This window comes from Mustela putorius, unplaced genomic scaffold (genome assembly GCF_011764305.1).
Source record: "Mustela putorius furo isolate JIRA1106 unplaced genomic scaffold, ASM1176430v1.1 tig00000281_pilon_pilon_pilon, whole genome shotgun sequence".
Taxonomy (NCBI): domain Eukaryota; kingdom Metazoa; phylum Chordata; class Mammalia; order Carnivora; family Mustelidae; genus Mustela; species Mustela putorius.
This window is the reverse complement of record NW_025421343.1, coordinates 27,577,554-27,827,954: the sequence shown is the minus strand read 5'-3', so window position 1 is coordinate 27,827,954 and position 250,401 is coordinate 27,577,554. Positions and strand designations below refer to the sequence as shown.

General features: G+C 41.2%; 7 protein-coding genes, 1 long non-coding RNA gene and 2 pseudogenes across 37 annotated transcripts in view; 4 read left to right on the top strand and 6 right to left on the bottom strand.

Moving 5' to 3' along the window:
* Positions 1-10,499: 10,499 nt before the first annotated feature.
* LOC123391769 (intraflagellar transport protein 172 homolog) lies at positions 10,500-62,400 on the bottom strand. Its single transcript, XM_045079268.1, is given in 20 exon segments — positions 10,500-10,819; positions 11,522-11,604; positions 12,913-13,042; positions 13,169-13,233; positions 13,346-13,439; positions 53,568-53,710; positions 54,028-54,144; positions 54,229-54,364; positions 54,492-54,589; positions 55,177-55,266; positions 55,801-55,857; positions 55,860-55,950; positions 56,126-56,246; positions 56,426-56,504; positions 56,685-56,933; positions 57,156-57,233; positions 57,743-57,835; positions 58,123-58,207; positions 59,583-59,690; positions 61,642-62,400. Coding segments are annotated over 20 exon segments (2,106 nt in total). The 5' UTR covers positions 61,674-62,400; the 3' UTR covers positions 10,500-10,662.
* On the bottom strand, positions 20,245-28,602 carry LOC123391765 (annotated as a pseudogene).
* LOC123391766 (glucokinase regulatory protein-like) lies at positions 28,711-46,627 on the top strand. 18 transcript variants are annotated; one of them, XR_006606490.1, is made up of 14 exons: positions 28,711-28,841; positions 30,562-30,717; positions 30,888-30,956; positions 31,228-31,364; positions 32,000-32,071; positions 32,425-32,491; positions 32,677-32,730; positions 33,693-33,787; positions 34,604-35,754; positions 36,631-36,707; positions 37,152-37,187; positions 37,370-37,467; positions 37,565-37,647; positions 45,921-46,624. XR_006606490.1 is itself a non-coding variant. In XM_045079264.1 (9 exons), the coding sequence occupies exons 5-9, from the start codon at positions 36,675-36,677 to the stop codon at positions 45,967-45,969; spliced, it is 360 nt and encodes a 119-aa protein (XP_044935199.1). In that variant the 5' UTR covers positions 31,558-32,071; positions 32,515-32,621; positions 33,693-33,787; positions 34,604-35,754; positions 36,631-36,674; the 3' UTR covers positions 45,970-46,627. The 18 variants fall into 18 exon arrangements, 2 of the variants coding, with proteins under 2 accessions (XP_044935199.1, XP_044935200.1); XR_006606491.1 differs by lacking the exons at positions 32,425-32,491; positions 32,677-32,730 and adding an exon at positions 32,515-32,621 and having other exon boundaries at positions 28,712-28,841; positions 34,604-34,749; positions 35,656-35,754; positions 45,921-46,622; XR_006606499.1 differs by lacking the exons at positions 32,425-32,491; positions 32,677-32,730 and adding an exon at positions 32,515-32,621 and having other exon boundaries at positions 35,656-35,754; positions 45,921-46,627.
* Positions 37,080-39,021, bottom strand: LOC123391770. Its single transcript, XR_006606505.1, has 3 exons — positions 38,718-39,021; positions 37,936-38,198; positions 37,080-37,180 (listed from the first exon to the last, which is right to left on the bottom strand). It is a non-coding gene; the product is annotated as an uncharacterized LOC123391770 (long non-coding RNA).
* A 1,791-nt stretch (positions 62,401-64,191) lies between the features above and the next one.
* LOC101686793 (fibronectin type III domain-containing protein 4) lies at positions 64,192-67,297 on the bottom strand. The gene is given in 8 exon segments (XM_045079262.1): positions 64,192-64,798; positions 64,978-65,102; positions 65,404-65,493; positions 65,940-66,033; positions 66,036-66,146; positions 66,372-66,399; positions 66,401-66,476; positions 66,557-67,297. Coding segments are annotated over 8 exon segments (681 nt in total). The 5' UTR covers positions 66,678-67,297; the 3' UTR covers positions 64,192-64,762.
* A 4,017-nt stretch (positions 67,298-71,314) lies between these two features.
* Positions 71,315-101,804, top strand: EIF2AK2 (eukaryotic translation initiation factor 2 alpha kinase 2). Of its 4 annotated transcripts, XM_045079259.1 has the most exons (17): positions 71,318-71,489; positions 73,730-73,867; positions 76,770-76,901; positions 77,488-77,608; positions 79,107-79,264; positions 81,022-81,148; positions 81,691-81,773; positions 81,940-82,033; positions 84,174-84,208; positions 85,433-85,495; positions 86,991-87,113; positions 90,448-90,567; positions 92,354-92,534; positions 96,111-96,239; positions 99,905-100,006; positions 100,983-101,036; positions 101,113-101,804. In XM_045079259.1, the coding sequence occupies exons 3-17, from the start codon at positions 76,783-76,785 to the stop codon at positions 101,233-101,235; spliced, it is 1,632 nt and encodes a 543-aa protein (XP_044935194.1). In that variant the 5' UTR covers positions 71,318-71,489; positions 73,730-73,867; positions 76,770-76,782; the 3' UTR covers positions 101,236-101,804. The 4 variants fall into 4 exon arrangements, with proteins under 4 accessions (XP_044935195.1, XP_044935196.1, XP_044935194.1 ...); XM_045079260.1 differs by lacking the exon at positions 73,730-73,867 and having other exon boundaries at positions 71,315-71,489; positions 101,128-101,804; XM_045079258.1 differs by lacking the exon at positions 73,730-73,867 and having other exon boundaries at positions 71,319-71,489.
* A 9,002-nt stretch (positions 101,805-110,806) lies between these two features.
* Positions 110,807-120,939, bottom strand: GPATCH11 (G-patch domain containing 11). Of its 5 annotated transcripts, none has more exons than XM_004765433.3 (10): positions 120,762-120,939; positions 120,365-120,484; positions 117,202-117,273; positions 116,420-116,646; positions 115,581-115,622; positions 114,816-114,936; positions 114,557-114,647; positions 113,569-113,685; positions 112,388-112,469; positions 110,807-110,971 (listed from the first exon to the last, which is right to left on the bottom strand). In XM_004765433.3, the coding sequence occupies exons 3-10, from the start codon at positions 117,258-117,260 to the stop codon at positions 110,916-110,918; spliced, it is 795 nt and encodes a 264-aa protein (XP_004765490.1). In that variant the 5' UTR covers positions 117,261-117,273; positions 120,365-120,484; positions 120,762-120,939; the 3' UTR covers positions 110,807-110,915. The 5 variants fall into 5 exon arrangements, with proteins under 5 accessions (XP_004765490.1, XP_004765493.1, XP_044935191.1 ...); XM_004765436.3 differs by having other exon boundaries at positions 120,825-120,936; XM_045079256.1 differs by lacking the exon at positions 120,365-120,484.
* A 41-nt stretch (positions 120,940-120,980) lies between these two features.
* Positions 120,981-226,402, top strand: HEATR5B (HEAT repeat containing 5B). Of its 4 annotated transcripts, none has more exons than XM_045079255.1 (37): positions 120,999-121,063; positions 121,680-121,759; positions 122,031-122,178; positions 125,205-125,416; positions 128,204-128,312; positions 130,015-130,164; positions 133,579-133,750; positions 135,264-135,421; positions 135,892-136,141; positions 139,145-139,300; positions 139,890-140,140; positions 141,692-141,803; positions 143,364-143,516; positions 144,558-144,657; positions 144,974-145,083; positions 146,839-147,002; positions 148,037-148,212; positions 150,998-151,103; positions 153,652-153,842; positions 163,264-163,423; positions 167,187-167,376; positions 169,449-169,618; positions 177,211-177,355; positions 180,706-180,945; positions 181,463-181,714; positions 187,408-187,589; positions 190,108-190,176; positions 197,051-197,230; positions 203,535-203,772; positions 204,940-205,194; positions 206,672-206,799; positions 209,853-209,997; positions 211,368-211,634; positions 212,780-213,004; positions 219,157-219,305; positions 220,534-220,747; positions 225,642-226,402. In XM_045079255.1, the coding sequence occupies exons 3-37, from the start codon at positions 122,053-122,055 to the stop codon at positions 225,944-225,946; spliced, it is 6,210 nt and encodes a 2,069-aa protein (XP_044935190.1). In that variant the 5' UTR covers positions 120,999-121,063; positions 121,680-121,759; positions 122,031-122,052; the 3' UTR covers positions 225,947-226,402. The 4 variants fall into 4 exon arrangements, with proteins under 4 accessions (XP_004765495.1, XP_044935190.1, XP_004765496.1 ...); XM_004765439.3 differs by having other exon boundaries at positions 219,154-219,305; XM_004765438.3 differs by lacking the exon at positions 121,680-121,759 and having other exon boundaries at positions 120,981-121,063; positions 219,154-219,305.
* Positions 226,403-229,683: 3,281 nt separating this feature from the next.
* On the bottom strand, positions 229,684-230,671 carry LOC101687374 (annotated as a pseudogene).
* An 11,461-nt stretch (positions 230,672-242,132) lies between these two features.
* Positions 242,133-250,401, top strand: part of STRN (striatin) — a 113,823-nt gene continuing 105,554 nt past the window's right edge. Inside the window, exon 1 of one of the 3 annotated variants that reach the window (XM_045079252.1) lies at positions 242,133-242,590. In XM_045079252.1, coding sequence (XP_044935187.1) covers positions 242,357-242,590 — 234 coding nt within the window. In that variant the 5' untranslated portion in view covers positions 242,133-242,356. The remainder of the gene's footprint in view (positions 242,591-250,401) is intronic. The other 2 variants (XM_004765442.3, XM_004765443.3) reach the window with 2 other exon arrangements.

The window sequence follows — 250,401 nt, the reverse complement described above, 5'->3', positions numbered from 1 at the left end:
TTGTCTCAAGTGGAAAATATCCAGGAGACGATGCCAGTACCACCATATTCAGTAAGAGGATCCCTGGAGTTGACTTTAGGACCACGAATGCAATATGAGAAATCAGTGTCACTAATGCAAAATTTGAAATCTGTCAAGTTAACCCCTGAGTCATCCCCAGTAGTGGTGGGACCTAAACAACTTATCACAGGACCAAAAGAACATGTTCCGGCATTGACCCCAGAGCCACAGTTCCAGGGAGTAAAGTCTATGCTGCTGCATCCAGAGCCACAATTACAAGATGTGGAATATGTGAACTTAATCCAACAGCCAGCTACTACTGGAATGGTAGAATCTGAGAAGCTGGTACAAGAGCCAATACTACAATGTATAATATCAGAGGAATTGACTAAGGGGGCACAGCTTCAGGGTGTGAAACTGATCCCAGGGCCACATTTGCAAAGTGTCCGATTTTCACATTTACCTCCAGGGCCAGGTGTGGTGGGTATGAAACCAATGGAGCTGACCCCAGACTCAAAACTTCAAGGTGTCAAATCTGAGTTGTTGACCTCGGAGCTGAAAGATGTGAAACCCGTGGTCTTAACTACAGGACAGGGTCTAAAAGGTATGGAATCTACTTTGCTAACCCCTAGTCCACAGCTGGAAGGTGAGAAATCTATGGAGATAACCACAGTGCCATGGGTAGAATATGCCAAACCTGTGAAAAGCACCCACGATACCAAGCTTCAAGGTACAACTTCTGACAGGATTCTGCATGCAAGAATTCAAGACTCCAAAGCTGTGGAGTTGGTCCAAAGAACCCAACTGCAAGATGTGCAAACTGTGGAATTTAAATTTGAGCCCAAGATGGAAGGTGAGAAAGCTGTGCCTTTTGCACCAGGGCCATTGCTCCAAGGGTCTGAACTGCAAGGTGTGAAACCCAAGGAACCGACTTTAGAGCCACAAACCCAAGATAGTAAATTGGTCGACAGTACCCCGTGTTTAAAGCATCAAAGTTTACAATCTGTAGAGGAAACTCGAGATTCAGAGCCGCAATGTGCAAAATCTGTAAAGTTGACCCCGAGGCTAAACAAGCAGGAAGTAAAATCTGTGAAAGCGACCAGAAGATCAAAGTTTGAAGGAGTAAAAACTGTGGATTTAGCCCCAAGGCAACAGTTTCCAGAGACAGCACTCATGAATTTAACGTCTGGGCCAGAACAGGATGGCACGCTATCTGTAATCTCTCCAGAGCATCAATGTGTGAATTCAGAGCAGTTGCAGAGAGGGGCTAAGTCGGACGATGGGCTGTCTTTGGAGTTAACTCCAGAGCTAAAATTTAAAGGTAAAAAATTAGTAGGCCTCAATTTTGAGTCACAGTTGGAAAGTATGAGATCAGACTTGACTCCAGAATCAAATATTCAAGGTTTAAAACCTAAAGAATTCAAGCCTGAACCACTTGAACCTCAGCTGCAAAGCACAAAGTCTCCTAAGTTGACCCCAGGGGCACCACTGCACCAGATTGAAGGCTCAGAGTTAGCTTCAGAGCCACAGCTTTGTGTAAAAACCATTGAGTTGAAACAAGAGCCACTGCTTGAAAGTACGAGATGCATTCAGTGGATCCCAGAACCTAAGTTCCAAGCTGTGAAATCTGTAGAGTTCAATCTCAGGTCACAGTCTCCAAGTGTTAAATTTGTAGGGTTGAAATCTTCGACACAGTTAAGAGATGTGAAGTCATCTGAATTGACTCTCGGGTCCAAATCTCAAGGTGTGATATATACAGAGTTCAACCTTGTGCCACGGTTGCAGAACATGAAAACCTCTGGGGTGCACGCAGGAACACAGCTGCAAAAAGGGAAGGTTTTCGCATCAACCTCAGAGCCACAGCTTCAAGACGTCAAGACTACTGAGTTCAAAAAAGAGCCACAGCTGGAAAGAGTGAGGTGTATCCAGTGGATACCAGGACCTGATTTCCAAGGTGTGAAGTCTATAGGGTTACAGTCTCAAGGTGTTAAGTCTCTAGGGTTGAAACCTTTGATACAGTTCAGAGATAGAAAGTCATCTACATTAACTCCAAGGCCAAAGCTCCAAGATAAACAATCTTCGGCATCACTCCAGGAACATGAGCTTCAAGACTGTGATTTGAAACCTTGTCGACAGGTTAGAAGTGAGAAATCATGTGAGCTGACTTCAAGGTCAAAGCTCTGGGATATAAAATTTATACCACTGGAATCTAGGCTTTGCACGCATGATAGGAAATCTACTAAACTGCCTGCAAAACCAAAGCTTCAAGAAGTGAGACCCTTACAGTCATCCCCAGGAGCACAGCTTCAGGGTGTGAAGTCTCTGGTGCTTATGGAAGGTCCACAGTTTCCTGGTGTGAAATCTGGGCTATTAAGCCAAGGGTCACAATTACAAAGCAATACAAGTAGAGAATTGAACTCGCCACTACACTTGGCAAGCACAAAGTCTTCTGAATTGACTCTTCAGACAAAGCCTCAAGGTATGAAATCTGAGAATTTCAACTCTGGGTCACAGTGGCATGATCTAAAACCTTCTAAGTTGTCACCTGAGATAAAGTCCCAAGATAAGACATTTACTGAGTTAAATCCAAGTTCACAGTTGAATGGTATAACATTTTCTACACTGATCACAGGAACAAAGATTCAAGGTACCAAATGTACAGATTTCAACCTTGGGCCATTGTTACAACATGTGAATTCTTCCAAAAGGACCTCAAAGACAAAGCTTCAAAATGTAAAACATAAAGAAAGCTGTCCCAGTCCCCAGGTGCAAGTTGTGAAATCTTCTGACCTGCCCCTTGGATCAAAGCTTCAAAATGTGCAGGTGGTGTTCAACCCTGACTCACAGTTTCAAGGAGAGAAATGTTCTAAATTAATCTCAAAAACAAAGTTTCAAGATGTGGAATCTGTGAATGTCAAACCTGGGCCACAGCTGAGAGGTGTGAAATCTTCTGAATTGATACAGGGGACAAAGCTTCAAAAAGTGAAGTCCATGGACTTCAAGTCAGGCCCCCAGTTGGAAGATGTGACATCTTCTATGTTGATCATGGGTATAAAGCTTCAAGATATAAAATCTATGAATTTCAAGTCTGGACCACACTTGAAGGATGGGAAATCTTCACAAGTGATCCCAAGGGAAAAGCTTGGAGGTGTGAAATCTGCAGAACTGAAAGCTAATCCAAAGTTACAAGGGGAGAAATCTTCTGATCTGACCCTGGAGAGGAAGTTCTTAGGTATGAAAGCAGGCCCACAGTTACAAGACGTGCAATGTTCTGAATTGATCATGGGTATAAAACTTCAAGATAAAAAATCGGCAGGATTTGGTTCTAGATCGCACTTGCGAGGTATGAGATCTTCTGAAGTGATCCCAGGGTCAAAACTTCAACAAGTGAAACCCTCTGAGTTCAACCACGGTCCAAAGCTACAAGGTGGGAAATCTGATTTAATTCAGAGGAGGAAGCTTCAAGGTGTGAAATCTGTGGAGTTCAACCCCGGACCACAGAGACAAGGTGAGAAATCTGATTTGATGCTAGAGTGCAGGCTCCAAGATTTGAAATCTGTTGACTTAAAACCGGTTCTGCAGTTACAAGGTGTGCCATCTTCGGAGTTAACACCAAAAACAAAGCTTCAAAGTGGAGAATCTGTGGAGTTCCTTATCAGACCCACGTGGCAAGACATGAAACCTCTTGAATTGACTCTAGGTGCAAAGACCCAAGATGTGAAATCTTTGGGGTTTGAGTCAGTCCCACGGTTACAAAATAGGAAACTGCCTATGTTGACACCAGGATCACACATTCAAGGCATGAAATCTCTGAAATTCAGCCCTGGGGCAACGTTGCAAGGTGCAAAATCTCCTGAGTCTGTAAAGCTTCAAATAATGAAAACCACAGAGGTCAACCAAGACCTAGAGTTCCAGGTCGCAAAACCCTATGAGTTAGCCTTGGAATCAAAGATTGGCAATGTGAGATCTTCCGAGTTCAATGCTGGGAAGCAGCGGCAAGAAGAGAAGTCTTTTACGTTGAAACCATGGCCAGAGCTTCAAAGTGTGAAATTTGTGCTACACAACCCTGGACCACATTGGCAACATATAAAATCTTCAGAATTGTGCAAAGAGACAAATCTCCAAGATGTGAAATCTGAGGAATCCAATCCTGAGCAACAGTGGCAAGATGTTAAATCCTCTGAGTTATGCCAGGGATCAAGGCTTCAAGGTATGCCATCCTTCAAGTTCAATCCAGGGCAACAGTTACAAGAGATAAAACCTGAGTTGTGCACAGACAGGAAGCTTCCATATGAGCCAGTTCTGGAAACGAAGCATCATCCTAAATTACAAGGTAGGAAATCCTCTGAATTTAATCTAGCCCCACAGCTTCAGTGTAGAAATGTTAGGGCATTCAGTACCGGCCCACCATTGAATGGTGTAAAATCTGAGTTGAATTCTGGATCCGAGCCTCGAGGTATAAAACCCCAGGTGTTCTGCCCTGGGCCACCTTTGCAGGATGTGAATTCTTCTGCATTTATTTCAAAACCAAAACTTCAGTGTGTAAATTCTGTTAAATGCAAATCTGAGCCACCCTTGCAAGGTATAAACCCTTCTGAATTAACTTCAGTTTCCAAACTTCAAGGTACAAAGTCTTCTGAGTTGAGGTCAGAGACCCCTAGGGAGACAACTATGGTGTTCAACCCTGATCCACATTTGCAAGATTTGAAATCTGAATTGATTCCAGGGTCAAAGTTTCTTGCTATAGCACTCATGGAATGCAACCCTGAGCCACAGAGGAAGTGTGTAAATTCTTCTAAGTTGAATCCAGAGCCAAAATTACAATGTGCAAATTCTATGGGGTGCAAACCTGGGCCACCTTTGCAAGGTGTACAGTCCTTTGAATTGACTTCAGGGACAAAAGGTCAAGGTCCAGGATCTCAGGGGAATCCGGGGTCCAAGAATCAAAGTGAGACGTCTATGGTGTTCAGCGCTGAACCACATTTACAAGATTTGAAATCCGAATTGATTCCAGGGTCAAAGTTTCTTGCTGTAGCACCTATGGAATGCAACCCCGGGCCACAGACGAAGTGTGTAAATTCTTTGGAGTTGGATCCAGAGCCGAAAGTACAATGTGCTAATACTATGGGGTATGAACTTGGGCCACCTTTGCAAGGTATGCAAGGTATACAGTCTTTTGAGTTGACTTCAGGGGGTCAAGGTATGGGATCTTTTGATTTGAATCTGGGGTCAGAAGTTCTAGGTATAAAATCTCTTATGTTCGACCCTGTGCAACATTTACAAAATGTGAAATGCGAATTGAGTCCAGGGACAAAGTTTCAAGGTATAACATCACAAGAATTAAACTGTGGCCCACAGCTGCAAGGTGTGAATTCTTCTGATTTGAATTTTGGGTCAGAACTTCAATGCATAAATGCTATAAAGTTTAATCCAGACCCAGAGATGCAAGGCATGAAACCCTCTGACTTGGATCCTACGTCACAATATCAAGGTACAAAATCTATTCTGTTCAGCCCTGGACCACATTTGCAAGGTGTAAAATCTTCTGAGTTAATTCCAGGGACAAAGTTTCCAGAAATCCAGTTTTTGGAGAATCACTGTGGGTCCCAGCAACAAGTTGTGCACTCAGTGTTCACTTTAGGCTCTTCGCTGAATGGTATGAAATCTGTGTTATTTTTACCAAAGCCACTGCTTGAAGATGTAAAGTCTGTGAAGACCAACAAAGAGCCAGTGTCTTGTGGTGGAAATTCTGTGAAACTGGCTTCAGGCTCTGAGCTGCAGGACTTGAAATGTGAGATGTTTGCACTAGAGCCAGGTTTTACAAAAGTGAAACCTGTGGCGTTAAATCCAGGGCCACATGCTCAAGGTATGAATTCTGGGGAGTTGCCCTCACACCTCAGGCAGCACAGTGAGAGATCTGTGGTGTTTGCACCAAAGGTGTGTTTTCAAGATGTGAAATCTCTGGCGTTGAAGCCAGGGCCACAACCTCAAGATGTGAATTCTAAGGATTTGATTTCTTGCCTCAGGCAGAAATCTATGGTGTTTGAATCAGAGCCATGTTCTCAAGATGTGACATCTTTGAAGTCAAAGCTACAGCTACAGCCTCCGAGTTCTAATTCTTCAGGGTTTCCCTCATGCCTAAGGTCACCAAGTGTTAATTCTGAGGTCTTTGCACCGGAACTATGTTTTCAAGATGTGAAATCGGTGGGGTTGACACCAGGGTCCCCACAGCAAGGTATGAATTGCCAAGAGTTGACTTCAGGATGGCAAAGTATGAAACCAACAGTGTTGGCACCAGAGCCAACTAAGAAGTTCATACCAGGACCCATGGTGCGTAGTGTTAAATTTTCAAGTGTGTCTCCAGAATCACAGCGACAAGGTGAGAAACCTTTGGAGTTTACTCCAGAAGCAAAGTTGCAAAGTATAAAACATGTGGCATGGTCTTCAGCATCTCTGCAACAAGATATGAAATCTGTAGAGTTACTACCGGGGTCACTGCTTCCAAGAACAAAATCTGAGGGACTAACTCCAAGGAGGAGCTATCAAATCACAGATTCCTCGGAGATAATCCCTAGGCCGGGGCATCAATTTGTAGAAGGTGCAGAGATGATCCCAACACCAAAGCCTCAAGTCCCTAAATCTGTGAATTTGGTGATCCCAACACCAAAGCATCAAGTCTCCAAATCTGTAAATGTGATTTCAGTACCAATTTATCATACCACAGAAAGGTTGGCCTATCAAGGCAATGAAACTGTAGAAAAATCTGTGGAGTTGGCCCCAAAGTCAACAAGTAAACCCATGGAATCTTCAGGAGTGCCTTTAAGGCTAGATCTTCAAGTCCCAGAATCTGTTGATCTGACTCATGTGCTAAGGAATCAAGGCTCTGAAACCTTAGAATTAACCTTAAAGAAAATCCCAGAAACTCTCGAGTTGCTCTCTCAGTCATGGCCTCAAGTTAAGGACTCTGGGGAATCCTATATAAGGCCAGTGCAGGAAGTTACAGGATCTGAAGAGATGACACTAGAGCCCAAGCATCACACTACAGAAACTATAGGGTTGACCTCCAAAGCAAGGCCAACAGAGAAGGAATTCCTTGGCATGACCCCAAAGCCAATAAGTAAAACCACTGGATATACAGAGAGTGCTCCAAGGCCCTATCCTCAAGCACTAGAATTTGTGGAGGCGATCTCCGAGAAAAGACTGCAAAGGGAAGGATCAGAAGCACTGACTACAGAGTCATTACATCATGTCCCAGAATCTTCAGAGATGACACCAAGGCTAAGATATCCAGTTCCTGAATCTGTGGGTTCAACCTCTAAGCAGTGGCTTCAATGGGAGGAATCTTTAGATTTGTCCCCAAGGCAGACAGATCAAGCTACAGGACATGCAGAATCTGTAGAGCTCACATCTGACACATGGCAGCAAGGGGATGGACCAATGGGGCTGACACAGTCACAGAATCAAAGTATGAAATATTCACAGATAGCTCCAGGACTACAGGGTCAAATTACAGAGCTTATGAGGATTAGTCCAAAGCTGCTCCATCAAGTCACAGGATGTACAAAGACACAGCTTCAAGCTGCTCAACCAATAGGAATAACCTCAAGAAGCCCCCCAAAAGTTGTTGAATATGTGAAAGTGTCTCCTGGGCCACCACTTCATGCTGTAAAGTCTGTACCATTAACACCAGGGGGAACCTCTCAAATGGTAGACTATGTTAAACTGACTCCAAAAGTACAAGATGTGAGGCCTTCTGAGTTTACCTCAGGGCTATGGTTGCAAAGTGTAAAATCAAAGGAATTAACCACAGAGCCAACACACCATATTTTGGATAGAATGAAGCTGACAGGCTTTCAAATTGTAAAGACTCTTTTAATCCCACGGCCACCACTTCAAATTGTAAAATCTGAGGAATTAGCACCACCACCAATTCCTCAGATTGTAGAACCAATAGGAGTCTCCTTAGGATCAGCTACTGAAGTAATGGATTGTTTGGATTTCTTCCCAAGGCCACATCTTCAAGAAATGGTAGAACTAATGGTGAGGCCAAATATCGAAGAGAAATCTTCAGAATCACTCTCACAGCCAGCATTTTCTTTGGAAGAATCGACAGTGTTCACTCATGAACAAGGGCTTCAGGCTGTGAAAGGAATGGGGGTAAAAATAGGGCCTCCTCAAATCATGGAATGTGAGGATTTGAATCTAGTACAGATATATCAGAATAGGGAATCTGAGGATTTTATGTCAAGAGAGGAGTTACAAATAGGGAATTATTTCTCTAGATTTCTACAGAACTCTTCAAACTCGCTCATCTCAAGTTCTGTCGAAGCATCTGAACTAGGAAGCCTTTGTGATCTGGAGATGCCAGAAGTGTCAAGGGCCTTGGATATAAAAAACTTTGGGAAAGATATTTTGCAGTCTGAAGAATACTTTATAGACCCTACTATGATACAAACTTCAACCTTTCCCTTGTCCCTTCACAATCAACCCTCTGATGTGATAGGTCACATTGTAGAAATGCCACATTTTGAGATCCCAGGAGTGGGTGTCGTATCTAAGAGGACTGATAAGAAGCAGGTGGAGAAGCTAGAGAATTCACTCCAGCGCCTATCCCAACATCCACTGCAAAGCTGGAGATCACCATCTAGGACCTTCCAGTCAGGATCAGGAACTCAAAGAGGCCTGAACGGGTCTGTCTTGAGCAGACAACAGAATGTCTGGGAGAATCACTCCTGGAGACAGCGATTACCCAGAAAATACCTCTCCAAGATGCTAGTGTTAGGGAATGTCTTGGGAACCACCATGGAAAGGAACCTTTGTTCTCAAACATCTTTAACGGAAAGAGCCACTGCAGATATCTGTCAATCTATTCAGAATTTATTTGGGGTTCCTGCGGAACTGATGGAACTTTCCAAGAGTCTACTAGAGAAGAGTCGAAGTAGTATTTCTCAGACTTCAGTGCCCGAAAACTACATTCAGAGACACACTTCCTATCATGGTCACGAACAAAGAAGAGCCTTAAGGATGTGGACACGTAGCTCCATGTCCTCCATAATACAGCAACACTCTGGGGCTAGTGCGAAAATAAAGAAAAGTTCAAAGCTTAGTGATATATCCCAGGAAGTCATTCAGCACATGCCTGTTTCATGTACAGAGGGCCAGCCTCCTGTCCCAGTAAATTTAGAGTCTTCCTTCAATATACTTTTTACTAGGAAAGATTCTGTTCCAATGGAAGAGAGTGAGAACTCACAGAGTTCACAGACAAGGATTTTTGAGTCCCAACACTGTCTCAAGCCAAGTTATCTTCCCCAGGCCAAGACTGACTTGTCAGAACAGTTCCAGTTGCTACAAGATCTGCGGCTAAAAATAGCAGCAAAACTGTTAAGGAGTCAGATACCCCCCAATGTACCTCCACCTCTAACTTCAGGTGTGGTTTTAAAATACCCTATCTGCCTACAGTGTGGCCTATGTGCAGGACTTAATTGCCGTCATCAATTACAGGGCACTTTGGGGTCTTACCTTCTTATCTACCCACAGCTCCACCTTGTAAGTACTCCCGAAAACCATGGAGAGATTAAGGTGAGTTTTGGCTTTAGGTTGCAAACTAGGAAAAGATCCCAAGTCCCAAAGTACCACAGAAGAGACAGATCCATCACACCAAGGAGTTCTATATCACTACCACTAAGGAAAGCTAAAGCCTATACTCGAGCTTCCAAGAGTCCTACTTCTACAATGGATTTCCGATCTGTATCTTCCCAGTCTCCTGCTCCTGTACAAGTCCACATCAGGCAAAGACAGTCTAGAAGCCCTGCCCTAGCAGGAAAGATGATAATTGGAGGGCCAGGGCACTATGAGTTTACTCCAGTTCACTCTCTACCAGAGAGTGACTCTGAAACCGATCAGGATGAAACATGGGCTAAAAGGAGAACCAAAAAGACCCATAGTTCAAAATACCCAAAGAAAAGAATCACTACGGGAAGCAGAACACAAAACACAAAGTTCTACAGAAATGGTAGAACCACAATACGGAGTTCTTCTCGGGATTTACCAGACCAGTTAAGAAGGAAGAGGAATGGAGCATCTCAGACAACTACTACCTCTTCAAAAAGACAACCTAAGAAATCCTCCCAACCCAAATTCATTCAACGGCTTTTTCAAGGTCTAAAGCAAGCATTCCAGAGAGCACGCAGAACTATGGCTTTTGCTGGACAGAAGCCTGAGGACAGGTCAAGGCCAAACCATTTGTGTTCAAGCAAAAACCACCATCCAAAACGAAAAGCCAGAGATTATTCCTCATCAAGAGATATCAAAAGAGATAGGATGTCAGTTGGTAAGCTAAACCGAACAGACATAACCACTAAGCAGGAGAAGATGTTATCGGAAGAAATACAGCAATTCACATCAGCTCATCAACCAAAAAGAGGTAGCTCTTTCCAACATAGACATACCCAACGACCCAAGCCCATAGTTTCCCAAAGAAGTGCTATTTTCAAAACCACTTCAGTTGGACAGGCTGTGGTCATTGTTCAAAACGACAACAGCAGCAAAGGTAACAAAAACTCTTCCAGATGTGAAATCTCTAGCCAGGAGTCCAAGAGCTCCAAAACAGGAACCAGAGTTCAGGCCAGAGGGAGAAATCTACACGGTTCCCTTAAGAGAACCTCACACAGTCACCTTACAGAGAAACTCACACCCACGAAGCAAAACCACCATAGCGTCGTAAAGGAGAGAATCCCATGTAATTCCTTGGAAAGGAGCCATCGCAGTCCCTCTGAGAGGCACCATCGAAGTCGTCCTCGGAGGAGACATCACAGTTCCTCTGAAAAGAGCCATCAGAGTCCCTGTGAGAGGAGATGTCGCAGTCCTTGTGAGAGGAGATGTCGCAGTCTCTTTCAGAAAACACATCACAGTCCCTTAGAGGTGAGAGGATACAGCCCTTCTGAGAGAAGACAGCACAGGCCCTCTGAGAGGAGTGGTCACAGTTCCTCAGATAGAACTCACTATCGTCCCTCTGAAAGACATGGACACAGTCCCTCTGAGAGGAACAGACACAGTCATTCTGAGCAGAGCCAACAGAACCAGTCTGAAAGGGGCCAGTACGGTTGGTGTGGGAAAACCCATATCCGTGTCTTGGAGGTGAGAGGACGCAGTTCCTCAGAGAGAACTCACTGTAGTCCCTCTGAAAGAAATGGACGCAGTTCCTCTGAGAGGAACAGACACAGTTATTCTGAGCAGAGCCAACAGAACCAGTTTGAAAGGGGCCAGTACAGTTGGTGTGGGAAAACGCATCTCTCTGCCAGAACCCATCACAGTCCCGCTAAGGAGAGACTCCAACATAGCTGCCCCAGGGAGAGGCTCAGACATGGTCTGTCTGAAGATTGCAAGGGCTCCTCAAACACATCTCCTAGGGACCACACACAAAATACTCCAAAACAGGCCAAGGTTAGAGGCCTGCAGCTAACAGATGAGAAGAGATCCGTCCCCATTATTCGCTGACTGGCTCAAGCCTTCACCGACCTACCCCTTTTGTGGCTTCTTTCCTGCTTGGCCACTGCCTTTGATACCGGCACCCTCAGCAATCAAAGAGCCTCTATGCCGCTCTACCTGGGGGAGGGAGGGCGGGAATGAGTCTGTAATTTCTCTAAGTAAATAAAGGGGCGATAATTGATCTCCACCTAGAAAGCCCACTCGTCGTGCTGGAGGGGGGAACGGAGGGTGAAGGGATATTGGGTGTCGTGCAAAGGGATGGAACGGGAGGAAGGGGCCCTGAAGCCATGTTTGGGGCTCTAAACCCCACCTACAGCTTCCCGGGGCGGGGTCTCAGAGGAGGGAGTCGTGTCATGTGACTCACTCCAGCCGCAGCCCCCTCGGAAGCTGCCAGGCAGATGCAGACCTTGAGACCTAGGATCTGCAGCTCTGACTCCACATCCCCCTCAAACTCCTAATACGTATTTCTCTGAATCAAAGATGCATCATTTACTTTGTTTTAGATAGCACGAGTGGGGTGGGGCAGAGGGAGAAGAAGAGCGAATCTAAGGCAGATCCGCACCCAGTGCAGAGCCCAATGCAGAACTTGATCTCACAATCCTAGATCATGTGCTGATCCGAAAATTAATGAGTCAGATGCTTTACCCACCAAGTCACCCAGGTACCCCAGATACATCATTTAAAACTTCACATGCAGGGGCGCCTGAATGGCTCAGCGGGTTAACCCTCTGCCTTCAGCTTGGGTCATGATCTCAGGGTCCTGGGATGGAGCCCTGCATCAGGCTCTCTGCTCAGCAGGGAGCCTGCTTCCCCCTCTCTCTCTGCCTGCCTCTCTGCCTACTTGTGATCTCTCTCTCTGTGTCAAATAAATATATAAAACTTTATATGCAACCCAGATTCTAAGATCATAAAATGTGATTATATATATGTTTAGGAATTGATGAAACCTACTGACTTGGCTTAGCCGGCTAGATTCTTCTCTTTAGGAGCTTTCATGTAGAGGAGGAGACTCTGCTTTCTTCCTGGCTTCCTTCTGGCCCCAGCTCCGGCCTCTGGATTTGCCCTTCCAGCTCTGGTCCCAGGTCTGCCCCCTCCCTCACAAAGCCTCCCTCCCTCTCAGTCGAGACCTCACCCGCCTCTGAACTCCACTTCAAATCACATCCTTGATCTTCACCGAGGTACTCAATCAGCTGAGCCACAGTGGTGTCCAACTTCCCCCAATTTCAGGCTGTTAGGCGTTCTGCCTCAGATCCCCTTTTATAGTTTTCATAATTCTGGCTCTAGCATCTAGCAAGCACTCAGCAGGTACCTGCCGCCTGAACAAAAATGAGAGGCCCAGGAGGAAAAAGCAATGTCTGAGGAGGAATGCTGGCTGTGAGGGCGGTCCGGGAAGTGGGCGGCCAGGAAGGGTGGAGCCCGCCTCACCTTCATCCAGCACTTTTCCACCAGGCTGCTGCTGCCTGAGCCCCGCACCTTGAGGTAGCAGTCGACGGCACGGCTATACTCTCCAGCCTGCTCCCACTGGCGAGCTTGGTCCACGAGCCCCTCCATGCCCCTGAGATGAGAGTACACGTGACCAGGACAGGCTGGGCAGCGTGGCCTATCCCGTGCACACCTTGTGACCCAACCTCCAGCCCTGCAGGCTGGGCGGACGGGCGTAAGGAATTGACGGGTAACTCACATGAGGGCTGCTTCCTTGGGCTTACCAGCCCTGATGAATTCAGCTTCGGCCTCTTCAAATTTACCCTGTAGGGACAGAAGGGCAGCCGCACACGATCAGAAGCAGATTGCCATCATGGCAGCCGGGAGACAGGAGGAGGTCCAGGTTAAAAGCAAGGGAGGAGGAGCACATCCATACCTCATCCTCCAGGTACAGAGCATATCGGAGATGCATCTCAGGGGTTTTGTGCTTGAGGGCCAGCCGGGAGAGTTCAAAAGCAAATTCAAATGAGCTGAAATGGAAGGTGTAGGGAAGGTCTGCCTACTCAGTACTTTCATTTTATGAGAGGGGGAGCAGGGCAAGAGAAAACAAATCGGGTAGAGACGGGGCCAGGGGAGGGAAAGGACAGACTGAGAAGACAACCCATGTGAAGTGACACAGAAGCACACAGACACGTAAAGGAGGACGGGGTCAGGGGACACTTGGAAAAGCCTGTGCTTCCTGCGACCAGTGGGCATAAAGGAATGGGATGGGCACGAGGCAGGGGACCGCAGTGAGCCTCACAGCACTACTCTGCCTCGGGAGCGAGGGCTCCTCCTGAGCCACATTTGTACTAGCAGAAAAACTGTCTCTCTGAAACATTGACTACCCTCAGCCATCTGACTCCATGCAGGATTATTACTAGTCTTTGTAACATTTGCTTAAGAAAAGCTCTTTTTGCATTTAACAAAAGCCCACTTCTGTTACTCAGAAGTCAATTACTGGCTTAGTGCACCTTAGCTTTAAAAGCTCTCCTCTCTGGGGCACCTGCCTGGCTCAGTCTGTAGAATGAGGGACCCTTGATCTGGGGTTGAGTTCAAGCCTCACACTGGCTATAGTAATTGCTTAAAAAGGTCTTTTTGAAAAAGAAGGAAAAACGCGGATCACTTTCCATCTTCTTAGAACAGCTAAACACTGTTCTGAGCCCCCGGGGAACAGGGGCAGAGCTACTGATTCATTCCTTGCCTCTCCATCACGTTCTTCCAAGGATTTCTTCACTCCTGCCTCCATTTTCAGAAACACTTCTCAGCTATACAGCCGTTTTCCTTGTCTATGTAGAAGCTCTGTCTCGAAAGGGGCCAGTGGAGAGAAGCCGTGGGGCCTCACCAGTTGTCGGCGGCGTGGTCCACGGCAGCTGCCTGGAGTCCGAGCTTAGTGAGCAGGCTCTTTGCCCACAGATAGGCTACGTGCTTGTGGGCATCAGCTCCTCCGTGAGCCTGGGCCACCTGTGAAGCAAAGCCATTTGGCAATCCTCCCACGCAGGGCCACAGGGCTGCTCCCTTCCCCCGCTGACCGGACTGCAGCTTTGACAAGGGTCAGGTCTTTCTACTAGAACAGGGAGAGGGCTCAGTTTTGGGGTCTGTTAGCCTGCTCAGGGTCCAAGGATGGACTTCAGGTAGTCCACAGAACCCTCCTACCGCATGTGAAATTTTGCCTGTTGGTATGGACATTTTTCTTTTTTTTTTCTTTTTTTTTTTTTTTTTTTTTTAGATTTTATTTATTTATTTGACAGAGAGAGATCACAGTAGACAGAGAGAGGCAGTCAGAGAGAGGGGGAAGCAGGCTCCCCGCTGAGCAGAGAGCCTGATGCGGGACTCGATCCCAGACCCTGAGATCATGACCCGAGCCGAAGGCAGCGGCTTAACCCACTGAGCCACCCAGGTGCCCCAGTATGGACATTTTTCAAAGAGACCCATGACCAATTCAGAATGTGTCACTTGAGAGTGGGAAAGAGGCACAGGCGTGTCCCCAGAGTGACCTGGACTCCTTACCCGGTAGGCCTCCTCCCAAAGCCCATTGGACTGGTCCATGTTCACTGTTGCCTTCCACTCCTGAGCCTCGAGGTAGTGATACTCGGCCTCCTGCAGTCGGCCTTCAGCCTCCAGCTCCTGGCGAAAGGAGGGTCAGGATGGGGCGAGGGGGACATGGGGCCTGTTCGGGGAAGAGATGGCCGAGACCGGAGAAGGGCTCACCTTGCCCAGGTGTAGGTGTGTGTCACTGAGGAGATCTGGGTGGTGCTTCCCTACCAGGCGGATCATATCATCATCCAGCTTGTGCTTTTTGAACATGGTGATGGCAAGATCAGGCTCTTCTACTGTCACGTAGAGCCTGGGGAGGGGAGAGACACCCGGGGCCTCTTGACCCAGATTCCTGCATCACTGCCCTCTAGGCAGACGGCGAGCATCTTCAGACGCACCCCTCTCCCCACACGCCGCCTCTGGGGCCACGGCTCACCTTTCCACCTCCTGGTACTTGCCCCGCTTGTCGCCTAACCAACTGAGCCACCCAGGCACCCCTGGATCTATGATTTTAATTAGATCCTCATAGGGGTCACTAATGAAAAAAGGTAAGAGAAGAACTCTGTTATTTTATATACTATTGAAGACGAGCCATGTGTAGTGGGATGACTTGTCCAAAGTCTCACAGCTCATTACTGCCCCTGGAACACTACACCATTTCCATTACAACTCAACAGTTGGAAGTGAAACATAAAGCTCATGAACTGTAAAAGTATCTTAAGAACAGACCCATATGTATTTGGAAACTTGATTTATAAGAGGGGACATTACGAATCTGTGAGTACAGAACGGATTTCCAATAAACGGTTCAACATGGAAAAAGTAAAATACGAGCCACACCCACATTATGCACAAAAATTAATTCCAAGTGAAAAACAAAATCTAAAAATATTAAAATATAGGAGGGAGTAGTAAACCTTTTCTGTTTTAAAAATTTTCTTTCTTTCTTTCTTTCTTTAACTCTACACCCATCATGGGGCTCAAACTCACGATCCTGAGATCAAGAGTCCCATGCTCCTCTGGCTCAGTCAGTCAGGTGCCCCAGGGAAACTTCTTAAACGAGACCTCAAAAATCACAAACTAGGAGCGCCTGGGTGGCTCAGTGGGTTTAAGCCTCTGCTTTCGGCTAAGGTCATGATCTCAGGGTCCTGAGATCAGGCCCCGAATCGGGCTCTCTGCTCAGTGGGGAGCCTGCTTCCTCCTCTCTCTGCCTGCCTTTCAGCCTACTTGATATCTTCATCTGTCAAATAAATGAATAAAATCTTAAGAAAAAAAAAAACTAGGAATGGGTACACAAGTAACAATATTATTATTAATAGCTAACATTTATTAAGTGCTTATTATTTGCCAGACATTAGTCTAAGTGCTTTTCATATAAGGTAGGTACGATTTTTATCCCCATTTTGTGGATGAGGAAATTGAGATACAGAAAGGTTAAGAAACTGACCTAAGATCGCACAGGTATAATTGCAGAAGTGAGGAAGTTTGACTCTAGACCCTTGTTCTTAACGACGCTATATGGATATGCTATTCTCTATACATCATAGGGAATACTGGTGCTGCTCTAAATACATTTTTCTATGCTTGAAACATTTCATGATACAGTTAATTTTTTTTAAAGATTTTACTTATTTATTTGTCAGAGAGAGTGAGTGCACAAGCAGGAAGAGCAGAAAGCAGAGGGACAAGCAGGCTCCCTGCTGAACAAGAAGCCTGATGTGGGACTTGATCCCAGGACTCTGGGATCATGACGTGAGCCAGAGGCAGGCTCTTAACTGACTGAGCCACCCAGGTGTCCCCAGAGTTAATTATTAATATGTAAAATAAAATCTATTTATTTATGTGAACACTTGTGAAATTCAAATAAATTTTGTCCTCACTGGCTACCAATGTCAAACTCTACAGAAAATAAGTCCCCTTCCGGTTCAAACAGTCCATTATCCTATGTCCTAAGTCTAAACAGGAAAGTTCAAAAATTTACTGATGGTTCTGCTCTACAGTTCACAATTCCTAGCCCTAAGATACATGTCTAAAGAACATGAATAATTACAGGGACAAGCTGATATGCCTAACAGTGTATCTGTATCTCTACAGCTAGAAACAGACTCGCACAAGTGTATTAGAACACTTCCCACATCCTCTGTGAGAGCAGGGCCATACATTTACCTGGTGCCTCTCAGATTCCTGCATTCTCCACTCTACACACCCCTGTGATATGGAAGCATCTATAAACCTCTGTTTTGTTATCAGAATTATGAGAGAGCTGTTTAGGGACCTGTGTTTGACCACCAAGCCTCCTTCACCCATTCTTCCTTCCTTTTTTTCCTGAATGTACTTTTTGTTTTTTAAACTAAGGTTGTAGAATTACAAAATTCCTTCAACCTTGGAACCTTAAATAGGATTCCCTCAAATGGACTGCGTTTAGTCCGAAGGGACTCGATGTGTGTTGCTGCTTATTTAAGTACAGTTCAGTTAGAGCCCCAAGAGTGCCAATGTACTGCCTTGCTTTCCAGATGCCTCCTTCCTGAGCCACCAGGAGAGGTGGGCAGCTGAGCAGGGACCCTCCAGTGACTTCTTTTGGTTCGCCAGTGCCTACTCGATTGAAGAACTTGGGTTTTCGTTCTAGAAGAAAGTCACAGAAGGGCATGTTCCTCATAGGTTCTCATACCAATGTGTACAAAAATGTCCTTGGTGCATCTTAATGCCAAGTTACTATGAGTGTTGCATGAAGGCTACGAAGTTGGAACAGGCAAGTCATGGGTGTAAAAGCTTTATCTACCTCATTTATTTTTTCATTTTTGTAGCCATAGCGTCTATTTTCCTATTTTCTGACCCCTGAAGTGTTCTCATGCCCTGTCTTAAACCTTGATTGATTAATGTGGTGAGAGCCGCCATACATTTAAGATATTTTTTTGTTTCTTTGGTTTTCTGTTTTTTTTTTTTTTTGTTTTTGTTTTTGTTTTCTAACTCCCTCCCCTTTTTGTATATGGAATGATGAAACGTGCTTTCCTGGTTCAAAAAGGAAGGAGAAAGACCATTATGTCTGAGTGGAGAAATCTCCTGCTTTGTGGGGAAGTAGATCAAGACTGTTACCAAAAGTTTGTCTGTGTTATTGCACCTGTCTTTTAGGATCCAAAAAAATTTTTTTTGACACGTTGTGCCTTTCCTTCTGGAATTGTACGTTGAACACAATGCTAGTAACCTGTTTACACTGTGAAGTAGATATTGTTACAGAGAACACGCCAGAGCCTTTCTTACAGATAAGTAATGCCCTTGTGAATGTATAATCTTTGGAGAAACCCTGTAGTTTTACTGCTGATGCTGTCTTCTTGGAGAATAAATTTTGGATGGTTAAAAAAAAAAAAGAATTATGAGAGAGGCTTACCTATAGCAATAGTCTTAACATCGACAAGATAAGCCAATTTCTTATTGTCTTCCATCCCTCGTTGACGCCGCTCATTAATACGGACACTGAAACACGAAGGGTGAGGTAAGGCAGAATGGACTTGGGTCATCGGGATGTTGAGCAAGGGCCCAAAGTACCATAGGGGACTAAGTTTTTAGATTAATCTTGAGGATACAGGAGTTAGAGGTTAGAAGGGACTGCTTTTGGGTTTCAAAAATTTAGAGAACCTTGTGGGGTTACCTGATGAGGTGGGGGTTCATGAATTCAGTACGCACAGAACCCAGGTTATCATGACGCCCATATTCCACCGGGGTTAGCTCTCCAGCATTGAAGATCATGCACACCTGGGGATGAAGGGACTGTCACGTGGTGGGAAGTTTGCATGAGGAAGTCTGCACGGTCAACAGTAGTAGAGGGAGATGTCTCGCCAGTGCAAAGTGACCCCCACTATTCTCTTTATTCTGTTCCTCTGCCTATCTCGCCTTCCTTTCTTTCTCTGCTCTCTCTTAGCTAGAAGGTTGACTGAGATGTGATGGTCAGTCAATCAAGCTCTACTCACATTTTCATTTCCAAAGAAATACTTCTCATTGCCACCAGATCCCTGCCAAGCCACCCGTAAAAGAGGGAGAGGACATAAGAACAATGTGGGTAAGTATCCAAGACAACGCTGAGAGAAGGACAGGGTAGAGGGCAGAGAGAAGGAGTGTAGGAAGGCCCTGATGTTCCACAAGTGGGGTGCTGTGTCACATTCTGCCCTAGGCTTCTAGGCTTCTGAGAGATGCCGTAAAAACAGTCCAACAGTGGGAATTCCCATTCCAGGATTCTAAATCTCCAGGGTCTCACTCCCAGGTCCACCAGGTCCCCAAGGCCAGCATCTTAGAGCTTTTCCTTAGAGACCTTCCCCCTTAGGGACCCGGGCTCCCCGGAAGTAGCAGCTCACGATGCTCCATTCCCCGCCCCTTCGCCTGGGGTTCCTACCTCACTAAGGCGATTAGTGTTCAGGTCCCCCAGCAGGAGCGTGTCTGATGTGTGGGCCACCAGGTAACGTTCCTTTCCAAGGATTTTCACCTCTTCCACCTTGTAGCCATAGTGTGACTTGAGTACCACCCGGGTCCCCGATGACAGGTTCTTCACAATCACCTTGGTAAGGTACAAGTCTGAGCTCCCTGAGGCTTCCCTCAACCCCAAAGAGGGGTGAACCTGCTGTGCCCACCTCTACAGGGTTAAGCAAAGCTAGTCTCTTGTTTCCTCACCTAGCCTAGGCTATTGTTGGTAAAAATGACACCTCCCATTCACACAGTGCTTTATGATATACAAAATGTTTTCAGAGATTATCTCCTTCAATGCTAATACATAATACATACTGGGTAAAACTAATCACTCTCCTTACCTTCCAGTACCTCTTGTGAAAATCTTTGTGATTACTTTAATCGTGGTATATACTGATCATACTGTCATTTCATATACCTCTTTGCTAAAATGATCCTGATTAAGGAACAACAGAATACAGACAATTATCTTTGTATTCTCGGTCCTAACAGTACTCATGTATAGAGAATGGACAGAAAATGAAAGAACTGGGGTGCCTGGCATGCTCAGTCGAGGAGCATGCGACTCTTGATCTCAGTTGTGGGTTTGAGCCCCATGTGGGGTGTACAGTTATTTTAAAAATAAAATCTTAAAAAAAAAGAGGGGGTGCCTGGGTAGCTCAGCTAATTAAGCTTCTGCCTTCGGTTCACATCATGATCTTGGGGTCTTGGGATCAGCCCCATATTCAGCCCCACGTCCGAGTGCTCCCTTTCCCTCTGGAGTTCCCCTGATCCTGTGCGGACACTCTGTCAAATAAGTGAACAAAATTATAAAAAAGAGAAAATGAAGGAACCAATGAATAATAAATGGAAGGAAAAGAGGACAGAGGGAGAGAAAACAGAAAAGTGGGCTCAGGAACTAAGAAATTACCTTGCAATGTCATACACGGTGAGTTCAGAGGCCCTAAAGCAATGTCATGCACCTGCGTAATTCTAAACTCCCCAGTTAACAACATACAGGTAATAAAGCTTTTTCTGTTTTGTTTTGTTTTAGAGAGGGATGGAGACACGGGTGGGGCAGAGGGAGCGGGAAAGAGAGAATCTTCAACAGACTCCATGCCCAGCGTGGAGCCCCTCGGGGTGCTTGATCTCACAAGCCTGAGATCATGACGTGAGCTGAAATCAAGAGTCTGACACTTAAGACTGAGCCATCCAGGCGCCCCAGGTAGTAAAGTTTTAATTCAGGAAGATGGAAGTGGCGATCTCTGTACCCCTTCAATTTGGTGTTTAAATCTTTTCTTACAATAAGCTGGAAGGGCTACAGCAGGAAAGTTGCCAAAGAGTTGCCTGATACACTCTGTTCTCCAGAGCAGCTCTGCCAGGGGTTCAATTTGGCACTGTGGCAGTGTCCAGAAGGAGATTTTGGTGCAGTAGGCTATCAGCTGCTTACCTGGCTAGGTCCCACACATGTCAACTCAAACTTATTCTTGTAAATGCTTCTCCGGAGGCAGCAGTCAAACTGTTCCACTCCACCACAGAGTGTGCCCTAGAAGGGAAAGCGACAACATAAAAGGTAACAGGCATCGGAAGGATATCTGGAGACACCCTTGAAACCCACGTTCTAGAATCTAGGAAAGAGTTGGCAGTAAAAGGGCTGGCAGTTTGGGGAAGTACCAGATGGAAAGAGGTGGCACTCACAGGACGCCAGGATAGTGATGGGAGGAAAGGGAGAAATCAGCCCCGCCTACAGAATTCTTTGTCTCTTTTGGCTTCCCATAAAGTGTGAATTTCTCTTTCCTGCCGTTAATGTCCTATTTTTAGGTTGAAGTCAAAAGGGAAGAGGAGAGTCTCTAGTTTCAGGGAGAGTGCTTTAGGCTAAGGCCGGATTTTTCCTAGTTTGGAGAAAGTCACCCAGGCAGAAAGGGATTACTAGTAAAATGCACCGCACAGAGTCATGAGCCATCCCGTTTCCAGGCCAAGGCAGTGACGGTATATACGTTGGCAATCTCCTTGGGCTTTGCCTCTTCCCAGATGCTTCTTCGAGGGCTCCAGTTGAGTACCCGAAGTCTGAAATTAAGGACGTGGATTTCAGAAGAGATGGAGACTGAGCAAAAGGGTGGAAATGGGTGCGTAACAGAAGGCAATGAGTCTCGCTGTAGTAGAGAAGAGAGGAAGTGAGAGAGAACACACATGCTAGGGAATCTCATAGGAGAGGACACAAAGGTTCAAAGGAAGGAAGGTGGGAAAATCAAGCCAAAAGTAAAATGGGGTGAGAGCGATAGGAGTGGGGAAAACAAAAGGAGATCGTGGCTGGTGAGAAAAATGAGCTGTTAGCAAGGGAGAAAAAAGGAAAAGAAACAGAAAACAGAAGGAAGAGACCCAGATGACATCGAAGGGGATAAAAGGACAGGACTAATAAAGCTGATGTGAGGGAACCGGGGCCCTTTATTTATTTTATTTATTTAATTCACCCTTCCATCATCCATCCCTTCCTTCCTTCCTTCCTTCACCAAACACTTAAGCATACATTATGTACTGGATGCTAATTTAGCCACCGTAGATTTCAAAAAAAAAAAAACAAAAGCGAATAGGCCCTCTTCTCATGGGCATTTCAGTTTAGCCAGTTAACTATAAACACCAAAGTGTAATATCATGCGACAAACACTGAGCCAGTGGTCTGAAAAGAGGCAACGGTAATACAAAGAGAGTGGAGATGAATTCCACTGTGGAGTCCCAGGCAGAGGCACAGAGACACAAAATCCTGGTGTATTGTGGAACTGCCAGAGTCCCAACAGATGGTGGGAGCAGGAAAAGGGAAGTGAGTGAATTAAAACCTGAGGATCTCTTTCAACCTATACTTGCTTTCCAACCATTCTCCCACTCTGGTTGAAAATAAGTGGGCTAGAGCAAGGTGTACACAGGGAAAGTAGGCAGAAGATGCACATGGAAAGGGACCCACCTGTCATAACTTCCCAACACAACAGACTGGCCCCCAGGGTTTGCAGCAGCGGTGGTGAACTCCCGCTCCTGAGGGTCACGGCTGTAATCAAAAGTTTGTAACACGCGGGCGTTTCCATAGGCTACAATTCTGCAATCACAGCCTGCAGCCACGATGCTGTTGGTTGCCCAAGCCAAGGCATAGGGCGGGCATGGGTGGCTAACTGACTTCCCCTGAGACAGAAGTAAAGGGTTTCCAATCGCTCTGACTCTGACAGCCTCAGCCAGAGGTTCTTCCTTTCTAGGAAAAATTTATACCCTGTATAAATCTTCCAACATTTTCCCACCCCAACACATCCTAATCTAGAGAACTTCACAAACTGTCTTTAGGTTTTATACTCTTACACACATATGTATGACATACACACACACGTCTGACATTGTCCGCAAAAGGAAACCTCAAAAGGCTTGTATGTTGAGGTCTTTAGTAAACACCTATAAGGCCCCCAAAGGGACATATCCTACATTATCTAACACTGGGTAGGTCCACATGGACCTTTCTTTACAGAAGAAATAAATTTAATTATTACATGAGTAATTCTTTTTTTTCATCTCTTTTGGCTTCCAATAAAGTACAAATTTCTCTTTCCTGCCTTTAATGTCATATTTTTAGGTTGGAGTCAAAAGGGAAGAAGAGATTCTCTAGTTTCAGGAAGAGAGTGCTGTAGGCTAAGGCCGGATTTTTCCTAGTTTGGAGAAAGTCATCCAGGCAGAAAGGGGTTACTTTCTTTCTTTCTTTCTATTTTTTTAAAATTTTAGTTATTTAAGGCATCTCTACACCTAATATGGTACTCAAACTCACAACCCTGAGATCAAGAGTCACATGATCCACCAACTGAGCCAGCCAGGCACCCCTCTAAGAGTAATTCTTAAGGAAAGTTACTCAAACAATAGAGAATTACATCAGGTAAAACATAAACATTCCTTTTATCCCCCACCCTTTCCCTTTTCTCTCTTGAGAATGACTTTTTAAAATGATTTATACACATAAATACACTTTTTTACATAGATAATAATTTTCACTTTCCCCTACTCTCAGAATCCTATCCCCTCGATTCCTCATTGCCCACAAATATTAAGCTGTGGCCTCCCGAATATAAAATCTTCTCTGTGAATGCATCTAAATGTGCCCCCGCCAACCACCTCAATCTTAATGTTCAACCTCCCCTAGGAGGGATCTTGGGTTTCTTTACCCCCATCTCACAGCATCCTTTCGTCATACCCGTGACTCTCCAGAGCCTTCATCTTCGAAGAAATACCTAACAATGGTGCCAACTGCATGACCACAGAGAATTCCTTTCCCAGAGGAACGAAAAAAGTGAGTGAATTAAAAGGAAGAGGAAGAGGAAGAAAGAGATTACTCTGTCTCACCAAGAAATCACACTTCTATGTCAAACATTACCCTACCTGGGCTCCCTGCTACCAGTCCTCCCCATCTTCCATATTATAGTCTCCCAGTCCCGACTTCCCCATCGCTTCTTCCTACGTCTCCAAGCTTGGGATACTGCTCTTCCTTACTCACTTTGTTGTCAGTGATACCACGTAAGAATCTGTCCCATAGATGGTAGATGATTTATTAGTTTTAGTGTTTGCTAAAGAAACCTGAAAATGGGAAAATGGATACAAGGTTCCTTTCAATCCCACCCAGATCCTAAGGAAAGAAAAAGAAATAACAAAAAACCGGTCCTTCCATTTTCTCCCCCAATATATAACTTGACCCTAAGGGAGACATTTAACTGTATTTCTCTCTCCAGAACCGTTATCCCCACCCACAGCCTCTCCTGTGTTTCTCTTCCTCCTTTACCTTCCCTTCAGCCAGTCCAAAAACAATGATGTGCCGCTCTGCTGGCCACTGCAGACAGGTGACAGCACTCTGCAAGGAGGAAATCATGAAAAGGATAACCCTGTCCATGTCGCCCAGCGCACTTATAACAAACTGAACCGCCGCCACATGCCACCGCCCCAGTCGCCTACAGCGGGGAAGAGGACACAGCCAGGCTCACGGAGGAAAGCAAGGAGGAGGGGCAGCCACGCAGCACCATCCTCCATCCTCTCAGCTGGAAAGGTCAGATGGACAAGTGAAAAAATGCAACTTTCCGGTTACATTACATTTACAGGTAGCCATACTGATATAGGTTTGCTCATCCAAATCTCCCCGAGACAGGTCTGAACTTTACCGTCTGGATGAATTTCTTACAGATGACTTTCTTGTCACCCCTGCCAAATAAAAGGAGGAAAAACACATTAAAAACACTTTCATAAAGAAAGTGCCACACGTGATGCTGGGGGAAGGGAAGAAAGACCTGATACGTTCCCTGCTCTCCCTAATGTTGCCTACCCTGCCATAAGAGCCTTGAAAGGAGGCATAAAATGGAGCCCGAGCAGTTTTTTTAGAACAGGAACAAAGATGCTGTGTCACCCAGGGCTCCCATCACAGGTCCTCATGCTGACCTTAGGCTGATTCCCCCAGGGATGGGATCTCACAACACGAGGCAGGCACAGATAGGGAAGCAGCAACAGACTCGGGAAGGCCTTTGCTCTCCACGTCCCAGCCTGGACCATCATCTTCTCTTCTCCCCTTTCCCCCCAGTGAGACATTTCTTCTTCCGCCTTCCCCTTCTTTTCCAGGTCACCCCCACCTCCCAGTCTCTATCCTCACCAATCTTCGCCAATCTTGTACACATAGATGATGTTGTCGGTCTGTCCTATGGCAATTTTAGTGGAATCGGGAGAAAAAGCCATGGCCTTCACCATATAGCTCTTCCTGCCATACTAAGAGATAAAAAAGGAAATGAAAAAAAAAAGTCATAAGCACACATGGTAGAGAAAAGAGAAGAAAAGGTGTTTGTGTGACTGTATTGAGCGTGAGGGATTTATCCTGAGAAAAGATGGGGCAGGCCATTTCCTAGGCAGATGGCTGGGGAAGTTAGTTAGGAAGTTTTCCAGATTCCTAAGACCCCATGAACAGGTTGACACACAGAGTACTCTCTTCACCTTCAAGTTAGCTGGTTTGGTGGAGAATTTCTCTCTCCACTCCCCATGTCATCATATAGCAACACCACTCGGTCCACTGTGCAGACCGCAAACTTGGCATTGTTCTGGGACCAAGCCATGCAGGTCACCTTTGAAGCTCCATCCTGCAGAGGAAGAGGGGGTAAAAATAAGCCCAGCTGTTCGTCTAGAGTGACAAAAGCATTTTAGTTCCTTTAGCTCTACTGTGACTTTGGTCAATTCTCCACATCATAGTCCTTAAAACAAAAGATGCATCCTGGTCTCCAAGGCTATAAAACTCTGGCCCAGGAGAACAAGGTGCTTTAGAAACCCATAATGCAAATACACTTCGAGGTGACACGCAGAATCAAGTGTACCGATGTGCCCTTGCAATGGCCTTGCTCCTTCATAGCTCAACTGAAATAAATTCAATTGGTCTGATAAGTTTCTTCTTTTTTAATAGGTTCTGGTATTCGGCCATTCATTCAATATATACATTTTTTTTTCATTCAATATTATTTTTTAAAGGTTTTATTTATTTATTTATTTGACAGAGAGACAGCGAGAAAGGGAACACAAGCAGGGGAGCAAGAGGGAGAAGCAGGCTTCCCAGTGAGCAGGGAGCCCAATGTGGGACTCAATCCCATGACCCTGGATCATGACCTAGCTGAAGACACTTCATGAGTTAGCCACCCAGGCACTCCTCATTCAATATTTTTTGAATACCACACTGAGAAAGGCATGTAGTCAGGGGCTGAGAGGAAGACAAAGAGCAAAATACGGTCCCTGCCCCCAGGCTAATAACATGTGCAAACAGGAAAAATCCCATTAGAGAGGCCTGTACAAAGCACGATGATAGTTTGGAGAAGCCTGAAATCTGAAATCGTTTTATGTTTAAATGACCAACTTTAAGGTTTGAAGAATTGGATGTTAAATGGGGGAAGTTATCTGAAGTAGAAGGAATGATAGGAGCAAAGGCAAATCTCATTAAGAGACAGTAATTTAATACAGCTGAAACTATCTTGCACATAGAACAGAAGAAGTAAGGCAGGAAAAACAGGGAGGCCAGTGCAAAAATACTTTGACATTTGGCCAAGGGGGTTAGACTTATTTGGTAGCAAAAAGTTAGTGAAAGTTCTGGAATGGGGAGTAAAACAATCAGAGTTGAGATTTAAGATGAAATTGCCACCAGCTTATTTTTTTTTTAATCACCCCCCCCCCCAAACAACGCACTGCTCAGAAGTACAATTTTGAAGTGATCATCTCCCAGTCGATTATTCTCTTCCATGTCTGTCCACCACCTGGTCCTCAACGGTTCTTCACTAGGTACTTCCCTCCTTGAAATAAAACATTTAGCCTCTAAATTAGCCAATTGTGTGATTAATTACTAGGGCTCCAGCGCTCTGGTTTGAAACTTTGTTACTTGTCACTCCTAACCCAGGTACCTCCAAAGTCCCAGGTTTAAAAGGCCTTTTTTTCCCCCTCCCCCCATCAAAATCCTCAGAGTCAGAAAACAGCCTCACCACCACCTTTACCCCCCCCCCCCCATCCACCGCTTGATTAAATTAGGTTTGAAGGCCTGAGGGTTCCTCATTTTCCTTGCTCATCATCTTCCTTCATCATTTTGCCAATCCTGGGCCTTTGCCCTACCCTGCATCATGACATCTTATTTTGAAAGACTGAAGGGGATTTTCACTTCCAATTATTCCATTAGGGTAAAGGAATTTTTAAATTACAATTTCGGGGGCAGTTTCCTGAGCAATGAGCACTTCTCTCTTTTGTTCTAATTTCCCTCTATTCTCCTAATACCACATTCGCTGTGAAGCCTTCCTCATTCCTCATAGCACTGCCTGAGGATTCAATGGGGACCGGGAGTAGAATAATAACTAACCTTTAACAAGATCTTTCCATAGACTAGGCAGTTTGATAGATGCTCAATATGCATTGTCCTTTTACTTCATAACGCTGAGACAGAGATGATTATGCATATTTTACAGATGGGGAACCTGAAGTTCAGAAAAGTTAAGTAATTGGCTCAAATTTACATACACAGTTCATGTTTACTGTAATATAGTAAGTCAGGGGCCCCTGGGCATCTCCCATGAAGAACTGATTTCCACAACCACAGCCAAGACCCACTGAGAGCCGCCCTGCTTGTGTGGCTCGTGTGGCTGCCCCGCAGCGGGGGGACCAGACCGGTGTGTCAGCGCCTAAAAGTGTCCGTATCCAGAGCCCTGCCGTGATTTTATTTCTAAATTCATGTACTGTACATCCTTAAGTGAAAATAAATGTCATACTCTTTTCTAACCACAAAAAAATAAAAGATTTATATCCCCGTATGTCTGACTCCACAAACCACAATCCTAACTCTTTAAATGATGCTGTCTGGCTACATAGCAAACATTCACTAATGGCAGATACTATCATTAGCTTTGTCTGAGTCTATCCTTTTTATTTTGAATGTTCTCTCTCGTCTATCAGATTCTACGGGGCTTTTTAGTTCGCGAAGGCTTTTGCGAACTCTTCCCCCAAACCCCCTCAGGTTGCTATCATTGTTACTCCCATTTTCCCAATGAAGCCGCTGGGTGGGCGCTCAGAGACTGTGTGCCGAGGGCTTCAGGTCAGCGGGATTGGACCATTTATTGAAAGTGCAGCTGGCACTAGGACTTGAGTGCTGGTCTCCTAGCTCCAAAACCCAGCCTCTCTTCAGCATGGTTCCTCTCCCGGTGCCCGGCCTTTTCCGAATCTGAGATCTGCATCATCAGAACCAACGGGAGGTCTTCCGCACTCCGTCTTGGGGGCTTTTACCTAAAGCGCTCGTTTATCCGGGCGCAGACATAGGTTCGCTGTTTCCATGTGCGCCCAGCACGGGGCCTCGTACACAACTGATGTCAAAGGAAACGGACGAAAGCTACCGCGGTTAGCGGTCCGTCCTGCTACTGCACACTACCGACCGAGCAGAGATTCCGCATACAGTAGGCGCTCACCATCGTGAGATTTCAGTTCCCCCACTTCTCTGGGAACGTTAAGGCTGGCGGGGGAGGGAAGAGGCACGCAACTCCTCACCGGAGGGCTCAGCAGCGTCCTCAGGTGCTTCAACTGCCAGACGAACACCTGTCTCTCGGATGCCACCAATCAGCGACAACTCCCGTGGTTACCTTGACAACCCGTAACGCTGCCGCAGCGACTGCCGCTGACGCGAGCTAACGCTGACGCGAGTACAGCGAGACACACTTCGCAAAGTCACCACCTAACTTCGCTGCGAAGCAGAGAAACGTGCGCAGGCGCAGTGAGGTCTAGGGCGGAACCGAGAGGACGCGAATCCTCTCTTCAACCAATCCTGTCGCACTTGCAAACTCAAGCTGAAGCCACGCCCACGAGCCCTCCGCAAACTCGAGGTCCTATGGCATCGCTGTCTTCCTCCTGCCTGGATTGTGAGTAAAGTGTGGCTGAATACTTCTTTTAATACTTACGACCCTGGAGGAAGGCAGGGCGGTTGCTTTCATACGTTTTGCAGCAGCCCGGGTTGAACCCAGATAGGCTCTATGATGTGCACGGGGGTATCACAAGGCTAATAATGATAGCTAACCGATTCCTCAGGATGCGTCTGCCAGGTACCGTGCAAAAGGTTGTAGATGCATTATCTCATTTAATCTCAAAGACAGCTTTTGAAGGGGATGGCACTATGAGTTCCATTTCACATGCCAGGAGACTCGGGATTAGAGGGGCCCCTTAACAAATGAACAGTAAACGATGTAACTGGGATTCATCCCAGAGCTGATGCATTGAAACAGCCTTTATATTCTGAACTCGTAGCTCCCTATATCTATGCCATGCTTCTATACCCCATGCCACTTCCATCCCAAGAGATGAGGTGTCCAGAGTCGGAGATGTGAGTGTTTCCATGCCAGTGGCCAGTGAGAGTGAGAGGTACTACTGCAGAACTGGGTAGCAGTGGATCAAAGGCTGCTGCCCAGATCTGGATGCTTTTGTGGTTCAAGGCAGAGGGCAAATGAGAACTGGGCTTATCTGATAGGATGAAGTTAAGTCTTGTGATACGTGGGGTTGGAGCTTGGTGAGGTAGAAAGGATGATGACTTCTTGATCTGTTTGGATTGGGGTCCCTTTCAGAATTACTGGTCTAAATTCTTGGAACATGCCAGAGAGGCTGAGATGCAGAAAAGGAGCATTCATACACCTCCTCTGGAAAGATCCAAAGTTGAGAAGACCTATAATTCTCCAGAGAGTATAGCATATGATGTCTAGATTCTGGGTTCTGCAGCTTTTCCCGCACAGTGGCTTTTCTCTCACTGGCACCATCCCCCCACCCTTGGAATTTAGGAAACAGTAAAGGAAAGCCTCTACTTTCACAGGAAGGAAGTAGCCCCAGAGCCCAAAGTATAAGTCTTTCGACAGGGGAGTTCCAACCCTTCAGTTTTATTTCCATCATCCTCCTCTGGATATAGTTGCAGAGAGTGAATATAAAGTCATTTACACTTTACAGTTATTATTGACTTTGACCGAATCAGCGAGACAGAGGCAGACAGAAAGAAAAGGAAAAGTGAGTGCGGGGAAGACTAGGAGTACAGGAGTGCACAGGATAGGAGCACGTGGCACTGAAGGATCCATTAGCGGAGCTTCTCTTTCATTTGTCTCAAAACACCCTTCAGTCCCTTTCTGGAAATTAACTCGAAGTTGATGGAGGAGTCAGAGGAATCAATGGTGAAAAGCGTGGGTGTCAATGTGGGCAGTGAACTTAAAAAGGTTATCGGCCCCTCTCATGTGGTATGACCTTCGTTTCCACGGATGCAGGAGAATTTATATACCTCCCCTTCTTTTCCTTCTCCCCCGTTCCCACTGAACAAAACAGAAGGAACTAGGGCTGTAGTTCTAGGCACTGATTCCTAGAATCATTTCTCTTCTGGACTTCCCTCCACCCTGGGTTTCTGTTTTCCCTCTCCTCCTTCCCATCTTCCTTCCTGACCTTCCCCTATTAGGCCCAGAGTATCAAGTTCAGGCTAAATCCCTGGATGCTGTGTGTGTGTGTGTGTGTGTGTCCCCAAACCTTGTGCCTGCTGCCGCTCCCACCTCCAGATCCAGAGGCGTGAGCGAAGCCTGGGCTTCCTGTCTGCATCCTTGTGCCCCTTCCCTCTAGAGGCCTGGGTATGAGGCAGCCCTGCCAATCACAGAAGAGTCAAACGCACTGACCCAGGACCTCGACAAAGCAGATGCCAAGGAAATTGTTCTATTGCTGGGACAATGTGATGCTGAGATCTTCCAGGAGGAGGGGCAAGTCATGCCCACAGACTAGGTAACCTAGACCCATCCCCTGGATACTGAAAATAAAGATGCCAGCTCCATGCCAATGGTCCTTCGTGTTTGAGACCTGAGAGCCCCTCCACCACACCATTCATTCCTCCCCCCCCCCCCCCAAATCCACTGCCCTTTTCTTGGCTTCTGATTCCCACCTGCTCCCTACAGAGACTGTATAGTGAATCAGTTCTGACCACCATGGTCCAAGTGGCTGGCAAAGTGCAGGAAGTGCTGAAGGTACAGTCTCTCTGTCTCCTCCCCTCCTAACATCTCTCCCTCCCCCCTTTCTCTTTTCCTGGCTTCCACTTCTCATTTTACTCCATCTCCATATTCTCCTTTCTCCCAGTCCTCCCTCTGGTGTCTTTATTGTCATCTTATTAATCAACAGTAATTATAATAACTATTATCTACATCACACTCTGTAATTGACATTGTGCTTTCACACTCATTACCTTTGCAAAAACCTGTGAAATGAGTGTCATTGTCTCCATTTTTTTTTTTTTTTCAGATAGGAAAACAAAGGACAATCACAGTAGCTGGCCCAAATATATCCAGCTAATAATTGCTGGGTAGCTCTGCTTTTTATTGAGTGATTGGTGGATGACAAAGCTGCTCTTGGTCCTTTCTGGAATGAGTAAGGTTGGAGTAAGTAGCTCAGCCAGAGTTGGGAGTCAGACTGAAGTTTCGTTCTCAAATCCAGGCATCTTTCTGTTCCCTTTTGTGGTTAAGGAGGGTTAAGGAGTCTCCCCAGGAGTTCTTCTGCTGCTGACAAAGAAGGAATGTGCTTCCCCCAAGCTGAGCTAGGAGCTAGGCCTTGGCGACACTGGGAATTTTTTTCTCAGGTGACACCTGAGGGGGAGCTGGTGGTGCTGAGTGGAGGGGGCAACTCTGGCAGGGTGGCGTTTCTCATGTCGGTGAGTACCCTGATCCCCGATTTTCCTTCCTCTGCCTTCTCGGGGTAACCCTCAGGACCATAAAGCTCATCATAGCTAAGCTCCTAGGTGGCCCTCTTGAGGCCTGGCTCCCTCTCTTCTCAAACACAGATCTGACCACGGAACTCCGTATCTTCAGATCCGATCTGGGCCCCACTCCGTCTATTGAGTGTGTCTCTACATCCCATGCACCCCAAGCTGTCATCTGCAAGTAGCTTTCGATGTGCCAAATTCCAAGCTGGACTGGCTTAAGCGCTGGCCTGAGGGAATCCTCACACTAGTTGACAAAATCCAAGGTTACCGCTCCCTTCATTTTCATCACTAATCCATGTCCTTCCCCGCTGGCAGGTCTCCTTCAACCAGCTGATGAAAGGTCTAGGACAGAAACCTCTACACCTACCTCATTGCAAGCAGTGACAGGTAAGCCACGTTGGCCTGTGAATATTTTCTTTGGCCTGGATAGTGTTTTCTAGAAATAGAATTTTAAGGCTTTCAGGTGGGGATCGTGCCCAGTTTGCTTTGGTTGCCATTATTTCTTATTGCCTTATCCTCGGCCCACTTCACATACTCATGTCACCTGACTGGCCCTTGTTGGAATTGGAGTGTCCAGCCCTAGAAAGCATCTATCATGGTGTTCAGCAAATAGTAGGTGTTTCAGTCAATGATATCTTTCCCATCATTCCCTTCTCTTAAAGCATTCCCTTTTCTTCCCTAGTATACCATAATCTTCTGCTTTCCAACCAGTGCCACTGACTTTGAGTCTGTCCTCTTAGGTCTGTGGTGGCATCTAGGGAGGGGACAGAAGATAGTGCCCTGCACGGGATTGAAGAACTGAAGAAGGTCTGTGTTTTCCCCCCTGATAGTCAACCAGACGTCTCTGTCTGTTCCTTCTCACGAAGACACTAGAGTCCCCATCCAGCCAAAGCCCGTTCTCTTCCCCAGTCCTGACCCTGACATCTCCATGCAATAGGTTTGTATCCCAGAATCCTCCTGGTGGCACTGTGTCACCCCCCCTCCTCTCCTAGGTGGTCGCTGGGAAGAAGAGGGTGATTGTCATTGGCATTTCGGTGGGACTCTCTGTGAGTGTGAAGACAGCCTGGGGGGATCCATTCTACAGGGAGGAAGGGGGTGGGGGCAGAAACAGCATGGAAAATAGATTGCGGAAGTGGGTACTAGAAAACAAAAAGGTTTCACACAAGGAATTTTGATTTTACTCTCTCACTAATTGAGACCCAGCTGCATGAATGTGGAATGACAGGGAAAGGATCCGATTCCAGAATACCTGTGTATCAGTCCATTCAACAAGCAAGGTAGATGGACTAGTCCCAGGGTCAGCAAACCACAGTGGCCAATCATGCTGCTGCCTGTTTATGTAAATAAAGTTTTATTGAGACACAGCCATTTGTGTTTACATAAGATCTATGGCCACTTCATGTTACAACGATAGGGTTGAGTATTGCATAGAGTTCACAGGGGCCCCAAAGCCTAAAATACTTACTCTCTTGCTCTTTACATAAGAAGCTGACCCCTGGACCTGTCCTTTGCTACTTAAGCATGGTCCTTGCTTAGCAACATCAGTATCTCCAAAGATTTACTAGTAATGTAGAACCTCGCCCCCGCACCAAGACCTACTAAGTCTGAATCTGCATTTTAACAAGATTCCAAGCACTGGATTTGGTGACCCCAATTTTCTCTCACCACTGCAGTATACTGATTCTAACAATTCACTAAGAGAAACAGGTCGAGCAATGCTAGATGCGGAAGGAGACACACAAGGAGGGCAGGACACCGACCATAAGGAGCATACAATTTAGTCCAGTAGTTTTGAAACTTTACCATACAGAGGATTTCCTTGGGGGCCCATGTTAAAAATACAGGCCTGGAGCTTTCCCCTTCCAAGGCAGATCCAGTGAATCTTCCCTGGGGCTGGAACTCTGCATTTCTAACAAGGACTGTGGGGATTATGATGCTCCTGGGCCTCAGGAAACCCTAGAGTAACCCCTGCGCTCTCATCATACCCTTTTTCACCCCCTGCCATCAGGCTCCCTTTGTGGCAGGCCAGGTGGACTCCGGCATGGACAGCCCAGGCACCTTCTTACCAGTCCTGGTTGGTTTCAGCCCCGTGAACATGGCCAGGTGAGCCCACTGTAATGAAAGGCAGTGACGGGCCAGGCCCCTGGGGGAGGCTGAGAGGAAACCTGTCAATATCTACAGTACAGGGGCCCCTGGGTGGCTCAGTGGGTTAAAGCCTCTGCCTTTGGCTCAGGTCATGATCCCAGGGTCCTCGGATCAAACCCCGCATCGGGCTCTCTGCTCTGCAGAGAGCCTGCTTTCCCTCTCTCTACCTGCGCCTGCTTGTGATCTCTGTCTGTCAAATAAATAAATAAAAATATTTAAAACAAAACAAAACAAACAAACAAAACCAAAATCTACATTACAGCCACGAAGAGGAGGGCATGGTGGCTATGGTCTTACTCACCACATCTCAGAACATTAGAGTAAATGCGGACTGTCCCTGAACTTATGAGGATTTTGTTTTTGGTGGGTTTTTGTTTTGTTCTGTTTTGTTTCTGTTTTTGTTTCGTTTTTTTGGTCCACTGGTTGATGTAGTCTCTTGTTTCGGGAAGGACTGAAGGCAGCTTACAGAGGCCACATCAAATACCAGAAAGCAGACATTCAAAACAGGAATGGAGAGACAAGGAAAACAAGGGCCAGGGGATAGAATAGGGTCGGGACGATGCGGACCCCAAAGAGAAGCATCTGTTCAAAGGAGCCGTGGGTGCTGAGTGGCCTCTGATTCCCCTTTGCCCAGCTCCCTTATTGTAGCAACCATTCTCCTTTGTCATCCTAGGCTCCCCTTGGGTCCCCTTCTGGCTACTCAAACCCCCACTCTGTCCCCCTTTTCTGAGGACTCTGTGCCACCCAATCACCTCCGCCTTATTCTCTATGTAGATGGCCGCTTTGATCCCAGAGGTCAGCGTGTGAAACCGATAGTGCTCAGGTGTGGTTCCCTGGATGTTCAGCCTCCAGAGTGTTAAAGCAAGAAGAAAGGCGATTCGTAGGCCCTTGTACGAGAACTCGGATGTTGTCACTTTGGGGTGAGGCCCTGAAATCCCTTATTTTTTGAGACCACCCCTGGAGACGCTGGTGCCCGGCCAGGTGTGGGGAGCTCTGCTGACTTCACCATTGGCGTGGGCCTCTTGATGAAGCTGAAGGCTTCTGTCGCTGGAATGTTCCAAGGAAGGCTTGTGGATTCCTCAAGAGCAGCTCTGCACATGCAGTGGTGGTCCTGGGGGGCGGGGCGGCCGGGTGCTTTCTGAGGACCTTTTCTCAACTCCCAGATTCCAGGCTTGTAGCGTAATTCAAGTGAAGATATAAATGAGTCTGAGATACTGTTAGTCCTGCTCCTTTTAATGGAGGACTCTCCTTCACCAAAAATGTATGTGCCGCAGTGGATGCTAATTTCAGGGCCAGTCCCACCCCCACCGCACCCTGGGCCGTGGGAAAAGAGCTGGCCTGGGTTTCTTAGCACACAAAGTCTCACTTGTTTCCTGGGGACCCTGAGCTCCTCAGGTCCCACTGATCTCTGTGCCCACCTGGGACACCTAATCCCTGAGCCTACCTGTTACACCGAAAGCTCACCTCGTTTCAGAGAGTCTTTGGCTTGGGGAGGGCCCAGGTCGTGCAGGAAGAACTCCTTCTGCGGGGGCCTGTGTCTCTGGCCTGGCTCCCAGAATCCCCGCTGACCTCCTCGTCCGCTCCGAGCCCGTCCTCCTCGCCCCGCTCTCTTCATGTCCTTCGGCCTCGGTTGGGTCTTGTGTTCTGCTCACGGAAGTCCTTTCTGTCCTCTGCCCTGCGTTCTGACAGGACTCCCCGCACCTCCGCTAGGGACCAGCAGAACTTAGTTTTCAGGGAATTGTACCTTCCCCTGGACAGGGCTGGGTACCCATGCTGTCTAGAGGGGGCCCTGGGCCCGCCCCGGGAGCTGGTGGCCTTTCTCCCAGGTGCCTTCTGGAAATCCTGCGGACATTAGAGCGGGCTCATCAGGTGACCTAGAGTCAAAGCCCGAAGATCACTGCCCTAATGATGCAAGCCAGCACCAGGTGTGTGGAAACTTGTTAGGAGTGGGGAGGTTGCGTGGATGGGGGACTGTCCTGAGAACAGCGGAGACTCTCAGGACTCCTTAACGCATTGAGGGGAGCAGGTCTGCGTGGTGGAGGGCGCGGTAACCTTTCTGTTGGTTTGCACCTGTGCTTGGCCGTGTGCATCTTGCTCTGATCCCTGATCTTTTCTCACTTTCGTATCTCCTCTCGTGTCCTGACCTCTGGCCTGTGCTCAGCCTGGAGAAAAAAGGCGGTGTGTACCTGGTTGGCTGGCAGACCCTGGGCATCATGGCTATCATGGATGGAGTGGAGTGTATCTACACCTTTAGTGCCGGTGGAACCCCAGTTCAGACTTTCTTCCTGGCTCCTCCTGAATGCAAACCAATTTCCTACCCCCATCCCCAGCCCATGGGGGTTCCTCATTCGATGTCCAGACTGTCCTGTTTGAATAGGCATTTCAGGGCGCCTGGGTGGCTCAGTGGGTTAAGCCGCTGCCTTCGGCTAAGGTCATGATCTCAGGGTCCTGGGATCGAGTCCCGCATTGGGCTCTCTGCTCAGCAGGGAGTCTGCTTCCTCCTCTCTCTCTCTCTGCCTGTCTTTCTGCGTACTTGTGATCTCTCTCTGTCCAATAAATAATTAAAATCTTAAAAAAAAAAAATAGACATTTCAGTGAAATGCTCCTTGCTGTGAACCCCTACTCAGGCCTTGGTCCCTCCACTCCCAGCCCCGCTTAGCTGTGGCCTCCCATGTGTGTGACACCTCACCCGCCACCCCTCTTAGCACATTCTTCCAAGACCATGAACGTTCCCCCAAGCCTAGATTCAGTCTTTCCTATAAAGCCCATGACACCTTTATCCCTGTCCTTAAACGTTCCAGACTACCGAGATGTCCGCGGCTTTCTCACTGCTGATCACAGTGACATGTTTAACCAGAGGACGGAGGTCCTCCACCAGGTGGGGGGATGACGGGACATGGGGCAGGTTGTGAAGGTGACAGGTGTGCAGGGAGTGGGAGGTGAGGGGCGCTGGGGACAGGTGGGGGAGGAGAGCAGGCAGACAGTCCAGGGAAGGGAATATGGGTTAGAGGTCGGGAGGCTTTGGGGAAGCACAGAGAGGGCAGAAGGCTCTGGATTCTCCCTCTAAAGCTGGCTCTAGTCCAGGGCTCTTCCCTCAACTTGCTGCATCATCTTGAGCAAAACACTTGACCTCGTTGAACCTCGGTTCTTCCATCTGTGTACAAACACGCTGCGTGAGAGGTCCTGTGAGGCCCTCTGTGGTCCCCAGGCCTGTGGGTGGGAGTTTTTCATGGGAGGGGCCCCCCATCTTCTCGTGCCCAGGGTCCCCAGTTCTCCTTCTCCCAAGAGGACCTCCTGACGTGCATCTTGCCATCCCTCACAGAAATCGGCACCGTGGTCTTCATTTTCACCCTGGATGGTGAGAGGGAAGGCAGGAGCGGTGGGGTGAGCAGAGGGAGGCAGGGGAGTGACTCAGGGGAGCTGCCATTTTTCTGGGTCTCAAACCACCTGCTCCGAGGGAGGGAGAGGGGCGCGTGTCCTGACAGGACCACAGGGAACAGGAAGAACAGCTTTCATCTCTGGCGCCCTCCCCTCTCCTAGACAACCTCACGGAGGCGCAGGTGCTGGTGGAGCAGGTGAAGGAGAAGACGGCCCACATCCAGGCCCTGGCGCATAGCACCGTGGGGCAGACCCTGCCGGTGAGGGTCCAGCCTTGGGGACGGAACCTGGGGTGGCAGTTAGAGCAAGGCCTTCCTGGGGATGCTGCTCTGGCTCATTCTCTCTCTGTTTCTCCAGACCCCTCTGAGGAAGCTCTTCCCTCCATCATCCGCATCACGTGGCCACTGCTTTTCTTCGAATACGAAGGGAACTTCATCCAGGTATGGGGAATGAGAGGGTGTTCTCTGTGCTGAGGGACTCAGAGGGGGAAGGGTTCCAGAAATTAGAAAACTCAAGGCTGGGATGCCTGGGTGGCTCGGTGGGTTAAGCCTCTGCCTTTGGCTCAGGTCATGATCTTAGGCTCCTGGGATTGAGTTCTGTATCAGGCTCTCTCCTCAGCAGAGAGCCTGCTGCCCCCTACCGCTACCTACTTGTGATCTCTGTCTGACAAATAAATAAATAAAATCTAAAAACAAAACAAAACAACAACAAAATACAACCAAACAAACCTCAAGGCTGGAGGGTGGAAAGCTTTGTTGGACTCCCAGAAAGCCAGCTGGGCAAGTTCTTGTGTTACTGGGTCACTGGTCAGTGTTTCCAAGGAAGTGGCTCAGTTCTCCCCATGAATATATGAAAAAGACAGGCCAGGCCACCAGTCACCAGACAGATACTCATTTGTCCCTTGTTTCAGGTTCATTGTTGATGTTATAGTCATCCTCACCATACAAAAGTCTTTAAGGTATATCCTTGCAAGGTCACTATGCTGAATTCACTGCAGACAAAATACAGATATTCTCTGTAATATAATGAAATGATAATTTCACTAGTTTTCACTAATTATAATTGATTATATTTGTAATTATAATTTTACTAATTATAATTTCACTACTGAAGCACTGATAATGCTTTAGCAAGACATTATCAGTACAAGCACTGAAAATAATCATAGAAATAATTATCAATTTGGATATACTTTGCATTTTGGTCTGGAGAGGGCACTGGGACATCTGAATATTAGTTCAGCTGTGCTTTGTGGCCCAAGAAAGAAAGCAGTTTTGCATTTGCGGTTCCTCGGTTTTCTCACCTAACTCCTGCCCACCATCCACAGGGCACCGTCAGGGCCCTGAAGGGTTGCGCTGGAGAGATGTGGTCTCATCCATTATTCAGATCACCTCTTCCAGGAAGCTTCCTGACTTGACCAAACAGCTGCCATGCTTTCTTACCTGCACTCAGAACTCAAAGGAAGCCCTTCCCCCTGAGCCACGGGGTCCATGCTCCTTCCAGTGCGTACCTTTGTCTTCCCTTCCAAATGGTGTTCATTGGTCACAGCTCTACTTTTTTGGCATACTTTCCACATTCGTTGTCTCCTTTGACATCTTGCATCTTCTGAGAAGTCCTCTCCGATGAAACCCACATTGTCTAGAACCCTCCTTGATGTGAGATGCCTCTTCCAGCTTCCACTGTGCCGTCATCATACCTAATACACACGTAGGACTCTGTACTTTACAAACTATTTCATTTATAATATCATTTCTCATAATGGGTTCATAAGGGATGTAGGATGTAGGTTATTCCCCCCATCTCAGATAAAGAAGCTGAAACTAAATGATTAAAGCATTGTAATCACAGCCACGTGGCTAAAGCAGGAGCCAGGACTCGAACCCTCGCCTGGTGACTCTACGTCCGCGGTTTATTTCACTTTACAGTACAAATTTCAACCATATCCATGAATTGAGCCAGATTCTTTTACTCATTCATTCATTATGTACCTATCACGTGCCTGGTCCTATTCCAGGGATAGGGGATATAGTAGGGAATGTTAACCTGTGATCTTTGAAAAAGATCTGTGTTTTTAAAGGAAATTATAATTATAGTAGCAATATTTTTATTGTAAACACTTTGGAAAATACAGAAATCAAAAGGAGAAAAGCATCCATAATAACCTTCTTCTAGGGGCGTCTGGGTGGCTCAGTGGGCTCACTGAGCCCCAGTGTTTTCAGGAGACTAAAGGATCTAAGGGATCGCTTATATTCCTTAAATTCGACCTTGACTGTGCCAAGGAAAAGAATAAATCTTAGATACAAATGCTTTTTTTTTTTTTGTAGTGTTATGAAAACAAAACATCCAGTTTCCCATTTTAAAAACATATCCTTAGAATGGGGTGCCTGGATGGCTGAGTGGGTTAAAGCCTCTGCCTTTGGCTCAGGTCATGATCTCAGGGTCCCGGGATAGAATCCCGCATCTGGCACTCTGCTCCACAGGGAGCCTGCTTCCTCCTCTCTCTCTCTGCCTGCCTCCCTGCATACCTGTGATCTCTCTGTCAAATAAATAAATAAAATCTGTTTAAAACAAAAAACAAAAAAACCCACCCTTCTTCCAAAAAGCCACTTAGACAAATTTTGGAGAATGTCCCTCTAGGCTTTTCTATGCATGTGTAAGTGTGTAAACATACTTATACAAAAATAGGACCATCCTTGCCATGCTGTTTGTAACTTGCTTCTCTTCACTGAAAAATAAGAACACTTTTCAGTATAAATATATCCATATCATCATTTTTTTAAATATTTTATTTATTTATTTGACAGAGATCACAAAACTCAAACATAATGGTGAGTGAATATTCAAGACACAAGGAATATATTTTTTAAAAAGATTTTATTTCTTTATTTGAAAGAGATCGCAAGTAGGCAGAGAGGCAGGGAGAGAGGGGGGGAAGCAGGCTCCCCAGTGAGCAGGGAGCTTGGTGCGGGGATCGATCCCCGGACCCTGAGATCATGACCTGAACTGAAGGCAGAGGCTTAATGCACTGAGCCACCCAGATACCCTGAAAGAATACATTTTTAAACACATAGAGAAAAAAGTGGGGCACCTGGGTGGCTCAGTTCCTTAAGCATCTGACTTTGAGTCAGGTCACCATCCTGGGGTCCTGGGATTAAGCCCTGTGTCTGGCTCTCTGCTCAGTGGGAAGCCTGCTTCTCCCTCTCCCTTTGCCCCTCCCCCGCTTAGAGATTCCTCTCTCTCTCACTCTGTCAATAAATAAATAAAATCCTTTTTATAAGTGTTTGTCAAATTGTACACACGTGTTCTAAGAACCAAAACTGTACCTCGACCCTTAACCTTAGAACATCAGGCTGGCATATACTAGTAACGTGCCATGGAAGTTGTGCTCAGCCTATCAAGTATCATTCTTTATAATCTTTATATGACTGCAAAGTCTTTCATAATATGGACATATGTGTTTTTTAACCACTTCCTTGATGATGCGCTTCCTGAGAATATTACTTTGGCTTCCCCAGTGGGTTGAAAATTCTGTGAGGTGAGATACCATCATTGTCTTTTTCAAAAACAGTGCCTGCTATTCAATAGCTATTTAATTGAATTGATCTTCCAATTAGCATTCCTACAAGAAAAAAAAAAAAACCTGACCAGTTTTATAGTATAGCACAAGTTGATTCTTTGTAAATGTTGTTTACAGGGAATTAACCATAGAGAATCCAGTTAGCTCTGGGTGTAATGACATAATAAATCTTCTAGAAAATGAGACTATGGATTTTAGAGCTGAGTGTTCCTCTAAGATCATTTAATTTCCCTAAGTGACAACTCATCTCTGTTTCAATACTATAGCAACTAAGAAATGTGTCAATCTTTGGAGTTAGGAAACCATGTATAATCACATTTCCTGAGAGTATCTGTACTTACGATAGCCTAGCTTTCCTAAATGTACTTGCCTCAGTATTCTAATTTGTGGTTGGGAACATAGGACAGCAGACCTGGACCTCTAGAGAGTGAAAGGTTCCAGAGAAGATGCTTATAGGACAAGATAAGCCCTTTGGAGGGGCTGCTCCTTTGAAATCTTCCCTCCATACTCTCTGTGCCAACTTGGCCAACCCAATCCTAGTAGAATGCTAAAGGAGGTCTTCCCTGAGCATTGGCTGCCAAGGCAGAGCCCATGGGCAGCTGCAGGAAGGGGCGTCTGATGGACACATCTCAGAGAAGAGACCCAAGCAGCTCGCACATTGGCTGGGCCCTGTCAGGTTGACATTGCAATGACCATTGTGCTGTCATATGGAGTCACAGCCTTGAGGGGTAATATTGTTTGGCTGAGAGAGGCAGGGGGTTGAGAAATGGCACCGATTTGGCGGCTGGCCATACCTCCTCCGTCATGTGTCAGCCTTCTACTACTACTTGGTTTATTCCTTTGGAGGCTTTGGCTGCTCTTCTCTGGAAGACAGAGCAGGGAACAGGAGGCAGCCAAGAGAGCCTCAGAGGTATGTGATGCAACCTTCCCTGGAAATCCACTGCTCCCCGTCCCTGCCTCTGAAGCACTGGAAACGCCTACCTCTTGGGCCAGGGGAGGAACTGGGTGGGGGAAGAGGGGAGTTGAGACAGTGCCTATGGATGTCTTCCTAGAAGTGTCAATCATGCTCAGTCCTGTTCCTTTCAGTTTATTTCAGCAAACCTTGAGCTCCTATTATGTATGGTGGCGCACTAGACATTGAGGAAAAATAAAACCCCAACCGCACCCTCTAGGAGTTCTAGGCGAACCTGGGGAGAGAGATGGATATATACATAATGAAAGAGAAAATGATAAGAGTTAGTAGAAGTATAAATAGTGCTGAAGGGGTTGGAGGCAGTCTTTTGAAGCAGGGGGATCTAGAAAATGCCTCTGGGGGAGCTCAGGATTGAATTGTGCTTCAGAAGAAGGGAAGGGCTTTGGACATGGATAGGGTGGATGGAAGACAGTAGGGACGACTTTCCAGTTGGAAGGAATGGATTGGGGAAAGCAGGGGAAACTGAAGAGTGTTGGATATGTTTGAAGGGAGGACACCTATGTGGTTGGAAGGTAGAAGTATAGGGAGGTCAGTGACAGAAAAATCTGGAAAATTGACAGAGGTGACATTGTAGAGGGCTTTCAATGCCAGGCTGAAGAATTTGTATCTATACATATATATTCATTCTATATGCAATGGGAAGATGTCAGGGGGCTCCTGGGTGGTTCAGTTGGTCTGTGATTCTTGATTTAGGCTCAGGTCATAATCTCAGGACTGTGAGATCAAGCCCTGTGACCTGCCTTGCGCTCAGCAGGGAGTCTGGATCTCTCCCTCCTCCTTTCTCCCTCCCCTCCCCCTGCTCCATGCTCTCTCTCTCTCTCAAATATATAAGTAAATCTTAAAAAAAAAAAAAAAAAGATGTCTAAGGTCTTCTTTTTTTTTTTAAGATTTTATTTATTTTTTTGACAGAGAGATCACAAGCAGGCAAAGAGGCAGGCAGAGATAGAGGGGAAAGCAGGCTCCCTGCTGAACAGAGAGCCCAAGTGGGGCTCGATCCCACGACCCTGGGATCATGACCTGAGCTGAAGGCAGAGGCTTTAACCCACTGAGCCACACAGGTGCCCCGTCACATTTTTTTTTAATGAAAGGAAATTTTTATATTATTTTATTATTTTAAAATTTTAATTGCAGTATAGTTAACATACAGTGTTATATTAGTTGCAGGTGTACAGTATAGTAAGTCAACAATTCCGTACATCACTCAGTGCTTATCAAGATAAGTGTACTCTTAATCCCGTGCACCCATCCCCCACCTCTGGTAACCATGTTTGTTCTCTGTAGTTAAGAGTCTATCTTTTGGTTTCTGTCTTTATTTTTCCTTTGTTCATTTGTTTTGCTTCTTAAATTCCACATGTGAGTGAAATCACATGGAATTTGTCTTTCTCTGACCAGTTTGTTTCACTACACGTTATACTCTCTAGATCCATGCACGTTGTTGCAAATGACAAGGTTTCATTCATTTTTTTCAAGATTTCATTCATTTTTATGACTGAATAATATTCCATTGTGTGTATGTATGTGTGTATATATATATGTACATATATACGTGTGTATACATATATATACATATATACATGTATATATATATATATATATATATACCACATATTCTTTATTTATTCATCTATCAATGGAGTGCTTCCATAATTTGGCTATTGTAAATAATGCTACTCTAGGGACACCTGGGTGGCTTAGTTTGTTAAGTGTCTGCCTTCAGCTCAGGTTATGAATCTGGGGTCCTGGATCAAGCCTGGCAGGCTCCCTGCTCAGGGATATCCTGCTTCTCTCTCTCCCTCTGTCCCTCCGCCTTACTCATGCATGCTCTCTCCCTCAAGTGAATAGATAAAATCTTTAAAAAAAATAATGCTGCTATATACATAGTGGTACATATATCCTTTTAAATTGGCGTTTTCAAAGTTTCTGGGTAAATACCTAATAATGCAACTACTGGATAACATAATTCTATTTTAAATTTTTAAAAAGATTTTATTTGAGAGAGAGAGAACATGAGTGTGGGGGAGGGGCAGGCAGAGAGGGAGAGAATCTCAAGCAGACTCAGCCCTGAGTGTGGAGCCCAGCGTGGGGTTTGATCTAATGACTCTGAGATCACAACCTGAGCTGAAATAAAGAGTTGGGACACTTAGCTGACTGAGCCACCCAGGCACCTCTCTTCGGCCCATTTCTAATTGGATTATTTGGTCTTTGGGGTGATGAATTGTGTAATTTCTCTGTATATTTTGGATACTAACCCTTTATCGGATATGTCATTTGCAAATATCTTCTCCCATTCAGTAAGTTGCTATTTAGTTTTGTTGGTTGCTTCCTGTGCTGTGCAGAAGCTTTTTGTTTTGGTGTAGTCCTAACAGTTTATTTCTGCTTTGCTTTCCCTTGCCTCAGGAGCCATATCTAGAAAAATGTTGCTGTGGCCAATGTCAGAGATCTTACTCCCTACGCTCTCTTCCAGGATTTTTATGGGTTCATGTCTCCATACAGGTCCTTTACCCATTTTGAGTTTATTTTTGTGTATGTTGTAAGAAAATGGTCCAATCTCATCCTTTTGCATGTAGCTATTCAGTTTTCTCAACACCATTTGTTGAAGAGACTTTTCCCCATCACATATTCTTTCCTCCTTCGTCGAAGATTAATTGACCATATCATCATGGGTTTATTTCTAAACTTTCTATTCTGTTCCATTGACCTGTGTGTCTGTTTTTGTGCCAGTACCATACTATTTTGATTGTTATAGCTTTGTAGTAGTATACCTTGAAATCTGGGATTGTGACACCTCCAGATGGGTTGTTTTCCTCCCCCAAGATTGTTTCAGCAGTTTGGGATCTTTTGTGGTTCTGTACAAATTTTATGATTGTTCTAGTTCTGTGAAAAATGCCGATGATTTTTTTGGAAGGGATCACATCAAATCTGTAGATTGCTTTGGGTAACATGAGTATTTTAACAATATCTGTTGTTCCAAGCCAGGAGCAAGGACTCTCTTTCCATTTGTGCCATCTTCAGTTTTTTTCATCAGTCTTTTCTAGTTTTCTGAGTACAGGTCTTCTACCTCCTTGTTTACTCTTAGGTTAAGTTTATTTCTAGGTCTTTTATTATTTTTGATGAAGTTGTAAATGGAATTGTTTTCTTAATTTCTCTTTCTATGGCTTCATTATTAGTGTATAGAAATGCAATGAATTTCTGTGTATCGATTTTATATACTGTTACCTTACTGACCCAGGACCACAGTTTGAAAGTGAAACTTTAAAATCACGCCAGTAAGTGTCTGTGGCAGTTGTCTGGGTAGCTAAGCCAGTTGGAGACTGTTAAGGAGGTAGTGGGAAGGAGGGAAAGGGAATTCAAGCCGGATGGTAGGAGAGGCGCGGATTCGGTCCTCGGATGGATGTTGACCAGCCGCAACCACCACCCTGTACAAGGCACTCCTTTAGGCTCTATGGATACAGCGGTAAATGGAAGGGACGAAAGTCTTTGCCCTCAGGGGGCTATTGTGACAAAAGTTTGGATGTGAAAAGAAAAGCAGCAAGAGAGAAGGGACTGAGTCTGGTTTTTTCCCTGATCGGACCTCAAATACAAGAGTTAATTATAAATATTATCACTGTTTTCCTACAAGGACTATATTCATCTTTGTATTCCCTACGCCTAGTATCCTGCTTGACATTTAGTAAGTGCTCCCTGGGTGTTTTGTGAAATGAATAAAGGACTTTTCAATTTTAAACCTGGACAACTGACAAGATGATGGCATTATGAACAAAATAGGAAACATTAGGCAGAAGTTGTGTGGTCGGAGGCTGAAAATTAGCTATGCCATTTGAAGTGCTTGTAAAATCTATGCGGACACGTTCACCTTGCCGCTCAAATTAATTGTCTAGACCTGTGCTACCCAGTCCGGTATCCACTGGCCACGTGGGGCCATTCAAATTTAAATTAACCAAAATTACATACAATTTAAAATTCAGTTCCTTACTCGCACTGTGGACGTTTCAAGTATCACATGTGGCTAGAGGCTATCACACTGGACAGAGCAGATCTTGGATATTTCCGTCATCGTAGAAAATTCTATTGGACAGCTTTAGCCTATACCCTAGATCTTGGAGGTAGATCTAGTTAGCAATATATTTGGCCACAAAGTTCCTTTCAATGTTTTTTCTTCTCAGAAACATCTCTCAAACAGCAATCCCACTGGAGTATTACTGTCCTCACTAGGACTTCATCTATTTATGGTATGCTGGCTGGTCTCCTACCAACTTTTTCCAGGCTAGAGCATAGAACACAGCCCTGGCTTTATGGAAGAGAAACCACACGCACAGAGCTTCCCACGGCTGACTGTGTCACTCCGCCAAAACTGACTGAACCAACAAACAAAATCTCTCAGCACCCCACCACCTGCAGCAGCTTTTCCCAGCCTGTTTGGACCCTCAAAACTTTCGTTGTCAAAATTTGTCAACCCCTTGGGAATTTATACATCGCTTTATCTCTTTTTCATAATACATGATAAGTGACATTAGGTATATAATATTTTCATTTTAAAGCAGCATGTTTTTTAAAGTTGCAAAGTTCATTTTAACATCTTTAAGAGGAAAAGACAAATGTCCACTTTTCCCCATGTAACAGGTGAGGCATGAAAGTTAATTGACTTTAACAGGTGTGCATTGTTCCAGAACACTTAGGTATAAGAAAGGGCAAATATAGTTTCTTGTCTACATCGAGTATAATCTGCTTTAGGTTGTCTAAAAAGCCCAGGGTCAGTTTTTCCTCCCCCAACCTTTGTATTGTATGGGAATTCTGGAGCTTTTGAAGTTTATCCCAAATGGTGGAAGCTCAGGTCCTTTTTTTAAAAACAGATTTTATTTTTATTTATTTAGAGAGAGCGTGTACAAGCATGGGGGAGGGGCAGTGAGGGGGAGAGAGAGAAACCTCAAGTCGGTTTCCCACTGAGCATGGAGCCCAATGTGGGGCTTGATCCCATGACTCTCAGATCAGGACATGAGCCCAAATCAAGAGACATTCAACCAACTGACCCACCCAGGTGCCCAGAGGGTTAGGTCCTTAAAACCATAGGAGTAACTGTTGCTTTTCATCTTTGCCATCTGAAGGCAAAAACTGTGGCTCAGTTCCAATGTGCCAAGCTTGGTCACAGAGACCTTTGTCAAGACTCCCAGTCTACTATCTCTGAGGTCCTAGGACCAGGAGGACCTAAATCCCACGAGGCTCAGGGCCTCATTATTCCAGTGTAGCTGCAGCTGCAGCATTGTTTCCGTACCAGGAAGCCGGCTGCCTGCTCTTCTCCACCCTGGAAACACCAAATACTAGGCCTCCGGCACAACTCAGCTTAAAATCCTCCACAGGTTTAGTCTTACATGAGGGGTGTCTTTTAGGTTCTTGCCAATTTTTTCAGCAGGCGAAACTTAACTCCTTGCTGTGGATTGGGAAAACTAAGTCCTTAAGAACCAAGGCCTGGCTCCCCTCTTTGGGGAGGGCAAACGATCGTTGCTTTCCCGGAAGGATATATAGTGTAAATTCCTCAGTGTCACCTTGATACATAATTAATAAAATTTCTTAGTACATATATATGTAAAAATAGCTTTTTTGTCAAATACACTTTTCAGTCAGGCATAACTATAAACAGCAAAATGCATACATCTTAAATGTACAGTTTGATGAGTTTTGATAAATTTATACACCTATTAACTAGCACCCCCAGTCAAGCTTATAATACTGCCATAGTCCTAGAGAGTTCCTTCATGATCCTTTCCAGTCTGTTCTCCTCCCACCCAGAGGCAATCTCTATTCTGATGTCTACAGTCATGGATTAATTTTGCCTCGTTTGAACCTTATAAAAATAGAATTATACATCCATTGGGAGATGAATGGAAAAAAATATGATGTGATATACATCTCCAATGGAATATTATTCGGCCATAAAAAAGATTGAAATCTTGCCATTTGCAACAGCACAGGTGGATCAGGAAGAGTATAATGCTAAGCAAAATAAGCCAGTCAGAGAATGACAAATTCCATACGATTTCACTCATATGTGCCATTTAAGAAACAAAACAAAGGAACAAAAGAAAAAAATGAGAAAGACAAACCAAAATACAGACTCTTAGCTAGAGAAAACAGATGGTTACCAGAAGGGAGGTGGGTGGGAGGAAGAATGAAATAGGTGAAGGAGATTAAGAGTATACTATCTTTATTCTTTTGAAGATTTTTTTTTTAAGATTTTATTTATTTATTTGACAGAGAGAGATCACAAGTAGGCAGAGAAGCAGGAAGAGAGAGAGGAGGAAGCTGGCTCTCTGCTGAGCAAAGAGCCCGATGCGGGGCTTGATCCCAGGACCCTGGGATCACGACCTGAGCAGAAGGCAGAGGCTTCAACCCACTGAGTCACCCAGGCGCCCCTGAAGATTATTTTTTTAAAGTAATCTTTATACCCAACACGGCGGTCAAACCTATAATCCCAAGATCAAGTGTGGCACACTCTACCAACTGAGCCAGCCAGGCACCATAAGAGTATCTTGATGAGCTCCGAGTAATCTATAGAACTGTTGAGTCACTGTATTATATACCTGAAACTGAACATAACACTGTATGTTAACTATGCAGGAGTTAAAATTTAAGAAATAAAAAAAAATTTTCCTTTTTGCATATTGCATTTCAAAAAGTCAGTTATTTTTTATAGTTAAAATGTATATAAAGTGTCTATAAAATGTAAGATAAAGTTTCAAGATGTTAATTGTAAATGATACGTTGTTGATGTGGAACCCTGTTTCCATTGGAAATATGCCTGGCCATGTGCTATGTATGTTTAATTTTAGTAGATGATACCAAACATACTCTAAAGTAATTCTACCAATTCATACTTCCATTAGTAGAGTATGAGAATTCTAGTTTCTCCACATTCTTCTTAACACTTGACAATGACCATCTTTTTTTTAATTTTAGCTACTCTAGGTAGTATGTTTGGCATTACGTTGTGGTTTTTAATGTGCATTTCCATGTTTACTAATGATATCGAGAAACTTCTTATGTTTCTTGGTCATTTGAAAATCCTCTTTTGTGACCTTCCTGTTCAATGTTTGGGCCTATTTTTAACAGTTGCATTGTCAATCTTTTACTTACTAATTTGTAGGAACTCTTTGTGTGTGTGTGTGTGTAGGCACTCTTTAAATATTATGGACATGAATTGTGTGTCAGATATAGGTACTAAAAATAAATTTTCCCACTGTGGCTTATCTTTTCACTCACAGTGGTGTGCTAATGAACAGAAGTTCTTAATTTTAATGAAATCCAATGTATCAGTTTTTGCTTTTATGCTCAGGGCTTTTTTTGTCGTTTCTAATGTAAGAATTTTTTTCCTGCCCCCAGGCTGTGATAATAGTCTTCTATGTTTCTTCTAGAAGCCCACCCACCACCTTTTTTTTCATTTACATTAAAGCCTTTGATCCATCTCAAATTACTTTTTTCTGTATGGTATAAGGTAGGGATCAAAGTTCTTTTTTCCTCCCATAGAATTATCCAATCCCTCCAGGAAGGCAGGGATTGGGTAAAATTAGAGAGCCATTCAACTTGGACACAAAATTTAAGGGGCATCAAAAAGCTTAGTAAACAAGGTAATATTTAATACAATATTATTTAAAATAAAATTAATGTGGAAAATATACGATGAAAAAAATACCAAAATCTTAAAGGAATTTTGAATTTTTGAGATGGCTCATCTCAAAGGGACTGTGATGGCTCTTTATGGAAGGACTTTGAAGGCTCCTCTCAGAAAGACGGTGATGGGTTTTAGGGAAGGACTTTGATGGCTCCTCTCAATGGGGCATTGATGGCTCTTTAGAGAAGGACTTCAATGGCTCCCGTCAGAGGGACTGTGATGCCTCTTATGAAGAAGGCTTCGGTGGCTCTTATCAGAGGACTCTGATGTCTCTTTAGAGGAAGACTTTGATGGCTTCTCTCAGAGTAACGTGATGGTTCGTCTGAGAAAGACTTTGGTGGGTCCTCTCAGAGGGACTATGATGGCCCTTTAGAGAAGGACTTTGAAAGCTCCTCTCACAGTGTCTGTGACGGCTCTTTAAGGAAGGAATTTGATGGCTCCTCTCAGAGGGACTGTGATGGATCTTTAGAGAGGGACTTTGATTGCTCCTTTCAGAGGGACTCTGATGGCTTTTTAGGGAAGGACTTTGAAGGGTCCTTTCAGAGAGACGATAATGGCTTTTTAGGGAAGGACTTCGGTGGCTCCTCTCAGAGGGACTGTGAAGGCTTTATAGGGAAGGACTTCGATGGCTCCTCTCAGAGGGACTGTGATGGCTCTTTAGGTAAGGATTTTGAAGGCTCCTCTCAGAGAGATGGTGATGGGTTTTTAGTGAAGGCCTTCAATGGCTCCTCTCAGAGGGACTGTGATGTCTCTTCTGAAGAAGGCTTCAGTGGCTCCCCTTAGAGGGACTGTGATGGCTCTTTGGAGAAGGACTTTGATGGCTCCTCTCAGAGGGCCTGTGCTGTCTTCCCTCAAAAGGGCTATGTCCTCTCACCTCGAAAGGACTGTGATGAGTTTTCTGAAAGAGACTGCGACTGCTCCTCTCAAGGGGACTGCGACATCTCCTCTTAAAGGGACTGCAAAATATCCTCTCAGAGGGAATGTGACTTCTCCTCTCACAGGGACTCTGACGGCTCCTTTCAGAGGGACTGTGATGGCTCCTCTGAGGAGGACGTTGATGGCTCCTCTCAGAGGGACTGTGATGTCTCTTCTGAAGAAGGGTTCAGTGGCTCTGCTTAGAGGGACTATGTTGTCTCTTCCAAGAAAGACTTCGATGGCTCCTCTCACAGGAACTCTGATGGCTCTTTGGAGAAGGACTTCATGGCTGCTCTCAGATAGACTGTGATGGCTCTTCTGAGGAAGATTTTGGTGACACCTCTCAGAAGAACTGTAAGGGCTTTTCGGAAGAAGGCTTTGGTGGCTCCCCTAGAGGGTCTGTGATGTCTCATCCGAGGAAGACTTCGATGGTTCCTCTCAGAAGGACTATGATGGCTCTTGTGAAAAAGGCTTTGGTGGTTCCCCTTAAAGGGACTGTGATGTCCAAGGAAGACTTCAATGGCTCCTCTCAAGAGGGACTGTGATGTCTTCTCTGAAGAAGGCTTCAGTGGCTCCTCTTCTAGGGACTGTGATATCTCCTCCGAGGAAGATTTCAATTGCTCCTCTCAGAGGGACTGTGATGGATCTTCTGAGAAAGACTTTGGTGGCTCCTCTCAGAGGGACTGTGATGTCTCTTCTGAAGAAGGTTTCGGTGGCTCTTCTTAGAGCGACTGTGAGGAAGACTTCAGTGGCTCCTCTCACAGAAACTCTGAAGGCTCTTTAAAGGACTTCGATGGCTCCTCTCAGAGGGATTGCGATGGCTCTTCTGAGGAACACTTCGGTGGTTCCGCTCAGAGAGACTGTGATGTCTCTTCTGAGAACGACGTCAGGGGCTCCTCTCAGAGGGACTCTGAGGACTCTTTAGAGGAGGACTTTGATGGCTACTCTCAGAGAGACTGTGATGGCTCTTCTGTGGAAGGATTTGGTGGCTCCTCTCAGAGAGACTGTGATGTCTCTTCTGAGAATGACGTCGGGGGCTCCTCTCAGAGGGACTCGGAGGACTCTTTAGAGAAGGACTTCGATGGCTACTCTCAGAGAGGCTGTGATGGCTCTTCTGTGGAAGGTTTTGGTGGCTCCTCTCAGAGGGACTGTGATGTTTCCTCTGAGGAAGGCTTCAATAGCTCCCCTTAGAGGGACTGTGATGTTTCTTCCAAGGAAGACTTCAATGGCTTCTCTCAGAGGGCCTGTGCTGTCTTCCCTCAAAAGGGCTATGTCCTCTCACCTCAAAAGGACTGTGATGAGTTTCCTGAAAGAGACTGCGACTGCTCCTTTCAAGGGGACTGTGACATCTGCTCTCACAGGGCGTGTGACATCTCCTCTCACAAGGACTGCAACATCTTCTTTCACAGGGACTCTGACGGCTCCTTTCAGAGGGACTGTGATGGCTCCTCTGAGAAGCACTTCGATGGCTCCTCTCAGAGGGACTGTGGTGGCTCTTCTGAAGAAGGCTTCAGTGGCTCCTCTTAGAACGACTGTGATGTCTCTGCCGCAGAAGACTTCGATGGCTCCTCTCAGAGGGACTGTGATGGCTCTTCCGAGGAAGACTTCGATGGCTCCTCTCAGAGGGACTGTGATGGCTCTTCCGAGGAAGACTTCGATGGCTCCTCTCAGAGTTACTGTATGGCTCTTCCAAGGAAGACTTCAATGGCTCCTATCAGAGGGACTGTGATGGCTCTTCTGAAGAAGGTTTCATTGGTTCCGCTTAGAAGGCCTGAGATGTGTCATCCCAGGAAAAATTTAGTAGCTCCTCTCAGAGGGAAAGTGACGGCTCTCTGAAGGCAGCTTCGGTGGCTCCACTTAGACGGACTGTGATGGCTCTTTAGAGATCAACTTCTAAGGTTCCTCTCAGAGGGACTGTGGTGGCTCCTTTCAGAGGAATTACAGGGGTTTCTCTCCCTTATGAAGTTATGGTGGTTTTGCTTCTGGGTGTGAGTTTCTCTTTAATGTGACTGTGTGAGGTTCTCTTAAGCAACCATTTAGATTTCCCCCTTGGCTTGAACTCTGGTTCCTATTTTGGAGCTCTTGGACTCCTGGCTAGAGATGTTCTTTCTGTAGGAGTTTCTCTTACCTGCTATTGTCTTTTTGAACAATAACCACAGGCTGTCCGACTGAATTGGTTATGACAATAGCACTGCTTTAGGAAACTATGGGCTTGGGTAGTTGGGAATGTCTAAGTTGGAAAGAGCTAACTCTTTTTGGTTGTTGTGCTGATCTGTATTGCTGTATTTATATCGGAGATGCATCTTAGGGGTTTTGTGCTTGAGGGCCAGCCGGGAGAGTTCAAAAGCAAATTCAAATGAGCTGAAATGGAAGGTGTAGGTAAGGTCTGCCTACTCAGTACCTTCATTTTATAAGAGGGGGAACAGGGCAAGAGAAAACCAAAGGGTAGAGACAGGGCCAGGGGATGGAAAGGACAGATTGAGAAGACAATCCATGTGAAGTGATGCAGAAGCACACAGACATGTAAAGGAGGACGTGGGTCAGGGGACACTTGGAAAAGCCTGTGCTTCCTGCGACCAGTGGGCATAAAGGAATGGGATGGGCGCGAGGCAGGGGACCGCAGTGAGCCTCACAGCACTACTCTGCCTCGGGAGCGAGGGCTCCGGGTTCTCCACCACTTCCTCCTGAGCCGCATTTATACTAGCAGAAAAACAGTCTCTCTAAAACATTAAGACTATCCTCAGCCATCTGAGTCAATGCAGGATTACTACTGATCTTTACAACATTTGCTTAAGAAAAGCTCTTTTTGCATTTAACAGAAGCCCACTTCCGTTACTCAGAAGTCAATTACTGGCTTAGTGCACCTTAGCTTTAAAAGCTCTTCTCTCTGGGGCACCTGCCTGGCTCAGTCTGTAGAATGAATGACCCTTGATCTTGGGTTGAGTTCAAGTCGCACACTGGGTATAGTAATTACTTAAAAGGTCTTTTTAAAAAAGAAGAAAAAGCTGATCACTTTCCATCTTCTTAGAACAGCTAAACACTGTTCTGAGCCCCCGGGGAACAGGGGCAGAGCTACTGATTCATTCCTTGCCTCTCCATCACGTTCTTCCAAGGATTTCTTCACTCCTGCCTCCGTTTTCAGAAACACTTCTCAGCTATACAGCCATTTTCCTTGTCTATGTAGAGTCTCTGTCTCGAAAGGGTCCAGGGGAGAGAAGCCGTGGGGCCTCACCAGTTGTCGGCGGCGTGGTCCACGGCAGCTTCCAGGAGTCCGAGCTTAGTGAGCAGTCTCACTGCGGACTCTCCTCCCAGGCTCTTTGCCCACAGATAGGCCACGTGCTTGTGGGCATCAGCTCCTCCGTGACCCTGGGCCACCTGTGAAGCAAAGCCATTTGGCAATCCTCCCACGCAGGGCCACAGGGCTGCTCCCTTCCCCCGCTGACCAGACTGCAGCTTTGACAAGGGTCAGGTCTTTCTACTAGAACAGGGAGAGGGCTCAGTTTTGGGGTCTGTTAGCCTGCTCAGGGTCCAAGAATGGACTTCAGGTAGTCCACAGACCCCTCCTACCGCATGTGAAATTTTGCCTGTTGGTATGGACATTTTTCAAAGAGACTCACGACCAGTTCAGAATGCGTCACTTGAGAGTGGGGAAGAGGGACGGGCGTGTCCCCAGAGTGACCTGGACTCCTTACCCGGTAGGCCTCCTCCCAAAGCCCATTGGACTGGTCCATGTTCACTGTTGCCTTCCACTCCTGAGCCTCGAGGTAGTGATACTCGGCCTCCTGCAGTCGGCCTTCAGCCTCCAGCTCCTGGGGAAAGGAGGGTCAGGATGGGGCGAGGGGGACGTGGGGCCTGTTCGGGGAAGAGATGGCCGAGACCGGAGAAGGGCTCACCTTGCCCAGGTGTAGGTGTGTGTCACTGAGGAGATCTGGGTGCTGCTTCCCTACCAGGTGGATCATATCATCATACAGCTTGTGCTTTTTGAACATGGTGATGGCAAGATCAGGCTCTTCTACTGTCACGTAGAGCCTGGGGAGGGGAGAGACACCAGGGGTCTCCTCGACACAGATTCCCGCATCACTGCACTCTAGGCAGACGGCGCGCATCCTCAGACGCACCTCTCTCCTTGCATGCCTCCTCTGGGGCCGCGGCTCACCTTTCCGCCTCCAGGTACTTGCCCTGCTTCTCTGTCTCCTGAGCCTGGCTGATGTACAGCACCGACATGTCTTCCGGCCTCATGCACTTCATCGCCAGCTGTGCAGACACACAGAGCCCCAGTAGCCTCGGGCGCGCTTCCGAGGGAAGCAGGGGGGCTGCGGAGTAGCCAGGGAAGCGCGACTCGGGGGTGACCGGTGTTCCCAGCAACTCTGAACCTTCCCAACAACCACAGGGGTTTGTGTACGGATGCTTTCCTGGTCAGTCCAGGGAATTCCAAGACCATAAGGAGCAGAGTCAGGACTATATTCTGCTCAGGCAGAAAGGCCAGAGACGCCCTGTGCTGGGGCACGTGTTCCCACTCCCGTGCTCCCGCCGTGCCCACCGGGTTCTGGGCGCAGGCAGGGAACGAAGTTGCCGCTGTGACTACAGCTTGGGGAGGGGCATTTGGGGCTCCCCAGCTCCCAAACCCTTCTGCTCGCTTCGGAATTACGGGTTTGGAGCAAAGGCCTCTTCATCCTTGCCTTTCCCTGCGGCTAGGTATCCAAGCGCTCCCGACTTTTCTATTTTGGTGCTCTTTCTCAGCTTTCAAGGAGGCCGGTGAAGAGGGGACATCAGAGCCCAAGGAAAGTGGGGATGGCGCCAGAGAGGTGGAGCCCTTGGACGAACCGCGCCCTGCTCTCTACCTTGTGGGCTTGCTCCCAGCGGCCGGCCCGAGTGTACATGTCTATTGCATCTTCTGTTCGGTCTCCCTTAACGTAGAGCTCCTCCGCAATCTGTGCTCGAAAAAGCAGATACAAAAGGCCGGGAGCAAGAGCGTTAGAGCGGCCTGCAGGGGGCAGAGCAAACCTCAGCTGGGGTGGCGGGGAGGGGACGGGTCCTTAGTCCACAACACAGAAGAAAAGAGGGCTATGGTGTCTCACACCCTCCACTGTTTTGAAAACAAAAACAAAAACAAAAAAACAGGCAAAACCAGAATGGGGACAATACAGCCAAAACCAGAATGGGGACAATACAACAGGCAGTTTAAAAGGACCGAAAAGGACCTCGTACTTTGCAACACAGGGCAATTCCACATTGGAACAGCTCCATAGGAAGAGAGCTGGAGACTCGCTTTATAGGTCTGGGAGAGGGCTCTATGTTATGTTGGAATAAAATAAGGGAAGTAAACTGCTTTCTTCTTGCTCAGGGTGGCTGGTGCTGCTGGACCCAGAAAGAAGGATTTGGTGAGGGGCCCCCACTTCCGGTTCTGGGTTCTCTTCTCATTCGGTACTGCGTTGCCTCCAGCTCCAGCAAGGGACTTTCCTCACCTCATACTCCTGCAGAGACGCATAGTGTTGGGCCCCGCGGGGGTTGTATGTGGTGTTCCGACAGTATTCCGGTCCGGTAGATCTAATACATAAATGGCCTTCTTCCACTGGTGGACGCCAAGGGCAGCTTCAATTGCCTTAATGGAGCACCTGGCAGAGCTGGGAAAAGCATCCATGCGTATGAGGCAAGAGGAAGACAGGTAGAGGTAGGGAGACACCTCAAGCCTACTCCAACCTACATGGTGCCATCTCTCTCGGAGCCTCGGTGCCCTTACTTGCCCCATCACCTTGGACCTCACACCCAGTCGCCTTTGCACCCCTCTACCTGGCTTCAATGTAGTGATGAATGGCTGCATCGAGCTGCTTCTGCTGCATCAAGGGATCCCCCCAGGCCTCTTCCAGTCTCACCACTCCCACTGGGAATGCCAACCGAGCCAGCTCCACCGCTGCCAGGGACAGAGAGGGCACTCAGCTAAGCCTTCCAGGGATGGGACTCCGGGAAATGGGCGACAAGTGGAGGGATGGAGAACTGAGCCGATCCACCAGAACAGGTGCACAAAATTGGTGCAGGGGCATTATTCGGGCAAGACTCTAACAGGGAAGGCTGGGTTGTCCGGGGCAGTACCTTTCATGAATGCGCTGCCTTTACAGTAGCACTCCAGGGCCCGCTCTGGGTTTCGAATCTTCTCAAAGAGATCACCTGCCTGTTGACACATACCACGTGACTACAACAACAACCCTACTACACTAAGAATCAAGTAGCAGCCCCCAAAGGTGGAGACTCAGCCACCAGTTCTGGGGGGCTATGCACTCCAGGACTCCCCTGGGTAGGAGGGAGCGCTGAGTCCTGGAGAGGAGGGACGGGAACGGGAAGCCAGCCATACCCTTTCATACAGCTCCCCCTTGATTAGGGCTGCAGTGATGTTTTCTACCAGCTCGGTGTTAGCTAGCAGTTCCTCCCGGGCCAGCACCAGTCGGGCAGCTTTGGCAGGGAGCCCGGCTTTGAGGTAGAGGCTGATGGCTGCTAGTCCATCCCCCTGGCTCTCCTGTAGCTCACCGGCTCGCTCCTCTTGCTGTGTGTCCATCAGCCACTGGTAGTAACTCCGGCGCAGCTTCTCCAGGGCTGGGTGGCCCTGGACATGAAAGAGAGGCAAGACAAGTCACCTCCCTCTTTCCTGTGCTGCTTCCCAAGCTTCTCCAATCCCACTGTAACAACAGAAAGCCTCCCGGTCACCAACGTGCCAACTCCCAGCCCAACCCTGTTCCAGCTCCTATAGCCTCCTTGGTAAGAAGAGGCTTCAGATATTGGTGGAACTGAGCTGCGAGCACCAAGGAGAAGACAGAACTGCTAGTACCTTGGCCTGAGCCACAGGGATACACTCATCCCAACGGTGCAGCTCATGCTACATATCCATAGTCTCCTCAACGGCACTCTAGGGGAACCCGGGCAGAGGAGAGAGGGACACCAAGAAGTGAGAGGAGCATCAGGGATTGGCAGGCTGTCCTCAGCCGGGGTATGATGCAGCCCGGGGGGACTGAAAGCCTCACCCTTGACCTATGCACAAGCAGTGGATTTATCATGAAAGCAGAAGGAGGTTAAGCCCCAGGGCACCTCATTTGCATAGGCCCCTTCCAAGGCATTATTTCTTAAGGAGGGCTCCTCAAATTCTATCTGCTTCGGGCCCCACAAACCCTGGATTTGCCTGTGTGCACAAGCAGGGCCAGGGCAGGCTCTGGGGTAGGGGGAGGCGGCAGATGGGGAGGCAGCAGACAGCTTATAAAGACATAGCTGTAAGGAGCAGAGCCAGAAGGAAGGAGTGACATTTTAGCTGCATCAACCTTTCTAGAAGCTCTCCCCCGGAGCTCTCTCCTCCCCTCAGGCTGCCTCACTCCCCCTCCCGCCCAGCTCCCCTCTTGAATCTGGCCCCTCTGCTCCCATCACCTGCTCCAAGAAGATCATCTCAGCCAGCTTGTAGTTCTTCTCCAGCATGGCTAGGCGTGCTCGGACCTGGTAAAAGTCCATTCCTTCTCCACCCTGTGGGAGAGGAAGAAGGCTCTGGTTATCCTGTCAGCACTGCAGGAGCCATTCAGACTATGTGAGCTTATTAGACAGGAAGGCCACAGAGACGAGGAAGCTAAAAGACCAGAAAGCTGAAAACCTTCATGGGGCTTAAAGGATGAGGTCTGGCAAGCCATTCCAGAGCGGTCTGACTCGAAGGTGGAGGCGCGCGAGCCATGGCTGGAAAGCCAGGGGTGGTGGGGCTGCGCATGAAGAGAAATCTCAGCTTGAGAGACTGAATAATTCAGGAGGATAATACTTGCATATTCCCGAGACACTTGGTCTGCAATCTCCTTGGTCTCATGCAGGAATCGAGCTTTTGCTACATGGCCCCAAGCAGAAAAGCACCTACAGGGCGGAAGCAATCGTAGTAACAGCAGCATCACTGCAGGATCAGCGCGGACACACCGGCCCAGCAGCCGAACACTGAGCCTCGGTGAAATGCCGCGCACCGTTTCTGCCCCTAGAGACACAAGGGGATACTTGGATAAGGGCCTTGCTCTCAGGGAACTTACTTTCTGGGGGAAACAAGTAGTTAGTATGCAAACAAAGATATTCCAGAGAAAGAAGAGTGAAATGGAATAGCTTGACAGTACATATAAACTGTAACGGAGGGGGCTAGTTCAGCTGGAACTCAGAGAAGGCCTATCTGAGGAGATGACATTTGTGCCAAGACCTAAGTACAAGAAAAAGTCAGTCGCGCAAGATGGGGAAAAATTATTCCAGGCAGAGGGAAGAGCGCATGTAAGGTGCCATGGCAGGAATGAGTCTGAGATACTCAAAGGGCCCAAGGGGTGCCAGTGTGGCTGGAGACTAACGGGCACGTGGGTACCTGGAAGATGAAGGGGGCAGAGGCCAAATATTGTAAGGAGTTAGGACATGCCATGGGCTGTGGATCTTATACTAAGTAGAACAGTAAGCTACTGGAAGGTTCTGAGCAAAAAAAGGACACAATCTGATTTATGGTGTAACACATGATTTCAGCTATTGTGGGATGAATGGATGGTAGGTGTGTAAGAACAGGATCCGTGAGACTAAGAGGCTTTTGTGACACTGCAGGTAGAGGTGTGGTCTGTTCTGGGCTGGACAGTAAGAACTTCAGGATGTGTTCTGAAGACACTGGGTCAGGGCCCTAAGACGAGCTGGTCGTCTAGCTGTAGGGCCATGGGAAAGGAAGCATCCAAGAGGACTCCTGGCAAAACAGCAGCAGCTGACATTTACTGAGCACTGAGAATTCTCCTACTTTCTTCACTGCCCCTATGATTCTTCTTTACCACCCCAGGAGGTAAATGCTATCATTCCTCCCATTTACAGAGAGGAAATTGAGAAACCAAGGTTTGGAAAGGTTCACTTAACCCACGGTTATACAAGCTGTTAAATGGAGCCAGGTAACTCGAAAGAGTCTAAAACCTCAAGACTGTCCTACTAACTACACCCCTATGCTGCATTTGGAAATACACATCAACACCTGGACTGGAGGGCATGGGTGTGAAAACTCTGAAGGGGGACCTACATAGGGGAAGCAAAAGCAAAAAAAATCTTATAAACTGGGATGGAAGAATGTTTGGAATAACTACCTGGAAGGTATTACTGGTTGTAAGGGCAGGGGACTGGTGCCTCAGCACTGGGAGGAGCCTCTCACACACACACACCCCCCACCCACCGAAAATGGCCTCTGGCAATCCTTCCTAGCTGCCCGCACCTCACTTCTGGTCTGCCTCACCTCTCCACGATGCGGAGCTGCCTTGCCTCGAGTGCCAGTTTGCTCAAGGTTTTCCACATTGCCTCTGTTTCTGGGGTCATTTCCAGAGTCTCCAAGAAGGCTGTGGCCCTGAAGACAGAAGGAAGGAAAGCAACAGTGCAGGCACAGCAGGGCGCAGAGGAGTACTGGCGATGGGCAGGGGTGGCGGGGCCAGTTGTCTGGCCCATCCCAGCTCCTCCAGCCTCAGAACCAGCCTCTCCCACCACCTCCCGGGGCTGTCAGCCCAGCCCCTCACCGGGTGTAGTTGCCCTCATCAACTCGATCAGGCCCTCATCCAGCATGTAGGCAACAGTCGTCACACCTTCGGTCACCATCACCTCGGTCTTCCCACCGCCCCGCTCCAGACCTACCACATCACCCTGTAAAATTTCAGTCCCCCCACCCCACCCGAATTCCAGGTTAGTGTCTCCACCGACTCCACTGCAGAACGGACAGGCCTTACCCCCCCCAGCGCGTACACGCTGAGGGAATCCCAGTGGCCCTTGTTTCCTTCAAGCAGGTAAGAAGCCCTTATCTACACGGACGCCCTCAGCTTCCGGGACACTCAGAGCTGTGCCCGCACTAATGCCTGCAGGTAAACTGACAAAGTGGGCAACCACGTCTGCTTCCGGCTTGAGTCCTGTTAAAATACAACTTTAACCTGGGCCGTACTTTTGCATACCTTCGTTGCTTAGGTCACCTGAAGAAATCGCTCGGCTTGCTTCCTAGTCTCCCGCGGGGAGGAAAGGAAAGGAAAAGCAGGAGGGAGGGAAGAAAAGGAAGGAAGGGAAGAAGAGAAAGAAAAGGAGAAAAACAGAAAAGGGAAGGAAAACATAAAAAGGCAAAGGCCGGTAAGCTAAACCCCGAGCAGGAAAAAACAGGAGAGCAAGCGGAAAGGGTACAGTTGCCCTGATGCAAACACAGCAGCGGGTGAATAAAGCAGGGGTGCTCCAGCAGGATGAGGGGGCGATTCTGAGAATCTGTTAGTCATGAAATCTGGGATCCTCTCTTCAGGAAAGGGAACAAAAGCCATTAGTCTGCCCGATTCCTGCAAAAGCAAACACTGATCATCTCTAGAGGAAAACATGCCCATGTTAGGCCCTTGGGATTCTAAAAATTATATCCAATGTAACGTCAGCCCCCCAATAAAAAAAGGTACCAACATAGAAGTTAACCACCATAAAGGAGTAAACAATAACAAGAACTACAGCACTTGTGGCCCTCCAAGGATTTCCAGTATTAAAAATAACAATTGGGGGCGCCTGGGTGGCTCAGTGGATTAAGCCGCTGCCTTCGGCTCAGATCATGATCTCAGTGTCTTGGGATTGAGCCCCACATCGGGCTCTTTGCTCAGCAGGAGCCTGCTTCTCTCTCTCTGCCTGACTCTCCGCCTACTTGTGATTTCTCTCTCTGTCAAATAAATAAATAAATAATAAATCTTAAAAAAAAAAAAATAACAATTACGGAAGAAACCAGTTATGGAATATGAAAGAACTGTAAAATGTTTAAAGACCTAAGAGATGGAATGAAACATTAAGCAAGGGACAAGAGACTCTAAAAAATGGCCACATTGTGTTCACTTCAGCAGCAAATATACTAGAAAAAATGACCAGGCAGACTAGAGAAAGAACCAAATAAAACCGTATAAAAAATTCAATATTTGAAGTAAGAAAACTCAGTGGGTGATTTTAATAGCAGATGAGACGATGGTGAAAGTGAACCCCTGACTGGCAAGATTTTTTTTTTTTTAATAATCTTTTTAAAATTGTATTTATTTATTTATTTGACACAGAGAGAGGGAAACAGGCAAGGGGATGGGAGAGTGGGAGAGGGAGAAGCAGGCTTCCTGCTGAGGCTCGATCCCAGGACCCCGGGATCATGACCTGAGCCAAAGGCAGATACTTAAGGGCCAAGCCACCCAGGGACCCCTTGCAGGATGTTTCTTAAGGAATTATCCAGAATGTAGCACGGAGCGAGAAGGAGGAAGGAAGAATAAGAGGTTATAGAGGCACAAAGACAGGACAAGAAAGGGAACACATACCTAATTAGGAACCCCCCTCCGGTTGCTATCATTGTTACTCCATTTTCCCAATGAAGCCGCTGGGTGGGCGCTCAGAGACTGTGTGCCGAGGGCTTCAGGTCAGCGGGATTGGACCATTTACTGAAAGTGCAGCTGGCACTAGGACTTGAGTGCTGGTCTCCTAGCTCCAAAACCCAGCCTCTCTTCAGCATGGTTCCTCTCCCGGTGCCCAGCCTTTTCCGAATCTGAGATCTTCATCATCAGAACGAACGGGAGGTCTTCCGCACTCCGTCTTTGGGGCTTTTACCTAAAGCGCTCGTTTATCCGGGCGCAGACATAGGGTCGCTGTTTCCATGTGCGCCCAGCACCGGGCCTCGTACACAACTGATGTCAAAGGAAACGGACGAAAGCTACCGCGGTTAGCGGTCCGTCCTGCTACTGCACACTACCGACCGAGCAGAGATTCCGCATACAGTAGGCGCTCACCATCGTGAGATTTCAGTTCCCCCACTTCTCTGGGAACGTTAAGGCTGGCGGGGGAGGGAAGAGGCACGCAACTCCTCACCGGAGGGCTCAGCAGCGTCCTCAGGTGCTTCAACTGCCAGACGAACACCTGTCTCTCGGATGCCACCAATCAGCGACAACTCCCGTGGTTACCTTGACAACCCGTAACGCTGCCGCAGCGACTGCCGCTGACGCGCTGTCGCTGACGCTAACGCTGACGCGAGTACAGCGAGACACACTTCGCAAAGTCACCACCTAGCTTCGCTGCGAAGCAGAGAGAACGTGCGCAGGCGCAGTGAGGTCTAGGGCGGAACCGAGAGGACGCGAATCCTCTCTTCAACCAATCCTGTCGTCGCTTGCAAACTCAAGCTCAAGCCACGCCCACGAGCCCTCCGCAAACTCGAGGTCCTATGGCATCGCGGTCTTCCTCCCGCCTGGATTGTGAGTAAAGTGTGGCTGAACACTTCTTTTAATCCTTACAACCCTGGAGGAAGGCAGGGCAGTTGCTTTCATAAGTTTTGCAGCAGCCCGGATTGAACCCAGATAGGCTCTATGATGTGCACGGGGTATCACAAGGCTAATAATGATAGCTAACCGAATCCTCAGGATGCGTCTGCCAGGTACCGTGCAAAAGATTGTAGATGCATTATCTCATTTAATCTCAAAGACAGCTTTTGAAGGGGATGGCATTATTAGTTCCATTTCACATGCCAGGAGACTCGGGGTTAGAGGGGTCCCTTAACAAATGAACAGTAAAGGATGTAACTGGGATTCAACCCAGAGCTGATGCATTGAAACAGCCTTTATATTCTGAACTCGTAGCTCCCTATATCTATGCAATGCTTCTATACCCCGTGCCACTTCCATCCCAAGAGATGAGGTGTCCAGAGTCCGAGATGTGAGTGTTTCCGCGCCAGTGGCCAGTGAGAGGTACTACTGCAGAACTGGGTAGCAGTGGATCAAAGACTGCTGCCCAGATCTGGATGCTTTTGTGGTTCAAGGCAGAGGGCCAATGAGAACTGGGCTTATCTGATAGGATGAAGTTAAGTTTTGTAATACCTGGGGTTGGAGCTTGGTGAAGTAGAAAGGATAATGACTTTTTGATCTGTTTGGATTGGGGTCCCTTTCAGAATTACTGGTCTAAATTCTTGGAACATGCCAGGGAGACTGAGATGCAGAAAAGGAGCGTTCATACACCTCCCCTGGAAAGATCCGCAGTTGAGAAGACCTATTCTCCAGAGAGTATAGCATATGATGTCCAGATTCTGGGTTCTGCAGCTTTTCCCCCACAGTGGTATTTCTCTCACTGGCACCATCCTTGGAATTTAGGAAACAGTAGAGGAAAGCCTCTACTTTCACAGGAAGGAAGTAGCCCCAGAGCCCAAAGTATAAGTCTTTTGACAGGGGAGTTCCAACCCCTCAGTTTTATTTCCATAATCCTCCTCTGGATATAGTGGCAGAGAGTGAATATAATAAATGCATTTACACTTTACAGTTATTATTGACTTTGACCGAATCAGCAGAGACAGAGGCAGACGAAACAAAAGGAAAAGTGAGTGTGGGGAAGACTAGAAGTACAGGAGTGCACAGGATAGGAGCACGTGGCACTGAAGGATCCATTAGTGGAGCTGCTCTTTCATTTGTCCCAAAACACTGTTCAGTCCTTTTCTGGAAATTAACTCGAGGCTGATGGAGGTGTCAGAGGAATCAATGTTGAAAAGCTTGGGTGTCAATGTGGGCAGTGAAGTTAAAAAGGTTACCGGCCCCTCTCATGTGGTATGACCTTCGTTTCCACAGATGCAGGAGAATTTATATACCCCCCCTTCTTTGCCTTCTCCCCCCCCCCCCCGTTCTCACTGAACAAAACAAAAGGAACTAGGGCTCTAGTTTTCTACTCCCATTTCTGTCCTCTCCCCACCCATTCAAGGCTACAGAATCAAAACAAACACCTTAAAACAATGTTAGTGCTCCTGTCGAGTTGGTGGTGGTGTGAGAGGCCCTTGTGGTCAGGGGAGAGACAGTGGGGAAGTGTCTTCAGCTTACTGTACAGTATCCCAAACAGTCATCTCCAGTTTGTCCAAGAATGTTTATTGGAAAAATGTCCAAGGGATGAGGTCACCAGCAGCTGGGGGCTACCAGGTGAGGGGGGAGCCCCTGAGGCTCCGTGGAAGACATTGGAGTAGTGCAGTGCAGCATCTGCCTCCAGACCCAGACAATTCCTTTGAGTTGCTGGGGGAGGGGGAGTACCCAAAGAAACCCCACTGAGACCCAGAGGTAAGATGTGGGGGCAGCTGGGAATGCCGAGAGTCCTGATGCAGGTGCAATGGGGGCCCATCTGGGACCTAGTGGGATACAGTTGAACAAGTGTCTCTCCCCCGGACCTGGGGGATGGAAGGACATTTCCCATCTGATAGCCATTCCCCAGGTCCAGGGACACAGACCCCAAGAGACCTACCTTCTGGCCCTGCTCACAGTGGAAAGAGGATGGGCACCAGGCCTGAGATTGTGGGAGTGTCATTACCCTCTAGGAGATTACGGGATCCTTCAGTCTTGGGCAGATCACCAACTGAGGCTCTCCCTGACCCTGTCCCCATCCCCAGGGTGTTAGTGCATCTGTTTTCGAGTTCGGTTTCTTCACTCATACATCAATGGTGTTGATGGATGGTGACTTTTTCTGTTAAAAAAAAAAAAAAAAAAGGCTTGAGTCTCTCATGTCAGGAAGGTAAGAGCCTCCTCCATCCCAAATATCCATTTCCCCTCTCTTCCTGCCCCTCTTTGGCCTTCTCCCTTTCCCTGACTGCTTCTAGAAGCAAAATCACCCTTCCCTCCCTCACCGGCCCCACATCACATCACCTGTCTCGTCCCCACCGGCCTTCCCTGAGGACTCTGTTCCGGCCCCTTCCCCTTCTCCTTGGGGTTGTTGTTGGAGTGGTTGTCCTTGATGATATCATACTGACGGCAGAAGAGCCCGATGACAGCTGAAACACAACAATACAATCTGCACCTTGATCTTTACCTCCCCACTCACAGCCTTGAAGGGCAGTGAGATACCCACTAGGTTTCTAGAAAATCTGAGAAGAAAACCCTTGAATTTCTGGTGCTCATATGCGAGCACCACCCTCTTAGCCTTCCTCTCCTCAAACTTCTGCTCACCCCCAACTAAGCATCTCCCCGCTGCATTTCCCTCCCTGCCTTTTCTCCTGAGCCTTCACCACCTCCCACCTTCACTGAGCCCCCCACTCCCCCATTCCTTGGTCCCCCGTGCAGCTGCTCACTCACCGGCCCACATGAGCAACACCACCACAATGATAACCACTTCCCCTGTCTGCAATGGTCGCTCTCCCTCCAGAACCTCCACTGTGATGTCACCTGAGAAGAAAGAGATAGACTCCAAGTTATGGGGAGTGGCCACAGAGCTCTTCTATGCAGACCCGTAAGGATGGAGAGTCTGGGGCCAGGGTTGCCCCTGAGAGCCCCTCTCTAGGAAGCTGTTGGTGGACAGGTAGGTAGAGACCAAAAAAGCAGGACTGTTGCGGGCAAGTATTCACGCAGATTGCGGCGGCTGGGAACAGAGGGTGGGGAAAAGGAAGCTTGAAAGCCCTTCTCCCAAACGATTCATTATCAGCCTGTTTATACCCAGTCCTCTGCCAACCTTTTCCTTTCGTTTCTTGGCAGTATGATGAATTAAGTCATCCTTTTATTCATCTAAGCTACACTGTGGCTTGTTTGGGGGGAAGTAAACAAGAGGCTGAAGGGCAGGTAAAAAGCCAGAGAATCCAAAGCTTTCGGGAGTGGAGGATAGCTGAGCCTCTCACCTGGGGTTGAGCTGCTGGAGGGTAGCTGGTCAGAACCCTTGAGAGCTTGGAAGTGCACCCGAGGCCTTTGGGGGCTCTCTCCCCGAAGGCCGATGATGCTCCGACCTGCACGGTGTAGTCGCTATCTTCAGCCAGTCCCCAGAGGGCACAGGCCCTGGTGGCGGTGTTCACCTCCCGGATCACACACTGCCCAGGGCCATTCTGTCGCTGCGGGGAGATGATGGGACAGGAGGGTGGTCTCACACCAGTCCCAGGACTCAAACATCCAAGCACTCCACGAAGTAGGATGACAAGGGCAGCTTGAGCCAGGGGACACCAGCTCCCTGATTCCCCCACCACGGGGAGGGGAGCTTTGGTCCCCGGTGGGGGTAATGGAAGGAAGGCTCAGAGTTCCAAGGACACAGGCTGAGGGAGCAGAAGGGTGAGTCGTACTTGCTAGGAAATGGAGTAGCCAATGACGGGGGACATCCCAGGACACAGTGGCCGAGTTGGCTCTGAGGTGAGTGACTGTCACATTCACAGGAGAGGGAGGCCGGTCTGTTGGCTGCCAGAGTGAATAGGTTAACAGGTCCCAGGTACGGACTAGCTCTGCTCGACCCCACTACCCCTTTACTCACCTGCTCGCACAAAGCCCAGGTCACAACTGACCAGCAGGAGGACCGTAGGGCTTAAATATGGGGAGAGGGGCATCAGCGAAGCCATGGTCCCCACCGAGTCCGCTGGGAGGCACTGGGGCATCCGCTTGACATCCAGGCGGGGCTCCGGGAGGTGGCGGGAGTTGTTGGGGGGGGGGGTTGTCTAGGACTGCCCAGAACGCACGCGTGGCAACAGCTCTCCCCGGCTCCCCACCGCCCACAGCTGCCCCGGATCTCCCCGTTTCTCCCCACGCCTTCCCCGCCCCCGCATCGCCCGGGTGTCCCCAGTGCGCTGCTCTGCCCGGCCCACGCCCACCCCCGCCGGTCCTCGCGGTCGGTCAGGCCTCGGGGGGCTGCTCGGTGCCCAGAGGGCGGCCCATCGCCCTGCTCCGTGGCGCTGCCCCTGCCCCATCCCGGCGCGGGCCCGGCGCAGCGGGCAGCGCGGGACCGAGCTGCGGGCAGAGGGCAGGTGGAGGCGCAGCGGGAGCGGGCCGCGGGGCTGCGGGGGACCCCAGAGCTCAGACGGGCCGCCTAGTCTGTCCCTGAGCGGGGGGCGGTGCCGGCGCGGCCTGGCCGCTGGCCGGAGTCCAGGTGCGGGAGGCAGTGCGGCCGCTCCGCCGGCCCCTGCAGCGGGATGTGACCGTCCCGGCTAGCTAGCCGCCGCCTTCTGCAGAGCTGGCCCCGCTCGCTCCGCCGCAGCGGAACCGGGAAGTGCCGGCCCGCCCCGCCCCGCCGGGGTTCTCGCCGCCGTCATCCCCCTCACCCCCCTCCCCCGACCCCGTTCTCCCGGGGCTCCTCCCACGACCCTCCCATTGGCGGCCTCCCGGGTCCCCTTGCCTCTGATCCTGGCTCCGTCCTAGGAGCCTGGGGGGGGGGCGTAGGGAGAGGTGCAGGTGCGAGGGTCTTGGGCACCCAAGAGGGCCCCTCCCTCCCCGGGTGGAATTAGCCAAGTTGGGAGGAGGAATCCCACTTCCCCTGCGGAAGGGGACAGAGTGATTTGTTCTAAAATCAGTGAGTTCAGAATTCACTGCCGCTGCTGCCAGTACTGCTGTCACCACAGATGCCCCATACCCTTGGAGAATTGACAAGGGAAACTGGAGTCCAGCTCGTGTACATACCACTGAGCACAGACGCTTCCTTGTCAGTTCGTTCGGTCACAGAAGGATGGCCTTTTCCTCCCTTCCATGTTCCAAGTCCTGTACCACAGTTTATCAGTCGCTGCAGAACTCAAATTATGCCCAGAATCTTAACTCCGTAGAAATCTGGAAAATGTGAATTTACCCTTCCATACATTATAACCCAGGGGAGAGGGAGACATTAGAAGGGAGTGAGAATGAAAGCTAAATAAAAATTAACAATATCTAGTGCAGCCCACTGCTTTGGCTAATAAACTTTCAAGCAAACAACAGAACTATGTTCCCACTTAAGACTGCCGTTCCTTCCTTCAAATGAAAACATGCTTATCCTGCCCTCTAATCTTTACACCCATTGCGATGTGATGTTCCTTCCTCTTCTCTTTTAGTCACAAATTCCACTTTAAGACACTCTAACCTAAGGACTATCTTATAACATTAACCACCAGCAGCAAATCTCATATAAAAGGAAAGGATAAAGCAATGAAAAGAAGTTCATTAATACCTACAAAAACAAAACAAGGAAGAAAAATGCATAGCTTCTATGGTCCTTTATTCTGCAACAGAGAATGAGACCGTAGTTGGTGTTTATTACTTCCTTATTCATTGTTCTCTTTGCCCTCAGAAATCTTCCTAGCCAGCACGGTGGCACAAATCCTGAAGGACTTGAGCCCCAAACAGTCCTGCCTTGTTGAACAGCTATAGATTTCCATTAACATGTAACACTGAGCAAGGAATTACTAGAAGCAACTTTGGAGGAACTCCAAAGATATGCTTGTCCCTGATACTGTTGTATGGTTGCATCACTATTCTCCCTTATCGTTCTGCCCAGCCACTTGGGTAACCCCCTTATTTCCTTGCTGGCCTGATGACGTCATGATCCTTGCAATATCCAGATGCAGTTTCAAATTTCTATTCAAAGAATTGTGTGTCCCCCTAGTGGAAACAGAGCCGTATATCATAGGAACAGGAAGCACTATTTTGCAAGTACATAGCAAGGTTTATTTTTTATTTTATTTTTTAAAAGATTTTATTTATTTATTTGAAAGAGAGGGGGCATGAATGTGGGTGTACAAGCTGGGGGAAGGGGCAGAGGGAGAGGGAGAAGCAGACTCTCCACTGAGCAAGAAGCCTGACACTGGCTGACCCCAGGACCCTGAGATCACGACCTGAGCCAAAGGCAGATGTCTAACCGATTGAACCATCCAGGAGTCCCGAACTAGGTTTAATTGTGGGACACAACTCTCTCACTTTTACTGTTTCCGGAGTTCATGTGTCCCAGCCATGAAAAAAGTAGCAATTTGGTTTAGAACATACACTATCCATGAAGGGCAGCACACCCAGCTTGGTAAGTGCTGTCTCCTACTTGGGGCTGTAGCTGAGTCTTCATTACTCTACCCTACTGTCCAATATGGCCAGTTGCTTGGGGTAATGAGGTTCATAATAAAGTCATTGACTCCCATGGCAGTCACTTTTTCCTCTGTAAAATGGGTCTCTTAGTGAGGGATACCATGATGGTGAGCAAGGTATTAAGAATGTCCACCAATGTTGATGCTGGCAAAAGCACTGCTGGAAGGAAAGGCAAATCTGTATTTTCATTTAAATGTTCACCCCCCAGAGGGCAAATCCCTGCGCACTCCCTGATGGAAGGGTCCTAGCATTACCTGTCTGCCACAAAGTGGCTGGCTGGTCTCCCTTGGTGTCTGGTCTTCTCCACGGGGGCCCAGAATTGGTCCCTGATGTGAGAATGTTGGGTGCTCAGCCCAACATCTGACTCTGATCAGTCAGATCAGCCTTGATGAGAATTTCATGTTGATGAGCTCATGTACATCATATGTTCCTACTGCCACAGTCTCATTCCTTGAAGAAGCACCGGCAAGGCTGGGGAAAAGACTGACCAATGTCTATAGAAGTCTTCCTGCCCACTGCTTCTCAAAAACTTCCTCAGAAGTGGATGCCTTCCATGAACATTCACAATATGCTCCTATTCTGTGTCCAACTGGTCTACCCACATCATTTTCCTCAGGTCACCTTATCACCAATCCTCTGATGTTGTTCCTTCCAAAGCTCTGACTATCCAGCTAACTTGGTTTTATCCAAGCCACTAGCTTCCTCTCTTTCCACATGACAACTACTACTCAAGGTTTTGTCCACGGGGAGGATTTCCTTTCTTCCGCTATACTTTAGGGCCACCTCACAGAGGGGCTGGTGTAGTACATCAGTCCACTTCTGATGAGTGCCAGTGTACTGTGCTACGTGCAGCTTTTCGTCTCTCAGTCACCTGGTCACAGGGAACCTTCCACGAGCTCAGTGATGTGGGTTGACAGAACTTGTCTTTTCCTTTCTTTAAATGGCAACTTGTCGCTGATACTGCCATTGCTGCTGCCACAGCCACCACATACCCACAAAACCGGCAAATGGTCTCTTGCAGATTCCTGCATTGCTGGAGTTTTTGTCATCTGGAAATTCCCCAGAAAGATGGCTCTACCTCCTATCATCCTTACAAACCTTCCACCAGTACTTCAAATTTGCGAAATTTATTTATTTTTTTCATTTGCGAAATTTAAATCATGCCCAGGACATGAGCTATAAAGAAAATAGAGTGTTGGGGCACCTGGGTGGCTTCGTGGGTTAAAGCCTCTGCCTTAGGCTCAGGCCGTGATTCCAGGGTCCCAGCATGGAGCCCTGCATGGCATCGGGCTCCCTGCTCGGCTGGGAGGCTGCTTCCCTTCCTCTCTCTCTGCCTGCGTTTCCGCCTGCTTGTGATCTCTGTCTGTCAAATAAATAAATAAAATCTTAAAAAAAAGAAAGAAAGAAAGAAAGAAAGAAAGAAAATATAGTGTTTAGCCATTGATAGCCTGAAATTCCGGCGTTTGTCGGCGAGAAGTGGAGAGGGACTCCTAGAGCCGAAACCAAATACTGAACAAATATCCGAGGTCCATCTCGGCACCACTGCAAAGATGCTGAGGGTACAGATTTCTGGTTCTAATCCTAGTTCTCCTGCTTCCTGTGTTAACGGCTCTGTGCGTCAGGCCTCAGTTTTCTCATCCGTTAAATAGGTATAGCAATGGCACCTACTTGTCAGTATTGTTGTAAGTCCTCAGCACTCCTCAATCCCTGTGTCTGTTTCTTACAAATCGAGGACTACTTAGTGGGGCTTTGGTAGGCAAACTCCACGCGGTCCCACAGGGAGCAGGTGGCTGGTGCTTAGAATGGCACTGGCAAGTACCTGTTGAATGGATGGATGGCTGGACACTGACCTAAGGAGGGCTATGTCCCCAGGGCTCTTCGCCCCGCAGCCTTGTAAAAGTGAGGAGGTAGCAGGGTGAAAAGGGGACATACTTTGGTGTTTTACAGGCCTGACCTTGAGTTGAATCCTGGCTTTCACACTTACGAGCAGCAGGACTGTGGGCGAGTTAATTTACTCAGTTTCTTTGATCGTGAAACGGAACGGATAATATCCACCTTGGCCGACCGCGGGCGCTGGGGGCCCTGGGTGTGCCCGGTTTCTTCCCGCTGACGGATCTCGCACACGGGGGCGGGGCAGAAACAGACGCGGGAGCCCGGGTCGGAGGGTAGGAAGGTCCTTGCGCGCCTGGTGGCCTCCGGACGACACGTGGGTGCCAGCGCGTCCGGCGCGAACTCCGAGCGCGGTTCCAGTTTCGCGCGATCCAGGAGCGGGAGGGGGCCGGGCGGCCGCGGCGGAAGGCGGAGCCCGCGGGGAAAACGAAAGCGAGAGTGAGCGGTCCGGACCCCGCAGGAGCTCGGCGGCGGCGGTGCGGGTGAGTAGGGATCTGGGCGTGCGGGGAGCGCGGGGGGCTTCGGGGAGAGGAGACCGCGCGGGCGCGGCCAAGGGCGAGTCCCGGCCGGGGACGTGGACGCGGGTGAGAGGCCCCCGACCCGTGGCCCGGCCGCGCGGGAGCGCTGTCCGAGGCCCGCAGCCGAGGTGCGGCGCCCTTGCCAGAGCCCGGGAAACGTTCGCGCAGCGCAGTGGGGTCTGAAAGCCATTTCCCCCACCCCGCGAGGAATTTCTATAAGAGCAAGTAACGAATTTCCCCAGCTGGAGTGGCGGGGGATCTCGCGGAAAACATAAGTTGGGAACTGTGACAGAAGGGAAATACAGAGGCCTGGATTTCCCATAGATTGACTAAATAGGCCCTGGCTAAAAATCTCCTGCCTACACAGTTGCTGTTGTTTCCCAATTGCCCTGCCTTAGCGCACCCCATCCCACCCTTTAGCCCCGCCCCAACCTGTACCACCCTGTCCCCCATATCTTTTCTCAGCGCCGCAGCAGAGGGGATCCTTTAAATCAGGTCCTTAAAACAGGACCCTCTGCTCGGATCACCCCAATAGCTCACCATCCCATCAGAATTCGGTCAGTGAGGGTGCCAGGGTGGCTCCGTTAAGCCACGGATTCTTGGTTTCTGCTCAGGTCATGATCTGGGAGTCCTGAGATGGAGCCCAGACCCCAGTCGTCTGGAGCCTCCCTGCCTCCCACCAAGTAGGGCCAGGAGCCTGCTTGAGATTCTCTCCCTCTGCCCCTCCCCCTAGCTCATGCGTGTGCTCTCTCTCAAATAAGTAAATTAATCTTAAAAAAAAAAAAAAATCAGTACATGGTGCTGACAAGGCTTCTTGCTCTCTCCACTGTGACCAGACAGGCCTCATTGTTGTTTTGGGATACAGGAAAGTACATGCCTGCCTCTGGGCCTTTGCACGCCTGTTTCCCCTTCCTGGAAAGCTCTTTCTTCCCCCAGATGCCTGCATGGGTCATTCTTTTGCTTTACCCTGTACTTCTGGCAGTGACATCAAATCAGAGCAGCCTTCTCTGAACAACCAGCTGTGTAAAAGAAACCCCGCCCTTCCCTGCCTGTTCACCCTTTCTCTGCTTCAGTTTCCAGCACAGTAGTTACCAGCCAGTGACATTGTTTTATGAATTTGTCTGTGTTCCTCCTCTAGGAAGTTTACAAGAGCAGGGTTTTGTGCACCGGTAGTAATAGGTTCTCATTAAATATCTGTTTAATGAATGGCAATTTCTAAATTCTCTTTTGAATTAGAGAATAGTGAGACTTCCTGTTGGACTGATTTCTTTAGTACTTGAAACAGCTCCCAAAGGAGAGCTAAAAGGTAAACTCTGCTGTCAAGAGCTTAGAATTTGGGGCAGATTATGCTCTTCTTCACTTTGCTTAGTTGAACCTGAAGATCCATAACCCTGAACCTATAGTTCATTCATTGAACAATCAAGATCCTAGTTGTATGCATGTTGTAGGCCAAGCATTGTGCAAGACCTGGAAGGGGCGGGGTCCTCAGGGAGCTGGTAGTTGGCCAGAAGGGACAGAGGCCACAAAGTAAGATGAAGAAGGTGATTTTTGCTGGAGATTTCCTTTAGGAAAATGAGAACAGAGAATCAAAACAAGATTTATTGACAGTAGTTGAAAAGAAGCCTGATTTTTTTTTTCCAGACTTGGAAGTATTTTTTCAAACATGTTAATTCAGCACTTTCTTAGTTTGCACATATATTTTACTTAAATTTGAACTGGCTTGTCCTTCTGATGATGGGTAGTTACTTAACATTAAAAGTGCTGGGGGCTTAGAGTGGATGATAGAACTTCAGGATATAGTTGCTAAGGGTTCTTCCATGACTGCTCTTCTGATAACTGTGGTCCCCTCCCCGCCTCATGTATGGTCTCATGGTTGGGACCAAAGTAAATGACACTGGTTCCTAAAAATAATGGTACAGCTGAAGATCCTTATCAATGACCCTTGGGCCAGGCATGTTCTGGTATTCAGAGAGTTTTGGATTTTAGCGAGGTAAGCCAGCGTAAATCCTGTCTATTGCGGAATGTTCTCAGGAGACTTGGGGGGGCAGCCCTCTAGAATAAAACCATTTATGTAGTGAAATGTATACGTGAACAACAAAGTATCATGAAAACTATAAATAGCTCATGTCCACTCAGGTCTAGACAGGGGGCTACAAAGCTATCAAAATCAAAACGAAAGAAAAAAAATGCATCTCCGTTTTTAGAGCTTTGTGGATTTCAGAATTGCAGACCAGGAGCACCATTTGTTGAGGGGAGGACTCTGCTGGATGTTTTTTGTCTGATTTCTCTCCCACAACAACCTCTGAATCTGCTGTTTTTGTTCCTGTCTTCAGGTCACAAAGGTAAGGTTCAGAGAGAGTTTAGCCCAGAGCAGTGTGACCTCTAGTCTGACTATCTCCATGACACTGAGCAGTAACGTGATGGCTTTGCCTTTGTGCAGACTCTAGATACTCCCAGCACGTGCTTCCAGCCACCATCATTGCTCACCCAAACAATGGCAGCAGCTTCTGCTTGTGCTCTGCTCCACTACCCACACCTGTCCCTGCCCCCAGACTCTACTTTTCCCATAGTGTCAGAGTCATCACCTAAAACATAAATCCACTCACATCCCCCCTCTATTTAGAAAATGTCCAGTCCAATGCAGTGTCCAGGTATTGCAATCGGAATACCATCCATTGGTTCTGACCATGACCTACAAGGTCTGTGTGCATGGCACTGACCTCTCTGACATATTTCCTACTCTTTCCCCCTCATTCACTGGGCAGCAGTCCCCTTCTTTTTGTTATCCCCTCCAAAGCCATGCTGGTTCCTGAGATACACTTCCCCCATATCTTGATATAATGGACTTTCTCATTATTCAGTCTTCATTTAAAATTGCCTCCCAAGAAAGGTCTTTTGTGAACACTATGTTTAAAACCGCCTCCCCTTTATCTGTCCCTGCCTACCAACTCACCCTCCTATGCCACACCCCTATTTAATTTCATTATAACACTTCTGGCCATCGGGTCATCATATGTCCAGCCTGTTACCAGTTTCTGTGCATGGTCATTTTCTGTCTTCCCTCAGTGGAATGCAGGTCAGGTGTGAATTTGTCTTGTCCACATCTGGATGGATACTCATTGTCACAATAATGCCTGGCACTTGCTAGCCATCCATTGAACAAATGAAGAAAGGATGCATGGAAAGCAGCAGATGAAGAAAAGGGAGAAGACGAGGGGGTTTCGAGTAGAATATTTAATTTTAATGAGTCGTTCTTTCATTTTCCTATGCACCATCCAAGTGTTCAGCATTTCCTGCTTGCCACTAGGTTTTGGTGATACAAAAGGAGTAAGACATAGAACTGCTTCCCAAATTGCTAACTGACTGGGCTGTTATGGGAGCTGGACAAGGTGGAGTGGTGGGCCCTTGGAGGAGGACTGGCTGCCCCCCCAACATCAAAGAAAATGTGGGAGCCTCACAGATGAGTGGGGGTTGCCTGGTGGACTGAGGGTGCAGATACTGCATTCAAAAGCAAAGAGACAAGTATGTGACAAGTCATGCAGGTGGGGAAGGTCTGTAGATATTCATTCATTGATTATGGAGCCCTTATTCTAACAGCCTGGCCCCATCCCTGTTATAGGTCATGGTCTCTTTTGGAAGACAGTCAGTTATATAAGCAATTGCAGGTAAGGGGACAAGAGCTGTTGTGGAGCACGGGACCATGACCTCTTCCAGGGTGTCTGGGAAGTGACATCTGAGCTGAAACCTATAGGAAATAGGAATTGACCAGACGAAGGCAGTGCATGGGGTATAGTCAAGAGCATTTCAAGGAGGCAGCCTACTGGACAGAAGCAGTTAGAGTTAAGAAGTAGTCAGAGTTAGAGGTGTTCTTTTGATAACTATCATTGTGTAGGTGGAATTTAAAGCCTTAAGTCTAGAGGGAGTTTGTGTTAATAGAGCAGAGAGGAGATCTAAAACAGGGCCCTGGGGCACTAGAATATTTAGAAGAAATAGTCTGTTCAGGTCCTTTGCCAGATTTTTACTTGGATTGTCTTTTTATTGTTGAATTGTAAAAGTTCTTTATATATTCTGGATACTGGACTCTTATCAGATATATGAACTAAGATATCTCTTTCTTTAGATTTTCATTTTCCTCATAGTGTCCTATGTGACACAAGTGTTTTTATTTATTTTTAAGATTTTATTTATTTATTTATTTATTTATTTATTTAAGAGAGAACAGAGATCCAGGACCCTGGGATCATGACCTGAGCTGAAAGCAGACGCTTAACCACCTGAGCCACTCAGGCACCCCTGTTTTTACTTTCAATAAAGCCCAATCTCTCTGTTTTATTTTGCTGCTTGTGTTGTTGCTGTCATTGCGAAGATTCCACTGCCAAATCCAAGATTCTGAAGATTTGCCCTTATGTTTTCTTCTTAGAGTTTCATAGTTTTGGCTCCTATATTTAGATTCTATATTTTTTTATTTTCATTATGACTTAAATCATTGCTACCCTCTTGGTCTAATGAGACCCATAAACTAGGGTCATAATTTACCCAGGTAAATTTACCTACAATTGACTAATGCACATTTTAAAGGGAAGATTTTTGGGATTTCATAGGGGAATCTGTTTCTGTATAGAGAAATCTTTTTTTTTTTTTTAAGATTTTATTTATTTATTTGTAAGAGAGAGAGAGTGAGAGCGAGCACAGGCAGACAGAGTGGAAGGCAGAGTCAGAGGGAGAAGCAGGCTCCCTGCGGAGCAAGGAGCCCGATGTGGGACTCGATCCCAGGACGCTGGGATTATGACCTGAGCCGAAGGCAGCTGCTTAACCAACTGAGCCACCCAGGCGTCCCAAGTATAGAGAAATCTTTAATGATTTCATAAACTTCACCTTACATATGTACTCCTGACCTTTTTCTTCTCAGCATGAAGAATCCTAATTCTACCCATGTAGCTCAAGCAGGTGGACAAACCCATGTCTGACCCTCACTGGAAACAGAGAGCAGAGTAGAAGAGAAAGTCCCATTTCCTTTTTTTGCCAGTTGAGTTTTAAAAGTAGAAAGTTTTGGAGAAATTCAATTGGTGTGCAAATCATGAAGGAAAAGGATTTTGTAAGAAAGTCTTCTCTGGATTTATGTGGGGCTGAGATGAGCCTTAGAAAGAAGATTCTTCTTATCCTGTTTTGTCTCCTACATTGGATTGGGAAAATCAGGTTAAATATGTTCTGTGTCACTTTTTTCAAACATCTCTTCTGTTCTAGGTTACTAGAAGAAATGGCCAATGTGCGTCCACCAAGTTTTTCTATAGAAGAACTTAATACATACTGTCAGAAGCACAACTTGGTACTTAAGTATTATGAACTGTCTAAGAAAGGACCTGCACATAACTTAAAGTAAGTTGCTATTTTTTTTTAAAGATTTTTTAATATGGGGCGCCTGGGTGGCTCAGTGGGTTAAGCCGCTGCCTTCGGCTCGGGTCATGGTCTCAGGGTCCTGGGATCGAGTCCCACATCGGGCTCTCTGCTCAGCAGGGAGCCTGCTTCCCTCTCTCTCTCTGCCTGCCTCTCTGCCTACTTGTGATCTCTGTCTGTCAAATAAATAAATAAAATCTTTAAAAAAAAAAAAAGATTTTTTAATAGTATTATCTCCACCCAATGTGGGGCTGGCTCTTAAACTCTGAGATCCAGAATTCATGCTCTACTGAGTGAGCCAGCCAGGCACCCCAAATTGCTTTTTAAAAAGGTATATCTCTCTAAAATATGAACTGTAAGAATGGCAACTCTGACACAATTTTGGAGTCAATAATTTAGCTCTACAGCAAAGATGATGTGCTATTCTGCTGTTTGTGTGTCACTGCTTAAATTCTATATTGAACCGGTTAAAATCTTCAAGGTCACAGGAGGCAGTGTGACTGGAACACTTGTCCTTAGACAATGCATGAACTTAATAACATTTTGTGAATATTGTCTTTGTAATCAGGTTTACATTTCAAGTTATCATAAATGAGAGAAAATATTCAGAAGCTGAAGGTAAATCAAAGAAGGAGGCCAAAAATGCTGCAGCCAAATTAGCTATTGAAAAACTTAACGAAGAAAGCAAGGTGAGTAAATGCGCTTTTAAACTTTACTCGGGGAGAAAACACCCACAGACAGAGTAAAGCCATTCACAGGTTCTCTTCCATTCAGAAGTTCAGTTCTTTTTCCCCCATCTCCATTTCTGTAGAGCCCTGAGTGAGAGGTTCATCTAGGAAGTAGTGGGCAAAGCCTGCCAATATCTATTTAGAGTGCCAGCAGTAGCCACTGTCTCTGAAGTTGAGTGAGTGGGAAAGGCAAAAGCGAGAAATGAGCTGGCAGGAGCACCCCCAACCACTCGGGAATAGAAGGACAGTGGAGAGGATGACAGATGAGCAGGACAGGTCATGGAGACCCAACATTCGTGGAATTGGTTTCCCAGAGGCTGAGACCAGAGTAAAGAGTACAGAGAAAGCTATCTGAAGAAATTCCAGTGTAAAGTGTTTCTGAAATAAAGGAAAACCTCGATGCAGATAAAAATAACTCAACAGATACACAAAAATACAGATCTGCCAAGAATGTCAATCATTGGGAAAGTCCTGAACTCTAGGGATGATGAAAAAAATCCTATAAGCATTGAGGCAGATAAAGGAAGTTATTTAAGATGTAAAAATGAAGAAAAAAATATCTTGCTGTCCACAGCATCGTTTCAAACCACGGGATAACAGAGAACTGGCAATAAAATGAGACAAGTAGTCATTTACATGTGGGACCAAAGAAGATCTTTTCTCAGATACTGAAAATCTTGAAAACATTGACTTTTAAGATACTTCCCTGAAAAGTCTTCCTCAAGGATGTCACCCTTGTAACAAAACTGGGAAAAGTAAATCTGGCAAAATTACAAACTCACAAAATGTTAATGAGCCTGAGAAGTTAGGAAAGGAACAATAGAATGCCTTCCCCCCCACCACCCCCCCCAAAAAAAAGCAGAAGAAAGAAAATAACAGCAAGGCCAAACGTTAATGTAAAAGAAAATCAAGAAATAATAAAGAAGGTCCATAAAGCCAAAAGTTAGTTCTTTGACAAGATTAATAAAGTAGAAAAACTTTGGACAGGGTTTTGTCAGATTAGGAAAACGGTAGAGATAAGAATGGAATGAATGGTGCTGTTATATTACTCTTTCCCAATAAGGTGTGATCCAGGATATAGCTTTACTTGTACATCGGCTATCTTGTTTTTTGAGATTTATAAAACCTAACATGAGGTAGACAGTGTTACAGTATTTTGGGTGGATAAATGAGGAAGTTGACTACTTTGTTTTTCTGTAGGAAACTATAAAAGGATGGTTCCTTTTATAGTTATAGTTATAGTTATCTAGTTATAGTTATTGTTATCTTTTTCTCATGGGTTTTTTTCTGGTAGAAAAAGACATATACTTAGACTTTTACTCAAGAAGATAGTAGACTAGGGCAGTACATGAAATCTAAGTTGTCTTTCAAATTGTTCATAGTAATTTTATTAGAGGAAATAAAATGGTTAAATCTTTGTTTTCATCTGTATTAAACAAGATTTTTTTTTTCTTTGTAGGCAGTTAGTTCTTTATCACTGACAACAACAGATACTTCAGAAGGACTAGGAATAGGATCCATTGAGAATTTCATAGGCCGTTTGAATAGGCTTGCCCAGAAGGAAAAACTATCTGTAAATTATGAACAATGTGAACTGAACAAATCTGGGCCAGAAAGGTGAGATGTAGTTCATCTTTTCCTTCTGTCTCATTATATCTAAGCAATAGAATGGGGTTGTTTTCATGTCTAATTTTCCAGAAACATTTGTCCTCCTTTTTGGGGCCTTTTGCATGGAAGGTTTTATATGACTTACACACAATTGGTCATTTTCATAATTAAAATATTTAATTGCTGAAGATGGGACCCGTATACATTAATGGATTGATTATGGGGAATCCTTTATTTCTGAGGTATATCTGGATGGTTTAGTCTACAGGAGACCTAAGAGAGAATGGGGTGCCCTGCTGGGGGAGGGGTGTGTGGAGATGGTCACAGGTCACAGGGGGAGTGGCTGTGTGACAAAGACTGGACCACAGGTGTAGGTAAAATGACTCTTTCACCATCATCAGATTAGAGAGCCATTTGTCTAGGTGTTTGTCCTTCAAATTCAGTTAAATGGTGTCACTCTCTAGACAAATATCATGTCTTAAGAGAAACGGGTTTTAGCCATAGGCTGTGAGGAGACCCAGATTTAAGAAATATGAAGGGTGAGACGGAGGAGAGTTTCAGAATTGCCAAGACTTTGGAAGTGAGGATAAAGAATGGATAGGAACTGGTAAAAGCAGAAAGTAAATGAGCCTGAAGGAAATTGCTTCTTGGCTACAAAAAAAAAAAAAAAATCTAAACGACAAATAGTCCAAATAACCACTTCAGGAAACCAGCCTCTGAATTGACTCTGAAAAGTTATGGACTTTGAAAACTCTGATGGCTTTTAGGCCAGAACCAGGAAGAGGAAAACAGAAGAGTATTCTTTGGCATGGAAGAGTCCACAGTGAATTGTGTGAGTGGATCTCAATAAAGTAGGAAGCTGTTCTATTGTCTCAGAGCTCACCTGTTTGCTTCCTTGGGATTAAACACTCTAATATGAGTTACCTAAAAGAGAGAAGACATCTACTTAAGGGTACCTGGGAGAATAGGGGCCGTACACACCACCCAGTCACTCAATCTAGTTCTGCCTTCAGGGTCCAGGAGGGAAGACTCACCCTGGTTGGATGTGTTTGCCTCCATGGCCAATAATACTGGAATAATTTTGAAGTAATATATAGTAACTCCCTGAGGCTTACTAGGTCCATTGCTTTTCCACCTTAACTAGAGTTCTTCTATAATTGGACCCTTGCCTCACCACAAATATTCTTACATCTCCTATGAGGAGGGCATGGACTTCATGGAGCTCTTGCACTATGGGGATTTCCTTAGGTCTGGGGACACATGAACAGGGAGCAGATAATCCTGAAGTTAGAACCCAATCTCTGATTTGCCCATTCCCTACAAAACACTGTAACCTTATTGTTTCTCCTGTAGAAGTCCTACTTTCCCAACGTAGGCTTTTTCTTTCCATTTGAGCATCTCTGAAAAATTCCCCAGATCTCTCTTCCTTCTCTACCTCTGGATCTTTTGACCTTTGAGGAATTTTTTAAAATCCCCATCAAGTTCCTTTTTCACCAGATCTTTTGGTGAAGCAACAAAAAGAAGTTGCCTGAAAAATGTGAGCGGAGACATCAACCAGTCCTGGTTATTCTAGCAAATCGGCCAGCCGTCTTATCAAAAATTTATATGCTACAAGATACAAACTGTAAACCTACCCATTAAGTTAGGGGGATTTTAAGATCTTTGTTCATCTGTGTTTGTTTCCAAATCCTGAGTTAGATTTCCTGTTTTTGTTTGTTTGTTTGTTTTTTGATATTTGGGTGAATATTCTTTATCGTTTCTCCTAGATTTTATTATAGATGCAAGATTGGACAGAAAGAATATGCTGTTGGCGAAGGTGCTACTAAGCAGGAGGCAAAACAGATGGCCGCGAAATTTGCATATGAGCAGATAGAGTCAGAGAAGGCCTTCATGGTATGTACTGCCCTTGGATTTAACTTATAAATTTTAAGATTCTTTTTGAAGTGGATTTGACGTAAGACTGCATTTAGATGATGCCAAGACAGCCAGTCACAGAGCAAAAGGATTCCTCCATTCTGTGTTTCATCAATGAGCCACGAGCCATGGGGCCAGGAGACCCCAGAGAGCAAAGTTCTGTTGGCAACTCGGGGTTGTTGGGTGCTTTGGGTTTTTTGAAGGTTTTATTTATTTGAGAGAGTGAGAGGGAGTGAGAGAGAGAGTTTGGGGGGTGCAGAAAGAGGGTGAGAGGGCGAGAAGCAGACTCTCACCCTGAGCAGGGAGCCTGATGTAGGACTTGATCCCAGGACCCTGAGATCAGGACCTGAGCCGAAGGCAGACGCTTAACCCACTGAGCCACCCACGTGCCCCCAGGGTTGTTTTTTAAATCTAGATCAAGCATCCATAAATAAATCTGGTAGTTAGCACACAGAGACCGAAATGTGTGGAGAAGTGATGTAATTGCTCTTAAAACTCCTAAGGGGTACTCTTTCTTTCAGAAAGAGGACTCAGCAGCATCCAGTGATTCTTGGACTACTTTGTCTAGTGACTCCAGAAACAGCACTTTGGTGAAAAACATATCGTAAGTGTGGACAAATAGCGGTGATATTTAACAAATTTAGATTGCTGCCTGAGAGGTCACGTTTTTATGAAAATGCTTAATGTTTAAGGAGAATTTAGAGAAAGAATTCTGATCAACAGAAGATAGGCAGCATTGACCAATTAATAATGATCCCCTTTTCTTCTAGTGCCTCTAAATCACCACTTGAAAATGATTCCTCACCAAATGCACCGGAAAGAAATTGTAACAGCAACAGTGTCAACACTTCTTCATCTCCTCTGGTACAGTATTAGCCTCTAGCTTCCTGATCATCTTTTTCTCTGTTGTGTTTCCTCATTGAACAATTGCCTCCAGTCCTCAACCGTAATTTTCCCACTTTTATCTCATACACTCTAGTTTCCTATTAATATGTGGCAGCATTTTGGCTTTCTCCTTTCTTTCTTTTTTTTTTTTAAAGATTTTATTTATTTATTTGTTTATTTATTTGTCAGGGAGAGAGAGTGCGTGAGCACACAAGCAGGCAGAGCGGTGGGCGGAGGCACCCAATGAGGGACTCCATCCGAGGACCCTGGGGTTATGACCTGAGCCAAAGACAGCGGGTTATAACCCTACTGAGCCACCCAGACATCCCTCCTTTCTTTATTAACCCCCGCTCTTCACATGCAGAATTCTTCCACTGATCGCTTACATCTTCCTCTTCCTACTCACTTTTATGTTTCCATATGTTCCTGTGATCTCAGACAGTACTTCATAATGTCCTTTAATATTTAGTCTGATTTAAACAAAAGTCAGAACTAAACTTAAAAACCAGATAATTTTTGTGGTGACAGTTCATGTTGCACAAGTGCCGTATTTATAACAAACTTGAAACAAATCAATAAGAAAAAGAAGGGCAGCTCAGAAAAATGTGGAAAAGGATCTAAACAGAGCAATTCAGAGAAGAGATACCCAGATAGGCAACAAAAATATGAAAAGATGCTTTACTGCATGGTAATAGGGAAAATGCAGTTCAAAACAGCAGTTAGGTACTTCTTTAAACCCATCACCATGGCAAAACTTGAGTCTGGCGATACTAAGTGTTGCAGAGCGGTGTTCGCGATTGTAACGACCATGTGCTGTGGGTAGAGGTATAGGTTGGTACAACCATTGGGGGGAACAGTTTGGCCATATGGAGCGAAATGGAGGGTGTGGATGCCATGCCTTCAAGCAGTTCCATTCCTGGGGATGTCTCCTAGAGAAGCACTCCTACGTGTGTACAAAGAAACATATTTCTTGCAACCTCATTTGTAACAGGAAGAGACTTAAGAAACATTGTCCATTAACAGCATGGCTACATTAATATACTGTAGTCATCACACAGAGGGAAGTGTTCTGAGCTCATAAACTCAGAGTTTGATGCTCCCCCCTCCGTGTCAACATATTCAGATTGGCAATACTACAAAACCTACCAGAATAACAGGGAATATGAATAAGGTATAGCTATGTGAAATTAACTTTTGAGATTTTGAGAGTGACGATTCCTCTTTTTTTTGCTAAATATTAAAATTATTAATTTGTGCTAAAAATGAAATTATTAGCATTGTCATTTTTTTCTTTTTCTTTTTCTTTTTCGAATTTTTTAAAAAGATTTTATTTATTTATTTGCCAGAGACAGAGGGAGAGAGAGCAAGCGAGCACAGGCAGACAAAGAGGCAGGCAGAGGCAGAGGGAGAAGCAGGCTCCCTGCCTAGCAAGGAGCCCGATGTGGGACTCGATCCCAGGACCCTGGGATCATGACCTGAGCCGAAGGCAGCTGCTCAACCAACTGAGCCACTTATTTGTTTGGCAGAGAGAAAGACAGCGAGAGAGGGAACACAAGCAGGGAGAGTGGGAGAGGGAGAAGCAGGCGTCCCACTGATCAGGGAATCTGATGTGGGGTTTCATCCCAGGATCATGACCTGAGCTGAAGGCAGGCGTTTAATGACTGAGCCACCGAGGGACCCCTAGCATTGCCATTTTTAACTGATAACCAGATAAGAAGCACTTGGGGAATTATTTTAGACTGGATCCCTGAGCTCCATCTGAGTCTTTAGCACTGTAGAGGACTGTGATGTACGCCTTCTTATTGACACCCACTGGCCCAGGGGGATCACCAGGGGGTCTGTGGTCTGTCCTGGGGAAATCAGTGCTTCTGCTGAACTTGCCCTGATTGCTTTTTTGTCCCCCTCCCCTACTGACTTATCTGTCTAGTTGCTATAACAGTGAGAACTTCGATCTAGCCAAGTAAACTGAGAAGCAGGGCTTGATGAGAATACCTAAGTTGATGAGGCTCGTTCATCTAATGAACCAGAAATATCACAGAAACATCTAGAAGCACAGGAGGATAAAGCAAGATAACTGATTTAATCATCTCAAACTGTTTTTCATTTTCTTTTGTTCCAGAGCAATGTCAGAAGTAGTGAAAAGAAGGTGAAAAGGTGGGTATCGTGATGCAATGCCCGTATTTGGAAATGAAGTTTTGTTTGAGACTTAGGCTGTTAACTTTATTTACTAGGTCTTCAATATTTGGAGAGTACTATATACCCTTCTTTGAGTGGAATTTCAGAAGTAGAAAGCATGGTTAAGGATCCCCCAAAAGCTTGAAATCTATAAACAAGTGATTTTAAATACGTAGAGAAGTCTTTGAATTTATGTACACACTGCACTGTAGAGGAAAGGGCCTGTGGGGGTATCACTAGAGACATTGGTTAAGGGCATTATTTTGGACGAGGCTGACAGAAGTGACCCTTGGAGAGGCACTTTCCAGAGAACTGCATTATTTTGCAGATAGCAGGTAGGGTGGGGTTGGTCTAATGACTTGGGTAAGAAAAGGAAAAGATCAAAGGTTCTATTCATAACGATGGATTGGCTTCTGGAGCAGAAGAGAAAAACAAAGATATAACTCTGAGTCATCAGTGAGGATGGGACTGCAATAGGGACCATAATGGGCCACCAACATATTCTGAACCAGAGGCGATGTGTCAGGGAGCGATGATTCCTGATGTGGGTGTTTGGGTGGAGGAGGCAGGAGAGGTGTGTGGAAGGTGATTGGACATCTTGGTTATCATGGCAGTGACGAGGGGTGAGGAGAATTTGCAAGACCGACTGTACGGGAAGAGAGGACAGGATTTGAGGGAATAGAGTTGCAATAATGGGGTGAAGAAGAGGCAAAGGAGAAAGGATTTGAAGATTGGTCTTTGTGGATGAGACACAGATGGGAATCATGGGCACTGATGGGGTTAAGGAAGTTCAGGACTTGAGGGCTTAGGGGGAAGATAGCAATTTGAATATGTTTAGTTTTCACTGGGGCTTGCACTTCCCAGAGCACATGGCTCACCACCCTCCAGGAATAAAGTACAAAGACCAGGAGCAAGGAGATCTGTTTTCTTTGGATTTGAGTCTGTAGGGGAGAAAGGAGAAGCGGGTAGATCACCAACATTGAATGTGGTAAGGCAAAAAAGAAAAGGAATCAGGAAAGGAATGAAAAATTATTAGTGGACAGGGGAGAACTGTCAGTATACTGTTTTATAAAAGAAAGGTTAACACGTTCTACCCTGTAATTCTAATAGTGGACTCAGAATATAAAAAAAACTAGTGCCTGACATAAAGTTCTCTTTTATTTGAGTTTTACTTGAGTTTTATATTCTTCTCTTAAATTTTAGAACTTTGGCACCTACCTTTAACTCTCCTGTGAACAAAGAAAACAAGTACACTGTGGAAGAAAGGTAAGAGGGAAACCTGTATAAAAGATCTATGTTTGCTCATTTGACAGATCTTCTGAAGGGACTATTGTACACCAGCCAGATTAATTCTATTTCTCTCTGAACAGTTAATTTTTTTTTTTTTTAGTGCAGTCAGACCCCGAAAGGATCATTGTCTCTTGGAGAAGTAATGTTTAGATGAATCCAAGTGGAGTGTGGTAAATGTAGATTTGTGTGATGCTTACGTGAGTTTCTCTGACATCCATGGAAGTTTTTAATATTGAAGATATATATTTCTTTAAGCCAGTGATTTTTTTTTCCCAAAAGACCCCCAAAGGAATCGAAGTAGATCCACTCGAATCTGTTTTCCATTTTCCAGCTCCATTCCAGATTTCATGTTGAAAAGAGTTTCCTCTTGTGATAGATTATGTGTTTGGGTTTAAACAAAATATCAAAAACAAACGTGAAACCTATTTGCAACAGGAAGACACTGACCTCCTATATACCTGGCACTGTGCTGGGCATTGGATCTAGAGCGGGAACAAATAGAAACAGCTTCCACCCTCACAGAGTGTTGTGGGGATGATAGTTACATGAAAAATCTGTAATTATAATCTCTGGTCAGAGGTGTGAAGGGAAAGCAATGACGAGGTACAAAATGGAAATAGGACTCTTGGGTTTAGTGTGAGGGGTGAGGCAAAGGCTTTCTGTGGGGTCATCCATGTGGGGGCGCCTGGAGGATGAGTTAAGCATGGGGAGATGGGCTCTGTGGCTTCACAAAAGCAGAACATGCGGAAGAGTGGAGGTAGGAAAGCTGTGTGAGTGTTCAAGGGGGAGAGGCTGTGTGCTTGGAGTGTGGTGAGCAAGGGCGCCGTGCCACGGGACAAGCTGCGGAGGGAAGCACGAGACCCCTTGTAGGCCGTCTAAGGACTTCCTGGGGTTTGCTGAGAGCAAAAGGAGGCTGTTGGAGCGTTTAGGCAAAAACAAAGAGACATGCTCAGAATTTCTCCCCCTGCTTGCTGTGTGGCTCGTGGATTGGAGTAAAGCAAGGAGAGGGAGTGGAGTGTCCGAGCCAGGATGGTTCTGAAGGAGCCTGACGGGATCTTGAACTGGTGTGAAGAAGTTGGAGATGAGCAAAAGTGGGCACACACCTGTGATGTGTTTGGCGAGTAGAACTGCCAGGGCTTAATGATGGAATGTGGGGCTGGAGAGAGAGGGGAAGACCAGGTAGTTACAAACATAGGTAGGCTCAGAGACCATGCTCATTTCTCTTATGATAGCTTGGTGGTAGCTGGGGAACCAGCATGACCACGAGATATGTTATGTTGGGAGCAGGAGCGGGAGAGAAACTAAGACTTGATGCTTGAAGAGTTTCACTCTTCTTATTTAGAAGGGAGCGCCATGTTTGTTATACAGTCTTCCTGCTGGTGACCTTAAGGGGGAGTGGAAGCGTGGGGTGGGGGCGGGGAGAGGGCCAGGACCACAGAACTCAGAGTAACAGTGGCTTTTCTCTTTTCAGGTTTGTTAAGGATTTTACAGAAATAACACCGATTGGCTCAGGCGGATATGGTCATGTTTTCAAAGCAAAGCACAAAATTGTTGGGAAGATTTATGTTATTAAACGTGTTAAATATGATAAAGAGTAAGTACATGCTTGTTTCTTCGAATGAGAAGGTTTGTGAACCTGCACAATTCTTTTTTTAATGTCTCTCATCTTCGTTAGCAGATTATTTACTTTTTTCCTAGTCTTCCTTAAAAATGTCACTCTCTCATCAGGAGCTTGCCTTCCTCTAACATAATAACCCCATTTTACTGTGGTTATTTCACTGAAAAAAAAAATGAGTAGACCATTGTTCATTCCTTCAGTTCTGTCTTGATGAAAACTGAAGTTATGGAATCATCTAGCAAACGGTGACCTTTGAGATTTTCTGGTCTCCTCTCCTTACTTTACGAATTAGGAGACTGAGACCCAAAGAGGCGAACTGATTGGTCAGAGGTACAAGCTAGTTGGTACCCATCCCATTTGTCTATTATTGCATTATACGCCATGTCAAAATGTAGTGGCTGAAAAAGAACAGGTATCATTATCTGTCACTGTCCTGTGAGTTGGATGTGTTCGTCTGGGCCATCCCCACACGGGACACGGGATCTGTTATGCATTTATAGTCAGAAGTCATCAGAAAGCTTGGGGATGCCTGAGTGTCTCAATGGGTTAAGCATCTGCCTTTGGCTCAGGTCATAATCTCAGGGTCCTGGGATCGAGCCCTGCATCGGGCTCTCTGCTCAGCAGGGAGCCTGCTTGTCCCTCTCCCTCTGACCCTCCCCCCACTCATGCTCTCTCTTTCTCCCTCTCCCTCTTTCACAAATTCATAAATAAAATCTTTTGAAAGAAAAGAGTCCTCAGAAAGCTTGGCCAGGGATGGGAAGGGGACATGGGCTAAGGCAAACGATGTGAGCAAAGGAGAAGCAGGCATGGAGTCCTAGCCACTCCTCCTCTCCGCCAAACAAACCTACTTCCTGTGCCATGGACAATGCCTTGCAGTTGAAATCCCTCCATATCCACCTGGCATCAAAACAAGACTTTTTCTTTCCACGTTGGTGTGTGTGTGTGTGTGTGTTAAGGATTTATTTATTTATTTTAGAGAGAGGGAGAGAGCGAGAGAGAGAGAGCACACATGGGTGGGGGAGTTGGGGGAGAGAGGGAGAGAGACAGAGAATCTCAAGCAGACTTCATGCCGAGCATGGAGTCTGACACAGGGCTCGATCCCATAACCTTAGCTGAAACCAAGAGTCAGTCGCTTAGCTGACTAAGCCATCCAGGTGCCCCTCTTTCCACATTGTTTTGCTTGACAGGAATGAAGTGTTATTCCGTACATTCAGTAGCATTTTTTTTAACGGTAATAACGATGATAAGGACATACTATCTTGGACATTTTTAGTGGCTTCATAAATTAGTATAACACAGTTATGAATATACTTGGAATATTTATTCACCATGACACACGGGTTTCCTGTGTGGGGATCTATTCTAAGGATATTATCCAAATGATGGAAAAAGTTGTACAAGAGGATGTAAATCACTGTTTCACAGTGAAACATTAGAACAAATCAAATGTCCAACAATGAAGAAGTGATTAAGTATGTTCTGTTCTCTCCCCTGCTCAATGGCAAAACAGGGTGGCTCAGTGGGTTAAGCCTCTGCCTCCGGCTCAGGTCATGATCTCAGGGTCCTGGGATTGAGACCCGCATTGGGCTCTCTGCTCAGCGGGGAGCCTGCTTCCCTTCCTCTCTCTCTCTGCCTGCCTCTCTGCCTACTTGTGCTCTCTTTCTCTCTGTCAAATAAATAAATAAAATCTTTTTTTTAAAAAGTGAGGCTTATATACTGAAAGTATTTACACGTGAAATGGTGTGATGCTGGAATTTGCTTCAGAATAATCCAGGGAAAATGAGGAAGTGAGTCAGAGCATAGATGAAACCAGATTGGCCAGGAGTTAACAACTGTTTCATCTGGGTGATGGCTAGGTAGCAGGTCATGATACTATTTGTTCTAATTTTTTGTACTTTTGAAATCTTAATGAGAAAGTTATACATGATATGTATAGATTACATAGATTGTGTAACAAGGAAAATGTAAAGATGACCTGTTATGTGAAAATAGGATAAAAATTATATACTATAATTATAAGTATATAAAAATATGTATGAAACGATCTCTCTGATGTGAGGAATATGAGAGACTGGGTGGGGGGTCATGGGGTAGGGAGGGAAAAAAATTAAACAAGATGGGATCGGGAGGGAGACAAACCATAAGAGACTCTTAATCTCACAAAACGAACTGAGGGTTCCTGGGGGGGGGGGTTAGGGGAAGGTAGGGAGAGGGTGGCTGAATTATGGATATGGGGGAGGGTGTGTGCTATGGTGAGTGTTATGAAATGTGTAAGCCGGATGAGTCACAGTCCCGTACCCCTGGGGCAAATAATACATTTTATGTTAATAAAAAAGTCATTAAGTTATCACCAAAAAAAAGTGTATGAAGAAAGACGGTAAGAAACAAACCAAAATAATCACTGATTGTATTAGGACTGTTAATTATGAGTACTTTTTCTTCCTTTAGTCTTATAAATTTTGTGACATGTAGGTATAGAACTTTTCAAGTTTAAAAAATGGGATTATAAAATGTTTGCTTACCCTCTCTCACCCTTGAAATCTCAAATTTATTAATTCCTTGTAGCACAGAATTTTGCTCTTGATCCCATATCCATGTAAAGCTCCTGCAGTCTCCCTTTCTCGGCATAGGAGATCTCCTTTGTCTGTTTTTGCTACACACTGAAAATTCTGATTGGCGTTCTTCAAGTTGCCTGGGTTACCCTTGCAGCCCAAACAGGGTTGGCTTGTGAAATCCAAAGTGATTTTAACACAAGTCTAAACAAAATATGATGTGTGAATTAGTTACCAAGATTTGCATGACTGGCATTTGAAGACCACCACGAATGACTTTTAAATTATCTGATACTTGGAATGAATGAAGTCACCACTTCTTCTGTTATGTTGAGAATGAGAACAGCTGTGTATTTTCTGTGTGTTCAGTCTTTCCTTTGGTGGGCTCCTGGCTTCCATTTATTTTTATTTTTTTTTAAAGATTATATTTATTTATTTGACAGACAGAGATCACAAGTAGGCAGAAAGGCAGGCAGAGAGAGAGAGAGGAGGGGAAGCAGGCTCCCCGCTGAGCAGAGAGCCCCAAGCGGGGCTCGATCCCAGGACCCTGGGATCATTACCTGAGTCGAAGGCAGAGGCCCAACCCACTGAGCCACCCAGGTGTTCCTCCTGGCTTCCATGTTAAACACTCAGGGTGAGTGTTAAACAACCAGGGTGACCGTTGAATAAGGAAGCACACGTAGCTGTCTTCTGTTACTGGACTTGTAGTTTTTACAGGGATGTATAATGACACTTTTCTCTTCCCTGTTTCTTTAAAGGAATAAGGTAGAGCGTGAAGTAAAAGCTTTGGCAGAGCTTCATCACCCAAATATTGTTCAGTACTGTAATTGCTGGGCTGGGGAAGATTACCATCCTGAGGACAGCGAAAATCCTTCAAGGTAACTACAAAGAATTCTCGTAGCTCTAATAGGATGGAGGAAACTGTTATTTACAAACTGTGGGCCACCAGTTAAGGCCATTAATTAGTAATATCACAACCACAAATTCTGTTATGTCTCTATGCACCAGATAAGGAAATAACTAGCAATCTTTTCGTGGCTCCTATTCCTTGCTCCCAACTTGCTTATTTTTTTTTTTTTTTTAACTGTCCTCAGCTATTTTCAGAACCTCAATGTGTAGGCTTGCTCATGTGCCCCAACCTCAAGCCAGGCTGTAAATGCAGCTTCATGAAGAAGCTTTCAATGTGTTGTAGATGCTACAGCTGGAAGCGTGTCCTCAGCTTCTAGCACTTTCCTGTCCTTCTCAGAGGCCCCTGGTTGGTGGAGTGCAGTCAAGTGGGTGGGGAGTCTCTCTCTTTTTAAAATTTAATTTTTTTTTTTATTTTAAATTTTAAGTAGACTCCATGCCCAATGAGGGGTTTGAACTCACAATCCTGAGATCAGGAGTCACATGCTCTCCCGACTGAGCCAGCTAGGTGCCCCAAGAAGTCTCTGTTGAATACAGTTACACCACGTATGGTGGAATGGTGGACAGTGAAAATAATTGTAAGACTATGAGCTGTGATGGGGGTACTCCACTGGGTATCACTCATGTTTTGTCCCAAGCCCTTGACAAAGGACTGGAAGGTTCTAAAAACCTGGCATGTCCCTCTGAAAGCCAGCCAGTGTTTCTTGAAGACTATCCTCACAGAAATCCCGAGGACATTGAGGTCCTGTTCATTTATTGACTCTCGACTCCAGCCCCAGCTACCCCATAGTGGAGAGGTAATTGAGAGCTTTATCATTAGTTTCAGGAGTTACGGACCATCAGCATACAGACAGGACTTCCTCAGCTTTTAGCAAATTCTTGGCTTTCTCTTCCTATTTTCTAGCCAACATAAGTTCAAAGAATATAAGTTGGGCGCCTGGGTGGCTCAGTTGGTTGGACGACTGCCTTCGGCTCAGGTCATGATCCTGGAGTTCCAGGATCGAGTCCCACATCAGGCTCCCAGCTCCATGGGAAGTCTGCTTCTCCCTTTGACCTTCTCCTCACTCATGTTCTCTTTCACTGTCTCTCTTTCAAATAAATAAATAAAATCTTTAAAAAAAAAAAAAAAAAAAAAAGAATATAAGTTAATATTGAGGCCAAGCTAGTTGAGAAAGCAACATAAAAGCATGGTTAGCAGACTCAGTCCTCACGGGTATGTCATAGGAATTTATTGGCACTACTCTTTGAGAACATTTCCTTATGCTGTTTTCAATTTGTTTTGCATGTATTTCTCTCACTAAACCGTAACCCGCATGACAGCAAGGATGGGTTCTAATTCATTTTTTCATCTCTAGGTGCCTGTTCTAGGCCTTCCACAAAAAAGAACTCAGTAGGCTGATGATAAATTAAAATGTTCCAGAATTCTTTTATGTAGTGATGAACTTTGGTTTTCTTTAATTTCATCGCGTTTATGTTCTTATTCCTATTAGCAAAGGTGATCCAGGATCCTTCGCCATTAAAGAATGGTCAGACTCATACTTTATAGTTCACAAGTAAAGCTCTGGACATTTGGGAACTTAGGATTTAAATGAAAAGGTGACTTATTATATTTTGGTCAAGTTTGTTATATTTAGATTTCTGTTTTGAGACATATTTGGGGATTCTTAAGGAGATAAAGTACAATTTTAAAAAGAAAGGTTATTTTTTATGAATTTATTTTTATTGCTAATTGTAACGTACTGTGAATTTTATATCCAGGTCAAAGATCAAGTGTCTTCTCATCCAAATGGAATTCTGTGACAAGGGGACATTGGAGAAATGGATTGATGAAAGAAGAGACAAGACACCAGACAAACCTTTGTCTCTGGAATTATATGAACAAATAGCAGAAGGTGTAGAGTATATACACAGCAAAGAGCTAATTCACAGAGACCTTAAGGTAAATGGAAAATGTACTGTTCAGATTTGATAAATATGATATAGTCATTTTTAAATTTACCTTCTCTAGTTTTAGAATTGATGGGCAGTCCTGAAAAATCCTTAAATCCTTTAAAGTTAGAATGGATCTAGAACTTGCCCCAAATACCATTCCATCGCAGCACACAGAAGACCTCTAGGACAAATGAATTTATTGAGACAGTCAGAATGAGCCCTATAGGCAGGAGTTCATTCACTTCTGCTGCTATCTGGCCGCTCGTCACACTCAGGGTGCAAGCACCAGTAGCTTTCGGAAGCTGAACATCCGTGTGCAGATGGTTACTGTGGCTTGCACACCAGTGGGCCGCTCTGTCCCTGCCTCTACCGCTACTCAGGCTTGTTTGGGAAGCAGAAGGGACTCCCGTGACTGGCTTTGGGAAGGTGGTTCTCCTAATTTCTTAAGTCATTACTCTTGAGGGCAGTCCCAGATACTGGGTCCAGAGTCTAGAATTTTCTTGGGATTTGGTTAGACGTTTCTACCCTGCGATTGGTAAACTAGTAATCCAAAACTTGGAACACATAGCATACCTTTGTATTTTGTTTTCTGTGGACTTCCTCGCTTCTTTCATGGTCTAGATGAGCTGTTTTTCCATTTTACCCCTTCTCGTCAAAATGAAAGAAGGGACAGGAGAGCTTTACACGGTGTCCCCCAATCTCTCTTCCCTGTAACCTGCCTCCTCCCATTACAAACTTGCTATGCGGAATCCTAGCACTGAGGCTCTGTTCTTTGTGCTCGACCCATTTTTCTGCTTGTCTTCTTTGGTCTCAATTTCATTACATAGCCCTTCTTGATCACTATGGATCCCGCAGAAGCACCTCGTCTCTATGGATCTTGGCTGTCTGCTTACCCTGCTCGTCGATAAGCCAGGAATGAGGAATGAAGCAAAAAGTTTCTTGAGAAAAAGAAGCTCCTGGGTATAGAGTTGTTGGGCTTAGATGGGAATAATTGGCCCATGAAAGTGTGTCTTTGGTCTGCCCCCAGGAGCTGGAGGCTTGAGGCCTTTGTGTTGGAATCCACTTGGTTCCATCTCTTTTGCTTTCTTTCTTTCTTTTTTTGAAGATTTTATTTATTTATTTGAGAGAGAGAGGGAGAGCACAAGAGAGAAAGCAGGAGCAGAGAGAGGGAGAGCAGACTCCCAACCAACTGGGGAGACTGACTTGGGGCTCCCTCCCAAGACCTCAGGATCATGACCTGAGCCGAAGTCAAATGCTTAACCGACTGAGCCACCAGGTACCCCTGGTTCCATCTTCCTTTAACAATATCTTAAAGGTACATTTTAAAGTTGGAATGTTAGAAGAACTGTGTTCAAAAGAAGACATGTAGAATGGCTATATTTCCACCTTGGGATAAATCATATATATAGTTAAATAAAAAAATTAGGCAAATTAATAATAAAGTAATCTGCAAATAAATGCAGACATTTGGGCATTAACTCCCAGGCTCGCTTCTGGATGAATCCATGAAAATGACAGGTGCTGCCTGGCTCTTCCTTTCCCTAGCATCTCCATCTCCCATGTTGCCTGTGCCCTGGTCACCGGCTGATCTTTCCTTGGGTCTGTTTGCAGACAGTGTTTGCTCCATATCTGCAATTGCTCGAAGGTCAGACTTTAATACTCCGCAGCCTTCTGACCTCCCCTAACTTTTCTAGCTTTGCTGCTACATTTGCTACTTTATCCCATCTGAGAGAAGAGGCTGACGAAGGCAGGCACCTTTCTCTGATGCTTCACACGACATCAGCTGTGGGTGGTTTTTGCCAGAGGATGGTCTTCACCCTAGGAAGTCTGTATTGCATAGAGTCTACCAGCCTTTACCACCTTCTGTCAGAATCTGAAACATTAGACCATCAAATCATTACATCATACGTCGAAACTTATATGTCAGTTATACCTCAACGATAAAATATATTACAGCAAAATGGAGGTGGGGGGAACTAGTTGAACATCCTGCTGAGGGACATAGAGGTTTCTAGAGTAAAAGCTTCTGGGGGTTCTTTCCCTCTGCAGGCCCAGGCTCTTTGGTCAGCCTCGGCCTGTGGATTCAGCCCTTTTTCCCCGAACTTCCTGTATAAAGTTTACACTTTTTTTTTTTTTTGCCTTATTGTTACCATAACTGATTAGACAAAATGTGACTTAATTGTTTTTATTTTTTCTTCTTAATGAACTATAGCAAGCGATCTGTTATTTTTATTAGTCTCATCCAGCTTCTGGATTTAGAAGCATTGTAAATACAACCTCAGGGTTTAGACCTCTGTGGGAACAGCAGTTGCACTTGCAAACCCAAAACATTCCTGCATGGTAACTTGAATACCGCATTGGAAGGTTTTCTCTCTGCACCCACCCCACACGCATCTGCAGCCTTCCATCTTTATGACTGGCACTGGATTCCAGCCTCATTGTTAATGGTGCTAATCTGACTGCTAATTTCCGCCTGAGTCTTTGTAGGAGGGCTTCTTGGAAGCTCCTCTGTCAGCCTTCCTGACTTTATGGTCTCTTCCCTGTTAGCTCTTCCGCTAGGCCCTCTCGTGAGTATTACCTTCCAGATTCTGCATGTGCACGTAAAGCCCAACACTTTATTCACAGTTGCCTTTTCAAGAATGACAAAACATATATTTTTAAATATTATATTTTTAAGCAATGTCTACACCCAACATGGGGCTCGAACTTACCACCCTGAGATCAAGAGTCTCATGCTCTACCAACTGAGCCAGCCAGGCACCCCAGGAAGAGCAAAATATTAATCTCCTTATCAACAACATTCCTGTTTTCATGGTCTTTAGAATGTTGGTCAGTACCAGCTACAGAATTGTGGAATAGAATGAACAGTCCCCATTCTGTCCCTCTCCCATTTTCAGTCTGCGTAGAATATTACGTACATAGACAGAAATACTTAAGTGCTAGTTATCAGCTTTCAGTTAATGTGGCCTGCCCTCAAAGACAGAAGGGGTATGTTTGTCAAGAAGATGTCAGGGGCCTGGAGAAATTGACATCAAGGAAGCCCCCAAGAGAAATTCTGCATAGGATATCTTAACAGCTTTATCAAGAAGAGACTCATTCTGAGACTCTCAAACTTAGAGATCTGAAGGGCTTCTGCTTCAATCCCCAACAGATTCCTGGACTCATATTTGCAATACTTCTACCAAGTCGATGTCCAGCCCCACTCCCTGAGATGGAGACTCTCAAATTCGCATTTTTTGGACCACACCGTTAGTATATTAGGATATCATAAGCAAGCCTTTTGGTGGTTTCTATGCTCTAGTACTGTGCAGAGTAGAATCTACCTTCCACTAAGCATCTCTTCAGATATTGGAAGGCAGTTAGGCCCGAAGCCTTCTCAGGTGACAGAGAAATCCTTATGTCCTCAGCTGGTACTTTAAATACCATTGGTATTAAGTATCCTGTTTTGGGCTACCCATGTAAGGGTAAATGCCTCATAAAGAAATATAAAAACAGCCGTTGTTAAATATGATTTGGAGATGTGACAACAGTCTGTTGAATTGGTACTTATAAATTAAATATTGGGTTGTTTTTTTTTCTGTAGCCAAGTAACATATTTATGGTAAATACAAAGCACATAAAGATTGGAGACTTTGGACTTGTGACATCCTTGAGAGATCATACAAATCGGACAAGTAATAAAGGAACTCTTCGATACATGAGCCCAGAGCAGGTGAGATCCCTTTCCTTTGTATGTATTTTTCACTTCCTTTGAATTTTTAATTCTAGAGATAATAGGTGCCTCTTGTAAAATTAAAACAGCACAGAACCATGTAGAATAAAAATGGGAAATTCTCTTTAACCTTCCCTTCTACTCCTGCTCTTCCCATAGAGTCTTGTTTATCTTTTCAGATAATTTTCTCTGAATTATAAACATATATAAATACAAATATGTATGTATATAGAGACTTTTTTTTCAAAGATTTTATGTATTTATTTGACAGAGAGAGGGAGATCACAAGTAGGCAGAGAGGCATGCAGAGAAAGAGATGGAGAAGTAGGCTCCCTGTTGAGCAGAGAACCTGAATCGGGGGTTGATCCCAGGACCCCGAGATCATGACCTGAGCCGAAGGCAGAGGCTTAACACACTGAGCCATCTAGGTGCCCCTAGAGACTTTTTGCATAAAGATATAAGGACGCACTTTTACAAGTTACTGTAATGTTGTTTTGTGACTTAATTTTTTTCACTCAACAGTGTATCCTAATCTTTCCATCTCAGCACAGGTGGATCTGCACATTCATTTTACTAACTACATTGTATGCTGACCTGTACCATCATTAATGTAACTTTCCTTCTTAATGGGTATTTAGTTAGGCTGTTAGCAAGTTTTTACATGTTTTCCCCTTTATCTTTGACTCTAAAAACAAGTATTTCCATCATTATCTGTGATAGGTTCCTTCAAGTAAAATTATTGAGTTAAATGACATTTCTTTTTTTCTTTTTAAAGATTTTATGTATTTATTTGACAGAGAGAGCCACAGCAAGAGAGGGAACACAAGCAGGGGACGTTGGAGAGGGAGAAACAGGCTTCCTGCTGAGCAGGGAGTCCGATGCAGGGCTCCATCCCAGGACCCTGGGATCATGACTTGAGCCAAAGGCAGCTGCTTAATGACTGAGCCACCCAGGTGTCCATGAATAGAATGACATTTCAAGTGTATTTCAGAATTGGCCAATACTGTGAAATTGGCAGGCTCCTTCCCCTTGTTCAAGTCCTCTCTCAAGTCAGCCTTTCTGGGCAATCCTATGGTAACTGGTGACTCCCAGGCCCACATAGGCATACAGAATATCAAAGATTTATTTCTTGCCCCCGTAATGTGTTGGCTGCAGTCCGGCTGTGGTTTGGTCCCACGTGTCTCCTTCATTCCAGAGCCCAGACTGAAGGAAGCATCCTATCCGTATCATTGCTCTCCTCATAGCAGGGGACCATGGCAGGATCTCCCGGTGTTTGGGCAGGCTCTGCCCAGGAGTGGCGTACATTACTAACTATCATGGCCCTGTGCAGATTGCATGGCCCAGACCAAGGGGAGGAGATGGCAGGTGTCATCCTCTCACTGCCCAGCTGGGAGCAATGATAGACCTCCCTGAAGGTCATCTTTATATTCTTCAATGAAGTTTCAAAATATTTTTTTTCTTCACCGACACCACTTATGTTTTTAAAGCATTTCCCTCAATATGTATAGTGTTTTGCTGTGAAAATGGGCCTCCTTGTATCTAATTGGGCATTAACAAGGCTATTGATTCTAAGACATATTTATTTTTAATTTTGGAAAAATACACATAACGTAAAATTTACCGTGTTCTCCATTTTTAAGTGCACAGTTGAGTGGCATCAAGTATATTTACATTTTAGTGCAATCACTTCTACCATCCCTCTCCAGAATTCTTTTCATCTTGCAAAGCTGAAACTCTGCACCTCTCAAATAGCTCCACATTCCCCTCTTCCCCAGCCCTGGCAACCACCATCCTGCTGTCTGTCTCTATGAATATGTCTGCTCTAGATACCTTGTGTAAGTAGAATCATGCAGTATTTGTCCTTCTGTGACTAGCTTTTTCCATGCAGCATAATATTCTCAGTATTACCTATGCTGTAACATATGCCAGCATTCCCTTCCTTTTTAAGGCTCAACAATATCCGTACAACAAATTGTATGGATAGATCACAGCTTGTTTGTCTCTTCATCCATCAGTGGATACTTGGGTTGCTCCACCTTTCGGCTCTAGTGAAAATTGCTGTTACGAACGTGGTTGTACAGCTATTGATTGTGAACGTTTGTATTCTATGTAGATTTCATTCCTCTAGGAGCTTATATATTTTGGTTGATACTTTATTATCTATTTTTCATCTTTTTGATGTTTGAGAGTCTAGATTGAAGAGCACATTCACCTGCTCTCTTTGGGAACCATGTGGCACAGAGATAAAATTTATTGGTGGAATGTGAAAATGGAAGATAACAGGTGGCTGATGGCTCCCCTTTAACTCCCACTTTTTAAAAAAAATTAATTTATTATTTATTTATTTATTTTTATAAACATGTATTTTTATCCCCAGGGGTACAGGTCTGTGAATCACCAGGTTTACACACTTCACAGCACTCACCAAAGCACATACCCTCCCCAATGTCCATAACCCCACCCCCCCTTCTCCCAACCCCCCTCCCCCCAGCAACCCTCAGTTTGTTTTGTAAGATTAAGAGTCACTTATGGTTTGTCTCCCTCCCAATCCCACTTTTAAAAATATCTCCTGCATCCTATGTTGCAGTCCTAAATATATTTTTTAAAAATTCGTTCATCATTGTGCTTTTCTTTTTCTTTTTTTTTTTAAAGATTTTATTTATTTATTTGAGAGAGAGTGAGAGAGAGAGTTGGGGGAGGGTCAGAGGGAGAAGCAGACTCCCCACTGAGCAGGGAGTCTGACCTGGGACTCAATCCTGGTACTTCGGGATCATGACCTGAGCTGACGGCAGTCGTTCAACTGACTGAGCCACCCAGACTCCCTGTGCTTTTCATTTTCTTAGGGGTTTTTTAATTGAAAATCATTTTGTTAGGGGATGATTTGTATACCATAAAATATATATCTTAAATGTACATTTTTGACAAAGGCACATTCCTTTGAAACCCATAAGCGTATGAAAATGTAGAACACTGTCCTCACCTGGGAAAATTCCCTCTGGCCCTTTCCAGCCCATCCCTCCTTCCCAGAGGAAATCAGTGCTCTGATTTCTGTCACCACAGATTAGTTTTCCCTGTCTTGAGCTTCATATGAATGGAATCATACTTTATGTATCTTTTTGTATTTGATTATTTCACTTGAAGTAATGTCAATTGGAGAACTTCTAGTCGTTGCTGATGCCAACAGGTTATTCCTTTTCATTACTAAGTACTATTCCATTGCCCTGATAGACCACGATGTGTTTATCCATTCTCCCATGGATGGACATTCACATTGCTTCCAGTCAGAATTTTAGAAATACATCTCTATGAACATTTGCATGCAAGGCGCTTAGTGAGAACTGTTTTAACTATTTTACCTGCTGCATCTTATTTATTTGTTTGTTTGTTTATGGTGCATCTTATTTAACACTGTAGTCAAACTCTGAGGTTGAAACTTTTGTTATCCCCATTTTAGGGTTGAGATTATTCTACCCTTGAAAGTTAATTTTCATGGTTGATGCAGCTCTTAAGTGACAGCATTGAACCAGGGTAGTCGGGTGTTGCTAACAAATAATGTCTTGTTACATGATATAAGATATCTTGGTCAAATAATTTTCTTGGCTTCAGAAGACATGGATCTTTACATTGCATGAGTAATGAGTGTAAACATATCTTGGTCTCTTTAGATTTCTTCACCAGAATACGGAAAAGAAGTGGATATCTTTGCTATGGGGCTAATTCTGGCAGAACTTCTTTATATATGTCCCACTATTTCAGAAACAATACAGGTAAATAATCTCACAAAAGGAATTAAGCAACAAAAATTATTTGCAGTCATCTCCGAAGTGCTCTACGGTAATTACCCTCATGTGAGGATTGGCTTGAATATATTCATGTTGACTGAAAAAGAAATACAGATTTTATCTTTTCCATGTTTGGGCAACCAAAGCTTTTTGTTTAAGACAGAAACCTTTGGTCTTCTTCCAGAGGTGTGTACACCTCATAAAATGACAGCTGTTTCTTACATGAGTCAGTCAGTAAACTTTTATTGATTGCCTTATTTGTATAAGACATTGTGCTAAGTGCTACAGGGTTATAAAAATGGATGAACCTTGCTCTAAAGGAGCTTATATTCTAGAAAGGAAAAGAGAATGCTATACATGTTTTGGGAGAAGACATGACGTTTTGTGGAGATGGCTAGGACAGAGATCTTGCTAGCTATAGGGATTTCGGTTTTATGGGGGTATTTAATCTGGGCTTTGAAGGATTGGTTCACTTCTAATGACCCCAAATAGAAAGAAGGCAAGTCCAGCCTTCAGACAGCAATGTGAAGAATGTGGGGACAGAAAGCAGTGGCATTTTTATTGGAGTATATAAGTGACAAGGAAGGGATGGTTGGTGGCCCTGGAAAGACATGTTGGGGCTGGACGAAGGCAAGATGATGTTCTTTCTTATGGAGGCAATGGGTTGCTCCTAAAGGCATTGGGCAACTGGATAGCTTGGTCTGAGGCTCAATAAAGGGAACTTGGCTGGAGCCAACAGCCTTCTCTGTACAACTGGGTAATGAAACACCTATCACATAGGATTCCAAAAAGGATGAAGGGAGATAATGCATATGATGTCCTTAACACTTCAACATATCATGTTGTTAAGGATGGAGCAAGGTGGGGAAGGAAAATCCTGCATGCTTCTTGGCTGAGAAGCAACTTTGGTTTTCCACCCAAGTAAAGAATTTCCTAACGATTTTATATGTTTTATTTTCAGATTTTTAAAGCGCTAAGGGATGAGAAGTTCCCAGATGTGTTTGATGCCAGAGAAGTAAGCACTTGAAAATAATCATAATTTTATTTATTGCAATGTTCTATTTCTTAGTATTGACTCATTATCATTACAGAAATTTCTTCTGCAGAAATTACTGTCACATGATCCCACAAAGCGACCTAATGCTTCTGAAATACTGGAGACTTTGAAGGAGTGGAAAAATGTTGCAGTGAAAAAGGAACGAAGCACGTATTAGAGCCCTTCTAAAAAAAGTATCCTACTTTGGATATTCAATTTTTCTGTAACTGTCTAAAATCTTCTAGGGACTACCGATGGTATTTACCTTCTATTTTAAATTTTCCCTTAATTTTTCACTACATTTTAGGAAGATTTGAATTTTTTTTAACTTCAAAAGCATTTGTACATTTGCCTTATTTTCCTGTTTTATCTCCTTTTTATAAACATAGGGAATCTCTCAAATTTTTTCTATCTATTAGTGAATCAATCAATTAATAAATGTTAAGTGTTCATTCTTTCTGGGCCAAAAAACACAAGAAGATCTTTCCCTGTCTTAGATAGCTAACCAGCTCATTAAAGAAATATGATATTCATAAAAAGATAAGTGGTTTTTTGATTTTGGAAAACAGTTTGGTCAGATCTGGTTAGGCTGAAGGTTTATATACCCTCAAAGCCATCAATTCCATTTCCATGTGCATGCCTACAAGAATGTTCATAGAAAGTCTGTTTGTAACAGCCAAAAGAACAAAAAAAATGTCCATCACAAGAAGAATGGATAAATAAATTGTATTTTTTCACACATTGTAATACTATATAGCAGTGAAAATGAATGAATGATAAGCTAAATACAGTACCATGATTTATCTCATAGGAACATAATGTTCAACAAACAGCCGGTTACAGAAAATATAGACAGAATGGTTCTCTTCACATAAAGTTCCAGAGAAGGCTAAATGAAATAATTTTGTTTAGAAATGCAAACAAGTGCGATCCAACAATAAAGGGAAAGAAAGGAATAAGAAATATTAAATCCCATAGTGATTCTCTGAGAAGGGACGGAAGTGTTGTGACCGGGGAGGGGGAGGGGGGGGTGTGAACTGCAAAGGTAACAATTCACCATTTTTTCTTAAACTGACTGTTGAGTTTACTACTGCTTACTGCCTAGTTATTCTTTTTTTTTTTTTTTTTTTTTTAAATCTTAAATACATTTTGTATCTGTTAGAACACAGATATAAAGATACAGCTGCGCTGGAAGGCAGGAGGTAAGCACAGAAAGTAGTCAATGTGGAGAGGTTCATGTGAGACTCCTTTCTACTTAACCTATCATGGTGCAGGGCTTAGGTCTGGCATTCCAGTGAGACTTCAAGTAGGGGAGGGGTTTAACTGAGTAGAGAGGAACTGAATGGGCTAGAGGCGTGGCTTGAGTTCTGAAGAGATATACCTGAGGAGCACTGGATATACTCATTTATTTCCCTGGATTGCTGGAGGGAATAGCAGAAGATAATTTGGGTGGCATTCTGGAAGAACCTGAAAGTTGATTTAAATTTTAGAGCAACCAACTACCTTTCTAAAATTGTCATATAATTTTACAGTTTTTTAAAAAAAGATTTTATTTATTTGACAGACAGAGATCACAAGTAGGCAGAGAGGCAGGCAGAGAGAGAGAGTGGGGAGAAGCAAGCTCCCTGCTGAGCAGAGAGCCTGAGGCGGGGCTCAATCCCAGGACCCTGAGATCATGACCTGAGCCAAAGGCAGAGGCTTTAACCCACTGAGCCACCTGGGTGCCCCAATTTTACAGTTTTTAAAATGAGCCAAATTTAGGCTAAGCAGAAAACTATAGAGAAAATGCTTTTATAAAGGTTTATGGCTATTTAAAAAAAATTTTTTTAAAAGATCTTATTTATTTGACAGACAGAGATCACAAGCAGGCAGAGAAGCAGGCAGAGAGAGAAGAAGGGAAGCAGGCTCCCTGCTGAGCAGAGAGCCCGATGTGGGGCTCAGTCCCAGGACCCTGGGATCATGACCTGAATCAAAGGCAGAGGCTTTAACCCACTGAGCCACCCAAGTGCCTGGCTTATGGCTATTTCTAAAAAGTTACTAAAAGCAGTTAATATGGTTTTCAACTCCCAAAGGAGTATGTGACAAAGGGAAGGTTTATCGGTGAATGCTAAAGCTATTGGTTGAAAGGCTTTGGGGAACAAGATCTTCACAGGAATTAAGCATAATCCCACAGATGTTATATCAGAAGGGGAAGAGGGGAAATTCACCTTTGCAATGGAAAGATCTCATCCTCTCCTCAATAACCACTTGGTTAAATCTAGCATCACTGAAGGTGGGACAAACTAATATTATGCCTCTCCTAATGTGATTGGTGTAAGAATTATACACTATCACATATTTAGTTTTATTGCCCAAGCATTTTACTGAAATTCAATCATGAAGAAATTATTAGACAAACCCTGAATGAAGTCATTCTATAAGATAATTACTTTGGGGTTTTCAAAAAAAAAGCCAATATCATTAAAAAAAAAAAAAAAGTAGAGGAAGTATTCTAAGTAGTAAGAGACTCTCTAGAGAGATATCATGACCAAATATAATGCTTGAATCTTGATTGTATCTTAGATATTAAAAAAAAAAAAACAGAACAGCATGGGCACCTGGGTGGCTCAGTCAGTTAAGCAGCTGCCTTCGGCTCAGGTCATGATCCCAGGGTCCTGGGATTGAGTCCCACATCGAGTCTCTGCTCAGCGGAGAGCCTGCTTCTCCCTCTCCCTCTGCTTGCTGCTCTGCCTGCTTGTACTCACTCTCTCTCTCTCTCTCAAATAAATAAATAAATAATCTTAAAAAAAAGTTGTTTTGGGGACAATTAAGAACATTTGGATATTGACTGCATATTAGATGGCATTATAGAGGATAATTTTTTTTTAAAGATTTTATTTATTTATTTGACAGAGAGAGAGGCAGGCAGAGAGAGAGGGGGAAGCAGGCTCCCTGCTGAGCAGAGAGCCCGATGCGGGGCTCGATCCCAGGACCCTGAGATCATGACCTGAGCTGAAGGCAGAGGCTTAACCCACTGAGCCACCCAGGTGCCCCTAGAGGATAATTTTTGTAGGTGTGGTAATGATATTGTCTTGCAGGAAAATGTCTTATTCTTAGGTAATGCATGAGAAAGTACTTAGGGGTGAAGTGCATGATCATGGCAACTTTCTTTTCTTTTTTTAAAGATTGCTTATTTATTTATTTGAGAGAGAGAGCAGGAAGGGGGTGGGAGGGTAGCGGAAAGGCAGAGAGAGAAGCAGACTCCCCGCTGAGCAGGGAGCCCAACGTGGGGCTCGATCATGACCTGAGCCGAAGGTAGACACTTAACTGACTGAGCCACCCAGGTGCCCCAATATTGGCAACTTTCAAATGTTCAGCAAAAATCAATTATGTACATGAAGAGAAGGAGAAAGCAAATGGGGTGAAATGTTAATAGCTGAACAACTGATAAATCTCGTTGGAGGATATAGAAGTTATTAATGCGCATAAGTGATTTAGCTTTTATGCATATACGTGTGTGTGTGTGTGTGTCCAGATACATAATTTGTGGGACCCAAGTGAAATCAAAACATGAGGACTTTGTTCAAAAATCAAGCATGGGGCACTTCTTGAACACAAAATTTTGTGCAACTGCACCAGTTCCACATCCATAAGGTCAGACACATATGTGAACATAAGACATATCCATGTGCACACACATATAGGTGCACACTCACGTAACTGAGATGAAATGTTTAGAAGTCTAAATACTAGCTTCTCCAAGACTCCATTATCCAGGACACTGACTAGAAACATAAACTCACAATATCCATTCCCTACTTGAGTGTTCATAACTTGAGGTTCCTGGCATGTTCATTTTTTATTATAGAATAATGAATGATTCTAATATTATTCGTATTTTAATAAATCTTTATGTTAAAACATATGTCAAAACAGAGAATAAGGGGAACGTCTGGGTGGCTCAGTTGGTTAAACATTCGACTCTTCATTTTGGCTCAGGTCATGATCTCATGGTGGTGGATTGAGCCCCCAGTCAGGCTTTACGCTCCCCTCAGCAGGGAGCCTGCTTCTCGCTGTCTCTTTTCCTCTGACCCAACCCCTGCTATCTTTCAAATAAATAAATAAAATCTATAAAAATAGAAAAGTAGAGCGATACTCTGTGTACCCATCACCCAGTTTCAATAACGATCAATATTCTACCTTTCTTGTTATATCTGTCCCTTTTTTAAAAAAAATTTTTACTGTAGTATTCTAAAATGAATGTTAGGTGTTATATAATTTCACTTGTAAATACTTAAAAGCGTATCTCTGATACAAGGTCTTTTGAATTTCAACAAAACCACGATAACATTTTCATTCAACAAAATTAATAAGATTTCTTTGATCATCACACAATAATCTTAAATGTATTCAGTTTTCTTCACAAAAGAAATATTTTTACTGGTTGTTTAAATCAGGATCCATCACTGTCTCTTACCATAACACTTACCTCTGTTTTCAATGTTTTCCTCTTGCCATTCATTTGAGGAAGGAGCTGGATCACATATCCTGTAGAATTTCCTTCATTCAGGGTTTGACTGATAACATCCCATGGTGTCTAGTTAGAACTAGAAGATTGATTTGATTCTGGTTCCGATTTTTTCCCCCAAGAATGCTGCATTGGTGATGCTGGATACTTTTTTTGGCATCGCTTTGGGAGGAATATGTTTGGTTGTTTCATTTTGGTGATCTGAAGATTGATTGGTGGGCTCCGGGGGTGTCATGTCCTATCAGGTTTCTTACCCATCTTCCACCTAACAGTTTTGGCAACCATTGATGATTGTTGGTTGGATCCATTATTTCTTTAGGGGTTGCAAAACAGGGATTTTCGGATCCTATCAGACCTCTTTGTCATCTGTGATTCTTCTATAAAGAACTTAAATGGGACAGATGGGATATTTATTTTTAGAATGAGTTGGTGCCCTGGCAACCTCCAAAGGTGGCAAATGAGGTCTTTGTTTGCTGAGCAAGGGTGTGACCCAACCGGTTCTTTAAAACAGTATGCTCAGAATGGGTTGAAGCAGGAAGAAACTATATTTGAAAGACCAGAATGCTGAGATGCTGTGTCGGCCTGGAAAAAATAGTGGGGTTAGGACTAAGAGGAGTTGGGAACTAACTGTGAGGATTAAGAAGAAGGTAAGCAGCAGACATTGCCTCAGGTTTGCTTGAAGGCATGTGGCTGGATTAGGATGCCATGACAGGAAATAGAGACCTCAATCATATTAACCCCTGAAGAGCCACACATACTTGAGAGCTATTTTGTCTCACACTTTTATCTATTACACAGTTTTTTGTTGGAATTTAAGCCAGTCGCGAGGCCACTGTACATTTGTCCGCACAGTGAGGTGAACACTTAAGGGAGGTAACATGGGAGCTCTCATGTGGAGATGCTGCCATGTTTGTGTTGCAGTCAGAATATTCAGGTAAAGATGTAGAGCAGACTGTAGGAAACGCACCATAGGGACACAGCCAAAAGGATGGAAACACATGCAGAATGAGGTGTATGTTGTCTGGAAGCAACCCCTGCAGCTTAACTTTGAATCTAGGGGATTGCCCAGGGAGATCATATAGAGGAAGGCAGGCTGAGGGACAGAATATGACGGACAATCCATTTAGATATTTACTTTTATGTCCAGCCAGTCTGTAACGTCTGTGATTCTGTATCTGTGACTATGGCCTATCCCAAGCCTACATTTCTGCAGAAAGGTCTCAGATGGAGGCACTACAGCTGATTGATGTACAGTGGCCTCACTAATGGTTTAAACTCTGACTGAAAAGTGTGTAATAGGTAAAACTGTGAGGTAACAATCTCTCTCAAATATGTGTGGCTCTTTGGGGGTTAATTTGAGACCTGTATCAGTTTTCTATGACTGCTCTAAAAAATTACCACAAACTTGGAGGCTGAGCACAACACACATTTATTCTCTGACAGTTTTGGAGGCCAGCAGTCTGAAATGAGTTTCACTGGCTGAAATCGGGGTGTTGGCAGGGCCATACTCCTCTGGAGGGTCCCGCTTCGTGACCTACATTCACTGTTACTTGAATGAGCACCCACCACACAGGCTCGCTGTGTTACTTGAATAAGGTTTTGCGCTCAGTGGCTTTCTACTACGGTTTCTACCTAATATTTACTTCAAATCTTTTTTTTTTTTAAATAAAATTTATTAAGATATGGGGCTCCTGGGTGGCTCAGTGGGTTAATCAGCTCAGGTCATGATCCCGGAGTCCTGGGATTGAGTCCCACATCAGGCTCTTTGCTCAGCAGGGAGCCTGCTTCTCCCTCTCTCTCTGCCTCCCTCTCTGTCTGCTTATGATTTTCATCTGTCAAATAAGTAAGTAAAATCTTAAAAATAAATAAATAAAATTTACTAAGATAAAATTCACATACGGTACAATTCACCCATTTAAACCTTAACAGTTCAGTGTTGTCAAGTATGTTCAGAGTCGTGCAGCCATCACAATTTTAAAACATTTTTGTCACTCGAAAAGAAAACCCAGGCCCATTAGCACTGATTCCTCATCTTCCCCCAAAGACTAATCTATCATGGATTTACTTCCCATCTCTATAGAATCGCCCACTGTGGACATTTCATTTATATGGAATCATACAACATTTGGTCTTTTTTACTTAGTAAAATGTTTTCAAGGTTCATCCATGTCATGGCATGGATCAGTATTTCATTCCTTTTTATTGCCAACAATTATCCATTATATGGATAGATCACATTTTATTTATCTATTCATCAGTTGATGGACATTGGCGTTTTTTCCACTTTCCTGCTATTACTAACAATGCTACTGGGAATATTCATGGGCAAGTTTTACATGGACTCATGTTTTTGTTTCTCTTGGGCAAATACCTGAGAGTGGAAATGCTGGGTCACACTGAAACTCTTGTAACTTTGTGTTCCCGGGTTATCATCAGGACCAAATTCTGTGTTCCATCATCCCCACTCACAATGAAACCTCTCCCTAGTACTGCTGCTATTCAGTATTATGCTCACCAATTTGCCTTGCAGTAATTCCTATGTGACTCTTTGTGACTTTCTGGAAAGCGGGGACAGGGTCTCTCATTTTTGTATACCCCAAGGCAGTGAGTGTACTGCCTTGCATAAAACAGAAACTCCGTATGTGCTTTTGAATTGGTGGGAAGTAAAAGTATTAAGAATTTCATGTGCTTGATCCTACAAAATGTGTCTAAAGCTAAATAATGTTCACTTTATTTTTAATAAAGTGAGACCTCACTTTATTAAATGTGTATAAAATTAAATAATGTGTCTAAAACTAAATAATGTTCACTTTCAAATTTCAACAAATGGCAAATAACACTTAAAATAAAAGTGTCTAAGGCAAACCAATTTCGTATGTTAAAGTCTGTTTATTTTGAATTATAGAAGATCTGGTATTTTGGATTTATATTAAGAAAACAAAACACTTTAGAAATTATAGAACTTTGAAAACAAACTTAGCACAATACAAACAAAAGTAAATGACATCATGATGTGTTAAAATTTAAGTTCCAAATTTCACATAAATTTCACTGAAGCAAATTCAAATTCACTAAAGCAAATTAAAAAATTCTTTTTAATGATGTGCTTCTGTTGGTTTTCATTATTGTTTTTACAAGTCAACAAAGACATATTAATAAGAATAAATTTTTACTATGTTGAAATGCTGTATTTTTCTTTGCCAATGTTAAAGAATGGAGGGATATTTCCTACTCTCCAAGATAGGCCTGTTTCTAGCCTTTGACCTGGAAATGCAGACCACAACTCTGGTGGAGTCACAGATTCCATCAAGGTTATTTGCACATTCTCAGCCTAATTATGCATGAACATATTAAAAATATTCTTGGTCACTAGGCAGGTGGGAGATTTTCTCCAGAGTCAGTAACAAAAAAAGAAGCTGGTGCCTAACTCTGTTCTGTCTAAAGCAGTCCATGTGGCTTTGAGAATGTCCGCATGAATGTCAGGATATTGGCTGAAATGACAGGAAAGTATCTGACTGTAATTCCAAGGAAAGATGAACTCCTTTGTTGTGGCTATTAATTCAATTTTATTGTTTTTGAAGTGAAAAAGTAAATATTAAATAGTATTATCCAAGTGTGTAAACGCTAGTATTATATACATATATGTATGTATGTATATATATATATTTTTTTTTTCATAAAAATAATGACTCATTTTCTGAAGAATGGAGGCCTAGGGCTAACTAGTGATTTGCAAGCTCTGCTGCATCGTAGAATGAAGCATAGTAATGCTCAGGCCACACTGACCAATTACATCAGAATCTCTGGAGGTACCACACTGTATTTCCTTTTTAAACTCTGCAAGCTAAACTTGAGAACAAATGAATTAGGTCATATTAGGTCATAGGCTGATACAAGTTGTATTACTGATTATCTTAACACAAATACAGGTTGGTTTTTGCTGTGTTTTTGAGTGTGTGGTTTTTTATGAGGAAGGAGCGTGATCTCTTGCTCAATGGTACTGAAAGGTGAGCTGTAAAATTTTACCCCAGAAGATAATAGTGCTCTACATTTAGCCTGCAGCACTAGTTCTTATCCACAGGTGCTTATCAGACTCATTCTTAACACTTCAAAATAAATACAAATATCCAGAAATTCTCCTAGACCAGCTGAATCAAAATCACTTGGGAAGCACTTGAGTTTGTGAACTTTAAAAAAAGTTCTGTGATTTTTGATGTCATATTTTGGTTGAAGATCTTTAGAGGTGTGCCACATAATATGTCCTTAGTTGTATTTGATTAAATTACAGGGAAGCAGATTTTAGAATAACTTTAAAAAAATCACATAGAGCTACCCAGCAATGGAATGGCCCATTTTAAGGCAGTCAGCCCTCTGTGTCTGGAAAAATAAAGGCAGAGGTTGGATTAACACCTGCTGGGAATGTCGTCCAAGGGCTCCCAAACAGTAAGTAGTTGGATCAACAGATAGTTAAGGTTATGCCCAGTTTTTAAGTTTCGTTGGCCAAAACCTGCAGTCGCTCACTTACAATGGATATTCACATTTTCATGAAAAGTCATGATTTTGCCAGAAGTATCATAATTATTTTGTTTCTAAAATTGGCTAGATCGAAGTAGCATTAATGGAATGTTGCCTCTGATAGCAGTCTTACCGAGGGAAATATCCTTCCCTCCTTCTCATGTTTGCATGGAGGGATGGAACTTTTTCTTGCTCCTTGGGAGACAGAAGTGCGGGAGCAAGCTCCAGGAATCCTCATTCATTCCTCTCGACAGACAGGTGTCTCATCTGATGAGCGATCTGGGAAGCAGGAAGCCAACACGTGTGGCCCAGCCCCTGGTGTGTTCTCTCTCCTGAAACCATTCTCTTGAAAGCTGAATGGGTTTCCGAATGCAAAGGTGGGCTCTATCCCTGGCAAGGCAGAGATCTGCAGTTGTGTCCAGGCAGAGATATTTTAGGGAGCCTGATAGGAGAACAAGCCAACCTTGCCCTCTACTCCAGCTTCACTGATAATGAAGCTGACACTTTGACTCTGACTCCCATGTCTTATTTCTCAATTTGTTCCAAAGTGAAGAGGGGAATAAGAGAGGTATTCTTAAGCCCCAGAAGTATCACAATCGAGTCATGAATTGTAACTTCATGTGTCTATAACACTTGTGTTCTAAAATAGCATTGTTATTTTTTTTTAAGTCGATGAACAACTATAAAATACAAAATACTTCCCAAGTTACAAAAAGAACACAACATATAAAAGGCCCCTTTTCTTTACTGGCATAATTTGGGAATTCTAACTGCTCAATTGTCTATTTTTAGGTAATAGCGACATTTTCCAAGTTTTTACTTTATTGAGAATAGTCTTAGTCGTGATCTGCAGAAGTTGGTCCTGGGCAATTTGAAGAGAGGTCTTCTTTATCTGTGATTTATGTGGAGAAAATAAAAGATTAATATGACTTATATGGTAAACTATTGCTGCAAATTATGTTAACATAACACGTTTTGTAGTTGTGTTTGCTACTTACTCAGCTAAACCAGGGAAAGATACAATAAGAACTAACCAGTCTTAACTGTCAAAAACTCCTTAAATTCAAGTTAACAAAGGCAACTTGGGTGAATGTTTTAAAAGGGAATGTATGTGGCTCTATAAGACATCTGGCCAGGTTTAAACCCCTTTCTTTCCTTAAAATAGAATAAAATTTTAAAAAATGGAGTGGATTTCAAAATTCTGATTTTTATAGTTCAGGGACAATAACTACACAAAAGCTAGTTTTAAATTTATTTATTTGTTTGAGAGAGAGAGAATGAGAGAGAGAGAGATTAAGAGAGAGCATGAAAAGAGGGAGGATCAGGGACGCCTGGGTGGCTCAGTTGGTTGGACGACTGCCTTCGGCTCAGGTCATGATCCCGGAGTCCCAGGATCAAGTCCCACATCGGGCTCCCAGCTCCATGGGGAATCTGCTTCGCTCTCTGACCTTCTCCTCACTCATGCTCTCTCTCACTGTCTCTCTCTCAAATAAATAAATAAAATCTTTAAAAAAAAAAAAAAAAGAGGGAGGGTCAGAGGGAGAAGCAGACTCCTGCTGAGCAGGGAGCTGATCCCGGGGATTCCAGGATCATGAACTGAGCAGAAGGCAGTCGCTTAACCAACTGAGCCAACCAGGCCCCCAAAAAGCTAGTTTTAAATTTTTAAATAGGGATGGCCTGGGTGGCTCAGTCAGTTAAGCATCTGCCTTCAGCTCAGGTCATGATTCCAGGGTCCTGGAATCGAGTCCTGCATCAGGCTCCCTGCTCAGAGGTGAGCCTGCTTCTCCCTCTCCCTCCGCTGCTCCCCCTGCTTGTTCTCTTTCTTTCTCTCTCAAATAAATGAATAAAAATCTTTAAAAATTTTTAAATATCTTTCAAGTACTATAGCTCAAGAAAGACTCTTTATAAATAAAGCATGAAAACAAATCATCCCCAAGACTCAAAAGTTCTTCCTTTTGAAATAGAAGACTGAAAAAATTCCCTTCTGCACATTTAGTTTCTGAAAAGTTAAAAGCATCTTTAATAAGGCCTGTTAATGGGATGCCTGAGTGGCTCAGGCGGTTAAGTGTCTGCCTTCAGCTCAGGTCATGATCCCAGGTCCATGTAGGGCTCTAGGGAGCCCACTTCTCTCTCTGCTTGTGCTCTCTTGCACGCCCTCTCTCAAATAAATAAAATCTTTAAAAAAGAATTTCCATTGTCTTTGGGGAATGTGACTTTTTCTCACACACACACACACAAAATCAAAGTTCAAAAAAAAAATTAAAGAACATTTGTGTTCAATATTTTGAAAAAGTGCCAAGTATCTTACCTTCATAGGCTGTTCCACACCAAATACAATACAGATGTTCTTCTCTTAAATAACCAGTCAATATCTGTAATTTTTCCAGTACCTAGACATAGGACACAGGCACATTAATAGTTCAAACTGAACAGAATCTTGGTTTTCTCGTCTTTTGGATCCTGCCAAATTAGCCCAAGGCCATAAATCTTCTGCTACTCTCTTAACCAGGTAGAAGTGTAAAGGGCAGAGTATATTAGAACATATCCCAGTTCATCAGCCACCCTGATATTTTCACAAGTCTGCCAGACACAAAGAGACCACTTGTTAACATTTAGAAAATGAGGCTTGGGCTGGCTCTGTTTTAATCAGCCTCCTTTAAAGACCTCTTCTACTTTCAAAGAATCTTCCTCCCCAGTGGGATGAGAGTGAACACTGTCTCCCTTTGTCCTTCAAGTTCTTACCAATGTTCTCCCAGCTAAGTGGAACACTGGTTTTTCAAATTGGGAATGTTTCCTACAAAATGCTCATATATAAATAACCACAGAAATAGGATTCCTTTCTCGAATAATCTCTACTTCCTTTGAACTTTTTTTTTTTTTTTTTTTTTTTTTTTGCTTTGTGGGTAGAGGAGAGAGGTACTCCTACAGAATCACTTCCAGAAATTTAACAGGCAATAAGGTAGAAATTAAAATAATTTACATTTGCAGTTTATCCATCATCCAAACTAGAGCTCAGATGAGAGTGTAAACTGAAGCTAAAGGAAGAAATTAAATAAAGTTTTAGTAAACTTATAATGTCATGGTTCTCAACAAGGGCTGATTTTTCCCCACGGAGATATTTTGCAGCGTCTGGAGACATTTTTGGTTGTCACGGAGAGATACAACTGGCATCTGCTGCATGGAGGCCAGGCCTGATGCTACGAGGCACAGAACAGCAGCCCCTGCCCCCAAACAATCACTGGGCTGAAAGCCTTAATGGTGCCAAGGCTGACGGGGCTCAGTGGGTTAAAGCCTCTGCCTTCGGCTCAGGTCATGATCCCAGGGTCCTGGGATCGAGCACCACATTGAGCCCCACATGAGTCTCTCTGCTCAGCAGGGAGCCTGCTTCCCCCTTTCTCTCTCTATCTGCCTCTCTGTCTACTTCTGATCTCTATCTATCAAATAAATAAATAAAATCTTAAAAAAAAAACAACTGGTGGCAAAACATACACTTAAGTCTTCACTCTTATATTCATCTTCCTCTGGCTCTTTTTCTTCCTCTTCCTCTTCCTCAGTCTCCTCTTCAAGCCCCAACCAGTACCATGCTTCCCTCGGAACCTGAATGTTCTGAAAAGGAGAAAATTATTCCCAGTTAAACACAAATATGCTCATGTCAACATGAATTCGTATTCTTTCAATTCAACATTTTCTGAATTGCCTCGAGAGTCATGCATTGTGCTGCATGAACCATGGGAATAAAGACCCAGTTGGAATATTGTCCCCAAGTTGCTGCCGGTCTAGTGGGGACAAGAAGCCTTGGGTATACGTAGCCTAATGGGTATAAATTAATACATATAAGCTAGAAATCTTAAGTGTCATGACACAGACACAAAATAAAATGCTATGAGAATACAGAAAAGTGAGAGATGGCTTCCAGAGATCTATTTACATATGAGGGAAATTTGACAAACATTTTTGAGACTTCAAATGAAGTAAAATCATTTTATTTTGATGAAAACATCAAAATAAAAAATAAGCGCAAAGCAAAATAAAAATAAAAGAAAAAACAGAATTGTAAAAACCACTGACATCTAAAATAGTAATCTACCATAGATTTTACTAGTTAGGGATGCATGAGGTACTGAATATGGACTAAAAATAGGCTATTCTGGTTAATCAAATATTCTGGTGAACAGGATTTCCACACGCATCAGCTCTGAGTTATCGATACTCAAATAAGTAGAGAACAATTAAATATAAAAACGCTATCTGAGGCTTACCGGGTAATTCAGACCACCCCGGTTCCTGCAGCGGACAAGTCATCTGAGTATTAGTCATCAAAGATCAGTAGTGCCCATTAAATGAAAGCTTTATGGGGTAGCAGGCTAGATACAGTGGGTTTGGGAGTTCTTTTCTTTCTTTTTTGGGTCTAATTAGAGGGCAAATTACACTGGGTGCAAAAAAAGTGTTCCAGTTGGAACACAGCTGAAAGCCTTGCCTTCTGAGTATCCAACTGGCGGCAGGCTCGCTGGCTTCTCCTCAGGTCTCCTTCCAGCTTCACTTCATCGTGCTTATGTTTAAATCGCAGTCTAAAAAATAAATCAAATCCAATCAAACAATCACAGTCTCACTGAAAGAAGAAAACAGTCCACGAAGAGTCTGTACTCTCTTTGCCCATTTTATGTGCCCAGCTTCCAGGGAACATACCCCAGTAAAGACAAGATGAAACCCAACCCAGCACAAGTACAAGGTGTTACCGAAACTGCTCTGCAGCTGTTTCTTCAGCTTGGTTTTGCATGCGAATCTTTCTCCTGTAGCTTTCTAGTTTTTCCTCTGCTTTCCGCTTCAGCAATGCCTCGTGACCAAGACCACTTTTCCCTGTTTAAAAAGCAAACTCTGAGGAGCCTGCTGGCTTCACACTTGAAAGCATGGCAACTAACATATTTGTAAATGACACACAATTCCAATTGGAGGACAATCACTTAAAATCAATGAACATGAACAATAGGAGAAAATACCAGAGATTTTTTTTTCCCCTAAACCCAAACTCACAATTTGATTTATACAAAGATCATTAGTCTGATCTCCTAAGATAGTCACGCTATATAAAATTTTTTAAATTGGGAAAACAGGATCAACTGTTATACTTTTATATAAATATAACGAACAAATAAAATATTTATTTTTCTCTTTAATTCATCCAAAGTATTAAGAAAAACACTAAATGGATGAATCTGTCTTAGAAAAATTTGACGGATTTCAATGGAGAAAAGTAGCTTTGCATTTTTAATGGTCACTACAATTTTTCCCCATATTTTTATGATTTAAATTTTATTTTACACTCAAACTTTTATTTTTTAGTTTAAAAGACTTAGAAGTTTAAGAAACATCTTACAGAGGGCTTCCTTTGACAAGAACTGTAACAGTGCTACCATAAAAAAGTATTTAGTAAGCAAATACATGTGCTAGATCTAAGTATAAGTTATTATTACTGGTAAATATGCTCAAAAATAATTATATACCTGTTTTGACGTTGAGAGGAATTGGCTCAACAATACCATCCCCTAAGAAAAGAGAACAAAACACACAAACTACTTTAGAAATTCTTCCGCAAACTATAGGCGAACCTGGTATGCGATATTACGATGTTCTATACATACCCCTCCGGCTTACTGAATATACCCTATCATCAACTACCTCCCTTGCCTTCAAATACCTGCTCCTTAGTAAGGATGACCCACAGCCCCCTCTGCCCTGAGAAGGTAGGGTTTCCAGAAGTGAAAACACTGATACTCTATGTCCAAGAGGGCGGCAGCCTCCAGAGAAACCAAAGCCTTGCTGGGTGAGGATCAAAGCCATTATAATAAAGAAGAGAAGATGAGAAAGACAGTTTACTACAAACATCTGACCTCTCCATCTTACTAAACAGTCTCACTTTCTAGAAGAGAAGCAGGAACTGAGCTTGTCCCAGCAGGTGCTCATTGAGGCAGCTGCCACAGGTACAGAGCAAGCGGGGAGAGTCCTGCCATCCTCCTCAATGTCACTCCACTGTCCTTTGGCCCTTGCACTCCTCAACCCTTCTCTTGTCACCATTCTTAGCTGCTGCCTTCATTCTAAGTCTTGCCCATCCCAGATGTTAGCATCTTCAAGGCTAAGCTGGGCTAATAAGTAGCTCTTGATGGCAAACGTTGTCTGAAGTGGTGAAGGAAGATGAAAGTTGTCCATATGCTTGTGAGCACCTAAGAGACTAGCTAAGTTGTTTAAAGTTCGGTGCAGCTGGATAAAGAGTCGTCTCTGGTACTCATCAACAGATCAGCATTTGGTGGTTAGGAACACCTGCTTCCGTCTAGACGGAACTTACCACTCTTGCCAAGGGCCTGACCGCTTTTATATCCCATCTTTTGGAGCAGAGCAAACCCTTTGTTTTCACAGCCTAATGCATTCTTCAGCCCAATATCACGTCTTTCTTGTTCTTCTTCTTTTAAACTCTTCTGCCTATTTTTCAAATTAGCTTCCTGCTGCTTTTCTTCTTTTCGACGGGCTTCTCGGATCTGCCTCAGCATTGGCAATCCTGGTCTGATGTCTTGTCTGAAGAATAAGGGAAAAGGGGATTTTGGATGAGTACATGAAGTTTTCTCACAACTTTGCTACTCACTCATTTCACACTGCTTAAAAGTTCAGTAGCACTTCTATGATCACCTTTGTTATTATTGGTTATTATTGGTATTAAAACATAATCAGTGACCTCTAGAATGGCGGTCTTAATAAAAATAATGAAGGCTGGTGCCAGATTGTAGGAAACTAAAGGAAGTAGAGAGTTGAAATAGTAATTTTACACTAATTTTTCTAGGAGGTTGGACTTGGACATAATAAAGAGCAAAGCTGAATACTAATTAGAAGAGACAATAAGATAAAATAAAGCAGAAGAGAAATTTCCTTGAAAGAGAAGAGTAACAAGAACCAAGGGCAGAAGTCAATGTTTAGCATTAAAAGGGAAATAAAGGCTCCTAGTATATTTGTATGAAAATGTAGGAGATGTTCCCATAAAGCAATAGAACTAACCTTCCAACTTGCATTTAAAATCAATGCTATTACTTAGGAATCTCCTACATACTATTACATGAGGTATACATCTTTACTTACTGGACATTAATGAAGGAATCAGACATGTAGTCCTCTTCTTCTGCCATGTTCAACTTCATATGGCAAAAGTATCTACAAATCAAATAGGATAAAGTAACAATACCTATTATTTTAGTTTATGATGGAAATAGACCTTTCTCGGTAGCTCTCCCACACATTCAAGTGCCTCCCAGCAGCTTTCTGTGTGAAGCTCCCCAAGAACTCTTCTACCCCAAGCCTCCTTCATCCCCTATTATTTCCAAATGAATGTCACTACAGTATGCCCATTCCTGACCTCTTACAAACCTCTGCCAAGACTTCCTCTACAGTACCCCTCATTTTTCCTATATTTAAGGCATTTCTTTCTCACCTAAACTATTACAACTACTTCCTAACTCTTCTCATTGCATTTGGCCTCTCCTCTCCCAATCTGTTTCCTACATGCTCTCCAGAGTGGTTTGTTTGTTTGTTTTAAAGACAGCTATTTTTTCAAAGCTCATTTTATTTTAGTAATCCCTACACCCAACATGGGGCTCAAACTCACAACTCCAAGATCAAGAGTCCTATGCTCTTCCCACTAAGCCAGCCAGGTGGCCCCTGTTTTTTTTTTTAAATAAGTCAGGTCATTTAACATGTTTCAAATCCTTCAATAAGCTTTACTCTGTAGGCACTGGAAGACCAGTCACTTAAACACAGTAGCAGAAGGGATCCTAAGTCATAGGGGCTTCTCATTGGCCTCTGAACATACTACAGACATTTCCTTCCTTCTGGGCCTTGGCGACCCTCCTTCGGTCTGTGCTGACCATTTCAGGCATTGCTCTACAGCACTCCACGTCCAAGCTGCTCCTTTGGAACTCGATACAGTTAACGTCTCATGTATATGGAAACATTTTTTGAGGAGAGTTTCCATCCAAAACAGTTAAAATCATGTAACTATTTTCCCTTACAGGGATAACATAATTATCAAGAAAGGTGCATCTTAAACTTTATTATGTACAGGAACTGCCTCAGGAGCTTCTTAAAATCCAGAGTCTGATTGTGAGCTAGAGCCTGAAGTTTTGTATTTCCAATAAGCTCCCAGGTGATATCAATGCGGCTGGTCCAGTGGCTAGTTACAAAGGGAGTCATTGGTTACAGTGCACACATGCTGTTTTTACCTGTATCCTTTCCTTTGGGAACCCAGCCCTCTGCTCTCCATGTGGTTCTAGTGGAGGGTGGCAATCTCAGTACTCGTACCAGGGACTCCCAATTCTGGTATACTATGTCCCAGCAACAGAGGAGGTGATGAACTAACCAGGGAAGATAAGCGTCTATTTCCTTACATGATAAGAATATACAGATTTGGGGGGGGGGGAGATACCTTCACATACTGGTATCTTCACATACTGGAAGTATGTGAAGCTGGGCTTCAGATGGCCACCTTCCTGGCCATATGAAGAGATTCTATTCTGCAGAATGAAACCAGATAGAAAAAATGGACAAAAGTAGTCCTAAAAGCAGTGAGTTTCTAAGTCTAGTTCCTAAGACCCTGATTTTTATAGCACTTTCTTTGATGCTGTGATCTAACATTCTTCCAAGCTAGATGGACTGATAAATTTCCTCATGACTTAAACTTGGAATAGGGATTCTGTCAACTGCAACTGAGAGTCTGGACAATTACACTGGATAGGAAAACTATTACTGTACTGTTTTTGTTTGTTTTTATAATTTCTTAATGTATTCTTCCTAACTGGGCTGTAAACCCCAAAGACAAGTTCCCTACCACTGTGGCCCAAACACCATAAATTCTAAATGTCTAGCTATGGTAAGAACAAGAAGAGTCTTTGTGATTTTGTAATAATAGAACACTTTTCTCCCTAGGTTATCATGTCTTAAAACAGATGTACAGATAATGTACTTTTATGAAACAAACACTCTTGTAACCAAGCAGTGGCCTCCAAGATGGCCCCCAATGATTCCTGCCTTTTGGTTTTCCACATCCTTGCACAGTCCCCTTCCACAGTGACCAGGATTGACCTGTGACCGATAGGGTATTGTGGAAATGATGGAGAGTGACTTCTTGGTCATAAAAGACACTACAGCTCTTAGATCACTCTAACTCTGGTTAGATTACTCATTTTAAAGAAAGTCAGCTGTCATGTAGTGAGGACACTTCAGCAACTCTATGGAAAGGTCCACATAGGAAGACCTGAGGTCCACTGTTCACAACCATTACAAAGTTGGGACATGTTTGAGACATTTTAGACATGATTGAGACATCTTAGAAACAGAGCCTCAAGTGCCAGTCAAACCTTCAAATGATTCAGCCCGGGCTACCATCTTCACTACATCTTCTTAAGAAAGTCTGACTTAAGTTAAACTACTAACAAATTCCTGACTCATAAAGCTGTGAGAGAATAAGTGATTATAGTTATTTCAAGCTGCTATATTTTGGGATAAATTATTATACCGTAATAGATAATATAATCCATCACCCATATCATGACCCTTGTCAGCTACCTAGGAGTCCTCTTTGTCCCCTACCAATTGTGTAATTTTCTTACTTCTAGTTTCATCAGCCATGTGTGCATCCTTAAACATTATCATTTTTTATTTTTATTTTAATAAGGTAAAAATATATGATTATACATAGCATTTGTGGTAATTCACCCACTGTCTCTAAACTTCAACAAAATTTTCATTTTTAATAATAGTACTTTTACACATAATGGTTTAGCGCCTACCCGGTATCTCAAACATTTTTATTCCATTTAACCATTAACAATTATATAAGGTAGGAATAGTTAGTCCAGCTTATTAGTTGGAGAAACTAAGGCTCAGTATGGCTAAACACAAAAAAATCCAGGTCTCAGTGCTCTTGCTTACTGCAAACCAGGTCAGATTATTTTTAAGGGACCCATTTAGCTCTTAACTGTTAGGCAGATCTGAATGGAGGTTCCAGTTTTTTTTTTTTTTTAAACTTTCCCTTTGTGGGTACAATATGCTTTAGCATCATCCATTCGCATCAAGCATAAGGACAAACTTCGTAAAGCGATAATCCAGGCACTGATGACACAGTAACAGCAGCGGAAGTGGTTTGGAGCGGTCGGATTCTGGGTATACTTTAAAGGTAAAGCTAATAGATGGGAAGCAGTGTGTCAAAGAGCGAGGTCACCGATTACTCCAAGGCTTTTCGTCTGAATACCTGGAAGAATGGAGTTAGCCAGTTTGTTAGACCGTAGTAGGTCTGGTTCGGGTAAGGTTTGTCTTGTTTTGTTCCGCAGAGAGCGGGCAGGGAGGCGGCAACAAGAAGGCTGCTTCAGACCTACGGAGAAACCCATTACACATCCAAGGGGAGAGAAGGGCTACGCAGCTGAACGTATAGTAGAGACCTAACCAGAAAAGCCTCAGTCCTCCCCATCCCCACCCCAGGGACCCCTGATTCCTCCCTTCTCGCGTCCATCCCAGCTGCAAGCATCCCGCAGACGCAACGACTCCCGAGCGGGTAGTCAGTGATGGTGTGACGGCGTCGTCAGAAAAAGCGCAAAGCCCACCACTTTTTACTATTCCCTCTGGGGTCCCCAGCGTCCCCACCCCCGTACCTGGCAGCTCTACTCTCGCCCGGCCAGCTCCAGCGAGCGCGCGCTGCGCATGCGCCCACCTACCCCGTGCGACGTCTGAACCTCAGGTCCCACCTGAGTTTCCAAGCGAGCCATCAATTGGAAACCTGTGGCAGGCAGGACTAGGAGAATGTGATTAGTACGCTTGCGCAAGACCAGGCTTCCGCGCATGCGTTCTACATTCGTTTCCTGCCGGCCGGAGCGCGGGAGGCGGGGCATCCGGGTCGTTTGGCAGATGCTTCTCGCCCCGGAACTCAGCTGTTCAGCCCCTGCCAGAGTAGGAGGTGAGGCCACCCCCGTCTGCCGCCAAAGCATGCACGGTGACATGCACACAACCCCCTGCCCCCCGTTACGTTTTCAGAGGGCTGGAGAGGAAAATCGAGTTTGTAATGAACATTTTCCTTTCTCAGTCTCCAGGCTCGGTTCCGGACCACCGTCACCTACGGTTGACAGCCCGAATGGCCCTGTTGAGGCCCGCGGCGGGCTCTTGCATTTCCCCTAGGCCCGGGACTGAGCTACGGGGGTCCTCCGAGTAGCCGGGTTAACCCGGACCTGCAGCGCGCACAGCCTCTGCGGGCTGCATTTCGCGCAGCGCCCGGGGTTGCCACGGGGATGTGGCTCCGTCACCCCATCCCAATAGGAAGGCTTTTGGAGACCTCCAGTTTGACATCTTTATGCTGGGAGTTTTGACGTCCTCCTGGGCCAGGGGAGGGTAAGGGTGCTGTGCACCGAGCAGTGGGCTGGAAAAGAGGAGGATGGATTGTCAGGCCCAGCTGGTGTTTGATCTTGCCGAAGTTTTACCATTTATGGAATAAGTTAATGACATGCATTTTGCTACGCATTTTTCTTCTGGGATAATGCCTTATTTGCCATATGTATTTATATATTTTATATTTTAAGTAATCTCTATGCCGAACGAGGGACTCGAACCCACAATTCCAAGTTCAAGAGTCGCAGGCTCTACTGACTCAGCCAGCCAGGTGCCCTGCTATTTACAAAATTTATTTTAACTTTCCGTTTATTCCTTTGTTCATTCTTCCTCACCACGCATGACTTTCATTTATGTTTGTTTTCGTTTTAGGCTGGTCCTTTAGAATTCGGTTTTTGGGTTTAATCTCAAAGAAATTGTGTAAATTTCCCCCAAATGAAGTGAAAAGTAAAGCCCTACTTTTCATTTTTTAAGTGGTTACATTCATTAAACTTGACTTTTAACATTAAAAAATCCTAACAAGTATTTTTAAATTTATTTAGGTGTGACTTTTAAACTTCAGTAATGGAGCTAGCCCACAGTTTATTGCTAAATGAAGAAGCTTTGGCTCAAATCACTGAGGCAAAGAGACCAGTTTTTATCTTTGAATGGTTGCGATTTCTTGATAAAGTCTTGGTTGCTGCCAACAAGGTATGGTTTTTTTTTTTTTTTCTTTTCCAGCCGGGTTTACATAACGAAGCATATTATATGTTCATGATTTGTGATAAAACAAACATTATGTTTTGGGAAGGTTGTGAGGTCACTTATGGAATTGAGAATATAGCACTGGAATAGGAATTGTTGTCTGTCCTTTTTCTGTCTTGTTGCAAGACCTGAATCTCATTTTAACTTTTGCCTACTTCATGTATCTGCCTGGACAACTGATTGTGACTGGAGAAAAATATGATATGACTGCTGTCATTTTATATTCATTTATCTCCAACTTCAAGTGGTCCTAAAGTGCTGCCTAGCAATCCCAGTATCTTCACTTATCTCTCTGAGGAATTATAATTGGTTTTTTTCCCCTTTCTGTTTTCTTCTGCCTACACAATCTCTTTTATCCTAGTTGCTTTTCCTTGTGTGTACATTTTATTTTCTGTCTTTAATATTAGATGCTTTCCTCAAATACCTGATGATGTTTGGCATCTGTTCAAATTTAAGAGTGAGTAGGGGGTGCCTGGGTGGCTCAGTGGGTTAAGAGTGAGTAGTAAGTTCCCTGGGCAGGATGAAGTTCATTAACTGTGCTTCACTGTAGCTAGTCCTATTGTTTGAGGAACTCCTGACATTGGTATCATAGGTTTCTCGTAGCTACTCATTCCCTGGAATGGACATTTCTACTCTAGTGTCCTATAGTGTGTCAGCAGCTGCCTAGATTCTAGGAATTCGGGATGGCTAGGAGCTTCAACGTCCAGTATGTAAACTTCCATTTAATCCCCCTGTCTTCAGTGCAGTTTTCCCAGCTCACAGCTGTGCTGAGCTCTCTAAGTCTGGAGTGGAGGAGAGATGCAAGAGAGTCTTACAGCATCTAGACTCTCAACCATTTCCTCTAGCTCTAGGCGCAACTTCAGTCTTTCCTCCAAAAGTGCCTAGAGCTTTGAACAACAACAAAACAAACATGAGCTTTATGGGATTCTGTGATGTAAGTTGGGTCTCTTCTCAGCTTTCCCTATTTGAGATACCTGGCCTCTATATTTTCTGTTGATTATTTTACCATTTTCTTTGCTCTTGTAGATTTGGGCTCTTTGGGGGGTGGGGGCAGGTTGCCCTTTAGTATCATTTTAGTAGTATTTCTGGAGAGACAAATTTAATGCATAGATTCATTTACAGTTCTTAGCTCAAAGTTTCTCTTTTCTCTTAAACTCCTTCTAAGTGAGAATTTGTTGCCTACATTTCACTGAAATGATCTTGGTTAGTCATCAGTGATCTCAGATTCTTCCAGCCAGTGGTCAGTGTTCTGTCCTAGTTGACCATCAGCAGCGTTTGATATAGTTGATCCTCTACCTTGAAACACTTACTCTATTTTTTGTTTTGTTGTGCAGTTGGAAAATACAAAAGTATTTGTAGGTATTTATTCCTTCAATGATATCATAATCTCGTGATTTTTACTGCCATCTATACAATAATAACTCCCATATACCCAACTACCTCTTTCTTAAACAGCATCTCAAAATTAAGATACTCAAAGCCAAATTCTTGATTTCCCCATCCTAAACCTGTCCCTTCCCTAGTGCTCATCTTCTCAGGAAACGACCATTTCTTCCTTCTTGTTGCTCAGGTCATAAACCTTAGAGTCATTCTTGACTTCTCTCTTCTTCTCAAACTTCACATCATGCACATCAGCAAGTCCATTGGTTCTATCCACCCAGTATGTCCAGAATTCAGTTATTGGTCATCACTGCCATTGTTCCCAGATGTCTCATCTGGGAACTTCCTAAGTGCTCACCATATTCCAGCCATATACCTTGGAGAGTATTCTTTGCTCAGTATTCAGAATGTGCCTGTTAAAACGTTCTGATCGCATTCCTCTTGTGCTTCAAGTTCCTGCTTAGAATGACATAGAAAATTCTTACAGTGGTGTGTAAGGCGCTCGCTATACAGTTTGGTCCCTTCTACCCTTCCAACTTAATCTAGATCCACTACTTCCTCTCTCTGACAATGCTCCAGCCGAACTGGCCATCTTGCTGTTCTCAACTAAACATGCTTCCACCTCAGGGCCTTTGCCCTTGTTCCCTTTGCCTGGAATGTTTTTCTCGCAGATATATGCATAGCTCACACCTTCAGTTCTTTTCAGGTAGGGCTTTTCTTACTAATCTGTACAAAACAGACCTTACACTATTCATTTGTATCTTTGGTAAACTCTGTCTTTCCCCACTAGACTGTAAGTTCACAAGAGCAGAGACTTTGTTGTGTTGGCTGTTCCATCCCAGTGCCTAGAAAATAGCGCATGGCATCTAATAAGTGCACAACTGGCATTTCTTGAATGAATGAGTGAACTCTCAGTATTGATTATGGTGTATCTGAATTTTTCTTTTTGTGCTGTCTACGGCTCTTGAAGTTTCTTTCAGTTTCCTTCAATGACCTATAATTTATGAACTACTGACTTTGCTTTTACAGGGCAGCATTGCTAGGTTCTAAGACTTCAGTTGTCCACATGCCCAGTATTTTACATCCTTTGTTGGTTTCTTAGTAAGTTGGTGTGGAAACTTTTTGGATCTAGAGTAGTCACTTTAATTGGTAGCTACCTTTTTGGCATTGGAGGGGAATGAAGGATAATACTTAATCTAGGAAAGAATGGTTCATTTCTTTATTTTTTTTTTTTAAGATTTTATTTATTTATTTGTCAGAGAGAGAGACAGCACAAGCAGGCAGAGTGGCAGGCACAGGCAGAGGGAGAAGCAGGTTCCTTGCTGAGCAAGGAGCCCGATGCAGGACTTGATCCCAGGACCCTTGGATTATGATATGAGCCGAAGGCAGATGCTTAACAGATTGAGCCACCCAGGCATCCCAAGAATGGTTCATCTCTTGCCAAAGTGTTCCTTATCTTGAAAATTGTCATGTATGGTTTTATGCCTAATGTAATCTAGATTTTAACTGTTCAGTATTTTTTTATTTTTATTAAAAGGTAACAAAGGCATATATAAGAAAAAACTGATAATATTCTTTATGTTTTGTAACAGACTGATGTAAAGGAAAAACAGAAAAAACTTGTTGAACAATTAACTGGATTAATAAGTAGTTCGCCTGGACCACCTACACGAAAACTGTTGGCTAAAAATCTTGCAGCTCTTTATAGCATTGGGGATACTTTTACGGTTTTTCAAACGCTTGATAAATGTAATGACATTATCAGAAATAAAGATGACACTGCAGCCTACTTACCAACAAAACTGTAAGTACTTACTGTGATGTTTTGGTTTTTTTTAAGAATAACTTATCTTAATAAGGGACCACTGACCATAAAGATGCCCAGGTGAGTGGAACCTGCGGTGTGTTGCTTGACAATGAAAGATCTAAGTAGGTCTGGGGAAGGGGTTCTTTTTCAAGCTGTTTCATCATGCTTGGGACTTTTAGAAACGACAGAATTGGTATGATGTCAGCAATTTGCACAGAGGTCTTTTAGTAAATTTGGATGGAGAGAATATTCTTGGCTGGGATAGAAAGAAAAGTAAAGCATTTCTAGATGATGGGATTGAGGCAGGACGCAGCAAACTAGCCAGTAGGCCAAATTCAGGCTGCCGCTTATTTGGTAAATAAAGTTTAATTGGAATACAGACATGCCCATTCATTTAGGTGGTAGCTGCTATCATGCTCTAGTGGCAGAATTGAGTAGCTGAGGCAGAGACCTTTTGCTTGCAAGTTTACTGACCTTAGATTAAGGCCTTCCCAACTCCTGGCTCATACTTGTGGCTTGGGTCATGGATAGACATTTCCAGAGTAAGCCTTCAGGTTAATGGCTATAGGGTGCATCCTATGAGAGGGTCAAATAAGAAAACCAGCAGTTGTACTACTGATAAGCCTAGTATTCCTAGTGAGGAGTATCGTCAAGGGGAAAATAACTCATCTGTGGCCTAAGGGGAGAACAGTGTCAAGGAGGCTTCCCAAAGAGGTATCAGCCGAAGATCAACAACAGGGAACAACACATGGTGGTTAGTCAAGTAAGTGGTTAGATGGGAAGATGGATGTGTTAGGCCAGGGATTGACAGACTTTATGAAATGTGCCAGGTAGTAACTTTTTGGCTTTGTGGACTGTCCATCTCTGTGACAACTGTTCACCTCTGCCATAGACTGTGTGTAAATAAAAGAGCTGTGTTCCAGCTAAACTTTATTTGCAAAAACAGGTGCCAGGCTGGATGATGGGCCAGATTCGGCCTACAGGCTGTAGTTGGCCAACCTGTTTTCTAGGTGAAGGAAACTTCTCATTGGGAGCAAAAGTAGGTTCTTTATACTTTACTTACAGTTCTTTTCAGAAAGATGCAAAATGGAAGAAACAAGTCATGAGGGGAACATGAGAAGTTCAGTTCTGGGTTCACTGATTTGCAGTAGAGGAGGGAACACCCAAGGGACAGTGTGTAGTAGGTAGTTTGAAGTTGTGGTCCAGATTTCAGAGCTCTGAATTGAGAATGTAGTTTTGGCAAGTGGAGCAGAGATTAGGAACCCTGTGGTATACATAAAGTTACCTAGGAAGGTTCCTTTTGGGGACTAGAGGATGGCCAAGGACACATCTCTAGAATGCCATGCAAGGGGCCTGGACCAGTGAAATAGCTTAGAGAGGAAACGGGGAGATTATTCTGACCCTGGACACTGAATTTTAGGTCTTTTCTCAACTGTACAGGTATGTTGTGATTAGATTTTGTGTTGTTTTGAATAGATGTAGATCTCAGAAGTTTTAGAAGAGGTTAGAGAGTCCTAGTGTTTTCCAGTTTATTTTGGAATTTGAAGCTATGTTAATACTTTGATGGTTTAGTTCTCCACCACTTAGCAAATCCACACATTACCTTCTCGTTCTGCTTAAGTAGAATTTACTATATATTCCTTATTATTCATATGTATTTCCAGTGGATTCATGGGTTTTGTTTAGGAATTCTCTAAATATTCTGGCATGTGACCTTGGTCCTTTTTAGTTTTGTTAGCAGCCTGGAGAATACTGAAAGAAGCATAGGATTTAGGGTCAACCAGGTGAAGGTTTCCCTGATTCTCCTATTTATTACATATGTGATAGTGAGGTATATGTATTTAATATCTCCGCCTCAGTAAACTTGCTCAGGATACGTAGCTATTATTAGGTGGCAGGTTCTAGGACTTAGTCGCAGATCTGCCAGACTTCTAGGATGACACTCTTTACTTCTGTCCTGTACTCCTGCCTGTACACTAAACTCACAGCTACTCACTTCTCTGCTATTCATAGAACTGATGATGGAGTGGTTTCCTCTGTCCTGAAGAGATGGGCTTTTGTTACATTTCTTCTTCTGTGTAGCCAAATGTTCCATGAAAGCCATAAAAATAAATTTTAAGAGTAATTTTTACTATTATTTATATATTAAGAGGCAGGAACTGTGTGCAATAAAAAAATGTGTAAGATAGATTCCCTGTTTCCAGATTTTACATTTCCACTGGTAGGATAAGATATAACATTACTTATATTTATTTATATTTATTTTTTAAGTAGACTCTATGCCCAATGTTGGGGCTTGAACTCATGACCCTGAGGGGATCAAGAGTCACATGCTCTACGGACTGAGCCAGCCAGGCCCCCCAAGATATACACATTTAAATAGTCAAGTTAGAACACAGTAATTAGATTAATTTTTATCAAAATGAGTGGTTAACTTTAAACTTTATATGTAATGAGAGAAGAGGAGGAATCATTGTAGACTGACATAATTTAGGAAGTCTTCGTGAAAGGAATACTTGGGTTTCTTTCCAAAGGAAAGGTATGATTTAATATGTGAATATATATTTATTCTCTTATATTTCTAACAAGAATACAGTTTGATTAACCATAGTTGTTGGAATTATAAAGAATAGATAAACAAGGTATTTTTGAAAGTTGAGAATTAAGGATTTGTAGCTGAAAGCATCCTCCACCAATACAAATTGATTTTTGAAAATCAAAAAGGTATTGTGAAATTGTATTATTAATCTGAACAATGACGGGTGCAAACATCACTTCTTATAGGGCTGCAGTGGCTTGTGTTGGAGCATTTTATGAAAAAATGGGGAGAATGTTAGGAAGTGCTTTTCCAGAGACAGTGAATAATCTTCTGAAATCTCTAAAAAGTGCAGAGGTAAGTTTTATAACAAATATTATTTAAATGTTTTGCTTGTGGCAGGAGTTAGATGTCAGTATTTTTTTTCTGTCACTGTGGTACTCATACTGCTTAGTAAGAAGGTAATTTAAGATTATTACTTGCACAGAGTGGCTGGGTTATGAACATTGGAGAGGGTATGTGCTGTGTTGAGTGCTGTGAATTGTGTGAGACTGATGATTCACAGACCTGTACCCCTGAAGCAAATAATACATTATATGTTAATAAAATCAAGATTAATACTTGTAAAAGAGTTTACCTGTCCCTTCTTTAATGTATATTACCGTATATTTCAGTGAGAAGGGAAAGAATGCTTTTCCTTGGCAAAAATAGGTTTAGCTATTGTTTCTTATTTAGCCCTATGGATATTTTTGCACTGCTGTTTTATTTTTGTGCCATAGCTAATGTATTAGGTTCCTAGAGTTGCCTAGGCCATAAATGACCACAGTAACAGAAATTTGTTTTCTAACAATTCTGGAAGCAAAAATCCCAAATTAAGGTGTTGGTAGGGCCATGCTTCTGAAGACTCCTGGAAAAATCCTTCCTGGCTTTCTTCACTGCTGGTGGTTGCTGGCAATCCTTGGTGTTCCTTAGTATTCCTTGATTTCTAGATGCACTTCTAATTTCTGCCTCTATTGTTACACGGTGTTTTCCCTGTGCATCTGTAGTCTGCCTCCATATTCTTCTCATCTTGTAAGGATACCAGTGATTGAATTAGGGCCCACCTGAATCGAGTATGACCTTTTCTTTATTTAATTTCTTATTTCCAAATAAAGTCACATTCACAGGTAATGGGGCTTAAGACCTGAACGAATCTTCTTGGAGGACACTTCAATCCACAGCAGCTAATACTGAGTAAAAATAGTTGTGTTTTGTCATGTCAATTTGATGTTACTTTTGAAGGTTCCTTATCAACTTGGTGTTACTAAAACTAGACCAAGCCCTGGATTCTCACAGTTCAATTCCTCCATCTCAGAAGGCTGAAAATTTCTTGGACAGCATTTCTTCTGGGTACTACTTGCCTAGTTATTTATTATAAAACAGTGATTGAGGACATATTGTCAGCTAGTAAGCATATAAAGACGAGCAAGACATGGTCCCTGACCTCTTAAAAACTTTCAGTCTAGTGGAAGAGATCTGTGTTTGAATGAGTGTACTCCAAGAAATATGAACCAAGTACTGTAAGAGTATGAAAACAAATTTGAAATAGTTATAAGATGAAAGCTTACTATATCTATGTAACCGGTTTTTTAAATGTGTTGGATGGTTCTTCTTTTAGATGGTTTATATTACTACTTAACTACTTTTGGCTTACCCATTCACATTCTGAAAGTTTGGACCCTTGAGATATTGATATTGAAGTTTTTGAAATTGTTTCCATGTTCTCATTAAGTTGTACTTTATGTTGTGGGAACATTAGAATATGTTTTCTTGTGGTAACCATATTTCTCAGCAAGATATTATTTAATTGAAGTTAATAATTATTCTTACCTTTCAGGTACTTTCTAGGCTACTTTATTTTATTTTACTTTATTTTGTTTTTCATTACTTACTGTTTACAGTGTAAAGATAAGACTACAAAACCATGAAGCCCAGAAAACTTTTGTGTTTTGGTATGTTCTTTAAACATGGAACTTGTTTTACAACATAGTTTTTAGTTTTGATTTATGTTCATGTCTAGTCTCAAGGGCGAAGTGAAATCTTAATGAGCCTACAGAAAGTTCTGAATGGACTGGGAGGTGCAGCAGCTTCCTCTCATCGTGATATTTACAAGAATGCCAGGTCCCTCTTGACTGACAGGTCGATGGCTGTTCGATGTGCAGTTGCCAAGGTTAGTACTTGTCTGATTTATAAAGCTATTCCTTTTCTGGCTTCCTCTTAAACAATGACTTTTTTTTCTTTTAAAGTTTTAAAACGTGATAGCATACTTTTTGTTCCTATGGATTATATTCAGTTTGTACAATTATATACAAATGGAATCATGTGGTATGGGCCCTCTTTCTTTGGTCTGGTTTCTTTTACTCAGCATATTAACCTTGAGACTCATCTATATTGTTATATGTGTTGCTAGTTCATTTCTTTTCTTTGCTGAGTAGTAGTATGTCATTGTGTGGGTGTACCACAATTAGTTTGTTCCTTCACCTGTTAAGGACATTTGAATTGCTTCCAGCATAGGCTATTGGGAAAAAAGCTATGAACATCTGTATACAAGTTTTTGTGTGAACGTATGTATTATTCTACCTGGGTAAATACCTAGGAATGGAATAACTGGATTGTACGATAGATTCATTGTTTAACTTTTTTTAAAAATTGCCAAACTGTTTTCCAAAGTACTTGTATCACTTTACATTTCCACCAGCAATGTATGAGGTTTCTAATTCCTCCAGATCCTCATTTGGTATTGTCTGTCTTACTCATGTTGGCCATTCTCATAGATATGTACCCATATCTCATTGTGTGTTTAGTTTATATTTCCCTAATGACCAATGATGAGCATATTTTCACATGCTTATTGCCATCCATATCTTCTTAGATGAAAAATCTATTCAAATCTTTTGCCTGTTATTTTATTGAGTTGTTCGTTTTGTTATTACTGAGTTTTGATAGTACTATATAGAGTTTTTATGTATCTCTTTATCAGATAGACGATTTGCAAATACTTTTTCTCCACTGTGGCCTATATTTTCATTCTCTAAATAGTGCCTTTCTAAGGAAAAAAAGGGAAGTTTTGAATTTTGTCAAAGTCCAATTTACCAATTTTTTTTATATAGACTGTGCTGCTTGTATTGTATCTAAGAAAATTTTCCCTAACTGAAGGTTTCTCTTATGTTTCCTTCTGGAAGTTTCATAGTTTTATACTGAGATATATGATCCATTTTGAGTTAATTTTTAAATATGGTACAAGGTATGAATTAAAGGTTTTTTTTTTTTTTTTTTTGCACATGTATATTCACTTTTTCTAGTACCACTTTGGAAACACTGTCTTTTCTTCACATAAATTGTTTTTGCACCTTTGTTGAAAGTTGGTTGTCCATATGTGTATGGGTCTATATTTGGACTCTGTTATGTGCCATGTCCATAACATTTGATGTCCGTAACACTGTTTTAATTACTGTACCTTCATAATAAGTCTTGAAACCAGGAAGTGTTAACTTTCTAACTTTGTTCCTTTCAAAGTAATATATTCTAGGCTCTTTGCATTTCCATATGAATTTTAGAATTAACTTAGAAATTTCTAGAAAATTAGCATGCTGGGATTCTGATTCATGCTGGTATTTTACAATGAATCAGTAGATCAATTTGGGAAGAGTTGATATCTTTTTTTTTTTTTTAATAGACAGAGAGAGATCACAAGTAGGCAGAAGGCTGGCAGAGAGAGAGGGGGAAGCAGGCTCCCTGCTGAGCAGAGAGCCCGATGTGGGTCTTGATCCCAGAACCCTGAGATCATGACCCAAGCCGAAGGCAGAGGCTTAAACCACTGAGCCACTCAGGCGCCCCGGGAAGAGTTGATATCTTAACAATACTAAATCTTCTAATCTTTGAACATGTTCTATCTTGCCATTTATTCAGGTCTTCTTTATTTTCTCTTAGCAACATTTTGTGGTTTCGATTTATAGGTCTTAGACATCTTTTGTCAGATTTATTCCTAAGTATTTAATATTTTTCAGTGCTATATTAAGTGGCATTGATTTTTAAGATTTTAATTTCTAATTGTTCATTGCTAACACAGAAATCCGATTGATTTTTGTATATTGATGTTGTATATGCTGATGTTGATAAATGGCTTACAAGTTCTGTCAGCTCTTTTAATAGATTCTATCAGATGTTCTACATAAACAATCTTGTTGTCTAAGAATAAAGACAGTTTTACTTCTTTTCCAATATGGATACCTTTTGCCGTGGCTGAATCCTTCAATGCAATGTTGAATTAAAAACATGAGAGCAAACATCCTTGTCTTACTCCAGATCCTTAAGGAGGAGGCATTCAGTTCTTTGCCATTTAGTGTTAAGTATTGGTTTTTTTAAAGACTTTTATCAAGTTGAGGAAGCACCTTTATACTCCTAGGTTGCTAAGAGGTTTTATCAGGAATGGATATTGGATTTTGTTAATTGTCTTTTGTTTTAATATTTGATTTCTTATGTTGTTTTTGTTGTTGCTATTTTCCAGTTAAATTTCTTAAAGATAATTGTAGATTTGCATGCAATTATGAGAAATAATATAGAGATGTCTTTATAAACTTTTACCCAGTTCTTCCCAAAGGTAATATCTTGCAAAAGTATAATACAGTATTACAACTAGTATAATAGTGTTGACATTGCCATAGTCCATTGATCTTGTTTAGTTTTCCCCAGTTTTATTTGTGTACAAATTCAATTTTAAGATTTATTTATTTATTTGAGAGAGAGAGAGCACTCACATGAGTGAGTGTAGAGGGTAGGGGTAGAGGGAGAAAATCTCAGGCAGACTCCCTGCTGAATGAGGAGCTGTTCATGGGGGCTGCATCCCAGGACCTCCCCTTCCAAGGTCATGACCTCAGTTGGATGCTTAACCAACTGAGCCACCTAGCTGTCCCTACAAATTCAATTTTAAAAATCAATGCTGGGCTATTTAGGTTATCTTTCTTCTTTAGTGAGTTGTCTATTTCATTTTTCAAATTTATTGGCATAAAATTATTTATGATATTCTCTTTGTCCTTTTAATATATATTGAATCTGTAGTAATGTGACCTCTCTTATTCCTAATTTTAGTAATTGGTATCTTTTTCCTTTATCTGTCTGGCTAGAGATTTATCATATTTATTGGTCATCTCAAAGAAGCAGCTTTGGGTTTTATTTATGTTCTTCCTCAGTTCTCTATTTCAGCTCTGTTATCTTTATTATTCTCTTTTCTCCCCTGATTTCTTTGTGCTAAATTTGCTCTACATCATCAGTTTCTTAAGGTAAAAGCTGAGGTTATTGATTTGAGACCTTTCTTCTTTCTAGTACAGAAGTTCAGTGTTAAGTGTCTTCTCCTAAGTACTGAAAACTCTCTAGAGGCCATAAGCTGGGACAATTACAGAGTTCAGTTTGTTTCCATCTCCTAAGGATTTCTATCCTTCATTGATGTCCAGTGTCTTGAAAACTGTTGTTTCATGTATTTTAATTTTTTGGTTATTTCAGGAGACAGTAAATCTGATTCTTGTTGTTATATCTCTGGAAGTGGAAGTTCCAGGATGTATTTATATATTTATTTTTTAAATTTCAGTGTCTACTAGAACTACAGAATGAAGCTGTGTTCATGTGGACTGCTGAATTAGAAAATATTGCCACTCACTGCTTTAAGGCTTTGGAAAATTCAAATTATGGGGTTCGAGTGGCAGTGTCTAAACTCTTAGGAACAGTCATGGCTACAGCGTTGATGCCAAAACAAGCAACAGGTATCATTTACCAATCCCTGATGTAGTCTGTAACAGGTATTTGAAGGTATATGAAATCTATCTAAATAAGCTATTTGTTATAGGTAAGTCACTTGAAAGATTTAAATTGTTAAGTGTCTTTGTCTACCTTTTCGGGGAATGGAACTACCCAAATGGCATTTTCCTTGATATAGACAAGACATTTTTTTAAACTAAATTTAATTTAATTTTTTTCAGTGTTCCAAAATTCATTGTTTATGCATCACACCCAGTGCTCCATGCAATACAAGACATTTTTTTATGGTTATAATATACAAGATGATATATATCAAGTATACTGAATATATAAACAAGCAAATTTACATAATGGTTTTCTATAATCTTCAAGGGACTGGAATCTGGCACTTCATATGACTTTCAATCTCTGATGAGTAGATCCCTTTTTATAGAACAGTATTATTTTTCTTTTCTTTTTGGCCATTACTGTAAGCAGAATCAGAGACATTTGTCATGTGGCTTCTGCTGTGTCTCATAGTTCCATAGAGATGCCTCAGTGAGGGTTGTAAGTGGACCGTAAGGGAGCCCAGCCACGTCTGCTACTGTCCCCACCCCTACTCTAGCTCTGTGTAGCAGGAGAATCAGAAGTAATAGATTCAAGTCCTAGCTCTTATGTTAATTAGCTGTGAAGCCCTTTGAGCTTTAGTCTCTTTATCTTTAATGATAATTATTTCAGTCTGTGCAATTAGATGATGATGATAAGAGGTAACATTTATTAAGTGCTATGTGCCAGGCACTGAATTCAGCATATAACTGAGCTGTTTTATTTAGTCCTCACAAAAGCCCTATGAATTATGAGTACTATTACTATTCCCACTTTATAAACAAGGAAATTGAGGCTTATGAGATTGTGTAATTTGTGTTCTCTTAAGTGTTCTATAAGCGTCAGAGCTGAAATTCAAACCCAGGCAGCCAAATTCTGATCTCTACATACTTAATCATGAGCTTGATACCTCTCCTACAGATATCTTGTGAGGATTATGTTTGCACCTATATGTGAAAGACTTTATAAAACATTTTCTGCACAAGGGAATGTCATTTCAGCTTCAGTCCAATGACATTTTAATCTGTTGCTAACTGTTGTCTAGAGAGCGTGAACTTGACAAAGTTTCTTTGCATCTACTCTGTTGAGAATGAGGGCTGTGAGTCACTTAGTATCTGCTGTGGATGTACTTTGTCCTTGTTGTGTTACATATGTCAAGGTTAACATTATTAGATGGTGTTTGGCATAGATTTAATGAATTGATTTTAATTTTTAGCTTCTTCCATTTTTCCTAATTTTTTTTTGCTTCAAAATTGAATTTATTTTTACAAGTGCATTATAAATTTAAAGACTATAAGAAAATGAAAGGACCCTATCTTTGTAGTAGTTTAAGGATCCTTAGAAATAATTACTTGAATTTTAAGCTAGAGTTATTAGAAAATGTTATCTAGTAGCAATATATATTGCTTATGAATTTACTGTTCTTCCTGAAAGTAATGCGCCAGAACGTGAAGCGAGCGACATTTGATGAAGTCTTAGAACTCATGGCCACAGGATTTCTACGTGGAGGATCAGGTTTTTTAAAGAGTGGTGGAGAGATGTTAAAAGTCGGAGGGTCTGTTAATCGTGAAGTAAGAGTTGGAGTTACACAGGTTTGTAATGCATACTTATGAAAGAATTCTGTTCACATTGCTGGTGAAATCTCATGGAAGACTCTTAGTACACACAGATTTTTAATATTGTCTGGTGTTTTTCCAAAGTGTTTATTTTACCAAATGAATGAATTACATTCAAATTCCAAATTACACACTTATATGGAAAGATAGATTCTTAATGATGTGTAAATAAGCCTGTGTCTGCTATATTTATGTAAGTATCCAACAACATTTTCCCAAATTTTACTTGGCAGAAAATGAGATGTAAAATAATTCAGTTTTAAATTCAGTATTCAAATAGCTTGAGAAATTTAGATTTACTGTTCTCCAGTGACCCTTATTTGTTAATATTTCAATTGGACTTATCATTAATGAGTAATCACCAATATAATTATGAAACTAATCCTGACTTGGTGTAATCTCAATTCTTTTATATAATTTATCTGAAATTATATCTCTATTTATAGGCGTACGTTGTTTTTGTGACTACATTGGGTGGTCAGTGGTTGGAGCGTAGCTTTGCTACATTCTTGTCCCATGTACTTGATCTGGTGTCCCATCCTCGGGCAACGCAAACACATGTAGAAGCTGTGTACTCAAGGCGATGTGTCTCCTTTATCCTAAGAGCTACTGTGGGCAGTCTGCTAGGTGAAAAAGCCCAGATTGCAGCTGCCAAAGAAATATGCCAAGCTATTGGAAAACAAATGAAAGCAGTAGGTAAGAATTGATGTGTGTTGCTGATTTCCTTAGTCATTTAGCTTTATATTATTATTCTTAATAAATACTAATGGATCTGACTATTAATTCATGGCATTTTCTGGACTGCATTTTACTAGTCACTTTTATTGAGTATGCTTATTTGTTATTAAAACAACATAATTACAGTGAAATAGAATTTTTAAAGATTTGAGTAGCACGTTTGAATTGTTTGGTGTTCTAGCTGAATTCTGTACTGATGTTCTAGCTCTCCTGGTATGCAACAGCATATTGCTTTCCTATCCTTAAGGAACAACCTATTTTAGTTTTCTACTTGGGCCTTTTGTTTTATAAACACGTGTTTGTTTCCTTTTGTTAATAGGCTTAATAAGAAGACTTAGACAGGAACAATTGCAGGTGGTTATTAGCCCACTAGAGGATATCCTGTGAAACCTCAATTAATTTGTAATTAAAAGGAATATCCATTTTATAAATATTTCAATTTAACAAGTAGTTACTGAGCATCTGAGATTGCAAAGCAGTAATTCAGGGTTTGAATAACAAGTGAAATAAACGTTCCTGCTTTCATGGAGCTTGCATTACAATTAGGGAACTGAACAAGGTAAAATATACATTCCATAGGACAGTTCAGTTTTCTTAACCATTTTAATCAGGCAAATTATATTGCCTAATAGTGGGTTTTAGAAATAAGAATTTAATGGGATGCCTGAGTGGCTCAGTTGATTAAGCATCCGACTCTTGACTATGATCCAGGTCATAATCTCAGGACTGTGGGATCCAGAGTAGAATTCAATGGTTCGTCACTTACATACAACACCTAGTGCTCGTCACAAGTGCCCTCCCTAATACCCATCACCCCTCTAGCCCATCTCCCATCCACCATCCCTCCTCACCCCTCAGTTTGTTCTGTATCATTAAAAGTCTCTAATGATTTATTTCCCTCTCTACTTTTTCCCTTTCTCCTTCCCATATGTTTCTGTGGCTTTTTTTCTTAAATTCCACATGTGAGTGAGGTCATATGGTATTTGTCTTTCTCTGACTGACTTATTTCATTTAGCATAATATACTCTAGTTCCATCCATGTCAAGCAAACCATTTTTTTTTTAAAGATTTTTTATTTGTTTATTTGAGAGAGAGAGAGAGAATGCACATGCGGGAGGAAGAAGAGAGGGAGAAAGACAAGCAGACTCTGGTGTAAGTGCAGAGACCATTGCGGTGACCCTGAGATCTTGACGTGAGCTGAATTTAAGAGTTGGCTGCCTAACCAACTGAGCCACCCAGGTGCCACAAGCCCAACATTTTTAAATGCATACGGCTAACTGGAAGTTAAGAATTGTGAATTAAAGGGTGTTTAAGTTAATGAGGTACTGTTCTTTAGTTACATTAAAATAGTAATCTCTCCTAGGTTCACAACTTGAAATGTATTTGTACAGTGATGTGTTAAAGAAATGTTGAAGTGCCAGAGACACTGTGCCAGACTGTGGGAATAAAATAGTAAACCAGATATAGAGAGTACCTGGTCAAGGAGGTGTGGTTTAGCAGTCAAAAGATGGAGTTCATGCATTTCCAAGTCCAGAAATAGCTAAAAATCAAGAGGTCCATAATGAAAATTACAATCTGTAATATATTATTGTATTCTGTTAGTATGTATTATATATTTTTAAATTTAAATTCAATTAACACATAGTATATTATTAGTTTCAGAGGTATTGTTTAGTGATTCATCAGTCGTATATAACATCGAGTGCTCATTAGATCAAGTGCCCTCCTTAATGCCCATCACCCAGTTACCCAATCCTCCCAACCCAACCCACCCCCCAGCAACCCTTCATTTGTTCTCTATAGTAAAAGTCTCGGAGCACCTGGGTGGCTCAGTTGGTTAAGTGGCTTCCTTCGGCTCAGATCATGATCCCAGAGTCCTGGGATTGAGCCTCACATTGGCTCCCTGCTCAGCAGGAAGCCTGTTTCTCCCTTTCCCACCCCCCCGCCCCCCAACTTGTTCCCTTTCTCACTGTCTCTCTCTCTGTCAAATAAATAAAATCTTTAAAAAAAAAAAAAAAGAGTATCTTATGGTGTGTCCCCCTCTTTGATTTCATTTTAGTCTATTAATACACAATGAATGCAAAAAAGGTAAGGAAGTTTTACTATATTATAAGGGTTAATTAATCTTAGGTCATAGATTAGCCATTTGATTTTTTAAAAATCTTAAAAGCAGAATTAAATATCCATCTGGGATTTATGGGCCAGAATATATTCTCAATTAGTAACTTGACAAGGAATCTTCAGTTGTCTCATGTTAAATACATTTCTGTTCTATTGAAAGGTCAGGGAAGGGGGCAGCAAAGCTAACAGGAACTTTGAGAAACATCTCAGTAAGAAATTCTAAAGCTAGTATCCTTTTAGATCTGCTTTCTGGTCAGTAATTCAACAGTGTTGCTATTAATATATTGCAGCACTTGAGGTAGCGACAATAATAATGTAACAATAATGGCCGCTGAGATTGATGCGTGTGTATTGTGGGCAACATTGTGCTCTATTCTTCATGTGAATTGACTTTTTAATCACCACAGTACTCTTTGAGATAGTCCCTTAACCCCCTGAGTGGATAGAGAAATTGAGACTCTTGGGGTGGCTTGCCCAGTGTCACGTAGCTGACATGACTGGTGGAGTTGGGATTGGAACCCAGGTGCCTTTCCGGGGAGCCAGTGCTTTTATACACACTGTGGTTTGCTGCTGCTTGCTGAAGTCAGGTGTATTCCTGGAGGCAGGCAAAATCCCTCAGTGTGTATTTCAGTACTTTCGTGATGTCATTGGACAGTGTTTTAAGTCACTTCAGTGTTTAGTTACACAGGTGTTCTGCTAAGAAGTAATTACAGTCAGAGTTTTTAATACCCAGGCATCAATTGGTGGAAATATTGGTATAAAAATGTCAACTGTATAAATCAAAAAAATTATGTCACAATTTAATTCACCCACATCAAACACATGATTATGTGTTTCCAGAAGCAGTAGTGAACGATACTAGTGGTGAAAACAAATCTGGAGCAGCCGACATTGCAGCAAGCCAGCATGTGATGGTGTGCGCCCTCCAAGAGCTCGGGAGCCTGGTGCAGAGCCTGAACGCTACCGCATCCCCTCTTATTCAGGAAGCATCTATAGGTATGATAATTCACTTACTTGCTGGAATTCTCTTTACCATTTCAAAAAAAGTCCTAAAAGTGTGATTGATATTTAACTCCTGATTAGTTGCTTGCCATTATAATTAGTAAGTACTAATTATAGTGTTATAATTATAATATTAGTATTATAGTTATATAATACTAATTATATTAGTAACTACATTATAATTAGAAAACAACTATAATTAGTAGTTTTCATATTACTTGTTAAAAAGCTGGGTTTTATTTAAAATTCACTAGGTTTGTGAATGTTGACTTAATAGTGAAATAAAGTTTAGGGAGACAAAAGAGTTATGTAGTTTGTTTCTAATAATTGGCTAAAATTTGTTGAATAAACATTTAATTTTTACATCAACATTTTTTGGGGATATAATTATACTATTTTGTAGAAAATGTTCCTTTAAGATTCTCTACTATTTCTGAGATAATGTGTTTTTGGCAAAGTTCTGAAAGTATTTGGGTAAAACCATAATGCTTATGATTTTAATCACTGTGTTACACGTATTCTCGTGGTTTATGAAATCATTTGACTTTATTAAAGAGCCATTTGTTTTTGTATTTCTCTTTAGGACTTTTGGAAACTGTGACTTCCGTGCTGCTTCATCCAAGTATGGCTGCCCGGCTTGCCGCCGCCTGGTGTTTGCGCTGCGTGGCGGTGGCATTACCATTCCAGCTGACACCGTTTCTAGACAGGTGTGCAGAACGGCTCAACAACTTGAAAACTTCACCAGAAGCTGTTAGCGGATACAGCTTTGCCATGGCTGCTTTGTTAGGCGGAGTTCATCAGTGTCCGTTGGGCATTCCTCATGCCAAGGGAAAGGTACGAAAGAGACCAGGGAATTTTAAGTGCTGTCATGTGGGGTTTAATCTTCATTGGAACGCCTTCTGTGTTTAATGTTTAGCTGGATGATCAAACAACAGTTTTATTATAGTAATACAAAAAATAGTGTTTTGCCAATAATATTTAATTCTGCATACGAATAGTACATTTTATTTGGGTACAGAGTCATTTTATTTTAGAGGGAAAAAACACTTATACTAATCATGATGAAATCAGAGCTTTTCTTTCAGCTTTTAGAGAGAAAAATTCATATTGTTGTATTCAAAGATGTCAGGAGAATATGTTATTGCATTTAGCATTTTGATAATAATAGTTGAATGGTTTTTATGAGTCGGTGTTTTTTCTTTCTACTATACCTACTAATACTATTACAGTTTTTTCCTCAAGAGTATTAAGTGTTTATGTAAATATTATTTTACATATGTAGATCAGGGCTAGGTTTTTAACTTCTTATTCTTTCTGGGACATTGGGACTAGATTCATTCGTTCTTAGGAGTTCCATAGCTACGACTTGAATCTCGGCTTCCATCTCGTTTTGTTCTTCGACTGCCTCCTCCTGATTGTCCTGCTTGCAGTCTTTCTCCCATCTCCCCACACCACTTCCATGTCTCACTTTAGCTCGGAGACACTTTGGGGCTACGCAGTGCTCAGAGAATAAATGTAATCCCCTCTGTCTGGAAAACCAGCACCTCTGTGGTTCGCCCTCATTCTACCCATTCGTTCTCATTTCCCGCTGTTCTACTTAGACCAGTCATCTTGCTTCCTTCCCATGCCTTTTTCAGCCTTCATGCCGTTATGCACACATTAGAATGTCATCCCCCTTCTTGGTTGCCTGTACCAAGCTTATCCGTTTGTTTAGAAGCCTAATTCAAGTGCCATTTCTTTCATGAAGTCTCCTTAGAGCTACCCTATCTAGGATAACGTCCCTTTTGCAGACCACGACTACATCTGTCTTACTGTTGTGTCATTTAATCACGTGCTGCTTGTTACTTCCCGTTTTCCCTGTGACAGATTCTCTAAGACTCTAATTGCCATAAGACTGGCTTCATGGCAGAAACATAATGGGAGTTCAACAAATCTTTGAATATAGGATAACGGTACTACCAGTAATAGCATTTATGAACTAGTTACATGGGCCAGCACTCTTCTGAGTGCTTTGCTATATTAACTTATTCAGTCCTTGCTGGAGTGTGGTTGGCATTCCTGTTATTCCTGTTCTACCATTGAGGGAACTGAGGCAGGGAAGTTAAGTTATCCCAGGTCAGAAAGCTGGGAAATGACAAAGCTGGGATATGAACCCAGGCAATCTGGATCTGGAGCTCTCTCTTAACCAGTGTGCTGTGTGGGGTCTCCTCAGAGACAACCATGCCATCTGGATTAAGCAGGTCTTGATGTTGCCTCTTTAACATGTTAAAGCAACAACAAAAAAGGACAACTTCTTTTTTAAATTAAGCATACTATCTATGTATTTTCTTATTTGATTTCTTTAACTTGTTTCAGTTAAAATCCAATTGTAAACTTCTCTTGCAGATGGTAGTTAGTATTGCTGAAGATCTCTTACGAACTGCTGCCCAAAATAGCAGGCTGTCTTTACAGCGCACCCAAGCTGGATGGCTTTTACTTGGAGCACTTATGACTTTAGGTATAGTCATATTTGAGTAGGATCTTGTCTAACTGTATGACTGTCAGTAGACGCTAAAGAAAACTTAATTTGAAAGTATTCAACTTCACATTCTAGACTTTGAATGACACGATAAAATTGGTGAAGGTGTATTTCCTCTCGTTTGGGCATAGATTTCTATTTTTGGTAATTTCTGCTTAAGTACATTTAATGACAAAATTATTAATGAAGTTTCATCTTCACTATCAGAATAGCCCTGGTCTAACTAATTGGCTTAGTGTTCACCAAATGAGATGAGAGTATGGGGCCACTTGCCATCCCAAGAGTGACATGTATGACATGATTTTGGTGGGGGGATAAAGTCACATTTAAATGGTTTTTGGTGCTGCTTTTCTGGGGTACCCTTCTGCATTTCACTTTCCTAAGTGCTATGACAAATCTGAGATGCAGGCAGAGTTAAGCACTGTACACAGAACAGAGACATGTCGTGGCGAAGAGATGTGTCTACCTTTTAGTTCGTACATTTAACTTCTATAAAAAGTATGTGTGTGTGCATGCGCTACAGAGTCACTCACCACTTTGAGGATCTACCTTTTGGAAGTTATACTTTGACCTAGTTTTCTAAAGAAAATAAAAAGTGCTAACTTTTCCAGAAATTTATGTTAAATATGTTATGTGGTATGTTAAAAGAATTCCTTTGCAATATAAATTTTTAGTTCTAAACATACTGCCCCTCTATAAAATAAAATTAGCCATATCAGTTGCCCCCAAATGGAGGAATATATAGATGTATGTGTGTGGCACTGGGTGTCAATATTTATATGCATGTGTATTAATAGGAGATTCATCGTAAGATGTGACCCAGGAGTATTTCATTATTGACAGTGCATAATCCACCATTATGAATATAGGTTGATAATATATAATTCACCATTCTGAATATAGGTAATTTCTTTTAAAATACTTGTTACGGATTTATGTTTGACTGCTAAAAATATTGATACTTTGTAGGTGAGTGTTATTATGCTTTAATATGTTATTTTACTTCCTGACTAAGAAACATTTAGAAGTGGGGGAGGAGGAAGTGCAGGCTAGTGGTGGAAAGGTATAGCCTTGCAGTTCTAAGCTGAGTAAGTACAGGGCTGTGGTATACAGCCTGGTGGCTGCGAATCACACTGCTGTGTGACAGGACAGCTGGTGAGAGAGTTAGTCCTGAGAGTTCTCATCACAAGGAGAAAATTTTTAAAAAATTGTTTTTCATGTTATTGTGTCTATATGAAATGGTGAATGTTAGCTGCATCTTTGTGGTGCTCCTTTTACAATTATTTATAACCCAAAACATCATACTGTATGCCTTAAACTTATGCAGCAGTATATTCAATTATTTCTCAATCAGACTGGAAAATAAAAGATGCATGTTGAAAATCTTACTTTTACAGATAAAGATAGAGTGAAACACCAGGTGTTGTTAAAGCCTGTGCGGGGCTCTCTGACTTTTGTTTGAAACATATGTTATATATATATATATATATATATATATGGTTTATATGTATGTTTTCACATTCTTGTTTTCTCCAATAGGACCATCTGTTGTTCGTTATCATCTGCCCAAGATGTTGTTATTGTGGAGAAATGTTTTTCCTCGTTCTCTGAAGGAGCTGGAGGCTGAGAAGGCCCGAGGCGATTCTTTTACTTGGCAGGTAACATTGGAAGGTCGTGCCGGAGCTTTATGTGGTAAGAACTGAAAGGATATCTCAGAATATTATTTTATTACTAAAATATTTGTGAGGGGAAGGAAAATCACTGCTTCAAATTTTTATTTTAGTGTGTAATGACAAATTCATAGACTTGTAGATTTAGAGAGAAGCCTTGTAAATAACCTGTGCCGGTTTGCTAATTTTGCGATGGAAATGAAGCTGAGACTCTGAGAGGACGTTAGCATCAGGGGTAAGGTGAGAGCCAGAGCCCAGGCCTTTGATTCCCAGTGATTGCAGTTGTCCACCTGTCACAGAGGCACTGGCCACCAAGTAAACAGCCTGGTGGGTATTCAAAGAAGAAACTCAGTGATCTTCAGGGTCACTGAGTTGACAGTAAGTCTTTTCATAATGGACACAGCTAGCATTATCAAATCTGCAAATGCTGATGCTTTTTTTTTCCAGACATCATTGTTACAAAAATTATGAATAAGGTTATTTTTGTTTAGAAGCTAACAACTTACAGGAAAGGCTCACGTTTGCTTTCCTCTGGGAATTAGAATTACACTGGGTGATGCTATTCTTTTTTGGTTTATCTCAGAGTGAAAAGTGCTTCTTTTTCCAAGGTGTGGGAGACGGATATATGCTAAAGCATAAGGGCGGCAGGGCAAGGGGTCCTTTTTGTTCCCACACATCTAAGAGCTGAGCTGTTTTTGTCTTAGTTCTGTCGCTAAAGAGGCAGCAAAGATGTTCCCTCTCACTGAGCTATTTTATGCACTCTTGGTTTTATCTTGAAGCTGCATTCTTTGTAGTTATGTGAATTTAGTGATATTATAAGACCTTTGATTTCCCACTCACAGAAATCTCCCTACTAGATACCTTCCCTCCCTCCACCTTTCTTCTAGGCTCTTCTAATGATTTTTTTCTGTAGTTGCAGTTAGTTCTTCTTTCGGTTTGACCTGATTTCAGAGCCTTATATTGTATTATAATGGAGAACTATAGGTATCTTTATGTAATTCTGTAATTTTTTTTATTTTCACAGAAACTATCCTAAATCTGTTCTTTTAAAAATTTTATCTAGCAATGAGGAGTTTTGTTGCACATTGCCCCGAGCTCCTAACTGAAGATGTGATTAGAAAATTGATGACTCCTATTGAATGTGCCATGACTATGATGTCACAGTAAGTAAGCAATTAGGACAAGTTAACATCCAGTTTTACATATTTATAAACAGTCATGTCTTGTACTTCCCTATATGTATCATATATGAAATGTATAAAACTTTACTGTTCTAAAATGACCTTAAAAATTATAGTAATGGTATGGATTGAAATAAAATTGTGTTTTACAGTCTGCCCGTAAAGGCCACAGAATAAACTAAAATGAGAATGTAATACTCACCAGTGTATTTTGGTGGTTCATCGATACATTGCTGAAAATGCTTTAAGTAACACTTACTCTAGTAAGCTGTTATCAACTATACTTTTGATATTTTAGCATTCCGTCTGTAATTAAAGCCCATGGAGCTCATCTGAAAGCCAGTGCTGCAATGGTCCGTTTAAGACTTTACGATATCTTGGCTTTGTTACCTCCAAAAACTTATGAAGGTAAATAAAATTTATGGTATCTAGTAAAAATTCTTCAATTTACCTCTCCAGTTCTTCACACAGTATTATAGAGTTCTGATCAAGGCTCTCCCCTGACTTTGCAGAGGAAGGCAACTATTTTACTTTTCTTCATATGAAGAAACTAACACTTGTGGGGCATTTACTGTGCTCTGGGTCTGTTCTAATCCCTTTACATGTATTATCTCCTTTGACTCTAACCACAACTTTATGATGTAATTCAGCTGTATTTTATAGATGAAGAGCCTTGGGTACAGAGAGGTAATGTAACTTGCCCAAGTCTGAGATCTAGTAAGCGGTAGAGCTTGGATTCAGAGCCAGCTGGTTCAGCTTTAAAGCCTATGCTTTTATTTATTTTTTAAAAGATTTTCATTTATTTGTTTGAGAGATTGAGCACAAATAGGGATGAGGCAGAGGGAGAAGCAGACACCCCACTGAGTAGGAAGCCCGTTGTGGGGCCGGATCCCAGGACCCCAGGATCATGAGCTGAAGGCAGATGTTTCACTGACTGAGCAACCTACTCACCCCTCTGTCCTCTTAATTATGATACTGAACTGCTTCATATATATTATAATATAGACAATAATTTAGGAATCTTGACAGAGAATAATAATATACTTTACAGACATCAAATATTATATAAAATGCTAATATTAAAGTAAGCCATTGATCTGTGTTCAGTTCAGCCATACCCAAGAATTCTGATGTGTTATGGTTCAGTGTTTGCACATCATTGCGTAATTATTTTTTTTTTAAGATTTTATTTATTTATTTGGGGCGCCTGGGTGGCTCAGTGGGTTGGGCCGCTGCCTTCGGCTCGGGTCATGATCTCAGGGTGCTGGGATCGAGTCCCGCGTCGGGCTCTCTGCTCAGTGGGGAGCCTGCTTCCCTCTGTCTCTCTCTGCCTGCCTCTCCATCTACTTGTGATTTCTCTCTGTCAAATAAATCAATAAATAAAATCTTTAAAAAAAAAAAAGATTTTATTTATTGATTTATTAGACAGATAGAGATCACAAGTAGGCAGAGAGGCAGACAGAGAGGCTCCCTGATCATGACCTGAGCCGAAGGCAGAGGCTTTAACCCATTTGAGCTTCAGGTGCCCCTCATTGGGAAATTAATAATAAACAATAATTGTGTCATATTTAATTAATTAATTTATTTATTTTTAAAAAAGATTTTATTTATTTATTTGTCAGAGAGAGAGAGAGAGTGAGCACAGGCAGACAGAGTGGCAGGCAGAGTCAGAGGGAGAAGCAGGTTCCCCACCGAGCAAGGAGCCGGATGTGGGACTCGATCCCACGACACTGGGATCATGACCTGAACTGAAGGCAGCTGCTTAACCAACTGAGCCATCCAGGCGTCCCTATTTAAACAGATATTTAAATTATTACAATATATTTAATATATTTAAATTTATTAAATTTAAATGTGAACATTTAATAGAAATATTTTCTCTGTTTGAGTGTTTCTGTTACTTTAAATAATTTGGGCTAAAAGGCATAATACAGTAATACACTTGATATTAGACAAAAGGCTGAGAAGTGGTAGAAAGGCATAATACCATTATTGTAGGTTAAAATCAGCATTAAAATATTTAATACAGATTTTTTTTTTTTAAAGAGAACAGGTACTTAATTATTTTATCCCTGTAGAACATGTTGCTTCTTTTTATGAGCAGTGATTGTAATTTTTATAAAAATTATTCTTTCATGTCTGATCTGAAGTTCTATTTTTTAGGATCTTTCAACGCACTTCTGAGAGAACTGGTAGCAGAATTCACTTTGACTGACAATTCAGCCAACACAACTACTTCCCTCCTCAGATCCCTCTGCCATTATGATGACAGCGTTCTTCTGGGTTCCTGGCTTCAAGAAACTGATCATAAATCAATTGAAGACCAGGTAGCAAACCATACAGGGAACTGAAATACAACTTAATCAAAGGCAGTGGTGTTATTATACATTGTCATTTAAAAAGAAAATATTGCAGACTAAAGTTTAATTTTATTTTGGCTTTCTTAGACATTTAAGGATAGCTTCCTGATGGTAGATAAGTAGTGAAAAAAGGTAAATTTCTTATGTTCTTTTAAAAAAGTTACCACAGGGGCACCTGGGTGGCTCAGTGGGTTAAGCCGCTGCCTTCAGCTCAGGTCATGATCTCAGAGTCCTGGGATCGAGTCCCACATTGGGCTCTCTGCTGAGCAGGGAGCCTGCTTCCCTCTCTTTCTCTCTGCCTGCCTCTCTACCTACCTGTGATCTCTCTCTGTCAAATAAATAAATAAAATCTTTAAAAAAAAAACGTTACCACAGTTTCTTTTAATTTTTTTTTTTGGTGTGGTTTTAAGTTATTCCTGATATTGTTTTGCTTGCACTTTTTAAGGTGGGCAGTATAAAAATGTTTTTAGAATAAATAAGCATTCTTAAAATTACATAAGGTATAACATTATACAATTTTATGTATGTATAAAATTGTACAATTACTGATGGCTTTTTTTTATGGATAAATCATTTTTTTTTTAAAGATTTTATTTATTTGTCAGAGAGAGAGAGGGAGAGAGAGCGAGCACAGGCAGACAGAGTGGCAGGCAGAGGCAGAGGGAGAAGCAGGCTCCCCTCCGAGCAAGGAACCTGATGTGGGACTCGATCCCAGGACACTGGGATCATGACCCGAGCCGAAGGCAGCTGCTTAACCAACTGAGCCACCCAGGCATCCCGGATAAATCATATTTTTATCTATTTAAAAATTTTGTGATTCAGTCATTCTTGTGGGGTTTTTTTTGTTGGAAATTTTCAGATTGAGTCATTCTTATTTTTTTGTTGTTGATATTGTTAACCTTTTTTTCTGCCTCACATTCTATTTTTCTTGACTAATACTCATTCAAGGAGATTTTGAATGATTTTTACGTCATTTTTTTTTTTTTTTTTTTTTTTTGTAGCTCCAGCCAAACAGCGCGTCTGGAAGTGGGGCTCTGGAGCATGATCCATCCTCCATTTACTTACGCATACCTGCTGGAGAAGCTGTGCCTGGTCCTCTCCCGCTTGGGGTTTCAGTCATTGATGCTTCCGTGGCCCTTTTTGGTGTAGTGTTTCCTCATGTGTCTTATAAACACCGGTTAGTATAAAGTCTAACAGGTAATTTTAGTTAAATATAAATTCTACCAGAGGAGTGGTGGTTAGCAGGGTGGATGGGTTAAGGAGGGTCATGGGGATTGATGAGGGCACTTGTTTTTATGAGCACCGGGTGTTGTATGAGCACCGGGTGTTGTATGGAAGTGTTGAATCACTAAATTGTGCGCGTGAAGCTCATATTACACTGGATGTTAGTTAACTGGAATTTAAATAAAAAGTTTAAAATATAATAAATAAATTTAAAAGTATTTAACATAAATAAAGTTATCTGTTAGGAAAAAAAAACATAAATCATACTCAAAGATTTTCCCATCCCATCCAGTTACCTACAATAAAGTGAATTACTACTTAAATAATAGGCTTATAAATTTAATGACCTAAGTGACACATACATGATTGAAAAAAATTGCATGAAAATCCCATATAATTTGAAGCTGTTTTTAAGATTTGGCTCTGTGTACTAGCATCCAGTACCATTGTCTTGTGGACTGTGTCTTAAACAGCAAGATTTTCATTTCAGTAGTTCATTTGCCAGTTTATAAGTAGGTTTTCACTATATCTTTAATGAGGAATCATTAAATAAGTTTGCTAATAAGTCTTTTGTTTTTGTTACTGATGAAGTTAATGAGTGAGGTATTTGCTCTGTAATAAGGTTTGTCATTCCATTTGAGTCTGGAACTTGGGAAATTAAAATAACAGTTGTTTTTCTAAAAGGAGCATGTTGGTTTGCTATATTCTTTGTACAGACACTCTTCCTAACTTTTTTTTTTTTTTTTTTTAAGATTTTATTTATCAGAGAGAGAGAGGGGGAGAGAGCGAGCACAGGCAGACAGAATGACAGGCAGAGGCAGAGGGAGAAGCAGGCTCCCCGCCGAGCAAGGAGCCTGATGTGGGACTCGATCCCAGCACGCTGGGATCATGACCTGAGCCGAAGGCAGCTGCTTAACCAACTGAGCCACCCAGGCGTCCCACTCTTCCTAACTTTATTAGACATTTTGTCTATGTATGGTGGTTTCTCAAACGAAAGAGTGAAAATGTGTGTACCATGTTTACATATGTACATGTATAACTACAAGAGTAGTTATTTCTGGTTAGTAACTTTTTGTTACTAGTCTTCAAATTAAATGAAATGAATATTTTATAATAAAAAACTTTTTTAAAATAAATTATTTTAAAAGATTATGTACTTAAGGTCAGTTATAGACAAATGATGCTTAACAGTAGTGTTGGAGACATGGGTCTCTTATGTGTGTGCTTGAAGGCAGTGTGAACAATGTGCTGCTTCCTCATCCACAGAAGATATACATAGCATTAAAGAGGTCAGTTTCAGCCTCCAGTAACTCTAACTGGACCTGCTACTGGAGACTAGATGATTTCTTCCTCAGTGATTTTGGAGAATGCTCTGACCTGAGACCTATGGACTGTTTTACACTGAGCTTAAATCCTTATCCTTAAATCCTTAAATCCTTAAATCCTTAGGGGGATACTGATTTCCTGCTTTAGTTCATAGTTAACTTTAGTACTAAATCCAACTTCCCAGCATTCCTTTGCCCAACCCATTTATTTTTAGAATCTGAAATGATCTCATTCTCTTTTATCAGAATAGTCTCAGATGGCTGTGATTTTTTTTTTTTGCTGTCTCATTTAAATAATTTGAAATAATAAAAAAATTCACTTCTGATTTTCTACATTAAAAAAAATTTACCACAGCTAAATCTTTTTCAAAATCTCCCAGTTAGCTTCTGAGAATAGGACATGAGATACTGTCTTCTTCCATGTGAGGTATTTTATTTTGTATTTACTTATTTATTTTTATATGTTCAGTTAGCCACTGTATGGTACATCATTAGTTTTTGATGTAATGTTCAGTGATTCATTAGAGTATTTTAAAAGAAGAGAAAAATTATGCCACATTTTAACGTTTCTAACTTAAAAATCTTCTACATAGATGCATAATTAATGATTGTTACTCTATTCAAGAAGACTTGAGCACCTACTATATGCCAGGCACTTTGTTAGATGCTGGGGTTAACATCAAAGAACATTGAAACTATGACCTTATGTTGTTAATTGAAACTTAATGTTTAGTTGCTAGCTTTGTTACAGTTTTTTAAATTATTATGTTCAGTTAGCCATTGCTTTTTGATGTAGTGTTCAGTGATTCATTTGTTGTGTATAACACCAAGTGCTCGTCATACTACATGCCCTCCTCAATACCCACCATGCCCACTCCATCCCCAAACCCTCAGTTTGTTTCCCAGAGTCCATAGTCTCATGGTTCATCTCCCTTTCCCTCTCTGATTTGTGCCCCTTTAGTTTTCCCTCCCTTCCCTTATGGTTCTGCGTGCTATTCCTTATGTTCCACATGTGAGTGAAACCATATGGTAAATGTCTTTATCTTTTCTCTGCTTGACTTATTTCACCCAGCATAATCCCCTCCAGTTCCATCCATGTCTTCACAAATGGTGGGTATTCATCCTTTCTGATGGCTGAGTAATATTTCATTGTCTATATGGACCACATCTTCTTTATCCATTCATCTGTTGAGGGGCATCTCAGCTTTTTCCACAGTTTGGCTACTGTGTTAGTTAAAAACCGCATGTCCCTGTATCAATTCAGGAGGAAGAGATCTGGTTTAAATCAGCTGCAGGAATGAAACAGCATGGGACATTATTTGTTATACACTTAGCTGTTGCTCTTATTTCTGTTTTCTGAGCCATATATGAGTGAAAAGTATTGCTAATGTTATCTTTATTCTATGATTATAGATTACAGATGTTGGATCACTTTGCCGAATGTGTTAAACAAGCCAAAGGTGTCCGCCAGCAGGCTGTGCAGCTTAATATTTTTACTGCTGTTCTTAGTGCATTAAAGGTATTTACTTTTAAAGCATAAGTATTCTGAAATAAGATTTTAATTATCTTTAATAATCATGTATATCTAGACCATTATGATAATTATATGTGTATCACTTGATAACTATGTTTTTATATTAAATTGTTAGAAACTACTTATTAGGCTCATTGTAATTAAATAAGTGTTTTCTATTTTAATAATGTTCAAGTTCATGTTTCGATGTGACCTTTCAGATTTTACAAGTGCTAATAAGTTCTTTCAGAATTTTCAAAGATGTCTAATGCAATGACAAAACTTAAGTTCAGTTTGTGGTTAGACCATAAATCAGGAGAGGCTATGTTGTACAGCTGAAAAAGGCTGTATTGGGAGACTCTGTTCTGGTTTAGCTCTCATTAGGTTTATGTCTTGTGCAGTTCCTTTAATCTTTTAAACTTTGGTTTCTACATATATGTAGTGGAATAACGTATTTTGCCTGTCTCTCAGAGTTCAGATACTGTTCTTTGCAGCCTCTCATGATGTATTTGAAAACTTTATATATTGCTCAGCACTAAGCTTATTACAAAGTTTTATTTAAATAAAATGGCAGCAAGTACAAGTGTTTAAATGGGCATGAATTAAATCATGTTTTGTAAACATCATGGAAGAGGGACATAGTTACTGATTATAGTAATACAAGTTTATATCATTTGTATAACTGTTAGTATATGCCCTATTTAAAGACCATCAGCTAAGAGACCAACATCTGAGTTTTATAAAAAAGAATTGAGTAGTCCTGATCTCCCTTAGTGTTTGGAAGACTAGTGTACCAACTGTAATATTTGTCCACAGAACACTTGTCTTCATAGATTTGCTTACTAATGCCTCTCTTGTAGTTAACATTTCCCTTGGCACCATGAGTTGGATTTTGTTATCAAGTTCCATGACAGTAAGTGTACCTAGAACAGAGATAATTGACATTTAATATGACGAACAAACTTTATCAATATTCAGCTACTGATATTTTTACCCCATTTTATCATTTTATACTTATCGAATGTACTCTTTTTTTAAAAAAATTATTTATTTGACAGAGAGAGACACAGAGAGAGAGGGAACACAAGCAGGGGGAGTGGGAGAAGGAGAAGCAGGCTTCCCACTGAGCATGGAGCCCAGTGTGGGCCTTGATCCCAAGACTCTGGGACCATGACCTGAGCCCCGAAGGCAGATGCTTAATGACTGAGCTTTCCAGGTGCTCTGAATGTACTCTTGATGACATAATTATCTTCTCTGAAATTTTTATATAAATAAATCAAAGTTTTTTACTCATCAGACCTTTTCCTTATTTAAAGTTCGAATGATAAATGTCAATCAGTTGAATGATAGTTGATTTAATAGTAGAGTGTCCTTGGGGCGCCTGGGTGGCTCAGTGGTTTAAGCCTCTGCCTTCGGCTCAGGTCATGATCTCAGGGTCCTGGGATCGAGCCCCGCATTGAGCTCTCTGCTCAGTGAGGAGCCTGCTTCCCCCCCGCTCTCTCTGCCTACTTATGATCACTGTCTGCTAAATAAATAAATAAAATCTTTTAAAAAAATAGTAGAGTGTCCTTTTATATAAAAACAATTTAAGAGCATAGTCTTTGGATAGAGACACTTCTAGGGATTGTTCATTTCAGGGCTGATTGACTGTAACTATGTTATGTATCATGTTCTGAATCATGTTTAGGAAAGTGATAACCGTCGATCTAATAGGTATTGATCCTAGATGTAGTATATACATATGAAAGATGGTTGAAGAGGGGAATAGGTAAAATCGGTGAAGGGGATTAAGAGATACAGATTTACAGTTATAAAATAAATAGGGCACAGAAATGTAGCATGGGGAATATAGTTAATAATAGTGTAATAATGTTATGTAGTGACACATGGTGACTGCACTTATGATGAGTTAGCTTAATGCACAAAATTATCCAGTCACTGTGCTGTACAGCTGAAACTAATGTTGCATGTCAACTATACCTCAGTTAAAAAAAAGATGGTTGACACATGCACCCCTTTTTATAGAGCATTACTTATAATAGCAAAGACATGGAAGCAGCCCAAGTGCCCATCAGTAGATGAATAGATAAAGAGGTAGTAAATATATGCAGTATTACTCAGCCATAAAAGGAATGAAATCTTGCCGTTTGCAATGACATGGATGGACTTAGAAGTACGATGCTAAGTGAAATAAATCAGAGAAAGACAAATACCATATGATTTCACTGATAACGTGGAATTTAAGAAACAAAACAAATGAGCAAAGGGAAAAAGAGTGATAAGCCAAGAAGCAAACTCTTTTAACTATTGAGAGGAAACTGGTTATCAGAGGGGAGGTGCATGGGGGGATGGGTGACATAGATGATGGGGATTAAGGAGTGCACTTGTCATGATGGGCACTGGGTGATTAAAATAAAAACTTAAAAAAAATGAAAAGGTGGTTGGAAAAAAGTGGGTGAAGTGGATATATTTACAGAGATTGCAGCACATTTTTTAAAAAATTTAATGTGAATTTTGAATTGCCTTTTTTTTTTTTTCTTTTAAATAACTATAGGGCCTGGCTGAAAACAAAAGTACTTTAGGACCTGAGGAAGTTCGTAAATCTGCTCTGACTCTGGTTATGGGTGCTCTGGACAACCCAAACCCCATCTTACGATGTGCAGCAGGGGAAGCTCTTGGAAGAATGGCTCAGGTGGTTGGGGAAGCAACCTTCATTGCCAGAATGGCCCAGTATAGCTTTGACAAGTAAGTGGGTCTGTGTACTGACAAATACGTTTGTTATAGGGGCAAAGATGTCTTTTAAAGTAATCAGTAAATATAGTAATTGGATGATAGGTTTTCCACATGGTATAACATATGACAAAATTTCGTGTTTTTTTAAATGATCTTAATTTTTTATTCAGTAATTGTTTAAACTCTATAATCTGGGAAAGTCATTATATTGTAGATACTTTCAGCGTGATGAGGTTTCAGCCTTTGAATGTTACATAATGGAATCAAGAGGATTGTTAATAGGACTTCTCTCAATTAGTTACATGTATTCTTCTCTGAAATGGTGCCCTGGTAGTCCCTTTCTCTCTCCGCCCCCACCTCTTTTTAAATTCTATTTTATTTTTTCAGTGTTCCATGCAATATGTGCTCTCCTTAATACCTACTACCAGGCTTACCTAACCCCTTATCCCACTCCGCTCCAAAACTCTCAGTTTGTTTCTCAGAGTCCACAGTCTCTCATACTTCTTCTTCCCCTCCAATTTCCCCCAATTCACTTCTCCTTTCCTTCTCCTAATGTCCTCCATGTTATTCCTTATGCTGCACAAGTAAATGAAATCATTTGATAATTGGTAGTCCCTTTCTCTTATCGCTGCTCCCCACATTATACTTCTTGTTAATTAGTCACTTTTTGGAATAAACCATTCTTTTCCTAACTGCTAGCAAGTTTATCATCTCTTAAATCATCCCTGAAACGGGAAAGGTTAGTGTTAGATTTTAAGGATTTCTTTGCTGTTTTAATTAAAAAGAGTGGTGTCAGAGCTCCAAATAAGTGATTAAGTTGATGCAGTTATTAATGATTCTTGGTTGTTAGGCAAGTACTTAAGTAGAGAAGTTGAAAATCAGGTGTGGTCAAGAACTGATACTTGAGTTAGGTAATAACTATTCTCAATGGTTATTTATTTTGAGTACTAATTACACTAAAATAGGACATAATCTTTTTTTTAAAAGATTTTATTTATTTATTAGAGAGAGAGAGCATGCACAAGAAGGGGAGGGTTAGATGGAGAAGCAGACTTCCCACTGAGCAGAGAGCCTAGGACTTAATCCTAGGACTCCAGGAGCATGACCTGAGCTGAAGGCAGTCGCTTAACCAACTGAACCACCCAGGCGCTGTAGGCCATAGTCTTTAATGAGAGGGTTGGGGAGAGACTATGGTGGTGAAGCAGTAGTCTTGAAGAAAATGTATTTTCTTTCTTGGTTATGGAAGGATGGTTTTCCCTGTTGTCAAACGTGAACAGCAGTTTGTCTGGTTATAGGATAATGCCCCAGTGTATTGTTTGAATCACTAAGGATAATACGAGCAAGCAGAAGATATCTATTCCCAGATACTTCCTCTTCTGCAGGATGACTTCTGCCATTTTCTAGCAACAGAGCAGTTTTGCTTTTCCAAGTATATGTCATTGATTCTAAAACCGGTTTTCGTTAAAGATGTTTTTAAATACACAACTGATCTTACCTTTTAATAGTTTGTGCTCTGTTAGTAATAGGTAAGATAAGAATGTATTTGTTTGGAAAACTTCAGAGTGGTAATTTTGTTTTGTAGTTCAAGGAGTTTTAACTTTGTAAGTATTTTCAATACCTGTAGGAGTATTTATTTTTTACTTATTCTGGTGAAACACAAAGACTTTCATTCATACCTGTCTGGTTAATGCTCTACAAGTATTTTCAGTGCCTAGTTTCATTAGCTTTTCCAAATCATTGATGATGATTTAAAGTTAAGTATTACCTGCATTTAAAGTTACCCATTTTTCGCAATTCATCTGACATTAGAATTAGAATTCTCTGTAAAACATCATAATTAATTGGTGGCATTTTTTGTTTTTTTGGTTTTTTAATTTAAATTCAATTAATTAATATACATTTTTTCTTCATTTTATACTACCATAGAAAGTAATGGTATGTTTAAAAATCTGTGGTATATTTTTTTTTTTTTTAAGATTTTATTGATTTATTTGGCAGAGATCATAAGTAGGCAGAGAGGCAAGCAGAGTGAGAGGGGGGAAGCAGGCTTCCTGCCGAGGAGAGAGCCTGATGCGGGGCTTGATCCCAGGACCCTGAGATCATGACCTGAGCTGGAGGCAGAGGCTTAACCCACTGAGCCACCCAAGTGCCCCAAATCTGTGGTATCTTAGGGGCACTTGGGTGGCTCAGTGGGTTAAGCATTGGCTCTTGATCTCTTGATCTCAGCTCAGGTCTTGATCTCAGGATCATGAGTTCAAGCCCCACATTGGGCTCTACACTGGATGTGGAGAGTACTTAAAAAAATAAATAAATAGGGGTCCTTGGGTGGCTCATTCGGTTAAGCCTTCAACTTTTGGTTTCAACTCAGGTCATAATATCAAGGTCTTGAAAACAAGCCCCTACGTGGGCTCCCTGCTCAGTGGGGAGTCAGCTCACCCCCCCCCTCTCTTTCTCCCTCTCCCTCTGTCCCTCCCCCTGCTCGTGCACTTTCTGTTTGTAAAATGAATAAATGAATCTTTGGAATAAATAAATAAATAAAAGTAAAAATAAGGATCTGTGGTATCTTAGATTAGCTTAAAAAAGTTTCAGTGTCCTCCTGTTTCGTTATAGTAGAATGTTTTCACGTACACACTATCTTTTGTTGATTTAGTATCTATGAAAAGCCAAAAGTACTTACACATACAGATCTGTCAGCTATATTTACACACTGAAGTGTTATGCCATCTTAGCAGTTAAAGAGGAATCATTCCTATAAACCGTTCTAGTTAACAGGGAGCTACTTCAACCGCTTAAGTTCAGAGGGAAATAAAATCATTACTGGTTGAATTTGTTTCCATTCAAACTGAAAATCACTTTGAGACCCCTGGGAAATATATATATTCTTACAGCTTAGAATATTCGCTCTATATTGAATAGATGATTATCACTGAGAGAAGTGACCCAGCTTTTTATCTCACTGAAATGTTGCCTTTCAAAAAGTACCAACATGAAAGCAGTTTTGTAATCTATGTAATGCTTTAGAATTCAAGGATTGCATTCATTCTTAACTTCTTTCATTCCCCAAAATGACTGCAATGGAGAAACTGAGTCATAGAGAGGTAGAGGTTACTTATCCAAGGATGTAATATGTTAGAAATACTGCTAAGAACAGACATAGTTTACGTCCTTCATTACTACATTTCTTCATATCTGTTTCATGATAGCCCTTGGGATTTTTCTTTCTTCACCATAGGCAAACTGACCAACCAGTCTTGGTGATGGATTTTTAATCTCTTGGCTTTATTTTACTTTTATGGGTTTAACAGAAATTTGGTCATCAATGACTTACTGAAAGTTATAATACAATTCTGAAAATGCAAAGAAAGTTTCTCTCTAGACATCTTTGTTATTTTAGGTGTTCTGTTTTAAACTCTCTACATTGCTACTTACACATGAATAAAATAATGAAATCTATTCTTTCAAGTAAACATTAAAAATATTTACAGGACTTGCACTGCCAGTCATGGTGGAAGAACAGGGGCTGGGTTTTTGCTGTAGTCTTGAACAGTTGGAAAACCAGATAAAATAAATGAAAGAATGGTTTTCAGGTATTGGACAACAGCCAGCATAGAGCAGTGATCCCTGAGAAATGGGAAACAAACAAGGGGAACACTATAATTGCTCCAGATTTCTGCTTGGAAAGAGTTTCCAGGTTGAAATGCAGGGATAGGTACCCTAAACCTAACTGAGGTAAGGAGAAGGAACTTGGGGTTTTGAGAAATCAACATAGCTAGAAGGTGTGGAATAGAATATGTAAGAGGAGAGAGCTGCACGGAAAGAGAGCTATGAGCAGAGTCATCTGAAATCTTCAGCTGAGCGCTGCTATGTGCAGGAGGAAACTGCCCAAGACCGGGAAAACAAACAAACAAACAGAAAAGAACAGGTGAATAGGTGGAAAGAGTATAAAACAATCCCCAGGGCTCACACATGATTCCTACTGTCCAGATTGGAAAAACCTCCTAAAATGGAGTTGTCAGAGGGATACTGCCTTCGTAGTGAAGACAATATTGACCCACTCTAAAACAATTTAAAAGCAGGCTTTGAAAGGATCAAACTAATTCTAATGAATAAGAATATTCTAGAACAAAGCCCAATAGTATTTAAAGAAACACCACTAATGTAGCACCTAATATTGTAAAATGTATAGGACCCACTATCCAATCCAAACTAAAGAAGCGGGAAAGTAAGATCTGTTACTAAGAGAGTATATCAGTCATTGGAAACCGGCCCAGAAATGGAAGAGATGATGGAATTAGCAATGAAGAATACTGAAAAATATGCACCATATTTTTTTTTTAAGATTTTTATTTATTTATTTGACAGACAGAAATCACAAGTAGTCAGAGAGGCAGACAGAGAGGGTGGGGGAAGCAGGCTCCCCACGCAGAGAGCCTGATGCGGGGCTGGATCTCAGGACCCTGAGACCATGACCCGAGTGGAAGGCAGAGAGGCTTTAACCCACTGAGCCACCCAGGCGCCCTATGCGCTGTATTTTTAAGGAAGTATAAGAAAAATCCAAGAATGATGAAAAACAAAATGAAATTCATAAAACAACCCAGGGAAAACTACAAGAACTGTAAAATACTTCCAATGAAAAAAATGCAGTTGTTGGGATTAACAGAAGATTAGAAATTGTGGTAGGAAAAAAAGTGATGTTGAACACCTGGAAATAGAAACTGTCCCAAAGGAAGAACAGAAAAACGGGGAGAAAAATGAACAAGAGTCTCAGTGACTTCTAGAACAATGTCAAGCTTACATTCATATAATTGAAATCTTAGAAGTAAGGGTAGGTCAAAAATTATTTGAGGAAATAGTAGACAGAAATTTTCAGTTTTGATGACAACTATCCATTTACAAATCCAGTGACTTCAACAAACCCCAGATGGAAGAAAGACAAAAGCATATCATAAACAAATTCCTTAAAGCCATGGTAAAGAGAACATAAAAGCAGCCAGCAGGGAAAAGACATCATGCAGAGGAACAAAAATAACAATTTCAGCAGGCTTCTGATCATAAACTGTGAAAGCAGAAGACAGTAGAATGACCTAGAACGTTATGCCCAGTGAAAATGCTTTTCAAAACTGAAGTTTTAATAAAGACTTTCAGGCTGTGAAAAGTTGGGTAATTCATTGCTTACAAGGTATACCATAAGAAATTAAAAGAAGCTTTTTGCACACACACACAAAAAGATGATACCAGATGGAAATTTGGATGTGTATATAGGAGTGAAGAGTGCCCAAAGTGGTGGATATGTGGATGAATATAGAGACGCATTCGTTTATAAGTCTATTTTTAAATGACCTGTTATTTTTATTCTCATTTTAAATTTATTTCTTATTGTTGTTGTTTGGTTTTTATTTCATAATCACATACTTAACTGTGCAATCCAGTTAGACTTGGAGGGGAATAAGGAGAATATGGTACTCAGAGAACTGCAGCGAGAGCATAAAGATTTTAGGATATTTTGAAGAGATGAGAGTGAAGGGGTGCTCTCCTGAGCTACAGAAGTAATGGTCTGGCAGTTAAGATAAAAGACAAGTCAAATTTAATAGATTTGTCCACAATCAGCCATAGTGATCTCTTTGCTGGTCTTGCCATTCCTGGACGCAGAGCACTCTATGACTTCCACAGTATTCATGCCTTCTTTCACTTGCTAGAGACCACGGCCTTGCCATCCAGCCGCTCACTCTTGGCAGTGCAGGTGAAAAAGCTGGGAATTGTTTGTGTTGGGTCTGGCATTTGTTATAGGCTAGATGCCGGGACCCATATGCTTCAGGATAAAATTCTCAATATCATATTTTTCCCCATAGATGGACTTGCCAGCAGTGCCATTACGGCATGTGAAGTTACCACCCCAGCACAGAAATCCCCGAATAACCTGTGAAAGCAGGAAGTTGTATAACAGAATCCTTTCTCCCCAGTGCTCAGAACATGAAAGTTTTCTGTTCTCTTTGAAACTTTGTCTGCAAAACAGCTCAGAGGAGATGTGACCCAAGGGGTCACCAACCATGGCAATGTTGTACATGGTAGGATTGACCATGACTGGGTGGCATGGGCAGCTCCTGGGCAGCACAGTCTGCAAGCTATTTTTATTCTCATTCTTTTAAAATATCTTGGAAAGATAATTGTCTCTTTAATGCAAATAGAACATATGGTTGTATTTTAATATATAGAGAAGTAAAATACCTGACAACAGCACAGAGAACGGGAAGAGGAAATGGTAGTATACTCTGGTTGTGTATAATATACATGAAAGAATATGATGATCTTTGAAGGTAGATCATAATGACTTAGAAATATATATTATAAGGGCGCCTGGATGACTCAGTCCGTTAAGTGTCTGCCTTAAGCTCAGGTCATGGTCCTGGGATTCTGGGATCCTGGGATTGAGCCCTATGTGGGAGCCGCCTCCTCCCTCTACTCCTCCTCCCTGTTTATGCTCTCTCTCACTGTCTCTCTCTTGCAAATAAATAAATAAAATCTTTAAAAAAAAACAAAATATATAACTAATAAACCAATAGTGGAGATAAAATGGAATCATAAAAAATACTAAATCCGAAGAAGACAGAAAGAGGAAAAAGGGAACAAACTGATGTGACAAATAGAGCACAAATAATGATATGGTAGACTTAAACCCAGCCATACTGATAATTGCATTAAATGAAGTAGTCTAAACCTTAAAAGTAAAAGTTAGGGTTTGTTAGATTAAATAAAAACAAGATCAGGCTCTTAGGCATCTTAATTGGTTAAGCATCTGCCTTCAGCTCAGGTCATGATCCCAGGGTCCTGGGATCAAGTCCCACATGGGGCTCCCTGCTCAGCAAGTAGTCAGCTTCTGCCTCTCCCTCTCCCTCTGCCCCTTCCCTGGCTTGTGCTCTCTCTTGCTCACTCTCTTTCAAATAAATAAAATCTTTAAAATAAATAAAGAAATAAATAAAAACAAGATCTAGGATCTCTTGGGTGGCTCAGTTGGTTAAGTGTCTTAACTCTTAATTTTAGCTCAGGTCATGATCTCAGGGTTTTGGGATTGAGCCGCATGTTAGGCTCCCTGCTTACCGGGGAGTGTGCTTCTCCCTCTCTTTCTACCCCTCTCCCTCCCCTTGTCCCCACTCATGCTCTCTTCCTTGATTGCTCTCAAATAAAAAATAAAATCTAAAAAAACAAAAAGAACCCCCAAAACAAAAAAGAAGATCTAACTGTATGCTGTCTACAAGAAACCCCTTTAACTAAAAGAGAGAGGTTAAAAGTAAAAGGTTAGGAATAATATACCATGAAAACACTAATCCAAAGAAAGCTGAAGTGGTTCTGTTATCAGAAAAAGTAGATTTTGTAATAAAGATTGTTATCAGAATAAATGAGTGATTTCATAATGATAAGAGGGTGTATTCCTCAAGAATACATAGCAGTTCTCTATGTTTATGTATCTTATGAAATAGTTTTAAAATACATGGAACAAGGAGCACCTGGGTGGCTCAGTCTGTTAAATGTCTGCCTTTAGCTGACGTGATCTCAGGGAACAGGGTTCGAGGCCGGCTCAGTCGGAAGCCTGCTTCTCCCTTTTGCTCTGCCTTGCCTGGCCAGCTCCTATTCTCTTTCTCTCTTTCAAATAAATAAATAAAATATTTAAAAAAATAAAATAAGATAGAATACATGGAACAAAATCTAATAGAAGTGAAAGTTCATAGTTATAGCTGGAGATTCAGCATTCCTCTCTCAGTAGTTGATAGAACAGATGCTTCCAAATTATTAAAAATGGATTTTGCCAATATAATCATCTAACTTGGCCTAACTGACATTTAGAGAATACTTTACCCAACAGCAGCAGAATGTACATTCTGTCTTTCTGTCTCTCCTTTTCTTAGGCAGTTGAAGGATTTATCAGTGTTACAGTTTTTTTTCCAAAAACCAGCTTTTGGTTTCATTGAGTTTCTCCATTTTTCTGTTTTCTCTTCCACTGATTTCTGCTTTACCTTTTTAACTTGCTTCATGTAAGTAACTGTGATTACTTTTGGTTCAGTTTGCTTTTCTCTTTCTAGGTTCTGAAGGTGGAAGTTTAGGTAATTGATTAAAAACCTTTCTTTACTGATATAAGAATTTTAATGCTGTAAATTCACCTTAAAACAATTTAGCTTCATACCATAATTTCCATTTTTTGGAATTAGTTATCTGTCTTTATAAATGTCCTATGTATACTTGAAAAGAATTACAATTGGTAAATTTTATTGTATACAAACATCTCAATAAAGCCTATTTTAGAGTAATATACAGTATCTCCTTTTTATATTTTTTAATTCATTGGGTAAATTTCACAGGGAAAAATGCTTGATGCATTTTAAAGAGGTTCAAATCATAATTAGAGATAATTTCTTAAGTGAAAGTTAACATTTTCTTCAGTTCTGTGACTAGAGATACATTTTTTTTATATTTTTAAAACTAGTTATAAAAGCAATTCTTTTATCTAAAACACCAATAATAGGGGTGCCTGGATCGCTCACTTCTTAAGCGTCTGCCTTTGGCTCAGGTCAGGAGCCCACAGTCCTGGGATCAAGCCCCGCATCGGGCTCCCTGCTTGGTGGGAAGCCTGCTTCACCCTCTCCCACTCCCCCTGCTTGTTTTCCTACTCTTGCTATCAGTCTCTCTGTCAAATAAATAAATCTTTAAAAAAGTAAAATAAAAATAAAAAAATAAAACCAATAATAAAAATATTTTTCAAATGATTCTTGACTTTTTTTTTTTAAGATTTTGTTTATTTATTTGACAGAGAGGTAGCACAAGTAGGCAGAGCGGCAGGCAGAAGGAGAAGGAGAAGCAGGCTCCCAGCTGAGCAGGGAGCCCCATGTGGGACTCAATTCCAGGGCCCTGGGACCATGACCTGAGCTGAAGACAGCCACCTAACCGACTGAGCCACTCAGGCGTCCGATTCTTGACTTTTTAAGGAATGATGTTTAAAACTGAGAAATTGTGGGGTGCCTGGGAGGCTCAGTGCGTTAAGCCTCTGCCTTCGGCTCAGATCATGATATCAGAGTCCTGGGATCGAGCCTCACATCGGGCTTTCTGCTCAGCAGAGAGCCTGTTTCCCCTCTCTCTCTGCCTGCTTTTGATCTCTCTCTCTCTGTCAAATAAATAAATAAATAAAATCTTAAACCAAGAAGTTGCAATTCTTCTTTCAAATTTTCTCTAAAATAAAAGTAGGCTTTATGCCATGAAATACATGACTTTCACCAACCATTTTCATTAATCTTTATCTCTTGGTAGGGAGTGGAGAAAGAAGTAATCATACCTGTAGTCTTTTCTGATTTCCAGAATAAAGCCCTTTCATGGTGTGACTTAAAAGCTTTTAATTGCCATAGGGAAATAGGAAAACCAATTCCTGAAGCATAACTTTTTTTTTCAGGTTGAAATCAGCCCGTGATGTTGTATCCAGAACTGGCCATTCATTGGCTCTGGGTTGCTTACATCGCTATGTTGGTGGTATTGGCTCAGGACAACATCTGAAAACCAGTGTCAGCATTTTATTGGCTCTAGCACAAGATGGAACATCCTCTGAAGTTCAGGTATAATGTTGATTTTTTTCTTTATTATGAAGTTTTTAAATAATATTTTTAGAACTATTGTAAAATAGTAATGATTCTGCTGATTTGTTTAAAAAATGTATTAGAGTCTTTCTCTGTCATTTTATGAGTCTTTTTAATTGTAAAAGTATAAACAGGATTTTGTATTTTAACCTAATCTTAAATCTGTCTTATTCTGGGAATTTAACCCATTCATATATATTTCTTGGAACATAGTTTCTTTTTATTACTTATTGTCTTTTGTACTTGTTTTCTCTTTTCTTTTGCATTTCCTTACATTTGCTAAATTGATCTAGTTTCTTTTAATAACCATTCTGTGTCTCTTCCCACTCATACACCATCCCAGCTCCAGTGTTTTTGGTTGAATCTTCAAGTATCCTCCTGCAATTCTTTGTTTGTTTCTCTTTAAACATTTTAGTTATAAAGAAATACAACCACAATGAAAGGCAGGAAGTTCGCTTGTGTGAAAATATACTACACGGTTGATTTGCCATCTCACACTGACGTACCTGTGAAGGTCAGGAGTATATGAATCCAGTAGCATTCAACTTACCAGCTTTGTACTGGGACTGCAAATTGGGAAAAGAGACAAATTCACTTGGCATTAGGGCCTACCATTAGTTTATTAATGAATTCGTTCCTTCACAATTAGATAAGGGACAATAAATCCATCAGAGGCTTCTAGTCTACAAACTTATTTTACCTTTGACTTCTTGGCAAAAGTTTCCAGCTGTGTAAAGCTCAAAATTCCCCAAAGGGATAGAAACAAAAATCAAGTAAGCTTATCCCTTAATAGGTGCTACTACTTTTTTAAAAATTCTGTTTTCACAGTAGACTAGAAGAAAACTATGCCTACAAAGTTGCTGCTTTATTTTGTATTTTAAATTTAATTTACTTTTTTTTTAGAGAGAACATACAAGCGGGGCAGGGTAGGGGCAGAGGGAGAGGGAGAGAGGATCTCAAGCAGGTTCCACGCTCAGTGCAGGGCCTGACATGGAGTTTAATCTCACAACCCTGAGTCATGAAATCAGGAGTTGGACGCTTAACTGACTGAGCCACCAAGGTGCCTCTCCGCTTTCTTCTTTTATGTCAAAGAGCAGGGTGGCAGTTTTGCTTTCTTTTGTCTTCACCTTCTTCTCAGCTTTCTCTTGCTTTTAATTTCTTAAAATCATATTCCTTTAACTGACCACTCTGCACAGTTCTTTTTATATGACAGGACATTTTACTATACTTTATATCAATTACATTTCCTCAGCACTACAGTATATCTGCACAAGAAGAATATAATAGATTTTCTTAAGTTTTCCCTAATGTGTCTTCTTTTTTAAGAATTTTAACTCAAAAATTGATACTTTAGGGGCACCTGGGTGGCTCAGTGGGTTAAGCCTCTGCCTTCCGCTCAGGTCATGGTCTCAGGGTCCTGGGATCGAGCCCCATGTCGGGCTCTCTGCTCAGCAGGGAGCCTGCTTCCCTTCCTCTCTTTCTCTGCGGGCCTCTCTGCCTACTTGTGATCTCTGTCTGTCAAATAAATAAAATCTTTAAAAAAAAATTGATACTTTACAGTCCTAGTATTGGCTACATCTATTTAACTATAATCACTAGAGATTTATTTTTCAGTAACTTTTTTCTTCTTTTATCCTCAACTTCTGTCTTGAGATCTCTGTTCTTTACATTTTTATTTGGTACGAAAAATTCCTTCAACAATCATTAGTTTGCATGGTATACTTTTTGAATGCTTGCGTATCTAAAACATGGCTTTATTTTGCCTTCACATTTGAGTAATATTTTAGTTGAATGTACTTTTCCCAGCACACAGTCCTTTTCTTTCATTATTCATAAATGTTCAGGGTTTTCTGTGCTGGGTATTGCACATAAGAGGCTACTAGTAGTCTTTTTTTAAAGTTAAATTACAGTAAATACTAACATCTCAAATTTTAATCATTTATCTCTAAAAACATTCAACTATGTTCTTTAGGAAATAAAAGGCAATATAGTAGTCATAATCAAAGCAACTGGTGTACAAATGTGTTTAAAGTTTCTCTGCAGTGTGGCTTTGAGTATCCAGAAATGAGACTTCAGTGACGAATTCATTTTCCTTTATACTGCACATGCATTTCACACTTGCAAAAGACAGTGGCTTATGTGATAAACTTCTGAATTAATAGATACTTACAGACATCACAGCAATCTGTATTCCCCATCATTTTGTTGCTTTTGCTAAGAAATTTATCTGAAAGATGTCTATATGTCTGTTACTTTACATTCTTGTTTGGCAGTGTCTAAGAATTTTCCTGCCTGTGAAGTTCAGGCAAGGAGCCTGATGTGGGACTCGATTCCAGGTCCCTGGGATCATGACCTGAGCCGAAGGCAGTGGCTTAACCAACTGAGCCACCCAGGCATCCCGTAATTATTTTGGTTTTTAGCAATAGTTATTTTTTCCCAGTTTTCCATTGCATCTTTAATATAAATCCTGGGTTTTTTAAAAAACACTTCAAGAACCTCCTTTGTGCTTTAATTATGTGGCCTAAAAAATTCTTATTATAGTTTCATTAAAGTGATTTTTGTTTCTTACTCTTTTTTTTTTTTTCCAAGTAATCTCTACACCCAAGGCGGGGCTTGAACTCACCACCCTGAAATCAAGTGTTGTATGCCCTACCGACTTAGCGAGCCAGGCGCCTCTGTTTCTTATATTTAATCATTTTCTCTGGAAAGTTTGCTCTAGTCTTCTCCGATAAGGTGCTATGTCCAATTATTTTTTGCTAGCTCATGTCAGTAGATGTGGTTTCTGTACATACCTATCCAAGTCAGGTTGCTGAGTTCTCTAGGTTTATTGTAGGTTCACAGGTAGTAGAAGCTGAGGTATGGATTTTTTTTTTTTTTTTCCTCTGTTGGCAAGTTGAGATCTCTCTGTCCTTGGCCCCGTAGTGTAGCTGCCTACAGCAGAAATTAAAGGTAAGTTCTTCTACAGCTGGATATAGGCAGTTGAAAGGACTTTTCATTTTCTCAGGCCTATGCTGATTACAGTATGCTGCTCTGGGATTAGTTTTGTAAATGCTATTAGCCAGTAGGATTACTTTGTGTTTAGTAGGCATAAATAGGGGCTTGAAATGGTTCAGTGCATTTGAAGAGCTGATTTATGAATATCATTGCTATAGGATTGTATCTGAGTACAGAACATTGTCATGGTCATTGTTTAATTTCAGGCTCGTTATTTAGCAAAACTCCACAATACAGGCAATAAAAATATATTTGATGTCCATAAGCATCCACTAAATCAAATGGTTATTATTTGAATTTATGAAATAGATGTACCTTATAGCAGAAGAAAATGAATTCATCATTGAAAATTTTGACACGCAAAGCCATGCTGCAGAGACACTTAAACATAACATTTGTACATCAGTTGCTTTGGTTAAAGTACTTTTAGATCATTGATTAAAAAGTAAGATGTTAGTATTTATGAACATTTAAATTAAAAATCAATTCAGTGGGGTGCCTGGGTGGCTCAGTGGGTTAAAGCCTCTGCCTTCGGCTCAGGACATGATCCCAGGATCCTGGGATTGAGCTCCACATCGGGCTCTCTGCGCAGTGGGGAGCCTGCTTCCCCTCCTCTCTCTCTGCCTGCTTCTCTGCTTGCTTGTACTCTCTCTCTCGTCAAATAAATAAATAAAATCTTAAAAAAAAAAATCAATTCCGTATACTCATATTATTCCTTATAACTAAACAAAACTATATTTCCTTCCAGACATGGTCTCTTCATTCACTTGCTCTTATAGTGGATTCTAGTGGCCCAATGTATCGCGGATATGTGGAACCAACATTATCTCTAGTTCTTACCTTGCTGTTGACTGTTCCACCTTCACATACAGAAGTTCATCAATGTTTGGGTAGATGCTTGGGTGCCATCATAACTACTGTTGGCCCTGAGCTACAAGGTGAGTAAATTCATCTTAAATTAAAGGAATTAGACATTGCTATCTTTCAATTTCCTGACTGTCACTACCAATGAAAACTTGTAATAATAATAATTACTGTGTACTGAATGTTTCTTATTTACCAAAGGCCTACAATTTCGCTTTTTTTTTTTTTTTTTTTTTAGATTTATTTATGTATTTGAGAGAGAGTGAGAGAGAACGCACAAGCAGGGGGAGGGGCAGTCAGAGGGAGAGGGAGAGGCAGACTCCCTGCTGAGCAGGGAGCCTTTAACTCTGGGGCTTCATCCCAGCACCCTGGGACCATGACCTGAGCCAAAGGCAGGCACCTGGCAGACTGAGTCACCCAGGTGTCCCTCAGCTCTGCTTTTTATATATGCTATTTTATTTAATCCCTACAACATACCTATGACTGACTGTTACTTGAAGTTTTGAGAAGAGAAAGCTTTATTTTTCTCCTTTTCTTTCTTTCTTTCTTTTTTTTTTTTTTTTTTTTTTGAGAGAGAGAGAATGTGTAAACTGAAAGGGGCAAAGAGAGGGAGAATCTTAAGTAGGCTCCACACTCAATGCAGGGCTCAATTTCATGATCCTGAGTTCATGACCTGAGCCAAGATCAAGAGTTGGAGACTAGCCCACTGAGCCACCCAGGCGCCCCCAGAAAAGCCTTTCTAAATTGAATTTTACCTGGAGTCTCATGAAGACAAAGGTCAAAGTGGAGTTCCTTTGTCCTGGAGTACCATCCACTTGTCTTCATGGACTTCTGCTTCACTGTTTTTTTGAGCTCTAAAGATCAGGAACATAAATTGAAAACGCACTCCCATAAAGGAGGTAGGTAATATTATGTAAGATTTCTGTGAGGAATCAAGCTCAGAGAAGATAAGTAACTTGTCTGAAGTTATTTAACTAAGTGGCAGATTTATGATCCTGAGGCCCATGTTCTAACCACACAATTCCACAGATATAATTTTACTAAAGGCTGAATGAAACACAGAAGGCAGAAAATCACTGTGAATTGATCCTGAATGTATCACTCATTTTCAGTTTCTCCTTTTTCCCCTTTCATTTAGTAAATGCTTTCAGTGAGTCAGAATTTTTATACATATTATCTGTCTCATTTAATTCTAACATTATCCTGAGATAGGTGCATCTCTCCATTTTACAGATGAAACTCCAAAGCTAGGAGAGGTTAAGAGCTTTTGCACCGTTTTATATAGCTAATGAGTGGTTGGAGCCAGAGGTGAAGCCCAAATCAGTTTCCTTTGCATGCATTCTAACCGCTGTGCTGTATTGTCTCCATCTGGACAGATATTTTAAAAAAAGAAAGAAGCCAAAAATGAAAAGATCTTAATGAAGAATGTTACAAATTGGAAAATACTTGATTTAGACATGTCTTTTTCTTACACTCAGTGTCCTCTTTGAGAAATTTGGTAGTTTTTTCTTCCAGTATTATCACAGGATATGGACAAGATAAACACTTGCCTGATTAAACATAGGTGTATAGCAGGTGCTTTCTGATGCAGTGATGATGAGGCAGCCATATGTATTTCAAACTAGAATGTGACGCTATATGACTAAGATTTCCTTATTTCACATTATATGTATATAAAATTATTTTATTTTACATTGGCAAAAATTTTAAATCACTTATATTAGGGAATTAAGATGTTTTTACAAGTATATAATACTACTGTTCTTTTTCCTGACTATCTCTGTAAAAGTTTTCATTAATCTTCTTAGGAAAATAGGATTTGAAGTATTAAATAATACAGGGATAATATTGAACAGGGAATGAAGAATCTTCTGGCTCTTTCAAGTAAAACGGTGATGAGTTTAAAGGACAATATAGTTTCCTAGGTAATTTACATAAACCTAGCTAAATCTAGGAGGGATATATTATTGTCATACATAGACAGTCATGTTTTAAAGTCATTTCTATGGACTTCATAGACTTTTTTGTCTTCAAAACAATCTGAATAGTGATCAGAAAGAAGAGTTATTGAGAAGAAAATTGTTCTAGGAATATTTTCAGTAATACTAATAAGAGCTTTTTGCATTTTCTTTTATTTTGCTACCAGGGAATGGAGCAACAATTTCCACCATTCGTTCTTCTTGTTTGGTGGGTTGTGCAATAACCCAGGACCATTCAGATTCTCTGGTTCAGGCAGCTGCCATATCTTGCCTTCAGCAGCTTCACATGTTTGCACCACGACATGTCAATCTCTCTAGTCTTGTTCCCAGCCTGTGTGTAAGTATAAAGCTGCTTCATTCATTGATTTATTTAGGGAGCCCCACATTTGTTGACCAAAAGATTAAACTAGATCAAAACAAAAAATGTAAGTTTTCTGGATTGTGCATTTCTAGAGTTTCACCTGGCTTAATCCACTGAGCAACCCAGGTGCTCCTCCTTTTTCACCTTTTAAGAAATATTTTGATGAACTGTTTATTTCTTGGCTAAAAATGCATCATGTTTTTAGTTTTTCCCATTCAGAATTTTGTGTCCTGAAGTTTGATTGTAACTTCTGAGGGTCTGTTGCTATCACCATAGTCATTAATTTGTTCACTTAATTAGTACTTATTGAGAGCCGGCTATGTGTCACATACCATGCAAAGTTTTGGGAATAGATTTGTAGATGAGACAAGATGAAGCTTATGCCATAGTGAAATTTGTAGTTTACAAGGGAACAAGGTCAATAATAATTATTTACAAATAAGATTAAGTGCTAGAAGAGGCTTATAGGAAAACACGTAACAGAGGAGCCTGTCAGAATCCAGGCATTCTGCAAAGATTTACCTGAAAAAACGATCTTGAAGGTGTAGTCTGCCGGAGTATTAAGAGTTAGTTCAGGAGAAAGCATGATATTGCAATAGACAGAATTTATTTTTAGGCAGACAGAAAAATATGTGAAAGGCCCCAAAATGGGAAGGACTGTGACACAATTGAGAAACCATTTAGTCGGTATGATTAAGGCTGAGAGAGAAGAGGTGAGTGGAGCCCGGGCACAGAATGAGGCTGGACACTTAGCCAGGTGAGAGATCATGGGGAGCCTGCTTCCTCCTCTCTCTCTGTCTGCCTCTCTGCCAGACTTTCTAGATGTATTAAAACTTTAGACCTTAGGACTTTGAGAATTATGGTGGTCTAGGAGGGAGATGGTAATGTCTTGCTCTATATTGGCAGCAACGGGAATAGGGCAAGATAAATAGAATTGAGTGATACTTAAGAGGAAGAATCAGTGGGGGCACCTGGGTGGCTCAGCTGGTTAAGTGTCTGTGGGTCACGTCATGATCCCGGGGTCCTGGGATCAAGTCCCATGTCGGTCGGGCTCCTTGCTCAGCAGAGAGTCTGCTTCTCCCACTCCCTCTGCCCTTCCCCCTGCACTTGTGCTCTGTCTCTCGCTTTCTCTCTCTTGCAAATAAAATCTTAATTTAAGAAAAAGAGGAAAGAGGGGCGCCTGGCTGGCTCAGTGGGTTAAAGCCTCTGCCTTCGGCTCGGGTCATGATCCCAGGGTCCTGGGATTGAGCCCTGCATTGGGCTCTCTGCTCAGCGGGGAGCCTGCTTCCTCCTCTCTCTCTGTCTGCCTCTCTGCCTACTTGTGATCTCTGTCTGTCAAATAAATAAATAAAATATTAATAAATAAATAAATAAATTAATTTAAAAAAAAAAAAGAAAAAGAAGAAAGATCAGTAGAATCTGTTGATTAATTGGCCATAAGGAAAAAAGAGAAGGATGTAATCCACATTCTGACTTGAACATAGTAATGTAATTTCCTGAGACTGGTAATCCCAGGAGAGGAAGAGGTTGGGAAGAGTGGGTATCATTAAATCAGTTTTAGATAATTGGTTAGTTTCATGGCCTGGAGCTCAGAAAAGAGAAATTTGGTTGGAAACATAAATTTGGGAGGCATAAGAATTTAGATGGAAAATAAAGACAGGAATAGTTAAGATCTCACAAGGGAGAGAATGCTAAATGAGGAACCCAGCATATAAAATTTAGGAAAACTATGAAGCAATACAAGAGATTAAAGGAAATAAAGAGTTTGTAGTGTTCACAGAAGCCAAGTGGAGTAGACAGGAGTGGTCAGCTATGTCACACATTGTTGAGAGATCAAGATGAGAGCTGTAATGTGTTCTTTGACTTTTGTCATGTGATGTCTTTAGCAAGAGTTCATCTAGCAGAGTGGTTACAAATAAAAGCCCAAATACATCGGGCTATGAACAGAAACTTCATTCTGAAGTTGACTTTATAGGAGAGGACTGAGGTCCATAGGTCCAAGGGGTGATGGGGTCAGGCAAGACTTTTTCTCCTACAGTAGTGAGAAGTGAGGGTGTAAATGCTGAGGAGATGGAACCAGTAGGATGGGAGGTGTCGGGCAGAGAGTGGATAATTATGCAAGGTTTCTGACGGAATGGACACAAATAAGGGCACAAGTAAGAGAATGTCTCTCCTAGTGCAACATGAAGAAAAGAGGAGAGGATGAGTATAGGTAGAGGTGGGTTTTTGGATTTGGTGGCTGGAAGTTGGGGAAGCTATCATCTGAAGACTTTTGCTTCTTAATCAAGTAAAAGGGAAGATAAGTTTTATGAGTGAGGGAGCAAAGAAGAGGGCCAGAAGTTTGAGGAGAGTAGATGCGGGAGATTGAATTAACTGGAGAAATAGAAGATTCTATGGTAGTTCTGAGGGTTTAGCAGAGGGTATTGACCCTTTTTTGGATCCATTGTGTGATTCATGATGGTAGAAGTTTTCACCTTGTAAAATTTTTCTCCAGCATGTATAACCAACCATTGAGCGGCCAGATACTTTGAAACATTCATAGTTGGACTTTGGCCAATGAGATTCAAGTAAATGATAGCAGGATGAAAGAAATAAGGATTTTAACAAGATGTTGCTAAAATAGTAATGCATCATGAGGTCTCATTTGGATAAAAGAGGAGGGAAAAGACAGTAGGAGCCTGATATATAGAGAGAAAGAAATCCTGTAGATGTAACCATGAGAAGATATCACCCAGATAAAGGGAGGAGAAGGTTATTCAGGATGAGGTAAAGGAACTGAAAGGCCAGCATATTAGATGTTAGATCTGATGTGGTATATTTAACTTATGCAACAGGATTTTCTCTTGCTTCACCATAGACCAGGGGGAACTGAACCAGTCCTAGACCATCAAAAGAATCTGAGTATGCTGTAGGGCAGAAACCAGATGCACATAAAATGCATACAGGAAATATCCATAAAAAAAAATAGTTGATGAATACTTTACATCTGATTGTATTCTGCAGCAAGAAATGTGGCATCCTGCCAAAAAGCATGGCCTAATGCCTAACCTCTGAGGGCACTGGTGACATCTCTTGAGTAAGGTGGCTCTACATGAGCAAGCTGTTTCATGATACAGCTTAGGTAACTGACAAACGTGATGAAAACACACACACACACTCTTTAGGTTATCTGGTTCCTCCATTTTTTTTTCTCCTTAAATATAATTATACCATGGAGGTTGACCTTCTGAGATGGAACACATTTAAGAGGATCTGGTAAAGTAAATAATGTGAATTTCGTTACCTCAGTGGAGGTTATCAATAAACCATAGTCTACACAATGAGCTTCCTGTGTATTAACGTTAGAAAATGCCTCAAAACTCATTTCCTTAGCAGAATACCAAGAGTTTTATTACACAGCATGTTGGAGCCCTTTCCTGAACCCTCTCCAAAAGGCTAAGTAGTTAGATTACAGGTAGCTGGTTGGAAGGAGAGGGCATGGCAGGATAGAGATGAGAAAAGGGGCCACTCAAGGGGTTGTCTTATTTTCACATTGCTGAAAGCCCCCATGCAGTCTCTCTTACCAGATCTTTCGACAGTGAAAAATAGTCCACAATGGGTTCATCCAAATTAGTGAAATCAGTTCAGATTCTTATAAATTTCATTTTCATTTTTGCTCAATCATTGCTATCAGAAATGGCAATATTACGTGATACCATGTATAATACCTAACACAAACGAAATGATTTTTTTTTCAGCGAATGTATTGAGAGGTGTGTTTCACCATAGTAATCTTTAAATGATATAAAAGTATTAAAATTTGATTTTAGATGTTAGAACATTCCAAATGTATCTTTGAAAGAAAAACAACCACTCTGAATTATTATTATTATTTTTTAGAAAGAATTGTGTGTGCTTGTGTGTGCACATGTATGAGTGGGGTGGGGGAGGGGCAGAGGAAGAGATAGAGACTCTTTTTTTTTTTTAACTTTTATTTATTTATTTGACAGACAGAGATCACAAGTAGGCAGAGAGGCAGGCAGAGAGGAGGAAGCAGGCTCCCTGCCGAGCAGAGAACCCATGCTGGGGTTGATCCCAGGACTCTGGGATCATGACCTGAGCCCAAGGCAGAGGCTTTAACCCATGAGCCACTGAGGCGCCCCTAGAGAGAGACTTTTAAGGTCAACTCATGCCCGTTGACCCTGAGATCATGACCTGAACCGAAATCAAGAGTCACACATTTAATGGACCGAGTCTCCCAGGTGCCCCAGCAACTGCTTTTTATACCATGTGACCACAGTTACATGTTCTCTTGTCCTGACAGAAGTATTCTGCACATAGGCGCTTATGTCATCTAGGATAATTGTAGGAAATGTCAGTGAGAGAAAGACTTGAGCTGAATGTTCACATCATCACTGTGGGAGCAGGCGTGTCTGGTTGTCGGGGATGTGTATACAGTGGGCACAGCAGGAGATAGCAAGGTGACATACGGTGTAAAATAACAGGCATTTTTACAGGAAGATGGAGCTCTACTGTAGGAGCAAGCAACACAGTGTTCCTGAGGTTTGTGGACTCTAAGAAAAACAAGCTTCTTTGGAAAACAGTTCACCATAATCTTAAATAGTTGAATATATGCATATGCTGTGACCCAGAAACTTCACTTCTAAGTAAACACCTGACAAATACATACTCATGTGTGCCAAAATACATGTGCAGGAATGTTCACTGCTGAGTTATTCATCATAGCCAAAACACAGAGCTGACCTAAATATCTACCGGTCAGCAGTGGGTAGGGTGATGTCATTATTCAGCAGAATACTACACAGCAATGAAAATGAACAGTAAAGTCTAATCACATGGGTGAATCTCACAGACAACTTGCTGAGAAGAAGCTAGACACAGAAGAGAGCGCACAACATGCTTCCATTTATATAAAGTTCAAGAACAGGCTAAATGAAACTATAATGATGGATGTCACTATAGACTGTGATCATCCCCGAGAAGCTAAGAAGGGTCATGAGGAAGCTACATATTTTTATCAAATTTAATATGTTTGATTCTTTATTTTGTGGCTTTTACCAAAAAGTGTCAAGGGAAAGTTTTCAAGTAAATATGTCTTTATTTTCCCTGTTTTATAGTGATTCTACGACACCATCAATTATAATTTGCATCTCTAATATTAGAGATGTTAGAATGGAAAAAATATGCATCAGAATCATTAAAATGGAGTTTTTGAAAAGACTTGGTAAACTAAAGGGATTTTTCCCCCCCTTTGGTTCTGCCAGTCAATATTCGTTGAGTGTATTTTCTTAGCTAAAATTCCTTTTTTTTTTTTTTCAGATTAAAAAATTTTTTTCTTTTTTTTAAAAAATAGATTCTATGCCCAACATGGGGTTTATTTTATTTTTTTTATAAAGATTTTTATTTATTTATTTGACAGAGAGAAATCACAAGTAGATGGAGAGGCAGGCAGAGAGAGAGAGAGAGGGAAGCAGGCTCTCCGCTGAGCAGAGAGCCCGATGCGGGACTCGATCCCAGGACTCTGAGATCATGACCTGAGCCGAAGGCAGCGGCTTAACCCACTGAGCCACCCAGGCGCCCCCAACATGGGGTTTAAACTCACAACCCCCAAATCAAGAGTTCCATGCTGTGTGGACTGAGCCAGCCAGGCACCCCTCTTAGCCACAGTTCTATTCACTTGCAACTAAATTAAATTTTTATGGTGTTCTGCTTTATATATATTTGGTCATTTGTTTCTTACCACAATTATTTAGGATAAAGCTGATACATAAAAACACATAAGTTTTTATGGGTACAGTGGAGACAGTATCAGCTCTATCCTAAATAATTGTGGTAAGAATAAAGAAACTAAGAAACTAAGTGACTTGTTCTTCCCCTCTCATATGACCATGCTTAAGATTTCTAAGTATAGGATATTTGAAAGTTCCAGAATGTCTCCATTTTAAGGAGATGAAGTGAATAAAACATTTTATTGAAAAAAACTGTCAGGTTTTATTCCCTCAGTTATATATATATATATATATATATATATATATATATATATATATATATATACATACACACACATACACACAAATACATATATACATACTTATATATACTTATATATTATATAAATATTAATACTTGGTATAAATTTCACAGGGTATAAATCTTATGCAAATATATCTTGAATTACAAATGCTATATTGGTAGCATAAAAATATGCTAGTCAGCATTGTGAAGAAGTGGTATATTCCATATATTTGTTCCCTCCTCTACTATTTCTGGATGACTTTTTTTTCAAGATTTTATTTATTTATTTGACAGAGAGAGAAGTCACAGATAGGCAGAGAGGTGGCAGAGAAAGGGGGAAGCAGGCTCCCTGCTGAACAGAGAGCCTGATGCTTTGTGGGTCTCAATCCCAGAACCCTGAGATCATGACCTGAGCCGAAGGCAGAGGCTTAATCCACTGAGCCATCCAGGTGCCCCTCTGGATGAAACTTTTTCCTAAAATATATTACTTATCTTGCTTAAAAAGCGAGTGCATGGAACATAATTTAATATTTTCTTGATGAGTCAGATTTATAGCAATAATGATAATAACTAATACCATGTCTCAATCACTGTTGTAGGGAAAATACTTGCATTAACTTTATTTTATTTTCACTATATTCCTGCAAAGAATCATTCTCCACGTTTGCATATGGGCAAACAAGGCACAGAGAGATTAAGTAAGTTGTCTAAGGTCACACAGGAGTCAGTGACAACCAAGATTCAAATCCAGTCTAGTAACCAGAGCCTGGGCTCTTACTCATTATGTTGTGCTGTGTCTTTACTTTACTTCATGTATTAAGGTGTACTACATTGACTCTTTCAGGAACTTTAGAGATGAAAAACAGGGCCTATTTTAGAATTCTTTCCAGATGTTTATGTTTGCTTGATTTTTTTTTTTAAAGATTTTATTTATTTATTTGTCAGAGAGAGCACAAGCAAAGGGAGAGGCAAGAAGAGTAGGTAGGCAGAGAGAGAAGCAGGCTCCCCACTGAGCAGGGATCCTGATGCGGGGCTCAATCCCAGGACTCTGGGATCATGACTTGAGCCGAAGGCAGGTGCTTAACCGACTGAGCCACCCAGGCATCCCTGTTTTTTTTATTTTAATAAATACCCTTCTTAGCCTTCAATTCTTACTCTGTGCTCTGCCTCCCAACTTTTCATTGACTATATATAATCTCCATGCACTTAAAAAATTTAGATGATATTTAGTAGAACCATTTGTAAAATAAGATGTGCAAGAGATTCTTCTGGATTTTCATGGAAGTATATAGTGACATATATATATATATATATATAATATAAAGTATATATCTTTAGTGACCAGGTCTTGGGACAGTCATTTTGGCCACTAAAATATTCCTTGTCTACTTTAGTGGTATTATTTTTTCAAAAGTCGATTATTTGGCTATATATTTAACAACTGCTGCTGTTACATGAAGAGTCTCTTCACAAGTAAGGTGTGAATACATATTCACTAGGCAGATGAGATTGCATTTTTTAAAGAAACTTGTCTAATATGTTATGGTTTCCAGGTTCACTTGTGTAGCTCCCATTTGCTACTTCGCCGAGCAGCTGTGGCTTGTCTCCGGCAGCTGGCACAAAGGGAAGCAGCTGAAGTGTGTGAATATGCCATGAGCCTAGCAAAAAATGCAGGTGACAAGGAGAGCCCTGGTACTCGTAAGTTACTTAATCAGTCAGTATTCCACATTTCAAATGAGTATTACTCTTTAAATAACATTTTTGCTTTCAAGTATGGTTAGTCTTCTTATTCTTTCAAGTTAAATAAAACCATTATCACTTTAAAAATTCCAGTATTGTTTTCTTGGTACTTTTACACTTTTACCTTTTTTAAGGTTTGGAGCTAAAAAGGAAAAAAGTGTAAATAGCATTTAGTGTCAAGGTACTCATGCCATTCCTTCTGGATGATTTAGCTATATAATGGATAACAAACTCTAAGGATATTCCTTTGTATCACAAGTAGATTTCTGGAAAGAGAAGTGATCTATTTTGGGGGTACCTGAAAGCTTCCAGTCTCTCATACTAGTTGACCCTTTGTGATGTAACTTTTCCTCAAGAAGAGAAAGCTAGGGTAACCAATAAAACAAATGTCAGTAGGTGTTTGGGTACAAAAGGTAGATCTTTGCTTGCTTCCATTCTTTCTGCTTTGGTGGGGGAGTGGGGTTAAGTATAGCTTGAATTTCATAGCCAGCCTTTTGGTCTCTAGGGATAGTTTGCTTGAGAGCTTTTTCAGAGCTTAACTAACAGGTATTTCCCCTATTGTGAGAGAAAATTTTTACTTGTAAGAGCTTTCTAATGCAGAGAAGTTGCTTGGGTACTAAGAAGCAAGATAATAAAATAACTTCAATTTTAGGATAATATATGAGCTCTATTAACAAATATACTGTATTGCATAATATGAAAGAAGTTACTTATACAGTAAACAGTATTGCTTTTTTTCTTTTTAAAGATTTTATTTATTTATTTGACAGAGAGAGAGATCACAAAGTAGGCAGGGGCGGGGAGTGGGGAGCAGGCTCCCCGCTGAGCAGAAAGCCTGATGTGGGACTGGATCCCAAGACCCTGAGATCATGACCTGAGCCAAAGGCAGCGGCTCAACCCACTGAGCCACCCAGACACCCCAACAGTATTGCTTTTAAGAGAGAAAACATAGCACCAAAAATAATTATAGAATTCTCCTGAATACATAGAAAATTTAAAAACTTATACACATCAGTCACCAAAATCAAAATTGAAAGACAAAACTAAGAGGGGAAGTATATGCAAATATTTTTTAATTTATTTAATTTATTGAAGTGTGCATATTTACATTTTAATGTTTTTAAAGCTTAATGTGTTGAGGGTTTTAAGACCACCCGAGGTTTGATGATGTACTTGGAGGACTTAGCATATAGTCATGCTTATGGTTATGATTTACTATAGCAACTGGACACAAAGCAAAATATGTAGAGGGAAAAGGCACTTGGCGTGAAGTCTGGAGCAAACCAGGTATAGATTTCCAAGAGCTCACCTGCCGGGAAGTCACACAGAAGCTGCTTGAGTCCCGACAACATATATGAAATGTCTATCACGAAAGCTTGTCAGGGGCTTGGTGCCCAAGATTTCTCTTGGGCGCTGGTTGATTAGGCATGGTCTGTCAAGCATATTCCAAAAGTCCAGACTTTCAAAGGCAAGCAGGTATTCAGCATAAACCATACCATTTGTACAGTTTTAGGCATAGTGAGCCACTTTGACCAGGAAATGGTGGGAACCGTCCTGAAACCCACTTCGCTGGGAGGCTAGCTGAAGGCTAATATGAATTTCAGGCATCTCAAGCATCCTATGTTAACTCTCTTCTCCATCTATGGAAAAATCATGAGAACATAAAAAACACGTTTTATCAAAAAAGAAATATCAACTTATGAAATATTTTCAACCTCTAGTGATTAAATAAGTATAAGTCAATACAATCATAAGATAGAATTTTTCTTCTATAAAACTGACCAAATTAAAAATAATGGTTATAACCATCCCTGAGAGAGATATGAATAAAAGAGAATGTCTTATACTACTGGTAGAAAGAAATGTAAAGTCGTACAAATTTTCTGGATTTTTCAGTGTTTTTTGTCAGCTTACCCTTTGACCTCATGATTCCCCTTTTAGGAATTTTTCCTCAATGATCAAGCAGTGTTCTCTCTCTCTCTCTCTCTCTCTCTTTTTAAGAGAGGGAGAGAGAAGCTGAGTGCGGCAGAGGGAGAGGGAGAGAGAAAATCTTAAGCAGGCTCCTTGCCCAGCGCAGAGCCCGACATGGCTCTCAATCTCATGACCCTGAGATCACATCAAGAGTGGGGTGCTTAACTGGCACCCTCAGTGTTTTCTTAATTCAGTGGTTTGTTGTATAGCTATGAAAATTCATGTTGTAGAAGAGTAATCCCTGATATGGAATGTACTACCAGGGCCTAAGTAAAAAATAGGCCTCTGTGCCTAACTTCTTGATAATGTTCTCTTTCCTTGGAACTGAACCTTTTGACTTTTCCTACTATCTGAGTTCCTCTCACTGTGGCTATTTTCTGCAAACTTCCCCTTATTTTGTCTTTGGAGTGACTCAACTAAAAGAGCTGCTTTCAGTCTACACGCCTTTGTCTCACTCTCTTCAAGGTTCAAAGGGCTTCCGTCTTTGGAGCCTCAGTATTCCTTCTTAAGGTTGTACAATTTACACTGTTTCTAAGAAGGAAAAGATTTTCAGATAAAACAGGACCTTTAACTACTATTTTGTAACAGTATGACTTTTTTAATTGAAGTGTAATTGACATACAGTGTTTTATTAGTGTCAGCTGTACAATATAGTGATTCTACCGTTCTGTACTTGATGCAGTGCTCATTGTGACAGATGTAGTCACCGTCTGTCGTCATATGTTCTTACGGTACTACTGACTATTCCCCATGCTGTACTTTTCAACCCTGTGATGTACCTTACAGCTTGAGGTTTGTGCCTCTTAATCCCTTCCACCTATTTTATCTATCTCTCCACTCAGTATGACTTTTTGATCGAATATTTCTTAGAAAATATTTTCCCAGTTTTTAAATGATCTTTTAGGATACAATCCATTTATAACTTGTGTTCCAGCTTTATAGATTTTTAAAAACCTAAACTATAAGACTAAATTCCAATTTGTTCTTCCAACAAAATAGCAATAATTATTTTTTAGTCCATTAAATTAAATCTACTTAGAAATATGTCTCTTTCCCACACTTAATTTTTTTTTGGAATGAAATATATATTTATGAGCATTCCCTGGAGATTTGTTTAAAATACTGCAGAATAATCAGTCTTAAGGATCTGAGTTTTTTACCCATATTGTCAGATTAAATTCTAAACCTAAGGATATATATAAACTGGAGAACATAAATTCTATGTGTAGCTAGTTTGTTTTGTTGTAATAGTGAATTTACATGTAAGTCTTGATCTTTATTGCCTACAGTACACAACAAAACCCTATACAAATTCATTTGTAAAATTTGCTTTTCAGATGTCAATCCTTTTGCACCTGGAGTCAGTTCTCGAAGTGATATCCACTGCCGGCACCAAGGGGTTAATATAACAGAAACTGGTCTTGAGGGACTTCTTTTTGGAATGCTAGACCGGGAGACAGACAGAAAATTATGTTCTGATATTCATGATACTTTGGGGCATATGCTTTCATCACTGGCTGTAGAAAAACTTTCGCATTGGCTAATGCTTTGTAAAGATGTCCTGGCAGCTTCTAGTGGTATGTATTTAATATATAAAATATGTTCTTAAAATAATGACTCCTTTACCTCTGGTATATATCTGTATATGTACCTGTACATGTATGTATCTGTATATGAAAAAAGAAATATATACAGATATATATATATACGTATTTGAGCTTACATTAAAAAATGCTAATAAATTTTAATCTATAAATCCCTGTATAAATGTTGAAGGTTAAATTATATTATAGACTAATGAGCTTTCTTTGATTTGTAGGAAATAACTAAATTCAAACTAAATTTTCATGTATAAAAACTCAGGTTACTCTGTATTCAACATAGTATTTAAAACTAGTGAAATAAGTAAAAACACTTTTATGTTATCCTTTCTTTGCTTTCTGATTGACGTAAAAAAGACCTGCCAGTTCTGCTGTTTCCAAAGGAGTGAGAATTTAGTCCTTTTTATTAGAAATCTTGTAACATTAATGCAAGTTTTAAAGTATCATTTTGCTCTACATGAGGTTGTCATAATGTGCCTTGTTTGTGTTATAGATATGAGCACTGCCACTCTCGTAAGTAGTGGAAAAGATGAGGAATCTGAGAAGAAAGATGAGATGGATGATGATACCATGTTCACCACACTAGGTGAAGAAGATAAATCAAAGCCCTTTGTGGCCCCTCGCTGGGCCACTCGGGTGTTCGCTGCAGACTGCCTGTGCCGAATCATCAATTTGTGTGAGAATGCAGACCAGGCCCACTTTGACCTTGCCATGGCACGTTCTGCTAAACTACGAAACCCTACAAGTAAATTTAAAATCAGTACTTCTTTTCCCCAGAGTATTTTTTTAGGTTTGTAATATAGGTTTGCTGCTATGGAACATGGTTTAGACTCTGCCTTTCATTTCTTACAAGTTTCTTTTACCTTTTTTTCTGTCGCCTAAGCTTACTACCTATCTTCTGACTTATATTTAGAAGATAAGTTGAAGAAAATGGTCCAAAGGTGTACTCCTTCATAAGGTAGATGTATCTTAATCATGTGCCCTAAAGATAACAATGGTAGTAATTTACACATCCTTTGTACTTTGTCCTAGTTTAGCATTTAAGTATAAAAGAGATGGCAGAATGTTAAGGTACATAGGTAAAGGTTATGTAGTCCAGCTATGGAGAATATCAGAACTCGTGCATGCCATCATTTAATTCAACTCAAACTCTCAGATTTCAGAAATGCTGCTAGGTATTTTTGAAAAGCTGAAAACTTACTGAAACTCGACACTGTTTTTTATCTTTTGTAAGCTTTTTATATCCCTTAATTTTCTGGATCAGATGTTACAGGGAGTTTACAAAGAGATCGTCAGATCCAATATCCTCATTGTACAGATGAGGAGACCCAGAGAAGCCGAGAGCGGTGCAAGAGTAACAGACTCTCTGTCTTGTATTTGTGGTCTCTTCATCACCCTGTCATTTTTTTTAACATATGTAAAAACAAATTGTGCATACTAATAGTATTGAAATCTATACATTAAAACTCCTTTTAGTTTACTTGATTACAAATGCCTTTTAGTTTACTGAAACTCAAAGTTGGATTAAAAAACAAACAAAAAGGGGCACCTGAATGGCTCAGTGGGTTAAAGCCTCTGTCTTCGCCTCAGGTCATGATCTCAAGGTCCTGGGATCGAGCCCCGCATCGGGCTCTCTGCTCAGCAGGGAGCCTGCTTCCCCTCCCTTTTCTATCTGCCTGCCTCTCTGCCTACTTGTGATCTCTCTCTGTCAAATAAATAAATAAAATCTTAAAAAAAACAAACAAAAAGTAAAACAGTGGTACTCCACATATAAAATGTGAGTCTGAATGTACAATTGTCAGCAAAGCACAATATATCACGAACACAGTTTCCTTATTCATGCCATTGTTTATGAAATATTTACCAAACCCTGTTCTTTGCTACACATTGGGGATGCAAAGAAGAAAAAATATAGCCCGTATTTTTGAAGAATTTCTAGTCTAAAAGACAGAAAGACTTTCTTTTAAACAATTATATGTCCAAATACTATTATGACAGAGTGTTTTGGAGGCCTAAACAAGTAGTATGCATTTTCTGAAGAACCAAGGAAGATCTCACAGAAAAGGTGATTTTGAAACTGGATTTTAAAGGCAGACAAAAGATTTTCCAGGTAGAAGAAGCTGGTTGTATTTGTTTTCTATTGCTGCTCTAACAAATGAAGACAAATTCAGTGGCTTAAAACAATACACATTTTTTATCTTATTGTTCTTATAGGTCAGAAAATCCAACATGAGTCTCACTGGGCTAAAATCAAGGTATCAGCAGGGCTGCATTCCTTTCTAGAGGCTTTCCAGTCTTTTCTTCTTGTCTTCTTTGGCTGCCTGCATTCCTCGGTGGTGGCCCCCTCTCTCTGTCTCTTGGAGGTGGCCCCCTCAAAGCCAACACTGACTTGTCTCAGTGATCCTTCTGTAGCTGTCACAGGGCTGTGAGCACAGCCAGGAGCAGTACTCTGCTTTTCAGGATGCTGTGATTAGATTGGGCCCACTGTTAAATTTGGGATAATCTCCATTTCAGAGCCCATAACCTTAATCACAACTACAAACCCCCTTTTGCTATGTAAGTTAACATATTCACAGATTGTAGGGATTAGGGTAGAGACACATTTGAGCACCAGTGTTCTGGTGGTTTATTACAAGCAAGGAAAGTAAGATAATTTGCTTGCTTTAGATTTTATTTATTTGTTTGTTTATTTTAGAGAGAAAGAGAGTGTGTGTGTGTGTGCATGCACACCAGCAGGAATGAGGGAAGGGAGAGAGTGAGAGGGAGGGAGAATCTCAGGCAGACTCTGTGCTGAAGATGGGGCCCACCATGGGGCTCGATCTTATGGCCCTGAGATCATGACCTGAGCTGAAATCAAGAGTTGTACTAATTAAAATTAACCAACTGAGGCACCAGGCACCCCAAAAGTGAAGAGAATTTGTAGAGGCATGGAAGTATAAGTAAGCATGTGACATTTGTGACATTTAGGGAGTAGAGCAGATCTTTAGGTTGGCTTTCCTTTCTTTGTATTTAATACTTTTTCTCTCATTATTTGTATCTTGCCTACATGAGAAGAGATCCTCACAAATTTTTCCTTTATATCATTGATAATGTTTTACTGTTTTCTGCCCCCATACTGGATCTTGTCTTCTTTTGTTTTTAGTTTTCTTTTAATTTTTGTCCTTTTTCTATTTTCATTACATCATATCCTTTTTTTTTTTTAAAGATTTTATTTATTTATTTGACAGAGAGAGAGATCATAAGTTGGCAGAGAGGCAGGCAGAGGGAGAGGGGGAAGCAGGCTCCCCGCTGAGCAGAGAGCCCGATGCGGGACTTGATCCCAGGACCCTGAGAGCATGACCTGAGCCGAAACAGAAGCTTAACCCACTGAGCCACCCAGGCGCCCCAGATCATACCCTTTTGACTACTTATGATTTTTTGTTCTTATTCCATAGCAGCCATGATTTTTTGCATTCTATTGAAGTGCCAGGTGATTTTATATATTTTATTCTGATTTTTATAGAAAATTATTTTTGAGATTAGCACTTTCTGAATCTTCAGAATCTTTATTTTGCCTGTGTGTGTTTTCTTCATAGGCTTATTTGTTCATATATCCTTGAAAGAGGAGAGCATTCTCCATACTTGAAATTTGCTCAAAGTGTGTGTGTGTGTAGGGGGGTGTGGATTGTCCATATTCTTGGTCTTTGTTTACTTCACATTGGTAGCTGGATAGTAAGCTGATATAACAGCTTTCCAACCTAGATTCCAGTATCTGACAGGCTTTGTTCTGCTTGGCTGAAACAGGATCCTTTCTACTTCCCATTGCCTGCTATTCTGGACAATCATGTCAACATGTATTTTTCAAAGTTGTAGACCAAATAAATGTGCTATCCAGGCTCTTCCTGTATCATCCTTACCTCCCTTTGTATCCACTGAACTTTAGTTGTATGGAACTACTGCTCCCAGAATGTAATCAACCTCTAACAGCCCCCCAGTTCTCTCCCCATTTTAGAGTTTCTGCCTCAAGCCCCTTCCCACTCCCCTGCTTTAGAAGTTCATCTCCTTGGACTTGGAAAAAAGATATCTTGACTTTAGAAAAGTCAGAGAAAGAGATTTGTGTAGAGAAGCAAAATACTTTCAGTAATAATTGCCTAGTTTTTGGTTGGTAGATTGGTATCTTTCTAGACCTTTTTAATTAGGAGGAGTAGTGGGTGTTTTTATTTACTTTTGGGTTGGCATAATATGAATAAGCTCACATTAGTCCAGTTCCATCTGCCTTGGAAATTTCCTCCCAACTTCTGGCAGTTCATTATGCCTATTTTTTTTTTTTTTTAAGATTTTATTTATTGGGCTCCTGGGTGGCTCAGTCTTTAAGCATCTGCCTTCGGCTCAGGTCATGATCCCAGGATCCTGGGATTGAGGCTCATATCGGGCCCCTTGCTTGGCGGGAAGCCTGCTTCTCCCTCTCCTACTCCTCCTGCTTGTGTTCCCTCTCTCCCTGTGTCTTTCTCTGTCAAATAAGTAAATCTTTTTTTAAAAAGTTTTTTGTGGACCTCAGTCCCAGGACCCTGGGATCATGACCCGAGCTGAAGGCAGATGCTTAACAACTGAGCCATCCAGGAACCCCCATTATACCTAATTTTTATTGATGATGTGGTTTTGCCTCCCTTAGATGAGGAAGTATTGGGATCTTCCAGCCGAATTTTTAAGTCTCTTCTTTGTTCTTCTTCTCCAAACCAGTAGATATTCTTTTTTAACTTTAAGATTCTAAAATTGGAATTTTAGTTAAGCACATGAAAGACTTAGAAGATACTTGTCTTATAACCTTCACAATAGCAATAGTCACAAAAACCTGTTTAAATAGGAACTGTTTGGGTATCCAGCTAAGCTACAGATTGCCACTGCTTCAAAAAGATTTTGGGAGTCTTGCAGCCTCCTCAAGAATCTGAGAGTGCTTGAGCTTGATCATTTTTTTAATAACTTCAGTTGCTAGGTCTTTAAGGTCACCAGTATTTTCTTCTTCAGTATCTAATCACTAATAATCTTACCCAGTACATTTTTCATTTCAGGTATTTTATTTTTTTATTTCTACAAGTCTTATTTGTGACTTTATTTATACAAGTTTTATTTATGATTCTCCCTGTCTTTTACTTCTCTCTTAAACATGCTAAGGTTTTTGTTTTCTGTCTTGAATATAAGCATTGTATTTATGATAATTCTTCTAGACTTCCTGTCTGCTAATTTCATCACCTTTTCATTTCTGGATCTGTTTCTGTTCACTAAGCTTGTTTTTTTTTTTCCTTGTTGCAAGTTGTATTTTCCTACTTCTTTGCATTCCTGATAGTTTTTATTACATACCAGATTTGCAAATTTTATAGTAGTAGTGCTGGATTTTGTTTTATTCCTTTAAATAGTGTTGGACTTCGTTCTGGGATGTAGTTATATTACTTGGTATCTTTTGAATCCTTTTGAGACTTGCTTTTAAGTTTTGTTTTGGCAGATCTGGAGTAGCCTTTACTCTAAAAGGAGGACGACTTCCCTTTTCTGCATCTTATCTGTATAAAAGTCTTTTCTAGTAGAAGTTGGGAAACTACTTCCTACAGTCCAAATCCAGACCGTAGCCTGTTTTTTTTTTTTTAAAGATTTTATTTATTTATTTGTAAGAGAGAGAGTGAGAGCGAGCACAGGCAGACAGAGTGGAAGGCAGAGTCAGAGGGAGAAGCAGGCTCCCTGCGGAGCAAGGAGCCTGATGTGGGACTCGATCCCAGGACGCTGGGATCATGACCTGAGCCGAAGGCAGCTGCTTAACCAACTGAGCCACCCAGGCGTCCCCCGTAGCCTGTTTTTTAAAATAAACTTTTATTGGAACACGGCATACTCATTTAAATACATGTGATCTATGACTATGCTCATTCTACAAAAGAAGAGTTGAGTAGCTGTGATAGAAATTATGTGGCTGGCAAAACCAAAAGTATTTACCATCTAGTTCTTTACAGGAACAATCCGCCAGCCCTATTCTAAAAGATTACAAACTCCTTTTGGGAAATCCAGTAATGTCATCTGTATTACTATATTGTGTAAAGATTCACCAATATTCTTGAGAAATTATGATACACGAGTCTTACTGGAAGTGTATCTTCTTTATTTTAAAACATAGTGGAATTGTGGAACATAAGTGCTTTTTAAAAATAAAATATATTTTATTTATTAGAGAGAGAGAGAGCGAGAGTATACAAGGAGGGGTAGCAGCAAGCAGAGGGAGAGAGAGAAGCAGGTGTGGGGCTCGATCCCAGGACCCTGAGATCATGGCCTGAGCGGAAGGCAGATACTTAACTGACTCAGCCACCCAAGCATCCCAAACACAAGTGCTTTTTTAAAGAAGTTTATTTCATTTCATATTTTTGTGTTGTAATACTTATTTTTGGAGTTTTCCTTTTTGCCTTCTATTTCTATTTTTAGATGACCTGTTGGTACTTCATCTCTCTGACCTGATTCGCATGGCATTCATGGCTGCAACCGATCATAGTAACCAGCTGCGGATGGCTGGGCTCCAAGCACTTGAGGACATTATCAAGAAGTTTGCATCTGTGCCTGAGCCAGAATTTCCAGGCCATGTGATTCTGGAGCAATATCAAGCTAACGTGAGATACTCTGTTTTATTTTGCTTTGTTTTAAGAGATACTCTGTTTATTTAAAACTTAAAATTGTTCCTTTAAGGGAGTGAAGATTCCCTGGAGAAATGTATTTGGAACTTCAGCTGCATATCTTTATTCCCATCGTCTGTAACATAGTTGAATCCCACAGTTGAAGAAACAGTAGTATAAAACTTGTCACTATTTTCGAGTTCTGATAGTGTATTGGTGATAAAACCAAAATAGAATCGCAGCCTAGCTTTTCAGTCTTGTGTTTAGATGTTTAGCCATGCCATTTAAAAGATAAAAGGACATTCAAAGCGTGTTGTGGATTTGCTGACATTACTTTTATATGTTAAGACTTGATAAGCATTTTTAAAAATACAAAGGACAGCTTTGTAATGCTGAAGGATAACTTCTAATAACAGCAGTTAAAAATACTACTGAAAGAATTACTTACCTTCAAAAAATATTTTATTTTATTCTGAACAGAGATACTTGTTTCCCCTGAAATTTATAACTTTATTTGTGTTCTTGAACTGAGGCACAATAGATTTAATCCTCATAATGATGGGTTATGTGAAGACAAACTTAAGTTAGCAAGGAAAGAAGATACATATGTGTGTGTATTATATATTCTATATATATATAAAATATATATTATACATACATAACATATATGTATAATGTATATTATATATAAATGTTATATATAATATATTTTAATATAAATATCATACATATATTTATATATATATATTTTTTTTTACTGTAGTTATACCAGAACCTTAGTTTCAGATACACAACACCTCATCTAAAAGCTATACTCAAGCATACACAAAATTAAAAAGGGTGAATAGTGTATGCTCCATTGTTTTTCCATCATAAGTACAGGTGAGGAAGTTATAGCTTCTAGCCCAGCTGCCTAAGGAACACCCATATACAATTATTTACTCCTAAATACCCAACCTGTAAGAATGAAGGTTTGTTGTTTTGTTTTGACTTTTTATTTAGGAATAGTTCTTTACTTCAGAAAAATTGAAAGAATAATTATTTAAATCTGTAGCTTTACCCTTGAATATTACAGTCTGTATTTCCAAAGAAAAAGGACATGTCTCATATAACCACAGGGCAGTTACCAACTTCAGGAAATTCAGCATTGATGTATTACTTCTATATAGTCTGTCATATTCCAGTTTTATCAGTCAACCCAGTGATCTCTTTTATAGTATATTCTCTTTCTTCTTCAGTACAGGGTCCAGCACCAGCTGTGTGATTAGTTGATGACTATACTGCCAATACTGCAATTAGCCGCCATGTGTTTTTAGTCATGGAGACGAACACTTGATTCATTTCTAAACTGCTATTGATATATCTCAGTGACTGACTCTCTTGTGCAAAGAGAGAAGTCTCAGAGTAGGAGTTGACTATATCTAACTCCTTATTCAGTTCATTCATATTAAATCTGATATATTTAAGAATCTGTGACTGGGTTGGCTTATTAAAACTAAAGCTCACATTCCTTCACTTAATACTATGACAGTGGTACATAAACTAATATTCCTTGAGTATACTTTAAAAAAAAAAATTTAAGATTTTACTTATTTATTTGACAGAGAGAGAGAGAGCACACAAGCAGGGGTGTAGCCGGGAGAAGGAGAGGGAGAAGCAGTCTCCCTGCTGAGCAGGGAGCCTGATGCTCTCAGTCCCAGGACCCTGAGATCATGACCTGAGCTGAAGGCAGATGCTTAAGCAACTGAGCCACCTAGGCACCACCCCAAGCATCCTTCTTTTAAAGTTTTTTTTTTTTTTTTAATTTTATTTTATTTTTTCAGTGTTCCAAGATTCATTGTTTATGCACCACACCCAGTGCTCCATGCAATACGGGCCCTCCTTAATACCCACCACCAGGCCCTCCCAACGCCCCACCCTCCTCCCCTCCAAAACCCTCAGTTTTTTTTCTCAGAGTCCACAGTCTCTAATGGCTTGTCTCCCCCTCTGATTTCCCCAACTCACTTCTCCTTTTCCTTCACCCGATGTCCTGTGTGTGTGTGTGTGTGTTTAAGGTGAAATGGTCTCTGAGATCTTTCAGTGACTGTGAATTTTTAGTAATAGTTATTAAAGGAATTGATCCAGTTATATGAGATTCACTCATGAGGTAAATACTGTTAGAAATATATTCAGGAAAATATAGACGGAATTTTTTTTAAAAGGGTAGCAGTTTTCTGTTATGTCCAGGAACATGTGACTTTGTCAGAAAATCCTGTTTACTATTAAACAAAAACAAAAAAAAAGAAGATTAATTTCCTGTTTTGGTATAGCATTCATATAGATTTGATAATGATTATAACCTCCTGGGAAGCAAAAGAAAAATGGTATGTTTGAGTTTATTGTAACTGAAAAGAGAGATAAAGGGATACGTGATTAAAAGGAAAATCAAAAGATGTGTTTTCATCTCCAGAGACACAAGAGGCTTTATATTTACTACTTATCTTTAAAAATAAAATGCTCATATTCATTTTCTTAGGTGGGAGCTGCTCTAAGACCAGCCTTTTCACAAGATACCCCATCAGACATAATAGCAAAAGCTTGCCAGGTAAGAAGAAAAATAGAGTTTTCTATAGTTACCTTCTTTAAATTAAAAGATACCTTAGAATTTCACTCCCAAGAAAGAGAGAAAAGGTAAATATTTATTTCTATCTTGGAAATACAACAGTGACAGTTCCTTCTTCTATTCTGTATCAAATGATGACGTAGTAACTGTTAATTGCATCCCGTTTTTTTGTCATAGCTGAGGAAATGACTTTGGGATACATAGGTCTTTCATCAGCCAGAAGTGAATAATAGTATAAAAACCATAAGAGGGACTAAAAATAAAAATATGATTATAAAATAATTAAAGAATGCATATAAATGATGGTTGGGTAATAAAGGATTTTTTTTTTATCACAGTTTGTGAAAATTTCCAAGTTTCTGGAGAATTTCACAATATGGAAATTTCATTGCAAAATTAATCCCAGAGGATTATTCTCACATGATTATATTTTTAAAAAGTCACAAAATGTTCCTACACTTTTAATAAGTTCCTCTTTTTCATGCCTCATTCTGAAAATGGACTCATGCAGTAAGCTCTCATCTTTCAGGAAACCGGATTCTTTATCTGCTTTCCTAAGGATAGAAGAGAAGCAACTTTCTATTTCCCAGTTTTCTGGAGTACCGGGCTGTGGTCCATCATTATTGCTTAGAATCCATAATCAAGCTACGTGTGGCCTCTAGACAGAGAATGTTCTGCTATTTGCAATGATAAGCGGGAAGTTCTTACTTTGTTCTCTCTCTGGCTGAATGGATTTGCCTCTTCCTGCCATTGTTAAGATTTTTCTTTTCTTTTCTTTTCTTTTTCTTTTTAATAGGGGGTGATGGGATAGGGGCATTGGGAGAGGGAGAGAATCTTGAGCAGGTTCCACACTCAGCAAGGACCTAACACGGGGCTCAGTCTCACAACCCTGAGATCATGAGCTGAGCCGAGATCAAGAGTCAGGTGCTTAACTGACTGAGCCACTTGGGTGTCCCCCGTTGTTAAGATTTATTTCTCTGAAGTCTATGGTCCTAATGATGGCCTTCAGAGAAATCAACTCCTCTTACAAACAGCAGACCAGAAAGAAAAGAGGGAGTCTTGTTTAAGAAAGAATTCTGTGGATCATGATACAAATCTCAGAGTTAGAGCAGACCATTTGGTAATGAGATACTGATGCACAGACAATCAGAAATCATAGTCCTGTATAAATAAATGTCTTGTGATGATGTTTCAGAGCATAGTATTTAAGCAGAAAAAACTTATAAAGCTGTTCATAGAAAAGCAAAAGCTATCCAGATTTCATCTTGTGGATGAGTAGTATGAAAAAGTCCTGTTACTGAATTTGCCTTCAACTTCTTATTCTTTATGTAGCTCTAGCTTTTTTTTTTTTTAAATTATAAGATTTTCTTCTTTTCTGCTGGAAGGCTTAAGTTTTTGACCTCCTGTCCTGTTTCTGGGAGGAAAACTAGTTTTGAAACAGATGGAACAGTAGGTTGCAAGTTCCTTTTTCTTAAAGGAAAATGAGGAGTTGGCTTTGGACAGATCATGAAACATTGCAGCCCACCTTGTTTGCTAGAATAGATGTCGTGTTAAACCTGAAGCTGAATCAGAGTAATTTTGAAATATTAGAGGAAGACTCTGAAGTGCAACACAACTGGAGACAGGAATCAGTGCTTTAATAAAAGAAAAATACTTTAAATCAGCTTAGGAATCATAACCATAATATATATTTTAAATATCATATTTCAGGTTAAATTGGTTAAGCGTACATTCATGTAACACTCTTTTTTTTTTTAAAAAAAAAAGATTTTATTTATTTATTTCACAGAGAGAGATCACAAGTAGACAGAGAGGCAGAGAGGCAGGCAGAGAGAGAGAGAGGGAAGCAGGCTCCCTGCTGAGCAGAGAACCCAATGTGGGACTCGATCCCAGGACCCCGAGATCATGACCTGAGCCGAAGGCAGCGGCTTAACCCACTGAGCCACCCAGGCACCCCTTCACGTAACACTCTTGATGCAAGTCCAGGTCTTTTCTCTGAGTATGACTTTGCTGATTCAGTGCTGCTTTATCTTTTTTCATAAACCAAATTTATAATGCAGAACCTGCAGTTTCTAGTTTCATACTCTTTATCTTTTTAAAGATTTTATTTTCAAGTAATCTCCACACCCGTCATGGGGCTTGAGCTCACAACCCCAAGACTAAGAGTTGCATTCTCTACTGACTGAGCCAGCCAGACGCACCAAGTTTCAGGTTCTTTAAAGTGAGAACTTGTGATTGTGGAAGCAAGCTCGCACCGCCAGACTACACCTTTTTCCTCAACATTCTTCCTTTGGCTCCAGTGTCACTGCCCTGGCCTGGTTTTCCTTTTGCTCTTCTGGCATTTTCTTTTCAATTTCTTTCATTGTTGGTTCTTATTCTGCTTGTCCCTTGTAACTATCTTCCTTGTGTTCTGGTCTTATACCTTTTTTTTTTTTTTTCTTATAACTCAGTCCTTGAACAAAGTTACCTGGTCCTTGAAGAAATTACCTAGTAACATTGCTTTAGTTATTACCTGTTTGTGGAGAGTTCCCAGGTCTCCCTAGTCATTGTTTTTGAAAATTTTAATTCCAGTTCAGTTATATTAATTTTGGGTGTACAATATAGGGATTCAGCAGTTCTATGCATTACTCGTTGTTCATCACAATAAGTGTGCTCTTCATCCTCTTCACCTAGCTCCCCTCCCCTCTGGTAACCAACAGTTCTCTATAGTTCATAGTCTGTTTCTTGATTTGTCTCTTTCTTTCTTTTTTTTTTCCTAAAGATTTTATTCATTTATTTGACAGACAGAGATCACAGGTAGACAGAGAGGCAGGCAGAGAGAGAGGGGGAAGCAGGCTCCCTGCTGAGCAGAGAGCTAGATGCGGGGCTCGATCCTAGGACCCTGGGATTATGACCTGAGCCGGAGGCAGAGGCTTTAACCCACTGAGCCACCTAGGCGCTTTTTTTTTTTTTTTTTTAAGATTTTATTTATTTATCAGAGAGAGAGAAGGGGAGAGAGCGAGCACAAGCAGACAGAATGGCAGGCAGAGGCAGAGGGAGAAGCAGGCTCCCCGCTGAGCAAGGAGCCCGATGTGGGACTCGATCCCAGGACGCTGGGATCATGACCTGAGCCGAAGGCAGCTGCTTAACCAACTGAGCCACCCAGGCGTCCCCCTAGGCGCTTTTTTATTAACGTTTGTTCAGTTTTGCTATTTAAATTCTACATGTGAGTGAAAGTATATGGTATTTGTCTTAGTCTCTGGCTGGCTTATTTCACTTAGCATTATACTCTCTAGCTTTATCCATGTCATTGCAAATGGCAAGATTTCGTTCCTTTTCATGGCTGAGTAACATTCCATTTTGCAAATGTGTACACACACATATACATATGCACACATATATATCTTTACACATTTATCTATTGATGGACACTTAGGTTGCCTCCATAATTTGGGTATTTTTTTAAAAAAAGAAAGTAAAAATAGAACTACTCTATGATCTAGTAATCACACAATAGGTATTTACCCAAAGTATACAAAAATACTAAATCAAACAGATGCAAATATTCTGAAAATGTCTATGCTACGTAGAGTTATCTACATGTTTAATACAATTCCTATCAAAGTACAATCAACTTTTTTCAAAGAAATGGAACAAATAATCCTAAAATTTATATGGACACCAGAGAAGACCCTGAATAGCCAGAGGAATGTTGAAAAAGAAAAGCAAAGTTTACAGCATCACAATTCCAGACTTCAGGCTCTATGACAAAGCTGTATCATCAAGACAGTATGGTACTGGCACAAAAACAGAAATATAGATCAATGGAACAGAATAGAGAGCCCAGAAATAGACTCTCAACTTTATAGTTAACTAATCTTTGACAGAGCAGGAAATAATGTCCAATGGAAGAATGACAGTCTCTTCAACAAATGGTGTTGGGAAAATTGGACAACCACATGCAGAAAAATGAAACTGGACCATTTCCTTACACCACACACAAAAATAGACTCCAAATGGATGAAAGACCTCAATGTGAGACAAGAATCCATCAAAATCCTTGAGGAGAACGCAGGCAGCAACCTCTTCGACCTCAGCTGCAGCAACTTCTTAGAAACATTGCCGAAGGCAAGAGAAGCAAGGGCAAAAATGAACTATTAGGATTTCATCAAGATCAATATCTTTTGCACAGCAAAGGAAATAGTCAACAAAACCAAAGACAACTGACAGAAGTGGAGAAGATACTTGCAAATGTCATATCAGATAAAGGGCTAGTATCTAAAATCTATAAAGGACTTATCAAACACGGGCACCTAGGTGGCTCAGTGGGTTAAGCTTCTGCCTTTGGCTCAGGTTATGACCTCAGGATCCTGGAATCAAGGCCTACCATCAGGCTCTCTGCTCAGCCAGGAGCCTGATTCCCTCTCTCTCTGTCTTCCTCTCTGCCTACTTGTGATCTCTCTCTGTCAAATAAACAAAAATATTTAAAAAAAAAAAAAGAACTTATCAAACTCAACACCCAAGGAACAAATAATCCAATCAAGAAATGGGCAGAGGACATGAACAGTCATTTCTGCAAAGAAGACATCCAGATGGCCAAAGACACACGAGAAAGTGCTCAACATCACTCAGCATCAGGGAAATACAAATCAAAAACCACAAAGATACCACCTCACACCAGTCAGAATGGCCAAAATTAACCAGTCAGGAAACAGCAGGTGTTGGTGAAGATGCAGAGAAACGGGAACATACCTACACTGTTGGTGGAATGCAAGCTGGTGTAGCCACTCTGGAAAACAGTATGGAGGTTCCTCAAAAAGGTGAAAATAGAGCTGCTCTATGACCCAGCAATCACACTACTGGATATTTACCCTAAAGATACAATTGTAGTGATCCGAAGGGGCACATGCACCCGAATGTTTATAGCAGCAATGTCCACAATAGCCAAACTATGGAAAGAACCTAGATGTCTACCAACAGATGAATGGATAAAGAAGATCTGGTATATATTTACAATGGAATACTTTGCAGCCATCAAAAGAAACGAAGTCTTGCCATTTGCAACGACATGGAACTAGAGGGTATTATGCTAAGTGAAATAAGTCAATCAGAGAAAGGCAATCATATGATCTCTCTGATATGAGGAATTTGAGAGGCAGGATGGGAGTTCTTGGGGGAAGAGAGAGAAAAATGAAACAAGATGGGACTGGGGAGGGAGATAAACCATAAGGGATTCTTAATCTCAGGAATCAAACTGAGGGCTGCCAGGGGTAGGGAGGGAGGGATAGAGTGGCTGGGTTATGGACATTGGGGAGGGTATGTGGGTGCTATGAATTGTGTAAAACTGATGATTCACAGACCTGTGCCCCTGAAGCAAATAATACATTATGTGTTTAAAAAAAAAAAAAAAAAGACCTGAAGAAAACAATGAAAAAAGCAAAACAAAACAATAAAAAAAGGGATGTATGCAACTCAGGTTTATTGCAGCATTATTTACAACAGCCTTCTTTGATTTCCTCACAATATTTCAAGTCTCTGGCCTCTCCCCTAAAAATATTTAATTGGTTTCCAAATACTGTGATTTCTGCCTCTAAGTCTTTCTCTGGGGACTCTCCCTTTTCATCCCATTCCCAGCGTGATCTCTGTCATTTCTGTCCCATAATACTGTCATAGTCACGTAACTAAACTCATTGCTTACCATCTAAGCATGTTCTTTCCTGGCATAAATACTGGAACAATCTTCCTAAAGTACAGTTTTTGTTTTTTAAGATTTTATTTATTTATTTATTTATTTATTTATTTATTTAGGGGTGTTGGAGCGGCAGGGGGAGAAGGAGAAAGAAAGTCCCAAGAAGACTCTGTGCTGAGCTCAGCGCCTGACATGGGGCTTGATCCCATGACGGCAAGATCATGACCTAAGCCAAAATCAAGAGTTGGACGCTTAACCAGCTGAGCCACCCAGGCACCCCAGGCACAATTCCAATTGTAATCTCCCTGTTCAGAAGCCTTGGAAACTGCCCATAGAACAAAAAGTCTGAATTCAGTTTACATGGAATTTAAATTGTACCATAATCCCAGTTAACTTTGCTAATCTCATATCTTCTCCCATGTAACTCCTCTGTATTTATGCACACAGACCTTCCTGATAATTTAAGCATTCCCATTTCTTCTGCCAGAAGTAATCTCTCCCTTCTCTGTTTTTGAATTGTAGTATTACAGCCCTAAAATGTTTATTCAATCTGTTTTTTTTTTTTCTTGAGGACAAGGACTAGATTTTTCTCCTTTATTTATTTATTTTTTAACCTCTTCCATAGCGCCCAGAATAATCCTTTGCCTGTGGTAGGCAGAAATGTTGAAGAATTATTCACAACTGAGGTGATTCAAGAAGAAACTTATTTTCTATTAAAATTTTTGTCACATTAGTCAATGGAAATACTTAAGTAAATACTGTTAGTTTTCCATGTAGGATATAATAAATTCCATCCTTGTTGTTGATTTGTTATTAAAAAATAAAGTTGGGGTGCCTGGGTGGCTCAGTGGGTTAAAGCCTCTGCTTTCAGCTCAGGTCATGGTCTAGGGTCCTGGGATCGAGCCCCTCATTGGACTCTCTGCTCAGCAGGGAGCCTGCATCCCCCTCTCTCGCTGCCTGCCTCTCTGCCTACTTGTGATCTCTGCCTGTCAAATAAATAAATAAAATCTAAAAAATAAATAAATAAATAAAATAAAGTTGAAGCACAGCATTTGGGTTTTCTTTGTTTGTTTTCTTCATTGATATTTTGTTTCTTCCCCCAAGGCGGGGAAAATCATATTTACTTCATACTCTTATAGTTAAATATTAGTTTTTTATAGAGAATTTAAAATTTCTTTCTTTGGCTAGGTGTGTAGTACATGGATTGGAAGTGGAGTTGTCAGTGATCTCAATGACCTCCGTCGAGTGCACAATCTACTTGTCTCTTCTCTGGACAAAGTGCAGGCTGGAAAAGGATCTTCGAGCCAGCTGTACCGAGAGAGTGCCACAACCATGGAAAAACTGGCTGTTCTCAAAGCTTGGGCAGAGGTAACCACAGCCTATTGTTTTTGTTGTTGTTGTTGTTTATTAACATAAAGTGTATTATTTGCCCCAGGGTACAGGTCTGTGAATCATCAGACAGCCTATTGTTTTTGAACAATTTCTCCATCCATGAGAAAATGTTCCCCTAGTCCTGTAGGTGAAAAAATTTTGATATTTTGCTTTTTAAAGTGACCTTTGGTATAAAATGCTTTTTGGAAATCTGTTATTTGCTCCATCTCACGGAAATATGTATATTTATGTCTCAAAGAACTCTTTTCAACCCTTTGAAAGTTATGTTTGTTTATTTTTTAAAAAAAAAGATTTTATTTATTTGTTTGTCAGATAAAGAGAGCAAGCACATGAGGAGGACAACAGCAGGCAGAGGGGGATGTGGGTTCCCCGCTGAGGAAGGAGCCTGATGCAGGACTCTATTCCAGAACCCTCCTGCAATCATGATCTGAGCGGAAGGCAGACGCTTAACTGACTGAGACAACCAGGTGTCCCAAAAGTCTTTTTTAATCAGTTTTTTTCAAAATTTCTATATTGAGAAAGGGCTCCCCTAACTAGTTATGTGGAAATTAGGCAGCACAAGTTTTGATGATCATAACATCGGTTGTCAGTCATCTAGCTCTTTGCTGACTTGCATTAATATGCTTGACTCACCTACCAGGAAGACTGGTGTAGTTTAGTATAAAAAGCATTAAATGCTGATTCAGAGGCCGTAAACAAGTTCTCTCTCTATAATTTACCGTCTTCTTGACTTTGGTCAAATGGTTTGATCTCTCAGAGCCTTGGGTTTTTGGGTTTTGGGTTTTTTTTTTTTTTCATTATCATGTGGAAATAATATCATCATCTTTTTTTTTTATTTTTAAAGATTATTTATTATTTGACAGAGAGAGAGAGATCACAAGTAGGCAGAGAGGGAGGCAGAGAGAGGGGGGAAGCAGGCTCCCTGCTGAGCAGAGAGCCTGATGTGGGGCTTGATCCCAGGACCCTGAGATCATGACCTGAGCTGGAGGCAGAGGCTTAACCCACTGAGCCACCCAGATGCCCCCAAATAATATCTTCTTTTTTTTTTTTTTTTTTTAAAGATTTTATTTATTTATCAGAGAGAGAGAGGGGGAGAGAGCGAACACAGGCAGACAGAATGGCAGGCAGAGGCAGAGGGAGAAGCAGGCTCCCTGCTGAGCAAGGAGCCCGATGTGGGACTCGATCCCAGGACGCTGGGATCATGACCTGAGCCGAAGGCAGCTGCTTAACCAACTGAGCCACCCAGGCGTCCCCCAAATAATATCTTCTTATAAGGCAATATTTATCAAAGGACATTGTAGCTGGCACTGAATGGAAGATAGATTATTGCTTTCAAAAAATAGATCAGGGCGCCTGGGTGGCTCAGTTGGTTAAGGAACTGCCTTCAGCTTGGATTATGATCCTGGAGTCCCAGGATCAAGTCCTGCATTGGGCTCCCAGCTCCACGGGGAGTCTGCTTCTCCTCTGACCTTCTCCCTCTCATGCTGTCTTCTACTGTTTCTCTCTCTCAAATAGATAAATACAAATCTTTAAAAAATGAAATAAATAAGATAAAATATTAGATCAGAGTCTCACATAACTAAATTAATAATGCACATTTTTGTTGACACTTTTTTCTTTTTTAGGGTAGTTTGTACTATAATTTAAAGATGTGCACCTCATGCCTCAGCCTTGAAAGCCATTTCATAATTCTTTTACCTGTTTATCTGCCTTTCCTTCATCATGCTCTTCAGATGCCCAGCATATTCTAGATTTCTCTCCTGAAGACCTGTCTTTGCTTATACTCTTTCACTCAGAAAGCTGAAGATCTCCATTTTCCATCTCCTCAGATTTTTACTTTGAAATCTTTAGATTTACATGAGTTGGGAACTGTGCTTTCACCTGTTAATTAATGTTAGTTAAATATGAGTGTGAAGGGGAGACTTTCTAGCTCAGTGCTATCAGTCATGCCCACTTCTGTATCTTCAGTTTCTCCCTCTATGTGCTAACTCTTCTTGCTTGTCTTCCTCCCCACCTAAGTGTGTCCTCCTCACTGCTTTCCCTCTCTCCTCTCATGTTTCAGTTCACGATGGAGTTTCAGTATCTTCACTACCTCAACTCTTGGTCACCTGCTTCTCAGTCCCCCACAATGTGGGGTCATTCTCACTGTTACAGGCTGGTCCGGTCTGAGGACCCAGAGGGGGTCCTGTAGGACCAGCCAACAGAGTCCTTGGGTTCGAGCAGGATCAAAGTCAAACGCAAGCCAAAAGGAAATGAGAGCAGAGCTTATTGAAGATGTAGAGACAGCAGATACAGACAAAGCTTCTGGCAGACTTGAAAAGGAAAGGAGAGTGAATCTCATCTTTGCTTGGGGCCTGGGATTTTTATTGAGGATGCTGGTCTGGTGTATGTGCCCTCTCAGGCATCCAGGAACTCGTCAGACAAGGAGTGCTCAGGTGTCCTGCGTAAGTCGCTTATGCGCTAGAACTATGGGTCTTGGTGTCAAGGTGTCTGGAGTCAGTGGTCTTGGAAAACTTACGTGATGGCCCCACCTGGTCATTCCTTAGGTGTTGTCTGTTGTGCTGAGAGACTCCGAAGAAGTCATTAAGTGCTTGATCTTTACAAGGAGGATAGACAGCATGCTTAAGGGTGGGGTGTAGATCTCAGCAAGAAGAGAAGCAGGAAAAGGACCCAAAAAAGCAGTTTTTCATGAGGTCCCTTTGGTTTGCCTGTGTCATCACCACGCCATTGGAATCATTCTCGCTAAAGTTACAAATGAGAGAATTATCTGTGTCACTGTGCACTCATCAGTCCGTGTTCCTTGGCCTCTCTGCGGCATTGGATGTCGTCTCCTCTGGAAGCTCTTTGTTCTCCTTGACACGCCTCTCTTGCTTCTCCTCTTTCCCTTTCATTGTTCCTTCCCCACACCGCTCGCTGGCCTCTTCGCCTGCCCGCTCTTTCAGTGCTGCTATTTTTCTTGTCCCCTTCCCGTCTCTTCGTACTTTATGGGCAACTTTATCCATACCCATAACCTATTGCTTTAACTTGTGTATTAAAGGTTGTAATTCTGCTTTTCCACCCAGACCAAATTCCAATCCCATATTTGCAGATGTTTACTAGACATCTTCCCTTGGATGACCCTTAAGTACCACACACCCAACAAGTCTTAAAAAAATACTGTGCTTTCTCTGACTTCTTTTATCTTCTTTATCCCAACTACTGGTTCTACCTTCTATCTTCAGGCCAGAGCCTAGTATCAATATTAACTGCTTCTTCTTCAGTCCCCTTCGTATTATATCTAGTAGGTATCTAATTCCTATGTATTTGACTTTGTTAATACTATTTTTGAAGATAATATAATTTTGTTCTGATAATATAAATACCAATTCACTACACATATTCAAAATATAGAGAAGAGGTATTATTTAAAAAAAATCTATAATCTTATCCCTTCTGTAATCTTCTTATCATCCAGAGATAACTATTAATATTTTGGTGTATATCACTATGCATATGTGCACATGTAAATCTTTATATGCCTTAAACTGTGTGTATCTACCTATATCTTTTTTTAAAAATGGAATTTTATTCAACATAGTGACTATTTTTAAAATTTAGCAATGGATTACATACACCTTTTGCATATCTATAAAAAAAATACTTCCTCTCTTCTGCCCCTGCCTTTAGTTTGAATCCTCATCATCTGTTACCTGGTCTGTGCAGTTGCGTCCTAATTTTCTTCTACTGTTAGTCTTCCCTGCCTCCACTGGCACATCTTCCTGTACAGATTCTCAGCATAATCATTCTAAAATGCAAATTTTGGGCAAAGAATATGAATTGACGATTCACAGAGAGGAAACAAAGCTACACATAAACATATGGGGAGGGTGAAGAAATATAGAAACATTTCCCAGCTAAATTAACATCATTTTTAGAATGATAGTAAAATTTTTCTAAAGAGTGAGATATATCAAAAAACTTACTAAATCCAGTTTATCCTAAGGAATATTAAGGATATACACAAAGACTCTGCTATGGTGGTGTTTATTACAATGTTTATTTTTCTCAGAAAAAATGGAAATAACTTAAATGTATGTCTTGATCCTAAGAGATGGTGGAATTAAGTGACTAACGAATTTGGGTAAAAGTTATTCACGGGGGCGGGGGGGGCGGCGCCTGGGTGGCTCAGTGGGTTAAAGCCTCTGCCTTCCTTCCGCTCAGGTCATGATCTCAGGGTCCTGGGATTGGGCCCCGCATCGGGCTCCCTGCTCCACGGGGAGCCTGCTTCCCCCCGTATCTCTCTGCCTGCCTCTCTGCCTACTTATCTTTTTCTGTCAAATAAATAAATAAAAATCTTAAAAAAAAAAAGTTATTCACAGGGGTGCCTCTGTGGTACAGTTGGCTGGGCATCCAACTCTTGGTTTCAACTCAGGTTGTGATCTCAGGGTCATGAGATTGAGCCCAGGGCTCCACACTCAGCGGGGAGTCTGCTTGGGATTCTCTCTCCTTCTCGCTCTGCCCTTCACTTCTGCATGCCCTCTTTCTCTCTCTGTCTCTCTCTCTCACAAATAAATAAATCTTTAAACAAATTTTTAATTAAAAAAATAAAAGCTATTCACAACACAGTATTATTTAAAAGACTATGTATATACAACATGTTTAGAATGCTCATGGTATTTTCTTCAAGTTATTTACACTTCTGATTTTTCTATTTTTCTTGTGTAGTGTCTAATAAGATAAGCCAAACATTGATTAAAAATAAGTCTAAAAAATATATTCTCCTGTATTGCTAGTAGCAATATAAATTATAGAACCCTTTTAGAAAGGTTTTGGCAGTGTCTATTCAGAGCCATAAAAATATCTGTAGTCCCTGATGCAATAATTCCCTTCCTGGGACTTTATCCTAGGGAAGAATATCTAAAATACAGGAAGGAAATGTTTACAAAAAGCTTTACTTGGGGGTGCCTGGGTGGCTCAGTGGTTTGAGCCGCTGCCTTCGGCTCAGGTCATGGTCTCAGGGTCCTGGGATGGAGTCCCGCATCGGGCTCTCTGCTTAGCAGGGAGCCTGCTTCCTCCTCTCTCTCTCTCTCTGCCTGCCTCTTTCCCTACTTGTGATGTCTCTCTGTCAAATAAATAAATAAAATCTTTAAAAAAAAATTTTTTTTTAAAAAAAGCTTTACTTGGAACATTATAATGTGAAGAATTATATACCTTTTGTCTTTGAAAATTATATCTTGTTCAGATTCCCAAGGCTGAATCAAGAAACAGAAGTAAATATGAAATTTCAATGTAGGGAGATTGTTAGATGTATTATGGCTTATCCCCTACAGCCATTAAGAGTAATGATTATGAAGATGGACATTCCATAGGTAGATAAAATTAAATACAAAATTCTTTGTATAACAGAATTATAATTTACAAAGATAAAATATAGTAACCTGGAAATTGGGATTTTGAGTAATTTTAAAAACTCATTTTCAAAACTTTTTATGGTATCATTTTAAAATAAAATTAAAAGTTTAGGAAAAATACATAATCTTTGATCTGTAAATTCTGCAGTGACCTCTTCCCTTCCCCATTGCCTATAGAGTAAAACCTTCACCTACTTCTCCCTCATATTCTGTGCTCAGTCTATGCTAGTTGCCAAAGCCTAAATATAGGTACAAAAACAAAAATCAAAAATAACTGCAACAAAGAAAAATGTTTAAAGTTATGTTTTAGTAAGTTGCATTTATACATCTTTTTGGTCTACTAAGTGGAGAGAAAGGATACAGATAATATATATGTGACTAGTAAATTATATGCGTGGTTCAACTCTATTATAAAGGCCAGATTGCTAAGTGTCACTTAAGAGGCTAGAAGGATATTTATGGAAATCCTTTCTCTGGCCCTTCTCCCATCCCCCTCCAGCCTTTTTCTTTGAATGTGCTGTCTGATTGTGCCTAATAAGTCTGTGAAAGTAGAGGCAGTAAACAGGAAGTTATACCCTAGGACAAAAAAAGAAAAAAACACACATAAAAGGGGGCTTTGTAAAGTATAACAAGAGAAGCCAGAAACATCTCAGTGAACTCTACTAAAGGAATGTTTTGTGAGAGGAATAGTCAGCAGTCAGATCAATAAAAAAAGATTGTCTCCAAAGCAGGTGGAATTATTCTTTGGAGGTTGTCAGGAAACCATGAAGTTATAGACTTTCCAGGGTCTAAACTCAATTATTTTCAAAAATTCAGTTGTATAGCAACTTAGATTAAGTCATTTCTTAACACTATGCCTTATTATTTTCTCCTCCTGAATATCTTACTAGGTGTATGTGGTTGCTATGAATATTAAGAAGGAAGCAGAGTCAAAGCCAAAAAGAGCAATGAAAAGTACTGATGATGATGATGATGATTATGGTGCCATAGATGAACTACCACCAGATAGTTTAATAACACTTGTGCAGCCCGAACTGCCAACACTCAGTCGCCTGTGGTTGGCAGCGTTAAAAGACTATGCACTTTTGACTCTGCCGGCTGAATTTGCTAGTCAGCTGCCCCCCGATGGTAAGTACTACATTCAGAATTTTGCCTTTATGGACTTTAGAGTAGTAATTAAACAAAATGTAGTTGGTGGAAGCTAGCAACAATAATAATTAATAATATTATAGTGTAACTTACCCACCTTGAATTTATAAAGAGAGTAAAACCCCTTAAATTTAATTAATTATTAATAATGTAGTAATCTAGTTTAAGATGTGGCGATGACATTTTAAATTTCTGTAGATTTAAACGTGGCACTCTGTCCCTGAGAGCGTGTTGTCCCTGATTCAAATGCAGCATTAAGCTCATTTGTTAACCCAAGCAAAAAGTTCTCACTGTCACAGTAATAACTGTATGAGCTAGAGTACTCTAAATAACCAGGCGTAACAAGTCATTATGCGTAACTCTGATGAAGTTGATTGCTGGGCTGGTCAATGTATGCAAGGATGGATGGGGGAGTCCTCAGTTTGGTAGTGAAAACAGGAGTTAAGGAAGAAAGGCAGAGGAAGGAGAAAGAAGAGACAGAGTTCCCTGGCTGGGGCAGGAAGAGAAGGTGACCAGGGTTTTTGGGAGTCTCTGGCCACAGTGAAGAGGAAGCCTGTGACCACCGGCTAGAGAAAGGTGGAGGATCCCCAGTGGCATCTGCAGTTGCGGAGAAAAAGCTGGAAACCCTAGCACTGGTGAGGAAGGCACAGAGGCCCTCCAGTTCTGCAGCTGCAGGAAAGACTCACTTTTGGTGGCTTTGTAATAAAGGGAATCCCTTTGGCCAGATTGCTCTTCAGTACATGTTATGGTCTGAATTTTGTGTCCGTATTGTGATTAGCGTCAGAAGCAGGGCCTTTGGGAAGCACTTAGGTCAGGAGGTGAAGCCCTCTGCAATGGGATTCGTACCCTTAGAGGAAAGACCCCACCTACACTAGCCCCTAGCCCCTTCCACCAAGTAAAAATACAGCTATGAGTCAGAGACATGGCCCTTACCTGAGCATGGAGGCAGCCTGATCTCAGACTTCCACCCCCTCCAGCACTGTGAGAAATAAATGTCTGCTGTTTGATAAGCCACCCAGTCAGTGGTATTTTGTTATAGCAGCCCAAATGGACTAAGAGTAAGTAATGAGGATTTTTAAGTTAGTCGTTGATGAATGGTTGACCACTTGCAATAAAAGTAATGGTTTCGATTGACCTTTTTTACAGGTGGAGCATTTTATACTCCTGAGACCATTGATACAGCTAGACTTCACTACCGGAATTCGTGGGCCCCGATTCTTCATGCGGTGGCACTTTGGTTAAATAGCACAGGATTTACATGTTCAGAGTCTACAGAAGCAGCAGCAATACCTGGCTTACAGAAACGTGCTACACCTGTCAATTTAAACCAGGCATCGGGAGCAATGCCTGGTGCTAAATCTTTGCCAGAAATTAACAAAGACAGAATGCATCTGATTTTAGGTAGGTGTGAACATTGATATATTTCAAGATATGTCACTTCTGAAATTCCATTTCTGTAGGGAAGAAAAAATTTCCTTCTATCCTTTTAGGTTGTATGGCTGGCCTAAGAATTAAATTGACATAAGACAGATTAACAGGAGAAAAGCATATGGATTTAGTATTTTCCAATCTAAAGTAGCCATTAGGCCCAAAAACTTATATGCCATTTGACGCAAAGAACAGTAAATTGTGGGGATGTGACCAGACTAAAGGGGTTTGGGCCGGGGGCAATAAATTGTGGGACAGGGACTAGGAAATATATGGGGGAAATTAATTTTAGTAGGTTTGTTTGTGCAAGTCTATTTCAACATTGACTCCCAGTCTTCTCTTCCTGATACGGAGAGGGCACATTTCTCACGAGAAATGTTGACTTGTTTTTAGGTGGAAAGGGGTCAGAGAACCCTTACTGCATCTGCTGTTCATCAAGTACCTTCAGCTGAAAGTAATCAATATGTCAAAGAGGCATATTTTGGTGTGGCGTGCTCTGAGCTCCTTCAGATCTTCCGTTTTAATGCTATAGAAAAGTTTTATATACCACAGTCCAGAGAAGGGATAAAAAGGAGAGGATTGTTTAAGCACGTGTTCTAAATTGTTAACTGAATTTTTAATAGAAAAAGTTCATTATTAAAAACTATTCTAAAAATTTTAGCTGCTGTGTTCACTCACAGAGCAATAGTGAATAATTTTCAAGAAAAAAACTACATTTTTCTTTTTTCAATGGCAGATTTTCTTTTTACTTGACACTTAACAAATTGTCTATGAGGAAATAATAAAATGCAAAGTTAAAACAAATTTGAATAAATCTCAATTTATAATTGCTTTATAGATGCTCTTTTAACATTAATATATTATAGATTCTAATGAGGCTCTTAAGCAGTTTTATATTTTGGGGAGGGAAGAAGAACACAGTTGGTAGGGTGAAATTATAGAACCTGTCAGTAGATCTCATACATGAAAATATGAAAGGCTTATAAAATAATGACCTTACCCTTATGCAAATTAAGAATAATTGTTATCCATGATATCCATTTTGTCTCTGTAGCTTGCCACTAAAAAATCCTTGTAGACATGAAAATTGTTTGACAACCATTTAATGAGAAGTAATTTTATAATTTACATAAGTTTATTTTTAATGTATTATTTTTTAAATTCCTAAAAATAAAAAATTGAGTATCTTCTTAATCAACTCCATGACCTTGGAACTGCCTCTCTCCCCCAACCTTCAACTTGATTATTAACCTAATGGCAAAGCTACAATCTGTGTTATAAAGTTTGGCAGCTGCGTTTGGTAAGCATTTGACTCTACTTTAAGGTAGCATTAAATAGGTGTTACAGTAATCTGTAAAAGAATAGAGGAAGAACAGAGAAAAAAATCTGATGTCAGAGCAACAAAGTGTTTTATAGTGACAAACGTGTGTTTTTATTATGTACGTCGCAGGTGTGAGCATACAGTTCCTTTGTTCCCCCAGACCTGAGGAGCCCATTGAACATGTCACAGCATGTCTACAGGCCTTACACACCTTGCTCGATTCTCCTTATGCCCGAATCCATATTGCAGAAGATCAGGTACAGTATATTTCTATAACAGATAATAAATTATACGCTTTGTTTTCATCCTGTTTGTCTTAAGATAATTTTCTCCTGTATGAAATAAAATATATGATAAATATTTAGGATTTTGACTTTATCGTGAATGTTGGATGACAAGGCACCACCAGCATAGAAATAGTCAGTGTATCTTCTTAGATGTGTTTATCAAGTAAAACTAAAAATTAAGGGATGCCTTCAACCCCAGCTAATGATTCTATTGATAAAGGCCTGAAGTAATTTATAAGGCTGTTAAATAAATTATACCACTTTTAAATGTTTGATAATGTTTTATCTCTCATTTAATGAATTTTTTTTGCACTGGCTCAATTACTCATTAACAGTTTAATGAATTGCTTTTTCTAATTTCTATATGTAATTTTAGAGGACTTTATTCATGTTATAGAACCAAGCTATTGGTGGATTTCTTATTCTTTTTAATTAGAAATTCTTTTCTTTTCATAAGAACCATCTTTTTGGTCACCATCACACATCTACAATGTGGGGTAATTTTCCATAAAACACCAACAGATAAAGAAAGTTGAGAGCATTCATTATATCAAATTAATTGTGCACATGATGCTGACCAAAACCAAAATAAAACAAAGCACATGCTTTGTGATTACAAGATTCACTCACTGGTGAACTCTTCTTGTACCCTACCTAGCCTTACAATCTGAAGCTGTTCCTCAGCTAAACTACAGCTTACTGCAAGAAACTTCTGGTTTTTATGAAATTTAAAACTTAATCTGTGAATGAAGAGAGAACACTATGTTTACACTCACTCATTTCTTTTTTTAACATAATACATCCCACACCCAACTACCTAGCTATTTTTTGGACTCAATAATGTTTTGTTTATCCAAGCACTGCTTTACACCTGAATGGATTATATTTTTCTTCCTGAGTTGGATCCTATAATTTCAAAATCATCAGTATTGTATTGATTTACCCAACAGCTTTCACTCTGTGCCTGTCCTGCATCAGGCACAGTTTGAGGCTATAGCTATCAAAAGTACAGGTACCCCCGATCCAGGTACAGGGAGATCAGGACAGTATGACAAATGCTGAGCTAGTAAAGGTATGTAAAGTCTGAGGACAATAGAGGGAAGGAGCCCTGACTTCAAGGAAAGTAAGGAATGGCTTCTCAGAGGAGATGAGGATTGGATTAAATCTGAAAAGAGAGGGGTGCCTGGGTGGCTCAGTGGGTTAAGCCGCTGCCTTCGGCTCAGGTCATGATCTCAGGGTCCTGGGATCGAGTCCCGCATCGGGCTCTCTGCTCGGCAGGGAGCCTGCTTCCCTCTCTCTCTCTCTCTCTGCCTGCCTCTCCATCTACTTGTGATTTCTTTCTGTCAAATAAATAAATAAAATCTTTAAAAAAAATTTATTAAAAAAAAAATCTGAAAAGAGAAATTAGTGAGGCAGCACAAAAGGGATGGGTTTTTTTCTCTGGGAGAAAAGCAAATCCAAAGACAAGGAGGTGTAAGAGAACGTGACAAGTTCAAGGACACTACTGTCATTTACTACAGCTGAGACAAATGGAGCATGTAAGAGTTGTTAGGAGACAAGGCTGCGCGACAGGGGAAAAGCCAAATCATGAAGATTCCTGTATGGCCTGTGGAAGGGTCTAAAAATCTATCTTAAAAGTGATAGGAAATCATTAAAAAATGTTAAAATAGAGGAATGACCTGATTAAACTTGTATTTCAGAATATGGTATATATATAGAATTTGATCACTTTTATTGACCCTGTGAAATTGGTCTATAGGACATGACAAGGGAGGCAGGAAGGCCAGTTAAGAGGCTCTTTGCATTTTATTTCTAGAGAAATAGTGAGTTACACTGGCCTAGGAAAACTGAATAAAGGAAGAAAAAAGAGGGCGGGGACTGGAACGTGAGGGTGTATTACAAATAGCAAACAAGGATGGAGATGAGGGAATAAGGACACTACAGAGAGGGAGGAAGAGAACTAAGAGAACAGAGTTACAAGGGCAGAGGAGAGTTTCAAGGATAGACGACAGTCTCAAAAGAACCAGAATCCAGTATATGAAGACAGAAGAGGATCCAGGGAAGGTTACTAGTGATCTCGGATGGAGCATTCTATCGTAGGTGGAAGAGTGAGGGGTGAAGGAGGGGTGAAGGAACTGGAAGCCTCGGGGCTGGGACCAGAGGAAGCAAAACAGAGATACAGGACATGGGGACAGAGAAGGTTCTGAGAGAATTGGGGGTTGGGGGGAGGAAATAAACAGGAAAGACCTGAGTGTTTTCCTTATACTGGGGAAGGAACAGACCTAGACAGAGAAACTGAAGACATATGGAATGCAATCAGGGTCCTTGAAGAATCAATCCCTGGGAGGTCAGATAAGATAGGACAGGAAGCAAATAAGGAAAGATGAATCAGCCTTTGGTAGAGTCTAGACATTTGATCTTAAGGAGAGAGGTAAAGGTAGGTTTGGTTATAGTTAAGTTTTTTTTTCCTCTTTAAAATATGAGACAGGGGGCGCCTGGGTGGCTCAGTGGGTTAAGCCACTGTCTTCGGCTCAGGTCATGATCTCAGAGTCCTGGGATCGAGTCCCACATCGGGCTCTCTGCTCAGCAGGGAGCCTGCTTCCCTCTCTCTCTGCCTGCCTCTCTGCCTACTTGTGATCTCTCTCTGTCAAACAAATAAATAAAATCTTAAAAAATAAAATAAAATAAAATATGAGACAGGTTCATTGGATGGGTTTGATGTGGATGATTGTAAGAGGCTTAAAGTGAGTGGTGAAAGTTTGTAATAGTTGCTGAGATGAATGGGAGAGGGGCTTATGGGAAGTACCTAGTATCCACAGTAATTTGTTGAATGAAAATTTGTTGGGATAGAATATGACCAATTCTCAAGACTGTTAGGTTGTTCTTACTTGTTACAGAGTCATATATATTAATTTTAGTTACCAAACTGATTTATTTTTACATGCATATTTTCTTAGATTGTAATATAATTTTGTTCTTTGAAATTAAGATTAATTAAATTTACCTGTATTAATTTATACTAGCTGATTGGTGTTGAGTTGCTAAGTGTTCTGCACCGCCTCCTGTTGACCTGGAACCCACCCTCTGTTCAGCTGCTGGTCACTGGGGTCGTACAACAGATAGTAAGAGCTGCTCAGGATTATCTGCAAGAAAAAAGAAACACTCTAAGTAAGCACTGGAAATTATGCTAATTTGGAAGTAGATCTTGTTTGTACTCTAACTTTTTAAGTATCAGTGCCAGGAAGTTTTTAATTAAAAATGTAGTCAAAGATGTAGAAGATTGGCAATTGATTTTGCTTTCATTAGGAAAAACCAAATGAGGGGCACCTGAGTGGTGCACTCAGATAAGCATCTGACTCTTGGTTTCAGTTCAGGTCATGATCTCAGGGTCATGGGATCAAACCCTATGTCAGGCTCCAATCTCTGCTTGAGATTCTCTCTCTCTCTCTCTGCCCCTCCCGCTTGCTCTCTCCCTCTCCCTTTCTGCCCCTCTCTTTCTCAAATAAAGAAATAAATCTTTAAAAAAAAAAAAAGAAAAGAAGAAGGAAGGAACCAAATGAAATTGCTGCTAGTCAATTATTTTTCACCTTCAAAAGTGTCAACCAAGGGACGCCTGGGTGGCTCAGTTGGTTAAGCAGCTGCCTTCAGCTGAGGTCATGATCCCAGCGTCCTGGGATTGAGTCCCACATGGGGCTCCTTGCTTGGCAGGGAGCCTACTTCTCCCTCTGCCTCTGCCTGCCACTCTTGTCTGGCTGTGCTCGCTCTCGCTCCTCTCTGACAAGTAAATAAATAAAATCTTTAAAAAAAAAAAATGTCAACCTCACATGGTTCTACCTAACATATATGTTCCTCATAATATGAAATACATTCCTAATAAAAATATCCAATAAAAATTTCTGAAGTAAGAAATGGATTGTCCTTGGGGCGCCTGGGTGGCTCAGTGGGTTAAGCCACTGCCTTCGGCTCAGGTCATGATCTCAGGGGTCCTGGGATCAAGTCCCGCATGGGGCTCTCTGCTCAGCAGGGGGCCTGCTTCCCTTCCTCTCTCTCTGCCTGCCTCTCTGCCTGCTTGTGATCTCTCTCTGTCAAATAAATAAATAAAATTTTTCTTTAAAAAAAAAAAAAGAAAGAAATGGATTGTCCTTTACTTTTAGAGAGAGGTCAGTAAACAGAATTATAGGGAGGCAGAGAATTAGTGTGAGAAAGACATGTGTTGCCAGTGAGACATTCAGTTGTAAGTTCCTTTAAAAGAATTTCTCAGGGACGCCTGGGTGGCTCAGTGGCTTAAAGCCTCTGCCTTCGGCTCAGGTCTTGATCCCAGGGTCATAGGATCGACCCCCACAACGGGCTCTCTGCTGAGCAGGGAGCCTGCCTACCCCCCTCTCTCTCTGCCTGCCTCTCTGCCTACTTGTGATCTCTGTCTGTCAAATATATAAATAAATAAATAAAATTTCTCAAATATACTTACTATATAGTTTTATCCACTCAGTGCCATAATTTTTTTTCTGGAAATTTTACCAAATTTTCTTTCATCCAAGATGAAGATGATGTGGAAAAAGAGTCATGTCTTATAGTTGGAGAAGGCGGTGACAGTGGTGGTCTTGTTCCTGGAAAATCTCTTGTGTTTGCAACTATGGAGCTGTTGATGTTCATTTTAGTACGTCATATGCCACATCTCAGTACCAAGATGTCGGATTCACCCAGTCACATAGCCACCAAAACTCGACTGTCAGAAGAAAGTGCTCGTTTGGTGGCAGCCACAGTTACCATACTCTCTGACTTACCGTCCCTTTGTTCGCCTGCTGGTACGGTATTAATCAATGTTTGGAAATGCATTCTATTACAATAGACAAAGATGAGCTTGCCTTTGATTTTAAGTGCTATTATAACTTATCTTCTTCTTTAGTCTCAAGTATGGAAGGAGAAGTTAGTCTTTTATGGTGTCTTAACCTTAAGGAGCCTATAAAGATTAAGGATTCAAAAAACCCAGAACTTGAGATGCTCTTCAGATACATTTCAGACAAACTTCACAAGGGAGATAAAACCACAGCTTGAGGCAAGGCACTGGACGTTAGCAGACAGACATATGGTGGCCTAACCAAACCTGTTAGTTCCTGATCTGTTTGCCACTCTTGAGTAACTGACCAACCATAAAAACGTCAGATGAGTATGATCACCAACTCTTAGGAAGAACTAAAGAGAATTTAGCTACAAAGATGATAGTTGTTTGCAGATATCTGAAAAGTACAGGATGGAAATGTAGACTTTCCCTCTGTTTATCTGGAAGAGAGAAATAGTATAAGGAGTATAAAGGTAAATTTCAATCCAACACGAGCCTATAGAGAAGAGGTTCTCTGTTGCTGGAGCTTTGCAGGCCAAGCACAATGGCAGCCTGAGAAAGTGTTGAGCATTTTCCGTGAGGTGGGAGGTTGGATTCAATGACCTTAAAGTTTTTCAGCTACAAATTCCGGGATTTTTTCGTTTCTTCTTTGCTTACCCATATAGTCCTTTCTTCACTTTCCCCCACTTGGTTAAGGCTGACTTGAGTACACTCAAGATTGATTACATGTCTTAGAATTGCTACCAGATTCATCAAATTGCTCAGATAATTATCAAAGTATATATGGTAGTGCTTCCCTTCTGTTTTTCTATCTTCTTTTCTCATTTTCATTTGAAAGGCACAACATATTAAATAGGTGAAATATTAGAAATAATAAAAAACGAGGCTACTTGGGAAAAGAAAAGAAATATTCTGTCTTCTTTAAAATAACTTGCTACTTTCTCACTTTCTTTTCCAAACATTGAATTATAATAATACTAATGCAGTAAATTTTGCATTAACAACAAGGGAAAAAATAGTATTAAACCAGAATCAATTGTAAAAACAACTGAAAGAACTGCAATAAGTGAACTGAGTAGTTATGAGGTATCTGATTTGTTTTCAATTCAGGGTGTATGACAATCCTGCCCACGATTCTATTTTTAATTGCAAGAATATTGAAAGACACAGCGATAAAGTCTGCAGATAATCAGGTTCCTCTGCCAGTCAGTGCAGCACTTCAGGGAATTAAAAGCATCGTGACACTCTCGATGGCCAAGACTGAGGACACTCAGAAACAGTGGACAGCTCTAATTCGCAGCACTCTCGCATGCATCCTGGAATATTCTCAACCAGGTAACCTAATCAGGGCTTCAAACCCATAATCTATCTGTTTGTCAATAACTAATTGAATGAGCTTGTCCGAATCAACACAGAGAGGTGTTGTGTGTGTGTGTGTGTGTGTGTTTTAGTCACACCTTGCAGACAGGAACTTTAGTATCCCTTTCTGGGTATTCACTGCAAGTGTCCTTTGTCTCAGCACTTACATACATGTTGGATGTATCTAAAAAAGAGAGAAAATTTCTGTCCAAAAAAGGACAGAAAATTTCAGAAAATATACTCAGAATCAAATTGATATGTTTTAATATATTTGTTTCATATGTTTTCTTTTTAATAAAAATAATAAAATAGGAAAGTTGAAGTATCTTTCACCACCCCAGCTTATCCTCAAATGAAACCACAGTCTTGATTTTGATGTTTCATTCCATAAATACTTATATATGTAAATAAATTACTTTCTATATTAATAAATACAGGCATATATTAATAAATATTAAAAATACACATATATGTTAATTAAATGTATATATGAATTCTCTATCAACTGAGATAAATAACCATGAGCAATGTATATATATATATTTTTTAAGATTTTACTTATTTATTTGACACAGAGAAGAGAACACAAGCAGAGGGAGAAGCAGGCTCCCTGCTGAACAGGGAGCCTGATGTGGGATTCGATCTGAGGACCCTGGGATCATGACCCGAGCTGAAGCAGACTCTTAACTGACTAAGCTACCCAGGCATCCCTCTTTTGTGTTTTTAAATTTACATAGGTAATGTCAGAGTATATCATTGTGCCTGCACATTCTCACTTAAGAATAAGGTTTTTTGAGCTATTAATGTACATATAAAGCCCACATGTTTCCTTTTAACCTCTGTGTTGTTTCCATCACATGAAATTTTCAGATACTCATTCCCTTCTCAATTGATATTTCTGCTATTTCTGATTTTTTCCCCATTATAAAAATTGCTGCCGTGAAAATCCTTATAAATTCTTCATACATTTATACCATGAGATTTTCTGGGGTACCCCTAGAAGCTGAATTGATGGCATATTTTATCAGACATGGCCAAATTACTCTCCAAAGTAGCCATATGAATTTACACATCCATCAGCAGTGTATGATAATCTCTACTTTTCCACATCTCACCAATACTTGGTATTTCAGACTTTAGGTTCTGGTTGAATTTCTTCTGGTCTTTTAAATTTTGCTCTCTGATGGGTAAGATGTACTATATTACTGTTTTAATTTGCATTTCTCATTTTCCTAATGAGTAAAAGCATTTTTCATGCTTGTGTTTAATTTGGGGGAAATGCTTTTTCACGTTTTTGTCCATTTTTCTTCTGTGTTTGACTTTTTCTTTCATTGTATTTCCAGTTTAAAGAAAATGTCAGAGGACTGAAGACAAAGAATAATAATTAAAGACTTGCCATGTCACCTATCACCCATTAAAACATGACTACTCTTAAGACTGTGGAGCAGGTCCATGAATCAAGAGATAGGGCAATGAAACACACAAATCACTTAAAACAGACATTCATCTACATGAGAATATAATACATGATAAGAGCACATTCATTATTCCTCAAATGGTTTCTGTCAGCTGTTTCAGATACCAATTCCAGTTAGGTCCTTACCTTCTATCATGACCCAAAATAAATACCAGAGAAATTGAAGTGGTAATGTATAGTTTTAAAACTAGTTAAAGAAAATATATGTAAAATTTTTATGTAAGAATGGCAAAGGAGTATGTAAGTGTAAGAATGGAAAATATCACATGGGAAAACTATCAATGTATTAGGCTATATAGAAATTAACTTCTACCTGTCAAAACATCTTACATTAAAAAGTAGCTGAAAGGGGCACCTGGGTGGCTCAGTTGGTTGGGCGGCTGCCTTCGCCTCAGGTCATGATCCTGGAGTCACAGGATTGAGTCCCACATCGGGCTCCCTGCTCACCAGGGAGTCTGTTTCTCCCATTGACCTCTCTCCTCTCATGCTCTCTCTCTCCTTCTAAAAAATAAATAAAAAAAATTTAAAAAAAAAAAAAAAAGTAGCTGAAAAAAAAGTAGCTGAAAAATTGACAATAGTATTTATGTCAGTGTTAGTATCAATAATGCACAAATAACACCCAATAGAAGAAAGAACACACGTTAGTAAAAAGGAGATAGAGGTGACCACCACACATATAAAAAAGTCAGCCACATTATTATGTAAGCAAAGAAATAAAAACAAAAACAAATAATATAAAATTTTTTCTTATAAAATTGATGTTTTTTCTTTTAATGTGACTGTACAGCTGGAATTGGTACCAAGAGAACATTTTCATACTTTGCTGAAGGGAGTTCAAAAATGGTTTAAACTTTCAGGGAATCAGTTCTACAGAATGTACAAGGAGCCTTGAAGGATTCATAATGTTCAAGGTTATCTATCACAGTCTATTTTATAATAATGAAAATATGTGATAAATATAAGTACCTGGCTGGCAGTGGTAAAAATTATTAAGTATATGACTATACATTAATTTGGGTTATAAATCCATTATACTGATTTAAAATCATATTTGTAAATAACTATGTATTAAAAAAAAAAAAACTACCTCAGACCAGAAGAAATTCGACCAGAGCCTAAAAATTAAACTGTCATAGCGTCTGGATGGCTTAGTCTGTTGAGCATCCAACTCTTGGTTTGGCCCATGTCCTGATCTCAGGATCCTGAAGTGGAGCCCTGCATCAGACTCCACACTCAGCATGGAGTCTGAGATCCTTTCCCTGCATCTCCCTCCTCCTCTACTCGTCCTTGCCCCCTGCACTTGCTCTCTCCTTTTTCTTTCTCTCTCAAATAAATAAATAAATAAATTTTATTTCTAATTTCTTTAGAAATTAAACTGTCACTGGATGGTAGAATTACAAGTTTTATTTTTTTCCCTAGACTATTTTTATCTTGTTAAGCAATGACCATGTGTTACTTTTATTATTTGAATTTTTTAATACTAATTATTTGGAAGAGAAAACTTTAGTTTTATTAATTCTACTGAAACTATTTTAGCTTTATCTTGAGTTAATGTTTTGCTTTTTAAAGTAGGGTTTTTTTTGTTTTGTTTTGTTTTTTTAAAGATTTTATTTATTATTTGACAGACAGAGATCACAAGTAGGCAGAGAGGCAGGCAGAGAGAGAGAAGGGGGGAAGCAGCTCCCCACTGAGCAGAGAGCCGGATGTGGGGCTTGATCCCAGGACCCTGGGATCATGACCTGAGCTGAAGGCAGAGGCTTTAACCCACTGAGCCACCCAGGCGCCCCTTAAAGTAGGTTTTTAACAAACTAAAGAAATGTTAAAAAAATGTTAAATGCCACATTTATATGTATGTATATGTGTAAATAGGTAAATAGATACTAATAATAAAGTAAAAAAATAGTTAAGAATTTGTTTAAGAATATAAATATTGTTTTAATTGTCATGAGGCAGTTCCAAAGTCAATAATCACACATTTTTCCAATTGTCAGTTATATGGGAAGGTTTTGATATTTTATCAGTCATGTTCGTTAACATTAAGTTAATTTAAAGGTATGATAAAATTAACTTGCATAAAATATTCTGTCCAGAACTGAATTCTCAGTAGACAGCCAGTATCAAGTGGGAGTTAAGGCCACAGGTGTTACTTGTGTAATATTTGTAAGCAAGGCAAGTAAAATCCCTTGCTTTACAAGGAAAGTTTTATAATAAGGAATTTTTATTTAGGAAATCACATTTCCTAGTATGAAATCCGAGACTTCCATTTAGAAAAAATGTGCATGTGTATGTACGTGAGCATAGACATATGTATATAAATCTCTGTTAACATTTTGTCACATTTTATTACTCCATAATCTGTATGTTATTGTTAATGTCATTGTTTATTTTGCTGAGCCCTTTGAGAATACACTGAAGTCATCATGACTCTGTACTACTAAATGCTTCAGAGATGTCCTATGAACAAGGACATTCTCTTACATAACCACAGAAGAATTATCAAATGTAGGCAATTTAACATCAATACAATGCTGTTACTGTTCAGATGCAAATTTTACCAATTGTCATAATAATGACTTTAATACAACTCTTTATTTTATCAAGGATATAGTCCAGGATCATGTATACTTAGTTGTTTGTAATGATTTAGTCTTCTTTAGTCTGAGGCAGTATCTTAGCTTTTCTTTAAATCTTTCATGATATAAATGTCTTAAAAGTGCAGACAGCTATTTTATAGATTGGTTTTCAATTTGGAATTGTATGTTTCTTTTTCTTGTGGTTAGATTCAGGTTATGCTTTTTTGGCAGAAATACTATATGAGTATTGGTATGTCTTTCTCCATGCATCTTGTAAGGAGGCATATAATGTTGCTCATCCCATTATCGGGAATATTAACTTTAATAACTTAAGATGGTATCTGCCATATTTCTCCACTACAGAGTTGATGTTTTTCCCTTTTACAACTAATAAGGAATTTGTGGGGAGATAATCTGAAACTCTATTATCTGTTCCCCATCAAACTTTCACCCAATGGTTTTTGGGGTTTTATGGTTTGTATTTTAAGTAAACCCTACCCCCAGCACAGAACTTGAACTCGTGACCCTGACGTTGAGTCGCATGCTCTACTGACTGAGACAGTCAGGTGCCCAGTGGTTTTAACATCTGTTGTACTTGAACCAGTTATTACTGTGATGATGTCAAAATGATAATTTTCTAACTTCCTCCTTAATTTTCTTCCTTGTACATTTTTTAGCCAGCATTTCATGGGAAGAGCTTGTTCTTTGCCCTTATTTTTTATTTTCTTATGTTTGTTATTACTATCAGTACAGACATGATCCTTTTTTTAATTCAGTAGGTCCATTTTTATCATTTTAACATATTCCCATTATTTCTTGAGGACATTTTTACTTTCTTGCCCCAAAAATATAGCAGGCTTACTTTGTATTTTTCCTGTTAGTGTTCTGGTTCCATCACTTCTCCAAAACAGCCCTGGTTTCTTTTAGTAGAAAACAGTATTTAAATGGCAAATCTTAAAGTCACAATTTTACAATATAGTGTTAATTTTTGAATAAAAAATTGCTTACAGTGTCACAGACTCTGAGTTACAAATTGTTTTCATTTCACCTATGATAATATTCCTGCTATGGAGTTCTCAGGTTTTTAACAGGTATGACTTAGATTATTATAGATTGGCTAAATTCTTCAAATTTTATAACTTTTTTTCTTTATGTTAATAGGCATCTTTCTATTATTATTAGCTCATTCTATTTTATGTCAGTACCCTAAATACTAGATGTTAGCATATCAAATATATATGTTCATAATTTTGATAAATTACTGATTATCATTGAGTATTTGCAGTTTCCAAATTAGTCCAAACTCATACTTAAAGAATGTTAATAAGTTCAGCTGTGGAAGAAATGAGAATGGCAAAATAGTTTCGGTCTCTTACTTTATATGTTTAATAGTAGTTTTCTTTAGAATAAATATAGATATTTCTGGTATTTCTAATTATATACTGTATTTTTGTTAGGTTGTATTTATTCTCAAATAAATGATTTCAATAGAAGTTCTTTAACATTGTAAGAATACTGTCTTGAAGAAATTGTGCAAATTTTTTGATTATGGTTGTATAAAATGTGTAGGTTTCATATTTAATGAATAGAAAGGTGTTATCACTAAGAAAGTCTGCTCTGGATTTTTAAATTACTTGGAATATCTTATAATTGGTTAACTTTGTTGGAAGGAAAGTATTTGGAAATTTTTGATCCATCTTAACTACAAAGAAGTTACATAACTTTTAAGTAATTTTATATTACTATGTTATCTTTCATTCAAATTTGCTTTCCCTTAATAGAATTCTTGTTAGGACTTATGCCTGAAATTTTTTCAGTTAATATTGTACCATCCAGAAAAACAAGGAAAAAAGGACTTCAATACAGGACTTATGATAAAGTATCCCTTTTTCCTCAGTAGTAATTGATTTCTATTCATACAGTTGTTTATGGATTATATTAGATTGAGGAACACACTGCTATAAATGTCACTGGGGGAGAGAGGGTTATTGTTCAAGATTGGAATTCCAAAATATGTTGGAAACAGCACATTGCTTTCCTTTTTCATGTATTTTAATATTATTCATGTATTTCAGAAGATTCCATGCCTATGCCTGATGAAGTAAGCATGCTAACAGCAATTGCACTCTTCCTGTGGTCTGCTAGTAGTGAAATAATAGGAGTCCAGTCATTACAGAATGGCTGCATGAACAGATTTAAAAATGCACTGAATTCATGTGACCCATGGGTAAGTTACACTTAAACAGAGAGGTAAACATTCCATATCATCAGTAAAATTTCAGATCAGTTCATTAAAATGGGTGAGGCATTATTTGAAAACCCAAATATTTGTTATATGGGTTTTCAGTAGAAAAGCTGGAAAAGATCACTCAGTTTAAGCACTAGGAGACACGTGTATGTGTGTATTTACACCTGCAAAAAATTCTCCAGTATCTAAAATATTTGATTAACTCTTCCTTATAATGGTAGAGACTTTGCATGAGTCTATGGTTATTATCTTTCACTGTTTACTTAATGACACCAAAAGCATTAAAGAATAAATTTATATTATTACATGTTTTGATGAACCTGTTAGAAGCCAGTTTTTCTAGAAAATAAAGTTTTTTGGCTTCACAATGTCAAAGTCTAAACTAATGATTCTCAAACCTGCTGCACATCAGAAAAAAAAAAAACAAACAGCTTAATAACATGATTCCTAGACTCTGCCACTGTCTTCCTAAATCATAAATCTGTATTTTGAAAACATTGCCCAGTATTATGTCCAGTAAGGTCTGGCAACTTCTCTTCTACCAAAGTGCTGAAACAGCTTTATTCCACTATTTATCCCATATAGTGATGGGCCTTCTTTTTATCTTACCTTCCTTCCTTTTTTTTTTTAATTTTTATTTGGGGTTACTATGAAGTCCTTTCATGCTAAAGTGAATGAGATTTTACTCATTTTACCAATGAGATTTTACTTTCTAGGCCTGGAAAAGTTAAATAAGCATAAGCTCATTTCCAGAGAATTCAAATGAATTTGAGTTGTCTACCGGGGGTATTTTTATAGCATTGTTTGACATCATTTAGATATTAGCCTTCCGTACTAAATATGTTAGGTTAAAATGGAAGGGACAATTTTCAAACAAAGGAAAAATTAAAAACATAAATTGGAGTTCCTGGTTTATAGCTTCTACCATACTATAGAAAGAAATGAATTATGTAAGCTTGGTAATTTGGCAGTTACCATATAAGGAATATTTATTTAATTTCTTTTCAGGTTTTTTTTAGTTAGCTTATTAGAAGTTTCGTTATTCTAACTTTATTTCTATAAATAGAAAATGGTATTAATTCATCCCACAGTTCTATTTTCATCATGCAGTATCACATCTTTTCAGCATATATTAAGTTGCAATGTGATTGTACAGCAAATGAGAACTATCACACATGTTAATTAATAAAATTATTTTCTTATATAGGTCCAAGCCAAGTGTTATCAGCTTCTCCTCTCAGTCTTCCAACATTCCAATCGTGCCCTTTCAACTCCGTATATCCATTCCTTGGCTCCAATAGTGGTTGAAAAGCTGAAAGCTGTTGAAAGAAACAGACCAGCCAGTAGCACAGAACTTTTAGCTGTTCAAGAAGGAATCAAAGTTCTGGAAACATTAGTTGCTCTTGGGGAAGAACAAAACAGTAAGTATTCTTATAAAAAGCCAGCAGTCCAAAATGAACTGTATTTTATATATACATATTTCATATGTATATATCTTACTTGATATTAGATCAGGCCATTGCAACAATAAGTTTACTAAGGAGTGGTTACTATAGAAAGCTTAATATTTTGGTCATGCTACTGACATAATATATTGAGTTATTTATATTCATTTTTTTATGAGCAAGAAGTTAAATTACTGATGGCCTTTCAACACACTGATTTTTTTTTCTAGGAATGTACTTTTTAAGAATTAGGAAAATGTGGGTATTTAAAAAGTTTATAAAAGTAATTTAGTATGGTGTTCATAATAGAAATACAGAAGCTTTATAACAAATAGAATCAGATTAGTATTAGTACCAAACATCATTATTAAAATACCTCCAATTTTTAAACTTAAAAATTATTTTTATTTGGGGCGCCTGGGTGGCTCAGTGGGTTAAGCCTCTGCCTTTGGCTCGGGTCATGATCCCAGGGTCCTGGGATCGAGCCCCGCATTGGGCTCTCTGCTCGGTGGGAAGCCTGCTTCCTCCTCTCTCTCTCTCTGCCTGCCTCTCTGCCTACTTGTGATCTCTCTCTCTCTATGTCAAGTAAATAAATAAAATCTTTAAAAAAAAATTTTTTTTATTTAATGAAAAGTTACCACATACGTCCATTTAATCAGAGACTTCCGCAGCTTAATACCTATTCCTCTTTATTCCCTTGATTTCATCATAATCTAAAATTTCTTTTTAAAAAAATGACTTAATTGCAGCAGAAAGACTATACTTTTTAAGCTAATACCTTATGATTGAACATTAGGTGTTTCCAGTTTTTCAAAATCATAAATAACTGAGATGAGTATACTTGTACAGATATGTTTGCGCACATTATTTATTATAGCTATCAGATAAAATACTTAATATGAAATTACTGGGGGTTGAAAGGAATGTACATTTTAAAGACTTTTAATATATATTGCTAGATTACTCTCCAGATAACAATGACATCCATTTTTTTTCTATTGTAAGTTTTTTCTTCTTCCCTTGAAAAAATTTTTACAGGAAATTGGAAAGGTAGTAGAGACTTTGAAAAGTTACTGTAAGAGCTTCACTATAAAACAACAATCCAGAGGTGCCTGGGTGGTGTCTGACTCTTGGTTTTGGCTCCATTGGTGGTCTCGGGTCCTGAAATTGAACCCTGAGTCAGGCTTTGTGCTCTGTGCTTGGAGTCTGCTTGTCCCTCTCCCTCCCCCTCTACTGTTCCCCACCAACACACACATATGTGAATGCTCTCCCTCTCAAATGAGTAAATAAAATCTTTTAAAAATAGTAATAATCCAGAAGTATGATAGTGGAAAAGGAGAAATGCAGAGGTGATGATGAAAAAAAAAATTCATCTTACTTGATGAGTGACTAGTTATAGGGAGCAAGAGAAAGAGAAGAGCTGAACAGGACTATGTTACGTGGAAGAAACATGGAAGCAGTGTCAGAATTGGGAAAGTCAGGAAGAAGGATTGTTTGAGAGTTGATAAGTTTAATTGAAATTAGATATTAATAGATTATTTGAATAGAAATGTTGTGACTGACATCATGGTCTATGTTTGTGGCCATGATGGCGAAAACCAAAGGTAAATGGTGGCCATCACATTATTTCATATATGCTCATTCATTTATTCATTGATTTGACATTACCTTCCTGACGAATGCCATCATACCCTCTTTTTTTTTTTTTTAAGATTTTATTTATTTATTTGACAGAGAGAGACCACAGTAGACAGAGAGGCAGGCAGAGAGAGAGAGGGAAGCAGGCTCCCTGCTGAGCAGAGAGCCCGACGAGGCACTTGATCCCAGGACCCTGAGATCATGACCTGAGCCGAAGGCAGCGGCCTAACCCACTGAGCCACCCAGGCACCCACCATCATACCCTCTTAATAGGACTCATTTACCTTTGGTTTTTGTATGCATTTGGCCTTATATTTATCTTAATTTTTTTAATGCCAATTTTATTATACTTAAAAGTCTTTCTATAATACAAAACATCTGTTATCTCAGTGAAGCAGTCTATTAAAAAATGAAGAAACCAGAATAATGCTTATTGCTATTAAGATATGTCTGAGGTATATCTCACTAACACTTAAAATTATAATATATAGTTACGTAAAATATAGTAATGTAATTCCCAGAAGACAAATTTTCAGCTTTTAAATTTGTTTTATCACCCACCTTTCTTCACAACAGTTACAAATGCTAATTTTTTGTTTTTAACTTTATAGTATCCATTAAAGAAATAGGCAATGAGTGTTTCTTCACCCAGCATGACCAGGGTGATAAGCTAAAGACATTGGAATTATATTTGAATCTTAATTCTTTTTTTTAAAGATTTTATTAATTTATTTGACAGACAGAGATCACAATTAGGCAGAGAGGCAGGAAGCAGGCTCCCTGCTGAGCAGAGAGCCTGATGTGGGGCTTGATCCCAGGACCCTGGGACCATGACCTGAGCTGAAGGCAGAGGATTTAACCCACAAAGTCACCCAGGTGCCCCTGAATCTTAATTCTTGTTCATATTCTTTATTCAATCTGTTACTCAAAACTTGTCCTATCTTTTTTGGAAACTTCTCTGGGATTCAGGAGAATCTTGGTTCCTATTCTTGTACCTAATCATCTCAATTAAATAGCTCTAATAGTTTCCTAACAGTTTTCTAATAGTTTCCTAACAGGTATGTTTCTTCCTCTCATTTCTAATTACACAAACAGATTTAACCTGCATCAGATCTCATTTTTTTCAAGAAATGTTGCTCAATTACTCAGCCCACTCTCATCTTTCCCTTCATACAATTTCTTTGGCAGTTATAATCAACCTTATTCTTTGGCTTTGTGGTTTTAAGATAATAACTAAAACTATAAAATCCTAAAGTATTCTTCCACTTTATGAGGCTTTTGAGGAACTATATCTCAAATGTTCCCTATAGGTTTTTAGCATTTAGTTCTCTAATTGTTTGATGTGCTGGATACCCTTTTCAACTAGGCACTAACAGCTTTAAGTTGAAAGCTGTTGATGAATTATGTATTTCCTAAAATTCCTAGCACATTTCTAGATACTTGATGGGTACTTAAATAATTTATATTTTTTCCAGTTAATTAACTGTTAAAATCAAAACCTTGCTTTTCAACCTGATGTTGAAAACCTTGTCTGCTTTAGTATGCACAGTGTACTGAAGATAATTTCGTATTTATTTGGTGATTCATTATTATATCTTCTATAGAAGTTCTTATTATACAATACTGTTATAATTCTGTGTGAGGGAAATTGAGTTAAGTCTAGCTAATTGGAGAATTCTTGGGACTTTTAAAATATCAGCTTGCTACCTTTCTTCTGAAACTTTGTCATGGAAGAATATCCAACTGATAAAAACTTCTGAGGGGTTTTCAAGGCAAAGGATGTTTGTGTTTGTTCATTCATTCAACAAGTAGTTATTGAGTGCCTGCTGCATACCAGGTATGTTCTAGTCATGAAATAACTACACAAAGATCCCTGCTCTCATGGAGCTTATATCATAGTGCAAAAACAGAGACAGTCAACATTCCCCCCCCTTGGGTATATCTGTATCTATATTATATATAAACATAAAATTTTGTATAGATAAACATTGTCTACATATATCTATATACATAATTTTATATAGAAGTGAAAGTGGATATAACTATATTAATTTTGGATATAGATATAATAGATGATGAATTAGGAAGATGCTATGCAGAAAAAAAACACAGCAGGGAAAGAAGATGTTGAGGGACATAATGGGATTAGGGTTCTGGAAAGGTCTAATGATTGTTATCATTGTATTTCTTGACGTCAGTGAATGTTGTATTCCACATTCTGTATCAGATGTTTCCTGCTCCCCTGCAACCTTGGCTACTGTCATTCTACAAACGTTAACAAAAGTGGAAAAAATTATTATTCTCAGTGCTGATTATCAGATACATATGTATACATGATCACGTTTTTTAAAGAAAAATACCAGCTTTAATGAAATTTATATTCCAGGATGGAGTTGTTAATATGGGAAGACAGAGAGACTAGTAAATGGGATGGGATTAAACTTCCAAATAAATCTTGAAGGGCTTAGAGTATATGTCAACCAGACACAGGCTCTTGGGTTTTTTTAACCCTAAATTCTACATATTTGCTTCTTTTTGAGATATTTTTCCTTCACTTATTGTGGAGTTTACTGTTGGGGGGTGGTGATAAAATGGGAAATAGTTGTATTTCTATTTTTAAAAGAAGGAAATACCTAGTTTTAGTTAAATAATAGTAAATTGATGCTGTTCAGGTTTATCTTTCCTATGCTATCCTCCCTATTCTAAAATACCCTGAAAAATGTCATGATCTTACTCTCAGAATACATTCCACCAGATGGTAGTTGTAGAGTACTTACTCCTTTTTACCCTTTTAGCCAGTATTTTTTCACTTTTTTTTTCTTTTTTTGGTAAGTAGGCATCTCACCCAGCATGGAGCCAAATGGGGGCTTAAACTCATGACCCTTAAACTCATTTCCCAAGACCCAAGCTGGGAAAGAGTTGGACACTTAACCGACTGAGCCACCCAGGTGTCCCTAGCCAGTATTTTTTTTTTTTTTAACAAAACAAGATAAACTAAAATATGCAGTCTTAATAAACTTGGTCTCCAAGCCAAACATAGCCTGGCATTAAGTAAATATTTAATATTAATTAATATTGAATATTTAATATTAATTGTTGTTGAAGTCTAAGACAGATTCTATTTGATAATGTTTTATTGTGACCAAGACTACTGTGGTAATCACCTATCTTAAAGTTTATTGTAATTGACAGATTTGTGATGATCTTCAGACCTTATCATTGTTCCTTGCAGGAGTCCAGTTACTTGCCCTTTTAGTTCCCACTTTGATCTCTTACCTGCTGGATGAAAATTCTTTTGCCTCAGCAAGTACAGTTTCCAAAGATCTTCATGAGTTTGCACTCCAGAATTTAATGCATATTGGACCTCTGTATCCACATGCTTTCAAGACAGTAATGGGAGCGGCTCCTGAGTTGAAAGTACGTTTGGAAACTGCTGTTCGAGCAAGCCAAGCCAGCAAAGCTAAAGCAGCCACCAGGCAGCCAACCCCTGCTGTACATTCTGCACCAACAATTAAGCTAAAAACCAGTTTTTTTTAACTTGATATTCCATTCATTTTTATTTATATTGTCAACTGGCAACTAATTAGTGATCGCCATTGTACCTTTCTGGGCTATAGGTTCTACTTCATTTGTATATGAGTATTGTATGCTTCTAAGTAGGTTAAGTAAAATGATGCTCATGCCATTTTCTGATTTGAAAGGGGTAATTGTTTTTATCATGGGGTAGATGTGCTCTCCTTTTTTTCCCTGTAATATTTCTTTTTTATTAATTTATTTTTTAAATACTGAGCCATAGTCTCTTAAATTTAAGTGCTAAAAACAATTGTATCATGTTGGGCAGCCTATTGGTATTGTCAGGAAAAAATAAGTCAATATTCAACATCTGTCATGAAAAAATTTAATTGAGAAACAAGCAGAATTTAGATTTTGAAGTAAATAATGGAAAATGTTTCATGGTGTATATAATATGAATAAAGTCACACTTTCTTAGCATTTCTCAGAATGTCCTTATCTTTCTGATAGATCTTTTTACTTCCATGTTAGATAACTAAATTATGTCTGTATTTTAGGTGTTAGCTGAATTAAAGCTCTCATTGAAAGATCCATTAAAATGTTTCAAATGTGGAATAATGTTCTCCTTTTTTTTTTTTCATGGCTAAAATTTGGCCTTGGTTATGTTTTATAATTATAGAACAGAGCATTGAGTTCTGACTGTGATGGTTAGTTTCATTCATCAAATATTTATTGAGCACCTACTGTGTATGAAGCATCAAGCTAAGTCCTGCAGGGCATACAAAAATGTATTTGTCATAATTATGATAAGGCCAGTCTTTTGTGAATCGGAATTTAATTTTACCCTATCCAATAGATAATTGATGAGATGAGTGTTTGCCACAGTGTTGAGCAACTCTTAAACACCAGGTTTTACCAGTATACCTGGACTGCAGTATCAATAGAAAGTTACCTTTTGGAATATTCCAGATGCTTACCTGTTTGTCATCTGCTGCCACCGACTCACTCTCACGCCCTCACCAGCTGGCAGCTCCCATCCCCTTGCTCCTTTTCCCAACCAAACATTTGTAGCTGGAGGAGGTTGCCCATAAAATGGTTCTGCCTTTGATAAGCTCTCTTATTTATTGTCTTTTTGGCAAGGCCCGGGTGCAAAGAACCTGTCCACCCTTTCCCCTTTTGGTGGCAGAAGTATAATGGGGGGGAAGACTGGACAAGGGGATTGTCAGTCTTTAAAACTGGGAGAGGTGCTTTCACCTGTTGTCTCACTTTGTATCTACAGGGTTGTTTTTTCATTTCTGAGTTGCTTTGCTGAAGTTACTCTCCTTATTTCAGAGGTGGTTTTTGGGTCACAGTTGTATTGAGATGTAATTCAGACATATATATCACCCATTTAAAATGTACAATTCAGTGGTGTGCTCCCACATCCTGGCATTGGGAGGCCACTTGAGATTAGGCTCCTCCCTGAAGCCTTCCAAGTTTGACCTGGCACCACCTGCCCTCAGGCTCCCCATCCATCTTTCTCATGTTTTCTTTGGGCTTTGAGTTTGTTCAGTTCCAGGTCGTCCAGTTGTAAACAGGGCCTAGCCCCTGGACTCTGAAGCTGAGGAGTTGGCCCCAGGCTCAGGGGCTGTCAGGTCCTTCCCCTTCCCAGATCCGTACCTTGTTTCTGGCTGATGTCGGCTGGTGCAGGTGTAGGGTGTGGGCTGCTGAAATGTTCATAGAGAGGAGAGAGTTGTGGGACGCTGTGGGCTGGTTGACTGGCCTTGTTGTGCTGAAAAATGAGGGGGGGTGCGATGTGAATGTGGGGAGACCCAGAGGAGGAAGGCCCAGGGCTGGGGGCATACATATAGACAGAGCCTCTTTTAGCTGTGCGGGTAGCCCAAATGTCAAAGGAAAGTGGGGGTGGTTAAAACCACAGAAAAAAAAGTTTATTCACAGGGTAGAGCACCATCACTACCATCAATTATGAACATTTCCATTACTCCCGAAAGAAACCTCACGGGGGGCTCAGTGGAGCATCCAAGTCTTGGTTTCAGCTCAGGTCATGATCTCAGCATCGTGAGATAGAGCCACGAGTTGGGAATCCACACTCAGTGGGGAGTGTGCTTGAGATTCTTTCCATCTCCCTCTTTCTCTGCCCTTCCCCCAGCTTGCACACTCTCTCTTTCTAAAATAAATAAATCTAAAAACAAATAAACCTTAAAAAAGAAAGAAAGAAACCTCACACCCTTTAGCAATCACCCCACAATCTTTCCAATTCTCCCAAGCCTTTCACTACCATGGATCTACTTTCTGTTTTCATCAATTCTTCTGTTACAACCATCACATCTAAATGAAATCAGAGAATATGTAGTCTTTTGTAACTGGCTTCTTGACTTACTGGTTTGTTTGTTTTTCTTTCTTTTTTTTTCTTTTTTAAATTTGTTCGGGGTTTTTTTTAGCCTTCAACCTTTATTGGGGGATAAACCTAGTTCTAATGGAAAAAGCCCACCTCTGAAAAAGAGTTGTGGGTATGTAAGCCTGTCTGATGGACATTCATGACTTGTACATTCATGACTTGTACATTCATGGCTCAAAATAAAGACCCTCAAACACAAATGAGTCTAAAGCCGTTACAACCCAAAATTGTGTGATTTGTTTACATGTGCTTATCTTAGCTCTTAAAATGTGATCTGTGTAAGAGGAGCTGTACCTTCCTCATGATTCACAGAAGTACATGGCCATTAAAAGGGGGCGCGGCCCCAAAAAATGACAATTTAGAGTATAAGGTTCTCCTCTCCACACTATTCAGTCCACATATATCCAGGAGGAGAATGAAATACAATCAACGCCCAGGTGCCTCTCAGAGAGGCAAATGTGATTTGGAAATTTTTAGCATAATAGATCTCTACTCTAGCTGCACATGAAGCCAGGATGCCCTACATGAGATGCAAAGGGATTCTGCCCACCACAGTCTGCCTCTAGCTCCTGTGCAAGATGCAGCTCCACGGTAGTCTGCATCATGTCACTTAGGGAAACGAGTGCCTCATTGATACCAGTCTATGGCCCTCACTGACTCAGTGGTGGGTTTTGTTTTGTTTTGTTTGTTTGTTTGCTTTACTAAAAACATCTGAAGAGGGGCAAATGGTTGCAACTGCCATCAGGTCACAGCAATTTCAAAAGCTGAAAAGGCTCTCCATCCCCTGGTCCAGTCTTCCCCCTCCATTATACTTCTGCCACCAAAAGGGGAAAGGGTGGACAAGTTCTTTGCACCTGGGCCTTGCCAAAGACAATAAATAAGAGAGCTTGTCAAAGGCAGAACCATTTTATGGGTAACCTCCTCCAGCTGCAAATGTTTAGTTGGGAAAAGGAGCAAGGTATGTGTACAAGAAAGAGGAAGGAGGTCCTGTGTCAAGGGTTTGGTGACCCAACCCCAGATGCCCAGCTTGGTGCCAGCAGACCAGGACCTACCAAACCCACTATTCAGACAGAAATGGAAGTGAAGGCACCAAAAAATTAAAGTCAGTTCTGAAATCCGCACAGTTGACATTTGTTCTTTGTAGTAGTAAGGCCTTGAATGAGAATCATGGAACTTGAGGAACACATTCTTTTCTTCGGGATTTAAAAAATTTTATCATGTACCGGAAGACTACATTCAGTGTGGGTCAAGTCTGGGTCAAATCTAAGAGCATTTGCTAGAACTCAGTTGTTAGGCACACCTAGCACTGGGAGGAAACTTCGTCTAAGCAGAGTGGCTGGTGGGCAGGCCAGAGGCCTCTCCTTCATTGGTCCCCAAGCTGAAAGTCCTGTCCCCAGTGGTGTCTTCTACCTCTACCATTCAGATCAGCAGCTCACCTCATGCTAGCAGGGGACACACTGGATCCTGACATCCTCCTCTCCTGCTGGACAGCCAGCAGTACAAAAACAGGTGTGGATAGAAAATGTCTTCATCCGAAGTCATTGGGTATCTGAACATGAGGAGAAATTAAAGATGTCCCACAAGATTTCCAATGAGCTCATTCATTACCGAGCCTCCGATGATATAGTTGAGTCCAAGGATAACCATGATAAATAACAGGCCTTAACTTGTGTTTCAAACCAAAATGATACAATCATGTCTCTGTTCAGCTGGGCCCAGACATAAAGTACTGACACGATCAGAGGAATCATCAGCAACTGCATGTTCATGGCTAAGCTGGTCTTCACGATGCAATTCCAGTTAAAGAGGAGCATGAGTAAATTGGTGGCTGACCTATCAAAAGCTCCTGTTTCAAGTCCTGTAAAATTCTGATACAAGAAAGAGGGCACCTGGGTGGCTCAGTTGGTTAAGCAATTGCCTTCGGCTTAGGTCATGATCATGGAGTCCCAGCAACGAGTCCTGCGTGTGGCTCCCTGCTCCGCAGGAAGTCTGCTTCTCCCTCTCGCCCGCTCCCCTCTCGTGCTTTCTCTCTCTCTCTCTCTTTCAAAGATTTTATTTATTTATTTGAGAGAGAGAGAGAGAAACTGACCAAATAAATCTAATTCCTAGACAAACAGGGAAATACAAGGTGGCAGCGATTGCCCTTCAAATCTGAAAGTGATAGAGGAAGGCTTCAGGCTAGAGGAAGAAGGAGGCGGGCTGATGAGACAAGGTTTGCCAACAAGGGCACCGGGACAGTGGTGACCAACCAACAGGGCACGATGGCCAGGATGCTCCTGAAGCAGTCCCTTATGTGGGACATCTTCACCTTTTTCGGTGGCTGGGATGTGCACAGCCGCCCAACTCCCCATCCCTGGCCTCTCACCACATGGTACCTCTGTGAGTGAAAGGTATGGAGGAGGAGGCTGCCCAAGCTCAGGAGAAGAAGGCAGAGATCCCCGGATGTGCGCCACCATGGACTTAAAATGTTTTTAATCTTCATCCATGTGGTAACACACATCAGTACTTCCTCCCTTTCTGTGGCTGGATACTACTCCACTGTATGTGTACCGCATTTTGTTTATCCATTCTCCAGTGGATGGACACTTGGGTTGCTTCCGCCTTTTGCCTATTAGGAATAATCCTGCTGTGAACACCTGTGTGCAGGTTTTGGGTGGACATATGTTTTCATTTCTCTTAGGTATACACCTAGGAGTGGAATTGCTCACTCAATGATAACTAACTCTTCAGCTTTCTAAAGAATTGCCAGATTGTTCTTCAATTGCTTATTTCTTGTGTTTTTGCACAGTAAACCCCTTTTCACTCACCTATGTATGAGGTATAAAGTTTATTTCTGCCTTGGCTACTTCCTGCCATTCCAGACTTCTCCCATCATTTCCCACCTTGAGATAGACTGCATCACGCATTAGCAATGATTCTCTTTTGTTTTCCTCCCTCTCTCCCCAGCACCTACCCCCTCCCTTCTTCCTTCCTCCCTTCATTCCCTCTCCCCAGAACTACTCTGTACTTGCTCTAAACTCTTCTGAGCCACTGACAACCCACCTTCTAGTTTTCTATGATAATATTTATAAAAGAAACTCTGTTTGAAGAATTATATTTATGAATTTGGTTCACTGCCCAATCCTTGAGATTCTTCTCAACCCAAATAATCATACTTAATTGGTTCTAAATATCCAGTATCAGGAAACTAAAAGGAATAGCATCATGATAGCTAATGGATTCTTTCTGAAGCTTAATCTGAACAGTTTTAACATTAAATAAAGTATTTTCTATTTAATTTCCAGGTTCTTGTTAATACTGTCCATTTGAATTCTGAATTCAATTAGAGAAAACTTAATGGAAGTCAGGTTTCTCTTTTCCAAATAGATTCTCCTATCAACTAGGGATAGAACTTCAGAAAACCTAACCTTTTGGGGGCTTCAGTTCCCTCATCTATAAATTAGAGGAAGACTTGCTAGGTATTCTGTGATCTTCTGCAAATCTAAAAAGTACATGACTGTGGAATAATCCTCCTTATTTTTATCAAGAGAGTGAGTCATTGGCCAGGCCTATAGTATTAAGATATTATTTAGTCTAATTAATAGTTTCTACATGTGTATAAAATAGCTATCCTAGTAGGACAGCATAAAATACACTAAATCCAGAGAGCCGTTAAAATACAGCAGATTATCATGGTCAAGAAGAGCTGCCCTTTCTACTGTGTACCAGGCACTGTGCTAGACACTTTATATCCATTCCTACTTTTCATTCAAACAATGCTGACTGAGGTCTGCAATTAGCCCAATTTTTGAAACACATTTAATTATATGAATCACTATGCCTCACATTTTCTTCATTCTTTTTTTTTTTTTAAGATTTTATTATTTATTTGACAGAGAGAGATCACAAGTAGGCAGAGAGGCAGGCAGAGAGAGAGAGAGGAGGAAGCAGGCTCCCTGCCGAGCAGAGAGCCCAACGCGGGACTCGATCCCAGGACCCTGAGATCATGACCCGAGCCGAAGGCAGCGGCTCAACCCACTGAGCCACCCAGGCGCCCCACATTTTCTTCATTCTTAATTGGAATTTTTAGATTGTTGCCAGAAGTGGCTAGAGTACAGCTATAAATAAAATTCTTGCCTTAATGTTTTTCATCACATGGATTATTATAAAACCTAATTTCATCATTACAAACTACTTCTAAATTCATAATAATAATTATGAAATATAATTAAATAATTATGAAATTATTCTTTATGGGCTTCACAAAATTTTACTTAAAACTTCCTGTCTTAATCATAATTTCTTAATCATAAGAAAAATTATCCTGAGCTAAGTTTTTGGCACTGTTGCTAAACAAATACATGAGAACCATGCATGCATAAATGACCAGTATAACTCTTTTTTCTTTACTTTCAGGAGAATTTTTCACAGTTTTCATCCCGTATCCACAATTCTCAATCTCTTTTTGCCATTGGAGTGCATGGGTTTCCATTTCAGATATTGTTTCTCTCAAACACTTATACCCAGTTTGCTCTTTGCCCCCTTGACTTTCAATGTAAGTCAAAAGAATCCATGAAAATTTAAGTAAATTTGTTTGGCTTTTCCAGCTTGTAGTTTTGATTGTTCATTCTTTCTTTAAATCTCTTCCTTCATTCCAACTTATTTCCATTTATATAGGAAAATACCTCTCTTATTTGTGACACAACAACAACAACAAAAAGGCATGACTGTAATCTTATCCAATGAACATAAATGTAGAGTTAGAGGAGGAAGGAAAATCATTTTATACATCATTAAAAATCAATTTTAATTATAAAATTTGCATTTATTAAATTTTTGGGGAAATTATCACAATTCACTACACAGACCAAATTACTGTTGATATTTTAGTCCAGTTCCTTCCACATTTGCAATCATCCTAAGGTAGAATGTTGTATCTGCTTCTGCCCACTTATTTTATAAGCATTTTCCTATAGAATTGCTCTAATAATACTATGGGATAGATTTAATAACCATCATTTTTTATCACTACTTAATGTGGATGTACCACTATTGACTTAGCCATTACACTTTGCAGGGCGTACTTGGTTTCTAGCGCTTAAACATTTTCATAAATAATGCTGCATTGACTTTTAAAAAATGAAACTTTGTAGATTATTTCCTTGGGACAGATTTCTTTTCAAAGGGGTTATAAAAATATGACACATTTTAAATTTTAAGACACATGGCCGAATTTTAGAAAGTGATGCTTTTTGAACTGACAGATGTGAAAATGAAACTGGGTCATTGTTTTCCAAATTCCAAGAAAATACTTGAGAATGTCATTAAATCACAAATATTTGGGTATACCTAAGCATTTTTTTATAAACGTCATTCTAGCTGACTGTACATCATTATGAAGCTAGCTTAAATCATCATGAGGCTTAATGGAATTTGGCTGCTTTTAGTAAAAATACACTAGTTAAAACAAGGAAGGTGACAGTACTACTCTATGCATTGAACAACCCAGTCTGTATGTGTGAGGTCAGGGCTGAGGGCTGGATGATTAGCTTCAGGTGCCACATACCAAGAATAATGATAGACTGGTGTGTGTCCAAGCCAGGGAATAAAGAGGAACTGAGAATCAAGAAGGGCAGGCAGCCTGGTCATTCCTCTTCAGATGGGTAGAACAGATAACTGATTGCACCAATAGGTCAATGTCTCAAGTGAGTGGTCTGCAATCAAATGTAAAATGAGAATTTCCCAAGAGAGCTGTTAAAAATGATTGCCTGATGATAGTGCATTCCTTGACGCTGGACAAGGAAAACTTGAATTCTTCTTTGTCAAAGAGTTGGTGGTAAGATAGTCCAATGCTGTCTCATTCATTGGACATTTATATATGAAACACCTATATGCCAGACACTGGGAATAAAAAAATAAACAGCCAAGCAAAGAATCTGCCATGATATATTTGCACCTTACCTGAGGAGAGATAAGAAATAGTCACAGGTTGTGATAAGTAGTTGGAGGGAATTTATGAAGTATGGTTTGATAAAGAATAGGCAGGGAATTCTTCCTTTTTTAAGTTTTTAAATATTTAATTAAGTAATCTCTATACCCCATGTGAAACTTGAGCTCAGAACCTTAAAATCAAGAGTCACATGCCCTTCTGACCAAACTAGCTAGGTGCGCCAAGGCAGGGATTTATTCCTCCATAAGATAGATCTACAGACTCCCATCTGCTCTTCACACCTGAAATGTGACTACCTACCACTGGTTGTCTCAGAGATTCCTCAAACTCAATTAATTTAAAATCGGATTCTTCACCTCTATATTTTATTTTATTATTTTTTTAAGATTTTATTTATTTGACAGACAGAGATCACAAGTAGGCAGAGAGGCAGGCAGAGAGAGGGGGGGAGGCAGGCTCCCTGCTGAGCAGAGAGCCCGATGCAGGACTTGATCCCAGGACCCTGGGATCATGACTTGAACCAAAGGCAGAGGCTTTAACCCACTGAGCCACCCAGGCGTCCCCCTTTACCTCTTTATCTACAAACTAACTTTTCAGCACTCATGATCATCCCAAGATTGTGGGATAGAGACCTGCTCTGAGCCACACATCAGGCTCCATGCTCAGCATGGAGTCTGCTTGTCTTTCTCCCTCTATTCCTCCCCTGGTCATTCTCTCTCTCAAACAAATAAAATCCTTTAACAACAACAAAAAAAGAATGTTAGTACTTACTTACCTCCAAAATGCATTTTTTTAAGTAAATGCTCAATAAGTACTAGGTACAAAAGTAATAAGTGTTATTACTTCTTTCAAATGCACTATGGACTTTTCTTCCGCAGGTGTTTGAATTTTGCTTAAAAAGCTCCATTTCACCTTCTGTTAACTAATTTATACTCCTGTTTTAAGCTGGTGCATTCTCATAAAAATGTTGCAGCATTAATTTGGTTATTGCCATATCCTAAAAACGGTATTATTTGAATTATTTAAGTGATCTTTTTCTCCTGTAAAAAAAAAAATGTGTGTATTGGTCCTTTAAGCCTGAATATAATCAGCTTACCCGTTATAATGTTACACATTATGATTTCATGTGAAAGTGTATATGAGCTGGGTCAGACCACTCCTCCCCTTGTTACTTCATGTCCTGCAGCTGGGGGGAAATCTGGGAAAGGAGATAACATAGATAATGGTAGAATTTTCCATTACAGCGAACAACAGCAAGTGCTAAAATTAATGTGTACTGAACAACAGTGTCATACTGAGGACGTGTAGGGACGAGGGAGAGATATACTACATGCAAAACACATCAGATCTTGTTTGGAAAAAGTTAAGAAAATAAGGGGTCTCCAAAACCTAAACCAAAAATGTATTGGACCTCTGTAACCTCATTCATCTTTCTTGTTTTTCTGGCACAATGCCCAGATTTTTCCCTGTCACGTCTGAAAAAAAATAATGTACCACGTTTGAATTCTTTTGAGAACTGACTTAGTTTATATTTCAGGGCAATCAGCTAGGAGTTTTGGGAGGAGGGGGGAGATGCTGTTCTAAGCAATTCAAGTTTACACGAAGACTGGATGTCTTCTTCTTTTTTTTCCTTTTTTTTTTTTTTTTTTTTTTTGAGAGAGAGAGTGAGAGCGAGCACAGGCAGACAGAATGGCAGGCAGAGACAGAGGGAGAAGCAGGCTCCCTGCGGAGCAAGGAGCCCTATGTGGGACTCGATCCCAGGACGCTGGGATCATGACCTGAGCCGAAGGCAGCTGCTTAACCAACTGAGCCACCCAGGCGTCCCTGGATGTCTTCTTCTGAGCAAAGGCTCCACCTAGAAACCAGTACATCTCTCTTGCATGCTTGGCAGGAAAAGTGAACTTATAAGAATGTTCTCTCCCTACAACGGTTATTTTTATGCAAAGAAGATACATGAATTGTTTGAAATTCCATTTCTGCCTTAGAATTGGGGGCACCATAGTTATTAAAGAAAAGATTGGAGGAACTCAAGAACCCGTAGAGGAGAGCGTCCATTCACTGGAAATGTTACAAGAGAAAAGGGTAGAGAGGAAAGGGATGGAGTTGATGGGGAGAAAGAAAAAGCACGTGTTCAAAAACCCGCTGATTGTCGCTGAGAGAAATAGAGCCTTAAGTTGGTCACCATCAATATTCTAAGGTAAGTCTTGCTACAGCTTGCCTAGCTGTATTATCATTTTAGCCTCCCGCAGTGTTTGCTATGTAGCTAGTGAAGGCAATCCTGATTTTAGATTTTAAGTATCTCTTCCTCCATGTATCAGTCACTACAAAATTAAAATTAATTTTAATTTTAAAATGAAATCTTGGGACGCCCGGGTGGCTCAGTTGGTTAAGCGGCTGCCTTCGGCTCGCGTCCTGGGATCGAGTCCCACATCGGGCTCCTTGCTCAGCAGGGAGCCTGCTTCTCCCTCTGCCTCTCCCTGCCACTCTGTCTGCCTGTGCTCACTCTCTCTGACTAAATAAATAAATAAATAAATAAAACGAAATCTTATCTAATAGTTGATTTGGTGAAAATGTGTTAAATAAAAGGAAATTTCATTTTGTTTGTTTGTTTGTTTATTTATTTAAGGTTTTACTTATTGATTTGTCAGAGTCCATGCAGGACTCCATCGCAGGACCCTGGGATCATGATCTGAGCCAAAGGCAGATGCTAAGGGACTGAGCCATCCCACTGTCCCAGAAACTTTATTTTAAAATGAAAATTAGGCAACTCTCTAATTTCAACCACACTCTTCCAAAAGTAAATAATAGTAGTAATAATAAATAACAATAGAGGTGATTTTCCCATCCCATCATGTGACTGTGGTGTAGATTTAATTCTCGGACCCCAAGAACATTGTCACATAATGGAATTCTTTCACGTCTCAACTTGTTATTGGCTGTTTTCCCAACCACCCTTCAGATCTAGGAAGGAAGTTTGGAGGCTGAGGAAAGGTAGAAGCAGGGGAGGCAGCAAGAAGTGAGGGCAATCAGGGGGTGGGCAGAGAGTACAGAGGCTGATAAACAGTGGGTTACTGCATATATCTGTTCCCCAAAGTTCTCTTCATGCCCGCGGAGGCCTAGCTTCACTCAGGCCTTCCACTCTCTGGTCTCTGCCCAGAATTCCGAAAAGAGCTATGAAGTTCAATTTGAAAACTTTTCTTGGAGCAGTTAAAAAGTCAAAGACCCCAATCACTGGTCATTTTGGGGAAGTTTTTTTTTTTTTCAATTAAAAAAAAATTTTAAAGTAAACTCTACACCCTACAGGCTAGAACTCAAGACTCCTGAGATCACGAGTCTGAAGAGTCCCATGTTCTACCACTGAGCCAGCCAGGGAACCTGAGACAGGGGTTTTGTTTTGTTTTGTTTTGTTTATTTATTTTTAAAGATTTTATTATTAATTTGACAGAGAGAGATACAACAAGAATAGGAACATGAGCAAAGGAACTGGGAGAGGGAGAAGCAGGTTTCCGGCCAAGTAGGGAGCCCGATGCAGGGCTGGATCCCAGGACCCGGGGATCATGACCTGAGCAGAAGGCAGACGCCCAATGACTGAGCCACCCAGGCACCCCTGTTTTGTTTTGTTTAAAGAGCCACTCATTTTAATGAAAAATAAAAAAAAAATAAAAAAAAAAAAGAAGGGGAGAGAGAGAGCGAGAATGAGAGAGAGAGAGAGAAAGCAGATAAAGAAGCCAAAAAAGAGCAGAGAAGCCAACAAAGAGCAAATGCTCCAATTACCTAAATAATTGTTTAGCCTTTCACTATTTTTCACTTTAAACTGGTTATACCTACACATAAAACATTTAGACAGCTGCTCTCTGTGCTTGGAAAGGAAACTTTATTTTTTTGTGTCACACGTTTTATAATTATAAAATGAAATGATCGGGAAATCAGCAACACCTTAAAGTCTGAAGCTTAATGGCAAGGCATAGACATTAATTTTTTAAATATTATTTTAACTATGCTGAATTAAAGTTCTAAAGAGGGGATAGGGATGAGAAAGAAAAAATAATTACTGAGCCCCCAATATTTATGATTCTTTTATGTTATTCAGTTAGTCTTGTGAACTCTGTTATAATAATAGCTATCATTATTTTGTTTATGTTGTATGTCACGCACTATGCTAAGGGACTTAACATTTTTCCCTCATCTGATCTTTTTTTTTTTTTTTAAAGATTTTATTTATTTGAAAGAGAGAACACACGCACGCACGCGCGCATTTGCATGTGCAGTGGGGAAGGGTAGAGGGAGAAGCAGACTCCTCATTGAGGAGGGAGCCTGATGGTGGGGTCTGGATCCCAGGACCCAAGGGTCATGACCTGAGCCAAAGGCAGATACTTAATGGACTGAGCCACCTCTCTCATCTAATCTTCATGGTAACTTTATTAAGTAAACATTGTTCTCATAGTAAAAATGACAGAATTAGGACTAAAAAATGTTAAGCTGTCTGTCCAAGATTCCTAGATTTGGATAATTGTAGAGTGAGGAATAAAATTGAGGCTCTTCTTTCTCAAGATTGCTGTGGCTATTTGGGGTCTTTTATTGTTCTATACAAATTTTAGGATTGTTTGTTCTATTTCTGTGAAAAGTGCCTCTAGAATTTTGATAGCAATTGCATTGAATCTGTGGATTGCTTTGGGTAGTATGGACATTTAACGATATCAATTCTTCCAAACCCTAAGCACCGAATAGCCTTCCATTTATTTATGTTTGCTTCAGTTTCTTAATATCTTATATTTTTCAGTATACAGGTCTTTCACCTCATTGGTCAAATTTATTCCTAGGTATTTTATTCTTTTTGATGCAATTGTAACTGGGATTGTTTTAATTATTTCTCTTTCTGATAGTTCGTAATTAGCATACACAAATGGGATGTATTTTTGCGTATTGATTTTGTATCCTGCAACTTTACTGGATCCATTTATTAGTTCTAATTTTTTTTTTTGATGGAGTATTTAGGGTTTTATATATATAAATATATATAAAATGTCATGAAGTCTGCAAATAGTGAGAGTTTTACCTTTCTGATTTGGATGCCTTTTATATCTTTCTTGCCTAAAAGTTCTGTTTAGGATTTCCAGTACTATGTTGAATAAAACTGGTGAGAGTAGGCCTCCGCGTCTTTCTCCTGATCTTACAGGAAAAGCTTTCAGTTTTTCACCATTAAGTGTAATGTTAGCTGTTGTCACATCGTAGATGGCCTTTATTATGTTGAGGTGCATTCCCTCTATATATGCCTTTTTGAGTGTTGTTGTTTTTTTAATCATACATGGATGTTGAATTTTGTCAAATTTTGTCAACATGGTGTATCACATTTATTGATTTACAGATGTTGAACTACTCTTGAATCCCTGGAATAAATTTCACATAACCATGGTGTGTGATCCTTTTAATGTATTGTTAAATTAGGTTTGCTAATATTTTGTCAATGATTTTTTGCATCTGTGTTCATCAGGGATATTGGCCTATAATTTTTTTTTTTTTTTTTTTTTTTTGCTAACTTATCTGGTTTTGGTATCAGGATAATGCTAGCCCCATAAAATGAGTTTGGAAAACTTCCCTTCTCTTCTATTTTTTGGAAGAGTTTGAGAGGGATTGGTAATGTTTCTTTTTAATCTTTCTTTCAATGTTTGATAGATATCACCAGTGAAGCCATCTGGTCCTGGATTTTTGTTTGTTGGGATGTTTTTGATTACTGTTTCTCCTTACTAGTGATCAGTCCATTCAGATTTTTGGTTTCTTCATGATTCAGTCTTGATACGTTTTATGTTTCTAGGAATTTAGCCATTTTTTCTAAGCTGTGCAATTTGTTAGTGTATAATTGTTTATAGTAGTCTCTTATGATCCTTTGTACTTCTGTGATAACAGTTATAGTATCTCCTCTTTCATTTCTGATTTTATTTGAGTCCTCTTTCTTTCTTGGTCATCTAGGTAAATGACTTACAGGTTCTTAAATAGCTATCATTAAATTTAATTATGTTTTATAGTGCGTTATGAATTTATTTCAGGGAATTGTCAGACATGTCTCTATTAGAGAGAGAGGAAAAAAACAAAAAAACAAAACCCTTTTAACATTCACAACTTGTAGGAGTTCTTAAATCTCCTGGATGAAAAAATATGCCATTGTAGCATTATCTTCCTCTTGGTATTCTGGTAGTTCTGATAAGTAAGAAAGGAAGCAACGTGTTAATGGAAAGATCAATGAACTAGCAGTCAGGGATTCTGGTTTCTAGTTTTGGCTGTGCCATTCACTCAAAGCCTCATTGTGGACAAGTCTCAACTGCTTTGCACTTAAGTTTCTTGAGCTGTAAAATGAGAGGACTGGGCAGTGTCTCAAAGGACACTTACAGCCAAACTAATTTATGACACAGGGAATTTGGCCAAGCTTGGATCAAACTTTTATTATAATAAAGAATGAATTCATGGAGCAGAAACATTCAATAAGTGAGAAAAGAGAGCTTGCCATCTTTATTTGCAACCAGGACAGATACAGCGTGTTTCCTGTCCTTTCCACAAGTAGCCGTGGGAAGGGAGGGGTTGGTGGGGGAAGGATAGGAACAGGATGTCCTTCCCTGACATGTCAATAACCAGCCTAAATCTTTAAATTTTTTTCACGACCATCCCATCTGATATTCCAGAAGTCCATCCCACAAAAGAATTACTAATAACTTGTTATGAGGACAAGATAAGCGCTTCATTTCACTTTCATTTGTTAAATTTTTTCAGGTGCCTTCCTTTCATTATTGTTGTAGTGTGAATTTAGAGTGGCATAACTTCAGAGACTTTGAAGGATAATATTTACGAGAAACCCTTGAAAGGACTTCGGTGTCTTTGGTAGGCTAATATTGCTCTGGGTTTGCAGGTGAACCGCGACAGCAACTGGAACTGGGACAGGTGGAAAGGGAGAAGTACCTGGATACCTAAGACTTCTGGGGAAGAGAAAGGGACTTTGTTCTTTCAGGCGGCGTTGATGTAAGGCACTGTGAGAATTGATTATATACTTGCCAATCTCCCTTTGATGACAGGAACTGTGTCATTTATCTTTATATCCCCAGCGACAGAATTAACTGACAATCAAATATTTGTTGAGTGGAACGGAGTAAAAACTACGCGGGAAGAGGTACGAAAAAGGAGACCGAAATAGCAGTCTTGGATATCTGAAAGTTCACAGGATTTGGATCTTCTGCAAGACTGACTGCAAGAGAAAGGGACTTGAGGCGTAGCAGGGTTTCAGAAGAGGTGCCAACAACCCAGAATTTAGAAGCCGAAAGGGAGAGGTGATCAGAGCTCCTTATTAGTGAAAACGGATCAGGCAACAGGTTTGAACCCCCAAGAGAAAAAAGAAAGGGAGGAGCGACAGCGATAAGCAGACTGCCAAAACTCAGGGGTGCCTGTGGCCAGAGAAACACTGAAGTTGGAGCCAGAGGGAAAGGGTTGAGTTCCAACTAGCTGGAGGATCCGGGTCCAGGAGCCTAACCGCCGAACTTCGGTTTGAGGTCGCTTCTTAACAGAGCTACCAGGAAGCCCTCAAAGATGTGCAGCTCGGGCTGGTATCTTGGCGCGACAACTTCCGTGTGTGTGTGTGTGCGCGCGTGTGCGTGTGTGCCTGTGTGCAACAGGGCGCGCCGCCCGAGAACTTCCGTGTGCGAGAGGGACTGGCGCACAGCCAGCCTGCGCCCGCCGGGCGGACGAGGAAACCCGCGCTCCCGGCCCAGCCGGCCCCCACCGCCGCGGGCAGGGGCGGGCCCGGGCGGGGCGGGGCGGGGCGGGCCAGGGGGCGGAGCTGCGGCCGCGCCTTAGCTGCTGGCAGCCCCACAGGCCGCCGCGGCCGCGCTTGTCGACGCCGAGCCCCGCGACTACATTTCCCAGCAAGCCGCGGGCCGCCCGCGCGCCGCAGTTGACCCATTTCCCGGCCCGTCCCGGGCTCGGCCGGCCCCCGCGCCCAGGCGGCTGCTCCCTGCTGACTGGGGTGTGGGCGGGGAGCGGCGGAGGCAGGAGGAGGCGCTGCTGGCCGCCGCCGTTGCCTCCGCTGCTGGGCGCCTGGGCAGCTCCCGGGGTTTCTGCGGCCGCCATGGACGAGCAGGCGGGTCCCGGTGTCTTCTTCAGCAACAACCACCCGGGCGCCGGCGGTGCCAAGGGTCTCGGGCCTCTGGCGGAGGCTGCCGCGGCCGGCGACGGGGCGGCTGCGGCGGGGGCGGCGCGAGCCCAATACAGCCTCCCTGGGATCCTGCACTTCCTGCAGCATGAGTGGGCCCGCTTCGAGGTGGAGAGAGCCCAGTGGGAGGTGGAGCGGGCGGAGCTGCAGGTAAAGACCCTCCCGGCCGGGCCCTCTACATCCCGCCTCTTCGCTCCCTTCCGCCCCGCCCAGGACCCTTCCCCCTCCCCACCCTTCAGCCCCCGCTCGTCCCCTCCCCCTTTGCTCTGCCCATCCCCTCCAGAACCGCGTCCCTTTACCCCCTTCACCTTTGCCTTCCGCTGACCCCACTTCCTTGACCCGGGTTCCCACTCCCGCCCTTGAAGCGTTGTTTACCCTCCCCGCTCCTTTTCGTCTGCTCCTTCCCACTCTTAACTCCGTCTCTTTTCAACTCTTTTTGCCGTCCCACATTTTAGGTCGTCCCTTTCAGTTTACTAATAGGGCTGACAGTAGTTGTGAGAGACGTCGAGCAAATCATCCTCTGCCTTAGTAACATCGTAGGTCTAGAGATGGTCCCTGCGAAAGGTATTGGCTCCTCTCTCTGAAAGGAAGGTGATTGAGATCGAAGTTGTGTCCGTGGGGCCTTGACTTCAGGCGAGAAGCTGATGTTGGGCGAAAGTATTATTAGGAATATGAGCTCCTTTTTGATATATGTAAATGCTTTTTTCTCTTTCCTCTTCCTTACCCCCTCCCGCGTTTCTTTTAGGTATTTCAGATTCATGGACTTTGAATGAAGGACCTGGATGATCACAGTCAGGTGATGGTCCAGAGATGGTTTCCTGTTCTCAGAATCTGAAACTTCCCAAGGGTTAATTTTATGTCCAGTGTTTTGGGAGATTGACTTGTACTTTGAAAGGAACTAAAAGGGACTTTAAAGTTGGTTACATTTCCTTGCATAATCTGCGAGATAAAGTACATCCAGGAAGGAGCTGTTGTGGGCACTTAGAAGAAAGTGAGGCTGATCCTTTACTAGCCATTCTGGATTGCTAAGTAGGTTTCAGTGGCTGTTCTTAAAACTTCCAAGGCACACACCAATTTCACTAGGAACTGAGTCGCTGTGCCTTTCTGTTTTACTGGCTAATCCTGTATGCTCATGAAATCTGAGTATAGTTTTGGTTGGTAAAACACTTGAAGTTAAAATGCTACCCAGTGTGTCACTTTTTTTGGTAACATGTATTTTCTTTGGCGCTTAAAAAAAGAAGAGGAGAAATCTGTTAAATAGAATCATGTGCTGGAACAGGGTGCTTTGGCATAGTGGAAGTGACTGTGGAAAGAGGGAGTAGACAGCCTTATAGTACCGCCTGTGCTTGCTGCTAGCTCTGACCTTGAGGAAATCCTTTCACCTCTCTGAACTTCATTTTCATCTTTTATTATTCAGTACATTTATTGAGTGCCAGCTGTGTGCCTTCAGGCCCTGGGATTAACAAAACCGACAGCAACTCTGCCCTCATAGAGCTTACATTTTAGTCGGCAAACAGTCAGCAGATGCAAGTATATAATATACTGGACCATAGTGGCAACTTGGGTGAGAAAAATAAATCAGGTACAGGAATAGAGTGTGATAGGGGCAGCTATTTTATTTTAGACGTGGTGTTTGAGGAAGGCCTCTGGGAGGAGTTCGGTGAAGCCAGGCGTTACCCATAGTTATTACAATTTTTTCTGCCTCTCTATTTCTATAGTTGTATGTTTATATTGTGACAACTTTTTTTATTCCTACTGCTATGTACTTCAGTATCTAGTATATAGATATTTGTAATTTTTTTCAAAATAAATCTGACCATATCTGTCTAAATAGCAAGCTTACTTAAATGCTTGATTCAGATTTATTAGTAATTCACTTTATTAGCACTGCATTCTGTAAGTAAGCTTGTGGATTTCAGACTTCAAGGAAGTGTGAAAGGCAGGCTTTAACTTTAAGGCTGTTCAAGTGTGGAGAGTGATTTTTGTATGTGACTGCTTAAATTTTAATTTCCAGTTTAGGGAAGGTGAGTCACACTAGTTTGGTCAAAAAACAGACAAGATAATGATTTTTCCCTTATTACCTGTGGAGGTTTGGGAACTTCCAACTCATCTTACCTCCCGTCGGATCTCCCAGAGGTCCCCCTCCACTCCTCCGTTTCAACTTACAGTTTACCTTTAATTAGTTGTAGTCACTCTTCAGTTTTACACACAAACACACACGCGTTTGTGCTTTTGAATCATTTCATCAGCATCATTAAATTTGAACATATCCCTTCATTTTTCTTTTGCTGTTGGAATTTTTCTAGAAAGACGATAAGAAGTAAGAGTTGAAAGAATGACGATGAAATTTGGATCAGTTGGCATCCCCCTTTTGATTTTTGAATCACTTCTCAGTGATTAACACCGAAGTCAACAAAAATACCTTTAAGATTAAGTCTAATTTGCCCCTTCAGGAACCTGTCAGTCCTGCTCTTTCAGGTTGCCAGGGCAGAGTTGTGCAAGGCTCTCATCTTCCAAGCTCTCATCTACCTGGCTTGCCTTTCTGCTTCTTCCCTTCTTCAGGTCTTGGGAAGAAGGAACCAGCTACATTGTGCTGCAGACTTGTCATCCCCCCCCCCCCCCCATCTTGGTTTAAGTAGAATTCTCTTTATTTTTGGTAATCTCCCTCTCTCCCACCTCATTACCACTGTTCAGATGAGAATAGGTAATTCATGGGAAAAGAATGATTCGGATTATTACTGAGCTTTACATCTGTGAAAGGAAGTGGAGTTGGAATACTAATCATAACATTTGAGAAAATTTTCTATATGTGAGATTTTGAGCTAGATGACCTCAAAAGAACATGCAGTCTACTTGGAGTGATAGTACAAGCAAGATGCAGAAAAATCAGTATTTATCACATTGGGGGCTTAAATTGTTTTAGAGTAGCGTAAAAGAGGAGAGCTAGCAGTGAATGGGGAGAATAGCAGTAAGAAAGAACTTCATGAGGTAGTGAGAACCTATTTCAAATTTATTGACTTAATAGAAAGCAACCATGTAAATAAAAACTAAAATTTATTGGCTCTTGATTTTGGGATGTGTGTGTAGTAGGGGAGGCTCAGCTATTCACCTGCAAATGTGAAAAAAGTGAAAAAAAAGAGAAAAAATTGTGAAAAAAGTGATGTAATTGAGTAGCTTAGGGCATGTTGTATAGAGACTGTATACTGAAGTGTTTATTTTATTTTTAAAAAATTATTATTTATTTATTTGACAGAGATCACAAGTAAGGCAGAGAGAGAGAGAGAGAGAGGAAAGGAAGCAGGCTCCCTGCTGAGCAGAAAGCCCGATGGGGGGCTCGATCCCAGGACCTGGAGATCATGACCTGAGCCAAAGGCAGAGGCTTAACCCACTGAGCCATGCAGGCACCCCAACTGGAGTGTTTATTAATCTGGATTTTAGCATTATTGATTTATCTCTTCATTCAGCAAATGTTTATCAGTCACCCGCTTTATGCTATTATAGGCCCTGGAGAAACAAGAATGATTAAAATAGATCATTCCTTCATGAAACTTAAATTCTGGAGAAAGACAGACATACATACCTATGCATAGAATTTTAGATGGTAGCAGGCACCATGATAATGTATTATAAGTGGGATATGAAATGATTGAGAAAGTGAGGAAGAAAGGCTTAACTGGTGAGATGCCATTTGAGCAAGACTTGAAAAGGTGAAAGTAAGGAAAGAGTGTTCTAGGCTTAGAGAACAGTGCTGGGGTGGGGGGAAGAATGCTTGGAATGTTTGAGGAATAATGAGGCACATGTGGCTAGAGTGGAGGAGAAGAATAGAAGAAATGTCAGAAGTACTGGATCTTGCCCATTGTAAGGATCGTAGGTTTTACCTCCGCAGGATAGGCAACTGTTGAAATGTTTCGAGCAAAGGAACACCACCATCTTTAAAAGGAACCTCTTGCAAGGCTTTAGAATCCACTTAGAGGGGAAGATAAGAGTAAAAGAGTCAGGGAGCCTAGGTTGGGGGCTATTTTAATAATCTGGGCTGGAAATGAATTTAGGTGGTAGTGATGAGGTAGGTGAATATATATTTTGATACATATTCAAAGTATCAAAATGGATTCTGAACACATTTCTGAAGGTAGAAACAATAGGATGTGCTGAAGAATAGAATGTGAGGAAAAGAGGAGTCATGTACAAATCAGTTATTTTGACTGAGTAGCTTCAAAGGACTTCATAGCTTCATAGGACTGTTAAGATTTACTGAGCATTTAGATGAGTACAGCACTTAAAATGATGGTTTATTTTGTGTTACAACTATTATTTACAATTATGGTGAGAGACAACATGGCATAAACCTGCTTTAAACCTTTTCTCTAAGACTTACAATTTTATGGCAAACATGGCAAACAAATTCTGACCTTTGAGAATCTTAGTTTCCTGAGGTATAAGGTGAGAATAATAAACTACCTTGTGAGGGTTAAATGAGATGTTTTAAAATACCTCACAGAGGCTGGCACATAACACAAAGTAAACGCTGAATGAATAAAAGGTAGCAAATATTTGATGTTAAATTTTCAGTCTTTTTTATGTCCTTGTCTCCAGAGAAAAGCATCATCTTTAGTTGTGAACTCTTTTAAGGCTAGAGTATGTAAGTACCATCCTGGACCAGGCAGTCTAATATTCCAGGTGTGATGGTGGGGCTAAGGGACATTTCATAGGAGTGAATCGTTGCTTTCACTGTCAGCCTTACAACACTGATTATATACTTGGTGTATATTTGCTTTCCTTATAACTCGGTGTGGGTCTGTTATCTTGGAATTTGTGAAAATTTTTCTGAGTGTGTTTATCTTAACCTTGAATGATGTCTTGGGTAACAAATCATATACATTTACTAACCACTCTATAAAACTAATCTTCGGTTTTATTCGGGTCTTTAAAAACCATTTCCTTTGAACTTGGAGCAGGTGAACCCCATTGTGGTATGGTATAATTTTGTAAACAGGATCATTTTTCACTCTATTTATAGTCTTGATAATTTTATAACCTTTAATTATATTTTAGAAAGATTGTAGAGGTTTTACTCTTTTAAAAACATATACTACTGTTTGTCACTTTAGTTCAGTATTTCTCAGCTTCACTTCAATCTGAGAATAATCTGGGGGAACTTCTAAAAGTATTCATTCCCTGGACTCTACCTCAGACCCATTAAATCATAATCTTAGAATTTAGGGCTGCTGGAATTAGTATTTTTTTGAGCTCCCGGTAGTCATATGTGACAAGGATTGAGAACCACTGCTTAAGTTAGTTTCTGATTTTACATATATAGTTTGATGATTTTCTCAAATGTGTTAGTATTCCAGATATGGATGGCTTTTTATAGAATTTGAGATATAATTTCTATTATTCTTTCTGATGATAGCTAGCATTTTATTTTTAGCCAGTAGAATATTTTAATTTGATTCACCTCCCTCTGACTGAGAGATAATTTTGAGCTGGAATGAACTTTGGAGAAAATCAGCTGCAACTTTCTTTTGCAGGTAAAGTGAAGCTCACAGAGAGGTTGAATGACCGAGAATAAAATAGGCTTTATACAAGCTGTCACTTAAATCTCCAGATACCTTTACAGTTTTTTTTTTAAGTCCTTTCAAATACATTATTTTACTTGGTCCTTAGAACTTTCTGAGATAATCAGTCACACTAATGCTTATCATTTTCCTGTTTAAAACAACAGACATGGAGATTTTACTCTGTTTTACTGTTTTCTAGCTTATTTTATTGGCTACATTTAATACTGTGTGTTGGCTTTGGTGTTCTATAGTTTTATTATGATGTATTGGGGTATAGATTTCTTTTTGTATGTGACTTTGTTAGGCTCCTTGAAAAATCTGTAAAATCCACCATCATTATCTCTTTAGATTTCTATTCTATCCAGTTAGCTTTTCTTTTGGATCTCTGATTACACGCACCCTAGACCTTCTTTATCTATTTATTCTTATTTATTTTCCTATCCATTAATTTTCTCTTCAGGTTGAATCTAATCTTTTAAAGCCATCCAACGAGTTTGTAATTTTGATTATTATTGAAGTTCAGTTTGGTTCCTTTTTGAATCTGCTGGATCTTTTCTTAATAGTTTCCTGCTCCGTGAAGATATTTTCAGGTTGTCTTTTACTCTTTTTTTTTTTTTTTAAGATTTTATTTATTTATTTATTTATTTAAGAGAGAGTATGTATGTGGGTGGGGGGGAGGGGGGTGGCAGGAGAGGGGCAGAGGGAGACAGAGAGGGGAGGATCTCAAGCAGACACTGTGCTGAGCGTGGAGCCAGGCTAGTCCCTGAGATCATGACTTGAGCTGAAACCCAGAGTCAGACACTTATCTGACTGAGCCACCCAGGTTCCCCCAGTCCTCTTTTGTTCTTTAAATGTAGTAAGTATAGTTACTTCATAGTTGGTATCTCTGTGCTTCCTATATGTGAGGTCTTAGAGGTACCTTTTTTGTGATTTCTTGTTTTTGCTGGTTCTTGTTTATGATGACTTGTTTCTTTGTATGGATAGTTACCTTTGTGTAACTGCTCACTGTCTTGAAGATGTTTAAGACAAAACTGAGGTCTCAAGTAAAGGTATCATTTTCAGAAGTTCTTTGCATTTGCTTCTGGTAGGTTTGGAGGCATCCAGAACCATTTAAAAGAAATTAAACCATTTAAAATCCAGAACCATTTAAAATAAATTCATTGCTTGAATTTGGACCACACTGCTTATGCAAATTTTGGTTGCATACATTTGAGGGCCGTTGTATTTCACCTTGGCCTTGAAGGTATAAGCCCCTTAGGTCTTAGCTAATTGTGGGACATATCACCTGTTAGACTTTTCACTCTGGGTGGTCCTAGTCTTTGATTTTTGCTGTTTGGGTCCTGTAAGGCTGTCCAAACTAAGGTTCAGGTTTGTTCTGATTGGCTAGTACCCAAAGGGCAAAGTGGCACTTGTTCTCTTACCTCACTCAGTATTCATTTTCCCTTCAATTTTGGCCAAATAATTCCTTACTTCTTATCAGCTTTGTCTTTTAGATGAGCGTGAAAATATTTTGTCCAGAATTTTTAGCTGTTTTTAGTAGAAGAGTTAATTCAGGACATTATTACTGGAAACTGAATTATCTTCCTTTCAAAAACTGATAAATACGAAGGCCCAGTAATTATCTGGGGAGAAATATCATTGATAATATTTTCAAGTAAGAGATGTCCTTACTTAGCCCTAGACTTTATTTACTATCTAAGTCTACTTTTCTTTGAGTTCCAATGATAGGAGAGGAGACTACAGCTTCTCTCCAAAATCTTGGTAATATAAGCAAAATTTAAAACAAACCCCTTTACTAATCAGTCTTTGAAAGGTGTTTGGAAGTCCAAATAATTTGGACTGATTTCCCTTTGTCAGCAGCTTATTATATACTTGATGTCAGCCATACTTTCAGACTTGTGAATGTTATTAATGGTATCTAGGTTTCAATTCTGGGCCATTAGAAATAAACATGCCCTTGGGATCTTTGGAGTTTCTTGCTTTGGTGGTCCATTTCACAAAATAGTCTGTTGCCTATTATAATGTAGCTATGGGAAGTATGGGCCTTAACTTCATCATTTCCAGTATAATTTTTCTGGGCCTCATCTTTGTAAATTGTGAGTTCTAATATACCCACCAAACAAGACTAATTGTAATTTTAAAATGATTAAGTATGCGAAGTATGGGACCCATAAGAGATGTCTAATAAATGGTTTGCTCCTGCTGGTTGAGATTTCTATGGAGAGAATGCTTTCAATTGTATTATTTATTTAAATCAAATTTTAGAAGCCATGATCTGGTTTAAGTGATCCATTTGGTACATAGTGGCTACTTACGTTATCTTTTCTCTGTTAGTAGTGGTTTAAGGACAATGAATTGACAGTGTTGGAAGTAAGGGGCTGGCCAGAGATGTGTAGTGATAGG

Bases quoted from the DNA above. Each gene is read 5' to 3' on its own strand.
- GPATCH11 (XM_004765433.3), bottom strand. From the start codon at position 117,260: ATGAAGTTGAACATGGCAGAAGAAGAGGACTACATGTCTGATTCCTTC. The intron at 116,647-117,201 runs GTAAGTAAAGAT...CTTATTCTTCAG, and splicing joins GATTCCTTCATTAATGTCCA to ACAAGACATCAGACCAGGAT. The intron at 113,686-114,556 runs GCAAGGCTTTCA...TCTCCTTTTCAG, and splicing joins GCCAGTTGGATACTCAGAAG to AACATTCAGGTTCCGAGGGA.
- EIF2AK2 (XM_045079259.1), top strand. From the start codon at position 76,783: ATGGCCAATGTGCGTCCACCAAGTTTTTCTATAGAAGAACTTAATACA. The intron at 81,149-81,690 runs GTATGTACTGCC...TCTTTCTTTCAG, and splicing joins AGTCAGAGAAGGCCTTCATG to AAAGAGGACTCAGCAGCATC. The intron at 100,007-100,982 runs GTAAATAATCTC...TTTTATTTTCAG, and splicing joins CTATTTCAGAAACAATACAG to ATTTTTAAAGCGCTAAGGGA.
- HEATR5B (XM_004765438.3), top strand. From the start codon at position 122,053: ATGGAGCTAGCCCACAGTTTATTGCTAAATGAAGAAGCTTTGGCTCAA. The intron at 169,619-177,210 runs GTAAGTATAAAG...TATGGTTTCCAG, and splicing joins GTCTTGTTCCCAGCCTGTGT to GTTCACTTGTGTAGCTCCCA. The intron at 197,231-203,534 runs GTAACCACAGCC...ATATCTTACTAG, and splicing joins TTCTCAAAGCTTGGGCAGAG to GTGTATGTGGTTGCTATGAA.
- LOC123391766 (XM_045079264.1), top strand. From the start codon at position 36,675: ATGTTTAACCAGAGGACGGAGGTCCTCCACCAG. The intron at 36,708-37,090 runs GTGGGGGGATGA...TCTCGTGCCCAG, and splicing joins GGACGGAGGTCCTCCACCAG to GGTCCCCAGTTCTCCTTCTC. The intron at 37,468-37,564 runs GTGAGGGTCCAG...CTGTTTCTCCAG, and splicing joins CCGTGGGGCAGACCCTGCCG to ACCCCTCTGAGGAAGCTCTT.